Source organism: Urtica dioica, chromosome 8, assembly GCF_054948205.1.
Source record: "Urtica dioica subsp. dioica isolate 48M chromosome 8, U.dioica_male_clone48M_v1_H2, whole genome shotgun sequence".
Taxonomy (NCBI): domain Eukaryota; kingdom Viridiplantae; phylum Streptophyta; class Magnoliopsida; order Rosales; family Urticaceae; genus Urtica; species Urtica dioica.
In genome coordinates, this window is record NC_142763.1 from 10,567,431 (window position 1) to 10,842,851 (window position 275,421).

The 275,421-nt window shown below is 33.8% G+C and overlaps 35 protein-coding genes, 1 long non-coding RNA gene and 4 pseudogenes across 37 annotated transcripts; 20 read left to right on the forward strand and 20 right to left on the reverse strand.

Annotated features, from left to right (window-relative positions):
• The first annotated feature begins 432 nt into the window (after positions 1-432).
• On the forward strand, positions 433-3,999 carry LOC149387998 (transcription factor ABORTED MICROSPORES-like). The gene is made up of 8 exons (XM_089622311.1): positions 433-533; positions 620-820; positions 931-1,009; positions 1,093-1,161; positions 1,246-1,773; positions 2,540-2,815; positions 2,914-3,090; positions 3,832-3,999. Exons 1-8 carry the CDS (start codon positions 433-435, stop codon positions 3,997-3,999), a joined length of 1,599 nt encoding a protein of 532 aa, XP_089478437.1.
• Positions 4,000-5,448: 1,449 nt separating this feature from the next.
• LOC149387999 (blue copper protein 1a-like) lies at positions 5,449-7,734 on the reverse strand. Its single transcript, XM_089622312.1, has 3 exons — positions 7,717-7,734; positions 6,212-6,263; positions 5,449-5,828 (listed from the first exon to the last, which is right to left on the reverse strand). The coding sequence occupies exons 1-3, from the start codon at positions 7,732-7,734 to the stop codon at positions 5,449-5,451; spliced, it is 450 nt and encodes a 149-aa protein (XP_089478438.1).
• A 5,321-nt stretch (positions 7,735-13,055) lies between these two features.
• On the forward strand, positions 13,056-16,675 carry LOC149388000 (transcription factor ABORTED MICROSPORES-like). The gene is made up of 8 exons (XM_089622313.1): positions 13,056-13,156; positions 13,243-13,443; positions 13,554-13,632; positions 13,716-13,784; positions 13,869-14,396; positions 15,163-15,438; positions 15,537-15,713; positions 16,508-16,675. The coding sequence occupies exons 1-8, from the start codon at positions 13,056-13,058 to the stop codon at positions 16,673-16,675; spliced, it is 1,599 nt and encodes a 532-aa protein (XP_089478439.1).
• A 1,462-nt stretch (positions 16,676-18,137) lies between these two features.
• Positions 18,138-20,423, reverse strand: LOC149388001 (blue copper protein 1a-like). Its single transcript, XM_089622314.1, has 3 exons — positions 20,406-20,423; positions 18,901-18,952; positions 18,138-18,517 (listed from the first exon to the last, which is right to left on the reverse strand). The coding sequence occupies exons 1-3, from the start codon at positions 20,421-20,423 to the stop codon at positions 18,138-18,140; spliced, it is 450 nt and encodes a 149-aa protein (XP_089478440.1).
• A 5,329-nt stretch (positions 20,424-25,752) lies between these two features.
• LOC149388002 (transcription factor ABORTED MICROSPORES-like) lies at positions 25,753-29,311 on the forward strand. Its single transcript, XM_089622315.1, has 8 exons — positions 25,753-25,853; positions 25,940-26,140; positions 26,251-26,329; positions 26,413-26,481; positions 26,566-27,093; positions 27,861-28,136; positions 28,235-28,411; positions 29,144-29,311. Exons 1-8 carry the CDS (start codon positions 25,753-25,755, stop codon positions 29,309-29,311), a joined length of 1,599 nt encoding a protein of 532 aa, XP_089478441.1.
• A 1,451-nt stretch (positions 29,312-30,762) lies between these two features.
• Positions 30,763-33,042, reverse strand: LOC149388003 (stellacyanin-like). Its single transcript, XM_089622316.1, has 4 exons — positions 33,025-33,042; positions 32,239-32,253; positions 31,526-31,577; positions 30,763-31,142 (listed from the first exon to the last, which is right to left on the reverse strand). The coding sequence occupies exons 1-4, from the start codon at positions 33,040-33,042 to the stop codon at positions 30,763-30,765; spliced, it is 465 nt and encodes a 154-aa protein (XP_089478442.1).
• A 5,333-nt stretch (positions 33,043-38,375) lies between these two features.
• On the forward strand, positions 38,376-41,942 carry LOC149388004 (transcription factor ABORTED MICROSPORES-like). The gene is made up of 8 exons (XM_089622317.1): positions 38,376-38,476; positions 38,563-38,763; positions 38,874-38,952; positions 39,036-39,104; positions 39,189-39,716; positions 40,483-40,758; positions 40,857-41,033; positions 41,775-41,942. Exons 1-8 carry the CDS (start codon positions 38,376-38,378, stop codon positions 41,940-41,942), a joined length of 1,599 nt encoding a protein of 532 aa, XP_089478443.1.
• Positions 41,943-43,391: 1,449 nt separating this feature from the next.
• Positions 43,392-45,677, reverse strand: LOC149388005 (blue copper protein 1a-like). The gene is made up of 3 exons (XM_089622318.1): positions 45,660-45,677; positions 44,155-44,206; positions 43,392-43,771 (listed from the first exon to the last, which is right to left on the reverse strand). The coding sequence occupies exons 1-3, from the start codon at positions 45,675-45,677 to the stop codon at positions 43,392-43,394; spliced, it is 450 nt and encodes a 149-aa protein (XP_089478444.1).
• Positions 45,678-50,997: 5,320 nt separating this feature from the next.
• LOC149388006 (transcription factor ABORTED MICROSPORES-like) lies at positions 50,998-54,577 on the forward strand (annotated as a pseudogene).
• A 1,452-nt stretch (positions 54,578-56,029) lies between these two features.
• LOC149388007 (blue copper protein 1a-like) lies at positions 56,030-58,307 on the reverse strand. The gene is made up of 3 exons (XM_089622319.1): positions 58,290-58,307; positions 56,793-56,844; positions 56,030-56,409 (listed from the first exon to the last, which is right to left on the reverse strand). The coding sequence occupies exons 1-3, from the start codon at positions 58,305-58,307 to the stop codon at positions 56,030-56,032; spliced, it is 450 nt and encodes a 149-aa protein (XP_089478445.1).
• Positions 58,308-63,636: 5,329 nt separating this feature from the next.
• Positions 63,637-67,251, forward strand: LOC149388008 (transcription factor ABORTED MICROSPORES-like). Its single transcript, XM_089622320.1, has 8 exons — positions 63,637-63,737; positions 63,824-64,024; positions 64,135-64,213; positions 64,297-64,365; positions 64,450-64,977; positions 65,744-66,019; positions 66,118-66,294; positions 67,084-67,251. The coding sequence occupies exons 1-8, from the start codon at positions 63,637-63,639 to the stop codon at positions 67,249-67,251; spliced, it is 1,599 nt and encodes a 532-aa protein (XP_089478446.1).
• Positions 67,252-68,724: 1,473 nt separating this feature from the next.
• LOC149388009 (blue copper protein 1a-like) lies at positions 68,725-71,003 on the reverse strand. The gene is made up of 3 exons (XM_089622321.1): positions 70,986-71,003; positions 69,488-69,539; positions 68,725-69,104 (listed from the first exon to the last, which is right to left on the reverse strand). The coding sequence occupies exons 1-3, from the start codon at positions 71,001-71,003 to the stop codon at positions 68,725-68,727; spliced, it is 450 nt and encodes a 149-aa protein (XP_089478447.1).
• Positions 71,004-76,309: 5,306 nt separating this feature from the next.
• LOC149388010 (transcription factor ABORTED MICROSPORES-like) lies at positions 76,310-79,944 on the forward strand. The gene is made up of 8 exons (XM_089622322.1): positions 76,310-76,410; positions 76,497-76,697; positions 76,808-76,886; positions 76,970-77,038; positions 77,123-77,650; positions 78,417-78,692; positions 78,791-78,967; positions 79,777-79,944. Exons 1-8 carry the CDS (start codon positions 76,310-76,312, stop codon positions 79,942-79,944), a joined length of 1,599 nt encoding a protein of 532 aa, XP_089478448.1.
• A 1,466-nt stretch (positions 79,945-81,410) lies between these two features.
• Positions 81,411-83,697, reverse strand: LOC149388011 (blue copper protein 1a-like). The gene is made up of 3 exons (XM_089622323.1): positions 83,680-83,697; positions 82,174-82,225; positions 81,411-81,790 (listed from the first exon to the last, which is right to left on the reverse strand). Exons 1-3 carry the CDS (start codon positions 83,695-83,697, stop codon positions 81,411-81,413), a joined length of 450 nt encoding a protein of 149 aa, XP_089478449.1.
• Positions 83,698-86,856: 3,159 nt separating this feature from the next.
• Positions 86,857-92,638, forward strand: LOC149388012 (transcription factor ABORTED MICROSPORES-like). The gene is made up of 9 exons (XM_089622324.1): positions 86,857-86,908; positions 89,017-89,122; positions 89,209-89,409; positions 89,520-89,598; positions 89,682-89,750; positions 89,835-90,362; positions 91,128-91,403; positions 91,502-91,678; positions 92,471-92,638. The coding sequence occupies exons 1-9, from the start codon at positions 86,857-86,859 to the stop codon at positions 92,636-92,638; spliced, it is 1,656 nt and encodes a 551-aa protein (XP_089478450.1).
• Positions 92,639-94,100: 1,462 nt separating this feature from the next.
• Positions 94,101-96,386, reverse strand: LOC149388013 (blue copper protein 1a-like). The gene is made up of 3 exons (XM_089622325.1): positions 96,369-96,386; positions 94,864-94,915; positions 94,101-94,480 (listed from the first exon to the last, which is right to left on the reverse strand). Exons 1-3 carry the CDS (start codon positions 96,384-96,386, stop codon positions 94,101-94,103), a joined length of 450 nt encoding a protein of 149 aa, XP_089478451.1.
• Positions 96,387-99,546: 3,160 nt separating this feature from the next.
• On the forward strand, positions 99,547-105,274 carry LOC149388014 (transcription factor ABORTED MICROSPORES-like). Its single transcript, XM_089622326.1, has 9 exons — positions 99,547-99,598; positions 101,711-101,816; positions 101,903-102,103; positions 102,214-102,292; positions 102,376-102,444; positions 102,529-103,056; positions 103,824-104,099; positions 104,198-104,374; positions 105,107-105,274. Exons 1-9 carry the CDS (start codon positions 99,547-99,549, stop codon positions 105,272-105,274), a joined length of 1,656 nt encoding a protein of 551 aa, XP_089478452.1.
• A 1,451-nt stretch (positions 105,275-106,725) lies between these two features.
• On the reverse strand, positions 106,726-109,005 carry LOC149388015 (stellacyanin-like). Its single transcript, XM_089622327.1, has 4 exons — positions 108,988-109,005; positions 108,202-108,216; positions 107,489-107,540; positions 106,726-107,105 (listed from the first exon to the last, which is right to left on the reverse strand). The coding sequence occupies exons 1-4, from the start codon at positions 109,003-109,005 to the stop codon at positions 106,726-106,728; spliced, it is 465 nt and encodes a 154-aa protein (XP_089478453.1).
• A 3,161-nt stretch (positions 109,006-112,166) lies between these two features.
• On the forward strand, positions 112,167-117,899 carry LOC149388016 (transcription factor ABORTED MICROSPORES-like). Its single transcript, XM_089622329.1, has 9 exons — positions 112,167-112,218; positions 114,334-114,439; positions 114,526-114,726; positions 114,837-114,915; positions 114,999-115,067; positions 115,152-115,679; positions 116,446-116,721; positions 116,820-116,996; positions 117,732-117,899. Exons 1-9 carry the CDS (start codon positions 112,167-112,169, stop codon positions 117,897-117,899), a joined length of 1,656 nt encoding a protein of 551 aa, XP_089478455.1.
• Positions 117,900-119,348: 1,449 nt separating this feature from the next.
• On the reverse strand, positions 119,349-121,628 carry LOC149388017 (stellacyanin-like). Its single transcript, XM_089622330.1, has 4 exons — positions 121,611-121,628; positions 120,825-120,839; positions 120,112-120,163; positions 119,349-119,728 (listed from the first exon to the last, which is right to left on the reverse strand). Exons 1-4 carry the CDS (start codon positions 121,626-121,628, stop codon positions 119,349-119,351), a joined length of 465 nt encoding a protein of 154 aa, XP_089478456.1.
• A 3,162-nt stretch (positions 121,629-124,790) lies between these two features.
• Positions 124,791-130,569, forward strand: LOC149388018 (transcription factor ABORTED MICROSPORES-like). The gene is made up of 9 exons (XM_089622331.1): positions 124,791-124,842; positions 126,945-127,050; positions 127,137-127,337; positions 127,448-127,526; positions 127,610-127,678; positions 127,763-128,290; positions 129,057-129,332; positions 129,431-129,607; positions 130,402-130,569. The coding sequence occupies exons 1-9, from the start codon at positions 124,791-124,793 to the stop codon at positions 130,567-130,569; spliced, it is 1,656 nt and encodes a 551-aa protein (XP_089478457.1).
• Positions 130,570-132,031: 1,462 nt separating this feature from the next.
• Positions 132,032-134,317, reverse strand: LOC149388019 (blue copper protein 1a-like). Its single transcript, XM_089622332.1, has 3 exons — positions 134,300-134,317; positions 132,795-132,846; positions 132,032-132,411 (listed from the first exon to the last, which is right to left on the reverse strand). The coding sequence occupies exons 1-3, from the start codon at positions 134,315-134,317 to the stop codon at positions 132,032-132,034; spliced, it is 450 nt and encodes a 149-aa protein (XP_089478458.1).
• Positions 134,318-137,477: 3,160 nt separating this feature from the next.
• On the forward strand, positions 137,478-143,205 carry LOC149388020 (transcription factor ABORTED MICROSPORES-like). Its single transcript, XM_089622333.1, has 9 exons — positions 137,478-137,529; positions 139,642-139,747; positions 139,834-140,034; positions 140,145-140,223; positions 140,307-140,375; positions 140,460-140,987; positions 141,755-142,030; positions 142,129-142,305; positions 143,038-143,205. Exons 1-9 carry the CDS (start codon positions 137,478-137,480, stop codon positions 143,203-143,205), a joined length of 1,656 nt encoding a protein of 551 aa, XP_089478459.1.
• Positions 143,206-144,656: 1,451 nt separating this feature from the next.
• On the reverse strand, positions 144,657-146,936 carry LOC149388021 (stellacyanin-like). The gene is made up of 4 exons (XM_089622334.1): positions 146,919-146,936; positions 146,133-146,147; positions 145,420-145,471; positions 144,657-145,036 (listed from the first exon to the last, which is right to left on the reverse strand). Exons 1-4 carry the CDS (start codon positions 146,934-146,936, stop codon positions 144,657-144,659), a joined length of 465 nt encoding a protein of 154 aa, XP_089478460.1.
• Positions 146,937-150,097: 3,161 nt separating this feature from the next.
• Positions 150,098-155,836, forward strand: LOC149388022 (transcription factor ABORTED MICROSPORES-like). Its single transcript, XM_089622335.1, has 9 exons — positions 150,098-150,149; positions 152,265-152,370; positions 152,457-152,657; positions 152,768-152,846; positions 152,930-152,998; positions 153,083-153,610; positions 154,377-154,652; positions 154,751-154,927; positions 155,669-155,836. The coding sequence occupies exons 1-9, from the start codon at positions 150,098-150,100 to the stop codon at positions 155,834-155,836; spliced, it is 1,656 nt and encodes a 551-aa protein (XP_089478461.1).
• Positions 155,837-157,285: 1,449 nt separating this feature from the next.
• On the reverse strand, positions 157,286-159,571 carry LOC149388023 (blue copper protein 1a-like). The gene is made up of 3 exons (XM_089622336.1): positions 159,554-159,571; positions 158,049-158,100; positions 157,286-157,665 (listed from the first exon to the last, which is right to left on the reverse strand). Exons 1-3 carry the CDS (start codon positions 159,569-159,571, stop codon positions 157,286-157,288), a joined length of 450 nt encoding a protein of 149 aa, XP_089478462.1.
• A 5,320-nt stretch (positions 159,572-164,891) lies between these two features.
• On the forward strand, positions 164,892-168,471 carry LOC149388024 (transcription factor ABORTED MICROSPORES-like; annotated as a pseudogene).
• A 1,452-nt stretch (positions 168,472-169,923) lies between these two features.
• On the reverse strand, positions 169,924-172,201 carry LOC149388025 (blue copper protein 1a-like). Its single transcript, XM_089622337.1, has 3 exons — positions 172,184-172,201; positions 170,687-170,738; positions 169,924-170,303 (listed from the first exon to the last, which is right to left on the reverse strand). Exons 1-3 carry the CDS (start codon positions 172,199-172,201, stop codon positions 169,924-169,926), a joined length of 450 nt encoding a protein of 149 aa, XP_089478463.1.
• Positions 172,202-177,532: 5,331 nt separating this feature from the next.
• Positions 177,533-181,147, forward strand: LOC149388026 (transcription factor ABORTED MICROSPORES-like). Its single transcript, XM_089622339.1, has 8 exons — positions 177,533-177,633; positions 177,720-177,920; positions 178,031-178,109; positions 178,193-178,261; positions 178,346-178,873; positions 179,640-179,915; positions 180,014-180,190; positions 180,980-181,147. Exons 1-8 carry the CDS (start codon positions 177,533-177,535, stop codon positions 181,145-181,147), a joined length of 1,599 nt encoding a protein of 532 aa, XP_089478465.1.
• A 1,471-nt stretch (positions 181,148-182,618) lies between these two features.
• On the reverse strand, positions 182,619-184,896 carry LOC149388027 (blue copper protein 1a-like). Its single transcript, XM_089622340.1, has 3 exons — positions 184,879-184,896; positions 183,382-183,433; positions 182,619-182,998 (listed from the first exon to the last, which is right to left on the reverse strand). Exons 1-3 carry the CDS (start codon positions 184,894-184,896, stop codon positions 182,619-182,621), a joined length of 450 nt encoding a protein of 149 aa, XP_089478466.1.
• Positions 184,897-190,239: 5,343 nt separating this feature from the next.
• LOC149388028 (transcription factor ABORTED MICROSPORES-like) lies at positions 190,240-193,845 on the forward strand. The gene is made up of 8 exons (XM_089622341.1): positions 190,240-190,340; positions 190,427-190,627; positions 190,738-190,816; positions 190,900-190,968; positions 191,053-191,580; positions 192,347-192,622; positions 192,721-192,897; positions 193,678-193,845. The coding sequence occupies exons 1-8, from the start codon at positions 190,240-190,242 to the stop codon at positions 193,843-193,845; spliced, it is 1,599 nt and encodes a 532-aa protein (XP_089478467.1).
• A 1,456-nt stretch (positions 193,846-195,301) lies between these two features.
• Positions 195,302-197,566, reverse strand: LOC149388029 (blue copper protein 1a-like). The gene is made up of 3 exons (XM_089622342.1): positions 197,549-197,566; positions 196,065-196,116; positions 195,302-195,681 (listed from the first exon to the last, which is right to left on the reverse strand). Exons 1-3 carry the CDS (start codon positions 197,564-197,566, stop codon positions 195,302-195,304), a joined length of 450 nt encoding a protein of 149 aa, XP_089478468.1.
• Positions 197,567-202,891: 5,325 nt separating this feature from the next.
• On the forward strand, positions 202,892-206,497 carry LOC149388030 (transcription factor ABORTED MICROSPORES-like). The gene is made up of 8 exons (XM_089622343.1): positions 202,892-202,992; positions 203,079-203,279; positions 203,390-203,468; positions 203,552-203,620; positions 203,705-204,232; positions 204,999-205,274; positions 205,373-205,549; positions 206,330-206,497. Exons 1-8 carry the CDS (start codon positions 202,892-202,894, stop codon positions 206,495-206,497), a joined length of 1,599 nt encoding a protein of 532 aa, XP_089478469.1.
• A 1,428-nt stretch (positions 206,498-207,925) lies between these two features.
• LOC149388031 (mavicyanin-like) lies at positions 207,926-209,052 on the reverse strand. The gene is made up of 2 exons (XM_089624547.1): positions 208,432-209,052; positions 207,926-208,341 (listed from the first exon to the last, which is right to left on the reverse strand). The coding sequence occupies exons 1-2, from the start codon at positions 208,616-208,618 to the stop codon at positions 207,962-207,964; spliced, it is 567 nt and encodes a 188-aa protein (XP_089480673.1). The 5' UTR covers positions 208,619-209,052; the 3' UTR covers positions 207,926-207,961.
• Positions 209,053-226,224: 17,172 nt separating this feature from the next.
• On the forward strand, positions 226,225-229,946 carry LOC149388032 (transcription factor ABORTED MICROSPORES-like). Its single transcript, XM_089622344.1, has 8 exons — positions 226,225-226,325; positions 226,412-226,612; positions 226,723-226,801; positions 226,885-226,953; positions 227,038-227,565; positions 228,331-228,606; positions 228,705-228,881; positions 229,872-229,946. Exons 1-8 carry the CDS (start codon positions 226,225-226,227, stop codon positions 229,944-229,946), a joined length of 1,506 nt encoding a protein of 501 aa, XP_089478470.1.
• A 4,006-nt stretch (positions 229,947-233,952) lies between these two features.
• On the reverse strand, positions 233,953-236,470 carry LOC149388033 (blue copper protein 1b-like). Its single transcript, XM_089622345.1, has 5 exons — positions 236,458-236,470; positions 236,206-236,306; positions 234,716-234,766; positions 234,427-234,535; positions 233,953-234,332 (listed from the first exon to the last, which is right to left on the reverse strand). The coding sequence occupies exons 1-5, from the start codon at positions 236,468-236,470 to the stop codon at positions 233,953-233,955; spliced, it is 654 nt and encodes a 217-aa protein (XP_089478471.1).
• A 3,201-nt stretch (positions 236,471-239,671) lies between these two features.
• Positions 239,672-241,862, reverse strand: LOC149388034 (uncharacterized). The gene is made up of 6 exons (XM_089622346.1): positions 241,829-241,862; positions 241,525-241,744; positions 241,133-241,425; positions 240,189-240,958; positions 239,828-240,097; positions 239,672-239,722 (listed from the first exon to the last, which is right to left on the reverse strand). The coding sequence occupies exons 1-6, from the start codon at positions 241,860-241,862 to the stop codon at positions 239,672-239,674; spliced, it is 1,638 nt and encodes a 545-aa protein (XP_089478472.1).
• Positions 241,863-242,572: 710 nt separating this feature from the next.
• Positions 242,573-243,749, forward strand: LOC149388035 (chloroplast envelope quinone oxidoreductase homolog pseudogene; annotated as a pseudogene). The gene is made up of 3 exons (XR_016300636.1): positions 242,573-242,659; positions 242,767-242,799; positions 243,001-243,749. The product of XR_016300636.1 is annotated as a chloroplast envelope quinone oxidoreductase homolog pseudogene (transcript).
• Positions 243,750-257,322: 13,573 nt separating this feature from the next.
• Positions 257,323-259,424, forward strand: LOC149388036 (pentatricopeptide repeat-containing protein At5g50390, chloroplastic pseudogene; annotated as a pseudogene).
• A 396-nt stretch (positions 259,425-259,820) lies between these two features.
• On the reverse strand, positions 259,821-260,408 carry LOC149388037 (uncharacterized). Its single transcript, XR_016300978.1, has 3 exons — positions 260,194-260,408; positions 259,982-260,106; positions 259,821-259,902 (listed from the first exon to the last, which is right to left on the reverse strand). It is a non-coding gene; the product is annotated as an uncharacterized LOC149388037 (long non-coding RNA).
• Between the last annotated feature and the right edge of the window lie 15,013 nt (positions 260,409-275,421).

Genomic DNA, 275,421 nt, shown 5'->3' on the forward strand with positions numbered 1-275,421 from the left:
TTATGATTTCTTTTTAATTTGTTTGTTTCTCTATTTTCTGATTTTCGCTATGTACTTTTGGTTTTGAAAGTGGGGTCTACAATACATAGAGTGATTCGAAGATTTATCATTCTTGTATGTACACACAAACACACACCGTAGGCACATATATATATATATTATATATACATACATACACATATATATATATGTATATACATACGCATATATATACTCATTTACATATATATATATGGAGGTCTTCCTTTGTATTTTCTGCTGCCTATATATTCTGCTTGTTATTCCAACCTGCCTATGCTTTTATTACTTGCTTCCTTCAACCAAAAGAGGTAGCAAAGTTTTTCATTACCAAAAAAAAAAAAAAAATGCGTATATAATTAGGGTTAGCTAGTGGTAGATAATATTCTCGTTGATTTATTTATTGCAGGTGATATGTACATGCTTATGCAAAACATGATGGAAAGTCTTAGACCTCTCGTGGGATCAAAAGGGTGGGACTTTTGTGTCCTATGGAAATTAAGTGAAGACCAAAGGTTATATATAAATCAATCAAGTAGAGAAATATATATGATTAAAATGTTATATTTGTGACATTATTGATGGCGTCTTATTGTTACAGATTTGTTGAGTGGATGAATTGTTGTTGTGGTGGGGCTGAAACCTCACAAGAAGCGAATAATAACAATAATTGTGGAGATGAAGAACTTCTTTTCCCAGTTTCGCCACTCATTCCATGCAGAGACACCATGTTTCAACACCCAAGAACCAACTCTTGTGACCTTCTTTTCCAATTGCCAACTTCCATGCCTTTGGACTCTGGGTATGTATTTACTATAAATTCATTTCACTTATTAAGTACCATTATTAGCATGCAGATAATGATTTTGTATCATAACTTGACTTTTTCTTTTTTCCTCTCCAAATGAACAGAATTTATGCACAGACGTTGATATCAAACCAGCCCAGTTGGCTAAACTCTTCTAGTGTCACAGGCTCCCATTTTCTTGAGGTTACTTCTATCTAGTAAATAATTAATTATAACGATATTTATTGTAGATAAAGGAATTTACTAACTTAATAGTAATATTGCAGGAATGTAGTGGGACCAGGGTTTTGATTCCAATGGCAGGAGGGTTGGTTGAGCTTTTCGTTAACAAGCAAGTATGTTCACAGTCAGTCACACACATTCGTGAATATGAATTACATGTTTCAAACTAATTAATACATATTTATTTTATTTCACAGATACCAGAAGACCCAAACGTGATTGATTTCGTAACGTCGCAATGCAACATATCACCGCCACTACTCGATCATCATCAAAACGACGCAACGACGGCAAGCTTCATCATCGACATGAACGATCAAATAATCCAATCGTCGAGAGCGTTCGTCATGAACGACGAGTCGGACAAAATAGTGGACCCCACAACAGAGACAGCGACAGCAGAGAAGCCACCGGTGTCGCCGGCGACGGCGTTCGAGGGGCTGAACCTGTCGCCGTACGACATCCCAGTGCAGTTCGGGGCGAGAAACGAGGCGTCGTTTTTGGAGGCGGAGGACAAGGGAGCGAAGAGAGGGCAAGAACGGTCGAACTCGATGTCGGATTGCAGCGACGAGGAAGACAACGAAGGGAATAAGCAGCACGGAAGCAGAAAGTCGTCGTCGGGGAAAGGGCCGCAGAGCAAAAACCTTGTCGCTGAAAGGAAGCGCAGAAAGAAGCTCAACGAGAGGCTCTACACTCTTAGGTCTTTAGTTCCGAATATTTCCAAGGTAATTAAACCAACTTCATCTCATTGTTTTTATCACTATTTTCACTATATATGTACTTGCCATTAACATAGAAAATAATTACTCCTAAATATTTTATAAAACTCGGATTTAGAAATTTACTTGTTTTATGACTATTTTCACTAAATGTTAAAAAAAATAGCTCGATTTTTATTTATTCGTTGTTGAGGGCTTTGAAAAAATAATCTGAAAATCATAAATCAGACCAAAATGATTGTTACTAATCTAGTCCCCCCTTTTTTTTTTAATCTTAAATTCGTTCTTAATAAACAGTCCAGTTCATATTGCTATATTGAAACTGATGTATAGGTCGGATTGCGGACTTGTTCCGAGACTTCATTTTGTCAATAATTTTTTGTTTAACTTTAGTGCATTTGAACTTAATATTTGGTGCTGAATATATCGAGTTTGAGTTAAATATATTAATTTTCAGCATGTTTTTTTTTTTCATCACAACTAATGATAATTTATTTAATTTAGATGTTTTTTAGTTAAACTATTAAAATAAAAATTATCGTGTCTTAAACGGTTAAAGCTAGAACAAACGGTCAAAATGGATTTATTGCTCCATAATTTTGTTTTCTTATTGGGGTGGTCTCAATTTATCCAAACCATTTAAAACGATCCGGTCGTCCCATTTGATACCACATAGATGTGCTCATATTTCGTAACTTAAAGAATCTTAATTGTTATTTAAACTTGGATCATCCGTACACATTGTTTATATTTTTTTTTTGTTGACGAATAGTTGGATAGGGCTTCGATTCTTCGTGACGCAATAGAGTACGTGAAGGACTTGAAAAGACAAGAAAAAGAGCTTCAAGATGAGCTCGAGGAACTTTCCGTGATCGACGGAGCAAACGGAAAAAGAAACAATCCCAAGTCTGAGATTTTGAATTTTGGGGCCGATTCCGAGTCCCCTAACATTTATTCCTTTGAAGCATCGGGTAACAATGAGATAACCGCATCGAAACAAAACCTCGACTCTGATACCACTGCGAATGACAAGGCGCCACAAATGGAGGTAGAGTTTGGTAGTAAATAAATATATAAATTCTAAAGGCAATACTCAATTATGTTTACTAAATACTTTTTTGTTTATTTAATATGATTTATATATAGCCCCAAGTTGAAGTGGCTCAAATAGATGGGAATGAGTTCTATGTGAAGGTGTTTTGTGAGCACAAGCCCGGGAGATTCGTGAGGCTATTGGAGGCTCTGAACTCTTTGGGACTAGAAGTCACTAATGCCAATGTCACCACCTTCAGAAACCTTGTGTCTAACGTTCTCAAAGTCGAGGTATGTTCCTTTGGTTAACTCTTATTTCTTGTGAAACAAGTTATTATTATTATTATTGCTTTGGTTTTTAATTTGTCAAGTTATGAGTTTTGACGTAGACATGGTAGTTTATAATTAGATATCTTGTTTTAAGCTGTGTTTGAGTTTTTGTGTGTGAGAGAGAGAGAGAGAGAGAGAGAGAGAGAGAGAGAGAGATGATTCTCTTTTATTATTAATATGACATTTGTAGTTATTTGGTAAAGGGTAAAAAGAAAAAGGGTGAAGGTTTTGGAGGTATTGTGAAATTATCGGACTCAGCATTTTTAATTCTTCCAATTTTAAAAGAAAAAAATATTGTTTTGTGCAAATATACTTCTAAATAATTCATAGATCTATCATTTTTCTCTCATCTATATCAAACACAACTAAAAAATATTTAATCATTTCTTTTCTTTTTTATTCCTTTCTCCTTCTTCTGTACTATGGTTTCATTAAATAAGTAATAATACTTATTAGAAAAAAGCGAGTGACCAGATTGATATGTAACTTAGTTTGCTATTGATAGCAAAGTAATCAAATAACCTTCAAAATCTTTAAAATAGTCTTATTTTTACCTATCATCAGTGAAATCATAAAACGTGGTTATTTGCTTTTTTTTTTTTTTTTTTGTAAAATGTAACAACTAGTTATCAATATCTTACTTATTATAATGGGATATGAAATCAATTTCATTTGTTTTTATTCTTGTTTCTTGGGTGGCAGAAGAAGGATAGTAAAATGGTAGTCCAAGCTGATAACTTGAGGGATATCTTGTTGGAGTTCACAAGGAATCCATCAAGAGGATTGTGTGACATGTCTAAACCCCCTGAAAATGGAAATGGAAGTCTCCTTGACTATCAACAACACCTTCATCACCAACAAACCTACTGATTATTTATTTATTTATAATTTCACATCATTGATGTTTCTCTCTAATTATTCAGTACACCTTAACTAATATCTGTTGACAATCATTATTCTATTAGTTTGTTTTCGGTCTTAATTTTCTTTAATTAGTTATTGATATGTATATGCTGGTAAGACGTCATTTTAGGCTTTACTGGTGCGAAATGACTTACTAGCCTTCTTTCTGAGAAGAAATTACACATATACCTCTAACTTTCAAATATTCGATAAATATCTTATTTTTAAATTTAAGATGATATTGCCTTATTTTAAATGAAACTGTAAACGGAAAATTAAATGAAACTATTACATTGAGAAAAAAAAAAGTCATATAAAACTAGGCTTTTGATTGGTAGGGATGATAGAAAATTGAATGGATGGAGTAACAAGGAGGGAAGAGAAAGAAAAAGAAAATTGTGAATTATAAATTTTTAAAAAGTTGATTGGTATAATGTGATGAAAGATTAGAATCCATTCATTTGTTTGTTTGGTATAAACTAAAATAGAGAGGAATGGTTGATATTTTGTGTACTTAAATTACTAAATTGCTATTATTTTTGCAATAATAATTATAGTATTAAATTATATATATGTAATTGCCATTATTTTGTATTATTTACTTTCATTTTTTTGTTTCCGTCTTTCTCGATCTTTCTAAATTGAGAGAGATAGTTTTTTTGTGGGTGCCACGGAAAGCTTCAATCCTTTCATTTTGTTTTCCCTCCTCTCTACCAAACAACACAATAAATTTATTTTCATAGTAAAATCCCTTCATATTAATCAATCCTTCCACTTTCCAAATAAGAATGAGAAGTGATCTATTGTTAGCTTATGTAATTTGCACTCTCTTTCAGATGACAAATGAGACAGTTAAGGTTACGGATCTAGAGAGAGCGGCATCGGTGGGGGCATAAGGTTAATTTAAGTATAATCAATTTATCATTTTATTATCTTTAAAATTATATATGAAAAAATTATGTAGGCGATTAACAGTTTCATTAAACTACAATTTGATGTGTGTATATATATATATATATGTGTGTGTGTCATGATCACACGCGTTACCGTGTCATATATAATTCAATTTCGCCATCTGATTTAAAAAAAATAATAAATTTAATATCACCATAGCATATATTTATATATATATATATGTCATGATCACACGCATTACCGTGTCATATATAATTCAATTTCGCCATCTGATTTAAAAAAAAAATAATAATAAAAATATCACCATAGCATTCTACAGCCAATCTAGTGTGTTACAAAAAATTCTTATGGTCATAAAAGTATTTTACATCTTCTTGATAGCCATTTAACACAAACCAATGTACTGCTCTTTTTTTCCCTATCCACCAACGGATATAGCTACCAATAGTTAAAAATAGACCGACAGTTAAAAAAAATTCACTTTAAACCATTATATTTTCTTTACAGCGGTAGTGAAATTTGAGCAAACAGAAAAGCGAAAAAGGTTACAAACAAAACCCAATTTCCCAAGCCTTTGCTCAACAAGCAATCACTGGAGTTCCGGGCCACCGTAACCTGTGGTGGTGCGCCAGATGGCGAACCGTTCGGTACAATATCTTCCGTGGAATTACGAGATCGCCCCACTTCGATCCCGAACCTCATTCCTCCGAGGCAATGACTAACGATGCCGCATATGAACCAATATTTCCTCGCCTCAGTCAACTCGATTCTGTCGTTCCCGGTCGTGTGCATCGACAAAACTACCCCGCTCGAGTCGCACGATCTGTACGTGCTTTCGCCTACCTCGAACACGTTGTGTTGCCCTTCAACATACTTGAAAACTATACACACACCCCAAAAAATAAAATAAAAAACTTTGTAACACATGATTTTGCTATGTCTAAATGGATTTTCAAGTGTGAAAAAGGATTATACCTAGAACATCACCAACAGTGAAATTCTAGCTTTGTGACCAAGATAGATAATATCCCTGGCTGTCCCATTCATCTTCATCGCCAACAACAAACTCTTCAGATCTTACACACTTCACAAGCAAAGTTGTGTAGATTACTATGGTTAATGATAAGAAACTTAAGGTGTTGAGGGGATTTCTTTCTCTCATGACTTTCTTTTGATATATCTTGGAGGTTTTGTGGCGAGACCTTAATTTGATTTTGAAGTGATTGTGAAAAAAGCGATGGCTTATATATAAAAGGTACACTACTTGATTGTGGTTGATTGTTTCCTATGACTTGTTCCTGCAACTTGATGAAAGCCTGCAAAATTGTTTAGTAATAATGATAAGATTAATATACAAATAATTTAGATCAGAAAATTGCGTGTTGTACTTGTACCAAAATTGAAGAAAGAAAGAAAGAAGAACTGGGTCTCGCCCAAAAAAGAAAGAAATTGAGATCTAGTGAAAAACAATTTGATACTACCTATATTATTTTAATATTCGTTGGATCATTCTGGTCCAGTTACACACTTTTGTTCTTGTTTTTTTTTTTTTTTTTTTTTTTTTTTTTTAATTTTAGTTTTACTTTCTGTTTTGTTTTTGTTTGTTTAAAAAAAAATATATATATTGTGAATGAAGTGTAAGTTACCATTGTTGTTTTTTTTTTTTTTTTGACAATTTCAAAGGCAATATGAATATAGCGTTTCTTTCTTGAAATGTTCAATAAAACTGCGCAAGTTTATCGTAAAGATTCGTTTAAATTCTTTTGAATTTGTTTTCAAATTCATATAGTACATTTGGCACATTCACTATTTTATTCTTCGTTATTCATTTAATTGAAAGATTTTTTTTTTCTTCTGATGAAGTGTAAAAATTATATATCTTTATTGTTTACAAATTACGACTCGGTTATAAATTCTACTATACATAACGTGTGTGGAAAAGAATTAGTCATTTCCAAAACGCACTTTTTATATAAGAAATTACCCACTTGAAATTGACCCGTCACAATACATAAGAAAATGAAAAGAAAAAAACGATACAAAATTAAATGATAATGATGGGACTTCCTAACATTATACATGTGGCTCAATCCCCACTGCAGCATTTCAAAAAAAAAAATGATGGGACTTCCTAACATTATACATGTGGCTCTTAATGGCATGAAGCAGAAAGCAATTATAATAGAGTTATGCTATTTGGCACAACTCACGAGTGGGAACGATCCGCTCGTGAGTTGACACGTGGCAGTTAGTGGCCACGTGTCAACTCAGGGGTGGATCGTTCCCACTCGTGAGTTATGCCAAAAATCGTTTCCCATTATAATAACCTCAATTGGGTCGGGGCATCCGTTGACTGCCTAGCCCGACCTTCTTATTAATGATTTTAAGCTGGTATGGCCCGGCTTGAAAAACAATAAGGCCGAATTAAGCTTGTTTAAGGGAATTACATGGGCTTGAGCCCTCACACCCTGAAAAAAAGTCAAGCCTATCTCAACCATTTTAGAATAGACTATAAAATATTCATTTTTAAAATAAAATATTCTTTTTTAAAATAAAATATATACTTATACATAAAAACAATTCTTCTTCTTTTATTTTTTTTGTAAGAATAATTTTTATTTATAAAACATGTTTTTAGACTTTGATTTAAGTTTATTATTGATGATATAATTTTTAAGATTAAACAAAATATATTGTAAGGATTGAAAGTGAATATTACGCTTTGAGCTTTTTTTTTAGATTTTTTAAAGTTCGGGCTCAAGCCCGTACCTCATCCCCAAAGGCCATAGTCGTAGTCCAAAGTTAGGTTTTATATCACTCTTCGGGATCAACCGCCCATAAAAGAGTATGGGCCATGCTTGAGTCTTGGCCTCCACTTGCCTTGAGAAAGAGCACGAGCCATGTTCATCCTCATGCTTGAGCTTTTTTTTTTTATATAAATTTTTTCAAGATCGGACTCAAGCCCGAACATCATCCCCAAGAACCATAGTCTTAGTCCCAAGTTAGGTCTTATGTCACTCATCGGGCTCAACCGCCTATAAAAGAGCACGGGCCATGCTTGAGTCTAAGCCTCCACTTGGCTTAAGAAAGAGCACGGGCCATGCTCATCCATAGGCTTGAGCTTTTTATACAAATTTTTAAAGCTCGGACTCAAGCCCGAACATCATCACCAAGAACCATAGTCTTAGTCCCAAGTTGGGCCTTATGTTACTCCTCGATCCCAACCCCCCATAAAAGAGCATGGGCCATGCTTCAATCTGGGCCTCCACTTGGCTTGAGAAAGAGTACGGGCCATGCTCATCCCCATGCCTGAGTTTTTATTGAATAAATTTTTTAAAGCTCGGACTCAAACCCGAACCTCATGCCCAAGAACCATAGTCTTAGTCCCAAGTTGGGCCTTATTATTGGGAAGTCACATGTTGGTATCAAACACAAACAATCGGTCCAATACCGATTGTTGAGAAGTCACAAGTTGGTATCAAACATGAACAATAACTCTGATACCAATTGTTGGGAAGTTACAAATTGGTATTAAACACGAAAAATTGTTCTGATACCGATTGATGGGAATATAGGTTTGGTATCGGACACGAACGATCGCTCTGATGCCATTTGATGGGTAAATTACTTCCCTGACGTTAATTACCATTCCCATGTATTGAACACGAACAATCGTTTCAGTATTTCTTATAGGGTAATCAATCTCTTAACCTTTGGAATATGGTTACTAGTGTTGAATAGAAGAAGATGCGGACAATCGCTAATATTCAACGTAAACAATAATTACTAGGATACTCAAAATTATTCAACAACATATCAAATATTTAGACAAGCGTAATCAAGATAAACCATAAGACCATTTAATTATACATACATTTCGGCTCAGTTATAGATCTTCCACGCTCCTAGCTTTGGATCTCCTTGCTTTTGGAATTCTTCTGCGGCTCCTTGCTCTTTGGGTCTTTGAATCTCCAAGATTTCGGACTCCTCGGCGACTCATTTCTCTTTGGATATTTCGGTTCATCAATTGCTCGTTTATTGATCGAAACTAGAGTCTTTTAAGATATGTAATCTCCGGAAGAACAGAGACCAAGGTGTGGGTCAACTCTTTTCTCACTTATTATTCCAGCGAGGTGTCAGAATAATTATTTCTTTCTTTGGGAAGTGGTATGTACGAATTTTCCAACTTTGGGAGAGAGAAAAAAAACATCCAGACCAAAGGGAGAGGGGTTGCTGAATTTGTAGTGTGGAATAAGGCTTAGTTGGGAGATTTTTGCACTACCCAACCCCTTATTTATAGCTTTCCAGCTTACCATAGAATATGCAATTTCCTGATTTACTTTTATCTTATTCAAATTAGTGTGAGATGATTATTTTATAAATAGAACAAATAAAATATACTATAGATAGTTTAATAAATAAAATCACTTTAGAATATATTAATCACGTAACTGGATCTAAAATCACATATGTGGAACACAAGTGAAATGTTGATCACTTGGGGGAAGCATTGTACACATTTGATATGTGTATCATTTAAGCACCGTTACGACACACTAATCAAGGTCGCTATAATGATCATAGTGAGATCTGGTCTAAATTCTGAAGTGATCACGGACTTCTAGGTTGTATTACTGAGTTCTTTGACTCATTCGGTAATGCCTACTTGTAGATGCCTAAATACGTATGTCTCGGGAATTCAAATATGATCCGAGCGGAAAATGATTCACAAATACGAATCCAGCATTCTTGAAAGAAGGTCAATGTTCACTCATCTAAGAGTTGATTCCATAACCAATTGACTACGCGCATTTTCGTAGTAAGTACATATAAAAAAAAATCTTTTGTTGGAGAAGTAACGATACTTAGGGCTCATATATATCGAGAAATGTATAAGCATAAATATATGTAACTGAACTCCTCTTATGGTATTGTTTTTATTCTGGTTGCCTTATATTAGATCTGTTGTTGTTGAATGATTTTAAGTATCCTGATAATTATTGTTTACACTAAAGATTAGCGATCGTTCGCATTTTCTTCTATTCCGCATTTCTAAACATATTGTAGGGTTAAGATATTGGTACCCAATAAGAAGTATTGAAACGATCGTATGAGAACCGTAATTAACTCCTAGTGGAAGTAATTTACCCAACAATCGGTATTGGAGCGATTGTTTGTATCTAATACCATAACTTGTACTTCACCAACAGTTGGTATTAGAGCGATTGTTTGTATTTAATATCAACGTGTTTTTCCATCAATTGGTATTAGAGCTAGAGTTAGATTCTCCCAATTTACCATTTGACTCAAGAATCATGATTTTCGATTTACAACCTTTATCAAAATATAAGAGATATGTTTGATCATTCAAAGCTAAAATTATTCAAGAACATGTTCGTAATTATCAAAATAAAGTTAGATTCATTGGTTCGATGAAATATGGACTATGTTCATAATATTCTATATGGGAATATTTTATTTACTTTGATCAGTTATAAATTAAAAAAATTTATTGGATTTGTTTTATGATTGAAAATCCTACTTTATAAGGATATCAAATAAATTTGTTCTGATTTGTTGTGAATCCTCTTTTTAAAGAACTCTTGTTTTTTTAAATAAAAGATTTTGTGTTCTGAAATAAAATATTTGAATTTTTAAAGGTTTATAAAAGATTCAAAGTCTATATTCATTGTCATAACTAAATACTCTTTCTTAGGTTATAGCCATATTTAAGGTTTTATTTTGTTTATTTCCGGATTTCTTTTTAGAGAAATTAATATTGAAAAATCGGTATTTATGGAAAGTGGGTATTTCAAGAATTTTTATGTCATCAAACTTTTTTAAGCTTAAAAGTGTTTTTCTTAATGGAAAAAGAGTTTAAGGCCCACACTTAAAAGAGTCCGTATCGAAGCGGACTCTGTTGCAGAAGCTGAACTCAAGGCTGTCCAGATGGCCTTGCTCTTGGCTAGATTCCGAAACATCAGGCGTTTGGAGATAGAGGGTGATAACAAAATCGTCATGGACAGCTTGGCGGGATCGAAAGACAGCCCTTTTTAGTCTGTTATTCCTTTGTTTAATTCAACTTTAGAATTAGCAAAAGAGTTTGTTGATGTTAAGTTCTTGTGGTGTAGTAGGACATTAAATGGAGTTGCATAGCCTTTGTAAATGGGTTGTGAATTCTGAAGTTTTTGGGTTTTGTGAGTCAGGGGAGGTTCCGCCCCCTGTGCGGAACGCTTTGACGTTTGATCTTGTTGAATGAATTCCCCCCCCCCCCCAGCTCTTCTTACGAATGAGCTAAGAGTTCCTGGGGGTGGTCTGTTTCAAAAAAAAAAAAAGTAATAGGGGATTTTTCACATAAAAAATAAAAATAAAAAAAGAACAATCATCACGTTTAAAAAGAGGTCAATTTATAATTTTGACTACAGAAAAAATAAATAACGGTATTATATATATGTAGTAGTACCATTAGACAATATCATCGTTTATGACTTATTGTTCTAAAAAAATTAATTTTGTTATATGTTGGTTAGCTAGCAAGGTTATTTGCACGTATGATAATTATTAAATCAGCGTTTGCCTTTTCACGTGCAGAAAAATCACTAACAATACGGATCCATGTATAACATATAGATGTATAAGGAATGTACACATATGTTGCAAGATTGTTGTTTAATATTTGATTATACTAAAAATAGTGCTTTGGAACAGATATAGTTTTTTTTTTTTTTTTTTTTCCAAAGAAAGTGTATCGTCAATTAATTAACTAGACTAATAACAGACTATACTATACCTAACTAAAAGAAGAGACTTTAATGTGTATATTGTTTCCCAAATGCGAAACAAAGCTTGAGAGAGTAGTTGGAAAATGAAACAAAATATTAAGCCAAAATGTACATTAAAAAACTTCAGCGAAAGCAAAGGTAGTTAGGGTTTTGTAGGCAATAAGTTGGGTCATGCAGATATCACCCTCTCATCATTACCAACTAAAAATATTTTTTTTTTATTTTCTTATGTATATATTTATTTCTCTCTCTTATCTTCTCGTCTCTCAAGTATACTCTCTAACAGAAAAAGTAAAAGGAGGAGAATAAAGTTTTGTTACATAAAAGGAAATTTATTCTCAAAAGGGGGAAATTTTTTCAATTTAGGATGAATAACGTAGCACCATTTCAGACTTGTTCATAAGCATAAAATCAAAGAGTTAGATTTAGGAAAAACGTGACATGCGACATATATAAAGTAGTTGGAAAAACTTAATACCAATTCGTCTATATATAGTCGGGGTTAAAGTTATAAATTTCAAGCCTTCAATATAATATATATGTTTCCTTCTGTGAACTTTTCTTACGCGGTTTTTTTTTTTTTTTTTTCCCGTTTCGGGTTCAAGAGTTCGAGAGTAGTTGAGACATGAAATATATAAAATTAATCCCCAAGCGAGTGAAAAACTTAAAGGTTGTTAAAGTATAACGCCACACTTTTAGGTCATGCAATATGGTCCTGCTATCACTTTCTGATTTTAATTATTTTTTAAATGATAATTTGTATACCCTTGAATACTTAATTGACAAAGGATAGAGGGTGTTATTTATATTTAATTCGTTAATAAAATCAGTCTTTCATGCCATGCTTATAGTTCACCTACCAATATCATATGGCAATTTAAGAGGTTAATGTATATTATGATTTCTTTTTAATTTGTTTGTTTCTCTATTTTCTGATTTTCGCTATGTACTTTTGGTTTTGAAAGTGGGGTCTACAATACATAGAGTGATTCGAAGATTTATCATTCTTGTATGTACACACAAACACACACCGTAGGCACATATATATATATTATATATACATACATACACATATATATATATATGTATATACATACGCATATATATACTCATTTACATATATATATATGGAGGTCTTCCTTTGTATTTTCTGCTGCCTATATATTCTGCTTGTTATTCCAACCTGCCTATGCTTTTATTACTTGCTTCCTTCAACCAAAAGAGGTAGCAAAGTTTTTCATTACCAAAAAAAAAAAAAAATGCGTATATAATTAGGGTTAGCTAGTGGTAGATAATATTCTCATTGATTTATTTATTGCAGGTGATATGTACATGCTTATGCAAAACATGATGGAAAGTCTTAGACCTCTCGTGGGATCAAAAGGGTGGGACTTTTGTGTCCTATGGAAATTAAGTGAAGACCAAAGGTTATATATAAATCAATCAAGTAGAGAAATATATATGATTAAAATGTTATATTTGTGACATTATTGATGGCGTCTTATTGTTACAGATTTGTTGAGTGGATGAATTGTTGTTGTGGTGGGGCTGAAACCTCACAAGAAGCGAATAATAACAATAATTGTGGAGATGAAGAACTTCTTTTCCCAGTTTCGCCACTCATTCCATGCAGAGACACCATGTTTCAACACCCAAGAACCAACTCTTGTGACCTTCTTTTCCAATTGCCAACTTCCATGCCTTTGGACTCTGGGTATGTATTTACTATAAATTCATTTCACTTATTAAGTACCATTATTAGCATGCAGATAATGATTTTGTATCATAACTTGACTTTTTCTTTTTTCCTCTCCAAATGAACAGAATTTATGCACAGACGTTGATATCAAACCAGCCCAGTTGGCTAAACTCTTCTAGTGTCACAGGCTCCCATTTTCTTGAGGTTACTTCTATCTAGTAAATAATTAATTATAACGATATTTATTGTAGATAAAGGAATTTACTAACTTAATAGTAATATTGCAGGAATGTAGTGGGACCAGGGTTTTGATTCCAATGGCAGGAGGGTTGGTTGAGCTTTTCGTTAACAAGCAAGTATGTTCACAGTCAGTCACACACATTCGTGAATATGAATTACATGTTTCAAACTAATTAATACATATTTATTTTATTTCACAGATACCAGAAGACCCAAACGTGATTGATTTCGTAACGTCGCAATGCAACATATCACCGCCACTACTCGATCATCATCAAAACGACGCAACGACGGCAAGCTTCATCATCGACATGAACGATCAAATAATCCAATCGTCGAGAGCGTTCGTCATGAACGACGAGTCGGACAAAATAGTGGACCCCACAACAGAGACAGCGACAGCAGAGAAGCCACCGGTGTCGCCGGCGACGGCGTTCGAGGGGCTGAACCTGTCGCCGTACGACATCCCAGTGCAGTTCGGGGCGAGAAACGAGGCGTCGTTTTTGGAGGCGGAGGACAAGGGAGCGAAGAGAGGGCAAGAACGGTCGAACTCGATGTCGGATTGCAGCGACGAGGAAGACAACGAAGGGAATAAGCAGCACGGAAGCAGAAAGTCGTCGTCGGGGAAAGGGCCGCAGAGCAAAAACCTTGTCGCTGAAAGGAAGCGCAGAAAGAAGCTCAACGAGAGGCTCTACACTCTTAGGTCTTTAGTTCCGAATATTTCCAAGGTAATTAAACCAACTTCATCTCATTGTTTTTATCACTATTTTCACTATATATGTACTTGCCATTAACATAGAAAATAATTACTCCTAAATATTTTATAAAACTCGGATTTAGAAATTTACTTGTTTTATGACTATTTTCACTAAATGTTAAAAAAAATAGCTCGATTTTTATTTATTCGTTGTTGAGGGCTTTGAAAAAATAATCTGAAAATCATAAATCAGACCAAAATGATTGTTACTAATCTAGTCCCCCCTTTTTTTTTTAATCTTAAATTCGTTCTTAATAAACAGTCCAGTTCATATTGCTATATTGAAACTGATGTATAGGTCGGATTGCGGACTTGTTCCGAGACTTCATTTTGTCAATAATTTTTTGTTTAACTTTAGTGCATTTGAACTTAATATTTGGTGCTGAATATATCGAGTTTGAGTTAAATATATTAATTTTCAGCATGTTTTTTTTTTTCATCACAACTAATGATAATTTATTTAATTTAGATGTTTTTTAGTTAAACTATTAAAATAAAAATTATCGTGTCTTAAACGGTTAAAGCTAGAACAAACGGTCAAAATGGATTTATTGCTCCATAATTTTGTTTTCTTATTGGGGTGGTCTCAATTTATCCAAACCATTTAAAACGATCCGGTCGTCCCATTTGATACCACATAGATGTGCTCATATTTCGTAACTTAAAGAATCTTAATTGTTATTTAAACTTGGATCATCCGTACACATTGTTTATATTTTTTTTTTGTTGACGAATAGTTGGATAGGGCTTCGATTCTTCGTGACGCAATAGAGTACGTGAAGGACTTGAAAAGACAAGAAAAAGAGCTTCAAGATGAGCTCGAGGAACTTTCCGTGATCGACGGAGCAAACGGAAAAAGAAACAATCCCAAGTCTGAGATTTTGAATTTTGGGGCCGATTCCGAGTCCCCTAACATTTATTCCTTTGAAGCATCGGGTAACAATGAGATAACCGCATCGAAACAAAACCTCGACTCTGATACCACTGCGAATGACAAGGCGCCACAAATGGAGGTAGAGTTTGGTAGTAAATAAATATATAAATTCTAAAGGCAATACTCAATTATGTTTACTAAATACTTTTTTGTTTATTTAATATGATTTATATATAGCCCCAAGTTGAAGTGGCTCAAATAGATGGGAATGAGTTCTATGTGAAGGTGTTTTGTGAGCACAAGCCCGGGAGATTCGTGAGGCTATTGGAGGCTCTGAACTCTTTGGGACTAGAAGTCACTAATGCCAATGTCACCACCTTCAGAAACCTTGTGTCTAACGTTCTCAAAGTCGAGGTATGTTCCTTTGGTTAACTCTTATTTCTTGTGAAACAAGTTATTATTATTATTATTGCTTTGGTTTTTAATTTGTCAAGTTATGAGTTTTGACGTAGACATGGTAGTTTATAATTAGATATCTTGTTTTAAGCCGTGTTTGAGTTTTTGTGTGAGAGAGAGAGAGAGAGAGAGAGAGAGAGAGAGAGAGAGAGAGATGATTCTCTTTTATTATTAATATGACATTTGTAGTTATTTGGTAGAGGGTAAAAAGAAAAAGGGTGAAGGTTTTGGAGGTATTGTGAAATTATCGGACTCAGCATTTTTAATTCTTCCAATTTTAAAAGAAAAAATATTGTTTTGTGCAAATATACTTCTAAATAATTCATAGATCTATCATTTTTCTCTCATCTATATCAAACACAACTAAAAAATATTTAATCATTTCTTTTCTTTTTTATTCCTTTCTCTTTCTTTTACAAGAAGCCATCCATTCACGTAACATTTTAGTGGTCATAATGACTTAACTTCTGTACTATGGTTTCATTAAATAAGTAATAATACTTATTAGAAAAAAGCGAGTGACCAGATTGATATGTAACTTAGTTTGCTATTGATAGCAAAGTAATCAAATAACCTTCAAAATCTTTAAAATAGTCTTATTTTTACCTATCATCAGTGAAATCATAAAACGTGGTTATTTGCTTTTTTTTTTTTTTTTGTAAAATGTAACAACTAGTTATCAATATCTTACTTATTATAATGGGATATGAAATCAATTTCATTTGTTTTTATTCTTGTTTCTTGGGTGGCAGAAGAAGGATAGTAAAATGGTAGTCCAAGCTGATAACTTGAGGGATATCTTGTTGGAGTTCACAAGGAATCCATCAAGAGGATTGTGTGACATGTCTAAACCCCCTGAAAATGGAAATGGAAGTCTCCTTGACTATCAACAACACCTTCATCACCAACAAACCTACTGATTATTTATTTATTTATAATTTCACATCATTGATGTTTCTCTCTAATTATTCAGTACACCTTAACTAATATCTGTTGACAATCATTATTCTATTAGTTTGTTTTCGGTCTTAATTTTCTTTAATTAGTTATTGATATGTATATGCTGGTAAGACGTCATTTTAGGCTTTACTGGTGCGAAATGACTTACTAGCCTTCTTTCTGAGAAGAAATTACACATATACCTCTAACTTTCAAATATTCGATAAATATCTTATTTTTAAATTTAAGATGATATTGCCTTATTTTAAATGAAATGTAAACGGAAAATTAAATGAAACTATAACATTGAGAAAAAAAAAAGTCATATAAAACTAGGCTTTTGATTGGTAGGGATGATAGAAAATTGAATGGATGGAGTAACAAGGAGGGAAGAGAAAGAAAAAGAAAATTGTGAATTATAAATTTTTAAAAAGTTGATTGGTATAATGTGATGAAAGATTAGAATCCATTCATTTGTTTGTTTGGTATAAACTAAAATAGAGAGGAATGGTTGATATTTTGTGTACTTAAATTACTAAATTGCTATTATTTTTGCAATAATAATTATAGTATTAAATTATATATATGTAATTGCCATTATTTTGTATTATTTACTTTCATTTTTTTGTTTCCGTCTTTCTCGATCTTTCTAAATTGAGAGAGATAGTTTTTTTGTGGGTGCCACGGAAAGCTAACCATGCTCAATCCTTTCATTTTGTTTTCCCTCCTCTCTACCAAACAACACAATAAATTTATTTTCATAGTAAAATCCCTTCATATTAATCAATCCTTCCACTTTCCAAATAAGAATGAGAAGTGATCTATTGTTAGCTTATGTAATTTGCACTCTCTTTCAGATGACAAATGAGACAGTTAAGGTTACGGATCTAGAGAGAGCGGCATCGGTGGGGGCATAAGGTTAATTTAAGTATAATCAATTTATCATTTTATTATCTTTAAAATTATATATGAAAAAATTATGTAGGCGATTAACAGTTTCATTAAACTACAATTTGATGTGTATATATATATATATATATGTGTGTGTGTCATGATCACACGCGTTACCGTGTCATATATAATTCAATTTCGCCATCTGATTTAAAAAAAATAATAAATTTAATATCACCATAGCATATATTTATATATATATATATATATATGTCATGATCACACGCATTACCGTGTCATATATAATTCAATTTCGCCATCTGATTTAAAAAAAAAATAATAATAAAAATATCACCATAGCATTCTACAGCCAATCTAGTGTGTTACAAAAAATTCTTATGGTCATAAAAGTATTTTACATCTTCTTGATAGCCATTTAACACAAACCAATGTACTGCTCTTTTTTTCCCTATCCACCAACGGATATAGCTACCAATAGTTAAAAATAGACCGACAGTTAAAAAAAATTCACTTTAAACCATTATATTTTCTTTACAGCGGTAGTGAAATTTGAGCAAACAGAAAAGCGAAAAAGGTTACAAACAAAACCCAATTTCCCAAGCCTTTGCTCAACAAGCAATCACTGGAGTTCCGGGCCACCGTAACCTGTGGTGGTGCGCCAGATGGCGAACCGTTCGGTACAATATCTTCCGTGGAATTACGAGATCGCCCCACTTCGATCCCGAACCTCATTCCTCCGAGGCAATGACTAACGATGCCGCATATGAACCAATATTTCCTCGCCTCAGTCAACTCGATTCTGTCGTTCCCGGTCGTGTGCATCGACAAAACTACCCCGCTCGAGTCGCACGATCTGTACGTGCTTTCGCCTACCTCGAACACGTTGTGTTGCCCTTCAACATACTTGAAAACTATACACACACCCCAAAAAATAAAATAAAAAACTTTGTAACACATGATTTTGCTATGTCTAAATGGATTTTCAAGTGTGAAAAAGGATTATACCTAGAACATCACCAACAGTGAAATTCTAGCTTTGTGACCAAGATAGATAATATCCCTGGCTGTCCCATTCATCTTCATCGCCAACAACAAACTCTTCAGATCTTACACACTTCACAAGCAAAGTTGTGTAGATTACTATGGTTAATGATAAGAAACTTAAGGTGTTGAGGGGATTTCTTTCTCTCATGACTTTCTTTTGATATATCTTGGAGGTTTTGTGGCGAGACCTTAATTTGATTTTGAAGTGATTGTGAAAAAAGCGATGGCTTATATATAAAAGGTACACTACTTGATTGTGGTTGATTGTTTCCTATGACTTGTTCCTGCAACTTGATGAAAGCCTGCAAAATTGTTTAGTAATAATGATAAGATTAATATACAAATAATTTAGATCAGAAAATTGCGTGTTGTACTTGTACCAAAATTGAAGAAAGAAAGAAAGAAGAACTGGGTCTCGCCCAAAAAAGAAAGAAATTGAGATCTAGTGAAAAACAATTTGATACTACCTATATTATTTTAATATTCGTTGGATCATTCTGGTCCAGTTACACACTTTTGTTCTTGTTTTTTTTTTTTTTTTTTTTTTTTTTTTTTAATTTTAGTTTTACTTTCTGTTTTGTTTTTGTTTGTTTAAAAAAAAATATATATATTGTGAATGAAGTGTAAGTTACCATTGTTTTTTTTTTTTTTTTTTTTGACAATTTCAAAGGCAATATGAATATAGCGTTTCTTTCTTGAAATGTTCAATAAAACTGCGCAAGTTTATCGTAAAGATTCGTTTAAATTCTTTTGAATTTGTTTTCAAATTCATATAGTACATTTGGCACATTCACTATTTTATTCTTCGTTATTCATTTAATTGAAAGATTTTTTTTTTCTTCTGATGAAGTGTAAAAATTATATATCTTTATTGTTTACAAATTACGACTCGGTTATAAATTCTACTATACATAACGTGTGTGGAAAAGAATTAGTCATTTCCAAAACGCACTTTTTATATAAGAAATTACCCACTTGAAATTGACCCGTCACAATACATAAGAAAATGAAAAGAAAAAAACGATACAAAATTAAATGATAATGATGGGACTTCCTAACATTATACATGTGGCTCAATCCCCACTGCAGCATTTCAAAAAAAAAATGATGGGACTTCCTAACATTATACATGTGGCTCTTAATGGCATGAAGCAGAAAGCAATTATAATAGAGTTATGCTATTTGGCACAACTCACGAGTGGGAACGATCCGCTCGTGAGTTGACACGTGGCAGTTAGTGGCCACGTGTCAACTCAGGGGTGGATCGTTCTCACTCGTGAGTTATGCCAAAAATCGTTTCCCATTATAATAACCTCAATTGGGTCGGGGCATCCGTTGACTGCCTAGCCCGACCTTCTTATTAATGATTTTAAGCTGGTATGGCCCGGCTTGAAAAACAATAAGGCCGAATTAAGCTTGTTTAAGGGAATTACATGGGCTTGAGCCCTCACACCCTGAAAAAAAGTCAAGCCTATCTCAACCATTTTAGAATAGACTATAAAATATTCATTTTTAAAATAAAATATTCTTTTTTAAAATAAAATATATACTTATACATAAAAACAATTCTTCTTCTTTTATTTTTTTTGTAAGAATAATTTTTATTTATAAAACATGTTTTTAGACTTTGATTTAAGTTTATTATTGATGATATAATTTTTAAGATTAAACAAAATATATTGTAAGGATTGAAAGTGAATATTACGCTTTGAGCTTTTTTTTTAGATTTTTTAAAGTTCGGGCTCAAGCCCGTACCTCATCCCCAAAGGCCATAGTCGTAGTCCAAAGTTAGGTTTTATATCACTCTTCGGGATCAACCGCCCATAAAAGAGTATGGGCCATGCTTGAGTCTTGGCCTCCACTTGCCTTGAGAAAGAGCACGAGCCATGTTCATCCTCATGCTTGAGCTTTTTTTTTATATAAATTTTTTCAAGATCGGACTCAAGCCCGAACATCATCCCCAAGAACCATAGTCTTAGTCCCAAGTTAGGTCTTATGTCACTCATCGGGCTCAACCGCCTATAAAAGAGCACGGGCCATGCTTGAGTCTAAGCCTCCACTTGGCTTAAGAAAGAGCACGGGCCATGCTCATCCATAGGCTTGAGCTTTTTATACAAATTTTTAAAGCTCGGACTCAAGCCCGAACATCATCACCAAGAACCATAGTCTTAGTCCCAAGTTGGGCCTTATGTTACTCCTCGATCCCAACCCCCCATAAAAGAGCATGGGCCATGCTTCAATCTGGGCCTCCACTTGGCTTGAGAAAGAGTACGGGCCATGCTCATCCCCATGCCTGAGTTTTTATTGAATAAATTTTTTAAAGCTCGGACTCAAACCCGAACCTCATCCCCAAGAACCATAGTCTTAGTCCCAAGTTGGGCCTTATTATTGGGAAGTCACATGTTGGTATCAAACACAAACAATCGGTCCAATACCGATTGTTGAGAAGTCACAAGTTGGTATCAAACATGAACAATAACTCTGATACCAATTGTTGGGAAGTTACAAATTGGTATTAAACACGAAAAATTGTTCTGATACCGATTGATGGGAATATAGGTTTGGTATCGGACACGAACGATCGCTCTGATGCCATTTGATGGGTAAATTACTTCCCTGACGTTAATTACCATTCCCATGTATTGAACACGAACAATCGTTTCAGTATTTCTTATAGGGTAATCAATCTCTTAACCTTTGGAATATGGTTACTAGTGTTGAATAGAAGAAGATGCGGACAATCGCTAATATTCAACGTAAACAATAATTACTAGGATACTCAAAATTATTCAACAACATATCAAATATTTAGACAAGCGTAATCAAGATAAACCATAAGACCATTTAATTATACATACATTTCGGCTCAGTTATAGATCTTCCACGCTCCTAGCTTTGGATCTCCTTGCTTTTGGAATTCTTCTGCGGCTCCTTGCTCTTTGGGTCTTTGAATCTCCAAGATTTCGGACTCCTCGGCGACTCATGTCTCTTTGGATATTTCGGTTCATCAATTGCTCGTTTATTGATCGAAACTAGAGTCTTTTAAGATATGTAATCTCCGGAAGAACAGAGACCAAGGTGTGGGTCAACTCTTTTCTCACTTATTATTCCAGCGAGGTGTCAGAATAATTATTTCTTTCTTTGGGAAGTGGTATGTACGAATTTTCCAACTTTGGGAGAGAGAAAAAAAACATCCAAACCAAAGGGAGAGGGGTTGCTGAATTTGTAGTGTGGAATAAGGCTTAGTTGGGCGATTTTTGCACTACCCAACCCCTTATTTATAGCTTTCCAGCTTACCATAGAATATGCAATTTCCTGATTTACTTTTATCTTATTCAAATTAGTGTGAGATGATTATTTTATAAATAGAACAAATAAAATATACTATAGATAGTTTAATAAATAAAATCACTTTAGAATATATTAATCACGTAACTGGATCTAAAATCACATATGTGGAACACAAGTGAAATGTTGATCACTTGGGGAAAGCATTGTACACATTTGATATGTGTATCATTTAAGCACCGTTACGACACACTAATCAAGGTCGCTATAATGATCATAGTGAGATCTGGTCTAAATTCTGAAGTGATCACGGACTTCTAGGTTGTATTACTGAGTTCTTTGACTCATTCGGTAATGCCTACTTGTAGATGCCTAAATACGTATGTCTCGGGAATTCAAATATGATCCGAGCGGAAAATGATTCACAAATACGAATCCAGCATTCTTGAAAGAAGGTCAATGTTCACTCATCTAAGAGTTGATTCCGTAACCAATTGACTACGCGCATTTTCGTAGTAAGTACATATAAAAAAAAATCTTTTGTTGGAGAAGTAACGATACTTAGGGCTCATATATATCGAGAAATGTATAAGCATAAATATATGTAACTGAACTCCTCTTATGGTATTGTTTTTATTCTGGTTGCCTTATATTAGATCTGTTGTTGTTGAATGATTTTAAGTATCCTGATAATTATTGTTTACACTAAAGATTAGCGATCGTTCGCATTTTCTTCTATTCCGCAATTCTAAACATATTGTAGGGTTAAGATATTGGTACCCAATAAGAAGTATTGAAACGATCGTATGAGAACCGTAATTAACTCCTAGTGGAAGTAATTTACCCAACAATCGGTATTGGAGCGATTGTTTGTATCTAATACCATAACTTGTACTTCACCAACAGTTGGTATTAGAGCGATTGTTTGTATTTAATATCAACGTGTTTTTCCATCAATTGGTATTAGAGCTAGAGTTAGATTCTCCCAATTTACCATTTGACTCAAGAATCATGATTTTCGATTTACAACCTTTATCAAAATATAAGAGATATGTTTGATCATTCAAAGCTAAAATTATTCAAGAACATGTTCGTAATTATCAAAATAAAGTTAGATTCATTGGTTCGATGAAATATGGACTATGTTCATAATATTCTATATGGGAATATTTTATTTACTTTGATCAGTTATAAATTAAAAAAATTTATTGGATTTGTTTTATGATTGAAAATCCTACTTTATAAGGATATCAAATAAATTTGTTCTGATTTGTTGTGAATCCTCTTTTTAAAGAACTCTTGTTTTTTTAAATAAAAGATTTTGTGTTCTGAAATAAAATATTTGAATTTTTAAAGGTTTATAAAAGATTCAAAGTCTATATTCATTGTCATAACTAAATACTCTTTCTTAGGTTATAGCCATATTTACGGTTTTATTTTGTTTATTTCCGGATTTCTTTTTAGAGAAATTAATATTGAAAAATCGGTATTTATGGAAAGTGGGTATTTCAAGAATTTTTATGTCATCAAACTTTTTTAAGCTTAAAAGTGTTTTTCTTAATGGAAAAAGAGTTTAAGGCCCACACTTAAAAGAGTCCGTATCGAAGCGGACTCTGTTGCAGAAGCTGAACTCAAGGCTGTCCAGATGGCCTTGCTCTTGGCTAGATTCCGAAACATCAGGCGTTTGGAGATAGAGGGTGATAACAAAATCGTCATGGACAGCTTGGCGGGATCGAAAGACAGCCCTTTTTAGTCTGTTATTCCTTTGTTTAATTCAACTTTAGAATTAGCAAAAGAGTTTGTTGATGTTAAGTTCTTGTGGTGTAGTAGGACATTAAATGGAGTTGCATAGCCTTTGTAAATGGGTTGTGAATTCTGAAGTTTTTGGGTTTTGTGAGTCAGGGGAGGTTCCGCCCCCTGTGCGGAACGCTTTGACGTTTGATCTTGTTGAATGAATTCCCCCCCCAGCTCTTCTTACGAATGAGCTAAGAGTTCCTGGGGGTGGTCTGTTTCAAAAAAAAAAAAAAAAAGTAATAGGGGATTTTTCACATAAAAAATAAAAATAAAAAAAGAACAATCATCACGTTTAAAAAGAGGTCAATTTATAATTTTGACTACAGAAAAAATAAATAACGGTATTATATATATGTAGTAGTACCATTAGACAATATCATCGTTTATGACTTATTGTTCTAAAAAAATTAATTTTGTTATATGTTGGTTAGCTAGCAAGGTTATTTGCACGTATGATAATTATTAAATCAGCGTTTGCCTTTTCACGTGCAGAAAAATCACTAACAATACGGATCCATGTATAACATATAGATGTATAAGGAATGTACACATATGTTGCAAGATTGTTGTTTAATATTTGATTATACTAAAAATAGTGCTTTGGAACAGATATAGTTTTTTTTTTTTTTTTTTTTTTTTCCAAAGAAAGTGTATCGTCAATTAATTAACTAGACTAATAACAGACTATACTATACCTAACTAAAAGAAGAGACTTTAATGTGTATATTGTTTCCCAAATGCGAAACAAAGCTTGAGAGAGTAGTTGGAAAATGAAACAAAATATTAAGCCAAAATGTACATTAAAAAACTTCAGCGAAAGCAAAGGTAGTTAGGGTTTTGTAGGCAATAAGTTGGGTCATGCAGATATCACCCTCTCATCATTACCAACTAAAAATATTTTTTTTTTATTTTCTTATGTATATATTTATTTCTCTCTCTTATCTTCTCGTCTCTCAAGTATACTCTCTAACAGAAAAAGTAAAAGGAGGAGAATAAAGTTTTGTTACATAAAAGGAAATTTATTCTCAAAAGGGGGAAATTTTTTCAATTTAGGATGAATAACGTAGCACCATTTCAGACTTGTTCATAAGCATAAAATCAAAGAGTTAGATTTAGGAAAAACGTGACATGCGACATATATAAAGTAGTTGGAAAAACTTAATACCAATTCGTCTATATATAGTCGGGGTTAAAGTTATAAATTTCAAGCCTTGAATATAATATATATGTTTCCTTCTGTGAACTTTTCTTACGCGGTTTTTTTTTTTTTTTTTTTTTTTTCCGTTTCGGGTTCAAGAGTTCGAGAGTAGTTGAGACATGAAATATATAAAATTAATCCCCAAGCGAGTGAAAAACTTAAAGGTTGTTAAAGTATAACGCCACACTTTTAGGTCATGCAATATGGTCCTGCTATCACTTTCTGATTTTAATTATTTTTTAAATGATAATTTGTATACCCTTGAATACTTAATTGACAAAGGATAGAGGGTGTTATTTATATTTAATTCGTTAATAAAATCAGTCTTTCATGCCATGCTTATAGTTCACCTACCAATATCATATGGCAATTTAAGAGGTTAATGTATATTATGATTTCTTTTTAATTTGTTTGTTTCTCTATTTTCTGATTTTCGCTATGTACTTTTGGTTTTGAAAGTGGGGTCTACAATACATAGAGTGATTCGAAGATTTATCATTCTTGTATGTACACACAAACACACACCGTAGGCACATATATATATATATTATATATACATACATACACATATATATATATATGTATATACATACGCATATATATACTCATTTACATATATATATATGGAGGTCTTCCTTTGTATTTTCTGCTGCCTATATATTCTGCTTGTTATTCCAACCTGCCTATGCTTTTATTACTTGCTTCCTTCAACCAAAAGAGGTAGCAAAGTTTTTCATTACCAAAAAAAAAAAAAAATGCGTATATAATTAGGGTTAGCTAGTGGTAGATAATATTCTCATTGATTTATTTATTGCAGGTGATATGTACATGCTTATGCAAAACATGATGGAAAGTCTTAGACCTCTCGTGGGATCAAAAGGGTGGGACTTTTGTGTCCTATGGAAATTAAGTGAAGACCAAAGGTTATATATAAATCAATCAAGTAGAGAAATATATATGATTAAAATGTTATATTTGTGACATTATTGATGGCGTCTTATTGTTACAGATTTGTTGAGTGGATGAATTGTTGTTGTGGTGGGGCTGAAACCTCACAAGAAGCGAATAATAACAATAATTGTGGAGATGAAGAACTTCTTTTCCCAGTTTCGCCACTCATTCCATGCAGAGACACCATGTTTCAACACCCAAGAACCAACTCTTGTGACCTTCTTTTCCAATTGCCAACTTCCATGCCTTTGGACTCTGGGTATGTATTTACTATAAATTCATTTCACTTATTAAGTACCATTATTAGCATGCAGATAATGATTTTGTATCATAACTTGACTTTTTCTTTTTTCCTCTCCAAATGAACAGAATTTATGCACAGACGTTGATATCAAACCAGCCCAGTTGGCTAAACTCTTCTAGTGTCACAGGCTCCCATTTTCTTGAGGTTACTTCTATCTAGTAAATAATTAATTATAACGATATTTATTGTAGATAAAGGAATTTACTAACTTAATAGTAATATTGCAGGAATGTAGTGGGACCAGGGTTTTGATTCCAATGGCAGGAGGGTTGGTTGAGCTTTTCGTTAACAAGCAAGTATGTTCACAGTCAGTCACACACATTCGTGAATATGAATTACATGTTTCAAACTAATTAATACATATTTATTTTATTTCACAGATACCAGAAGACCCAAACGTGATTGATTTCGTAACGTCGCAATGCAACATATCACCGCCACTACTCGATCATCATCAAAACGACGCAACGACGGCAAGCTTCATCATCGACATGAACGATCAAATAATCCAATCGTCGAGAGCGTTCGTCATGAACGACGAGTCGGACAAAATAGTGGACCCCACAACAGAGACAGCGACAGCAGAGAAGCCACCGGTGTCGCCGGCGACGGCGTTCGAGGGGCTGAACCTGTCGCCGTACGACATCCCAGTGCAGTTCGGGGCGAGAAACGAGGCGTCGTTTTTGGAGGCGGAGGACAAGGGAGCGAAGAGAGGGCAAGAACGGTCGAACTCGATGTCGGATTGCAGCGACGAGGAAGACAACGAAGGGAATAAGCAGCACGGAAGCAGAAAGTCGTCGTCGGGGAAAGGGCCGCAGAGCAAAAACCTTGTCGCTGAAAGGAAGCGCAGAAAGAAGCTCAACGAGAGGCTCTACACTCTTAGGTCTTTAGTTCCGAATATTTCCAAGGTAATTAAACCAACTTCATCTCATTGTTTTTATCACTATTTTCACTATATATGTACTTGCCATTAACATAGAAAATAATTACTCCTAAATATTTTATAAAACTCGGATTTAGAAATTTACTTGTTTTATGACTATTTTCACTAAATGTTAAAAAAAATAGCTCGATTTTTATTTATTCGTTGTTGAGGGCTTTGAAAAAATAATCTGAAAATCATAAATCAGACCAAAATGATTGTTACTAATCTAGTCCCCCCTTTTTTTTTTAATCTTAAATTCGTTCTTAATAAACAGTCCAGTTCATATTGCTATATTGAAACTGATGTATAGGTCGGATTGCGGACTTTTTCCGAGACTTCATTTTGTCAATAATTTTTTGTTTAACTTTAGTGCATTTGAACTTAATATTTGGTGCTGAATATATCGAGTTTGAGTTAAATATATTAATTTTCAGCATGTTTTTTTTTTTCATCACAACTAATGATAATTTATTTAATTTAGATGTTTTTTAGTTAAACTATTAAAATAAAAATTATCGTGTCTTAAACGGTTAAAGCTAGAACAAACGGTCAAAATGGATTTATTGCTCCATAATTTTGTTTTCTTATTGGGGTGGTCTCAATTTATCCAAACCATTTAAAACGATCCGGTCGTCCCATTTGATACCACATAGATGTGCTCATATTTCGTAACTTAAAGAATCTTAATTGTTATTTAAACTTGGATCATCCGTACACATTGTTTATATTTTTTTTTTTGTTGACGAATAGTTGGATAGGGCTTCGATTCTTCGTGACGCAATAGAGTACGTGAAGGACTTGAAAAGACAAGAAAAAGAGCTTCAAGATGAGCTCGAGGAACTTTCCGTGATCGACGGAGCAAACGGAAAAAGAAACAATCCCAAGTCTGAGATTTTGAATTTTGGGGCCGATTCCGAGTCCCCTAACATTTATTCCTTTGAAGCATCGGGTAACAATGAGATAACCGCATCGAAACAAAACCTCGACTCTGATACCACTGCGAATGACAAGGCGCCACAAATGGAGGTAGAGTTTGGTAGTAAATAAATATATAAATTCTAAAGGCAATACTCAATTATGTTTACTAAATACTTTTTTGTTTATTTAATATGATTTATATATAGCCCCAAGTTGAAGTGGCTCAAATAGATGGGAATGAGTTCTATGTGAAGGTGTTTTGTGAGCACAAGCCCGGGAGATTCGTGAGGCTATTGGAGGCTCTGAACTCTTTGGGACTAGAAGTCACTAATGCCAATGTCACCACCTTCAGAAACCTTGTGTCTAACGTTCTCAAAGTCGAGGTATGTTCCTTTGGTTAACTCTTATTTCTTGTGAAACAAGTTATTATTATTATTATTGCTTTGGTTTTTAATTTGTCAAGTTATGAGTTTTGACGTAGACATGGTAGTTTATAATTAGATATCTTGTTTTAAGCTGTGTTTGAGTTTTTGTGTGAGAGAGAGAGAGAGAGAGAGAGAGAGAGAGAGATGATTCTCTTTTATTATTAATATGACATTTGTAGTTATTTGGTAGAGGGTAAAAAGAAAAAGGGTGAAGGTTTTGGAGGTATTGTGAAATTATCGGACTCAGCATTTTTAATTCTTCCAATTTTAAAAGAAAAAATATTGTTTTGTGCAAATATACTTCTAAATAATTCATAGATCTATCATTTTTCTCTCATCTATATCAAACACAACTAAAAAATATTTAATCATTTCTTTTCTTTTTTATTCCTTTCTCCTTCTTCTGTACTATGGTTTCATTAAATAAGTAATAATACTTATTAGAAAAAAGCGAGTGACCAGATTGATATGTAACTTAGTTTGCTATTGATAGCAAAGTAATCAAATAACCTTCAAAATCTTTAAAATAGTCTTATTTTTACCTATCATCAGTGAAATCATAAAACGTGGTTATTTGCTTTTTTTTTTTTTTTTTTGTAAAATGTAACAACTAGTTATCAATATCTTACTTATTATAATGGGATATGAAATCAATTTCATTTGTTTTTATTCTTGTTTCTTGGGTGGCAGAAGAAGGATAGTAAAATGGTAGTCCAAGCTGATAACTTGAGGGATATCTTGTTGGAGTTCACAAGGAATCCATCAAGAGGATTGTGTGACATGTCTAAACCCCCTGAAAATGGAAATGGAAGTCTCCTTGACTATCAACAACACCTTCATCACCAACAAACCTACTGATTATTTATTTATTTATAATTTCACATCCTTGATGTTTCTCTCTAATTATTCAGTACACCTTAACTAATATCTGTTGACAATCATTATTCTATTAGTTTGTTTTCGGTCTTAATTTTCTTTAATTAGTTATTGATATGTATATGCTGGTAAGACGTCATTTTAGGCTTTACTGGTGCGAAATGACTTACTAGCCTTCTTTCTGAGAAGAAATTACACATATACCTCTAACTTTCAAATATTCGATAAATATCTTATTTTTAAATTTAAGATGATATTGCCTTATTTTAAATGAAACTGTAAACGGAAAATTAAATGAAACTATAACATTGAGAAAAAAAAAAGTCATATAAAACTAGGCTTTTGATTGGTAGGGATGATAGAAAATTGAATGGATGGAGTAACAAGGAGGGAAGAGAAAGAAAAAGAAAATTGTGAATTATAAATTTTTAAAAAGTTGATTGGTATAATGTGATGAAAGATTAGAATCCATTCATTTGTTTGTTTGGTATAAACTAAAATAGAGAGGAATGGTTGATATTTTGTGTACTTAAATTACTAAATTGCTATTATTTTTGCAATAATAATTATAGTATTAAATTATATATATGTAATTGCCATTATTTTGTATTATTTACTTTCATTTTTTTGTTTCCGTCTTTCTCGATCTTTCTAAATTGAGAGAGATAGTTTTTTTGTGGGTGCCACGGAAAGCTTCAATCCTTTCATTTTGTTTTCCCTCCTCTCTACCAAACAACACAATAAATTTATTTTCATAGTAAAATCCCTTCATATTAATCAATCCTTCCACTTTCCAAATAAGAATGAGAAGTGATCTATTGTTAGCTTATGTAATTTGCACTCTCTTTCAGATGACAAATGAGACAGTTAAGGTTACGGATCTAGAGAGAGCGGCATCGGTGGGGGCATAAGGTTAATTTAAGTATAATCAATTTATCATTTTATTATCTTTAAAATTATATATGAAAAAATTATGTAGGCGATTAACAGTTTCATTAAACTACAATTTGATGTGTGTATATATATATATATATGTGTGTGTGTCATGATCACACGCGTTACCGTGTCATATATAATTCAATTTCGCCATCTGATTTAAAAAAAATAATAAATTTAATATCACCATAGCATATATTTATATATATATATATATGTCATGATCACACGCATTACCGTGTCATATATAATTCAATTTCGCCATCTGATTTAAAAAAAAAATAATAATAAAAATATCACCATAGCATTCTACAGCCAATCTAGTGTGTTACAAAAAATTCTTATGGTCATAAAAGTATTTTACATCTTCTTGATAGCCATTTAACACAAACCAATGTACTGCTCTTTTTTTCCCTATCCACCAACGGATATAGCTACCAATAGTTAAAAATAGACCGACAGTTAAAAAAAATTCACTTTAAACCATTATATTTTCTTTACAGCGGTAGTGAAATTTGAGCAAACAGAAAAGCGAAAAAGGTTACAAACAAAACCCAATTTCCCAAGCCTTTGCTCAACAAGCAATCACTGGAGTTCCGGGCCACCGTAACCTGTGGTGGTGCGCCAGATGGCGAACCGTTCGGTACAATATCTTCCGTGGAATTACGAGATCGCCCCACTTCGATCCCGAACCTCATTCCTCCGAGGCAATGACTAACGATGCCGCATATGAACCAATATTTCCTCGCCTCAGTCAACTCGATTCTGTCGTTCCCGGTCGTGTGCATCGACAAAACTACCCCGCTCGAGTCGCACGATCTGTACGTGCTTTCGCCTACCTCGAACACGTTGTGTTGCCCTTCAACATACTTGAAAACTATACACACACCCCAAAAAATAAAATAAAAAACTTTGTAACACATGATTTTGCTATGTCTAAATGGATTTTCAAGTGTGAAAAAGGATTATACCTAGAACATCACCAACAGTGAAATTCTAGCTTTGTGACCAAGATAGATAATATCCCTGGCTGTCCCATTCATCTTCATCGCCAACAACAAACTCTTCAGATCTTACACACTTCACAAGCAAAGTTGTGTAGATTACTATGGTTAATGATAAGAAACTTAAGGTGTTGAGGGGATTTCTTTCTCTCATGACTTTCTTTTGATATATCTTGGAGGTTTTGTGGCGAGACCTTAATTTGATTTTGAAGTGATTGTGAAAAAAGCGATGGCTTATATATAAAAGGTACACTACTTGATTGTGGTTGATTGTTTCCTATGACTTGTTCCTGCAACTTGATGAAAGCCTGCAAAATTGTTTAGTAATAATGATAAGATTAATATACAAATAATTTAGATCAGAAAATTGCGTGTTGTACTTGTACCAAAATTGAAGAAAGAAAGAAAGAAGAACTGGGTCTCGCCCAAAAAAGAAAGAAATTGAGATCTAGTGAAAAACAATTTGATACTACCTATATTATTTTAATATTCGTTGGATCATTCTGGTCCAGTTACACACTTTTGTTCTTGTTTTTTTTTTTTTTTTTTTTTTTTTTTAATTTTAGTTTTACTTTCTGTTTTGTTTTTGTTTGTTTAAAAAAAAATATATATATTGTGAATGAAGTGTAAGTTACCATTGTTTTTTTTTTTTTTTGACAATTTCAAAGGCAATATGAATATAGCGTTTCTTTCTTGAAATGTTCAATAAAACTGCGCAAGTTTATCGTAAAGATTCGTTTAAATTCTTTTGAATTTGTTTTCAAATTCATATAGTACATTTGGCACATTCACTATTTTATTCTTCGTTATTCATTTAATTGAAAGATTTTTTTTTTCTTCTGATGAAGTGTAAAAATTATATATTTTTATTGTTTACAAATTACGACTCGGTTATAAATTCTACTATACATAACGTGTGTGGAAAAGAATTAGTCATTTCCAAAACGCACTTTTTATATAAGAAATTACCCACTTGAAATTGACCTGTCACAATACATAAGAAAATGAAAAGAAAAAAACGATACAAAATTAAATGATAATGATGGGACTTCCTAACATTATACATGTGGCTCAATCCCCACTGCAGCATTTCAAAAAAAAAAAATGATGGGACTTCCTAACATTATACATGTGGCTCTTAATGGCATGAAGCAGAAAGCAATTATAATAGAGTTATGCTATTTGGCACAACTCACGAGTGGGAACGATCCGCTCGTGAGTTGACACGTGGCAGTTAGTGGCCACGTGTCAACTCAGGGGTGGATCGTTCTCACTCGTGAGTTATGCCAAAAATCGTTTCCCATTATAATAACCTCAATTGGGTCGGGGCATCCGTTGACTGCCTAGCCCGACCTTCTTATTAATGATTTTAAGCTGGTATGGCCCGGCTTGAAAAACAATAAGGCCGAATTAAGCTTGTTTAAGGGAATTACATGGGCTTGAGCCCTCACACCCTGAAAAAAAGTCAAGCCTATCTCAACCATTTTAGAATAGACTATAAAATATTCATTTTTAAAATAAAATATTCTTTTTTAAAATAAAATATATACTTATACATAAAAACAATTCTTCTTCTTTTATTTTTTTTGTAAGAATAATTTTTATTTATAAAACATGTTTTTAGACTTTGATTTAAGTTTATTATTGATGATATAATTTTTAAGATTAAACAAAATATATTGTAAGGATTGAAAGTGAATATTACGCTTTGAGCTTTTTTTTTAGATTTTTTAAAGTTCGGGCTCAAGCCCGTACCTCATCCCCAAAGGCCATAGTCGTAGTCCAAAGTTAGGTTTTATATCACTCTTCGGGATCAACCGCCCATAAAAGAGTATGGGCCATGCTTGAGTCTTGGCCTCCACTTGCCTTGAGAAAGAGCACGAGCCATGTTCATCCTCATGCTTGAGCTTTTTTTTTTATATAAATTTTTTCAAGATCGGACTCAAGCCCGAACATCATCCCCAAGAACCATAGTCTTAGTCCCAAGTTAGGTCTTATGTCACTCATCGGGCTCAACCGCCTATAAAAGAGCACGGGCCATGCTTGAGTCTAAGCCTCCACTTGGCTTAAGAAAGAGCACGGGCCATGCTCATCCATAGGCTTGAGCTTTTTATACAAATTTTTAAAGCTCGGACTCAAGCCCGAACATCATCACCAAGAACCATAGTCTTAGTCCCAAGTTGGGCCTTATGTTACTCCTCGATCCCAACCCCCCATAAAAGAGCATGGGCCATGCTTCAATCTGGGCCTCCACTTGGCTTGAGAAAGAGTACGGGCCATGCTCATCCCCATGCCTGAGTTTTTATTGAATAAATTTTTTAAAGCTCGGACTCAAACCCGAACCTCATGCCCAAGAACCATAGTCTTAGTCCCAAGTTGGGCCTTATTATTGGGAAGTCACATGTTGGTATCAAACACAAACAATCGGTCCAATACCGATTGTTGAGAAGTCACAAGTTGGTATCAAACATGAACAATAACTCTGATACCAATTGTTGGGAAGTTACAAATTGGTATTAAACACGAAAAATTGTTCTGATACCGATTGATGGGAATATAGGTTTGGTATCGGACACGAACGATCGCTCTGATGCCATTTGATGGGTAAATTACTTCCCTGACGTTAATTACCATTCCCATGTATTGAACACGAACAATCGTTTCAGTATTTCTTATAGGGTAATCAATCTCTTAACCTTTGGAATATGGTTACTAGTGTTGAATAGAAGAAGATGCGGACAATCGCTAATATTCAACGTAAACAATAATTACTAGGATACTCAAAATTATTCAACAACATATCAAATATTTAGACAAGCGTAATCAAGATAAACCATAAGACCATTTAATTATACATACATTTCGGCTCAGTTATAGATCTTCCACGCTCCTAGCTTTGGATCTCCTTGCTTTTGGAATTCTTCTGCGGCTCCTTGCTCTTTAGGTCTTTGAATCTCCAAGATTTCGGACTCCTCGGCGACTCATTTCTCTTTGGATATTTCGGTTCATCAATTGCTCGTTTATTGATCGAAACTAGAGTCTTTTAAGATATGTAATCTCCGGAAGAACAGAGACCAAGGTGTGGGTCAACTCTTTTCTCACTTATTATTCCAGCGAGGTGTCAGAATAATTATTTCTTTCTTTGGGAAGTGGTATGTACGAATTTTCCAACTTTGGGAGAGAGAAAAAAAACATCCAGACCAAAGGGAGAGGGGTTGCTGAATTTGTAGTGTGGAATAAGGCTTAGTTGGGCGATTTTTGCACTACCCAACCCCTTATTTATAGCATTCCAGCTTACCATAGAATATGCAATTTCCTGATTTACTTTTATCTTATTCAAATTAGTGTGAGATGATTATTTTATAAATAGAACAAATAAAATATACTATAGATAGTTTAATAAATAAAATCACTTTAGAATATATTAATCACGTAACTGGATCTAAAATCACATATGTGGAACACAAGTGAAATGTTGATCACTTGGGGGAAGCATTGTACACATTTGATATGTGTATCATTTAAGCACCGTTACGACACACTAATCAAGGTCGCTATAATGATCATAGTGAGATCTGGTCTAAATTCTGAAGTGATCACGGACTTCTAGGTTGTATTACTGAGTTCTTTGACTCATTCGGTAATGCCTACTTGTAGATGCCTAAATACGTATGTCTCGGGAATTCAAATATGATCCGAGCGGAAAATGATTCACAAATACGAATCCAGCATTCTTGAAAGAAGGTCAATGTTCACTCATCTAAGAGTTGATTCCATAACCAATTGACTACGCGCATTTTCGTAGTAAGTACATATAAAAAAAAATCTTTTGTTGGAGAAGTAACGATACTTAGGGCTCATATATATCGAGAAATGTATAAGCATAAATATATGTAACTGAACTCCTCTTATGGTATTGTTTTTATTCTGGTTGCCTTATATTAGATCTGTTGTTGTTGAATGATTTTAAGTATCCTGATAATTATTGTTTACACTAAAGATTAGCGATCGTTCGCATTTTCTTCTATTCCGCATTTCTAAACATATTGTAGGGTTAAGATATTGGTACCCAATAAGAAGTATTGAAACGATCGTATGAGAACCGTAATTAACTCCTAGTGGAAGTAATTTACCCAACAATCGGTATTGGAGCGATTGTTTGTATCTAATACCATAACTTGTACTTCACCAACAGTTGGTATTAGAGCGATTGTTTGTATTTAATATCAACGTGTTTTTCCATCAATTGGTATTAGAGCTAGAGTTAGATTCTCCCAATTTACCATTTGACTCAAGAATCATGATTTTCGATTTACAACCTTTATCAAAATATAAGAGATATGTTTGATCATTCAAAGCTAAAATTATTCAAGAACATGTTCGTAATTATCAAAATAAAGTTAGATTCATTGGTTCGATGAAATATGGACTATGTTCATAATATTCTATATGGGAATATTTTATTTACTTTGATCAGTTATAAATTAAAAAAATTTATTGGATTTGTTTTATGATTGAAAATCCTACTTTATAAGGATATCAAATAAATTTGTTCTGATTTGTTGTGAATCCTCTTTTTAAAGAACTCTTGTTTTTTTAAATAAAAGATTTTGTGTTCTGAAATAAAATATTTGAATTTTTAAAGGTTTATAAAAGATTCAAAGTCTATATTCATTGTCATAACTAAATACTCTTTCTTAGGTTATAGCCATATTTAAGGTTTTATTTTGTTTATTTCCGGATTTCTTTTTAGAGAAATTAATATTGAAAAATCGGTATTTATGGAAAGTGGGTATTTCAAGAATTTTTATGTCATCAAACTTTTTTAAGCTTAAAAGTGTTTTTCTTAATGGAAAAAGAGTTTAAGGCCCACACTTAAAAGAGTCCGTATCGAAGCGGACTCTGTTGCAGAAGCTGAACTCAAGGCTGTCCAGATGGCCTTGCTCTTGGCTAGATTCCGAAACATCAGGCGTTTGGAGATAGAGGGTGATAACAAAATCGTCATGGACAGCTTGGCGGGATCGAAAGACAGCCCTTTTTAGTCTGTTATTCCTTTGTTTAATTCAACTTTAGAATTAGCAAAAGAGTTTGTTGATGTTAAGTTCTTGTGGTGTAGTAGGACATTAAATGGAGTTGCATAGCCTTTGTAAATGGGTTGTGAATTCTGAAGTTTTTGGGTTTTGTGAGTCAGGGGAGGTTCCGCCCCCTGTGCGGAACGCTTTGACGTTTGATCTTGTTGAATGAATTCCCCCCCCCCCCCCCCAGCTCTTCTTACGAATGAGCTAAGAGTTCCTGGGGGTGGTCTGTTTCAAAAAAAAAAAAAGTAATAGGGGATTTTTCACATAAAAAATAAAAATAAAAAAAGAACAATCATCACGTTTAAAAAGAGGTCAATTTATAATTTTGACTACAGAAAAAATAAATAACGGTATTATATATATGTAGTAGTACCATTAGACAATATCATCGTTTATGACTTATTGTTCTAAAAAAATTAATTTTGTTATATGTTGGTTAGCTAGCAAGGTTATTTGCACGTATGATAATTATTAAATCAGCGTTTGCCTTTTCACGTGCAGAAAAATCACTAACAATACGGATCCATGTATAACATATAGATGTATAAGGAATGTACACATATGTTGCAAGATTGTTGTTTAATATTTGATTATACTAAAAATAGTGCTTTGGAACAGATATAGTTTTTTTTTTTTTTTTTTTTTCCAAAGAAAGTGTATCGTCAATTAATTAACTAGACTAATAACAGACTATACTATACCTAACTAAAAGAAGAGACTTTAATGTGTATATTGTTTCCCAAATGCGAAACAAAGCTTGAGAGAGTAGTTGGAAAATGAAACAAAATATTAAGCCAAAATGTACATTAAAAAACTTCAGCGAAAGCAAAGGTAGTTAGGGTTTTGTAGGCAATAAGTTGGGTCATGCAGATATCACCCTCTCATCATTACCAACTAAAAATATTTTTTTTTTTATTTTCTTATGTATATATTTATTTCTCTCTCTTATCTTCTCGTCTCTCAAGTATACTCTCTAACAGAAAAAGTAAAAGGAGGAGAATAAAGTTTTGTTACATAAAAGGAAATTTATTCTCAAAAGGGGGAAATTTTTTCAATTTAGGATGAATAACGTAGCACCATTTCAGACTTGTTCATAAGCATAAAATCAAAGAGTTAGATTTAGGAAAAACGTGACATGCGACATATATAAAGTAGTTGGAAAAACTTAATACCAATTCGTCTATATATAGTCGGGGTTAAAGTTATAAATTTCAAGCCTTCAATATAATATATATGTTTCCTTCTGTGAACTTTTCTTACGCGGTTTTTTTTTTTTTTTTTTTTTTTTTTCCGTTTCGGGTTCAAGAGTTCGAGAGTAGTTGAGACATGAAATATATAAAATTAATCCCCAAGCGAGTGAAAAACTTAAAGGTTGTTAAAGTATAACGCCACACTTTTAGGTCATGCAATATGGTCCTGCTATCACTTTCTGATTTTAATTATTTTTTAAATGATAATTTGTATACCCTTGAATACTTAATTGACAAAGGATAGAGGGTGTTATTTATATTTAATTCGTTAATAAAATCAGTCTTTCATGCCATGCTTATAGTTCACCTACCAATATCATATGGCAATTTAAGAGGTTAATGTATATTATGATTTCTTTTTAATTTGTTTGTTTCTCTATTTTCTGATTTTCGCTATGTACTTTTGGTTTTGAAAGTGGGGTCTACAATACATAGAGTGATTCGAAGATTTATCATTCTTGTATGTACACACAAACACACACCGTAGGCACATATATATATATATTATATATACATACATACACATATATATATATGTATATACATACGCATATATATACTCATTTACATATATATATATGGAGGTCTTCCTTTGTATTTTCTGCTGCCTATATATTCTGCTTGTTATTCCAACCTGCCTATGCTTTTATTACTTGCTTCCTTCAACCAAAAGAGGTAGCAAAGTTTTTCATTACCAAAAAAAAAAAAAAAATGCGTATATAATTAGGGTTAGCTAGTGGTAGATAATATTCTCGTTGATTTATTTATTGCAGGTGATATGTACATGCTTATGCAAAACATGATGGAAAGTCTTAGACCTCTCGTGGGATCAAAAGGGTGGGACTTTTGTGTCCTATGGAAATTAAGTGAAGACCAAAGGTTATATATAAATCAATCAAGTAGAGAAATATATATGATTAAAATGTTATATTTGTGACATTATTGATGGCGTCTTATTGTTACAGATTTGTTGAGTGGATGAATTGTTGTTGTGGTGGGGCTGAAACCTCACAAGAAGCGAATAATAACAATAATTGTGGAGATGAAGAACTTCTTTTCCCAGTTTCGCCACTCATTCCATGCAGAGACACCATGTTTCAACACCCAAGAACCAACTCTTGTGACCTTCTTTTCCAATTGCCAACTTCCATGCCTTTGGACTCTGGGTATGTATTTACTATAAATTCATTTCACTTATTAAGTACCATTATTAGCATGCAGATAATGATTTTGTATCATAACTTGACTTTTTCTTTTTTCCTCTCCAAATGAACAGAATTTATGCACAGACGTTGATATCAAACCAGCCCAGTTGGCTAAACTCTTCTAGTGTCACAGGCTCCCATTTTCTTGAGGTTACTTCTATCTAGTAAATAATTAATTATAACGATATTTATTGTAGATAAAGGAATTTACTAACTTAATAGTAATATTGCAGGAATGTAGTGGGACCAGGGTTTTGATTCCAATGGCAGGAGGGTTGGTTGAGCTTTTCGTTAACAAGCAAGTATGTTCACAGTCAGTCACACACATTCGTGAATATGAATTACATGTTTCAAACTAATTAATACATATTTATTTTATTTCACAGATACCAGAAGACCCAAACGTGATTGATTTCGTAACGTCGCAATGCAACATATCACCGCCACTACTCGATCATCATCAAAACGACGCAACGACGGCAAGCTTCATCATCGACATGAACGATCAAATAATCCAATCGTCGAGAGCGTTCGTCATGAACGACGAGTCGGACAAAATAGTGGACCCCACAACAGAGACAGCGACAGCAGAGAAGCCACCGGTGTCGCCGGCGACGGCGTTCGAGGGGCTGAACCTGTCGCCGTACGACATCCCAGTGCAGTTCGGGGCGAGAAACGAGGCGTCGTTTTTGGAGGCGGAGGACAAGGGAGCGAAGAGAGGGCAAGAACGGTCGAACTCGATGTCGGATTGCAGCGACGAGGAAGACAACGAAGGGAATAAGCAGCACGGAAGCAGAAAGTCGTCGTCGGGGAAAGGGCCGCAGAGCAAAAACCTTGTCGCTGAAAGGAAGCGCAGAAAGAAGCTCAACGAGAGGCTCTACACTCTTAGGTCTTTAGTTCCGAATATTTCCAAGGTAATTAAACCAACTTCATCTCATTGTTTTTATCACTATTTTCACTATATATGTACTTGCCATTAACATAGAAAATAATTACTCCTAAATATTTTATAAAACTCGGATTTAGAAATTTACTTGTTTTATGACTATTTTCACTAAATGTTAAAAAAAATAGCTCGATTTTTATTTATTCGTTGTTGAGGGCTTTGAAAAAATAATCTGAAAATCATAAATCAGACCAAAATGATTGTTACTAATCTAGTCCCCCCTTTTTTTTTTAATCTTAAATTCGTTCTTAATAAACAGTCCAGTTCATATTGCTATATTGAAACTGATGTATAGGTCGGATTGCGGACTTGTTCCGAGACTTCATTTTGTCAATAATTTTTTGTTTAACTTTAGTGCATTTGAACTTAATATTTGGTGCTGAATATATCGAGTTTGAGTTAAATATATTAATTTTCAGCATGTTTTTTTTTTTCATCACAACTAATGATAATTTATTTAATTTAGATGTTTTTTAGTTAAACTATTAAAATAAAAATTATCGTGTCTTAAACGGTTAAAGCTAGAACAAACGGTCAAAATGGATTTATTGCTCCATAATTTTGTTTTCTTATTGGGGTGGTCTCAATTTATCCAAACCATTTAAAACGATCCGGTCGTCCCATTTGATACCACATAGATGTGCTCATATTTCGTAACTTAAAGAATCTTAATTGTTATTTAAACTTGGATCATCCGTACACATTGTTTATATTTTTTTTTTGTTGACGAATAGTTGGATAGGGCTTCGATTCTTCGTGACGCAATAGAGTACGTGAAGGACTTGAAAAGACAAGAAAAAGAGCTTCAAGATGAGCTCGAGGAACTTTCCGTGATCGACGGAGCAAACGGAAAAAGAAACAATCCCAAGTCTGAGATTTTGAATTTTGGGGCCGATTCCGAGTCCCCTAACATTTATTCCTTTGAAGCATCGGGTAACAATGAGATAACCGCATCGAAACAAAACCTCGACTCTGATACCACTGCGAATGACAAGGCGCCACAAATGGAGGTAGAGTTTGGTAGTAAATAAATATATAAATTCTAAAGGCAATACTCAATTATGTTTACTAAATACTTTTTTGTTTATTTAATATGATTTATATATAGCCCCAAGTTGAAGTGGCTCAAATAGATGGGAATGAGTTCTATGTGAAGGTGTTTTGTGAGCACAAGCCCGGGAGATTCGTGAGGCTATTGGAGGCTCTGAACTCTTTGGGACTAGAAGTCACTAATGCCAATGTCACCACCTTCAGAAACCTTGTGTCTAACGTTCTCAAAGTCGAGGTATGTTCCTTTGGTTAACTCTTATTTCTTGTGAAACAAGTTATTATTATTATTATTGCTTTGGTTTTTAATTTGTCAAGTTATGAGTTTTGACGTAGACATGGTAGTTTATAATTAGATATCTTGTTTTAAGCTGTGTTTGAGTTTTTGTGTGTGAGAGAGAGAGAGAGAGAGAGAGAGAGAGAGAGAGAGAGATGATTCTCTTTTATTATTAATATGACATTTGTAGTTATTTGGTAAAGGGTAAAAAGAAAAAGGGTGAAGGTTTTGGAGGTATTGTGAAATTATCGGACTCAGCATTTTTAATTCTTCCAATTTTAAAAGAAAAAAATATTGTTTTGTGCAAATATACTTCTAAATAATTCATAGATCTATCATTTTTCTCTCATCTATATCAAACACAACTAAAAAATATTTAATCATTTCTTTTCTTTTTTATTCCTTTCTCCTTCTTCTGTACTATGGTTTCATTAAATAAGTAATAATACTTATTAGAAAAAAGCGAGTGACCAGATTGATATGTAACTTAGTTTGCTATTGATAGCAAAGTAATCAAATAACCTTCAAAATCTTTAAAATAGTCTTATTTTTACCTATCATCAGTGAAATCATAAAACGTGGTTATTTGCTTTTTTTTTTTTTTTTTTGTAAAATGTAACAACTAGTTATCAATATCTTACTTATTATAATGGGATATGAAATCAATTTCATTTGTTTTTATTCTTGTTTCTTGGGTGGCAGAAGAAGGATAGTAAAATGGTAGTCCAAGCTGATAACTTGAGGGATATCTTGTTGGAGTTCACAAGGAATCCATCAAGAGGATTGTGTGACATGTCTAAACCCCCTGAAAATGGAAATGGAAGTCTCCTTGACTATCAACAACACCTTCATCACCAACAAACCTACTGATTATTTATTTATTTATAATTTCACATCATTGATGTTTCTCTCTAATTATTCAGTACACCTTAACTAATATCTGTTGACAATCATTATTCTATTAGTTTGTTTTCGGTCTTAATTTTCTTTAATTAGTTATTGATATGTATATGCTGGTAAGACGTCATTTTAGGCTTTACTGGTGCGAAATGACTTACTAGCCTTCTTTCTGAGAAGAAATTACACATATACCTCTAACTTTCAAATATTCGATAAATATCTTATTTTTAAATTTAAGATGATATTGCCTTATTTTAAATGAAACTGTAAACGGAAAATTAAATGAAACTATTACATTGAGAAAAAAAAAAGTCATATAAAACTAGGCTTTTGATTGGTAGGGATGATAGAAAATTGAATGGATGGAGTAACAAGGAGGGAAGAGAAAGAAAAAGAAAATTGTGAATTATAAATTTTTAAAAAGTTGATTGGTATAATGTGATGAAAGATTAGAATCCATTCATTTGTTTGTTTGGTATAAACTAAAATAGAGAGGAATGGTTGATATTTTGTGTACTTAAATTACTAAATTGCTATTATTTTTGCAATAATAATTATAGTATTAAATTATATATATGTAATTGCCATTATTTTGTATTATTTACTTTCATTTTTTTGTTTCCGTCTTTCTCGATCTTTCTAAATTGAGAGAGATAGTTTTTTTGTGGGTGCCACGGAAAGCTTCAATCCTTTCATTTTGTTTTCCCTCCTCTCTACCAAACAACACAATAAATTTATTTTCATAGTAAAATCCCTTCATATTAATCAATCCTTCCACTTTCCAAATAAGAATGAGAAGTGATCTATTGTTAGCTTATGTAATTTGCACTCTCTTTCAGATGACAAATGAGACAGTTAAGGTTACGGATCTAGAGAGAGCGGCATCGGTGGGGGCATAAGGTTAATTTAAGTATAATCAATTTATCATTTTATTATCTTTAAAATTATATATGAAAAAATTATGTAGGCGATTAACAGTTTCATTAAACTACAATTTGATGTGTGTATATATATATATATATGTGTGTGTGTCATGATCACACGCGTTACCGTGTCATATATAATTCAATTTCGCCATCTGATTTAAAAAAAATAATAAATTTAATATCACCATAGCATATATTTATATATATATATATGTCATGATCACACGCATTACCGTGTCATATATAATTCAATTTCGCCATCTGATTTAAAAAAAAAATAATAATAAAAATATCACCATAGCATTCTACAGCCAATCTAGTGTGTTACAAAAAATTCTTATGGTCATAAAAGTATTTTACATCTTCTTGATAGCCATTTAACACAAACCAATGTACTGCTCTTTTTTTCCCTATCCACCAACGGATATAGCTACCAATAGTTAAAAATAGACCGACAGTTAAAAAAAATTCACTTTAAACCATTATATTTTCTTTACAGCGGTAGTGAAATTTGAGCAAACAGAAAAGCGAAAAAGGTTACAAACAAAACCCAATTTCCCAAGCCTTTGCTCAACAAGCAATCACTGGAGTTCCGGGCCACCGTAACCTGTGGTGGTGCGCCAGATGGCGAACCGTTCGGTACAATATCTTCCGTGGAATTACGAGATCGCCCCACTTCGATCCCGAACCTCATTCCTCCGAGGCAATGACTAACGATGCCGCATATGAACCAATATTTCCTCGCCTCAGTCAACTCGATTCTGTCGTTCCCGGTCGTGTGCATCGACAAAACTACCCCGCTCGAGTCGCACGATCTGTACGTGCTTTCGCCTACCTCGAACACGTTGTGTTGCCCTTCAACATACTTGAAAACTATACACACACCCCAAAAAATAAAATAAAAAACTTTGTAACACATGATTTTGCTATGTCTAAATGGATTTTCAAGTGTGAAAAAGGATTATACCTAGAACATCACCAACAGTGAAATTCTAGCTTTGTGACCAAGATAGATAATATCCCTGGCTGTCCCATTCATCTTCATCGCCAACAACAAACTCTTCAGATCTTACACACTTCACAAGCAAAGTTGTGTAGATTACTATGGTTAATGATAAGAAACTTAAGGTGTTGAGGGGATTTCTTTCTCTCATGACTTTCTTTTGATATATCTTGGAGGTTTTGTGGCGAGACCTTAATTTGATTTTGAAGTGATTGTGAAAAAAGCGATGGCTTATATATAAAAGGTACACTACTTGATTGTGGTTGATTGTTTCCTATGACTTGTTCCTGCAACTTGATGAAAGCCTGCAAAATTGTTTAGTAATAATGATAAGATTAATATACAAATAATTTAGATCAGAAAATTGCGTGTTGTACTTGTACCAAAATTGAAGAAAGAAAGAAAGAAGAACTGGGTCTCGCCCAAAAAAGAAAGAAATTGAGATCTAGTGAAAAACAATTTGATACTACCTATATTATTTTAATATTCGTTGGATCATTCTGGTCCAGTTACACACTTTTGTTCTTGTTTTTTTTTTTTTTTTTTTTTTTTTTTTTTAATTTTAGTTTTACTTTCTGTTTTGTTTTTGTTTGTTTAAAAAAAAATATATATATTGTGAATGAAGTGTAAGTTACCATTGTTGTTTTTTTTTTTTTTTTGACAATTTCAAAGGCAATATGAATATAGCGTTTCTTTCTTGAAATGTTCAATAAAACTGCGCAAGTTTATCGTAAAGATTCGTTTAAATTCTTTTGAATTTGTTTTCAAATTCATATAGTACATTTGGCACATTCACTATTTTATTCTTCGTTATTCATTTAATTGAAAGATTTTTTTTTTCTTCTGATGAAGTGTAAAAATTATATATCTTTATTGTTTACAAATTACGACTCGGTTATAAATTCTACTATACATAACGTGTGTGGAAAAGAATTAGTCATTTCCAAAACGCACTTTTTATATAAGAAATTACCCACTTGAAATTGACCCGTCACAATACATAAGAAAATGAAAAGAAAAAAACGATACAAAATTAAATGATAATGATGGGACTTCCTAACATTATACATGTGGCTCAATCCCCACTGCAGCATTTCAAAAAAAAAAATGATGGGACTTCCTAACATTATACATGTGGCTCTTAATGGCATGAAGCAGAAAGCAATTATAATAGAGTTATGCTATTTGGCACAACTCACGAGTGGGAACGATCCGCTCGTGAGTTGACACGTGGCAGTTAGTGGCCACGTGTCAACTCAGGGGTGGATCGTTCCCACTCGTGAGTTATGCCAAAAATCGTTTCCCATTATAATAACCTCAATTGGGTCGGGGCATCCGTTGACTGCCTAGCCCGACCTTCTTATTAATGATTTTAAGCTGGTATGGCCCGGCTTGAAAAACAATAAGGCCGAATTAAGCTTGTTTAAGGGAATTACATGGGCTTGAGCCCTCACACCCTGAAAAAAAGTCAAGCCTATCTCAACCATTTTAGAATAGACTATAAAATATTCATTTTTAAAATAAAATATTCTTTTTTAAAATAAAATATATACTTATACATAAAAACAATTCTTCTTCTTTTATTTTTTTTGTAAGAATAATTTTTATTTATAAAACATGTTTTTAGACTTTGATTTAAGTTTATTATTGATGATATAATTTTTAAGATTAAACAAAATATATTGTAAGGATTGAAAGTGAATATTACGCTTTGAGCTTTTTTTTTAGATTTTTTAAAGTTCGGGCTCAAGCCCGTACCTCATCCCCAAAGGCCATAGTCGTAGTCCAAAGTTAGGTTTTATATCACTCTTCGGGATCAACCGCCCATAAAAGAGTATGGGCCATGCTTGAGTCTTGGCCTCCACTTGCCTTGAGAAAGAGCACGAGCCATGTTCATCCTCATGCTTGAGCTTTTTTTTTTTATATAAATTTTTTCAAGATCGGACTCAAGCCCGAACATCATCCCCAAGAACCATAGTCTTAGTCCCAAGTTAGGTCTTATGTCACTCATCGGGCTCAACCGCCTATAAAAGAGCACGGGCCATGCTTGAGTCTAAGCCTCCACTTGGCTTAAGAAAGAGCACGGGCCATGCTCATCCATAGGCTTGAGCTTTTTATACAAATTTTTAAAGCTCGGACTCAAGCCCGAACATCATCACCAAGAACCATAGTCTTAGTCCCAAGTTGGGCCTTATGTTACTCCTCGATCCCAACCCCCCATAAAAGAGCATGGGCCATGCTTCAATCTGGGCCTCCACTTGGCTTGAGAAAGAGTACGGGCCATGCTCATCCCCATGCCTGAGTTTTTATTGAATAAATTTTTTAAAGCTCGGACTCAAACCCGAACCTCATGCCCAAGAACCATAGTCTTAGTCCCAAGTTGGGCCTTATTATTGGGAAGTCACATGTTGGTATCAAACACAAACAATCGGTCCAATACCGATTGTTGAGAAGTCACAAGTTGGTATCAAACATGAACAATAACTCTGATACCAATTGTTGGGAAGTTACAAATTGGTATTAAACACGAAAAATTGTTCTGATACCGATTGATGGGAATATAGGTTTGGTATCGGACACGAACGATCGCTCTGATGCCATTTGATGGGTAAATTACTTCCCTGACGTTAATTACCATTCCCATGTATTGAACACGAACAATCGTTTCAGTATTTCTTATAGGGTAATCAATCTCTTAACCTTTGGAATATGGTTACTAGTGTTGAATAGAAGAAGATGCGGACAATCGCTAATATTCAACGTAAACAATAATTACTAGGATACTCAAAATTATTCAACAACATATCAAATATTTAGACAAGCGTAATCAAGATAAACCATAAGACCATTTAATTATACATACATTTCGGCTCAGTTATAGATCTTCCACGCTCCTAGCTTTGGATCTCCTTGCTTTTGGAATTCTTCTGCGGCTCCTTGCTCTTTGGGTCTTTGAATCTCCAAGATTTCGGACTCCTCGGCGACTCATTTCTCTTTGGATATTTCGGTTCATCAATTGCTCGTTTATTGATCGAAACTAGAGTCTTTTAAGATATGTAATCTCCGGAAGAACAGAGACCAAGGTGTGGGTCAACTCTTTTCTCACTTATTATTCCAGCGAGGTGTCAGAATAATTATTTCTTTCTTTGGGAAGTGGTATGTACGAATTTTCCAACTTTGGGAGAGAGAAAAAAAACATCCAGACCAAAGGGAGAGGGGTTGCTGAATTTGTAGTGTGGAATAAGGCTTAGTTGGGAGATTTTTGCACTACCCAACCCCTTATTTATAGCTTTCCAGCTTACCATAGAATATGCAATTTCCTGATTTACTTTTATCTTATTCAAATTAGTGTGAGATGATTATTTTATAAATAGAACAAATAAAATATACTATAGATAGTTTAATAAATAAAATCACTTTAGAATATATTAATCACGTAACTGGATCTAAAATCACATATGTGGAACACAAGTGAAATGTTGATCACTTGGGGGAAGCATTGTACACATTTGATATGTGTATCATTTAAGCACCGTTACGACACACTAATCAAGGTCGCTATAATGATCATAGTGAGATCTGGTCTAAATTCTGAAGTGATCACGGACTTCTAGGTTGTATTACTGAGTTCTTTGACTCATTCGGTAATGCCTACTTGTAGATGCCTAAATACGTATGTCTCGGGAATTCAAATATGATCCGAGCGGAAAATGATTCACAAATACGAATCCAGCATTCTTGAAAGAAGGTCAATGTTCACTCATCTAAGAGTTGATTCCATAACCAATTGACTACGCGCATTTTCGTAGTAAGTACATATAAAAAAAAATCTTTTGTTGGAGAAGTAACGATACTTAGGGCTCATATATATCGAGAAATGTATAAGCATAAATATATGTAACTGAACTCCTCTTATGGTATTGTTTTTATTCTGGTTGCCTTATATTAGATCTGTTGTTGTTGAATGATTTTAAGTATCCTGATAATTATTGTTTACACTAAAGATTAGCGATCGTTCGCATTTTCTTCTATTCCGCATTTCTAAACATATTGTAGGGTTAAGATATTGGTACCCAATAAGAAGTATTGAAACGATCGTATGAGAACCGTAATTAACTCCTAGTGGAAGTAATTTACCCAACAATCGGTATTGGAGCGATTGTTTGTATCTAATACCATAACTTGTACTTCACCAACAGTTGGTATTAGAGCGATTGTTTGTATTTAATATCAACGTGTTTTTCCATCAATTGGTATTAGAGCTAGAGTTAGATTCTCCCAATTTACCATTTGACTCAAGAATCATGATTTTCGATTTACAACCTTTATCAAAATATAAGAGATATGTTTGATCATTCAAAGCTAAAATTATTCAAGAACATGTTCGTAATTATCAAAATAAAGTTAGATTCATTGGTTCGATGAAATATGGACTATGTTCATAATATTCTATATGGGAATATTTTATTTACTTTGATCAGTTATAAATTAAAAAAATTTATTGGATTTGTTTTATGATTGAAAATCCTACTTTATAAGGATATCAAATAAATTTGTTCTGATTTGTTGTGAATCCTCTTTTTAAAGAACTCTTGTTTTTTTAAATAAAAGATTTTGTGTTCTGAAATAAAATATTTGAATTTTTAAAGGTTTATAAAAGATTCAAAGTCTATATTCATTGTCATAACTAAATACTCTTTCTTAGGTTATAGCCATATTTAAGGTTTTATTTTGTTTATTTCCGGATTTCTTTTTAGAGAAATTAATATTGAAAAATCGGTATTTATGGAAAGTGGGTATTTCAAGAATTTTTATGTCATCAAACTTTTTTAAGCTTAAAAGTGTTTTTCTTAATGGAAAAAGAGTTTAAGGCCCACACTTAAAAGAGTCCGTATCGAAGCGGACTCTGTTGCAGAAGCTGAACTCAAGGCTGTCCAGATGGCCTTGCTCTTGGCTAGATTCCGAAACATCAGGCGTTTGGAGATAGAGGGTGATAACAAAATCGTCATGGACAGCTTGGCGGGATCGAAAGACAGCCCTTTTTAGTCTGTTATTCCTTTGTTTAATTCAACTTTAGAATTAGCAAAAGAGTTTGTTGATGTTAAGTTCTTGTGGTGTAGTAGGACATTAAATGGAGTTGCATAGCCTTTGTAAATGGGTTGTGAATTCTGAAGTTTTTGGGTTTTGTGAGTCAGGGGAGGTTCCGCCCCCTGTGCGGAACGCTTTGACGTTTGATCTTGTTGAATGAATTCCCCCCCCCCCCCCAGCTCTTCTTACGAATGAGCTAAGAGTTCCTGGGGGTGGTCTGTTTCAAAAAAAAAAAAAGTAATAGGGGATTTTTCACATAAAAAATAAAAATAAAAAAAGAACAATCATCACGTTTAAAAAGAGGTCAATTTATAATTTTGACTACAGAAAAAATAAATAACGGTATTATATATATGTAGTAGTACCATTAGACAATATCATCGTTTATGACTTATTGTTCTAAAAAAATTAATTTTGTTATATGTTGGTTAGCTAGCAAGGTTATTTGCACGTATGATAATTATTAAATCAGCGTTTGCCTTTTCACGTGCAGAAAAATCACTAACAATACGGATCCATGTATAACATATAGATGTATAAGGAATGTACACATATGTTGCAAGATTGTTGTTTAATATTTGATTATACTAAAAATAGTGCTTTGGAACAGATATAGTTTTTTTTTTTTTTTTTTTTCCAAAGAAAGTGTATCGTCAATTAATTAACTAGACTAATAACAGACTATACTATACCTAACTAAAAGAAGAGACTTTAATGTGTATATTGTTTCCCAAATGCGAAACAAAGCTTGAGAGAGTAGTTGGAAAATGAAACAAAATATTAAGCCAAAATGTACATTAAAAAACTTCAGCGAAAGCAAAGGTAGTTAGGGTTTTGTAGGCAATAAGTTGGGTCATGCAGATATCACCCTCTCATCATTACCAACTAAAAATATTTTTTTTTTATTTTCTTATGTATATATTTATTTCTCTCTCTTATCTTCTCGTCTCTCAAGTATACTCTCTAACAGAAAAAGTAAAAGGAGGAGAATAAAGTTTTGTTACATAAAAGGAAATTTATTCTCAAAAGGGGGAAATTTTTTCAATTTAGGATGAATAACGTAGCACCATTTCAGACTTGTTCATAAGCATAAAATCAAAGAGTTAGATTTAGGAAAAACGTGACATGCGACATATATAAAGTAGTTGGAAAAACTTAATACCAATTCGTCTATATATAGTCGGGGTTAAAGTTATAAATTTCAAGCCTTCAATATAATATATATGTTTCCTTCTGTGAACTTTTCTTACGCGGTTTTTTTTTTTTTTTTTTCCCGTTTCGGGTTCAAGAGTTCGAGAGTAGTTGAGACATGAAATATATAAAATTAATCCCCAAGCGAGTGAAAAACTTAAAGGTTGTTAAAGTATAACGCCACACTTTTAGGTCATGCAATATGGTCCTGCTATCACTTTCTGATTTTAATTATTTTTTAAATGATAATTTGTATACCCTTGAATACTTAATTGACAAAGGATAGAGGGTGTTATTTATATTTAATTCGTTAATAAAATCAGTCTTTCATGCCATGCTTATAGTTCACCTACCAATATCATATGGCAATTTAAGAGGTTAATGTATATTATGATTTCTTTTTAATTTGTTTGTTTCTCTATTTTCTGATTTTCGCTATGTACTTTTGGTTTTGAAAGTGGGGTCTACAATACATAGAGTGATTCGAAGATTTATCATTCTTGTATGTACACACAAACACACACCGTAGGCACATATATATATATTATATATACATACATACACATATATATATATGTATATACATACGCATATATATACTCATTTACATATATATATATGGAGGTCTTCCTTTGTATTTTCTGCTGCCTATATATTCTGCTTGTTATTCCAACCTGCCTATGCTTTTATTACTTGCTTCCTTCAACCAAAAGAGGTAGCAAAGTTTTTCATTACCAAAAAAAAAAAAAAATGCGTATATAATTAGGGTTAGCTAGTGGTAGATAATATTCTCATTGATTTATTTATTGCAGGTGATATGTACATGCTTATGCAAAACATGATGGAAAGTCTTAGACCTCTCGTGGGATCAAAAGGGTGGGACTTTTGTGTCCTATGGAAATTAAGTGAAGACCAAAGGTTATATATAAATCAATCAAGTAGAGAAATATATATGATTAAAATGTTATATTTGTGACATTATTGATGGCGTCTTATTGTTACAGATTTGTTGAGTGGATGAATTGTTGTTGTGGTGGGGCTGAAACCTCACAAGAAGCGAATAATAACAATAATTGTGGAGATGAAGAACTTCTTTTCCCAGTTTCGCCACTCATTCCATGCAGAGACACCATGTTTCAACACCCAAGAACCAACTCTTGTGACCTTCTTTTCCAATTGCCAACTTCCATGCCTTTGGACTCTGGGTATGTATTTACTATAAATTCATTTCACTTATTAAGTACCATTATTAGCATGCAGATAATGATTTTGTATCATAACTTGACTTTTTCTTTTTTCCTCTCCAAATGAACAGAATTTATGCACAGACGTTGATATCAAACCAGCCCAGTTGGCTAAACTCTTCTAGTGTCACAGGCTCCCATTTTCTTGAGGTTACTTCTATCTAGTAAATAATTAATTATAACGATATTTATTGTAGATAAAGGAATTTACTAACTTAATAGTAATATTGCAGGAATGTAGTGGGACCAGGGTTTTGATTCCAATGGCAGGAGGGTTGGTTGAGCTTTTCGTTAACAAGCAAGTATGTTCACAGTCAGTCACACACATTCGTGAATATGAATTACATGTTTCAAACTAATTAATACATATTTATTTTATTTCACAGATACCAGAAGACCCAAACGTGATTGATTTCGTAACGTCGCAATGCAACATATCACCGCCACTACTCGATCATCATCAAAACGACGCAACGACGGCAAGCTTCATCATCGACATGAACGATCAAATAATCCAATCGTCGAGAGCGTTCGTCATGAACGACGAGTCGGACAAAATAGTGGACCCCACAACAGAGACAGCGACAGCAGAGAAGCCACCGGTGTCGCCGGCGACGGCGTTCGAGGGGCTGAACCTGTCGCCGTACGACATCCCAGTGCAGTTCGGGGCGAGAAACGAGGCGTCGTTTTTGGAGGCGGAGGACAAGGGAGCGAAGAGAGGGCAAGAACGGTCGAACTCGATGTCGGATTGCAGCGACGAGGAAGACAACGAAGGGAATAAGCAGCACGGAAGCAGAAAGTCGTCGTCGGGGAAAGGGCCGCAGAGCAAAAACCTTGTCGCTGAAAGGAAGCGCAGAAAGAAGCTCAACGAGAGGCTCTACACTCTTAGGTCTTTAGTTCCGAATATTTCCAAGGTAATTAAACCAACTTCATCTCATTGTTTTTATCACTATTTTCACTATATATGTACTTGCCATTAACATAGAAAATAATTACTCCTAAATATTTTATAAAACTCGGATTTAGAAATTTACTTGTTTTATGACTATTTTCACTAAATGTTAAAAAAAATAGCTCGATTTTTATTTATTCGTTGTTGAGGGCTTTGAAAAAATAATCTGAAAATCATAAATCAGACCAAAATGATTGTTACTAATCTAGTCCCCCCTTTTTTTTTTAATCTTAAATTCGTTCTTAATAAACAGTCCAGTTCATATTGCTATATTGAAACTGATGTATAGGTCGGATTGCGGACTTGTTCCGAGACTTCATTTTGTCAATAATTTTTTGTTTAACTTTAGTGCATTTGAACTTAATATTTGGTGCTGAATATATCGAGTTTGAGTTAAATATATTAATTTTCAGCATGTTTTTTTTTTTCATCACAACTAATGATAATTTATTTAATTTAGATGTTTTTTAGTTAAACTATTAAAATAAAAATTATCGTGTCTTAAACGGTTAAAGCTAGAACAAACGGTCAAAATGGATTTATTGCTCCATAATTTTGTTTTCTTATTGGGGTGGTCTCAATTTATCCAAACCATTTAAAACGATCCGGTCGTCCCATTTGATACCACATAGATGTGCTCATATTTCGTAACTTAAAGAATCTTAATTGTTATTTAAACTTGGATCATCCGTACACATTGTTTATATTTTTTTTTTGTTGACGAATAGTTGGATAGGGCTTCGATTCTTCGTGACGCAATAGAGTACGTGAAGGACTTGAAAAGACAAGAAAAAGAGCTTCAAGATGAGCTCGAGGAACTTTCCGTGATCGACGGAGCAAACGGAAAAAGAAACAATCCCAAGTCTGAGATTTTGAATTTTGGGGCCGATTCCGAGTCCCCTAACATTTATTCCTTTGAAGCATCGGGTAACAATGAGATAACCGCATCGAAACAAAACCTCGACTCTGATACCACTGCGAATGACAAGGCGCCACAAATGGAGGTAGAGTTTGGTAGTAAATAAATATATAAATTCTAAAGGCAATACTCAATTATGTTTACTAAATACTTTTTTGTTTATTTAATATGATTTATATATAGCCCCAAGTTGAAGTGGCTCAAATAGATGGGAATGAGTTCTATGTGAAGGTGTTTTGTGAGCACAAGCCCGGGAGATTCGTGAGGCTATTGGAGGCTCTGAACTCTTTGGGACTAGAAGTCACTAATGCCAATGTCACCACCTTCAGAAACCTTGTGTCTAACGTTCTCAAAGTCGAGGTATGTTCCTTTGGTTAACTCTTATTTCTTGTGAAACAAGTTATTATTATTATTATTGCTTTGGTTTTTAATTTGTCAAGTTATGAGTTTTGACGTAGACATGGTAGTTTATAATTAGATATCTTGTTTTAAGCTGTGTTTGAGTTTTTGTGTGTGTGAGAGAGAGAGAGAGAGAGAGAGAGAGAGAGAGAGAGAGAGAGAGAGAGATGATTCTCTTTTATTATTAATATGACATTTGTAGTTATTTGGTAGAGGGTAAAAAGAAAAAGGGTGAAGGTTTTGGAGGTATTGTGAAATTATCGGACTCAGCATTTTTAATTCTTCCAATTTTAAAAGAAAAAATATTGTTTTGTGCAAATATACTTCTAAATAATTCATAGATCTATCATTTTTCTCTCATCTATATCAAACACAACTAAAAAATATTTAATCATTTCTTTTCTTTTTTATTCCTTTCTCCTTCTTCTGTACTATGGTTTCATTAAATAAGTAATAATACTTATTAGAAAAAAGCGAGTGACCAGATTGATATGTAACTTAGTTTGCTATTGATAGCAAAGTAATCAAATAACCTTCAAAATCTTTAAAATAGTCTTATTTTTACCTATCATCAGTGAAATCATAAAACGTGGTTATTTGCTTTTTTTTTTTTTTTTTTTGTAAAATGTAACAACTAGTTATCAATATCTTACTTATTATAATGGGATATGAAATCAATTTCATTTGTTTTTATTCTTGTTTCTTGGGTGGCAGAAGAAGGATAGTAAAATGGTAGTCCAAGCTGATAACTTGAGGGATATCTTGTTGGAGTTCACAAGGAATCCATCAAGAGGATTGTGTGACATGTCTAAACCCCCCTGAAAATGGAAATGGAAGTCTCCTTGACTATCAACAACACCTTCATCACCAACAAACCTACTGATTATTTATTTATTTATAATTTCACATCATTGATGTTTCTCTCTAATTATTCAGTACACCTTAACTAATATCTGTTGACAATCATTATTCTATTAGTTTGTTTTCGGTCTTAATTTTCTTTAATTAGTTATTGATATGTATATGCTGGTAAGACGTCATTTTAGGCTTTACTGGTGCGAAATGACTTACTAGCCTTCTTTCTGAGAAGAAATTACACATATACCTCTAACTTTCAAATATTCGATAAATATCTTATTTTTAAATTTAAGATGATATTGCCTTATTTTAAATGAAACTGTAAACGGAAAATTAAATGAAACTATAACATTGAGAAAAAAAAAAGTCATATAAAACTAGGCTTTTGATTGGTAGGGATGATAGAAAATTGAATGGATGGAGTAACAAGGAGGGAAGAGAAAGAAAAAGAAAATTGTGAATTATAAATTTTTAAAAAGTTGATTGGTATAATGTGATGAAAGATTAGAATCCATTCATTTGTTTGTTTGGTATAAACTAAAATAGAGAGGAATGGTTGATATTTTGTGTACTTAAATTACTAAATTGCTATTATTTTTGCAATAATAATTATAGTATTAAATTATATATATGTAATTGCCATTATTTTGTATTATTTACTTTCATTTTTTTGTTTCCGTCTTTCTCGATCTTTCTAAATTGAGAGAGATAGTTTTTTTGTGGGTGCCACGGAAAGCTTCAATCCTTTCATTTTGTTTTCCCTCCTCTCTACCAAACAACACAATAAATTTATTTTCATAGTAAAATCCCTTCATATTAATCAATCCTTCCACTTTCCAAATAAGAATGAGAAGTGATCTATTGTTAGCTTATGTAATTTGCACTCTCTTTCAGATGACAAATGAGACAGTTAAGGTTACGGATCTAGAGAGAGCGGCATCGGTGGGGGCATAAGGTTAATTTAAGTATAATCAATTTATCATTTTATTATCTTTAAAATTATATATGAAAAAATTATGTAGGCGATTAACAGTTTCATTAAACTACAATTTGATGTGTATATATATATATATATATGTGTGTGTGTCATGATCACACGCGTTACCGTGTCATATATAATTCAATTTCGCCATCTGATTTAAAAAAAATAATAAATTTAATATCACCATAGCATATATTTATATATATATATATATATGTCATGATCACACGCATTACCGTGTCATATATAATTCAATTTCGCCATCTGATTTAAAAAAAAATAATAATAAAAATATCACCATAGCATTCTACAGCCAATCTAGTGTGTTACAAAAAATTCTTATGGTCATAAAAGTATTTTACATCTTCTTGATAGCCATTTAACACAAACCAATGTACTGCTCTTTTTTTCCCTATCCACCAACGGATATAGCTACCAATAGTTAAAAATAGACCGACAGTTAAAAAAAATTCACTTTAAACCATTATATTTTCTTTACAGCGGTAGTGAAATTTGAGCAAACAGAAAAGCGAAAAAGGTTACAAACAAAACCCAATTTCCCAAGCCTTTGCTCAACAAGCAATCACTGGAGTTCCGGGCCACCGTAACCTGTGGTGGTGCGCCAGATGGCGAACCGTTCGGTACAATATCTTCCGTGGAATTACGAGATCGCCCCACTTCGATCCCGAACCTCATTCCTCCGAGGCAATGACTAACGATGCCGCATATGAACCAATATTTCCTCGCCTCAGTCAACTCGATTCTGTCGTTCCCGGTCGTGTGCATCGACAAAACTACCCCGCTCGAGTCGCACGATCTGTACGTGCTTTCGCCTACCTCGAACACGTTGTGTTGCCCTTCAACATACTTGAAAACTATACACACACCCCAAAAAATAAAATAAAAAACTTTGTAACACATGATTTTGCTATGTCTAAATGGATTTTCAAGTGTGAAAAAGGATTATACCTAGAACATCACCAACAGTGAAATTCTAGCTTTGTGACCAAGATAGATAATATCCCTGGCTGTCCCATTCATCTTCATCGCCAACAACAAACTCTTCAGATCTTACACACTTCACAAGCAAAGTTGTGTAGATTACTATGGTTAATGATAAGAAACTTAAGGTGTTGAGGGGATTTCTTTCTCTCATGACTTTCTTTTGATATATCTTGGAGGTTTTGTGGCGAGACCTTAATTTGATTTTGAAGTGATTGTGAAAAAAGCGATGGCTTATATATAAAAGGTACACTACTTGATTGTGGTTGATTGTTTCCTATGACTTGTTCCTGCAACTTGATGAAAGCCTGCAAAATTGTTTAGTAATAATGATAAGATTAATATACAAATAATTTAGATCAGAAAATTGCGTGTTGTACTTGTACCAAAATTGAAGAAAGAAAGAAAGAAGAACTGGGTCTCGCCCAAAAAAGAAAGAAATTGAGATCTAGTGAAAAACAATTTGATACTACCTATATTATTTTAATATTCGTTGGATCATTCTGGTCCAGTTACACACTTTTGTTCTTGTTTTTTTTTTTTTTTTTTTTTTTTTTAATTTTAGTTTTACTTTCTGTTTTGTTTTTGTTTGTTTAAAAAAAATATATATATATTGTGAATGAAGTGTAAGTTACCATTGTTTTTTTTTTTTTTGACAATTTCAAAGGCAATATGAATATAGCGTTTCTTTCTTGAAATGTTCAATAAAACTGCGCAAGTTTATCGTAAAGATTCGTTTAAATTCTTTTGAATTTGTTTTCAAATTCATATAGTACATTTGGCACATTCACTATTTTATTCTTCGTTATTCATTTAATTGAAAGATTTTTTTTTTCTTCTGATGAAGTGTAAAAATTATATATCTTTATTGTTTACAAATTACGACTCGGTTATAAATTCTACTATACATAACGTGTGTGGAAAAGAATTAGTCATTTCCAAAACGCACTTTTTATATAAGAAATTACCCACTTGAAATTGACCCGTCACAATACATAAGAAAATGAAAAGAAAAAAACGATACAAAATTAAATGATAATGATGGGACTTCCTAACATTATACATGTGGCTCAATCCCCACTGCAGCATTTCAAAAAAAAAAATGATGGGACTTCCTAACATTATACATGTGGCTCTTAATGGCATGAAGCAGAAAGCAATTATAATAGAGTTATGCTATTTGGCACAACTCACGAGTGGGAACGATCCGCTCGTGAGTTGACACGTGGCAGTTAGTGGCCACGTGTCAACTCAGGGGTGGATCGTTCCCACTCGTGAGTTATGCCAAAAATCGTTTCCCATTATAATAACCTCAATTGGGTCGGGGCATCCGTTGACTGCCTAGCCCGACCTTCTTATTAATGATTTTAAGCTGGTATGGCCCGGCTTGAAAAACAATAAGGCCGAATTAAGCTTGTTTAAGGGAATTACATGGGCTTGAGCCCTCACACCCTGAAAAAAAGTCAAGCCTATCTCAACCATTTTAGAATAGACTATAAAATATTCATTTTTAAAATAAAATATTCTTTTTTAAAATAAAATATATACTTATACATAAAAACAATTCTTCTTCTTTTATTTTTTTTGTAAGAATAATTTTTATTTATAAAACATGTTTTTAGACTTTGATTTAAGTTTATTATTGATGATATAATTTTTAAGATTAAACAAAATATATTGTAAGGATTGAAAGTGAATATTACGCTTTGAGCTTTTTTTTTAGATTTTTTAAAGTTCGGGCTCAAGCCCGTACCTCATCCCCAAAGGTCATAGTCGTAGTCCAAAGTTAGGTTTTATATCACTCTTCGGGATCAACCGCCCATAAAAGAGTATGGGCCATGCTTGAGTCTTGGCCTCCACTTGCCTTGAGAAAGAGCACGAGCCATGTTCATCCTCATGCTTGAGCTTTTTTTTTATATAAATTTTTTCAAGATCGGACTCAAGCCCGAACATCATCCCCAAGAACCATAGTCTTAGTCCCAAGTTAGGTCTTATGTCACTCATCGGGCTCAACCGCCTATAAAAGAGCACGGGCCATGCTTGAGTCTAAGCCTCCACTTGGCTTAAGAAAGAGCACGGGCCATGCTCATCCATAGGCTTGAGCTTTTTATACAAATTTTTAAAGCTCGGACTCAAGCCCGAACATCATCACCAAGAACCATAGTCTTAGTCCCAAGTTGGGCCTTATGTTACTCCTCGATCCCAACCCCCCATAAAAGAGCATGGGCCATGCTTCAATCTGGGCCTCCACTTGGCTTGAGAAAGAGTACGGGCCATGCTCATCCCCATGCCTGAGTTTTTATTGAATAAATTTTTTAAAGCTCGGACTCAAACCCGAACCTCATGCCCAAGAACCATAGTCTTAGTCCCAAGTTGGGCCTTATTATTGGGAAGTCACATGTTGGTATCAAACACAAACAATCGGTCCAATACCGATTGTTGAGAAGTCACAAGTTGGTATCAAACATGAACAATAACTCTGATACCAATTGTTGGGAAGTTACAAATTGGTATTAAACACGAAAAATTGTTCTGATACCGATTGATGGGAATATAGGTTTGGTATCGGACACGAACGATCGCTCTGATGCCATTTGATGGGTAAATTACTTCCCTGACGTTAATTACCATTCCCATGTATTGAACACGAACAATCGTTTCAGTATTTCTTATAGGGTAATCAATCTCTTAACCTTTGGAATATGGTTACTAGTGTTGAATAGAAGAAGATGCGGACAATCGCTAATATTCAACGTAAACAATAATTACTAGGATACTCAAAATTATTCAACAACATATCAAATATTTAGACAAGCGTAATCAAGATAAACCATAAGACCATTTAATTATACATACATTTCGGCTCAGTTATAGATCTTCCACGCTCCTAGCTTTGGATCTCCTTGCTTTTGGAATTCTTCTGCGGCTCCTTGCTCTTTGGGTCTTTGAATCTCCAAGATTTCGGACTCCTCGGCGACTCATTTCTCTTTGGATATTTCGGTTCATCAATTGCTCGTTTATTGATCGAAACTAGAGTCTTTTAAGATATGTAATCTCCGGAAGAACAGAGACCAAGGTGTGGGTCAACTCTTTTCTCACTTATTATTCCAGCGAGGTGTCAGAATAATTATTTCTTTCTTTGGGAAGTGGTATGTACGAATTTTCCAACTTTGGGAGAGAGAAAAAAAACATCCAGACCAAAGGGAGAGGGGTTGCTGAATTTGTAGTGTGGAATAAGGCTTAGTTGGGCGATTTTTGCACTACCCAACCCCTTATTTATAGCTTTCCAGCTTACCATAGAATATGCAATTTCCTGATTTACTTTTATCTTATTCAAATTAGTGTGAGATGATTATTTTATAAATAGAACAAATAAAATATACTATAGATAGTTTAATAAATAAAATCACTTTAGAATATATTAATCACGTAACTGGATCTAAAATCACATATGTGGAACACAAGTGAAATGTTGATCACTTGGGGGAAGCATTGTACACATTTGATATGTGTATCATTTAAGCACCGTTACGACACACTAATCAAGGTCGCTATAATGATCATAGTGAGATCTGGTCTAAATTCTGAAGTGATCACGGACTTCTAGGTTGTATTACTGAGTTCTTTGACTCATTCGGTAATGCCTACTTGTAGATGCCTAAATACGTATGTCTCGGGAATTCAAATATGATCCGAGCGGAAAATGATTCACAAATACGAATCCAGCATTCTTGAAAGAAGGTCAATGTTCACTCATCTAAGAGTTGATTCCATAACCAATTGACTACGCGCATTTTCGTAGTAAGTACATATAAAAAAAAATCTTTTGTTGGAGAAGTAACGATACTTAGGGCTCATATATATCGAGAAATGTATAAGCATAAATATATGTAACTGAACTCCTCTTATGGTATTGTTTTTATTCTGGTTGCCTTATATTAGATCTGTTGTTGTTGAATGATTTTAAGTATCCTGATAATTATTGTTTACACTAAAGATTAGCGATCGTTCGCATTTTCTTCTATTCCGCATTTCTAAACATATTGTAGGGTTAAGATATTGGTACCCAATAAGAAGTATTGAAACGATCGTATGAGAACCGTAATTAACTCCTAGTGGAAGTAATTTACCCAACAATCGGTATTGGAGCGATTGTTTGTATCTAATACCATAACTTGTACTTCACCAACAGTTGGTATTAGAGCGATTGTTTGTATTTAATATCAACGTGTTTTTCCATCAATTGGTATTAGAGCTAGAGTTAGATTCTCCCAATTTACCATTTGACTCAAGAATCATGATTTTCGATTTACAACCTTTATCAAAATATAAGAGATATGTTTGATCATTCAAAGCTAAAATTATTCAAGAACATGTTCGTAATTATCAAAATAAAGTTAGATTCATTGGTTCGATGAAATATGGACTATGTTCATAATATTCTATATGGGAATATTTTATTTACTTTGATCAGTTATAAATTAAAAAAATTTATTGGATTTGTTTTATGATTGAAAATCCTACTTTATAAGGATATCAAATAAATTTGTTCTGATTTGTTGTGAATCCTCTTTTTAAAGAACTCTTGTTTTTTTAAATAAAAGATTTTGTGTTCTGAAATAAAATATTTGAATTTTTAAAGGTTTATAAAAGATTCAAAGTCTATATTCATTGTCATAACTAAATACTCTTTCTTAGGTTATAGCCATATTTAAGGTTTTATTTTGTTTATTTCCGGATTTCTTTTTAGAGAAATTAATATTGAAAAATCGGTATTTATGGAAAGTGGGTATTTCAAGAATTTTTATGTCATCAAACTTTTTTAAGCTTAAAAGTGTTTTTCTTAATGGAAAAAGAGTTTAAGGCCCACACTTAAAAGAGTCCGTATCGAAGCGGACTCTGTTGCAGAAGCTGAACTCAAGGCTGTCCAGATGGCCTTGCTCTTGGCTAGATTCCGAAACATCAGGCGTTTGGAGATAGAGGGTGATAACAAAATCGTCATGGACAGCTTGGCGGGATCGAAAGACAGCCCTTTTTAGTCTGTTATTCCTTTGTTTAATTCAGCTTTAGAATTAGCAAAAGAGTTTGTTGATGTTAAGTTCTTGTGGTGTAGTAGGACATTAAATGGAGTTGCATAGCCTTTGTAAATGGGTTGTGAATTTTGAAGTTTTTGGGTTTTGTGAGTCAGGGGAGGTTCCGCCCCCTGTGCGGAACGCTTTGACGTTTGATCTTGTTGAATGAATTCCCCCCCCCCCCCCAGCTCTTCTTACGAATGAGCTAAGAGTTCCTGGGGGTGGTCTGTTTCAAAAAAAAAAAAAAAGTAATAGGGGATTTTTCACATAAAAAATAAAAATAAAAAAAGAACAATCATCACGTTTAAAAAGAGGTCAATTTATAATTTTGACTACAGAAAAAATAAATAACGGTATTATATATATGTAGTAGTACCATTAGACAATATCATCGTTTATGACTTATTGTTCTAAAAAAATTAATTTTGTTATATGTTGGTTAGCTAGCAAGGTTATTTGCACGTATGATAATTATTAAATCAGCGTTTGCCTTTTCACGTGCAGAAAAATCACTAACAATACGGATCCATGTATAACATATAGATGTATAAGGAATGTACACATATGTTGCAAGATTGTTGTTTAATATTTGATTATACTAAAAATAGTGCTTTGGAACAGATATAGTTTTTTTTTTTTTTTTTTTTTTCCAAAGAAAGTGTATCGTCAATTAATTAACTAGACTAATAACAGACTATACTATACCTAACTAAAAGAAGAGACTTTAATGTGTATATTGTTTCCCAAATGCGAAACAAAGCTTGAGAGAGTAGTTGGAAAATGAAACAAAATATTAAGCCAAAATGTACATTAAAAAACTTCAGCGAAAGCAAAGGTAGTTAGGGTTTTGTAGGCAATAAGTTGGGTCATGCAGATATCACCCTCTCATCATTACCAACTAAAAATATTTTTTTTTTATTTTCTTATGTATATATTTATTTCTCTCTCTTATCTTCTCGTCTCTCAAGTATACTCTCTAACAGAAAAAGTAAAAGGAGGAGAATAAAGTTTTGTTACATAAAAGGAAATTTATTCTCAAAAGGGGGAAATTTTTTCAATTTAGGATGAATAACGTAGCACCATTTCAGACTTGTTCATAAGCATAAAATCAAAGAGTTAGATTTAGGAAAAACGTGACATGCGACATATATAAAGTAGTTGGAAAAACTTAATACCAATTCGTCTATATATAGTCGGGGTTAAAGTTATAAATTTCAAGCCTTCAATATAATATATATGTTTCCTTCTGTGAACTTTTCTTACGCGGTTTTTTTTTTTTTTTTTTTTTTCCGTTTCGGGTTCAAGAGTTCGAGAGTAGTTGAGACATGAAATATATAAAATTAATCCCCAAGCGAGTGAAAAACTTAAAGGTAGTTAAAGTATAACGCCACACTTTTAGGTCATGCAATATGGTCCTGCTATCACTTTCTGATTTTAATTATTTTTTAAATGATAATTTGTATACCCTTGAATACTTAATTGACAAAGGATAGAGGGTGTTATTTATATTTAATTCGTTAATAAAATCAGTCTTTCATGCCATGCTTATAGTTCACCTACCAATATCATATGGCAATTTAAGAGGTTAATGTATATTATGATTTCTTTTTAATTTGTTTGTTTCTCTATTTTCTGATTTTCGCTATGTACTTTTGGTTTTGAAAGTGGGGTCTACAATACATAGAGTGATTCGAAGATTTATCATTCTTGTATGTACACACAAACACACACCGTAGGCACATATATATATATTATATATACATACATACACATATATATATATATGTATATACATACGCATATATATACTCATTTACATATATATATATATGGAGGTCTTCCTTTGTATTTTCTGCTGCCTATATATTCTGCTTGTTATTCCAACCTGCCTATGCTTTTATTACTTGCTTCCTTCAACCAAAAGAGGTAGCAAAGTTTTTCATTACCAAAAAAAAAAAAAAATGCGTATATAATTAGGGTTAGCTAGTGGTAGATAATATTCTCATTGATTTATTTATTGCAGGTGATATGTACATGCTTATGCAAAACATGATGGAAAGTCTTAGACCTCTCGTGGGATCAAAAGGGTGGGACTTTTGTGTCCTATGGAAATTAAGTGAAGACCAAAGGTTATATATAAATCAATCAAGTAGAGAAATATATATGATTAAAATGTTATATTTGTGACATTATTGATGGCGTCTTATTGTTACAGATTTGTTGAGTGGATGAATTGTTGTTGTGGTGGGGCTGAAACCTCACAAGAAGCGAATAATAACAATAATTGTGGAGATGAAGAACTTCTTTTCCCAGTTTCGCCACTCATTCCATGCAGAGACACCATGTTTCAACACCCAAGAACCAACTCTTGTGACCTTCTTTTCCAATTGCCAACTTCCATGCCTTTGGACTCTGGGTATGTATTTACTATAAATTCATTTCACTTATTAAGTACCATTATTAGCATGCAGATAATGATTTTGTATCATAACTTGACTTTTTCTTTTTTCCTCTCCAAATGAACAGAATTTATGCACAGACGTTGATATCAAACCAGCCCAGTTGGCTAAACTCTTCTAGTGTCACAGGCTCCCATTTTCTTGAGGTTACTTCTATCTAGTAAATAATTAATTATAACGATATTTATTGTAGATAAAGGAATTTACTAACTTAATAGTAATATTGCAGGAATGTAGTGGGACCAGGGTTTTGATTCCAATGGCAGGAGGGTTGGTTGAGCTTTTCGTTAACAAGCAAGTATGTTCACAGTCAGTCACACACATTCGTGAATATGAATTACATGTTTCAAACTAATTAATACATATTTATTTTATTTCACAGATACCAGAAGACCCAAACGTGATTGATTTCGTAACGTCGCAATGCAACATATCACCGCCACTACTCGATCATCATCAAAACGACGCAACGACGGCAAGCTTCATCATCGACATGAACGATCAAATAATCCAATCGTCGAGAGCGTTCGTCATGAACGACGAGTCGGACAAAATAGTGGACCCCACAACAGAGACAGCGACAGCAGAGAAGCCACCGGTGTCGCCGGCGACGGCGTTCGAGGGGCTGAACCTGTCGCCGTACGACATCCCAGTGCAGTTCGGGGCGAGAAACGAGGCGTCGTTTTTGGAGGCGGAGGACAAGGGAGCGAAGAGAGGGCAAGAACGGTCGAACTCGATGTCGGATTGCAGCGACGAGGAAGACAACGAAGGGAATAAGCAGCACGGAAGCAGAAAGTCGTCGTCGGGGAAAGGGCCGCAGAGCAAAAACCTTGTCGCTGAAAGGAAGCGCAGAAAGAAGCTCAACGAGAGGCTCTACACTCTTAGGTCTTTAGTTCCGAATATTTCCAAGGTAATTAAACCAACTTCATCTCATTGTTTTTATCACTATTTTCACTATATATGTACTTGCCATTAACATAGAAAATAATTACTCCTAAATATTTTATAAAACTCGGATTTAGAAATTTACTTGTTTTATGACTATTTTCACTAAATGTTAAAAAAAATAGCTCGATTTTTATTTATTCGTTGTTGAGGGCTTTGAAAAAATAATCTGAAAATCATAAATCAGACCAAAATGATTGTTACTAATCTAGTCCCCCCTTTTTTTTTTAATCTTAAATTCGTTCTTAATAAACAGTCCAGTTCATATTGCTATATTGAAACTGATGTATAGGTCGGATTGCGGACTTGTTCCGAGACTTCATTTTGTCAATAATTTTTTGTTTAACTTTAGTGCATTTGAACTTAATATTTGGTGCTGAATATATCGAGTTTGAGTTAAATATATTAATTTTCAGCATGTTTTTTTTTTTCATCACAACTAATGATAATTTATTTAATTTAGATGTTTTTTAGTTAAACTATTAAAATAAAAATTATCGTGTCTTAAACGGTTAAAGCTAGAACAAACGGTCAAAATGGATTTATTGCTCCATAATTTTGTTTTCTTATTGGGGTGGTCTCAATTTATCCAAACCATTTAAAACGATCCGGTCGTCCCATTTGATACCACATAGATGTGCTCATATTTCGTAACTTAAAGAATCTTAATTGTTATTTAAACTTGGATCATCCGTACACATTGTTTATATTTTTTTTTTGTTGACGAATAGTTGGATAGGGCTTCGATTCTTCGTGACGCAATAGAGTACGTGAAGGACTTGAAAAGACAAGAAAAAGAGCTTCAAGATGAGCTCGAGGAACTTTCCGTGATCGACGGAGCAAACGGAAAAAGAAACAATCCCAAGTCTGAGATTTTGAATTTTGGGGCCGATTCCGAGTCCCCTAACATTTATTCCTTTGAAGCATCGGGTAACAATGAGATAACCGCATCGAAACAAAACCTCGACTCTGATACCACTGCGAATGACAAGGCGCCACAAATGGAGGTAGAGTTTGGTAGTAAATAAATATATAAATTCTAAAGGCAATACTCAATTATGTTTACTAAATACTTTTTTGTTTATTTAATATGATTTATATATAGCCCCAAGTTGAAGTGGCTCAAATAGATGGGAATGAGTTCTATGTGAAGGTGTTTTGTGAGCACAAGCCCGGGAGATTCGTGAGGCTATTGGAGGCTCTGAACTCTTTGGGACTAGAAGTCACTAATGCCAATGTCACCACCTTCAGAAACCTTGTGTCTAACGTTCTCAAAGTCGAGGTATGTTCCTTTGGTTAACTCTTATTTCTTGTGAAACAAGTTATTATTATTATTATTGCTTTGGTTTTTAATTTGTCAAGTTATGAGTTTTGACGTAGACATGGTAGTTTATAATTAGATATCTTGTTTTAAGCCGTGTTTGAGTTTTTGTGTGTGAGAGAGAGAGAGAGAGAGAGAGAGAGAGAGAGAGATGATTCTCTTTTATTATTAATATGACATTTGTAGTTATTTGGTAGAGGGTAAAAAGAAAAAGGGTGAAGGTTTTGGAGGTATTGTGAAATTATCGGACTCAGCATTTTTAATTCTTCCAATTTTAAAAGAAAAAATATTGTTTTGTGCAAATATACTTCTAAATAATTCATAGATCTATCATTTTTCTCTCATCTATATCAAACACAACTAAAAAATATTTAATCATTTCTTTTCTTTTTTATTCCTTTCTCTTTCTTTTACAAGAAGCCATCCATTCACGTAACATTTTAGTGGTCATAATGACTTAACTTCTGTACTATGGTTTCATTAAATAAGTAATAATACTTATTAGAAAAAAGCGAGTGACCAGATTGATATGTAACTTAGTTTGCTATTGATAGCAAAGTAATCAAATAACCTTCAAAATCTTTAAAATAGTCTTATTTTTACCTATCATCAGTGAAATCATAAAACGTGGTTATTTGCTTTTTTTTTTTTTTTTTGTAAAATGTAACAACTAGTTATCAATATCTTACTTATTATAATGGGATATGAAATCAATTTCATTTGTTTTTATTCTTGTTTCTTGGGTGGCAGAAGAAGGATAGTAAAATGGTAGTCCAAGCTGATAACTTGAGGGATATCTTGTTGGAGTTCACAAGGAATCCATCAAGAGGATTGTGTGACATGTCTAAACCCCCTGAAAATGGAAATGGAAGTCTCCTTGACTATCAACAACACCTTCATCACCAACAAACCTACTGATTATTTATTTATTTATAATTTCACATCATTGATGTTTCTCTCTAATTATTCAGTACACCTTAACTAATATCTGTTGACAATCATTATTCTATTAGTTTGTTTTCGGTCTTAATTTTCTTTAATTAGTTATTGATATGTATATGCTGGTAAGACGTCATTTTAGGCTTTACTGGTGCGAAATGACTTACTAGCCTTCTTTCTGAGAAGAAATTACACATATACCTCTAACTTTCAAATATTCGATAAATATCTTATTTTTAAATTTAAGATGATATTGCCTTATTTTAAATGAAACTGTAAACGGAAAATTAAATGAAACTATAACATTGAGAAAAAAAAAAGTCATATAAAACTAGGCTTTTGATTGGTAGGGATGATAGAAAATTGAATGGATGGAGTAACAAGGAGGGAAGAGAAAGAAAAAGAAAATTGTGAATTATAAATTTTTAAAAAGTTGATTGGTATAATGTGATGAAAGATTAGAATCCATTCATTTGTTTGTTTGGTATAAACTAAAATAGAGAGGAATGGTTGATATTTTGTGTACTTAAATTACTAAATTGCTATTATTTTTGCAATAATAATTATAGTATTAAATTATATATATGTAATTGCCATTATTTTGTATTATTTACTTTCATTTTTTTGTTTCCGTCTTTCTCGATCTTTCTAAATTGAGAGAGATAGTTTTTTTGTGGGTGCCACGGAAAGCTAACCATGCTCAATCCTTTCATTTTGTTTTCCCTCCTCTCTACCAAACAACACAATAAATTTATTTTCATAGTAAAATCCCTTCATATTAATCAATCCTTCCACTTTCCAAATAAGAATGAGAAGTGATCTATTGTTAGCTTATGTAATTTGCACTCTCTTTCAGATGACAAATGAGACAGTTAAGGTTACGGATCTAGAGAGAGCGGCATCGGTGGGGGCATAAGGTTAATTTAAGTATAATCAATTTATCATTTTATTATCTTTAAAATTATATATGAAAAAATTATGTAGGCGATTAACAGTTTCATTAAACTACAATTTGATGTGTATATATATATATATATATATATATATATATATATGTGTGTGTCATGATCACACGCGTTACCGTGTCATATATAATTCAATTTCGCCATCTGATTTAAAAAAAATAATAAATTTAATATCACCATAGCATATATTTATATATATATATATATGTCATGATCACACGCATTACCGTGTCATATATAATTCAATTTCGCCATCTGATTTAAAAAAAAAATAATAATAAAAATATCACCATAGCATTCTACAGCCAATCTAGTGTGTTACAAAAAATTCTTATGGTCATAAAAGTATTTTACATCTTCTTGATAGCCATTTAACACAAACCAATGTACTGCTCTTTTTTTCCCTATCCACCAACGGATATAGCTACCAATAGTTAAAAATAGACCGACAGTTAAAAAAAATTCACTTTAAACCATTATATTTTCTTTACAGCGGTAGTGAAATTTGAGCAAACAGAAAAGCGAAAAAGGTTACAAACAAAACCCAATTTCCCAAGCCTTTGCTCAACAAGCAATCACTGGAGTTCCGGGCCACCGTAACCTGTGGTGGTGCGCCAGATGGCGAACCGTTCGGTACAATATCTTCCGTGGAATTACGAGATCGCCCCACTTCGATCCCGAACCTCATTCCTCCGAGGCAATGACTAACGATGCCGCATATGAACCAATATTTCCTCGCCTCAGTCAACTCGATTCTGTCGTTCCCGGTCGTGTGCATCGACAAAACTACCCCGCTCGAGTCGCACGATCTGTACGTGCTTTCGCCTACCTCGAACACGTTGTGTTGCCCTTCAACATACTTGAAAACTATACACACACCCCAAAAAATAAAATAAAAAACTTTGTAACACATGATTTTGCTATGTCTAAATGGATTTTCAAGTGTGAAAAAGGATTATACCTAGAACATCACCAACAGTGAAATTCTAGCTTTGTGACCAAGATAGATAATATCCCTGGCTGTCCCATTCATCTTCATCGCCAACAACAAACTCTTCAGATCTTACACACTTCACAAGCAAAGTTGTGTAGATTACTATGGTTAATGATAAGAAACTTAAGGTGTTGAGGGGATTTCTTTCTCTCATGACTTTCTTTTGATATATCTTGGAGGTTTTGTGGCGAGACCTTAATTTGATTTTGAAGTGATTGTGAAAAAAGCGATGGCTTATATATAAAAGGTACACTACTTGATTGTGGTTGATTGTTTCCTATGACTTGTTCCTGCAACTTGATGAAAGCCTGCAAAATTGTTTAGTAATAATGATAAGATTAATATACAAATAATTTAGATCAGAAAATTGCGTGTTGTACTTGTACCAAAATTGAAGAAAGAAAGAAAGAAGAACTGGGTCTCGCCCAAAAAAGAAAGAAATTGAGATCTAGTGAAAAACAATTTGATACTACCTATATTATTTTAATATTCGTTGGATCATTCTGGTCCAGTTACACACTTTTGTTCTTGTTTTTTTTTTTTTTTTTTTTTTTTTTTAATTTTAGTTTTACTTTCTGTTTTGTTTTTGTTTGTTTAAAAAAAATATATATATATTGTGAATGAAGTGTAAGTTACCATTGTTTTTTTTTTTTTTGACAATTTCAAAGGCAATATGAATATAGCGTTTCTTTCTTGAAATGTTCAATAAAACTGCGCAAGTTTATCGTAAAGATTCGTTTAAATTCTTTTGAATTTGTTTTCAAATTCATATAGTACATTTGGCACATTCACTATTTTATTCTTCGTTATTCATTTAATTGAAAGATTTTTTTTTTCTTCTGATGAAGTGTAAAAATTATATATCTTTATTGTTTACAAATTACGACTCGGTTATAAATTCTACTATACATAACGTGTGTGGAAAAGAATTAGTCATTTCCAAAACGCACTTTTTATATAAGAAATTACCCACTTGAAATTGACCCGTCACAATACATAAGAAAATGAAAAGAAAAAAACGATACAAAATTAAATGATAATGATGGGACTTCCTAACATTATACATGTGGCTCAATCCCCACTGCAGCATTTCAAAAAAAAAAATGATGGGACTTCCTAACATTATACATGTGGCTCTTAATGGCATGAAGCAGAAAGCAATTATAATAGAGTTATGCTATTTGGCACAACTCACGAGTGGGAACGATCCGCTCGTGAGTTGACACGTGGCAGTTAGTGGCCACGTGTCAACTCAGGGGTGGATCGTTCCCACTCGTGAGTTATGCCAAAAATCGTTTCCCATTATAATAACCTCAATTGGGTCGGGGCATCCGTTGACTGCCTAGCCCGACCTTCTTATTAATGATTTTAAGCTGGTATGGCCCGGCTTGAAAAACAATAAGGCCGAATTAAGCTTGTTTAAGGGAATTACATGGGCTTGAGCCCTCACACCCTGAAAAAAAGTCAAGCCTATCTCAACCATTTTAGAATAGACTATAAAATATTCATTTTTAAAATAAAATATTCTTTTTTAAAATAAAATATATACTTATACATAAAAACAATTCTTCTTCTTTTATTTTTTTTGTAAGAATAATTTTTATTTATAAAACATGTTTTTAGACTTTGATTTAAGTTTATTATTGATGATATAATTTTTAAGATTAAACAAAATATATTGTAAGGATTGAAAGTGAATATTACGCTTTGAGCTTTTTTTTTAGATTTTTTAAAGTTCGGGCTCAAGCCCGTACCTCATCCCCAAAGGTCATAGTCGTAGTCCAAAGTTAGGTTTTATATCACTCTTCGGGATCAACCGCCCATAAAAGAGTATGGGCCATGCTTGAGTCTTGGCCTCCACTTGCCTTGAGAAAGAGCACGAGCCATGTTCATCCTCATGCTTGAGCTTTTTTTTTATATAAATTTTTTCAAGATCGGACTCAAGCCCGAACATCATCCCCAAGAACCATAGTCTTAGTCCCAAGTTAGGTCTTATGTCACTCATCGGGCTCAACCGCCTATAAAAGAGCACGGGCCATGCTTGAGTCTAAGCCTCCACTTGGCTTAAGAAAGAGCACGGGCCATGCTCATCCATAGGCTTGAGCTTTTTATACAAATTTTTAAAGCTCGGACTCAAGCCCGAACATCATCACCAAGAACCATAGTCTTAGTCCCAAGTTGGGCCTTATGTTACTCCTCGATCCCAACCCCCCATAAAAGAGCATGGGCCATGCTTCAATCTGGGCCTCCACTTGGCTTGAGAAAGAGTACGGGCCATGCTCATCCCCATGCCTGAGTTTTTATTGAATAAATTTTTTAAAGCTCGGACTCAAACCCGAACCTCATGCCCAAGAACCATAGTCTTAGTCCCAAGTTGGGCCTTATTATTGGGAAGTCACATGTTGGTATCAAACACAAACAATCGGTCCAATACCGATTGTTGAGAAGTCACAAGTTGGTATCAAACATGAACAATAACTCTGATACCAATTGTTGGGAAGTTACAAATTGGTATTAAACACGAAAAATTGTTCTGATACCGATTGATGGGAATATAGGTTTGGTATCGGACACGAACGATCGCTCTGATGCCATTTGATGGGTAAATTACTTCCCTGACGTTAATTACCATTCCCATGTATTGAACACGAACAATCGTTTCAGTATTTCTTATAGGGTAATCAATCTCTTAACCTTTGGAATATGGTTACTAGTGTTGAATAGAAGAAGATGCGGACAATCGCTAATATTCAACGTAAACAATAATTACTAGGATACTCAAAATTATTCAACAACATATCAAATATTTAGACAAGCGTAATCAAGATAAACCATAAGACCATTTAATTATACATACATTTCGGCTCAGTTATAGATCTTCCACGCTCCTAGCTTTGGATCTCCTTGCTTTTGGAATTCTTCTGCGGCTCCTTGCTCTTTGGGTCTTTGAATCTCCAAGATTTCGGACTCCTCGGCGACTCATTTCTCTTTGGATATTTCGGTTCATCAATTGCTCGTTTATTGATCGAAACTAGAGTCTTTTAAGATATGTAATCTCCGGAAGAACAGAGACCAAGGTGTGGGTCAACTCTTTTCTCACTTATTATTCCAGCGAGGTGTCAGAATAATTATTTCTTTCTTTGGGAAGTGGTATGTACGAATTTTCCAACTTTGGGAGAGAGAAAAAAAACATCCAGACCAAAGGGAGAGGGGTTGCTGAATTTGTAGTGTGGAATAAGGCTTAGTTGGGCGATTTTTGCACTACCCAACCCCTTATTTATAGCTTTCCAGCTTACCATAGAATATGCAATTTCCTGATTTACTTTTATCTTATTCAAATTAGTGTGAGATGATTATTTTATAAATAGAACAAATAAAATATACTATAGATAGTTTAATAAATAAAATCACTTTAGAATATATTAATCACGTAACTGGATCTAAAATCACATATGTGGAACACAAGTGAAATGTTGATCACTTGGGGGAAGCATTGTACACATTTGATATGTGTATCATTTAAGCACCGTTACGACACACTAATCAAGGTCGCTATAATGATCATAGTGAGATCTGGTCTAAATTCTGAAGTGATCACGGACTTCTAGGTTGTATTACTGAGTTCTTTGACTCATTCGGTAATGCCTACTTGTAGATGCCTAAATACGTATGTCTCGGGAATTCAAATATGATCCGAGCGGAAAATGATTCACAAATACGAATCCAGCATTCTTGAAAGAAGGTCAATGTTCACTCATCTAAGAGTTGATTCCATAACCAATTGACTACGCGCATTTTCGTAGTAAGTACATATAAAAAAAAATCTTTTGTTGGAGAAGTAACGATACTTAGGGCTCATATATATCGAGAAATGTATAAGCATAAATATATGTAACTGAACTCCTCTTATGGTATTGTTTTTATTCTGGTTGCCTTATATTAGATCTGTTGTTGTTGAATGATTTTAAGTATCCTGATAATTATTGTTTACACTAAAGATTAGCGATCGTTCGCATTTTCTTCTATTCCGCATTTCTAAACATATTGTAGGGTTAAGATATTGGTACCCAATAAGAAGTATTGAAACGATCGTATGAGAACCGTAATTAACTCCTAGTGGAAGTAATTTACCCAACAATCGGTATTGGAGCGATTGTTTGTATCTAATACCATAACTTGTACTTCACCAACAGTTGGTATTAGAGCGATTGTTTGTATTTAATATCAACGTGTTTTTCCATCAATTGGTATTAGAGCTAGAGTTAGATTCTCCCAATTTACCATTTGACTCAAGAATCATGATTTTCGATTTACAACCTTTATCAAAATATAAGAGATATGTTTGATCATTCAAAGCTAAAATTATTCAAGAACATGTTCGTAATTATCAAAATAAAGTTAGATTCATTGGTTCGATGAAATATGGACTATGTTCATAATATTCTATATGGGAATATTTTATTTACTTTGATCAGTTATAAATTAAAAAAATTTATTGGATTTGTTTTATGATTGAAAATCCTACTTTATAAGGATATCAAATAAATTTGTTCTGATTTGTTGTGAATCCTCTTTTTAAAGAACTCTTGTTTTTTTAAATAAAAGATTTTGTGTTCTGAAATAAAATATTTGAATTTTTAAAGGTTTATAAAAGATTCAAAGTCTATATTCATTGTCATAACTAAATACTCTTTCTTAGGTTATAGCCATATTTAAGGTTTTATTTTGTTTATTTCCGGATTTCTTTTTAGAGAAATTAATATTGAAAAATCGGTATTTATGGAAAGTGGGTATTTCAAGAATTTTTATGTCATCAAACTTTTTTAAGCTTAAAAGTGTTTTTCTTAATGGAAAAAGAGTTTAAGGCCCACACTTAAAAGAGTCCGTATCGAAGCGGACTCTGTTGCAGAAGCTGAACTCAAGGCTGTCCAGATGGCCTTGCTCTTGGCTAGATTCCGAAACATCAGGCGTTTGGAGATAGAGGGTGATAACAAAATCGTCATGGACAGCTTGGCGGGATCGAAAGACAGCCCTTTTTAGTCTGTTATTCCTTTGTTTAATTCAGCTTTAGAATTAGCAAAAGAGTTTGTTGATGTTAAGTTCTTGTGGTGTAGTAGGACATTAAATGGAGTTGCATAGCCTTTGTAAATGGGTTGTGAATTCTGAAGTTTTTGGGTTTTGTGAGTCAGGGAAGGTTCCGCCCCCTGTGCGGAACGCTTTGACGTTTGATCTTGTTGAATCTCCCCCCCGGCTCTTCTTACGAATGAGTTGAGAGTTCCTGGGGGTGGTCTGTTTCAAAAAAAAAAAGTAATAGGGGATTTTTCACATAAAAAAAAAAAATAAAAAAAGAACAATCATCACGTTTAAAAAGAGGTCAATTTATAATTTTGACTACAGAAAAAATAAATAACGGTATTATATATATGTAGTAGTACTATTAGACAATATCATCGTTTATGACTTATTGTTCTAAAAAAATTAATTTTGTTATATGTTGGTTAGCTAGCAAGGTTATTTGCACGTATGATAATTATTAAATCAGCGTTTGCCTTTTCACGTGCAGAAAAATCACTAACAATACGGATCCATGTATAACATATAGATGTATAAGGAATGTACACATATGTTGCAAGATTGTTGTTTAATATTTGATTATACTAAAAATAGTGCTTTGGAACAGATATAGTTTTTTTTTTTTTTTTCCAAAGAAAGTGTATCGTCAATTAATTAACTAGACTAATAACAGACTATACTATACCTAACTAAAAGAAGAGACTTTAATGTGTATATTGTTTCCCAAATGCGAAACAAAGCTTGAGAGAGTAGTTGGAAAATGAAACAAAATATTAAGCCAAAATGTACATTAAAAAACTTCAGCGAAAGCAAAGGTAGTTAGGGTTTTGTAGGCAATAAGTTGGGTCATGCAGATATCACCCTCTCATCATTACCAACTAAAAATATTTTTTTTTTATTTTCTTATGTATATATTTATTTCTCTCTCTTATCTTCTCGTCTCTCAAGTATACTCTCTAACAGAAAAAGTAAAAGGAGGAGAATAAAGTTTTGTTACATAAAAGGAAATTTATTCTCAAAAGGGGGAAATTTTTTCAATTTAGGATGAATAACGTAGCACCATTTCAGACTTGTTCATAAGCATAAAATCAAAGAGTTAGATTTAGGAAAAACGTGACATGCGACATATATAAAGTAGTTGGAAAAACTTAATACCAATTCGTCTATATATAGTCGGGGTTAAAGTTATAAATTTCAAGCCTTGAATATAATATATATGTTTCCTTCTGTGAACTTTTCTTACGCGGTTTTTTTTTTTTTTTTTTTTTTCCGTTTCGGGTTCAAGAGTTCGAGAGTAGTTGAGACATGAAATATATAAAATTAATCCCCAAGCGAGTGAAAAACTTAAAGGTAGTTAAAGTATAACGCCACACTTTTAGGTCATGCAATATGGTCCTGCTATCACTTTCTGATTTTAATTATTTTTTAAATGATAATTTGTATACCCTTGAATACTTAATTGACAAAGGATAGAGGGTGTTATTTATATTTAATTCGTTAATAAAATCAGTCTTTCATGCCATGCTTATAGTTCACCTACCAATATCATATGGCAATTTAAGAGGTTAATGTATATTATGATTTCTTTTTAATTTGTTTGTTTCTCTATTTTCTGATTTTCGCTATGTACTTTTGGTTTTGAAAGTGGGGTCTACAATACATAGAGTGATTCGAAGATTTATCATTCTTGTATGTACACACAAACACACACCGAAGGCACATATATATATATATTATATATACATACATACACATATATATATATGTATATACATACGCATATATATACTCATTTACATATATATATATGGAGGTCTTCCTTTGTATTTTCTGCTGCCTATATATTCTGCTTGTTATTCCAACCTGCCTATGCTTTTATTACTTGCTTCCTTCAACCAAAAGAGGTAGCAAAGTTTTTCATTACCAAAAAAAAAAAAAATGCGTATATAATTAGGGTTAGCTAGTGGTAGATAATATTCTCATTGATTTATTTATTGCAGGTGATATGTACATGCTTATGCAAAACATGATGGAAAGTCTTAGACCTCTCGTGGGATCAAAAGGGTGGGACTTTTGTGTCCTATGGAAATTAAGTGAAGACCAAAGGTTATATATAAATCAATCAAGTAGAGAAATATATATGATTAAAATGTTATATTTGTGACATTATTGATGGCGTCTTATTGTTACAGATTTGTTGAGTGGATGAATTGTTGTTGTGGTGGGGCTGAAACCTCACAAGAAGCGAATAATAACAATAATTGTGGAGATGAAGAACTTCTTTTCCCAGTTTCGCCACTCATTCCATGCAGAGACACCATGTTTCAACACCCAAGAACCAACTCTTGTGACCTTCTTTTCCAATTGCCAACTTCCATGCCTTTGGACTCTGGGTATGTATTTACTATAAATTCATTTCACTTATTAAGTACCATTATTAGCATGCAGATAATGATTTTGTATCATAACTTGACTTTTTCTTTTTTCCTCTCCAAATGAACAGAATTTATGCACAGACGTTGATATCAAACCAGCCCAGTTGGCTAAACTCTTCTAGTGTCACAGGCTCCCATTTTCTTGAGGTTACTTCTATCTAGTAAATAATTAATTATAACGATATTTATTGTAGATAAAGGAATTTACTAACTTAATAGTAATATTGCAGGAATGTAGTGGGACCAGGGTTTTGATTCCAATGGCAGGAGGGTTGGTTGAGCTTTTCGTTAACAAGCAAGTATGTTCACAGTCAGTCACACACATTCGTGAATATGAATTACATGTTTCAAACTAATTAATACATATTTATTTTATTTCACAGATACCAGAAGACCCAAACGTGATTGATTTCGTAACGTCGCAATGCAACATATCACCGCCACTACTCGATCATCATCAAAACGACGCAACGACGGCAAGCTTCATCATCGACATGAACGATCAAATAATCCAATCGTCGAGAGCGTTCGTCATGAACGACGAGTCGGACAAAATAGTGGACCCCACAACAGAGACAGCGACAGCAGAGAAGCCACCGGTGTCGCCGGCGACGGCGTTCGAGGGGCTGAACCTGTCGCCGTACGACATCCCAGTGCAGTTCGGGGCGAGAAACGAGGCGTCGTTTTTGGAGGCGGAGGACAAGGGAGCGAAGAGAGGGCAAGAACGGTCGAACTCGATGTCGGATTGCAGCGACGAGGAAGACAACGAAGGGAATAAGCAGCACGGAAGCAGAAAGTCGTCGTCGGGGAAAGGGCCGCAGAGCAAAAACCTTGTCGCTGAAAGGAAGCGCAGAAAGAAGCTCAACGAGAGGCTCTACACTCTTAGGTCTTTAGTTCCGAATATTTCCAAGGTAATTAAACCAACTTCATCTCATTGTTTTTATCACTATTTTCACTATATATGTACTTGCCATTAACATAGAAAATAATTACTCCTAAATATTTTATAAAACTCGGATTTAGAAATTTACTTGTTTTATGACTATTTTCACTAAATGTTAAAAAAAATAGCTCGATTTTTATTTATTCGTTGTTGAGGGCTTTGAAAAAATAATCTGAAAATCATAAATCAGACCAAAATGATTGTTACTAATCTAGTCCCCCCTTTTTTTTTTAATCTTAAATTCGTTCTTAATAAACAGTCCAGTTCATATTGCTATATTGAAACTGATGTATAGGTCGGATTGCGGACTTGTTCCGAGACTTCATTTTGTCAATAATTTTTTGTTTAACTTTAGTGCATTTGAACTTAATATTTGGTGCTGAATATATCGAGTTTGAGTTAAATATATTAATTTTCAGCATGTTTTTTTTTTTCATCACAACTAATGATAATTTATTTAATTTAGATGTTTTTTAGTTAAACTATTAAAATAAAAATTATCGTGTCTTAAACGGTTAAAGCTAGAACAAACGGTCAAAATGGATTTATTGCTCCATAATTTTGTTTTCTTATTGGGGTGGTCTCAATTTATCCAAACCATTTAAAATGATCCGGTCGTCCCATTTGATACCACATAGATGTGCTCATATTTCGTAACTTAAAGAATCTTAATTGTTATTTAAACTTGGATCATCCGTACACATTGTTTATATTTTTTTTTTGTTGACGAATAGTTGGATAGGGCTTCGATTCTTCGTGACGCAATAGAGTACGTGAAGGACTTGAAAAGACAAGAAAAAGAGCTTCAAGATGAGCTCGAGGAACTTTCCGTGATCGACGGAGCAAACGGAAAAAGAAACAATCCCAAGTCTGAGATTTTGAATTTTGGGGCCGATTCCGAGTCCCCTAACATTTATTCCTTTGAAGCATCGGGTAACAATGAGATAACCGCATCGAAACAAAACCTCGACTCTGATACCACTGCGAATGACAAGGCGCCACAAATGGAGGTAGAGTTTGGTAGTAAATAAATATATAAATTCTAAAGGCAATACTCAATTATGTTTACTAAATACTTTTTTGTTTATTTAATATGATTTATATATAGCCCCAAGTTGAAGTGGCTCAAATAGATGGGAATGAGTTCTATGTGAAGGTGTTTTGTGAGCACAAGCCCGGGAGATTCGTGAGGCTATTGGAGGCTCTGAACTCTTTGGGACTAGAAGTCACTAATGCCAATGTCACCACCTTCAGAAACCTTGTGTCTAACGTTCTCAAAGTCGAGGTATGTTCCTTTGGTTAACTCTTATTTCTTGTGAAACAAGTTATTATTATTATTATTGCTTTGGTTTTTAATTTGTCAAGTTATGAGTTTTGACGTAGACATGGTAGTTTATAATTAGATATCTTGTTTTAAGCCGTGTTTGAGTTTTTGTGTGAGAGAGAGAGAGAGAGAGAGAGAGAGAGAGAGAGAGAGAGAGAGAGAGAGAGAGAGATGATTCTCTTTTATTATTAATATGACATTTGTAGTTATTTGGTAGAGGGTAAAAAGAAAAAGGGTGAAGGTTTTGGAGGTATTGTGAAATTATCGGACTCAGCATTTTTAATTCTTCCAATTTTAAAAGAAAAAATATTGTTTTGTGCAAATATACTTCTAAATAATTCATAGATCTATCATTTTTCTCTCATCTATATCAAACACAACTAAAAAATATTTAATCATTTCTTTTCTTTTTTATTCCTTTCTCTTTCTTTTACAAGAAGCCATCCATTCACGTAACATTTTAGTGGTCATAATGACTTAACTTCTGTACTATGGTTTCATTAAATAAGTAATAATACTTATTAGAAAAAAGCGAGTGACCAGATTGATATGTAACTTAGTTTGCTATTGATAGCAAAGTAATCAAATAACCTTCAAAATCTTTAAAATAGTCTTATTTTTACCTATCATCAGTGAAATCATAAAACGTGGTTATTTGCTTTTTTTTTTTTTTTTTGTAAAATGTAACAACTAGTTATCAATATCTTACTTATTATAATGGGATATGAAATCAATTTCATTTGTTTTTATTCTTGTTTCTTGGGTGGCAGAAGAAGGATAGTAAAATGGTAGTCCAAGCTGATAACTTGAGGGATATCTTGTTGGAGTTCACAAGGAATCCATCAAGAGGATTGTGTGACATGTCTAAACCCCCTGAAAATGGAAATGGAAGTCTCCTTGACTATCAACAACACCTTCATCACCAACAAACCTACTGATTATTTATTTATTTATAATTTCACATCATTGATGTTTCTCTCTAATTATTCAGTACACCTTAACTAATATCTGTTGACAATCATTATTCTATTAGTTTGTTTTCGGTCTTAATTTTCTTTAATTAGTTATTGATATGTATATGCTGGTAAGACGTCATTTTAGGCTTTACTGGTGCGAAATGACTTACTAGCCTTCTTTCTGAGAAGAAATTACACATATACCTCTAACTTTCAAATATTCGATAAATATCTTATTTTTAAATTTAAGATGATATTGCCTTATTTTAAATGAAACTGTAAACGGAAAATTAAATGAAACTATAACATTGAGAAAAAAAAAAAGTCATATAAAACTAGGCTTTTGATTGGTAGGGATGATAGAAAATTGAATGGATGGAGTAACAAGGAGGGAAGAGAAAGAAAAAGAAAATTGTGAATTATAAATTTTTAAAAAGTTGATTGGTATAATGTGATGAAAGATTAGAATCCATTCATTTGTTTGTTTGGTATAAACTAAAATAGAGAGGAATGGTTGATATTTTGTGTACTTAAATTACTAAATTGCTATTATTTTTGCAATAATAATTATAGTATTAAATTATATATATGTAATTGCCATTATTTTGTATTATTTACTTTCATTTTTTTGTTTCCGTCTTTCTCGATCTTTCTAAATTGAGAGAGATACTTTTTTTGTGGGTGCCACGGAAAGCTAACCATGCTCAATCCTTTCATTTTGTTTTCCCTCCTCTCTACCAAACAACACAATAAATTTATTTTCATAGTAAAATCCCTTCATATTAATCAATCCTTCCACTTTCCAAATAAGAATGAGAAGTGATCTATTGTTAGCTTATGTAATTTGCACTCTCTTTCAGATGACAAATGAGACAGTTAAGGTTACGGATCTAGAGAGAGCGGCATCGGTGGGGGCATAAGGTTAATTTAAGTATAATCAATTTATCATTTTATTATCTTTAAAATTATATATGAAAAAATTATGTAGGCGATTAACAGTTTCATTAAACTACAATTTGATGTGTATATATATATATATATATGTGTGTGTGTCATGATCACACGCGTTACCGTGTCATATATAATTCAATTTCGCCATCTGATTTAAAAAAAATAATAAATTTAATATCACCATAGCATATATTTATATATATATATATATATATATGTCATGATCACACGCATTACCGTGTCATATATAATTCAATTTCGCCATCTGATTTAAAAAAAAAATAATAATAAAAATATCACCATAGCATTCTACAGCCAATCTAGTGTGTTACAAAAAATTCTTATGGTCATAAAAGTATTTTACATCTTCTTGATAGCCATTTAACACAAACCAATGTACTGCTCTTTTTTTCCCTATCCACCAACGGATATAGCTACCAATAGTTAAAAATAGACCGACAGTTAAAAAAAATTCACTTTAAACCATTATATTTTCTTTACAGCGGTAGTGAAATTTGAGCAAACAGAAAAGCGAAAAAGGTTACAAACAAAACCCAATTTCCCAAGCCTTTGCTCAACAAGCAATCACTGGAGTTCCGGGCCACCGTAACCTGTGGTGGTGCGCCAGATGGCGAACCGTTCGGTACAATATCTTCCGTGGAATTACGAGATCGCCCCACTTCGATCCCGAACCTCATTCCTCCGAGGCAATGACTAACGATGCCGCATATGAACCAATATTTCCTCGCCTCAGTCAACTCGATTCTGTCGTTCCCGGTCGTGTGCATCGACAAAACTACCCCGCTCGAGTCGCACGATCTGTACGTGCTTTCGCCTACCTCGAACACGTTGTGTTGCCCTTCAACATACTTGAAAACTATACACACACCCCAAAAAATAAAATAAAAAACTTTGTAACACATGATTTTGCTATGTCTAAATGGATTTTCAAGTGTGAAAAAGGATTATACCTAGAACATCACCAACAGTGAAATTCTAGCTTTGTGACCAAGATAGATAATATCCCTGGCTGTCCCATTCATCTTCATCGCCAACAACAAACTCTTCAGATCTTACACACTTCACAAGCAAAGTTGTGTAGATTACTATGGTTAATGATAAGAAACTTAAGGTGTTGAGGGGATTTCTTTCTCTCATGACTTTCTTTTGATATATCTTGGAGGTTTTGTGGCGAGACCTTAATTTGATTTTGAAGTGATTGTGAAAAAAGCGATGGCTTATATATAAAAGGTACACTACTTGATTGTGGTTGATTGTTTCCTATGACTTGTTCCTGCAACTTGATGAAAGCCTGCAAAATTGTTTAGTAATAATGATAAGATTAATATACAAATAATTTAGATCAGAAAATTGCGTGTTGTACTTGTACCAAAATTGAAGAAAGAAAGAAAGAAGAACTGGGTCTCGCCCAAAAAAGAAAGAAATTGAGATCTAGTGAAAAACAATTTGATACTACCTATATTATTTTAATATTCGTTGGATCATTCTGGTCCAGTTACACACTTTTGTTCTTGTTTTTTTTTTTTTTTTTTTTTTTTTTTTAAATTTTAGTTTTACTTTCTGTTTTGTTTTTGTTTGTTTAAAAAAAAATATATATATTGTGAATGAAGTGTAAGTTACCATTGTTTTTTTTTTTTTTTTTTTTGACAATTTCAAAGGCAATATGAATATAGCGTTTCTTTCTTGAAATGTTCAATAAAACTGCGCAAGTTTATCGTAAAGATTCGTTTAAATTCTTTTGAATTTGTTTTCAAATTCATATAGTACATTTGGCACATTCACTATTTTATTCTTCGTTATTCATTTAATTGAAAGATTTTTTTTTTCTTCTGATGAAGTGTAAAAATTATATATCTTTATTGTTTACAAATTACGACTCGGTTATAAATTCTACTATACATAACGTGTGTGGAAAAGAATTAGTCATTTCCAAAACGCACTTTTTATATAAGAAATTACCCACTTGAAATTGACCCGTCACAATACATAAGAAAATGAAAAGAAAAAAACGATACAAAATTAAATGATAATGATGGGACTTCCTAACATTATACATGTGGCTCAATCCCCACTGCAGCATTTCAAAAAAAAAAAATGATGGGACTTCCTAACATTATACATGTGGCTCTCAATGGCATGAAGCAGAAAGCAATTATAATAGAGTTATGCTATTTGGCACAACTCACGAGTGGGAACGATCCGCTCGTGAGTTGACACGTGGCAGTTAGTGGCCACGTGTCAACTCAGGGGTGGATCGTTCCCACTCGTGAGTTATGCCAAAAATCGTTTCCCATTATAATAACCTCAATTGGGTCGGGGCATCCGTTGACTGCCTAGCCCGACCTTCTTATTAATGATTTTAAGCTGGTATGGCCCGGCTTGAAAAACAATAAGGCCGAATTAAGCTTGTTTAAGGGAATTACATGGGCTTGAGCCCTCACACCCTGAAAAAAAGTCAAGCCTATCTCAACCATTTTAGAATAGACTATAAAATATTCATTTTTAAAATAAAATATTCTTTTTTAAAATAAAATATATACTTATACATAAAAACAATTCTTCTTCTTTTATTTTTTTTGTAAGAATAATTTTTATTTATAAAACATGTTTTTAGACTTTGATTTAAGTTTATTATTGATGATATAATTTTTAAGATTAAACAAAATATATTGTAAGGATTGAAAGTGAATATTACGCTTTGAGCTTTTTTTTTAGATTTTTTAAAGTTCGGGCTCAAGCCCGTACCTCATCCCCAAAGGCCATAGTCGTAGTCCAAAGTTAGGTTTTATATCACTCTTCGGGATCAACCGCCCATAAAAGAGTATGGGCCATGCTTGAGTCTTGGCCTCCACTTGCCTTGAGAAAGAGCACGAGCCATGTTCATCCTCATGCTTGAGCTTTTTTTTTATATAAATTTTTTCAAGATCGGACTCAAGCCCGAACATCATCCCCAAGAACCATAGTCTTAGTCCCAAGTTAGGTCTTATGTCACTCATCGGGCTCAACCGCCTATAAAAGAGCACGGGCCATGCTTGAGTCTAAGCCTCCACTTGGCTTAAGAAAGAGCACGGGCCATGCTCATCCATAGGCTTGAGCTTTTTATACAAATTTTTAAAGCTCGGACTCAAGCCCGAACATCATCACCAAGAACCATAGTCTTAGTCCCAAGTTGGGCCTTATGTTACTCCTCGATCCCAACCCCCCATAAAAGAGCATGGGCCATGCTTCAATCTGGGCCTCCACTTGGCTTGAGAAAGAGTACGGGCCATGCTCATCCCCATGCCTGAGTTTTTATTGAATAAATTTTTTAAAGCTCGGACTCAAACCCGAACCTCATCCCCAAGAACCATAGTCTTAGTCCCAAGTTGGGCCTTATTATTGGGAAGTCACATGTTGGTATCAAACACAAACAATCGGTCCAATACCGATTGTTGAGAAGTCACAAGTTGGTATCAAACATGAACAATAACTCTGATACCAATTGTTGGGAAGTTACAAATTGGTATTAAACACGAAAAATTGTTCTGATACCGATTGATGGGAATATAGGTTTGGTATCGGACACGAACGATCGCTCTGATGCCATTTGATGGGTAAATTACTTCCCTGACGTTAATTACCATTCCCATGTATTGAACACGAACAATCGTTTCAGTATTTCTTATAGGGTAATCAATCTCTTAACCTTTGGAATATGGTTACTAGTGTTGAATAGAAGAAGATGCGGACAATCGCTAATATTCAACGTAAACAATAATTACTAGGATACTCAAAATTATTCAACAACATATCAAATATTTAGACAAGCGTAATCAAGATAAACCATAAGACCATTTAATTATACATACATTTCGGCTCAGTTATAGATCTTCCACGCTCCTAGCTTTGGATCTCCTTGCTTTTGGAATTCTTCTGCGGCTCCTTGCTCTTTGGGTCTTTGAATCTCCAAGATTTCGGACTCCTCGGCGACTCATGTCTCTTTGGATATTTCGGTTCATCAATTGCTCGTTTATTGATCGAAACTAGAGTCTTTTAAGATATGTAATCTCCGGAAGAACAGAGACCAAGGTGTGGGTCAACTCTTTTCTCACTTATTATTCCAGCGAGGTGTCAGAATAATTATTTCTTTCTTTGGGAAGTGGTATGTACGAATTTTCCAACTTTGGGAGAGAGAAAAAAAACATCCAGACCAAAGGGAGAGGGGTTGCTGAATTTGTAGTGTGGAATAAGGCTTAGTTGGGCGATTTTTGCACTACCCAACCCCTTATTTATAGCTTTCCAGCTTACCATAGAATATGCAATTTCCTGATTTACTTTTATCTTATTCAAATTAGTGTGAGATGATTATTTTATAAATAGAACAAATAAAATATACTATAGATAGTTTAATAAATAAAATCACTTTAGAATATATTAATCACGTAACTGGATCTAAAATCACATATGTGGAACACAAGTGAAATGTTGATCACTTGGGGGAAGCATTGTACACATTTGATATGTGTATCATTTAAGCACCGTTACGACACACTAATCAAGGTCGCTATAATGATCATAGTGAGATCTGGTCTAAATTCTGAAGTGATCACGGACTTCTAGGTTGTATTACTGAGTTCTTTGACTCATTCGGTAATGCCTACTTGTAGATGCCTAAATACGTATGTCTCGGGAATTCAAATATGATCCGAGCGGAAAATGATTCACAAATACGAATCCAGCATTCTTGAAAGAAGGTCAATGTTCACTCATCTAAGAGTTGATTCCATAACCAATTGACTACGCGCATTTTCGTAGTAAGTACATATAAAAAAAATCTTTTGTTGGAGAAGTAACGATACTTAGGGCTCATATATATCGAGAAATGTATAAGCATAAATATATGTAACTGAACTCCTCTTATGGTATTGTTTTTATTCTGGTTGCCTTATATTAGATCTGTTGTTGTTGAATGATTTTAAGTATCCTGATAATTATTGTTTACACTAAAGATTAGCGATCGTTCGCATTTTCTTCTATTCCGCATTTCTAAACATATTGTAGGGTTAAGATATTGGTACCCAATAAGAAGTATTGAAACGATCGTATGAGAACCGTAATTAACTCCTAGTGGAAGTAATTTACCCAACAATCGGTATTGGAGCGATTGTTTGTATCTAATACCATAACTTGTACTTCACCAACAGTTGGTATTAGAGCGATTGTTTGTATTTAATATCAACGTGTTTTTCCATCAATTGGTATTAGAGCTAGAGTTAGATTCTCCCAATTTACCATTTGACTCAAGAATCATGATTTTCGATTTACAACCTTTATCAAAATATAAGAGATATGTTTGATCATTCAAAGCTAAAATTATTCAAGAACATGTTCGTAATTATCAAAATAAAGTTAGATTCATTGGTTCGATGAAATATGGACTATGTTCATAATATTCTATATGGGAATATTTTATTTACTTTGATCAGTTATAAATTAAAAAAATTTATTGGATTTGTTTTATGATTGAAAATCCTACTTTATAAGGATATCAAATAAATTTGTTCTGATTTGTTGTGAATCCTCTTTTTAAAGAACTCTTGTTTTTTTAAATAAAAGATTTTGTGTTCTGAAATAAAATATTTGAATTTTTAAAGGTTTATAAAAGATTCAAAGTCTATATTCATTGTCATAACTAAATACTCTTTCTTAGGTTATAGCCATATTTAAGGTTTTATTTTGTTTATTTCCGGATTTCTTTTTAGAGAAATTAATATTGAAAAATCGGTATTTATGGAAAGTGGGTATTTCAAGAATTTTTATGTCATCAAACTTTTTTAAGCTTAAAAGTGTTTTTCTTAATGGAAAAAGAGTTTAAGGCCCACACTTAAAAGAGTCCGTATCGAAGCGGACTCTGTTGCAGAAGCTGAACTCAAGGCTGTCCAGATGGCCTTGCTCTTGGCTAGATTCCGAAACATCAGGCGTTTGGAGATAGAGGGTGATAACAAAATCGTCATGGACAGCTTGGCGGGATCGAAAGACAGCCCTTTTTAGTCTGTTATTCCTTTGTTTAATTCAACTTTAGAATTAGCAAAAGAGTTTGTTGATGTTAAGTTCTTGTGGTGTAGTAGGACATTAAATGGAGTTGCATAGCCTTTGTAAATGGGTTGTGAATTCTGAAGTTTTTGGGTTTTGTGAGTCAGGGGAGGTTCCGCCCCCTGTGCGGAACGCTTTGACGTTTGATCTTGTTGAATGAATTCCCCCCCCCAGCTCTTCTTACGAATGAGCTAAGAGTTCCTGGGGGTGGTCTGTTTCAAAAAAAAAAAAAAAAGTAATAGGGGATTTTTCACATAAAAAATAAAAATAAAAAAAGAACAATCATCACGTTTAAAAAGAGGTCAATTTATAATTTTGACTACAGAAAAAATAAATAACGGTATTATATATATGTAGTAGTACCATTAGACAATATCATCGTTTATGACTTATTGTTCTAAAAAAATTAATTTTGTTATATGTTGGTTAGCTAGCAAGGTTATTTGCACGTATGATAATTATTAAATCAGCGTTTGCCTTTTCACGTGCAGAAAAATCACTAACAATACGGATCCATGTATAACATATAGATGTATAAGGAATGTACACATATGTTGCAAGATTGTTGTTTAATATTTGATTATACTAAAAATAGTGCTTTGGAACAGATATAGTTTTTTTTTTTTTTTTTTTTTTTTCCAAAGAAAGTGTATCGTCAATTAATTAACTAGACTAATAACAGACTATACTATACCTAACTAAAAGAAGAGACTTTAATGTGTATATTGTTTCCCAAATGCGAAACAAAGCTTGAGAGAGTAGTTGGAAAATGAAACAAAATATTAAGCCAAAATGTACATTAAAAAACTTCAGCGAAAGCAAAGGTAGTTAGGGTTTTGTAGGCAATAAGTTGGGTCATGCAGATATCACCCTCTCATCATTACCAACTAAAAATATTTTTTTTTTATTTTCTTATGTATATATTTATTTCTCTCTCTTATCTTCTCGTCTCTCAAGTATACTCTCTAACAGAAAAAGTAAAAGGAGGAGAATAAAGTTTTGTTACATAAAAGGAAATTTATTCTCAAAAGGGGGAAATTTTTTCAATTTAGGATGAATAACGTAGCACCATTTCAGACTTGTTCATAAGCATAAAATCAAAGAGTTAGATTTAGGAAAAACGTGACATGCGACATATATAAAGTAGTTGGAAAAACTTAATACCAATTCGTCTATATATAGTCGGGGTTAAAGTTATAAATTTCAAGCCTTGAATATAATATATATGTTTCCTTCTGTGAACTTTTCTTACGCGGTTTTTTTTTTTTTTTTTTTTTTTTCCGTTTCGGGTTCAAGAGTTCGAGAGTAGTTGAGACATGAAATATATAAAATTAATCCCCAAGCGAGTGAAAAACTTAAAGGTTGTTAAAGTATAACGCCACACTTTTAGGTCATGCAATATGGTCCTGCTATCACTTTCTGATTTTAATTATTTTTTAAATGATAATTTGTATACCCTTGAATACTTAATTGACAAAGGATAGAGGGTGTTATTTATATTTAATTCGTTAATAAAATCAGTCTTTCATGCCATGCTTATAGTTCACCTACCAATATCATATGGCAATTTAAGAGGTTAATGTATATTATGATTTCTTTTTAATTTGTTTGTTTCTCTATTTTCTGATTTTCGCTATGTACTTTTGGTTTTGAAAGTGGGGTCTACAATACATAGAGTGATTCGAAGATTTATCATTCTTGTATGTACACACAAACACACACCGTAGGCACATATATATATATTATATATACATACATACACATATATATATATGTATATACATACGCATATATATACTCATTTACATATATATATATGGAGGTCTTCCTTTGTATTTTCTGCTGCCTATATATTCTGCTTGTTATTCCAACCTGCCTATGCTTTTATTACTTGCTTCCTTCAACCAAAAGAGGTAGCAAAGTTTTTCATTACCAAAAAAAAAAAAAAATGCGTATATAATTAGGGTTAGCTAGTGGTAGATAATATTCTCATTGATTTATTTATTGCAGGTGATATGTACATGCTTATGCAAAACATGATGGAAAGTCTTAGACCTCTCGTGGGATCAAAAGGGTGGGACTTTTGTGTCCTATGGAAATTAAGTGAAGACCAAAGGTTATATATAAATCAATCAAGTAGAGAAATATATATGATTAAAATGTTATATTTGTGACATTATTGATGGCGTCTTATTGTTACAGATTTGTTGAGTGGATGAATTGTTGTTGTGGTGGGGCTGAAACCTCACAAGAAGCGAATAATAACAATAATTGTGGAGATGAAGAACTTCTTTTCCCAGTTTCGCCACTCATTCCATGCAGAGACACCATGTTTCAACACCCAAGAACCAACTCTTGTGACCTTCTTTTCCAATTGCCAACTTCCATGCCTTTGGACTCTGGGTATGTATTTACTATAAATTCATTTCACTTATTAAGTACCATTATTAGCATGCAGATAATGATTTTGTATCATAACTTGACTTTTTCTTTTTTCCTCTCCAAATGAACAGAATTTATGCACAGACGTTGATATCAAACCAGCCCAGTTGGCTAAACTCTTCTAGTGTCACAGGCTCCCATTTTCTTGAGGTTACTTCTATCTAGTAAATAATTAATTATAACGATATTTATTGTAGATAAAGGAATTTACTAACTTAATAGTAATATTGCAGGAATGTAGTGGGACCAGGGTTTTGATTCCAATGGCAGGAGGGTTGGTTGAGCTTTTCGTTAACAAGCAAGTATGTTCACAGTCAGTCACACACATTCGTGAATATGAATTACATGTTTCAAACTAATTAATACATATTTATTTTATTTCACAGATACCAGAAGACCCAAACGTGATTGATTTCGTAACGTCGCAATGCAACATATCACCGCCACTACTCGATCATCATCAAAACGACGCAACGACGGCAAGCTTCATCATCGACATGAACGATCAAATAATCCAATCGTCGAGAGCGTTCGTCATGAACGACGAGTCGGACAAAATAGTGGACCCCACAACAGAGACAGCGACAGCAGAGAAGCCACCGGTGTCGCCGGCGACGGCGTTCGAGGGGCTGAACCTGTCGCCGTACGACATCCCAGTGCAGTTCGGGGCGAGAAACGAGGCGTCGTTTTTGGAGGCGGAGGACAAGGGAGCGAAGAGAGGGCAAGAACGGTCGAACTCGATGTCGGATTGCAGCGACGAGGAAGACAACGAAGGGAATAAGCAGCACGGAAGCAGAAAGTCGTCGTCGGGGAAAGGGCCGCAGAGCAAAAACCTTGTCGCTGAAAGGAAGCGCAGAAAGAAGCTCAACGAGAGGCTCTACACTCTTAGGTCTTTAGTTCCGAATATTTCCAAGGTAATTAAACCAACTTCATCTCATTGTTTTTATCACTATTTTCACTATATATGTACTTGCCATTAACATAGAAAATAATTACTCCTAAATATTTTATAAAACTCGGATTTAGAAATTTACTTGTTTTATGACTATTTTCACTAAATGTTAAAAAAAATAGCTCGATTTTTATTTATTCGTTGTTGAGGGCTTTGAAAAAATAATCTGAAAATCATAAATCAGACCAAAATGATTGTTACTAATCTAGTCCCCCCTTTTTTTTTTAATCTTAAATTCGTTCTTAATAAACAGTCCAGTTCATATTGCTATATTGAAACTGATGTATAGGTCGGATTGCGGACTTGTTCCGAGACTTCATTTTGTCAATAATTTTTTGTTTAACTTTAGTGCATTTGAACTTAATATTTGGTGCTGAATATATCGAGTTTGAGTTAAATATATTAATTTTCAGCATGTTTTTTTTTTCATCACAACTAATGATAATTTATTTAATTTAGATGTTTTTTAGTTAAACTATTAAAATAAAAATTATCGTGTCTTAAACGGTTAAAGCTAGAACAAACGGTCAAAATGGATTTATTGCTCCATAATTTTGTTTTCTTATTGGGGTGGTCTCAATTTATCCAAACCATTTAAAACGATCCGGTCGTCCCATTTGATACCACATAGATGTGCTCATATTTCGTAACTTAAAGAATCTTAATTGTTATTTAAACTTGGATCATCCGTACACATTGTTTATATTTTTTTTTTGTTGACGAATAGTTGGATAGGGCTTCGATTCTTCGTGACGCAATAGAGTACGTGAAGGACTTGAAAAGACAAGAAAAAGAGCTTCAAGATGAGCTCGAGGAACTTTCCGTGATCGACGGAGCAAACGGAAAAAGAAACAATCCCAAGTCTGAGATTTTGAATTTTGGGGCCGATTCCGAGTCCCCTAACATTTATTCCTTTGAAGCATCGGGTAACAATGAGATAACCGCATCGAAACAAAACCTCGACTCTGATACCACTGCGAATGACAAGGCGCCACAAATGGAGGTAGAGTTTGGTAGTAAATAAATATATAAATTCTAAAGGCAATACTCAATTATGTTTACTAAATACTTTTTTGTTTATTTAATATGATTTATATATAGCCCCAAGTTGAAGTGGCTCAAATAGATGGGAATGAGTTCTATGTGAAGGTGTTTTGTGAGCACAAGCCCGGGAGATTCGTGAGGCTATTGGAGGCTCTGAACTCTTTGGGACTAGAAGTCACTAATGCCAATGTCACCACCTTCAGAAACCTTGTGTCTAACGTTCTCAAAGTCGAGGTATGTTCCTTTGGTTAACTCTTATTTCTTGTGAAACAAGTTATTATTATTATTATTGCTTTGGTTTTTAATTTGTCAAGTTATGAGTTTTGACGTAGACATGGTAGTTTATAATTAGATATCTTGTTTTAAGCCGTGTTTGAGTTTTTGTGTGAGAGAGAGAGAGAGAGAGAGAGAGAGAGAGAGAGAGAGAGATGATTCTCTTTTATTATTAATATGACATTTGTAGTTATTTGGTAGAGGGTAAAAAGAAAAAGGGTGAAGGTTTTGGAGGTATTGTGAAATTATCGGACTCAGCATTTTTAATTCTTCCAATTTTAAAAGAAAAAATATTGTTTTGTGCAAATATACTTCTAAATAATTCATAGATCTATCATTTTTCTCTCATCTATATCAAACACAACTAAAAAATATTTAATCATTTCTTTTCTTTTTTATTCCTTTCTCTTTCTTTTACAAGAAGCCATCCATTCACGTAACATTTTAGTGGTCATAATGACTTAACTTCTGTACTATGGTTTCATTAAATAAGTAATAATACTTATTAGAAAAAAGCGAGTGACCAGATTGATATGTAACTTAGTTTGCTATTGATAGCAAAGTAATCAAATAACCTTCAAAATCTTTAAAATAGTCTTATTTTTACCTATCATCAGTGAAATCATAAAACGTGGTTATTTGCTTTTTTTTTTTTTTTTGTAAAATGTAACAACTAGTTATCAATATCTTACTTATTATAATGGGATATGAAATCAATTTCATTTGTTTTTATTCTTGTTTCTTGGGTGGCAGAAGAAGGATAGTAAAATGGTAGTCCAAGCTGATAACTTGAGGGATATCTTGTTGGAGTTCACAAGGAATCCATCAAGAGGATTGTGTGACATGTCTAAACCCCCTGAAAATGGAAATGGAAGTCTCCTTGACTATCAACAACACCTTCATCACCAACAAACCTACTGATTATTTATTTATTTATAATTTCACATCATTGATGTTTCTCTCTAATTATTCAGTACACCTTAACTAATATCTGTTGACAATCATTATTCTATTAGTTTGTTTTCGGTCTTAATTTTCTTTAATTAGTTATTGATATGTATATGCTGGTAAGACGTCATTTTAGGCTTTACTGGTGCGAAATGACTTACTAGCCTTCTTTCTGAGAAGAAATTACACATATACCTCTAACTTTCAAATATTCGATAAATATCTTATTTTTAAATTTAAGATGATATTGCCTTATTTTAAATGAAATGTAAACGGAAAATTAAATGAAACTATAACATTGAGAAAAAAAAAAGTCATATAAAACTAGGCTTTTGATTGGTAGGGATGATAGAAAATTGAATGGATGGAGTAACAAGGAGGGAAGAGAAAGAAAAAGAAAATTGTGAATTATAAATTTTTAAAAAGTTGATTGGTATAATGTGATGAAAGATTAGAATCCATTCATTTGTTTGTTTGGTATAAACTAAAATAGAGAGGAATGGTTGATATTTTGTGTACTTAAATTACTAAATTGCTATTATTTTTGCAATAATAATTATAGTATTAAATTATATATATGTAATTGCCATTATTTTGTATTATTTACTTTCATTTTTTTGTTTCCGTCTTTCTCGATCTTTCTAAATTGAGAGAGATAGTTTTTTTGTGGGTGCCACGGAAAGCTAACCATGCTCAATCCTTTCATTTTGTTTTCCCTCCTCTCTACCAAACAACACAATAAATTTATTTTCATAGTAAAATCCCTTCATATTAATCAATCCTTCCACTTTCCAAATAAGAATGAGAAGTGATCTATTGTTAGCTTATGTAATTTGCACTCTCTTTCAGATGACAAATGAGACAGTTAAGGTTACGGATCTAGAGAGAGCGGCATCGGTGGGGGCATAAGGTTAATTTAAGTATAATCAATTTATCATTTTATTATCTTTAAAATTATATATGAAAAAATTATGTAGGCGATTAACAGTTTCATTAAACTACAATTTGATGTGTATATATATATATATATATGTGTGTGTGTCATGATCACACGCGTTACCGTGTCATATATAATTCAATTTCGCCATCTGATTTAAAAAAAATAATAAATTTAATATCACCATAGCATATATTTATATATATATATATATATATGTCATGATCACACGCATTACCGTGTCATATATAATTCAATTTCGCCATCTGATTTAAAAAAAAAATAATAATAAAAATATCACCATAGCATTCTACAGCCAATCTAGTGTGTTACAAAAAATTCTTATGGTCATAAAAGTATTTTACATCTTCTTGATAGCCATTTAACACAAACCAATGTACTGCTCTTTTTTTCCCTATCCACCAACGGATATAGCTACCAATAGTTAAAAATAGACCGACAGTTAAAAAAAATTCACTTTAAACCATTATATTTTCTTTACAGCGGTAGTGAAATTTGAGCAAACAGAAAAGCGAAAAAGGTTACAAACAAAACCCAATTTCCCAAGCCTTTGCTCAACAAGCAATCACTGGAGTTCCGGGCCACCGTAACCTGTGGTGGTGCGCCAGATGGCGAACCGTTCGGTACAATATCTTCCGTGGAATTACGAGATCGCCCCACTTCGATCCCGAACCTCATTCCTCCGAGGCAATGACTAACGATGCCGCATATGAACCAATATTTCCTCGCCTCAGTCAACTCGATTCTGTCGTTCCCGGTCGTGTGCATCGACAAAACTACCCCGCTCGAGTCGCACGATCTGTACGTGCTTTCGCCTACCTCGAACACGTTGTGTTGCCCTTCAACATACTTGAAAACTATACACACACCCCAAAAAATAAAATAAAAAACTTTGTAACACATGATTTTGCTATGTCTAAATGGATTTTCAAGTGTGAAAAAGGATTATACCTAGAACATCACCAACAGTGAAATTCTAGCTTTGTGACCAAGATAGATAATATCCCTGGCTGTCCCATTCATCTTCATCGCCAACAACAAACTCTTCAGATCTTACACACTTCACAAGCAAAGTTGTGTAGATTACTATGGTTAATGATAAGAAACTTAAGGTGTTGAGGGGATTTCTTTCTCTCATGACTTTCTTTTGATATATCTTGGAGGTTTTGTGGCGAGACCTTAATTTGATTTTGAAGTGATTGTGAAAAAAGCGATGGCTTATATATAAAAGGTACACTACTTGATTGTGGTTGATTGTTTCCTATGACTTGTTCCTGCAACTTGATGAAAGCCTGCAAAATTGTTTAGTAATAATGATAAGATTAATATACAAATAATTTAGATCAGAAAATTGCGTGTTGTACTTGTACCAAAATTGAAGAAAGAAAGAAAGAAGAACTGGGTCTCGCCCAAAAAAGAAAGAAATTGAGATCTAGTGAAAAACAATTTGATACTACCTATATTATTTTAATATTCGTTGGATCATTCTGGTCCAGTTACACACTTTTGTTCTTGTTTTTTTTTTTTTTTTTTTTTTTTTTTTTTAATTTTAGTTTTACTTTCTGTTTTGTTTTTGTTTGTTTAAAAAAAAATATATATATTGTGAATGAAGTGTAAGTTACCATTGTTTTTTTTTTTTTTTTTTTTGACAATTTCAAAGGCAATATGAATATAGCGTTTCTTTCTTGAAATGTTCAATAAAACTGCGCAAGTTTATCGTAAAGATTCGTTTAAATTCTTTTGAATTTGTTTTCAAATTCATATAGTACATTTGGCACATTCACTATTTTATTCTTCGTTATTCATTTAATTGAAAGATTTTTTTTTTCTTCTGATGAAGTGTAAAAATTATATATCTTTATTGTTTACAAATTACGACTCGGTTATAAATTCTACTATACATAACGTGTGTGGAAAAGAATTAGTCATTTCCAAAACGCACTTTTTATATAAGAAATTACCCACTTGAAATTGACCCGTCACAATACATAAGAAAATGAAAAGAAAAAAACGATACAAAATTAAATGATAATGATGGGACTTCCTAACATTATACATGTGGCTCAATCCCCACTGCAGCATTTCAAAAAAAAAATGATGGGACTTCCTAACATTATACATGTGGCTCTTAATGGCATGAAGCAGAAAGCAATTATAATAGAGTTATGCTATTTGGCACAACTCACGAGTGGGAACGATCCGCTCGTGAGTTGACACGTGGCAGTTAGTGGCCACGTGTCAACTCAGGGGTGGATCGTTCTCACTCGTGAGTTATGCCAAAAATCGTTTCCCATTATAATAACCTCAATTGGGTCGGGGCATCCGTTGACTGCCTAGCCCGACCTTCTTATTAATGATTTTAAGCTGGTATGGCCCGGCTTGAAAAACAATAAGGCCGAATTAAGCTTGTTTAAGGGAATTACATGGGCTTGAGCCCTCACACCCTGAAAAAAAGTCAAGCCTATCTCAACCATTTTAGAATAGACTATAAAATATTCATTTTTAAAATAAAATATTCTTTTTTAAAATAAAATATATACTTATACATAAAAACAATTCTTCTTCTTTTATTTTTTTTGTAAGAATAATTTTTATTTATAAAACATGTTTTTAGACTTTGATTTAAGTTTATTATTGATGATATAATTTTTAAGATTAAACAAAATATATTGTAAGGATTGAAAGTGAATATTACGCTTTGAGCTTTTTTTTTAGATTTTTTAAAGTTCGGGCTCAAGCCCGTACCTCATCCCCAAAGGCCATAGTCGTAGTCCAAAGTTAGGTTTTATATCACTCTTCGGGATCAACCGCCCATAAAAGAGTATGGGCCATGCTTGAGTCTTGGCCTCCACTTGCCTTGAGAAAGAGCACGAGCCATGTTCATCCTCATGCTTGAGCTTTTTTTTTATATAAATTTTTTCAAGATCGGACTCAAGCCCGAACATCATCCCCAAGAACCATAGTCTTAGTCCCAAGTTAGGTCTTATGTCACTCATCGGGCTCAACCGCCTATAAAAGAGCACGGGCCATGCTTGAGTCTAAGCCTCCACTTGGCTTAAGAAAGAGCACGGGCCATGCTCATCCATAGGCTTGAGCTTTTTATACAAATTTTTAAAGCTCGGACTCAAGCCCGAACATCATCACCAAGAACCATAGTCTTAGTCCCAAGTTGGGCCTTATGTTACTCCTCGATCCCAACCCCCCATAAAAGAGCATGGGCCATGCTTCAATCTGGGCCTCCACTTGGCTTGAGAAAGAGTACGGGCCATGCTCATCCCCATGCCTGAGTTTTTATTGAATAAATTTTTTAAAGCTCGGACTCAAACCCGAACCTCATCCCCAAGAACCATAGTCTTAGTCCCAAGTTGGGCCTTATTATTGGGAAGTCACATGTTGGTATCAAACACAAACAATCGGTCCAATACCGATTGTTGAGAAGTCACAAGTTGGTATCAAACATGAACAATAACTCTGATACCAATTGTTGGGAAGTTACAAATTGGTATTAAACACGAAAAATTGTTCTGATACCGATTGATGGGAATATAGGTTTGGTATCGGACACGAACGATCGCTCTGATGCCATTTGATGGGTAAATTACTTCCCTGACGTTAATTACCATTCCCATGTATTGAACACGAACAATCGTTTCAGTATTTCTTATAGGGTAATCAATCTCTTAACCTTTGGAATATGGTTACTAGTGTTGAATAGAAGAAGATGCGGACAATCGCTAATATTCAACGTAAACAATAATTACTAGGATACTCAAAATTATTCAACAACATATCAAATATTTAGACAAGCGTAATCAAGATAAACCATAAGACCATTTAATTATACATACATTTCGGCTCAGTTATAGATCTTCCACGCTCCTAGCTTTGGATCTCCTTGCTTTTGGAATTCTTCTGCGGCTCCTTGCTCTTTGGGTCTTTGAATCTCCAAGATTTCGGACTCCTCGGCGACTCATGTCTCTTTGGATATTTCGGTTCATCAATTGCTCGTTTATTGATCGAAACTAGAGTCTTTTAAGATATGTAATCTCCGGAAGAACAGAGACCAAGGTGTGGGTCAACTCTTTTCTCACTTATTATTCCAGCGAGGTGTCAGAATAATTATTTCTTTCTTTGGGAAGTGGTATGTACGAATTTTCCAACTTTGGGAGAGAGAAAAAAAACATCCAAACCAAAGGGAGAGGGGTTGCTGAATTTGTAGTGTGGAATAAGGCTTAGTTGGGCGATTTTTGCACTACCCAACCCCTTATTTATAGCTTTCCAGCTTACCATAGAATATGCAATTTCCTGATTTACTTTTATCTTATTCAAATTAGTGTGAGATGATTATTTTATAAATAGAACAAATAAAATATACTATAGATAGTTTAATAAATAAAATCACTTTAGAATATATTAATCACGTAACTGGATCTAAAATCACATATGTGGAACACAAGTGAAATGTTGATCACTTGGGGAAAGCATTGTACACATTTGATATGTGTATCATTTAAGCACCGTTACGACACACTAATCAAGGTCGCTATAATGATCATAGTGAGATCTGGTCTAAATTCTGAAGTGATCACGGACTTCTAGGTTGTATTACTGAGTTCTTTGACTCATTCGGTAATGCCTACTTGTAGATGCCTAAATACGTATGTCTCGGGAATTCAAATATGATCCGAGCGGAAAATGATTCACAAATACGAATCCAGCATTCTTGAAAGAAGGTCAATGTTCACTCATCTAAGAGTTGATTCCGTAACCAATTGACTACGCGCATTTTCGTAGTAAGTACATATAAAAAAAAATCTTTTGTTGGAGAAGTAACGATACTTAGGGCTCATATATATCGAGAAATGTATAAGCATAAATATATGTAACTGAACTCCTCTTATGGTATTGTTTTTATTCTGGTTGCCTTATATTAGATCTGTTGTTGTTGAATGATTTTAAGTATCCTGATAATTATTGTTTACACTAAAGATTAGCGATCGTTCGCATTTTCTTCTATTCCGCAATTCTAAACATATTGTAGGGTTAAGATATTGGTACCCAATAAGAAGTATTGAAACGATCGTATGAGAACCGTAATTAACTCCTAGTGGAAGTAATTTACCCAACAATCGGTATTGGAGCGATTGTTTGTATCTAATACCATAACTTGTACTTCACCAACAGTTGGTATTAGAGCGATTGTTTGTATTTAATATCAACGTGTTTTTCCATCAATTGGTATTAGAGCTAGAGTTAGATTCTCCCAATTTACCATTTGACTCAAGAATCATGATTTTCGATTTACAACCTTTATCAAAATATAAGAGATATGTTTGATCATTCAAAGCTAAAATTATTCAAGAACATGTTCGTAATTATCAAAATAAAGTTAGATTCATTGGTTCGATGAAATATGGACTATGTTCATAATATTCTATATGGGAATATTTTATTTACTTTGATCAGTTATAAATTAAAAAAATTTATTGGATTTGTTTTATGATTGAAAATCCTACTTTATAAGGATATCAAATAAATTTGTTCTGATTTGTTGTGAATCCTCTTTTTAAAGAACTCTTGTTTTTTTAAATAAAAGATTTTGTGTTCTGAAATAAAATATTTGAATTTTTAAAGGTTTATAAAAGATTCAAAGTCTATATTCATTGTCATAACTAAATACTCTTTCTTAGGTTATAGCCATATTTACGGTTTTATTTTGTTTATTTCCGGATTTCTTTTTAGAGAAATTAATATTGAAAAATCGGTATTTATGGAAAGTGGGTATTTCAAGAATTTTTATGTCATCAAACTTTTTTAAGCTTAAAAGTGTTTTTCTTAATGGAAAAAGAGTTTAAGGCCCACACTTAAAAGAGTCCGTATCGAAGCGGACTCTGTTGCAGAAGCTGAACTCAAGGCTGTCCAGATGGCCTTGCTCTTGGCTAGATTCCGAAACATCAGGCGTTTGGAGATAGAGGGTGATAACAAAATCGTCATGGACAGCTTGGCGGGATCGAAAGACAGCCCTTTTTAGTCTGTTATTCCTTTGTTTAATTCAACTTTAGAATTAGCAAAAGAGTTTGTTGATGTTAAGTTCTTGTGGTGTAGTAGGACATTAAATGGAGTTGCATAGCCTTTGTAAATGGGTTGTGAATTCTGAAGTTTTTGGGTTTTGTGAGTCAGGGGAGGTTCCGCCCCCTGTGCGGAACGCTTTGACGTTTGATCTTGTTGAATGAATTCCCCCCCCAGCTCTTCTTACGAATGAGCTAAGAGTTCCTGGGGGTGGTCTGTTTCAAAAAAAAAAAAAAAAAGTAATAGGGGATTTTTCACATAAAAAATAAAAATAAAAAAAGAACAATCATCACGTTTAAAAAGAGGTCAATTTATAATTTTGACTACAGAAAAAATAAATAACGGTATTATATATATGTAGTAGTACCATTAGACAATATCATCGTTTATGACTTATTGTTCTAAAAAAATTAATTTTGTTATATGTTGGTTAGCTAGCAAGGTTATTTGCACGTATGATAATTATTAAATCAGCGTTTGCCTTTTCACGTGCAGAAAAATCACTAACAATACGGATCCATGTATAACATATAGATGTATAAGGAATGTACACATATGTTGCAAGATTGTTGTTTAATATTTGATTATACTAAAAATAGTGCTTTGGAACAGATATAGTTTTTTTTTTTTTTTTTTTTTTTTCCAAAGAAAGTGTATCGTCAATTAATTAACTAGACTAATAACAGACTATACTATACCTAACTAAAAGAAGAGACTTTAATGTGTATATTGTTTCCCAAATGCGAAACAAAGCTTGAGAGAGTAGTTGGAAAATGAAACAAAATATTAAGCCAAAATGTACATTAAAAAACTTCAGCGAAAGCAAAGGTAGTTAGGGTTTTGTAGGCAATAAGTTGGGTCATGCAGATATCACCCTCTCATCATTACCAACTAAAAATATTTTTTTTTTATTTTCTTATGTATATATTTATTTCTCTCTCTTATCTTCTCGTCTCTCAAGTATACTCTCTAACAGAAAAAGTAAAAGGAGGAGAATAAAGTTTTGTTACATAAAAGGAAATTTATTCTCAAAAGGGGGAAATTTTTTCAATTTAGGATGAATAACGTAGCACCATTTCAGACTTGTTCATAAGCATAAAATCAAAGAGTTAGATTTAGGAAAAACGTGACATGCGACATATATAAAGTAGTTGGAAAAACTTAATACCAATTCGTCTATATATAGTCGGGGTTAAAGTTATAAATTTCAAGCCTTGAATATAATATATATGTTTCCTTCTGTGAACTTTTCTTACGCGGTTTTTTTTTTTTTTTTTTTTTTTTCCGTTTCGGGTTCAAGAGTTCGAGAGTAGTTGAGACATGAAATATATAAAATTAATCCCCAAGCGAGTGAAAAACTTAAAGGTTGTTAAAGTATAACGCCACACTTTTAGGTCATGCAATATGGTCCTGCTATCACTTTCTGATTTTAATTATTTTTTAAATGATAATTTGTATACCCTTGAATACTTAATTGACAAAGGATAGAGGGTGTTATTTATATTTAATTCGTTAATAAAATCAGTCTTTCATGCCATGCTTATAGTTCACCTACCAATATCATATGGCAATTTAAGAGGTTAATGTATATTATGATTTCTTTTTAATTTGTTTGTTTCTCTATTTTCTGATTTTCGCTATGTACTTTTGGTTTTGAAAGTGGGGTCTACAATACATAGAGTGATTCGAAGATTTATCATTCTTGTATGTACACACAAACACACACCGTAGGCACATATATATATATATTATATATACATACATACACATATATATATATATGTATATACATACGCATATATATACTCATTTACATATATATATATGGAGGTCTTCCTTTGTATTTTCTGCTGCCTATATATTCTGCTTGTTATTCCAACCTGCCTATGCTTTTATTACTTGCTTCCTTCAACCAAAAGAGGTAGCAAAGTTTTTCATTACCAAAAAAAAAAAAAAATGCGTATATAATTAGGGTTAGCTAGTGGTAGATAATATTCTCATTGATTTATTTATTGCAGGTGATATGTACATGCTTATGCAAAACATGATGGAAAGTCTTAGACCTCTCGTGGGATCAAAAGGGTGGGACTTTTGTGTCCTATGGAAATTAAGTGAAGACCAAAGGTTATATATAAATCAATCAAGTAGAGAAATATATATGATTAAAATGTTATATTTGTGACATTATTGATGGCGTCTTATTGTTACAGATTTGTTGAGTGGATGAATTGTTGTTGTGGTGGGGCTGAAACCTCACAAGAAGCGAATAATAACAATAATTGTGGAGATGAAGAACTTCTTTTCCCAGTTTCGCCACTCATTCCATGCAGAGACACCATGTTTCAACACCCAAGAACCAACTCTTGTGACCTTCTTTTCCAATTGCCAACTTCCATGCCTTTGGACTCTGGGTATGTATTTACTATAAATTCATTTCACTTATTAAGTACCATTATTAGCATGCAGATAATGATTTTGTATCATAACTTGACTTTTTCTTTTTTCCTCTCCAAATGAACAGAATTTATGCACAGACGTTGATATCAAACCAGCCCAGTTGGCTAAACTCTTCTAGTGTCACAGGCTCCCATTTTCTTGAGGTTACTTCTATCTAGTAAATAATTAATTATAACGATATTTATTGTAGATAAAGGAATTTACTAACTTAATAGTAATATTGCAGGAATGTAGTGGGACCAGGGTTTTGATTCCAATGGCAGGAGGGTTGGTTGAGCTTTTCGTTAACAAGCAAGTATGTTCACAGTCAGTCACACACATTCGTGAATATGAATTACATGTTTCAAACTAATTAATACATATTTATTTTATTTCACAGATACCAGAAGACCCAAACGTGATTGATTTCGTAACGTCGCAATGCAACATATCACCGCCACTACTCGATCATCATCAAAACGACGCAACGACGGCAAGCTTCATCATCGACATGAACGATCAAATAATCCAATCGTCGAGAGCGTTCGTCATGAACGACGAGTCGGACAAAATAGTGGACCCCACAACAGAGACAGCGACAGCAGAGAAGCCACCGGTGTCGCCGGCGACGGCGTTCGAGGGGCTGAACCTGTCGCCGTACGACATCCCAGTGCAGTTCGGGGCGAGAAACGAGGCGTCGTTTTTGGAGGCGGAGGACAAGGGAGCGAAGAGAGGGCAAGAACGGTCGAACTCGATGTCGGATTGCAGCGACGAGGAAGACAACGAAGGGAATAAGCAGCACGGAAGCAGAAAGTCGTCGTCGGGGAAAGGGCCGCAGAGCAAAAACCTTGTCGCTGAAAGGAAGCGCAGAAAGAAGCTCAACGAGAGGCTCTACACTCTTAGGTCTTTAGTTCCGAATATTTCCAAGGTAATTAAACCAACTTCATCTCATTGTTTTTATCACTATTTTCACTATATATGTACTTGCCATTAACATAGAAAATAATTACTCCTAAATATTTTATAAAACTCGGATTTAGAAATTTACTTGTTTTATGACTATTTTCACTAAATGTTAAAAAAAATAGCTCGATTTTTATTTATTCGTTGTTGAGGGCTTTGAAAAAATAATCTGAAAATCATAAATCAGACCAAAATGATTGTTACTAATCTAGTCCCCCCTTTTTTTTTTAATCTTAAATTCGTTCTTAATAAACAGTCCAGTTCATATTGCTATATTGAAACTGATGTATAGGTCGGATTGCGGACTTTTTCCGAGACTTCATTTTGTCAATAATTTTTTGTTTAACTTTAGTGCATTTGAACTTAATATTTGGTGCTGAATATATCGAGTTTGAGTTAAATATATTAATTTTCAGCATGTTTTTTTTTTTCATCACAACTAATGATAATTTATTTAATTTAGATGTTTTTTAGTTAAACTATTAAAATAAAAATTATCGTGTCTTAAACGGTTAAAGCTAGAACAAACGGTCAAAATGGATTTATTGCTCCATAATTTTGTTTTCTTATTGGGGTGGTCTCAATTTATCCAAACCATTTAAAACGATCCGGTCGTCCCATTTGATACCACATAGATGTGCTCATATTTCGTAACTTAAAGAATCTTAATTGTTATTTAAACTTGGATCATCCGTACACATTGTTTATATTTTTTTTTTTGTTGACGAATAGTTGGATAGGGCTTCGATTCTTCGTGACGCAATAGAGTACGTGAAGGACTTGAAAAGACAAGAAAAAGAGCTTCAAGATGAGCTCGAGGAACTTTCCGTGATCGACGGAGCAAACGGAAAAAGAAACAATCCCAAGTCTGAGATTTTGAATTTTGGGGCCGATTCCGAGTCCCCTAACATTTATTCCTTTGAAGCATCGGGTAACAATGAGATAACCGCATCGAAACAAAACCTCGACTCTGATACCACTGCGAATGACAAGGCGCCACAAATGGAGGTAGAGTTTGGTAGTAAATAAATATATAAATTCTAAAGGCAATACTCAATTATGTTTACTAAATACTTTTTTGTTTATTTAATATGATTTATATATAGCCCCAAGTTGAAGTGGCTCAAATAGATGGGAATGAGTTCTATGTGAAGGTGTTTTGTGAGCACAAGCCCGGGAGATTCGTGAGGCTATTGGAGGCTCTGAACTCTTTGGGACTAGAAGTCACTAATGCCAATGTCACCACCTTCAGAAACCTTGTGTCTAACGTTCTCAAAGTCGAGGTATGTTCCTTTGGTTAACTCTTATTTCTTGTGAAACAAGTTATTATTATTATTATTGCTTTGGTTTTTAATTTGTCAAGTTATGAGTTTTGACGTAGACATGGTAGTTTATAATTAGATATCTTGTTTTAAGCTGTGTTTGAGTTTTTGTGTGAGAGAGAGAGAGAGAGAGAGAGAGAGAGAGAGATGATTCTCTTTTATTATTAATATGACATTTGTAGTTATTTGGTAGAGGGTAAAAAGAAAAAGGGTGAAGGTTTTGGAGGTATTGTGAAATTATCGGACTCAGCATTTTTAATTCTTCCAATTTTAAAAGAAAAAATATTGTTTTGTGCAAATATACTTCTAAATAATTCATAGATCTATCATTTTTCTCTCATCTATATCAAACACAACTAAAAAATATTTAATCATTTCTTTTCTTTTTTATTCCTTTCTCCTTCTTCTGTACTATGGTTTCATTAAATAAGTAATAATACTTATTAGAAAAAAGCGAGTGACCAGATTGATATGTAACTTAGTTTGCTATTGATAGCAAAGTAATCAAATAACCTTCAAAATCTTTAAAATAGTCTTATTTTTACCTATCATCAGTGAAATCATAAAACGTGGTTATTTGCTTTTTTTTTTTTTTTTTTGTAAAATGTAACAACTAGTTATCAATATCTTACTTATTATAATGGGATATGAAATCAATTTCATTTGTTTTTATTCTTGTTTCTTGGGTGGCAGAAGAAGGATAGTAAAATGGTAGTCCAAGCTGATAACTTGAGGGATATCTTGTTGGAGTTCACAAGGAATCCATCAAGAGGATTGTGTGACATGTCTAAACCCCCTGAAAATGGAAATGGAAGTCTCCTTGACTATCAACAACACCTTCATCACCAACAAACCTACTGATTATTTATTTATTTATAATTTCACATCCTTGATGTTTCTCTCTAATTATTCAGTACACCTTAACTAATATCTGTTGACAATCATTATTCTATTAGTTTGTTTTCGGTCTTAATTTTCTTTAATTAGTTATTGATATGTATATGCTGGTAAGACGTCATTTTAGGCTTTACTGGTGCGAAATGACTTACTAGCCTTCTTTCTGAGAAGAAATTACACATATACCTCTAACTTTCAAATATTCGATAAATATCTTATTTTTAAATTTAAGATGATATTGCCTTATTTTAAATGAAACTGTAAACGGAAAATTAAATGAAACTATAACATTGAGAAAAAAAAAAGTCATATAAAACTAGGCTTTTGATTGGTAGGGATGATAGAAAATTGAATGGATGGAGTAACAAGGAGGGAAGAGAAAGAAAAAGAAAATTGTGAATTATAAATTTTTAAAAAGTTGATTGGTATAATGTGATGAAAGATTAGAATCCATTCATTTGTTTGTTTGGTATAAACTAAAATAGAGAGGAATGGTTGATATTTTGTGTACTTAAATTACTAAATTGCTATTATTTTTGCAATAATAATTATAGTATTAAATTATATATATGTAATTGCCATTATTTTGTATTATTTACTTTCATTTTTTTGTTTCCGTCTTTCTCGATCTTTCTAAATTGAGAGAGATAGTTTTTTTGTGGGTGCCACGGAAAGCTTCAATCCTTTCATTTTGTTTTCCCTCCTCTCTACCAAACAACACAATAAATTTATTTTCATAGTAAAATCCCTTCATATTAATCAATCCTTCCACTTTCCAAATAAGAATGAGAAGTGATCTATTGTTAGCTTATGTAATTTGCACTCTCTTTCAGATGACAAATGAGACAGTTAAGGTTACGGATCTAGAGAGAGCGGCATCGGTGGGGGCATAAGGTTAATTTAAGTATAATCAATTTATCATTTTATTATCTTTAAAATTATATATGAAAAAATTATGTAGGCGATTAACAGTTTCATTAAACTACAATTTGATGTGTGTATATATATATATATATGTGTGTGTGTCATGATCACACGCGTTACCGTGTCATATATAATTCAATTTCGCCATCTGATTTAAAAAAAATAATAAATTTAATATCACCATAGCATATATTTATATATATATATATATGTCATGATCACACGCATTACCGTGTCATATATAATTCAATTTCGCCATCTGATTTAAAAAAAAAATAATAATAAAAATATCACCATAGCATTCTACAGCCAATCTAGTGTGTTACAAAAAATTCTTATGGTCATAAAAGTATTTTACATCTTCTTGATAGCCATTTAACACAAACCAATGTACTGCTCTTTTTTTCCCTATCCACCAACGGATATAGCTACCAATAGTTAAAAATAGACCGACAGTTAAAAAAAATTCACTTTAAACCATTATATTTTCTTTACAGCGGTAGTGAAATTTGAGCAAACAGAAAAGCGAAAAAGGTTACAAACAAAACCCAATTTCCCAAGCCTTTGCTCAACAAGCAATCACTGGAGTTCCGGGCCACCGTAACCTGTGGTGGTGCGCCAGATGGCGAACCGTTCGGTACAATATCTTCCGTGGAATTACGAGATCGCCCCACTTCGATCCCGAACCTCATTCCTCCGAGGCAATGACTAACGATGCCGCATATGAACCAATATTTCCTCGCCTCAGTCAACTCGATTCTGTCGTTCCCGGTCGTGTGCATCGACAAAACTACCCCGCTCGAGTCGCACGATCTGTACGTGCTTTCGCCTACCTCGAACACGTTGTGTTGCCCTTCAACATACTTGAAAACTATACACACACCCCAAAAAATAAAATAAAAAACTTTGTAACACATGATTTTGCTATGTCTAAATGGATTTTCAAGTGTGAAAAAGGATTATACCTAGAACATCACCAACAGTGAAATTCTAGCTTTGTGACCAAGATAGATAATATCCCTGGCTGTCCCATTCATCTTCATCGCCAACAACAAACTCTTCAGATCTTACACACTTCACAAGCAAAGTTGTGTAGATTACTATGGTTAATGATAAGAAACTTAAGGTGTTGAGGGGATTTCTTTCTCTCATGACTTTCTTTTGATATATCTTGGAGGTTTTGTGGCGAGACCTTAATTTGATTTTGAAGTGATTGTGAAAAAAGCGATGGCTTATATATAAAAGGTACACTACTTGATTGTGGTTGATTGTTTCCTATGACTTGTTCCTGCAACTTGATGAAAGCCTGCAAAATTGTTTAGTAATAATGATAAGATTAATATACAAATAATTTAGATCAGAAAATTGCGTGTTGTACTTGTACCAAAATTGAAGAAAGAAAGAAAGAAGAACTGGGTCTCGCCCAAAAAAGAAAGAAATTGAGATCTAGTGAAAAACAATTTGATACTACCTATATTATTTTAATATTCGTTGGATCATTCTGGTCCAGTTACACACTTTTGTTCTTGTTTTTTTTTTTTTTTTTTTTTTTTTTTAATTTTAGTTTTACTTTCTGTTTTGTTTTTGTTTGTTTAAAAAAAAATATATATATTGTGAATGAAGTGTAAGTTACCATTGTTTTTTTTTTTTTTTGACAATTTCAAAGGCAATATGAATATAGCGTTTCTTTCTTGAAATGTTCAATAAAACTGCGCAAGTTTATCGTAAAGATTCGTTTAAATTCTTTTGAATTTGTTTTCAAATTCATATAGTACATTTGGCACATTCACTATTTTATTCTTCGTTATTCATTTAATTGAAAGATTTTTTTTTTCTTCTGATGAAGTGTAAAAATTATATATTTTTATTGTTTACAAATTACGACTCGGTTATAAATTCTACTATACATAACGTGTGTGGAAAAGAATTAGTCATTTCCAAAACGCACTTTTTATATAAGAAATTACCCACTTGAAATTGACCTGTCACAATACATAAGAAAATGAAAAGAAAAAAACGATACAAAATTAAATGATAATGATGGGACTTCCTAACATTATACATGTGGCTCAATCCCCACTGCAGCATTTCAAAAAAAAAAAATGATGGGACTTCCTAACATTATACATGTGGCTCTTAATGGCATGAAGCAGAAAGCAATTATAATAGAGTTATGCTATTTGGCACAACTCACGAGTGGGAACGATCCGCTCGTGAGTTGACACGTGGCAGTTAGTGGCCACGTGTCAACTCAGGGGTGGATCGTTCTCACTCGTGAGTTATGCCAAAAATCGTTTCCCATTATAATAACCTCAATTGGGTCGGGGCATCCGTTGACTGCCTAGCCCGACCTTCTTATTAATGATTTTAAGCTGGTATGGCCCGGCTTGAAAAACAATAAGGCCGAATTAAGCTTGTTTAAGGGAATTACATGGGCTTGAGCCCTCACACCCTGAAAAAAAGTCAAGCCTATCTCAACCATTTTAGAATAGACTATAAAATATTCATTTTTAAAATAAAATATTCTTTTTTAAAATAAAATATATACTTATACATAAAAACAATTCTTCTTCTTTTATTTTTTTTGTAAGAATAATTTTTATTTATAAAACATGTTTTTAGACTTTGATTTAAGTTTATTATTGATGATATAATTTTTAAGATTAAACAAAATATATTGTAAGGATTGAAAGTGAATATTACGCTTTGAGCTTTTTTTTTAGATTTTTTAAAGTTCGGGCTCAAGCCCGTACCTCATCCCCAAAGGCCATAGTCGTAGTCCAAAGTTAGGTTTTATATCACTCTTCGGGATCAACCGCCCATAAAAGAGTATGGGCCATGCTTGAGTCTTGGCCTCCACTTGCCTTGAGAAAGAGCACGAGCCATGTTCATCCTCATGCTTGAGCTTTTTTTTTTATATAAATTTTTTCAAGATCGGACTCAAGCCCGAACATCATCCCCAAGAACCATAGTCTTAGTCCCAAGTTAGGTCTTATGTCACTCATCGGGCTCAACCGCCTATAAAAGAGCACGGGCCATGCTTGAGTCTAAGCCTCCACTTGGCTTAAGAAAGAGCACGGGCCATGCTCATCCATAGGCTTGAGCTTTTTATACAAATTTTTAAAGCTCGGACTCAAGCCCGAACATCATCACCAAGAACCATAGTCTTAGTCCCAAGTTGGGCCTTATGTTACTCCTCGATCCCAACCCCCCATAAAAGAGCATGGGCCATGCTTCAATCTGGGCCTCCACTTGGCTTGAGAAAGAGTACGGGCCATGCTCATCCCCATGCCTGAGTTTTTATTGAATAAATTTTTTAAAGCTCGGACTCAAACCCGAACCTCATGCCCAAGAACCATAGTCTTAGTCCCAAGTTGGGCCTTATTATTGGGAAGTCACATGTTGGTATCAAACACAAACAATCGGTCCAATACCGATTGTTGAGAAGTCACAAGTTGGTATCAAACATGAACAATAACTCTGATACCAATTGTTGGGAAGTTACAAATTGGTATTAAACACGAAAAATTGTTCTGATACCGATTGATGGGAATATAGGTTTGGTATCGGACACGAACGATCGCTCTGATGCCATTTGATGGGTAAATTACTTCCCTGACGTTAATTACCATTCCCATGTATTGAACACGAACAATCGTTTCAGTATTTCTTATAGGGTAATCAATCTCTTAACCTTTGGAATATGGTTACTAGTGTTGAATAGAAGAAGATGCGGACAATCGCTAATATTCAACGTAAACAATAATTACTAGGATACTCAAAATTATTCAACAACATATCAAATATTTAGACAAGCGTAATCAAGATAAACCATAAGACCATTTAATTATACATACATTTCGGCTCAGTTATAGATCTTCCACGCTCCTAGCTTTGGATCTCCTTGCTTTTGGAATTCTTCTGCGGCTCCTTGCTCTTTAGGTCTTTGAATCTCCAAGATTTCGGACTCCTCGGCGACTCATTTCTCTTTGGATATTTCGGTTCATCAATTGCTCGTTTATTGATCGAAACTAGAGTCTTTTAAGATATGTAATCTCCGGAAGAACAGAGACCAAGGTGTGGGTCAACTCTTTTCTCACTTATTATTCCAGCGAGGTGTCAGAATAATTATTTCTTTCTTTGGGAAGTGGTATGTACGAATTTTCCAACTTTGGGAGAGAGAAAAAAAACATCCAGACCAAAGGGAGAGGGGTTGCTGAATTTGTAGTGTGGAATAAGGCTTAGTTGGGCGATTTTTGCACTACCCAACCCCTTATTTATAGCATTCCAGCTTACCATAGAATATGCAATTTCCTGATTTACTTTTATCTTATTCAAATTAGTGTGAGATGATTATTTTATAAATAGAACAAATAAAATATACTATAGATAGTTTAATAAATAAAATCACTTTAGAATATATTAATCACGTAACTGGATCTAAAATCACATATGTGGAACACAAGTGAAATGTTGATCACTTGGGGGAAGCATTGTACACATTTGATATGTGTATCATTTAAGCACCGTTACGACACACTAATCAAGGTCGCTATAATGATCATAGTGAGATCTGGTCTAAATTCTGAAGTGATCACGGACTTCTAGGTTGTATTACTGAGTTCTTTGACTCATTCGGTAATGCCTACTTGTAGATGCCTAAATACGTATGTCTCGGGAATTCAAATATGATCCGAGCGGAAAATGATTCACAAATACGAATCCAGCATTCTTGAAAGAAGGTCAATGTTCACTCATCTAAGAGTTGATTCCATAACCAATTGACTACGCGCATTTTCGTAGTAAGTACATATAAAAAAAAATCTTTTGTTGGAGAAGTAACGATACTTAGGGCTCATATATATCGAGAAATGTATAAGCATAAATATATGTAACTGAACTCCTCTTATGGTATTGTTTTTATTCTGGTTGCCTTATATTAGATCTGTTGTTGTTGAATGATTTTAAGTATCCTGATAATTATTGTTTACACTAAAGATTAGCGATCGTTCGCATTTTCTTCTATTCCGCATTTCTAAACATATTGTAGGGTTAAGATATTGGTACCCAATAAGAAGTATTGAAACGATCGTATGAGAACCGTAATTAACTCCTAGTGGAAGTAATTTACCCAACAATCGGTATTGGAGCGATTGTTTGTATCTAATACCATAACTTGTACTTCACCAACAGTTGGTATTAGAGCGATTGTTTGTATTTAATATCAACGTGTTTTTCCATCAATTGGTATTAGAGCTAGAGTTAGATTCTCCCAATTTACCATTTGACTCAAGAATCATGATTTTCGATTTACAACCTTTATCAAAATATAAGAGATATGTTTGATCATTCAAAGCTAAAATTATTCAAGAACATGTTCGTAATTATCAAAATAAAGTTAGATTCATTGGTTCGATGAAATATGGACTATGTTCATAATATTCTATATGGGAATATTTTATTTACTTTGATCAGTTATAAATTAAAAAAATTTATTGGATTTGTTTTATGATTGAAAATCCTACTTTATAAGGATATCAAATAAATTTGTTCTGATTTGTTGTGAATCCTCTTTTTAAAGAACTCTTGTTTTTTTAAATAAAAGATTTTGTGTTCTGAAATAAAATATTTGAATTTTTAAAGGTTTATAAAAGATTCAAAGTCTATATTCATTGTCATAACTAAATACTCTTTCTTAGGTTATAGCCATATTTAAGGTTTTATTTTGTTTATTTCCGGATTTCTTTTTAGAGAAATTAATATTGAAAAATCGGTATTTATGGAAAGTGGGTATTTCAAGAATTTTTATGTCATCAAACTTTTTTAAGCTTAAAAGTGTTTTTCTTAATGGAAAAAGAGTTTAAGGCCCACACTTAAAAGAGTCCGTATCGAAGCGGACTCTGTTGCAGAAGCTGAACTCAAGGCTGTCCAGATGGCCTTGCTCTTGGCTAGATTCCGAAACATCAGGCGTTTGGAGATAGAGGGTGATAACAAAATCGTCATGGACAGCTTGGCGGGATCGAAAGACAGCCCTTTTTAGTCTGTTATTCCTTTGTTTAATTCAACTTTAGAATTAGCAAAAGAGTTTGTTGATGTTAAGTTCTTGTGGTGTAGTAGGACATTAAATGGAGTTGCATAGCCTTTGTAAATGGGTTGTGAATTCTGAAGTTTTTGGGTTTTGTGAGTCAGGGGAGGTTCCGCCCCCTGTGCGGAACGCTTTGACGTTTGATCTTGTTGAATGAATTCCCCCCCCCCCCCCCCAGCTCTTCTTACGAATGAGCTAAGAGTTCCTGGGGGTGGTCTGTTTCAAAAAAAAAAAAAGTAATAGGGGATTTTTCACATAAAAAATAAAAATAAAAAAAGAACAATCATCACGTTTAAAAAGAGGTCAATTTATAATTTTGACTACAGAAAAAATAAATAACGGTATTATATATATGTAGTAGTACCATTAGACAATATCATCGTTTATGACTTATTGTTCTAAAAAAATTAATTTTGTTATATGTTGGTTAGCTAGCAAGGTTATTTGCACGTATGATAATTATTAAATCAGCGTTTGCCTTTTCACGTGCAGAAAAATCACTAACAATACGGATCCATGTATAACATATAGATGTATAAGGAATGTACACATATGTTGCAAGATTGTTGTTTAATATTTGATTATACTAAAAATAGTGCTTTGGAACAGATATAGTTTTTTTTTTTTTTTTTTTTTCCAAAGAAAGTGTATCGTCAATTAATTAACTAGACTAATAACAGACTATACTATACCTAACTAAAAGAAGAGACTTTAATGTGTATATTGTTTCCCAAATGCGAAACAAAGCTTGAGAGAGTAGTTGGAAAATGAAACAAAATATTAAGCCAAAATGTACATTAAAAAACTTCAGCGAAAGCAAAGGTAGTTAGGGTTTTGTAGGCAATAAGTTGGGTCATGCAGATATCACCCTCTCATCATTACCAACTAAAAATATTTTTTTTTTTATTTTCTTATGTATATATTTATTTCTCTCTCTTATCTTCTCGTCTCTCAAGTATACTCTCTAACAGAAAAAGTAAAAGGAGGAGAATAAAGTTTTGTTACATAAAAGGAAATTTATTCTCAAAAGGGGGAAATTTTTTCAATTTAGGATGAATAACGTAGCACCATTTCAGACTTGTTCATAAGCATAAAATCAAAGAGTTAGATTTAGGAAAAACGTGACATGCGACATATATAAAGTAGTTGGAAAAACTTAATACCAATTCGTCTATATATAGTCGGGGTTAAAGTTATAAATTTCAAGCCTTCAATATAATATATATGTTTCCTTCTGTGAACTTTTCTTACGCGGTTTTTTTTTTTTTTTTTTTTTTTTTTCCGTTTCGGGTTCAAGAGTTCGAGAGTAGTTGAGACATGAAATATATAAAATTAATCCCCAAGCGAGTGAAAAACTTAAAGGTTGTTAAAGTATAACGCCACACTTTTAGGTCATGCAATATGGTCCTGCTATCACTTTCTGATTTTAATTATTTTTTAAATGATAATTTGTATACCCTTGAATACTTAATTGACAAAGGATAGAGGGTGTTATTTATATTTAATTCGTTAATAAAATCAGTCTTTCATGCCATGCTTATAGTTCACCTACCAATATCATATGGCAATTTAAGAGGTTAATGTATATTATGATTTCTTTTTAATTTGTTTGTTTCTCTATTTTCTGATTTTCGCTATGTACTTTTGGTTTTGAAAGTGGGGTCTACAATACATAGAGTGATTCGAAGATTTATCATTCTTGTATGTACACACAAACACACACCGTAGGCACATATATATATATATTATATATACATACATACACATATATATATATGTATATACATACGCATATATATACTCATTTACATATATATATATGGAGGTCTTCCTTTGTATTTTCTGCTGCCTATATATTCTGCTTGTTATTCCAACCTGCCTATGCTTTTATTACTTGCTTCCTTCAACCAAAAGAGGTAGCAAAGTTTTTCATTACCAAAAAAAAAAAAAAAATGCGTATATAATTAGGGTTAGCTAGTGGTAGATAATATTCTCGTTGATTTATTTATTGCAGGTGATATGTACATGCTTATGCAAAACATGATGGAAAGTCTTAGACCTCTCGTGGGATCAAAAGGGTGGGACTTTTGTGTCCTATGGAAATTAAGTGAAGACCAAAGGTTATATATAAATCAATCAAGTAGAGAAATATATATGATTAAAATGTTATATTTGTGACATTATTGATGGCGTCTTATTGTTACAGATTTGTTGAGTGGATGAATTGTTGTTGTGGTGGGGCTGAAACCTCACAAGAAGCGAATAATAACAATAATTGTGGAGATGAAGAACTTCTTTTCCCAGTTTCGCCACTCATTCCATGCAGAGACACCATGTTTCAACACCCAAGAACCAACTCTTGTGACCTTCTTTTCCAATTGCCAACTTCCATGCCTTTGGACTCTGGGTATGTATTTACTATAAATTCATTTCACTTATTAAGTACCATTATTAGCATGCAGATAATGATTTTGTATCATAACTTGACTTTTTCTTTTTTCCTCTCCAAATGAACAGAATTTATGCACAGACGTTGATATCAAACCAGCCCAGTTGGCTAAACTCTTCTAGTGTCACAGGCTCCCATTTTCTTGAGGTTACTTCTATCTAGTAAATAATTAATTATAACGATATTTATTGTAGATAAAGGAATTTACTAACTTAATAGTAATATTGCAGGAATGTAGTGGGACCAGGGTTTTGATTCCAATGGCAGGAGGGTTGGTTGAGCTTTTCGTTAACAAGCAAGTATGTTCACAGTCAGTCACACACATTCGTGAATATGAATTACATGTTTCAAACTAATTAATACATATTTATTTTATTTCACAGATACCAGAAGACCCAAACGTGATTGATTTCGTAACGTCGCAATGCAACATATCACCGCCACTACTCGATCATCATCAAAACGACGCAACGACGGCAAGCTTCATCATCGACATGAACGATCAAATAATCCAATCGTCGAGAGCGTTCGTCATGAACGACGAGTCGGACAAAATAGTGGACCCCACAACAGAGACAGCGACAGCAGAGAAGCCACCGGTGTCGCCGGCGACGGCGTTCGAGGGGCTGAACCTGTCGCCGTACGACATCCCAGTGCAGTTCGGGGCGAGAAACGAGGCGTCGTTTTTGGAGGCGGAGGACAAGGGAGCGAAGAGAGGGCAAGAACGGTCGAACTCGATGTCGGATTGCAGCGACGAGGAAGACAACGAAGGGAATAAGCAGCACGGAAGCAGAAAGTCGTCGTCGGGGAAAGGGCCGCAGAGCAAAAACCTTGTCGCTGAAAGGAAGCGCAGAAAGAAGCTCAACGAGAGGCTCTACACTCTTAGGTCTTTAGTTCCGAATATTTCCAAGGTAATTAAACCAACTTCATCTCATTGTTTTTATCACTATTTTCACTATATATGTACTTGCCATTAACATAGAAAATAATTACTCCTAAATATTTTATAAAACTCGGATTTAGAAATTTACTTGTTTTATGACTATTTTCACTAAATGTTAAAAAAAATAGCTCGATTTTTATTTATTCGTTGTTGAGGGCTTTGAAAAAATAATCTGAAAATCATAAATCAGACCAAAATGATTGTTACTAATCTAGTCCCCCCTTTTTTTTTTAATCTTAAATTCGTTCTTAATAAACAGTCCAGTTCATATTGCTATATTGAAACTGATGTATAGGTCGGATTGCGGACTTGTTCCGAGACTTCATTTTGTCAATAATTTTTTGTTTAACTTTAGTGCATTTGAACTTAATATTTGGTGCTGAATATATCGAGTTTGAGTTAAATATATTAATTTTCAGCATGTTTTTTTTTTTCATCACAACTAATGATAATTTATTTAATTTAGATGTTTTTTAGTTAAACTATTAAAATAAAAATTATCGTGTCTTAAACGGTTAAAGCTAGAACAAACGGTCAAAATGGATTTATTGCTCCATAATTTTGTTTTCTTATTGGGGTGGTCTCAATTTATCCAAACCATTTAAAACGATCCGGTCGTCCCATTTGATACCACATAGATGTGCTCATATTTCGTAACTTAAAGAATCTTAATTGTTATTTAAACTTGGATCATCCGTACACATTGTTTATATTTTTTTTTTGTTGACGAATAGTTGGATAGGGCTTCGATTCTTCGTGACGCAATAGAGTACGTGAAGGACTTGAAAAGACAAGAAAAAGAGCTTCAAGATGAGCTCGAGGAACTTTCCGTGATCGACGGAGCAAACGGAAAAAGAAACAATCCCAAGTCTGAGATTTTGAATTTTGGGGCCGATTCCGAGTCCCCTAACATTTATTCCTTTGAAGCATCGGGTAACAATGAGATAACCGCATCGAAACAAAACCTCGACTCTGATACCACTGCGAATGACAAGGCGCCACAAATGGAGGTAGAGTTTGGTAGTAAATAAATATATAAATTCTAAAGGCAATACTCAATTATGTTTACTAAATACTTTTTTGTTTATTTAATATGATTTATATATAGCCCCAAGTTGAAGTGGCTCAAATAGATGGGAATGAGTTCTATGTGAAGGTGTTTTGTGAGCACAAGCCCGGGAGATTCGTGAGGCTATTGGAGGCTCTGAACTCTTTGGGACTAGAAGTCACTAATGCCAATGTCACCACCTTCAGAAACCTTGTGTCTAACGTTCTCAAAGTCGAGGTATGTTCCTTTGGTTAACTCTTATTTCTTGTGAAACAAGTTATTATTATTATTATTGCTTTGGTTTTTAATTTGTCAAGTTATGAGTTTTGACGTAGACATGGTAGTTTATAATTAGATATCTTGTTTTAAGCTGTGTTTGAGTTTTTGTGTGTGAGAGAGAGAGAGAGAGAGAGAGAGAGAGAGAGATGATTCTCTTTTATTATTAATATGACATTTGTAGTTATTTGGTAAAGGGTAAAAAGAAAAAGGGTGAAGGTTTTGGAGGTATTGTGAAATTATCGGACTCAGCATTTTTAATTCTTCCAATTTTAAAAGAAAAAAATATTGTTTTGTGCAAATATACTTCTAAATAATTCATAGATCTATCATTTTTCTCTCATCTATATCAAACACAACTAAAAAATATTTAATCATTTCTTTTCTTTTTTATTCCTTTCTCCTTCTTCTGTACTATGGTTTCATTAAATAAGTAATAATACTTATTAGAAAAAAGCGAGTGACCAGATTGATATGTAACTTAGTTTGCTATTGATAGCAAAGTAATCAAATAACCTTCAAAATCTTTAAAATAGTCTTATTTTTACCTATCATCAGTGAAATCATAAAACGTGGTTATTTGCTTTTTTTTTTTTTTTTTTGTAAAATGTAACAACTAGTTATCAATATCTTACTTATTATAATGGGATATGAAATCAATTTCATTTGTTTTTATTCTTGTTTCTTGGGTGGCAGAAGAAGGATAGTAAAATGGTAGTCCAAGCTGATAACTTGAGGGATATCTTGTTGGAGTTCACAAGGAATCCATCAAGAGGATTGTGTGACATGTCTAAACCCCCTGAAAATGGAAATGGAAGTCTCCTTGACTATCAACAACACCTTCATCACCAACAAACCTACTGATTATTTATTTATTTATAATTTCACATCATTGATGTTTCTCTCTAATTATTCAGTACACCTTAACTAATATCTGTTGACAATCATTATTCTATTAGTTTGTTTTCGGTCTTAATTTTCTTTAATTAGTTATTGATATGTATATGCTGGTAAGACGTCATTTTAGGCTTTACTGGTGCGAAATGACTTACTAGCCTTCTTTCTGAGAAGAAATTACACATATACCTCTAACTTTCAAATATTCGATAAATATCTTATTTTTAAATTTAAGATGATATTGCCTTATTTTAAATGAAACTGTAAACGGAAAATTAAATGAAACTATTACATTGAGAAAAAAAAAAGTCATATAAAACTAGGCTTTTGATTGGTAGGGATGATAGAAAATTGAATGGATGGAGTAACAAGGAGGGAAGAGAAAGAAAAAGAAAATTGTGAATTATAAATTTTTAAAAAGTTGATTGGTATAATGTGATGAAAGATTAGAATCCATTCATTTGTTTGTTTGGTATAAACTAAAATAGAGAGGAATGGTTGATATTTTGTGTACTTAAATTACTAAATTGCTATTATTTTTGCAATAATAATTATAGTATTAAATTATATATATGTAATTGCCATTATTTTGTATTATTTACTTTCATTTTTTTGTTTCCGTCTTTCTCGATCTTTCTAAATTGAGAGAGATAGTTTTTTTGTGGGTGCCACGGAAAGCTTCAATCCTTTCATTTTGTTTTCCCTCCTCTCTACCAAACAACACAATAAATTTATTTTCATAGTAAAATCCCTTCATATTAATCAATCCTTCCACTTTCCAAATAAGAATGAGAAGTGATCTATTGTTAGCTTATGTAATTTGCACTCTCTTTCAGATGACAAATGAGACAGTTAAGGTTACGGATCTAGAGAGAGCGGCATCGGTGGGGGCATAAGGTTAATTTAAGTATAATCAATTTATCATTTTATTATCTTTAAAATTATATATGAAAAAATTATGTAGGCGATTAACAGTTTCATTAAACTACAATTTGATGTGTGTATATATATATATATATGTGTGTGTGTCATGATCACACGCGTTACCGTGTCATATATAATTCAATTTCGCCATCTGATTTAAAAAAAATAATAAATTTAATATCACCATAGCATATATTTATATATATATATATGTCATGATCACACGCATTACCGTGTCATATATAATTCAATTTCGCCATCTGATTTAAAAAAAAAATAATAATAAAAATATCACCATAGCATTCTACAGCCAATCTAGTGTGTTACAAAAAATTCTTATGGTCATAAAAGTATTTTACATCTTCTTGATAGCCATTTAACACAAACCAATGTACTGCTCTTTTTTTCCCTATCCACCAACGGATATAGCTACCAATAGTTAAAAATAGACCGACAGTTAAAAAAAATTCACTTTAAACCATTATATTTTCTTTACAGCGGTAGTGAAATTTGAGCAAACAGAAAAGCGAAAAAGGTTACAAACAAAACCCAATTTCCCAAGCCTTTGCTCAACAAGCAATCACTGGAGTTCCGGGCCACCGTAACCTGTGGTGGTGCGCCAGATGGCGAACCGTTCGGTACAATATCTTCCGTGGAATTACGAGATCGCCCCACTTCGATCCCGAACCTCATTCCTCCGAGGCAATGACTAACGATGCCGCATATGAACCAATATTTCCTCGCCTCAGTCAACTCGATTCTGTCGTTCCCGGTCGTGTGCATCGACAAAACTACCCCGCTCGAGTCGCACGATCTGTACGTGCTTTCGCCTACCTCGAACACGTTGTGTTGCCCTTCAACATACTTGAAAACTATACACACACCCCAAAAAATAAAATAAAAAACTTTGTAACACATGATTTTGCTATGTCTAAATGGATTTTCAAGTGTGAAAAAGGATTATACCTAGAACATCACCAACAGTGAAATTCTAGCTTTGTGACCAAGATAGATAATATCCCTGGCTGTCCCATTCATCTTCATCGCCAACAACAAACTCTTCAGATCTTACACACTTCACAAGCAAAGTTGTGTAGATTACTATGGTTAATGATAAGAAACTTAAGGTGTTGAGGGGATTTCTTTCTCTCATGACTTTCTTTTGATATATCTTGGAGGTTTTGTGGCGAGACCTTAATTTGATTTTGAAGTGATTGTGAAAAAAGCGATGGCTTATATATAAAAGGTACACTACTTGATTGTGGTTGATTGTTTCCTATGACTTGTTCCTGCAACTTGATGAAAGCCTGCAAAATTGTTTAGTAATAATGATAAGATTAATATACAAATAATTTAGATCAGAAAATTGCGTGTTGTACTTGTACCAAAATTGAAGAAAGAAAGAAAGAAGAACTGGGTCTCGCCCAAAAAAGAAAGAAATTGAGATCTAGTGAAAAACAATTTGATACTACCTATATTATTTTAATATTCGTTGGATCATTCTGGTCCAGTTACACACTTTTGTTCTTGTTTTTTTTTTTTTTTTTTTTTTTTTTTAATTTTAGTTTTACTTTCTGTTTTGTTTTTGTTTGTTTAAAAAAAAATATATATATTGTGAATGAAGTGTAAGTTACCATTGTTTTTTTTTTTTTTTGACAATTTCAAAGGCAATATGAATATAGCGTTTCTTTCTTGAAATGTTCAATAAAACTGCGCAAGTTTATCGTAAAGATTCGTTTAAATTCTTTTGAATTTGTTTTCAAATTCATATAGTACATTTGGCACATTCACTATTTTATTCTTCGTTATTCATTTAATTGAAAGATTTTTTTTTTCTTCTGATGAAGTGTAAAAATTATATATTTTTATTGTTTACAAATTACGACTCGGTTATAAATTCTACTATACATAACGTGTGTGGAAAAGAATTAGTCATTTCCAAAACGCACTTTTTATATAAGAAATTACCCACTTGAAATTGACCTGTCACAATACATAAGAAAATGAAAAGAAAAAAACGATACAAAATTAAATGATAATGATGGGACTTCCTAACATTATACATGTGGCTCAATCCCCACTGCAGCATTTCAAAAAAAAAAAATGATGGGACTTCCTAACATTATACATGTGGCTCTTAATGGCATGAAGCAGAAAGCAATTATAATAGAGTTATGCTATTTGGCACAACTCACGAGTGGGAACGATCCGCTCGTGAGTTGACACGTGGCAGTTAGTGGCCACGTGTCAACTCAGGGGTGGATCGTTCTCACTCGTGAGTTATGCCAAAAATCGTTTCCCATTATAATAACCTCAATTGGGTCGGGGCATCCGTTGACTGCCTAGCCCGACCTTCTTATTAATGATTTTAAGCTGGTATGGCCCGGCTTGAAAAACAATAAGGCCGAATTAAGCTTGTTTAAGGGAATTACATGGGCTTGAGCCCTCACACCCTGAAAAAAAGTCAAGCCTATCTCAACCATTTTAGAATAGACTATAAAATATTCATTTTTAAAATAAAATATTCTTTTTTAAAATAAAATATATACTTATACATAAAAACAATTCTTCTTCTTTTATTTTTTTTGTAAGAATAATTTTTATTTATAAAACATGTTTTTAGACTTTGATTTAAGTTTATTATTGATGATATAATTTTTAAGATTAAACAAAATATATTGTAAGGATTGAAAGTGAATATTACGCTTTGAGCTTTTTTTTTAGATTTTTTAAAGTTCGGGCTCAAGCCCGTACCTCATCCCCAAAGGCCATAGTCGTAGTCCAAAGTTAGGTTTTATATCACTCTTCGGGATCAACCGCCCATAAAAGAGTATGGGCCATGCTTGAGTCTTGGCCTCCACTTGCCTTGAGAAAGAGCACGAGCCATGTTCATCCTCATGCTTGAGCTTTTTTTTTTTATATAAATTTTTTCAAGATCGGACTCAAGCCCGAACATCATCCCCAAGAACCATAGTCTTAGTCCCAAGTTAGGTCTTATGTCACTCATCGGGCTCAACCGCCTATAAAAGAGCACGGGCCATGCTTGAGTCTAAGCCTCCACTTGGCTTAAGAAAGAGCACGGGCCATGCTCATCCATAGGCTTGAGCTTTTTATACAAATTTTTAAAGCTCGGACTCAAGCCCGAACATCATCACCAAGAACCATAGTCTTAGTCCCAAGTTGGGCCTTATGTTACTCCTCGATCCCAACCCCCCATAAAAGAGCATGGGCCATGCTTCAATCTGGGCCTCCACTTGGCTTGAGAAAGAGTACGGGCCATGCTCATCCCCATGCCTGAGTTTTTATTGAATAAATTTTTTAAAGCTCGGACTCAAACCCGAACCTCATGCCCAAGAACCATAGTCTTAGTCCCAAGTTGGGCCTTATTATTGGGAAGTCACATGTTGGTATCAAACACAAACAATCGGTCCAATACCGATTGTTGAGAAGTCACAAGTTGGTATCAAACATGAACAATAACTCTGATACCAATTGTTGGGAAGTTACAAATTGGTATTAAACACGAAAAATTGTTCTGATACCGATTGATGGGAATATAGGTTTGGTATCGGACACGAACGATCGCTCTGATGCCATTTGATGGGTAAATTACTTCCCTGACGTTAATTACCATTCCCATGTATTGAACACGAACAATCGTTTCAGTATTTCTTATAGGGTAATCAATCTCTTAACCTTTGGAATATGGTTACTAGTGTTGAATAGAAGAAGATGCGGACAATCGCTAATATTCAACGTAAACAATAATTACTAGGATACTCAAAATTATTCAACAACATATCAAATATTTAGACAAGCGTAATCAAGATAAACCATAAGACCATTTAATTATACATACATTTCGGCTCAGTTATAGATCTTCCACGCTCCTAGCTTTGGATCTCCTTGCTTTTGGAATTCTTCTGCGGCTCCTTGCTCTTTGGGTCTTTGAATCTCCAAGATTTCGGACTCCTCGGCGACTCATTTCTCTTTGGATATTTCGGTTCATCAATTGCTCGTTTATTGATCGAAACTAGAGTCTTTTAAGATATGTAATCTCCGGAAGAACAGAGACCAAGGTGTGGGTCAACTCTTTTCTCACTTATTATTCCAGCGAGGTGTCAGAATAATTATTTCTTTCTTTGGGAAGTGGTATGTACGAATTTTCCAACTTTGGGAGAGAGAAAAAAAACATCCAGACCAAAGGGAGAGGGGTTGCTGAATTTGTAGTGTGGAATAAGGCTTAGTTGGGAGATTTTTGCACTACCCAACCCCTTATTTATAGCTTTCCAGCTTACCATAGAATATGCAATTTCCTGATTTACTTTTATCTTATTCAAATTAGTGTGAGATGATTATTTTATAAATAGAACAAATAAAATATACTATAGATAGTTTAATAAATAAAATCACTTTAGAATATATTAATCACGTAACTGGATCTAAAATCACATATGTGGAACACAAGTGAAATGTTGATCACTTGGGGGAAGCATTGTACACATTTGATATGTGTATCATTTAAGCACCGTTACGACACACTAATCAAGGTCGCTATAATGATCATAGTGAGATCTGGTCTAAATTCTGAAGTGATCACGGACTTCTAGGTTGTATTACTGAGTTCTTTGACTCATTCGGTAATGCCTACTTGTAGATGCCTAAATACGTATGTCTCGGGAATTCAAATATGATCCGAGCGGAAAATGATTCACAAATACGAATCCAGCATTCTTGAAAGAAGGTCAATGTTCACTCATCTAAGAGTTGATTCCATAACCAATTGACTACGCGCATTTTCGTAGTAAGTACATATAAAAAAAAATCTTTTGTTGGAGAAGTAACGATACTTAGGGCTCATATATATCGAGAAATGTATAAGCATAAATATATGTAACTGAACTCCTCTTATGGTATTGTTTTTATTCTGGTTGCCTTATATTAGATCTGTTGTTGTTGAATGATTTTAAGTATCCTGATAATTATTGTTTACACTAAAGATTAGCGATCGTTCGCATTTTCTTCTATTCCGCATTTCTAAACATATTGTAGGGTTAAGATATTGGTACCCAATAAGAAGTATTGAAACGATCGTATGAGAACCGTAATTAACTCCTAGTGGAAGTAATTTACCCAACAATCGGTATTGGAGCGATTGTTTGTATCTAATACCATAACTTGTACTTCACCAACAGTTGGTATTAGAGCGATTGTTTGTATTTAATATCAACGTGTTTTTCCATCAATTGGTATTAGAGCTAGAGTTAGATTCTCCCAATTTACCATTTGACTCAAGAATCATGATTTTCGATTTACAACCTTTATCAAAATATAAGAGATATGTTTGATCATTCAAAGCTAAAATTATTCAAGAACATGTTCGTAATTATCAAAATAAAGTTAGATTCATTGGTTCGATGAAATATGGACTATGTTCATAATATTCTATATGGGAATATTTTATTTACTTTGATCAGTTATAAATTAAAAAAATTTATTGGATTTGTTTTATGATTGAAAATCCTACTTTATAAGGATATCAAATAAATTTGTTCTGATTTGTTGTGAATCCTCTTTTTAAAGAACTCTTGTTTTTTTAAATAAAAGATTTTGTGTTCTGAAATAAAATATTTGAATTTTTAAAGGTTTATAAAAGATTCAAAGTCTATATTCATTGTCATAACTAAATACTCTTTCTTAGGTTATAGCCATATTTAAGGTTTTATTTTGTTTATTTCCGGATTTCTTTTTAGAGAAATTAATATTGAAAAATCGGTATTTATGGAAAGTGGGTATTTCAAGAATTTTTATGTCATCAAACTTTTTTAAGCTTAAAAGTGTTTTTCTTAATGGAAAAAGAGTTTAAGGCCCACACTTAAAAGAGTCCGTATCGAAGCGGACTCTGTTGCAGAAGCTGAACTCAAGGCTGTCCAGATGGCCTTGCTCTTGGCTAGATTCCGAAACATCAGGCGTTTGGAGATAGAGGGTGATAACAAAATCGTCATGGACAGCTTGGCGGGATCGAAAGACAGCCCTTTTTAGTCTGTTATTCCTTTGTTTAATTCAACTTTAGAATTAGCAAAAGAGTTTGTTGATGTTAAGTTCTTGTGGTGTAGTAGGACATTAAATGGAGTTGCATAGCCTTTGTAAATGGGTTGTGAATTCTGAAGTTTTTGGGTTTTGTGAGTCAGGGGAGGTTCCGCCCCCTGTGCGGAACGCTTTGACGTTTGATCTTGTTGAATGAATTCCCCCCCCCCCCCAGCTCTTCTTACGAATGAGCTAAGAGTTCCTGGGGGTGGTCTGTTTCAAAAAAAAAAAAAGTAATAGGGGATTTTTCACATAAAAAATAAAAATAAAAAAAGAACAATCATCACGTTTAAAAAGAGGTCAATTTATAATTTTGACTACAGAAAAAATAAATAACGGTATTATATATATGTAGTAGTACCATTAGACAATATCATCGTTTATGACTTATTGTTCTAAAAAAATTAATTTTGTTATATGTTGGTTAGCTAGCAAGGTTATTTGCACGTATGATAATTATTAAATCAGCGTTTGCCTTTTCACGTGCAGAAAAATCACTAACAATACGGATCCATGTATAACATATAGATGTATAAGGAATGTACACATATGTTGCAAGATTGTTGTTTAATATTTGATTATACTAAAAATAGTGCTTTGGAACAGATATAGTTTTTTTTTTTTTTTTTTTTCCAAAGAAAGTGTATCGTCAATTAATTAACTAGACTAATAACAGACTATACTATACCTAACTAAAAGAAGAGACTTTAATGTGTATATTGTTTCCCAAATGCGAAACAAAGCTTGAGAGAGTAGTTGGAAAATGAAACAAAATATTAAGCCAAAATGTACATTAAAAAACTTCAGCGAAAGCAAAGGTAGTTAGGGTTTTGTAGGCAATAAGTTGGGTCATGCAGATATCACCCTCTCATCATTACCAACTAAAAATATTTTTTTTTTATTTTCTTATGTATATATTTATTTCTCTCTCTTATCTTCTCGTCTCTCAAGTATACTCTCTAACAGAAAAAGTAAAAGGAGGAGAATAAAGTTTTGTTACATAAAAGGAAATTTATTCTCAAAAGGGGGAAATTTTTTCAATTTAGGATGAATAACGTAGCACCATTTCAGACTTGTTCATAAGCATAAAATCAAAGAGTTAGATTTAGGAAAAACGTGACATGCGACATATATAAAGTAGTTGGAAAAACTTAATACCAATTCGTCTATATATAGTCGGGGTTAAAGTTATAAATTTCAAGCCTTCAATATAATATATATGTTTCCTTCTGTGAACTTTTCTTACGCGGTTTTTTTTTTTTTTTTTTCCCGTTTCGGGTTCAAGAGTTCGAGAGTAGTTGAGACATGAAATATATAAAATTAATCCCCAAGCGAGTGAAAAACTTAAAGGTTGTTAAAGTATAACGCCACACTTTTAGGTCATGCAATATGGTCCTGCTATCACTTTCTGATTTTAATTATTTTTTAAATGATAATTTGTATACCCTTGAATACTTAATTGACAAAGGATAGAGGGTGTTATTTATATTTAATTCGTTAATAAAATCAGTCTTTCATGCCATGCTTATAGTTCACCTACCAATATCATATGGCAATTTAAGAGGTTAATGTATATTATGATTTCTTTTTAATTTGTTTGTTTCTCTATTTTCTGATTTTCGCTATGTACTTTTGGTTTTGAAAGTGGGGTCTACAATACATAGAGTGATTCGAAGATTTATCATTCTTGTATGTACACACAAACACACACCGTAGGCACATATATATATATTATATATACATACATACACATATATATATATATGTATATACATACGCATATATATACTCATTTACATATATATATATGGAGGTCTTCCTTTGTATTTTCTGCTGCCTATATATTCTGCTTGTTATTCCAACCTGCCTATGCTTTTATTACTTGCTTCCTTCAACCAAAAGAGGTAGCAAAGTTTTTCATTACCAAAAAAAAAAAAAAATGCGTATATAATTAGGGTTAGCTAGTGGTAGATAATATTCTCATTGATTTATTTATTGCAGGTGATATGTACATGCTTATGCAAAACATGATGGAAAGTCTTAGACCTCTCGTGGGATCAAAAGGGTGGGACTTTTGTGTCCTATGGAAATTAAGTGAAGACCAAAGGTTATATATAAATCAATCAAGTAGAGAAATATATATGATTAAAATGTTATATTTGTGACATTATTGATGGCGTCTTATTGTTACAGATTTGTTGAGTGGATGAATTGTTGTTGTGGTGGGGCTGAAACCTCACAAGAAGCGAATAATAACAATAATTGTGGAGATGAAGAACTTCTTTTCCCAGTTTCGCCACTCATTCCATGCAGAGACACCATGTTTCAACACCCAAGAACCAACTCTTGTGACCTTCTTTTCCAATTGCCAACTTCCATGCCTTTGGACTCTGGGTATGTATTTACTATAAATTCATTTCACTTATTAAGTACCATTATTAGCATGCAGATAATGATTTTGTATCATAACTTGACTTTTTCTTTTTTCCTCTCCAAATGAACAGAATTTATGCACAGACGTTGATATCAAACCAGCCCAGTTGGCTAAACTCTTCTAGTGTCACAGGCTCCCATTTTCTTGAGGTTACTTCTATCTAGTAAATAATTAATTATAACGATATTTATTGTAGATAAAGGAATTTACTAACTTAATAGTAATATTGCAGGAATGTAGTGGGACCAGGGTTTTGATTCCAATGGCAGGAGGGTTGGTTGAGCTTTTCGTTAACAAGCAAGTATGTTCACAGTCAGTCACACACATTCGTGAATATGAATTACATGTTTCAAACTAATTAATACATATTTATTTTATTTCACAGATACCAGAAGACCCAAACGTGATTGATTTCGTAACGTCGCAATGCAACATATCACCGCCACTACTCGATCATCATCAAAACGACGCAACGACGGCAAGCTTCATCATCGACATGAACGATCAAATAATCCAATCGTCGAGAGCGTTCGTCATGAACGACGAGTCGGACAAAATAGTGGACCCCACAACAGAGACAGCGACAGCAGAGAAGCCACCGGTGTCGCCGGCGACGGCGTTCGAGGGGCTGAACCTGTCGCCGTACGACATCCCAGTGCAGTTCGGGGCGAGAAACGAGGCGTCGTTTTTGGAGGCGGAGGACAAGGGAGCGAAGAGAGGGCAAGAACGGTCGAACTCGATGTCGGATTGCAGCGACGAGGAAGACAACGAAGGGAATAAGCAGCACGGAAGCAGAAAGTCGTCGTCGGGGAAAGGGCCGCAGAGCAAAAACCTTGTCGCTGAAAGGAAGCGCAGAAAGAAGCTCAACGAGAGGCTCTACACTCTTAGGTCTTTAGTTCCGAATATTTCCAAGGTAATTAAACCAACTTCATCTCATTGTTTTTATCACTATTTTCACTATATATGTACTTGCCATTAACATAGAAAATAATTACTCCTAAATATTTTATAAAACTCGGATTTAGAAATTTACTTGTTTTATGACTATTTTCACTAAATGTTAAAAAAAATAGCTCGATTTTTATTTATTCGTTGTTGAGGGCTTTGAAAAAATAATCTGAAAATCATAAATCAGACCAAAATGATTGTTACTAATCTAGTCCCCCCTTTTTTTTTTAATCTTAAATTCGTTCTTAATAAACAGTCCAGTTCATATTGCTATATTGAAACTGATGTATAGGTCGGATTGCGGACTTGTTCCGAGACTTCATTTTGTCAATAATTTTTTGTTTAACTTTAGTGCATTTGAACTTAATATTTGGTGCTGAATATATCGAGTTTGAGTTAAATATATTAATTTTCAGCATGTTTTTTTTTTTCATCACAACTAATGATAATTTATTTAATTTAGATGTTTTTTAGTTAAACTATTAAAATAAAAATTATCGTGTCTTAAACGGTTAAAGCTAGAACAAACGGTCAAAATGGATTTATTGCTCCATAATTTTGTTTTCTTATTGGGGTGGTCTCAATTTATCCAAACCATTTAAAACGATCCGGTCGTCCCATTTGATACCACATAGATGTGCTCATATTTCGTAACTTAAAGAATCTTAATTGTTATTTAAACTTGGATCATCCGTACACATTGTTTATATTTTTTTTTTGTTGACGAATAGTTGGATAGGGCTTCGATTCTTCGTGACGCAATAGAGTACGTGAAGGACTTGAAAAGACAAGAAAAAGAGCTTCAAGATGAGCTCGAGGAACTTTCCGTGATCGACGGAGCAAACGGAAAAAGAAACAATCCCAAGTCTGAGATTTTGAATTTTGGGGCCGATTCCGAGTCCCCTAACATTTATTCCTTTGAAGCATCGGGTAACAATGAGATAACCGCATCGAAACAAAACCTCGACTCTGATACCACTGCGAATGACAAGGCGCCACAAATGGAGGTAGAGTTTGGTAGTAAATAAATATATAAATTCTAAAGGCAATACTCAATTATGTTTACTAAATACTTTTTTGTTTATTTAATATGATTTATATATAGCCCCAAGTTGAAGTGGCTCAAATAGATGGGAATGAGTTCTATGTGAAGGTGTTTTGTGAGCACAAGCCCGGGAGATTCGTGAGGCTATTGGAGGCTCTGAACTCTTTGGGACTAGAAGTCACTAATGCCAATGTCACCACCTTCAGAAACCTTGTGTCTAACGTTCTCAAAGTCGAGGTATGTTCCTTTGGTTAACTCTTATTTCTTGTGAAACAAGTTATTATTATTATTATTGCTTTGGTTTTTAATTTGTCAAGTTATGAGTTTTGACGTAGACATGGTAGTTTATAATTAGATATCTTGTTTTAAGCCGTGTTTGAGTTTTTGTGTGAGAGAGAGAGAGAGAGAGAGAGAGAGAGAGAGAGAGAGAGAGATGATTCTCTTTTATTATTAATATGACATTTGTAGTTATTTGGTAGAGGGTAAAAAGAAAAAGGGTGAAGGTTTTGGAGGTATTGTGAAATTATCGGACTCAGCATTTTTAATTCTTCCAATTTTAAAAGAAAAAATATTGTTTTGTGCAAATATACTTCTAAATAATTCATAGATCTATCATTTTTCTCTCATCTATATCAAACACAACTAAAAAATATTTAATCATTTCTTTTCTTTTTTATTCCTTTCTCTTTCTTTTACAAGAAGCCATCCATTCACGTAACATTTTAGTGGTCATAATGACTTAACTTCTGTACTATGGTTTCATTAAATAAGTAATAATACTTATTAGAAAAAAGCGAGTGACCAGATTGATATGTAACTTAGTTTGCTATTGATAGCAAAGTAATCAAATAACCTTCAAAATCTTTAAAATAGTCTTATTTTTACCTATCATCAGTGAAATCATAAAACGTGGTTATTTGCTTTTTTTTTTTTTTTTGTAAAATGTAACAACTAGTTATCAATATCTTACTTATTATAATGGGATATGAAATCAATTTCATTTGTTTTTATTCTTGTTTCTTGGGTGGCAGAAGAAGGATAGTAAAATGGTAGTCCAAGCTGATAACTTGAGGGATATCTTGTTGGAGTTCACAAGGAATCCATCAAGAGGATTGTGTGACATGTCTAAACCCCCTGAAAATGGAAATGGAAGTCTCCTTGACTATCAACAACACCTTCATCACCAACAAACCTACTGATTATTTATTTATTTATAATTTCACATCATTGATGTTTCTCTCTAATTATTCAGTACACCTTAACTAATATCTGTTGACAATCATTATTCTATTAGTTTGTTTTCGGTCTTAATTTTCTTTAATTAGTTATTGATATGTATATGCTGGTAAGACGTCATTTTAGGCTTTACTGGTGCGAAATGACTTACTAGCCTTCTTTCTGAGAAGAAATTACACATATACCTCTAACTTTCAAATATTCGATAAATATCTTATTTTTAAATTTAAGATGATATTGCCTTATTTTAAATGAAATGTAAACGGAAAATTAAATGAAACTATAACATTGAGAAAAAAAAAAGTCATATAAAACTAGGCTTTTGATTGGTAGGGATGATAGAAAATTGAATGGATGGAGTAACAAGGAGGGAAGAGAAAGAAAAAGAAAATTGTGAATTATAAATTTTTAAAAAGTTGATTGGTATAATGTGATGAAAGATTAGAATCCATTCATTTGTTTGTTTGGTATAAACTAAAATAGAGAGGAATGGTTGATATTTTGTGTACTTAAATTACTAAATTGCTATTATTTTTGCAATAATAATTATAGTATTAAATTATATATATGTAATTGCCATTATTTTGTATTATTTACTTTCATTTTTTTGTTTCCGTCTTTCTCGATCTTTCTAAATTGAGAGAGATAGTTTTTTTGTGGGTGCCACGGAAAGCTAACCATGCTCAATCCTTTCATTTTGTTTTCCCTCCTCTCTACCAAACAACACAATAAATTTATTTTCATAGTAAAATCCCTTCATATTAATCAATCCTTCCACTTTCCAAATAAGAATGAGAAGTGATCTATTGTTAGCTTATGTAATTTGCACTCTCTTTCAGATGACAAATGAGACAGTTAAGGTTACGGATCTAGAGAGAGCGGCATCGGTGGGGGCATAAGGTTAATTTAAGTATAATCAATTTATCATTTTATTATCTTTAAAATTATATATGAAAAAATTATGTAGGCGATTAACAGTTTCATTAAACTACAATTTGATGTGTATATATATATATATATATGTGTGTGTGTCATGATCACACGCGTTACCGTGTCATATATAATTCAATTTCGCCATCTGATTTAAAAAAAATAATAAATTTAATATCACCATAGCATATATTTATATATATATATATATATATGTCATGATCACACGCATTACCGTGTCATATATAATTCAATTTCGCCATCTGATTTAAAAAAAAAATAATAATAAAAATATCACCATAGCATTCTACAGCCAATCTAGTGTGTTACAAAAAATTCTTATGGTCATAAAAGTATTTTACATCTTCTTGATAGCCATTTAACACAAACCAATGTACTGCTCTTTTTTTCCCTATCCACCAACGGATATAGCTACCAATAGTTAAAAATAGACCGACAGTTAAAAAAAATTCACTTTAAACCATTATATTTTCTTTACAGCGGTAGTGAAATTTGAGCAAACAGAAAAGCGAAAAAGGTTACAAACAAAACCCAATTTCCCAAGCCTTTGCTCAACAAGCAATCACTGGAGTTCCGGGCCACCGTAACCTGTGGTGGTGCGCCAGATGGCGAACCGTTCGGTACAATATCTTCCGTGGAATTACGAGATCGCCCCACTTCGATCCCGAACCTCATTCCTCCGAGGCAATGACTAACGATGCCGCATATGAACCAATATTTCCTCGCCTCAGTCAACTCGATTCTGTCGTTCCCGGTCGTGTGCATCGACAAAACTACCCCGCTCGAGTCGCACGATCTGTACGTGCTTTCGCCTACCTCGAACACGTTGTGTTGCCCTTCAACATACTTGAAAACTATACACACACCCCAAAAAATAAAATAAAAAACTTTGTAACACATGATTTTGCTATGTCTAAATGGATTTTCAAGTGTGAAAAAGGATTATACCTAGAACATCACCAACAGTGAAATTCTAGCTTTGTGACCAAGATAGATAATATCCCTGGCTGTCCCATTCATCTTCATCGCCAACAACAAACTCTTCAGATCTTACACACTTCACAAGCAAAGTTGTGTAGATTACTATGGTTAATGATAAGAAACTTAAGGTGTTGAGGGGATTTCTTTCTCTCATGACTTTCTTTTGATATATCTTGGAGGTTTTGTGGCGAGACCTTAATTTGATTTTGAAGTGATTGTGAAAAAAGCGATGGCTTATATATAAAAGGTACACTACTTGATTGTGGTTGATTGTTTCCTATGACTTGTTCCTGCAACTTGATGAAAGCCTGCAAAATTGTTTAGTAATAATGATAAGATTAATATACAAATAATTTAGATCAGAAAATTGCGTGTTGTACTTGTACCAAAATTGAAGAAAGAAAGAAAGAAGAACTGGGTCTCGCCCAAAAAAGAAAGAAATTGAGATCTAGTGAAAAACAATTTGATACTACCTATATTATTTTAATATTCGTTGGATCATTCTGGTCCAGTTACACACTTTTGTTCTTGTTTTTTTTTTTTTTTTTTTTTTTTTTTTTTAATTTTAGTTTTACTTTCTGTTTTGTTTTTGTTTGTTTAAAAAAAAATATATATATTGTGAATGAAGTGTAAGTTACCATTGTTTTTTTTTTTTTTTTTTTTGACAATTTCAAAGGCAATATGAATATAGCGTTTCTTTCTTGAAATGTTCAATAAAACTGCGCAAGTTTATCGTAAAGATTCGTTTAAATTCTTTTGAATTTGTTTTCAAATTCATATAGTACATTTGGCACATTCACTATTTTATTCTTCGTTATTCATTTAATTGAAAGATTTTTTTTTTCTTCTGATGAAGTGTAAAAATTATATATCTTTATTGTTTACAAATTACGACTCGGTTATAAATTCTACTATACATAACGTGTGTGGAAAAGAATTAGTCATTTCCAAAACGCACTTTTTATATAAGAAATTACCCACTTGAAATTGACCCGTCACAATACATAAGAAAATGAAAAGAAAAAAACGATACAAAATTAAATGATAATGATGGGACTTCCTAACATTATACATGTGGCTCAATCCCCACTGCAGCATTTCAAAAAAAAAATGATGGGACTTCCTAACATTATACATGTGGCTCTTAATGGCATGAAGCAGAAAGCAATTATAATAGAGTTATGCTATTTGGCACAACTCACGAGTGGGAACGATCCGCTCGTGAGTTGACACGTGGCAGTTAGTGGCCACGTGTCAACTCAGGGGTGGATCGTTCTCACTCGTGAGTTATGCCAAAAATCGTTTCCCATTATAATAACCTCAATTGGGTCGGGGCATCCGTTGACTGCCTAGCCCGACCTTCTTATTAATGATTTTAAGCTGGTATGGCCCGGCTTGAAAAACAATAAGGCCGAATTAAGCTTGTTTAAGGGAATTACATGGGCTTGAGCCCTCACACCCTGAAAAAAAGTCAAGCCTATCTCAACCATTTTAGAATAGACTATAAAATATTCATTTTTAAAATAAAATATTCTTTTTTAAAATAAAATATATACTTATACATAAAAACAATTCTTCTTCTTTTATTTTTTTTGTAAGAATAATTTTTATTTATAAAACATGTTTTTAGACTTTGATTTAAGTTTATTATTGATGATATAATTTTTAAGATTAAACAAAATATATTGTAAGGATTGAAAGTGAATATTACGCTTTGAGCTTTTTTTTTAGATTTTTTAAAGTTCGGGCTCAAGCCCGTACCTCATCCCCAAAGGCCATAGTCGTAGTCCAAAGTTAGGTTTTATATCACTCTTCGGGATCAACCGCCCATAAAAGAGTATGGGCCATGCTTGAGTCTTGGCCTCCACTTGCCTTGAGAAAGAGCACGAGCCATGTTCATCCTCATGCTTGAGCTTTTTTTTTATATAAATTTTTTCAAGATCGGACTCAAGCCCGAACATCATCCCCAAGAACCATAGTCTTAGTCCCAAGTTAGGTCTTATGTCACTCATCGGGCTCAACCGCCTATAAAAGAGCACGGGCCATGCTTGAGTCTAAGCCTCCACTTGGCTTAAGAAAGAGCACGGGCCATGCTCATCCATAGGCTTGAGCTTTTTATACAAATTTTTAAAGCTCGGACTCAAGCCCGAACATCATCACCAAGAACCATAGTCTTAGTCCCAAGTTGGGCCTTATGTTACTCCTCGATCCCAACCCCCCATAAAAGAGCATGGGCCATGCTTCAATCTGGGCCTCCACTTGGCTTGAGAAAGAGTACGGGCCATGCTCATCCCCATGCCTGAGTTTTTATTGAATAAATTTTTTAAAGCTCGGACTCAAACCCGAACCTCATCCCCAAGAACCATAGTCTTAGTCCCAAGTTGGGCCTTATTATTGGGAAGTCACATGTTGGTATCAAACACAAACAATCGGTCCAATACCGATTGTTGAGAAGTCACAAGTTGGTATCAAACATGAACAATAACTCTGATACCAATTGTTGGGAAGTTACAAATTGGTATTAAACACGAAAAATTGTTCTGATACCGATTGATGGGAATATAGGTTTGGTATCGGACACGAACGATCGCTCTGATGCCATTTGATGGGTAAATTACTTCCCTGACGTTAATTACCATTCCCATGTATTGAACACGAACAATCGTTTCAGTATTTCTTATAGGGTAATCAATCTCTTAACCTTTGGAATATGGTTACTAGTGTTGAATAGAAGAAGATGCGGACAATCGCTAATATTCAACGTAAACAATAATTACTAGGATACTCAAAATTATTCAACAACATATCAAATATTTAGACAAGCGTAATCAAGATAAACCATAAGACCATTTAATTATACATACATTTCGGCTCAGTTATAGATCTTCCACGCTCCTAGCTTTGGATCTCCTTGCTTTTGGAATTCTTCTGCGGCTCCTTGCTCTTTGGGTCTTTGAATCTCCAAGATTTCGGACTCCTCGGCGACTCATGTCTCTTTGGATATTTCGGTTCATCAATTGCTCGTTTATTGATCGAAACTAGAGTCTTTTAAGATATGTAATCTCCGGAAGAACAGAGACCAAGGTGTGGGTCAACTCTTTTCTCACTTATTATTCCAGCGAGGTGTCAGAATAATTATTTCTTTCTTTGGGAAGTGGTATGTACGAATTTTCCAACTTTGGGAGAGAGAAAAAAAACATCCAAACCAAAGGGAGAGGGGTTGCTGAATTTGTAGTGTGGAATAAGGCTTAGTTGGGCGATTTTTGCACTACCCAACCCCTTATTTATAGCTTTCCAGCTTACCATAGAATATGCAATTTCCTGATTTACTTTTATCTTATTCAAATTAGTGTGAGATGATTATTTTATAAATAGAACAAATAAAATATACTATAGATAGTTTAATAAATAAAATCACTTTAGAATATATTAATCACGTAACTGGATCTAAAATCACATATGTGGAACACAAGTGAAATGTTGATCACTTGGGGAAAGCATTGTACACATTTGATATGTGTATCATTTAAGCACCGTTACGACACACTAATCAAGGTCGCTATAATGATCATAGTGAGATCTGGTCTAAATTCTGAAGTGATCACGGACTTCTAGGTTGTATTACTGAGTTCTTTGACTCATTCGGTAATGCCTACTTGTAGATGCCTAAATACGTATGTCTCGGGAATTCAAATATGATCCGAGCGGAAAATGATTCACAAATACGAATCCAGCATTCTTGAAAGAAGGTCAATGTTCACTCATCTAAGAGTTGATTCCGTAACCAATTGACTACGCGCATTTTCGTAGTAAGTACATATAAAAAAAAATCTTTTGTTGGAGAAGTAACGATACTTAGGGCTCATATATATCGAGAAATGTATAAGCATAAATATATGTAACTGAACTCCTCTTATGGTATTGTTTTTATTCTGGTTGCCTTATATTAGATCTGTTGTTGTTGAATGATTTTAAGTATCCTGATAATTATTGTTTACACTAAAGATTAGCGATCGTTCGCATTTTCTTCTATTCCGCAATTCTAAACATATTGTAGGGTTAAGATATTGGTACCCAATAAGAAGTATTGAAACGATCGTATGAGAACCGTAATTAACTCCTAGTGGAAGTAATTTACCCAACAATCGGTATTGGAGCGATTGTTTGTATCTAATACCATAACTTGTACTTCACCAACAGTTGGTATTAGAGCGATTGTTTGTATTTAATATCAACGTGTTTTTCCATCAATTGGTATTAGAGCTAGAGTTAGATTCTCCCAATTTACCATTTGACTCAAGAATCATGATTTTCGATTTACAACCTTTATCAAAATATAAGAGATATGTTTGATCATTCAAAGCTAAAATTATTCAAGAACATGTTCGTAATTATCAAAATAAAGTTAGATTCATTGGTTCGATGAAATATGGACTATGTTCATAATATTCTATATGGGAATATTTTATTTACTTTGATCAGTTATAAATTAAAAAAATTTATTGGATTTGTTTTATGATTGAAAATCCTACTTTATAAGGATATCAAATAAATTTGTTCTGATTTGTTGTGAATCCTCTTTTTAAAGAACTCTTGTTTTTTTAAATAAAAGATTTTGTGTTCTGAAATAAAATATTTGAATTTTTAAAGGTTTATAAAAGATTCAAAGTCTATATTCATTGTCATAACTAAATACTCTTTCTTAGGTTATAGCCATATTTACGGTTTTATTTTGTTTATTTCCGGATTTCTTTTTAGAGAAATTAATATTGAAAAATCGGTATTTATGGAAAGTGGGTATTTCAAGAATTTTTATGTCATCAAACTTTTTTAAGCTTAAAAGTGTTTTTCTTAATGGAAAAAGAGTTTAAGGCCCACACTTAAAAGAGTCCGTATCGAAGCGGACTCTGTTGCAGAAGCTGAACTCAAGGCTGTCCAGATGGCCTTGCTCTTGGCTAGATTCCGAAACATCAGGCGTTTGGAGATAGAGGGTGATAACAAAATCGTCATGGACAGCTTGGCGGGATCGAAAGACAGCCCTTTTTAGTCTGTTATTCCTTTGTTTAATTCAACTTTAGAATTAGCAAAAGAGTTTGTTGATGTTAAGTTCTTGTGGTGTAGTAGGACATTAAATGGAGTTGCATAGCCTTTGTAAATGGGTTGTGAATTCTGAAGTTTTTGGGTTTTGTGAGTCAGGGGAGGTTCCGCCCCCTGTGCGGAACGCTTTGACGTTTGATCTTGTTGAATGAATTCCCCCCCCAGCTCTTCTTACGAATGAGCTAAGAGTTCCTGGGGGTGGTCTGTTTCAAAAAAAAAAAAAAAAAGTAATAGGGGATTTTTCACATAAAAAATAAAAATAAAAAAAGAACAATCATCACGTTTAAAAAGAGGTCAATTTATAATTTTGACTACAGAAAAAATAAATAACGGTATTATATATATGTAGTAGTACCATTAGACAATATCATCGTTTATGACTTATTGTTCTAAAAAAATTAATTTTGTTATATGTTGGTTAGCTAGCAAGGTTATTTGCACGTATGATAATTATTAAATCAGCGTTTGCCTTTTCACGTGCAGAAAAATCACTAACAATACGGATCCATGTATAACATATAGATGTATAAGGAATGTACACATATGTTGCAAGATTGTTGTTTAATATTTGATTATACTAAAAATAGTGCTTTGGAACAGATATAGTTTTTTTTTTTTTTTTTTTTTTTTCCAAAGAAAGTGTATCGTCAATTAATTAACTAGACTAATAACAGACTATACTATACCTAACTAAAAGAAGAGACTTTAATGTGTATATTGTTTCCCAAATGCGAAACAAAGCTTGAGAGAGTAGTTGGAAAATGAAACAAAATATTAAGCCAAAATGTACATTAAAAAACTTCAGCGAAAGCAAAGGTAGTTAGGGTTTTGTAGGCAATAAGTTGGGTCATGCAGATATCACCCTCTCATCATTACCAACTAAAAATATTTTTTTTTTATTTTCTTATGTATATATTTATTTCTCTCTCTTATCTTCTCGTCTCTCAAGTATACTCTCTAACAGAAAAAGTAAAAGGAGGAGAATAAAGTTTTGTTACATAAAAGGAAATTTATTCTCAAAAGGGGGAAATTTTTTCAATTTAGGATGAATAACGTAGCACCATTTCAGACTTGTTCATAAGCATAAAATCAAAGAGTTAGATTTAGGAAAAACGTGACATGCGACATATATAAAGTAGTTGGAAAAACTTAATACCAATTCGTCTATATATAGTCGGGGTTAAAGTTATAAATTTCAAGCCTTGAATATAATATATATGTTTCCTTCTGTGAACTTTTCTTACGCGGTTTTTTTTTTTTTTTTTTTTTTTTCCGTTTCGGGTTCAAGAGTTCGAGAGTAGTTGAGACATGAAATATATAAAATTAATCCCCAAGCGAGTGAAAAACTTAAAGGTTGTTAAAGTATAACGCCACACTTTTAGGTCATGCAATATGGTCCTGCTATCACTTTCTGATTTTAATTATTTTTTAAATGATAATTTGTATACCCTTGAATACTTAATTGACAAAGGATAGAGGGTGTTATTTATATTTAATTCGTTAATAAAATCAGTCTTTCATGCCATGCTTATAGTTCACCTACCAATATCATATGGCAATTTAAGAGGTTAATGTATATTATGATTTCTTTTTAATTTGTTTGTTTCTCTATTTTCTGATTTTCGCTATGTACTTTTGGTTTTGAAAGTGGGGTCTACAATACATAGAGTGATTCGAAGATTTATCATTCTTGTATGTACACACAAACACACACCGTAGGCACATATATATATATATTATATATACATACATACACATATATATATATATGTATATACATACGCATATATATACTCATTTACATATATATATATGGAGGTCTTCCTTTGTATTTTCTGCTGCCTATATATTCTGCTTGTTATTCCAACCTGCCTATGCTTTTATTACTTGCTTCCTTCAACCAAAAGAGGTAGCAAAGTTTTTCATTACCAAAAAAAAAAAAAAATGCGTATATAATTAGGGTTAGCTAGTGGTAGATAATATTCTCATTGATTTATTTATTGCAGGTGATATGTACATGCTTATGCAAAACATGATGGAAAGTCTTAGACCTCTCGTGGGATCAAAAGGGTGGGACTTTTGTGTCCTATGGAAATTAAGTGAAGACCAAAGGTTATATATAAATCAATCAAGTAGAGAAATATATATGATTAAAATGTTATATTTGTGACATTATTGATGGCGTCTTATTGTTACAGATTTGTTGAGTGGATGAATTGTTGTTGTGGTGGGGCTGAAACCTCACAAGAAGCGAATAATAACAATAATTGTGGAGATGAAGAACTTCTTTTCCCAGTTTCGCCACTCATTCCATGCAGAGACACCATGTTTCAACACCCAAGAACCAACTCTTGTGACCTTCTTTTCCAATTGCCAACTTCCATGCCTTTGGACTCTGGGTATGTATTTACTATAAATTCATTTCACTTATTAAGTACCATTATTAGCATGCAGATAATGATTTTGTATCATAACTTGACTTTTTCTTTTTTCCTCTCCAAATGAACAGAATTTATGCACAGACGTTGATATCAAACCAGCCCAGTTGGCTAAACTCTTCTAGTGTCACAGGCTCCCATTTTCTTGAGGTTACTTCTATCTAGTAAATAATTAATTATAACGATATTTATTGTAGATAAAGGAATTTACTAACTTAATAGTAATATTGCAGGAATGTAGTGGGACCAGGGTTTTGATTCCAATGGCAGGAGGGTTGGTTGAGCTTTTCGTTAACAAGCAAGTATGTTCACAGTCAGTCACACACATTCGTGAATATGAATTACATGTTTCAAACTAATTAATACATATTTATTTTATTTCACAGATACCAGAAGACCCAAACGTGATTGATTTCGTAACGTCGCAATGCAACATATCACCGCCACTACTCGATCATCATCAAAACGACGCAACGACGGCAAGCTTCATCATCGACATGAACGATCAAATAATCCAATCGTCGAGAGCGTTCGTCATGAACGACGAGTCGGACAAAATAGTGGACCCCACAACAGAGACAGCGACAGCAGAGAAGCCACCGGTGTCGCCGGCGACGGCGTTCGAGGGGCTGAACCTGTCGCCGTACGACATCCCAGTGCAGTTCGGGGCGAGAAACGAGGCGTCGTTTTTGGAGGCGGAGGACAAGGGAGCGAAGAGAGGGCAAGAACGGTCGAACTCGATGTCGGATTGCAGCGACGAGGAAGACAACGAAGGGAATAAGCAGCACGGAAGCAGAAAGTCGTCGTCGGGGAAAGGGCCGCAGAGCAAAAACCTTGTCGCTGAAAGGAAGCGCAGAAAGAAGCTCAACGAGAGGCTCTACACTCTTAGGTCTTTAGTTCCGAATATTTCCAAGGTAATTAAACCAACTTCATCTCATTGTTTTTATCACTATTTTCACTATATATGTACTTGCCATTAACATAGAAAATAATTACTCCTAAATATTTTATAAAACTCGGATTTAGAAATTTACTTGTTTTATGACTATTTTCACTAAATGTTAAAAAAAATAGCTCGATTTTTATTTATTCGTTGTTGAGGGCTTTGAAAAAATAATCTGAAAATCATAAATCAGACCAAAATGATTGTTACTAATCTAGTCCCCCCTTTTTTTTTTAATCTTAAATTCGTTCTTAATAAACAGTCCAGTTCATATTGCTATATTGAAACTGATGTATAGGTCGGATTGCGGACTTTTTCCGAGACTTCATTTTGTCAATAATTTTTTGTTTAACTTTAGTGCATTTGAACTTAATATTTGGTGCTGAATATATCGAGTTTGAGTTAAATATATTAATTTTCAGCATGTTTTTTTTTTTCATCACAACTAATGATAATTTATTTAATTTAGATGTTTTTTAGTTAAACTATTAAAATAAAAATTATCGTGTCTTAAACGGTTAAAGCTAGAACAAACGGTCAAAATGGATTTATTGCTCCATAATTTTGTTTTCTTATTGGGGTGGTCTCAATTTATCCAAACCATTTAAAACGATCCGGTCGTCCCATTTGATACCACATAGATGTGCTCATATTTCGTAACTTAAAGAATCTTAATTGTTATTTAAACTTGGATCATCCGTACACATTGTTTATATTTTTTTTTTTGTTGACGAATAGTTGGATAGGGCTTCGATTCTTCGTGACGCAATAGAGTACGTGAAGGACTTGAAAAGACAAGAAAAAGAGCTTCAAGATGAGCTCGAGGAACTTTCCGTGATCGACGGAGCAAACGGAAAAAGAAACAATCCCAAGTCTGAGATTTTGAATTTTGGGGCCGATTCCGAGTCCCCTAACATTTATTCCTTTGAAGCATCGGGTAACAATGAGATAACCGCATCGAAACAAAACCTCGACTCTGATACCACTGCGAATGACAAGGCGCCACAAATGGAGGTAGAGTTTGGTAGTAAATAAATATATAAATTCTAAAGGCAATACTCAATTATGTTTACTAAATACTTTTTTGTTTATTTAATATGATTTATATATAGCCCCAAGTTGAAGTGGCTCAAATAGATGGGAATGAGTTCTATGTGAAGGTGTTTTGTGAGCACAAGCCCGGGAGATTCGTGAGGCTATTGGAGGCTCTGAACTCTTTGGGACTAGAAGTCACTAATGCCAATGTCACCACCTTCAGAAACCTTGTGTCTAACGTTCTCAAAGTCGAGGTATGTTCCTTTGGTTAACTCTTATTTCTTGTGAAACAAGTTATTATTATTATTATTGCTTTGGTTTTTAATTTGTCAAGTTATGAGTTTTGACGTAGACATGGTAGTTTATAATTAGATATCTTGTTTTAAGCTGTGTTTGAGTTTTTGTGTGAGAGAGAGAGAGAGAGAGAGAGAGAGAGAGAGATGATTCTCTTTTATTATTAATATGACATTTGTAGTTATTTGGTAGAGGGTAAAAAGAAAAAGGGTGAAGGTTTTGGAGGTATTGTGAAATTATCGGACTCAGCATTTTTAATTCTTCCAATTTTAAAAGAAAAAATATTGTTTTGTGCAAATATACTTCTAAATAATTCATAGATCTATCATTTTTCTCTCATCTATATCAAACACAACTAAAAAATATTTAATCATTTCTTTTCTTTTTTATTCCTTTCTCCTTCTTCTGTACTATGGTTTCATTAAATAAGTAATAATACTTATTAGAAAAAAGCGAGTGACCAGATTGATATGTAACTTAGTTTGCTATTGATAGCAAAGTAATCAAATAACCTTCAAAATCTTTAAAATAGTCTTATTTTTACCTATCATCAGTGAAATCATAAAACGTGGTTATTTGCTTTTTTTTTTTTTTTTTTGTAAAATGTAACAACTAGTTATCAATATCTTACTTATTATAATGGGATATGAAATCAATTTCATTTGTTTTTATTCTTGTTTCTTGGGTGGCAGAAGAAGGATAGTAAAATGGTAGTCCAAGCTGATAACTTGAGGGATATCTTGTTGGAGTTCACAAGGAATCCATCAAGAGGATTGTGTGACATGTCTAAACCCCCTGAAAATGGAAATGGAAGTCTCCTTGACTATCAACAACACCTTCATCACCAACAAACCTACTGATTATTTATTTATTTATAATTTCACATCCTTGATGTTTCTCTCTAATTATTCAGTACACCTTAACTAATATCTGTTGACAATCATTATTCTATTAGTTTGTTTTCGGTCTTAATTTTCTTTAATTAGTTATTGATATGTATATGCTGGTAAGACGTCATTTTAGGCTTTACTGGTGCGAAATGACTTACTAGCCTTCTTTCTGAGAAGAAATTACACATATACCTCTAACTTTCAAATATTCGATAAATATCTTATTTTTAAATTTAAGATGATATTGCCTTATTTTAAATGAAACTGTAAACGGAAAATTAAATGAAACTATAACATTGAGAAAAAAAAAAGTCATATAAAACTAGGCTTTTGATTGGTAGGGATGATAGAAAATTGAATGGATGGAGTAACAAGGAGGGAAGAGAAAGAAAAAGAAAATTGTGAATTATAAATTTTTAAAAAGTTGATTGGTATAATGTGATGAAAGATTAGAATCCATTCATTTGTTTGTTTGGTATAAACTAAAATAGAGAGGAATGGTTGATATTTTGTGTACTTAAATTACTAAATTGCTATTATTTTTGCAATAATAATTATAGTATTAAATTATATATATGTAATTGCCATTATTTTGTATTATTTACTTTCATTTTTTTGTTTCCGTCTTTCTCGATCTTTCTAAATTGAGAGAGATAGTTTTTTTGTGGGTGCCACGGAAAGCTTCAATCCTTTCATTTTGTTTTCCCTCCTCTCTACCAAACAACACAATAAATTTATTTTCATAGTAAAATCCCTTCATATTAATCAATCCTTCCACTTTCCAAATAAGAATGAGAAGTGATCTATTGTTAGCTTATGTAATTTGCACTCTCTTTCAGATGACAAATGAGACAGTTAAGGTTACGGATCTAGAGAGAGCGGCATCGGTGGGGGCATAAGGTTAATTTAAGTATAATCAATTTATCATTTTATTATCTTTAAAATTATATATGAAAAAATTATGTAGGCGATTAACAGTTTCATTAAACTACAATTTGATGTGTGTATATATATATATATATGTGTGTGTGTCATGATCACACGCGTTACCGTGTCATATATAATTCAATTTCGCCATCTGATTTAAAAAAAATAATAAATTTAATATCACCATAGCATATATTTATATATATATATATATGTCATGATCACACGCATTACCGTGTCATATATAATTCAATTTCGCCATCTGATTTAAAAAAAAAATAATAATAAAAATATCACCATAGCATTCTACAGCCAATCTAGTGTGTTACAAAAAATTCTTATGGTCATAAAAGTATTTTACATCTTCTTGATAGCCATTTAACACAAACCAATGTACTGCTCTTTTTTTCCCTATCCACCAACGGATATAGCTACCAATAGTTAAAAATAGACCGACAGTTAAAAAAAATTCACTTTAAACCATTATATTTTCTTTACAGCGGTAGTGAAATTTGAGCAAACAGAAAAGCGAAAAAGGTTACAAACAAAACCCAATTTCCCAAGCCTTTGCTCAACAAGCAATCACTGGAGTTCCGGGCCACCGTAACCTGTGGTGGTGCGCCAGATGGCGAACCGTTCGGTACAATATCTTCCGTGGAATTACGAGATCGCCCCACTTCGATCCCGAACCTCATTCCTCCGAGGCAATGACTAACGATGCCGCATATGAACCAATATTTCCTCGCCTCAGTCAACTCGATTCTGTCGTTCCCGGTCGTGTGCATCGACAAAACTACCCCGCTCGAGTCGCACGATCTGTACGTGCTTTCGCCTACCTCGAACACGTTGTGTTGCCCTTCAACATACTTGAAAACTATACACACACCCCAAAAAATAAAATAAAAAACTTTGTAACACATGATTTTGCTATGTCTAAATGGATTTTCAAGTGTGAAAAAGGATTATACCTAGAACATCACCAACAGTGAAATTCTAGCTTTGTGACCAAGATAGATAATATCCCTGGCTGTCCCATTCATCTTCATCGCCAACAACAAACTCTTCAGATCTTACACACTTCACAAGCAAAGTTGTGTAGATTACTATGGTTAATGATAAGAAACTTAAGGTGTTGAGGGGATTTCTTTCTCTCATGACTTTCTTTTGATATATCTTGGAGGTTTTGTGGCGAGACCTTAATTTGATTTTGAAGTGATTGTGAAAAAAGCGATGGCTTATATATAAAAGGTACACTACTTGATTGTGGTTGATTGTTTCCTATGACTTGTTCCTGCAACTTGATGAAAGCCTGCAAAATTGTTTAGTAATAATGATAAGATTAATATACAAATAATTTAGATCAGAAAATTGCGTGTTGTACTTGTACCAAAATTGAAGAAAGAAAGAAAGAAGAACTGGGTCTCGCCCAAAAAAGAAAGAAATTGAGATCTAGTGAAAAACAATTTGATACTACCTATATTATTTTAATATTCGTTGGATCATTCTGGTCCAGTTACACACTTTTGTTCTTGTTTTTTTTTTTTTTTTTTTTTTTTTTTAATTTTAGTTTTACTTTCTGTTTTGTTTTTGTTTGTTTAAAAAAAAATATATATATTGTGAATGAAGTGTAAGTTACCATTGTTTTTTTTTTTTTTTGACAATTTCAAAGGCAATATGAATATAGCGTTTCTTTCTTGAAATGTTCAATAAAACTGCGCAAGTTTATCGTAAAGATTCGTTTAAATTCTTTTGAATTTGTTTTCAAATTCATATAGTACATTTGGCACATTCACTATTTTATTCTTCGTTATTCATTTAATTGAAAGATTTTTTTTTTCTTCTGATGAAGTGTAAAAATTATATATTTTTATTGTTTACAAATTACGACTCGGTTATAAATTCTACTATACATAACGTGTGTGGAAAAGAATTAGTCATTTCCAAAACGCACTTTTTATATAAGAAATTACCCACTTGAAATTGACCTGTCACAATACATAAGAAAATGAAAAGAAAAAAACGATACAAAATTAAATGATAATGATGGGACTTCCTAACATTATACATGTGGCTCAATCCCCACTGCAGCATTTCAAAAAAAAAAAATGATGGGACTTCCTAACATTATACATGTGGCTCTTAATGGCATGAAGCAGAAAGCAATTATAATAGAGTTATGCTATTTGGCACAACTCACGAGTGGGAACGATCCGCTCGTGAGTTGACACGTGGCAGTTAGTGGCCACGTGTCAACTCAGGGGTGGATCGTTCTCACTCGTGAGTTATGCCAAAAATCGTTTCCCATTATAATAACCTCAATTGGGTCGGGGCATCCGTTGACTGCCTAGCCCGACCTTCTTATTAATGATTTTAAGCTGGTATGGCCCGGCTTGAAAAACAATAAGGCCGAATTAAGCTTGTTTAAGGGAATTACATGGGCTTGAGCCCTCACACCCTGAAAAAAAGTCAAGCCTATCTCAACCATTTTAGAATAGACTATAAAATATTCATTTTTAAAATAAAATATTCTTTTTTAAAATAAAATATATACTTATACATAAAAACAATTCTTCTTCTTTTATTTTTTTTGTAAGAATAATTTTTATTTATAAAACATGTTTTTAGACTTTGATTTAAGTTTATTATTGATGATATAATTTTTAAGATTAAACAAAATATATTGTAAGGATTGAAAGTGAATATTACGCTTTGAGCTTTTTTTTTAGATTTTTTAAAGTTCGGGCTCAAGCCCGTACCTCATCCCCAAAGGCCATAGTCGTAGTCCAAAGTTAGGTTTTATATCACTCTTCGGGATCAACCGCCCATAAAAGAGTATGGGCCATGCTTGAGTCTTGGCCTCCACTTGCCTTGAGAAAGAGCACGAGCCATGTTCATCCTCATGCTTGAGCTTTTTTTTTTATATAAATTTTTTCAAGATCGGACTCAAGCCCGAACATCATCCCCAAGAACCATAGTCTTAGTCCCAAGTTAGGTCTTATGTCACTCATCGGGCTCAACCGCCTATAAAAGAGCACGGGCCATGCTTGAGTCTAAGCCTCCACTTGGCTTAAGAAAGAGCACGGGCCATGCTCATCCATAGGCTTGAGCTTTTTATACAAATTTTTAAAGCTCGGACTCAAGCCCGAACATCATCACCAAGAACCATAGTCTTAGTCCCAAGTTGGGCCTTATGTTACTCCTCGATCCCAACCCCCCATAAAAGAGCATGGGCCATGCTTCAATCTGGGCCTCCACTTGGCTTGAGAAAGAGTACGGGCCATGCTCATCCCCATGCCTGAGTTTTTATTGAATAAATTTTTTAAAGCTCGGACTCAAACCCGAACCTCATGCCCAAGAACCATAGTCTTAGTCCCAAGTTGGGCCTTATTATTGGGAAGTCACATGTTGGTATCAAACACAAACAATCGGTCCAATACCGATTGTTGAGAAGTCACAAGTTGGTATCAAACATGAACAATAACTCTGATACCAATTGTTGGGAAGTTACAAATTGGTATTAAACACGAAAAATTGTTCTGATACCGATTGATGGGAATATAGGTTTGGTATCGGACACGAACGATCGCTCTGATGCCATTTGATGGGTAAATTACTTCCCTGACGTTAATTACCATTCCCATGTATTGAACACGAACAATCGTTTCAGTATTTCTTATAGGGTAATCAATCTCTTAACCTTTGGAATATGGTTACTAGTGTTGAATAGAAGAAGATGCGGACAATCGCTAATATTCAACGTAAACAATAATTACTAGGATACTCAAAATTATTCAACAACATATCAAATATTTAGACAAGCGTAATCAAGATAAACCATAAGACCATTTAATTATACATACATTTCGGCTCAGTTATAGATCTTCCACGCTCCTAGCTTTGGATCTCCTTGCTTTTGGAATTCTTCTGCGGCTCCTTGCTCTTTAGGTCTTTGAATCTCCAAGATTTCGGACTCCTCGGCGACTCATTTCTCTTTGGATATTTCGGTTCATCAATTGCTCGTTTATTGATCGAAACTAGAGTCTTTTAAGATATGTAATCTCCGGAAGAACAGAGACCAAGGTGTGGGTCAACTCTTTTCTCACTTATTATTCCAGCGAGGTGTCAGAATAATTATTTCTTTCTTTGGGAAGTGGTATGTACGAATTTTCCAACTTTGGGAGAGAGAAAAAAAACATCCAGACCAAAGGGAGAGGGGTTGCTGAATTTGTAGTGTGGAATAAGGCTTAGTTGGGCGATTTTTGCACTACCCAACCCCTTATTTATAGCATTCCAGCTTACCATAGAATATGCAATTTCCTGATTTACTTTTATCTTATTCAAATTAGTGTGAGATGATTATTTTATAAATAGAACAAATAAAATATACTATAGATAGTTTAATAAATAAAATCACTTTAGAATATATTAATCACGTAACTGGATCTAAAATCACATATGTGGAACACAAGTGAAATGTTGATCACTTGGGGGAAGCATTGTACACATTTGATATGTGTATCATTTAAGCACCGTTACGACACACTAATCAAGGTCGCTATAATGATCATAGTGAGATCTGGTCTAAATTCTGAAGTGATCACGGACTTCTAGGTTGTATTACTGAGTTCTTTGACTCATTCGGTAATGCCTACTTGTAGATGCCTAAATACGTATGTCTCGGGAATTCAAATATGATCCGAGCGGAAAATGATTCACAAATACGAATCCAGCATTCTTGAAAGAAGGTCAATGTTCACTCATCTAAGAGTTGATTCCATAACCAATTGACTACGCGCATTTTCGTAGTAAGTACATATAAAAAAAAATCTTTTGTTGGAGAAGTAACGATACTTAGGGCTCATATATATCGAGAAATGTATAAGCATAAATATATGTAACTGAACTCCTCTTATGGTATTGTTTTTATTCTGGTTGCCTTATATTAGATCTGTTGTTGTTGAATGATTTTAAGTATCCTGATAATTATTGTTTACACTAAAGATTAGCGATCGTTCGCATTTTCTTCTATTCCGCATTTCTAAACATATTGTAGGGTTAAGATATTGGTACCCAATAAGAAGTATTGAAACGATCGTATGAGAACCGTAATTAACTCCTAGTGGAAGTAATTTACCCAACAATCGGTATTGGAGCGATTGTTTGTATCTAATACCATAACTTGTACTTCACCAACAGTTGGTATTAGAGCGATTGTTTGTATTTAATATCAACGTGTTTTTCCATCAATTGGTATTAGAGCTAGAGTTAGATTCTCCCAATTTACCATTTGACTCAAGAATCATGATTTTCGATTTACAACCTTTATCAAAATATAAGAGATATGTTTGATCATTCAAAGCTAAAATTATTCAAGAACATGTTCGTAATTATCAAAATAAAGTTAGATTCATTGGTTCGATGAAATATGGACTATGTTCATAATATTCTATATGGGAATATTTTATTTACTTTGATCAGTTATAAATTAAAAAAATTTATTGGATTTGTTTTATGATTGAAAATCCTACTTTATAAGGATATCAAATAAATTTGTTCTGATTTGTTGTGAATCCTCTTTTTAAAGAACTCTTGTTTTTTTAAATAAAAGATTTTGTGTTCTGAAATAAAATATTTGAATTTTTAAAGGTTTATAAAAGATTCAAAGTCTATATTCATTGTCATAACTAAATACTCTTTCTTAGGTTATAGCCATATTTAAGGTTTTATTTTGTTTATTTCCGGATTTCTTTTTAGAGAAATTAATATTGAAAAATCGGTATTTATGGAAAGTGGGTATTTCAAGAATTTTTATGTCATCAAACTTTTTTAAGCTTAAAAGTGTTTTTCTTAATGGAAAAAGAGTTTAAGGCCCACACTTAAAAGAGTCCGTATCGAAGCGGACTCTGTTGCAGAAGCTGAACTCAAGGCTGTCCAGATGGCCTTGCTCTTGGCTAGATTCCGAAACATCAGGCGTTTGGAGATAGAGGGTGATAACAAAATCGTCATGGACAGCTTGGCGGGATCGAAAGACAGCCCTTTTTAGTCTGTTATTCCTTTGTTTAATTCAACTTTAGAATTAGCAAAAGAGTTTGTTGATGTTAAGTTCTTGTGGTGTAGTAGGACATTAAATGGAGTTGCATAGCCTTTGTAAATGGGTTGTGAATTCTGAAGTTTTTGGGTTTTGTGAGTCAGGGGAGGTTCCGCCCCCTGTGCGGAACGCTTTGACGTTTGATCTTGTTGAATGAATTCCCCCCCCCCCCCCCCAGCTCTTCTTACGAATGAGCTAAGAGTTCCTGGGGGTGGTCTGTTTCAAAAAAAAAAAAAGTAATAGGGGATTTTTCACATAAAAAATAAAAATAAAAAAAGAACAATCATCACGTTTAAAAAGAGGTCAATTTATAATTTTGACTACAGAAAAAATAAATAACGGTATTATATATATGTAGTAGTACCATTAGACAATATCATCGTTTATGACTTATTGTTCTAAAAAAATTAATTTTGTTATATGTTGGTTAGCTAGCAAGGTTATTTGCACGTATGATAATTATTAAATCAGCGTTTGCCTTTTCACGTGCAGAAAAATCACTAACAATACGGATCCATGTATAACATATAGATGTATAAGGAATGTACACATATGTTGCAAGATTGTTGTTTAATATTTGATTATACTAAAAATAGTGCTTTGGAACAGATATAGTTTTTTTTTTTTTTTTTTTTTCCAAAGAAAGTGTATCGTCAATTAATTAACTAGACTAATAACAGACTATACTATACCTAACTAAAAGAAGAGACTTTAATGTGTATATTGTTTCCCAAATGCGAAACAAAGCTTGAGAGAGTAGTTGGAAAATGAAACAAAATATTAAGCCAAAATGTACATTAAAAAACTTCAGCGAAAGCAAAGGTAGTTAGGGTTTTGTAGGCAATAAGTTGGGTCATGCAGATATCACCCTCTCATCATTACCAACTAAAAATATTTTTTTTTTTATTTTCTTATGTATATATTTATTTCTCTCTCTTATCTTCTCGTCTCTCAAGTATACTCTCTAACAGAAAAAGTAAAAGGAGGAGAATAAAGTTTTGTTACATAAAAGGAAATTTATTCTCAAAAGGGGGAAATTTTTTCAATTTAGGATGAATAACGTAGCACCATTTCAGACTTGTTCATAAGCATAAAATCAAAGAGTTAGATTTAGGAAAAACGTGACATGCGACATATATAAAGTAGTTGGAAAAACTTAATACCAATTCGTCTATATATAGTCGGGGTTAAAGTTATAAATTTCAAGCCTTCAATATAATATATATGTTTCCTTCTGTGAACTTTTCTTACGCGGTTTTTTTTTTTTTTTTTTTTTTTTTTCCGTTTCGGGTTCAAGAGTTCGAGAGTAGTTGAGACATGAAATATATAAAATTAATCCCCAAGCGAGTGAAAAACTTAAAGGTTGTTAAAGTATAACGCCACACTTTTAGGTCATGCAATATGGTCCTGCTATCACTTTCTGATTTTAATTATTTTTTAAATGATAATTTGTATACCCTTGAATACTTAATTGACAAAGGATAGAGGGTGTTATTTATATTTAATTCGTTAATAAAATCAGTCTTTCATGCCATGCTTATAGTTCACCTACCAATATCATATGGCAATTTAAGAGGTTAATGTATATTATGATTTCTTTTTAATTTGTTTGTTTCTCTATTTTCTGATTTTCGCTATGTACTTTTGGTTTTGAAAGTGGGGTCTACAATACATAGAGTGATTCGAAGATTTATCATTCTTGTATGTACACACAAACACACACCGTAGGCACATATATATATATATTATATATACATACATACACATATATATATATGTATATACATACGCATATATATACTCATTTACATATATATATATGGAGGTCTTCCTTTGTATTTTCTGCTGCCTATATATTCTGCTTGTTATTCCAACCTGCCTATGCTTTTATTACTTGCTTCCTTCAACCAAAAGAGGTAGCAAAGTTTTTCATTACCAAAAAAAAAAAAAAAATGCGTATATAATTAGGGTTAGCTAGTGGTAGATAATATTCTCGTTGATTTATTTATTGCAGGTGATATGTACATGCTTATGCAAAACATGATGGAAAGTCTTAGACCTCTCGTGGGATCAAAAGGGTGGGACTTTTGTGTCCTATGGAAATTAAGTGAAGACCAAAGGTTATATATAAATCAATCAAGTAGAGAAATATATATGATTAAAATGTTATATTTGTGACATTATTGATGGCGTCTTATTGTTACAGATTTGTTGAGTGGATGAATTGTTGTTGTGGTGGGGCTGAAACCTCACAAGAAGCGAATAATAACAATAATTGTGGAGATGAAGAACTTCTTTTCCCAGTTTCGCCACTCATTCCATGCAGAGACACCATGTTTCAACACCCAAGAACCAACTCTTGTGACCTTCTTTTCCAATTGCCAACTTCCATGCCTTTGGACTCTGGGTATGTATTTACTATAAATTCATTTCACTTATTAAGTACCATTATTAGCATGCAGATAATGATTTTGTATCATAACTTGACTTTTTCTTTTTTCCTCTCCAAATGAACAGAATTTATGCACAGACGTTGATATCAAACCAGCCCAGTTGGCTAAACTCTTCTAGTGTCACAGGCTCCCATTTTCTTGAGGTTACTTCTATCTAGTAAATAATTAATTATAACGATATTTATTGTAGATAAAGGAATTTACTAACTTAATAGTAATATTGCAGGAATGTAGTGGGACCAGGGTTTTGATTCCAATGGCAGGAGGGTTGGTTGAGCTTTTCGTTAACAAGCAAGTATGTTCACAGTCAGTCACACACATTCGTGAATATGAATTACATGTTTCAAACTAATTAATACATATTTATTTTATTTCACAGATACCAGAAGACCCAAACGTGATTGATTTCGTAACGTCGCAATGCAACATATCACCGCCACTACTCGATCATCATCAAAACGACGCAACGACGGCAAGCTTCATCATCGACATGAACGATCAAATAATCCAATCGTCGAGAGCGTTCGTCATGAACGACGAGTCGGACAAAATAGTGGACCCCACAACAGAGACAGCGACAGCAGAGAAGCCACCGGTGTCGCCGGCGACGGCGTTCGAGGGGCTGAACCTGTCGCCGTACGACATCCCAGTGCAGTTCGGGGCGAGAAACGAGGCGTCGTTTTTGGAGGCGGAGGACAAGGGAGCGAAGAGAGGGCAAGAACGGTCGAACTCGATGTCGGATTGCAGCGACGAGGAAGACAACGAAGGGAATAAGCAGCACGGAAGCAGAAAGTCGTCGTCGGGGAAAGGGCCGCAGAGCAAAAACCTTGTCGCTGAAAGGAAGCGCAGAAAGAAGCTCAACGAGAGGCTCTACACTCTTAGGTCTTTAGTTCCGAATATTTCCAAGGTAATTAAACCAACTTCATCTCATTGTTTTTATCACTATTTTCACTATATATGTACTTGCCATTAACATAGAAAATAATTACTCCTAAATATTTTATAAAACTCGGATTTAGAAATTTACTTGTTTTATGACTATTTTCACTAAATGTTAAAAAAAATAGCTCGATTTTTATTTATTCGTTGTTGAGGGCTTTGAAAAAATAATCTGAAAATCATAAATCAGACCAAAATGATTGTTACTAATCTAGTCCCCCCTTTTTTTTTTAATCTTAAATTCGTTCTTAATAAACAGTCCAGTTCATATTGCTATATTGAAACTGATGTATAGGTCGGATTGCGGACTTGTTCCGAGACTTCATTTTGTCAATAATTTTTTGTTTAACTTTAGTGCATTTGAACTTAATATTTGGTGCTGAATATATCGAGTTTGAGTTAAATATATTAATTTTCAGCATGTTTTTTTTTTTCATCACAACTAATGATAATTTATTTAATTTAGATGTTTTTTAGTTAAACTATTAAAATAAAAATTATCGTGTCTTAAACGGTTAAAGCTAGAACAAACGGTCAAAATGGATTTATTGCTCCATAATTTTGTTTTCTTATTGGGGTGGTCTCAATTTATCCAAACCATTTAAAACGATCCGGTCGTCCCATTTGATACCACATAGATGTGCTCATATTTCGTAACTTAAAGAATCTTAATTGTTATTTAAACTTGGATCATCCGTACACATTGTTTATATTTTTTTTTTGTTGACGAATAGTTGGATAGGGCTTCGATTCTTCGTGACGCAATAGAGTACGTGAAGGACTTGAAAAGACAAGAAAAAGAGCTTCAAGATGAGCTCGAGGAACTTTCCGTGATCGACGGAGCAAACGGAAAAAGAAACAATCCCAAGTCTGAGATTTTGAATTTTGGGGCCGATTCCGAGTCCCCTAACATTTATTCCTTTGAAGCATCGGGTAACAATGAGATAACCGCATCGAAACAAAACCTCGACTCTGATACCACTGCGAATGACAAGGCGCCACAAATGGAGGTAGAGTTTGGTAGTAAATAAATATATAAATTCTAAAGGCAATACTCAATTATGTTTACTAAATACTTTTTTGTTTATTTAATATGATTTATATATAGCCCCAAGTTGAAGTGGCTCAAATAGATGGGAATGAGTTCTATGTGAAGGTGTTTTGTGAGCACAAGCCCGGGAGATTCGTGAGGCTATTGGAGGCTCTGAACTCTTTGGGACTAGAAGTCACTAATGCCAATGTCACCACCTTCAGAAACCTTGTGTCTAACGTTCTCAAAGTCGAGGTATGTTCCTTTGGTTAACTCTTATTTCTTGTGAAACAAGTTATTATTATTATTATTGCTTTGGTTTTTAATTTGTCAAGTTATGAGTTTTGACGTAGACATGGTAGTTTATAATTAGATATCTTGTTTTAAGCTGTGTTTGAGTTTTTGTGTGTGAGAGAGAGAGAGAGAGAGAGAGAGAGAGAGAGAGAGAGATGATTCTCTTTTATTATTAATATGACATTTGTAGTTATTTGGTAAAGGGTAAAAAGAAAAAGGGTGAAGGTTTTGGAGGTATTGTGAAATTATCGGACTCAGCATTTTTAATTCTTCCAATTTTAAAAGAAAAAAATATTGTTTTGTGCAAATATACTTCTAAATAATTCATAGATCTATCATTTTTCTCTCATCTATATCAAACACAACTAAAAAATATTTAATCATTTCTTTTCTTTTTTATTCCTTTCTCCTTCTTCTGTACTATGGTTTCATTAAATAAGTAATAATACTTATTAGAAAAAAGCGAGTGACCAGATTGATATGTAACTTAGTTTGCTATTGATAGCAAAGTAATCAAATAACCTTCAAAATCTTTAAAATAGTCTTATTTTTACCTATCATCAGTGAAATCATAAAACGTGGTTATTTGCTTTTTTTTTTTTTTTTTTGTAAAATGTAACAACTAGTTATCAATATCTTACTTATTATAATGGGATATGAAATCAATTTCATTTGTTTTTATTCTTGTTTCTTGGGTGGCAGAAGAAGGATAGTAAAATGGTAGTCCAAGCTGATAACTTGAGGGATATCTTGTTGGAGTTCACAAGGAATCCATCAAGAGGATTGTGTGACATGTCTAAACCCCCTGAAAATGGAAATGGAAGTCTCCTTGACTATCAACAACACCTTCATCACCAACAAACCTACTGATTATTTATTTATTTATAATTTCACATCATTGATGTTTCTCTCTAATTATTCAGTACACCTTAACTAATATCTGTTGACAATCATTATTCTATTAGTTTGTTTTCGGTCTTAATTTTCTTTAATTAGTTATTGATATGTATATGCTGGTAAGACGTCATTTTAGGCTTTACTGGTGCGAAATGACTTACTAGCCTTCTTTCTGAGAAGAAATTACACATATACCTCTAACTTTCAAATATTCGATAAATATCTTATTTTTAAATTTAAGATGATATTGCCTTATTTTAAATGAAACTGTAAACGGAAAATTAAATGAAACTATTACATTGAGAAAAAAAAAAGTCATATAAAACTAGGCTTTTGATTGGTAGGGATGATAGAAAATTGAATGGATGGAGTAACAAGGAGGGAAGAGAAAGAAAAAGAAAATTGTGAATTATAAATTTTTAAAAAGTTGATTGGTATAATGTGATGAAAGATTAGAATCCATTCATTTGTTTGTTTGGTATAAACTAAAATAGAGAGGAATGGTTGATATTTTGTGTACTTAAATTACTAAATTGCTATTATTTTTGCAATAATAATTATAGTATTAAATTATATATATGTAATTGCCATTATTTTGTATTATTTACTTTCATTTTTTTGTTTCCGTCTTTCTCGATCTTTCTAAATTGAGAGAGATAGTTTTTTTGTGGGTGCCACGGAAAGCTTCAATCCTTTCATTTTGTTTTCCCTCCTCTCTACCAAACAACACAATAAATTTATTTTCATAGTAAAATCCCTTCATATTAATCAATCCTTCCACTTTCCAAATAAGAATGAGAAGTGATCTATTGTTAGCTTATGTAATTTGCACTCTCTTTCAGATGACAAATGAGACAGTTAAGGTTACGGATCTAGAGAGAGCGGCATCGGTGGGGGCATAAGGTTAATTTAAGTATAATCAATTTATCATTTTATTATCTTTAAAATTATATATGAAAAAATTATGTAGGCGATTAACAGTTTCATTAAACTACAATTTGATGTGTGTATATATATATATATATGTGTGTGTGTCATGATCACACGCGTTACCGTGTCATATATAATTCAATTTCGCCATCTGATTTAAAAAAAATAATAAATTTAATATCACCATAGCATATATTTATATATATATATATGTCATGATCACACGCATTACCGTGTCATATATAATTCAATTTCGCCATCTGATTTAAAAAAAAAATAATAATAAAAATATCACCATAGCATTCTACAGCCAATCTAGTGTGTTACAAAAAATTCTTATGGTCATAAAAGTATTTTACATCTTCTTGATAGCCATTTAACACAAACCAATGTACTGCTCTTTTTTTCCCTATCCACCAACGGATATAGCTACCAATAGTTAAAAATAGACCGACAGTTAAAAAAAATTCACTTTAAACCATTATATTTTCTTTACAGCGGTAGTGAAATTTGAGCAAACAGAAAAGCGAAAAAGGTTACAAACAAAACCCAATTTCCCAAGCCTTTGCTCAACAAGCAATCACTGGAGTTCCGGGCCACCGTAACCTGTGGTGGTGCGCCAGATGGCGAACCGTTCGGTACAATATCTTCCGTGGAATTACGAGATCGCCCCACTTCGATCCCGAACCTCATTCCTCCGAGGCAATGACTAACGATGCCGCATATGAACCAATATTTCCTCGCCTCAGTCAACTCGATTCTGTCGTTCCCGGTCGTGTGCATCGACAAAACTACCCCGCTCGAGTCGCACGATCTGTACGTGCTTTCGCCTACCTCGAACACGTTGTGTTGCCCTTCAACATACTTGAAAACTATACACACACCCCAAAAAATAAAATAAAAAACTTTGTAACACATGATTTTGCTATGTCTAAATGGATTTTCAAGTGTGAAAAAGGATTATACCTAGAACATCACCAACAGTGAAATTCTAGCTTTGTGACCAAGATAGATAATATCCCTGGCTGTCCCATTCATCTTCATCGCCAACAACAAACTCTTCAGATCTTACACACTTCACAAGCAAAGTTGTGTAGATTACTATGGTTAATGATAAGAAACTTAAGGTGTTGAGGGGATTTCTTTCTCTCATGACTTTCTTTTGATATATCTTGGAGGTTTTGTGGCGAGACCTTAATTTGATTTTGAAGTGATTGTGAAAAAAGCGATGGCTTATATATAAAAGGTACACTACTTGATTGTGGTTGATTGTTTCCTATGACTTGTTCCTGCAACTTGATGAAAGCCTGCAAAATTGTTTAGTAATAATGATAAGATTAATATACAAATAATTTAGATCAGAAAATTGCGTGTTGTACTTGTACCAAAATTGAAGAAAGAAAGAAAGAAGAACTGGGTCTCGCCCAAAAAAGAAAGAAATTGAGATCTAGTGAAAAACAATTTGATACTACCTATATTATTTTAATATTCGTTGGATCATTCTGGTCCAGTTACACACTTTTGTTCTTGTTTTTTTTTTTTTTTTTTTTTTTTTTTTTTAATTTTAGTTTTACTTTCTGTTTTGTTTTTGTTTGTTTAAAAAAAAATATATATATTGTGAATGAAGTGTAAGTTACCATTGTTGTTTTTTTTTTTTTTTTGACAATTTCAAAGGCAATATGAATATAGCGTTTCTTTCTTGAAATGTTCAATAAAACTGCGCAAGTTTATCGTAAAGATTCGTTTAAATTCTTTTGAATTTGTTTTCAAATTCATATAGTACATTTGGCACATTCACTATTTTATTCTTCGTTATTCATTTAATTGAAAGATTTTTTTTTTCTTCTGATGAAGTGTAAAAATTATATATCTTTATTGTTTACAAATTACGACTCGGTTATAAATTCTACTATACATAACGTGTGTGGAAAAGAATTAGTCATTTCCAAAACGCACTTTTTATATAAGAAATTACCCACTTGAAATTGACCCGTCACAATACATAAGAAAATGAAAAGAAAAAAACGATACAAAATTAAATGATAATGATGGGACTTCCTAACATTATACATGTGGCTCAATCCCCACTGCAGCATTTCAAAAAAAAAAATGATGGGACTTCCTAACATTATACATGTGGCTCTTAATGGCATGAAGCAGAAAGCAATTATAATAGAGTTATGCTATTTGGCACAACTCACGAGTGGGAACGATCCGCTCGTGAGTTGACACGTGGCAGTTAGTGGCCACGTGTCAACTCAGGGGTGGATCGTTCCCACTCGTGAGTTATGCCAAAAATCGTTTCCCATTATAATAACCTCAATTGGGTCGGGGCATCCGTTGACTGCCTAGCCCGACCTTCTTATTAATGATTTTAAGCTGGTATGGCCCGGCTTGAAAAACAATAAGGCCGAATTAAGCTTGTTTAAGGGAATTACATGGGCTTGAGCCCTCACACCCTGAAAAAAAGTCAAGCCTATCTCAACCATTTTAGAATAGACTATAAAATATTCATTTTTAAAATAAAATATTCTTTTTTAAAATAAAATATATACTTATACATAAAAACAATTCTTCTTCTTTTATTTTTTTTGTAAGAATAATTTTTATTTATAAAACATGTTTTTAGACTTTGATTTAAGTTTATTATTGATGATATAATTTTTAAGATTAAACAAAATATATTGTAAGGATTGAAAGTGAATATTACGCTTTGAGCTTTTTTTTTAGATTTTTTAAAGTTCGGGCTCAAGCCCGTACCTCATCCCCAAAGGCCATAGTCGTAGTCCAAAGTTAGGTTTTATATCACTCTTCGGGATCAACCGCCCATAAAAGAGTATGGGCCATGCTTGAGTCTTGGCCTCCACTTGCCTTGAGAAAGAGCACGAGCCATGTTCATCCTCATGCTTGAGCTTTTTTTTTTTATATAAATTTTTTCAAGATCGGACTCAAGCCCGAACATCATCCCCAAGAACCATAGTCTTAGTCCCAAGTTAGGTCTTATGTCACTCATCGGGCTCAACCGCCTATAAAAGAGCACGGGCCATGCTTGAGTCTAAGCCTCCACTTGGCTTAAGAAAGAGCACGGGCCATGCTCATCCATAGGCTTGAGCTTTTTATACAAATTTTTAAAGCTCGGACTCAAGCCCGAACATCATCACCAAGAACCATAGTCTTAGTCCCAAGTTGGGCCTTATGTTACTCCTCGATCCCAACCCCCCATAAAAGAGCATGGGCCATGCTTCAATCTGGGCCTCCACTTGGCTTGAGAAAGAGTACGGGCCATGCTCATCCCCATGCCTGAGTTTTTATTGAATAAATTTTTTAAAGCTCGGACTCAAACCCGAACCTCATGCCCAAGAACCATAGTCTTAGTCCCAAGTTGGGCCTTATTATTGGGAAGTCACATGTTGGTATCAAACACAAACAATCGGTCCAATACCGATTGTTGAGAAGTCACAAGTTGGTATCAAACATGAACAATAACTCTGATACCAATTGTTGGGAAGTTACAAATTGGTATTAAACACGAAAAATTGTTCTGATACCGATTGATGGGAATATAGGTTTGGTATCGGACACGAACGATCGCTCTGATGCCATTTGATGGGTAAATTACTTCCCTGACGTTAATTACCATTCCCATGTATTGAACACGAACAATCGTTTCAGTATTTCTTATAGGGTAATCAATCTCTTAACCTTTGGAATATGGTTACTAGTGTTGAATAGAAGAAGATGCGGACAATCGCTAATATTCAACGTAAACAATAATTACTAGGATACTCAAAATTATTCAACAACATATCAAATATTTAGACAAGCGTAATCAAGATAAACCATAAGACCATTTAATTATACATACATTTCGGCTCAGTTATAGATCTTCCACGCTCCTAGCTTTGGATCTCCTTGCTTTTGGAATTCTTCTGCGGCTCCTTGCTCTTTGGGTCTTTGAATCTCCAAGATTTCGGACTCCTCGGCGACTCATTTCTCTTTGGATATTTCGGTTCATCAATTGCTCGTTTATTGATCGAAACTAGAGTCTTTTAAGATATGTAATCTCCGGAAGAACAGAGACCAAGGTGTGGGTCAACTCTTTTCTCACTTATTATTCCAGCGAGGTGTCAGAATAATTATTTCTTTCTTTGGGAAGTGGTATGTACGAATTTTCCAACTTTGGGAGAGAGAAAAAAAACATCCAGACCAAAGGGAGAGGGGTTGCTGAATTTGTAGTGTGGAATAAGGCTTAGTTGGGAGATTTTTGCACTACCCAACCCCTTATTTATAGCTTTCCAGCTTACCATAGAATATGCAATTTCCTGATTTACTTTTATCTTATTCAAATTAGTGTGAGATGATTATTTTATAAATAGAACAAATAAAATATACTATAGATAGTTTAATAAATAAAATCACTTTAGAATATATTAATCACGTAACTGGATCTAAAATCACATATGTGGAACACAAGTGAAATGTTGATCACTTGGGGGAAGCATTGTACACATTTGATATGTGTATCATTTAAGCACCGTTACGACACACTAATCAAGGTCGCTATAATGATCATAGTGAGATCTGGTCTAAATTCTGAAGTGATCACGGACTTCTAGGTTGTATTACTGAGTTCTTTGACTCATTCGGTAATGCCTACTTGTAGATGCCTAAATACGTATGTCTCGGGAATTCAAATATGATCCGAGCGGAAAATGATTCACAAATACGAATCCAGCATTCTTGAAAGAAGGTCAATGTTCACTCATCTAAGAGTTGATTCCATAACCAATTGACTACGCGCATTTTCGTAGTAAGTACATATAAAAAAAAATCTTTTGTTGGAGAAGTAACGATACTTAGGGCTCATATATATCGAGAAATGTATAAGCATAAATATATGTAACTGAACTCCTCTTATGGTATTGTTTTTATTCTGGTTGCCTTATATTAGATCTGTTGTTGTTGAATGATTTTAAGTATCCTGATAATTATTGTTTACACTAAAGATTAGCGATCGTTCGCATTTTCTTCTATTCCGCATTTCTAAACATATTGTAGGGTTAAGATATTGGTACCCAATAAGAAGTATTGAAACGATCGTATGAGAACCGTAATTAACTCCTAGTGGAAGTAATTTACCCAACAATCGGTATTGGAGCGATTGTTTGTATCTAATACCATAACTTGTACTTCACCAACAGTTGGTATTAGAGCGATTGTTTGTATTTAATATCAACGTGTTTTTCCATCAATTGGTATTAGAGCTAGAGTTAGATTCTCCCAATTTACCATTTGACTCAAGAATCATGATTTTCGATTTACAACCTTTATCAAAATATAAGAGATATGTTTGATCATTCAAAGCTAAAATTATTCAAGAACATGTTCGTAATTATCAAAATAAAGTTAGATTCATTGGTTCGATGAAATATGGACTATGTTCATAATATTCTATATGGGAATATTTTATTTACTTTGATCAGTTATAAATTAAAAAAATTTATTGGATTTGTTTTATGATTGAAAATCCTACTTTATAAGGATATCAAATAAATTTGTTCTGATTTGTTGTGAATCCTCTTTTTAAAGAACTCTTGTTTTTTTAAATAAAAGATTTTGTGTTCTGAAATAAAATATTTGAATTTTTAAAGGTTTATAAAAGATTCAAAGTCTATATTCATTGTCATAACTAAATACTCTTTCTTAGGTTATAGCCATATTTAAGGTTTTATTTTGTTTATTTCCGGATTTCTTTTTAGAGAAATTAATATTGAAAAATCGGTATTTATGGAAAGTGGGTATTTCAAGAATTTTTATGTCATCAAACTTTTTTAAGCTTAAAAGTGTTTTTCTTAATGGAAAAAGAGTTTAAGGCCCACACTTAAAAGAGTCCGTATCGAAGCGGACTCTGTTGCAGAAGCTGAACTCAAGGCTGTCCAGATGGCCTTGCTCTTGGCTAGATTCCGAAACATCAGGCGTTTGGAGATAGAGGGTGATAACAAAATCGTCATGGACAGCTTGGCGGGATCGAAAGACAGCCCTTTTTAGTCTGTTATTCCTTTGTTTAATTCAACTTTAGAATTAGCAAAAGAGTTTGTTGATGTTAAGTTCTTGTGGTGTAGTAGGACATTAAATGGAGTTGCATAGCCTTTGTAAATGGGTTGTGAATTCTGAAGTTTTTGGGTTTTGTGAGTCAGGGGAGGTTCCGCCCCCTGTGCGGAACGCTTTGACGTTTGATCTTGTTGAATGAATTCCCCCCCCCCCCCCAGCTCTTCTTACGAATGAGCTAAGAGTTCCTGGGGGTGGTCTGTTTCAAAAAAAAAAAAAGTAATAGGGGATTTTTCACATAAAAAATAAAAATAAAAAAAGAACAATCATCACGTTTAAAAAGAGGTCAATTTATAATTTTGACTACAGAAAAAATAAATAACGGTATTATATATATGTAGTAGTACCATTAGACAATATCATCGTTTATGACTTATTGTTCTAAAAAAATTAATTTTGTTATATGTTGGTTAGCTAGCAAGGTTATTTGCACGTATGATAATTATTAAATCAGCGTTTGCCTTTTCACGTGCAGAAAAATCACTAACAATACGGATCCATGTATAACATATAGATGTATAAGGAATGTACACATATGTTGCAAGATTGTTGTTTAATATTTGATTATACTAAAAATAGTGCTTTGGAACAGATATAGTTTTTTTTTTTTTTTTTTTTCCAAAGAAAGTGTATCGTCAATTAATTAACTAGACTAATAACAGACTATACTATACCTAACTAAAAGAAGAGACTTTAATGTGTATATTGTTTCCCAAATGCGAAACAAAGCTTGAGAGAGTAGTTGGAAAATGAAACAAAATATTAAGCCAAAATGTACATTAAAAAACTTCAGCGAAAGCAAAGGTAGTTAGGGTTTTGTAGGCAATAAGTTGGGTCATGCAGATATCACCCTCTCATCATTACCAACTAAAAATATTTTTTTTTTATTTTCTTATGTATATATTTATTTCTCTCTCTTATCTTCTCGTCTCTCAAGTATACTCTCTAACAGAAAAAGTAAAAGGAGGAGAATAAAGTTTTGTTACATAAAAGGAAATTTATTCTCAAAAGGGGGAAATTTTTTCAATTTAGGATGAATAACGTAGCACCATTTCAGACTTGTTCATAAGCATAAAATCAAAGAGTTAGATTTAGGAAAAACGTGACATGCGACATATATAAAGTAGTTGGAAAAACTTAATACCAATTCGTCTATATATAGTCGGGGTTAAAGTTATAAATTTCAAGCCTTCAATATAATATATATGTTTCCTTCTGTGAACTTTTCTTACGCGGTTTTTTTTTTTTTTTTTTCCCGTTTCGGGTTCAAGAGTTCGAGAGTAGTTGAGACATGAAATATATAAAATTAATCCCCAAGCGAGTGAAAAACTTAAAGGTTGTTAAAGTATAACGCCACACTTTTAGGTCATGCAATATGGTCCTGCTATCACTTTCTGATTTTAATTATTTTTTAAATGATAATTTGTATACCCTTGAATACTTAATTGACAAAGGATAGAGGGTGTTATTTATATTTAATTCGTTAATAAAATCAGTCTTTCATGCCATGCTTATAGTTCACCTACCAATATCATATGGCAATTTAAGAGGTTAATGTATATTATGATTTCTTTTTAATTTGTTTGTTTCTCTATTTTCTGATTTTCGCTATGTACTTTTGGTTTTGAAAGTGGGGTCTACAATACATAGAGTGATTCGAAGATTTATCATTCTTGTATGTACACACAAACACACACCGTAGGCACATATATATATATTATATATACATACATACACATATATATATATGTATATACATACGCATATATATACTCATTTACATATATATATATGGAGGTCTTCCTTTGTATTTTCTGCTGCCTATATATTCTGCTTGTTATTCCAACCTGCCTATGCTTTTATTACTTGCTTCCTTCAACCAAAAGAGGTAGCAAAGTTTTTCATTACCAAAAAAAAAAAAAAATGCGTATATAATTAGGGTTAGCTAGTGGTAGATAATATTCTCATTGATTTATTTATTGCAGGTGATATGTACATGCTTATGCAAAACATGATGGAAAGTCTTAGACCTCTCGTGGGATCAAAAGGGTGGGACTTTTGTGTCCTATGGAAATTAAGTGAAGACCAAAGGTTATATATAAATCAATCAAGTAGAGAAATATATATGATTAAAATGTTATATTTGTGACATTATTGATGGCGTCTTATTGTTACAGATTTGTTGAGTGGATGAATTGTTGTTGTGGTGGGGCTGAAACCTCACAAGAAGCGAATAATAACAATAATTGTGGAGATGAAGAACTTCTTTTCCCAGTTTCGCCACTCATTCCATGCAGAGACACCATGTTTCAACACCCAAGAACCAACTCTTGTGACCTTCTTTTCCAATTGCCAACTTCCATGCCTTTGGACTCTGGGTATGTATTTACTATAAATTCATTTCACTTATTAAGTACCATTATTAGCATGCAGATAATGATTTTGTATCATAACTTGACTTTTTCTTTTTTCCTCTCCAAATGAACAGAATTTATGCACAGACGTTGATATCAAACCAGCCCAGTTGGCTAAACTCTTCTAGTGTCACAGGCTCCCATTTTCTTGAGGTTACTTCTATCTAGTAAATAATTAATTATAACGATATTTATTGTAGATAAAGGAATTTACTAACTTAATAGTAATATTGCAGGAATGTAGTGGGACCAGGGTTTTGATTCCAATGGCAGGAGGGTTGGTTGAGCTTTTCGTTAACAAGCAAGTATGTTCACAGTCAGTCACACACATTCGTGAATATGAATTACATGTTTCAAACTAATTAATACATATTTATTTTATTTCACAGATACCAGAAGACCCAAACGTGATTGATTTCGTAACGTCGCAATGCAACATATCACCGCCACTACTCGATCATCATCAAAACGACGCAACGACGGCAAGCTTCATCATCGACATGAACGATCAAATAATCCAATCGTCGAGAGCGTTCGTCATGAACGACGAGTCGGACAAAATAGTGGACCCCACAACAGAGACAGCGACAGCAGAGAAGCCACCGGTGTCGCCGGCGACGGCGTTCGAGGGGCTGAACCTGTCGCCGTACGACATCCCAGTGCAGTTCGGGGCGAGAAACGAGGCGTCGTTTTTGGAGGCGGAGGACAAGGGAGCGAAGAGAGGGCAAGAACGGTCGAACTCGATGTCGGATTGCAGCGACGAGGAAGACAACGAAGGGAATAAGCAGCACGGAAGCAGAAAGTCGTCGTCGGGGAAAGGGCCGCAGAGCAAAAACCTTGTCGCTGAAAGGAAGCGCAGAAAGAAGCTCAACGAGAGGCTCTACACTCTTAGGTCTTTAGTTCCGAATATTTCCAAGGTAATTAAACCAACTTCATCTCATTGTTTTTATCACTATTTTCACTATATATGTACTTGCCATTAACATAGAAAATAATTACTCCTAAATATTTTATAAAACTCGGATTTAGAAATTTACTTGTTTTATGACTATTTTCACTAAATGTTAAAAAAAATAGCTCGATTTTTATTTATTCGTTGTTGAGGGCTTTGAAAAAATAATCTGAAAATCATAAATCAGACCAAAATGATTGTTACTAATCTAGTCCCCCCTTTTTTTTTTAATCTTAAATTCGTTCTTAATAAACAGTCCAGTTCATATTGCTATATTGAAACTGATGTATAGGTCGGATTGCGGACTTGTTCCGAGACTTCATTTTGTCAATAATTTTTTGTTTAACTTTAGTGCATTTGAACTTAATATTTGGTGCTGAATATATCGAGTTTGAGTTAAATATATTAATTTTCAGCATGTTTTTTTTTTTCATCACAACTAATGATAATTTATTTAATTTAGATGTTTTTTAGTTAAACTATTAAAATAAAAATTATCGTGTCTTAAACGGTTAAAGCTAGAACAAACGGTCAAAATGGATTTATTGCTCCATAATTTTGTTTTCTTATTGGGGTGGTCTCAATTTATCCAAACCATTTAAAACGATCCGGTCGTCCCATTTGATACCACATAGATGTGCTCATATTTCGTAACTTAAAGAATCTTAATTGTTATTTAAACTTGGATCATCCGTACACATTGTTTATATTTTTTTTTTGTTGACGAATAGTTGGATAGGGCTTCGATTCTTCGTGACGCAATAGAGTACGTGAAGGACTTGAAAAGACAAGAAAAAGAGCTTCAAGATGAGCTCGAGGAACTTTCCGTGATCGACGGAGCAAACGGAAAAAGAAACAATCCCAAGTCTGAGATTTTGAATTTTGGGGCCGATTCCGAGTCCCCTAACATTTATTCCTTTGAAGCATCGGGTAACAATGAGATAACCGCATCGAAACAAAACCTCGACTCTGATACCACTGCGAATGACAAGGCGCCACAAATGGAGGTAGAGTTTGGTAGTAAATAAATATATAAATTCTAAAGGCAATACTCAATTATGTTTACTAAATACTTTTTTGTTTATTTAATATGATTTATATATAGCCCCAAGTTGAAGTGGCTCAAATAGATGGGAATGAGTTCTATGTGAAGGTGTTTTGTGAGCACAAGCCCGGGAGATTCGTGAGGCTATTGGAGGCTCTGAACTCTTTGGGACTAGAAGTCACTAATGCCAATGTCACCACCTTCAGAAACCTTGTGTCTAACGTTCTCAAAGTCGAGGTATGTTCCTTTGGTTAACTCTTATTTCTTGTGAAACAAGTTATTATTATTATTATTGCTTTGGTTTTTAATTTGTCAAGTTATGAGTTTTGACGTAGACATGGTAGTTTATAATTAGATATCTTGTTTTAAGCTGTGTTTGAGTTTTTGTGTGTGTGAGAGAGAGAGAGAGAGAGAGAGAGAGAGAGAGAGAGAGAGAGAGAGAGATGATTCTCTTTTATTATTAATATGACATTTGTAGTTATTTGGTAGAGGGTAAAAAGAAAAAGGGTGAAGGTTTTGGAGGTATTGTGAAATTATCGGACTCAGCATTTTTAATTCTTCCAATTTTAAAAGAAAAAATATTGTTTTGTGCAAATATACTTCTAAATAATTCATAGATCTATCATTTTTCTCTCATCTATATCAAACACAACTAAAAAATATTTAATCATTTCTTTTCTTTTTTATTCCTTTCTCCTTCTTCTGTACTATGGTTTCATTAAATAAGTAATAATACTTATTAGAAAAAAGCGAGTGACCAGATTGATATGTAACTTAGTTTGCTATTGATAGCAAAGTAATCAAATAACCTTCAAAATCTTTAAAATAGTCTTATTTTTACCTATCATCAGTGAAATCATAAAACGTGGTTATTTGCTTTTTTTTTTTTTTTTTTTGTAAAATGTAACAACTAGTTATCAATATCTTACTTATTATAATGGGATATGAAATCAATTTCATTTGTTTTTATTCTTGTTTCTTGGGTGGCAGAAGAAGGATAGTAAAATGGTAGTCCAAGCTGATAACTTGAGGGATATCTTGTTGGAGTTCACAAGGAATCCATCAAGAGGATTGTGTGACATGTCTAAACCCCCCTGAAAATGGAAATGGAAGTCTCCTTGACTATCAACAACACCTTCATCACCAACAAACCTACTGATTATTTATTTATTTATAATTTCACATCATTGATGTTTCTCTCTAATTATTCAGTACACCTTAACTAATATCTGTTGACAATCATTATTCTATTAGTTTGTTTTCGGTCTTAATTTTCTTTAATTAGTTATTGATATGTATATGCTGGTAAGACGTCATTTTAGGCTTTACTGGTGCGAAATGACTTACTAGCCTTCTTTCTGAGAAGAAATTACACATATACCTCTAACTTTCAAATATTCGATAAATATCTTATTTTTAAATTTAAGATGATATTGCCTTATTTTAAATGAAACTGTAAACGGAAAATTAAATGAAACTATAACATTGAGAAAAAAAAAAGTCATATAAAACTAGGCTTTTGATTGGTAGGGATGATAGAAAATTGAATGGATGGAGTAACAAGGAGGGAAGAGAAAGAAAAAGAAAATTGTGAATTATAAATTTTTAAAAAGTTGATTGGTATAATGTGATGAAAGATTAGAATCCATTCATTTGTTTGTTTGGTATAAACTAAAATAGAGAGGAATGGTTGATATTTTGTGTACTTAAATTACTAAATTGCTATTATTTTTGCAATAATAATTATAGTATTAAATTATATATATGTAATTGCCATTATTTTGTATTATTTACTTTCATTTTTTTGTTTCCGTCTTTCTCGATCTTTCTAAATTGAGAGAGATAGTTTTTTTGTGGGTGCCACGGAAAGCTTCAATCCTTTCATTTTGTTTTCCCTCCTCTCTACCAAACAACACAATAAATTTATTTTCATAGTAAAATCCCTTCATATTAATCAATCCTTCCACTTTCCAAATAAGAATGAGAAGTGATCTATTGTTAGCTTATGTAATTTGCACTCTCTTTCAGATGACAAATGAGACAGTTAAGGTTACGGATCTAGAGAGAGCGGCATCGGTGGGGGCATAAGGTTAATTTAAGTATAATCAATTTATCATTTTATTATCTTTAAAATTATATATGAAAAAATTATGTAGGCGATTAACAGTTTCATTAAACTACAATTTGATGTGTATATATATATATATATATGTGTGTGTGTCATGATCACACGCGTTACCGTGTCATATATAATTCAATTTCGCCATCTGATTTAAAAAAAATAATAAATTTAATATCACCATAGCATATATTTATATATATATATATATATGTCATGATCACACGCATTACCGTGTCATATATAATTCAATTTCGCCATCTGATTTAAAAAAAAATAATAATAAAAATATCACCATAGCATTCTACAGCCAATCTAGTGTGTTACAAAAAATTCTTATGGTCATAAAAGTATTTTACATCTTCTTGATAGCCATTTAACACAAACCAATGTACTGCTCTTTTTTTCCCTATCCACCAACGGATATAGCTACCAATAGTTAAAAATAGACCGACAGTTAAAAAAAATTCACTTTAAACCATTATATTTTCTTTACAGCGGTAGTGAAATTTGAGCAAACAGAAAAGCGAAAAAGGTTACAAACAAAACCCAATTTCCCAAGCCTTTGCTCAACAAGCAATCACTGGAGTTCCGGGCCACCGTAACCTGTGGTGGTGCGCCAGATGGCGAACCGTTCGGTACAATATCTTCCGTGGAATTACGAGATCGCCCCACTTCGATCCCGAACCTCATTCCTCCGAGGCAATGACTAACGATGCCGCATATGAACCAATATTTCCTCGCCTCAGTCAACTCGATTCTGTCGTTCCCGGTCGTGTGCATCGACAAAACTACCCCGCTCGAGTCGCACGATCTGTACGTGCTTTCGCCTACCTCGAACACGTTGTGTTGCCCTTCAACATACTTGAAAACTATACACACACCCCAAAAAATAAAATAAAAAACTTTGTAACACATGATTTTGCTATGTCTAAATGGATTTTCAAGTGTGAAAAAGGATTATACCTAGAACATCACCAACAGTGAAATTCTAGCTTTGTGACCAAGATAGATAATATCCCTGGCTGTCCCATTCATCTTCATCGCCAACAACAAACTCTTCAGATCTTACACACTTCACAAGCAAAGTTGTGTAGATTACTATGGTTAATGATAAGAAACTTAAGGTGTTGAGGGGATTTCTTTCTCTCATGACTTTCTTTTGATATATCTTGGAGGTTTTGTGGCGAGACCTTAATTTGATTTTGAAGTGATTGTGAAAAAAGCGATGGCTTATATATAAAAGGTACACTACTTGATTGTGGTTGATTGTTTCCTATGACTTGTTCCTGCAACTTGATGAAAGCCTGCAAAATTGTTTAGTAATAATGATAAGATTAATATACAAATAATTTAGATCAGAAAATTGCGTGTTGTACTTGTACCAAAATTGAAGAAAGAAAGAAAGAAGAACTGGGTCTCGCCCAAAAAAGAAAGAAATTGAGATCTAGTGAAAAACAATTTGATACTACCTATATTATTTTAATATTCGTTGGATCATTCTGGTCCAGTTACACACTTTTGTTCTTGTTTTTTTTTTTTTTTTTTTTTTTTTTAATTTTAGTTTTACTTTCTGTTTTGTTTTTGTTTGTTTAAAAAAAATATATATATATTGTGAATGAAGTGTAAGTTACCATTGTTTTTTTTTTTTTTGACAATTTCAAAGGCAATATGAATATAGCGTTTCTTTCTTGAAATGTTCAATAAAACTGCGCAAGTTTATCGTAAAGATTCGTTTAAATTCTTTTGAATTTGTTTTCAAATTCATATAGTACATTTGGCACATTCACTATTTTATTCTTCGTTATTCATTTAATTGAAAGATTTTTTTTTTCTTCTGATGAAGTGTAAAAATTATATATCTTTATTGTTTACAAATTACGACTCGGTTATAAATTCTACTATACATAACGTGTGTGGAAAAGAATTAGTCATTTCCAAAACGCACTTTTTATATAAGAAATTACCCACTTGAAATTGACCCGTCACAATACATAAGAAAATGAAAAGAAAAAAACGATACAAAATTAAATGATAATGATGGGACTTCCTAACATTATACATGTGGCTCAATCCCCACTGCAGCATTTCAAAAAAAAAAATGATGGGACTTCCTAACATTATACATGTGGCTCTTAATGGCATGAAGCAGAAAGCAATTATAATAGAGTTATGCTATTTGGCACAACTCACGAGTGGGAACGATCCGCTCGTGAGTTGACACGTGGCAGTTAGTGGCCACGTGTCAACTCAGGGGTGGATCGTTCCCACTCGTGAGTTATGCCAAAAATCGTTTCCCATTATAATAACCTCAATTGGGTCGGGGCATCCGTTGACTGCCTAGCCCGACCTTCTTATTAATGATTTTAAGCTGGTATGGCCCGGCTTGAAAAACAATAAGGCCGAATTAAGCTTGTTTAAGGGAATTACATGGGCTTGAGCCCTCACACCCTGAAAAAAAGTCAAGCCTATCTCAACCATTTTAGAATAGACTATAAAATATTCATTTTTAAAATAAAATATTCTTTTTTAAAATAAAATATATACTTATACATAAAAACAATTCTTCTTCTTTTATTTTTTTTGTAAGAATAATTTTTATTTATAAAACATGTTTTTAGACTTTGATTTAAGTTTATTATTGATGATATAATTTTTAAGATTAAACAAAATATATTGTAAGGATTGAAAGTGAATATTACGCTTTGAGCTTTTTTTTTAGATTTTTTAAAGTTCGGGCTCAAGCCCGTACCTCATCCCCAAAGGTCATAGTCGTAGTCCAAAGTTAGGTTTTATATCACTCTTCGGGATCAACCGCCCATAAAAGAGTATGGGCCATGCTTGAGTCTTGGCCTCCACTTGCCTTGAGAAAGAGCACGAGCCATGTTCATCCTCATGCTTGAGCTTTTTTTTTATATAAATTTTTTCAAGATCGGACTCAAGCCCGAACATCATCCCCAAGAACCATAGTCTTAGTCCCAAGTTAGGTCTTATGTCACTCATCGGGCTCAACCGCCTATAAAAGAGCACGGGCCATGCTTGAGTCTAAGCCTCCACTTGGCTTAAGAAAGAGCACGGGCCATGCTCATCCATAGGCTTGAGCTTTTTATACAAATTTTTAAAGCTCGGACTCAAGCCCGAACATCATCACCAAGAACCATAGTCTTAGTCCCAAGTTGGGCCTTATGTTACTCCTCGATCCCAACCCCCCATAAAAGAGCATGGGCCATGCTTCAATCTGGGCCTCCACTTGGCTTGAGAAAGAGTACGGGCCATGCTCATCCCCATGCCTGAGTTTTTATTGAATAAATTTTTTAAAGCTCGGACTCAAACCCGAACCTCATGCCCAAGAACCATAGTCTTAGTCCCAAGTTGGGCCTTATTATTGGGAAGTCACATGTTGGTATCAAACACAAACAATCGGTCCAATACCGATTGTTGAGAAGTCACAAGTTGGTATCAAACATGAACAATAACTCTGATACCAATTGTTGGGAAGTTACAAATTGGTATTAAACACGAAAAATTGTTCTGATACCGATTGATGGGAATATAGGTTTGGTATCGGACACGAACGATCGCTCTGATGCCATTTGATGGGTAAATTACTTCCCTGACGTTAATTACCATTCCCATGTATTGAACACGAACAATCGTTTCAGTATTTCTTATAGGGTAATCAATCTCTTAACCTTTGGAATATGGTTACTAGTGTTGAATAGAAGAAGATGCGGACAATCGCTAATATTCAACGTAAACAATAATTACTAGGATACTCAAAATTATTCAACAACATATCAAATATTTAGACAAGCGTAATCAAGATAAACCATAAGACCATTTAATTATACATACATTTCGGCTCAGTTATAGATCTTCCACGCTCCTAGCTTTGGATCTCCTTGCTTTTGGAATTCTTCTGCGGCTCCTTGCTCTTTGGGTCTTTGAATCTCCAAGATTTCGGACTCCTCGGCGACTCATTTCTCTTTGGATATTTCGGTTCATCAATTGCTCGTTTATTGATCGAAACTAGAGTCTTTTAAGATATGTAATCTCCGGAAGAACAGAGACCAAGGTGTGGGTCAACTCTTTTCTCACTTATTATTCCAGCGAGGTGTCAGAATAATTATTTCTTTCTTTGGGAAGTGGTATGTACGAATTTTCCAACTTTGGGAGAGAGAAAAAAAACATCCAGACCAAAGGGAGAGGGGTTGCTGAATTTGTAGTGTGGAATAAGGCTTAGTTGGGCGATTTTTGCACTACCCAACCCCTTATTTATAGCTTTCCAGCTTACCATAGAATATGCAATTTCCTGATTTACTTTTATCTTATTCAAATTAGTGTGAGATGATTATTTTATAAATAGAACAAATAAAATATACTATAGATAGTTTAATAAATAAAATCACTTTAGAATATATTAATCACGTAACTGGATCTAAAATCACATATGTGGAACACAAGTGAAATGTTGATCACTTGGGGGAAGCATTGTACACATTTGATATGTGTATCATTTAAGCACCGTTACGACACACTAATCAAGGTCGCTATAATGATCATAGTGAGATCTGGTCTAAATTCTGAAGTGATCACGGACTTCTAGGTTGTATTACTGAGTTCTTTGACTCATTCGGTAATGCCTACTTGTAGATGCCTAAATACGTATGTCTCGGGAATTCAAATATGATCCGAGCGGAAAATGATTCACAAATACGAATCCAGCATTCTTGAAAGAAGGTCAATGTTCACTCATCTAAGAGTTGATTCCATAACCAATTGACTACGCGCATTTTCGTAGTAAGTACATATAAAAAAAAATCTTTTGTTGGAGAAGTAACGATACTTAGGGCTCATATATATCGAGAAATGTATAAGCATAAATATATGTAACTGAACTCCTCTTATGGTATTGTTTTTATTCTGGTTGCCTTATATTAGATCTGTTGTTGTTGAATGATTTTAAGTATCCTGATAATTATTGTTTACACTAAAGATTAGCGATCGTTCGCATTTTCTTCTATTCCGCATTTCTAAACATATTGTAGGGTTAAGATATTGGTACCCAATAAGAAGTATTGAAACGATCGTATGAGAACCGTAATTAACTCCTAGTGGAAGTAATTTACCCAACAATCGGTATTGGAGCGATTGTTTGTATCTAATACCATAACTTGTACTTCACCAACAGTTGGTATTAGAGCGATTGTTTGTATTTAATATCAACGTGTTTTTCCATCAATTGGTATTAGAGCTAGAGTTAGATTCTCCCAATTTACCATTTGACTCAAGAATCATGATTTTCGATTTACAACCTTTATCAAAATATAAGAGATATGTTTGATCATTCAAAGCTAAAATTATTCAAGAACATGTTCGTAATTATCAAAATAAAGTTAGATTCATTGGTTCGATGAAATATGGACTATGTTCATAATATTCTATATGGGAATATTTTATTTACTTTGATCAGTTATAAATTAAAAAAATTTATTGGATTTGTTTTATGATTGAAAATCCTACTTTATAAGGATATCAAATAAATTTGTTCTGATTTGTTGTGAATCCTCTTTTTAAAGAACTCTTGTTTTTTTAAATAAAAGATTTTGTGTTCTGAAATAAAATATTTGAATTTTTAAAGGTTTATAAAAGATTCAAAGTCTATATTCATTGTCATAACTAAATACTCTTTCTTAGGTTATAGCCATATTTAAGGTTTTATTTTGTTTATTTCCGGATTTCTTTTTAGAGAAATTAATATTGAAAAATCGGTATTTATGGAAAGTGGGTATTTCAAGAATTTTTATGTCATCAAACTTTTTTAAGCTTAAAAGTGTTTTTCTTAATGGAAAAAGAGTTTAAGGCCCACACTTAAAAGAGTCCGTATCGAAGCGGACTCTGTTGCAGAAGCTGAACTCAAGGCTGTCCAGATGGCCTTGCTCTTGGCTAGATTCCGAAACATCAGGCGTTTGGAGATAGAGGGTGATAACAAAATCGTCATGGACAGCTTGGCGGGATCGAAAGACAGCCCTTTTTAGTCTGTTATTCCTTTGTTTAATTCAGCTTTAGAATTAGCAAAAGAGTTTGTTGATGTTAAGTTCTTGTGGTGTAGTAGGACATTAAATGGAGTTGCATAGCCTTTGTAAATGGGTTGTGAATTTTGAAGTTTTTGGGTTTTGTGAGTCAGGGGAGGTTCCGCCCCCTGTGCGGAACGCTTTGACGTTTGATCTTGTTGAATGAATTCCCCCCCCCCCCCCCCAGCTCTTCTTACGAATGAGCTAAGAGTTCCTGGGGGTGGTCTGTTTCAAAAAAAAAAAAAAAGTAATAGGGGATTTTTCACATAAAAAATAAAAATAAAAAAAGAACAATCATCACGTTTAAAAAGAGGTCAATTTATAATTTTGACTACAGAAAAAATAAATAACGGTATTATATATATGTAGTAGTACCATTAGACAATATCATCGTTTATGACTTATTGTTCTAAAAAAATTAATTTTGTTATATGTTGGTTAGCTAGCAAGGTTATTTGCACGTATGATAATTATTAAATCAGCGTTTGCCTTTTCACGTGCAGAAAAATCACTAACAATACGGATCCATGTATAACATATAGATGTATAAGGAATGTACACATATGTTGCAAGATTGTTGTTTAATATTTGATTATACTAAAAATAGTGCTTTGGAACAGATATAGTTTTTTTTTTTTTTTTTTTTTTCCAAAGAAAGTGTATCGTCAATTAATTAACTAGACTAATAACAGACTATACTATACCTAACTAAAAGAAGAGACTTTAATGTGTATATTGTTTCCCAAATGCGAAACAAAGCTTGAGAGAGTAGTTGGAAAATGAAACAAAATATTAAGCCAAAATGTACATTAAAAAACTTCAGCGAAAGCAAAGGTAGTTAGGGTTTTGTAGGCAATAAGTTGGGTCATGCAGATATCACCCTCTCATCATTACCAACTAAAAATATTTTTTTTTTATTTTCTTATGTATATATTTATTTCTCTCTCTTATCTTCTCGTCTCTCAAGTATACTCTCTAACAGAAAAAGTAAAAGGAGGAGAATAAAGTTTTGTTACATAAAAGGAAATTTATTCTCAAAAGGGGGAAATTTTTTCAATTTAGGATGAATAACGTAGCACCATTTCAGACTTGTTCATAAGCATAAAATCAAAGAGTTAGATTTAGGAAAAACGTGACATGCGACATATATAAAGTAGTTGGAAAAACTTAATACCAATTCGTCTATATATAGTCGGGGTTAAAGTTATAAATTTCAAGCCTTCAATATAATATATATGTTTCCTTCTGTGAACTTTTCTTACGCGGTTTTTTTTTTTTTTTTTTTTTTCCGTTTCGGGTTCAAGAGTTCGAGAGTAGTTGAGACATGAAATATATAAAATTAATCCCCAAGCGAGTGAAAAACTTAAAGGTAGTTAAAGTATAACGCCACACTTTTAGGTCATGCAATATGGTCCTGCTATCACTTTCTGATTTTAATTATTTTTTAAATGATAATTTGTATACCCTTGAATACTTAATTGACAAAGGATAGAGGGTGTTATTTATATTTAATTCGTTAATAAAATCAGTCTTTCATGCCATGCTTATAGTTCACCTACCAATATCATATGGCAATTTAAGAGGTTAATGTATATTATGATTTCTTTTTAATTTGTTTGTTTCTCTATTTTCTGATTTTCGCTATGTACTTTTGGTTTTGAAAGTGGGGTCTACAATACATAGAGTGATTCGAAGATTTATCATTCTTGTATGTACACACAAACACACACCGTAGGCACATATATATATATTATATATACATACATACACATATATATATATATGTATATACATACGCATATATATACTCATTTACATATATATATATATGGAGGTCTTCCTTTGTATTTTCTGCTGCCTATATATTCTGCTTGTTATTCCAACCTGCCTATGCTTTTATTACTTGCTTCCTTCAACCAAAAGAGGTAGCAAAGTTTTTCATTACCAAAAAAAAAAAAAAATGCGTATATAATTAGGGTTAGCTAGTGGTAGATAATATTCTCATTGATTTATTTATTGCAGGTGATATGTACATGCTTATGCAAAACATGATGGAAAGTCTTAGACCTCTCGTGGGATCAAAAGGGTGGGACTTTTGTGTCCTATGGAAATTAAGTGAAGACCAAAGGTTATATATAAATCAATCAAGTAGAGAAATATATATGATTAAAATGTTATATTTGTGACATTATTGATGGCGTCTTATTGTTACAGATTTGTTGAGTGGATGAATTGTTGTTGTGGTGGGGCTGAAACCTCACAAGAAGCGAATAATAACAATAATTGTGGAGATGAAGAACTTCTTTTCCCAGTTTCGCCACTCATTCCATGCAGAGACACCATGTTTCAACACCCAAGAACCAACTCTTGTGACCTTCTTTTCCAATTGCCAACTTCCATGCCTTTGGACTCTGGGTATGTATTTACTATAAATTCATTTCACTTATTAAGTACCATTATTAGCATGCAGATAATGATTTTGTATCATAACTTGACTTTTTCTTTTTTCCTCTCCAAATGAACAGAATTTATGCACAGACGTTGATATCAAACCAGCCCAGTTGGCTAAACTCTTCTAGTGTCACAGGCTCCCATTTTCTTGAGGTTACTTCTATCTAGTAAATAATTAATTATAACGATATTTATTGTAGATAAAGGAATTTACTAACTTAATAGTAATATTGCAGGAATGTAGTGGGACCAGGGTTTTGATTCCAATGGCAGGAGGGTTGGTTGAGCTTTTCGTTAACAAGCAAGTATGTTCACAGTCAGTCACACACATTCGTGAATATGAATTACATGTTTCAAACTAATTAATACATATTTATTTTATTTCACAGATACCAGAAGACCCAAACGTGATTGATTTCGTAACGTCGCAATGCAACATATCACCGCCACTACTCGATCATCATCAAAACGACGCAACGACGGCAAGCTTCATCATCGACATGAACGATCAAATAATCCAATCGTCGAGAGCGTTCGTCATGAACGACGAGTCGGACAAAATAGTGGACCCCACAACAGAGACAGCGACAGCAGAGAAGCCACCGGTGTCGCCGGCGACGGCGTTCGAGGGGCTGAACCTGTCGCCGTACGACATCCCAGTGCAGTTCGGGGCGAGAAACGAGGCGTCGTTTTTGGAGGCGGAGGACAAGGGAGCGAAGAGAGGGCAAGAACGGTCGAACTCGATGTCGGATTGCAGCGACGAGGAAGACAACGAAGGGAATAAGCAGCACGGAAGCAGAAAGTCGTCGTCGGGGAAAGGGCCGCAGAGCAAAAACCTTGTCGCTGAAAGGAAGCGCAGAAAGAAGCTCAACGAGAGGCTCTACACTCTTAGGTCTTTAGTTCCGAATATTTCCAAGGTAATTAAACCAACTTCATCTCATTGTTTTTATCACTATTTTCACTATATATGTACTTGCCATTAACATAGAAAATAATTACTCCTAAATATTTTATAAAACTCGGATTTAGAAATTTACTTGTTTTATGACTATTTTCACTAAATGTTAAAAAAAATAGCTCGATTTTTATTTATTCGTTGTTGAGGGCTTTGAAAAAATAATCTGAAAATCATAAATCAGACCAAAATGATTGTTACTAATCTAGTCCCCCCTTTTTTTTTTAATCTTAAATTCGTTCTTAATAAACAGTCCAGTTCATATTGCTATATTGAAACTGATGTATAGGTCGGATTGCGGACTTGTTCCGAGACTTCATTTTGTCAATAATTTTTTGTTTAACTTTAGTGCATTTGAACTTAATATTTGGTGCTGAATATATCGAGTTTGAGTTAAATATATTAATTTTCAGCATGTTTTTTTTTTTCATCACAACTAATGATAATTTATTTAATTTAGATGTTTTTTAGTTAAACTATTAAAATAAAAATTATCGTGTCTTAAACGGTTAAAGCTAGAACAAACGGTCAAAATGGATTTATTGCTCCATAATTTTGTTTTCTTATTGGGGTGGTCTCAATTTATCCAAACCATTTAAAACGATCCGGTCGTCCCATTTGATACCACATAGATGTGCTCATATTTCGTAACTTAAAGAATCTTAATTGTTATTTAAACTTGGATCATCCGTACACATTGTTTATATTTTTTTTTTGTTGACGAATAGTTGGATAGGGCTTCGATTCTTCGTGACGCAATAGAGTACGTGAAGGACTTGAAAAGACAAGAAAAAGAGCTTCAAGATGAGCTCGAGGAACTTTCCGTGATCGACGGAGCAAACGGAAAAAGAAACAATCCCAAGTCTGAGATTTTGAATTTTGGGGCCGATTCCGAGTCCCCTAACATTTATTCCTTTGAAGCATCGGGTAACAATGAGATAACCGCATCGAAACAAAACCTCGACTCTGATACCACTGCGAATGACAAGGCGCCACAAATGGAGGTAGAGTTTGGTAGTAAATAAATATATAAATTCTAAAGGCAATACTCAATTATGTTTACTAAATACTTTTTTGTTTATTTAATATGATTTATATATAGCCCCAAGTTGAAGTGGCTCAAATAGATGGGAATGAGTTCTATGTGAAGGTGTTTTGTGAGCACAAGCCCGGGAGATTCGTGAGGCTATTGGAGGCTCTGAACTCTTTGGGACTAGAAGTCACTAATGCCAATGTCACCACCTTCAGAAACCTTGTGTCTAACGTTCTCAAAGTCGAGGTATGTTCCTTTGGTTAACTCTTATTTCTTGTGAAACAAGTTATTATTATTATTATTGCTTTGGTTTTTAATTTGTCAAGTTATGAGTTTTGACGTAGACATGGTAGTTTATAATTAGATATCTTGTTTTAAGCCGTGTTTGAGTTTTTGTGTGTGAGAGAGAGAGAGAGAGAGAGAGAGAGAGAGAGAGATGATTCTCTTTTATTATTAATATGACATTTGTAGTTATTTGGTAGAGGGTAAAAAGAAAAAGGGTGAAGGTTTTGGAGGTATTGTGAAATTATCGGACTCAGCATTTTTAATTCTTCCAATTTTAAAAGAAAAAATATTGTTTTGTGCAAATATACTTCTAAATAATTCATAGATCTATCATTTTTCTCTCATCTATATCAAACACAACTAAAAAATATTTAATCATTTCTTTTCTTTTTTATTCCTTTCTCTTTCTTTTACAAGAAGCCATCCATTCACGTAACATTTTAGTGGTCATAATGACTTAACTTCTGTACTATGGTTTCATTAAATAAGTAATAATACTTATTAGAAAAAAGCGAGTGACCAGATTGATATGTAACTTAGTTTGCTATTGATAGCAAAGTAATCAAATAACCTTCAAAATCTTTAAAATAGTCTTATTTTTACCTATCATCAGTGAAATCATAAAACGTGGTTATTTGCTTTTTTTTTTTTTTTTTGTAAAATGTAACAACTAGTTATCAATATCTTACTTATTATAATGGGATATGAAATCAATTTCATTTGTTTTTATTCTTGTTTCTTGGGTGGCAGAAGAAGGATAGTAAAATGGTAGTCCAAGCTGATAACTTGAGGGATATCTTGTTGGAGTTCACAAGGAATCCATCAAGAGGATTGTGTGACATGTCTAAACCCCCTGAAAATGGAAATGGAAGTCTCCTTGACTATCAACAACACCTTCATCACCAACAAACCTACTGATTATTTATTTATTTATAATTTCACATCATTGATGTTTCTCTCTAATTATTCAGTACACCTTAACTAATATCTGTTGACAATCATTATTCTATTAGTTTGTTTTCGGTCTTAATTTTCTTTAATTAGTTATTGATATGTATATGCTGGTAAGACGTCATTTTAGGCTTTACTGGTGCGAAATGACTTACTAGCCTTCTTTCTGAGAAGAAATTACACATATACCTCTAACTTTCAAATATTCGATAAATATCTTATTTTTAAATTTAAGATGATATTGCCTTATTTTAAATGAAACTGTAAACGGAAAATTAAATGAAACTATAACATTGAGAAAAAAAAAAGTCATATAAAACTAGGCTTTTGATTGGTAGGGATGATAGAAAATTGAATGGATGGAGTAACAAGGAGGGAAGAGAAAGAAAAAGAAAATTGTGAATTATAAATTTTTAAAAAGTTGATTGCTATAATGTGATGAAAGATTAGAATCCATTCATTTGTTTGTTTGGTATAAACTAAAATAGAGAGGAATGGTTGATATTTTGTGTACTTAAATTACTAAATTGCTATTATTTTTGCAATAATAATTATAGTATTAAATTATATATATGTAATTGCCATTATTTTGTATTATTTACTTTCATTTTTTTGTTTCCGTCTTTCTCGATCTTTCTAAATTGAGAGAGATAGTTTTTTTGTGGGTGCCACGGAAAGCTAACCATGCTCAATCCTTTCATTTTGTTTTCCCTCCTCTCTACCAAACAACACAATAAATTTATTTTCATAGTAAAATCCCTTCATATTAATCAATCCTTCCACTTTCCAAATAAGAATGAGAAGTGATCTATTGTTAGCTTATGTAATTTGCACTCTCTTTCAGATGACAAATGAGACAGTTAAGGTTACGGATCTAGAGAGAGCGGCATCGGTGGGGGCATAAGGTTAATTTAAGTATAATCAATTTATCATTTTATTATCTTTAAAATTATATATGAAAAAATTATGTAGGCGATTAACAGTTTCATTAAACTACAATTTGATGTGTATATATATATATATATATATATATATATATATGTGTGTGTCATGATCACACGCGTTACCGTGTCATATATAATTCAATTTCGCCATCTGATTTAAAAAAAATAATAAATTTAATATCACCATAGCATATATTTATATATATATATATATGTCATGATCACACGCATTACCGTGTCATATATAATTCAATTTCGCCATCTGATTTAAAAAAAAAATAATAATAAAAATATCACCATAGCATTCTACAGCCAATCTAGTGTGTTACAAAAAATTCTTATGGTCATAAAAGTATTTTACATCTTCTTGATAGCCATTTAACACAAACCAATGTACTGCTCTTTTTTTCCCTATCCACCAACGGATATAGCTACCAATAGTTAAAAATAGACCGACAGTTAAAAAAAATTCACTTTAAACCATTATATTTTCTTTACAGCGGTAGTGAAATTTGAGCAAACAGAAAAGCGAAAAAGGTTACAAACAAAACCCAATTTCCCAAGCCTTTGCTCAACAAGCAATCACTGGAGTTCCGGGCCACCGTAACCTGTGGTGGTGCGCCAGATGGCGAACCGTTCGGTACAATATCTTCCGTGGAATTACGAGATCGCCCCACTTCGATCCCGAACCTCATTCCTCCGAGGCAATGACTAACGATGCCGCATATGAACCAATATTTCCTCGCCTCAGTCAACTCGATTCTGTCGTTCCCGGTCGTGTGCATCGACAAAACTACCCCGCTCGAGTCGCACGATCTGTACGTGCTTTCGCCTACCTCGAACACGTTGTGTTGCCCTTCAACATACTTGAAAACTATACACACACCCCAAAAAATAAAATAAAAAACTTTGTAACACATGATTTTGCTATGTCTAAATGGATTTTCAAGTGTGAAAAAGGATTATACCTAGAACATCACCAACAGTGAAATTCTAGCTTTGTGACCAAGATAGATAATATCCCTGGCTGTCCCATTCATCTTCATCGCCAACAACAAACTCTTCAGATCTTACACACTTCACAAGCAAAGTTGTGTAGATTACTATGGTTAATGATAAGAAACTTAAGGTGTTGAGGGGATTTCTTTCTCTCATGACTTTCTTTTGATATATCTTGGAGGTTTTGTGGCGAGACCTTAATTTGATTTTGAAGTGATTGTGAAAAAAGCGATGGCTTATATATAAAAGGTACACTACTTGATTGTGGTTGATTGTTTCCTATGACTTGTTCCTGCAACTTGATGAAAGCCTGCAAAATTGTTTAGTAATAATGATAAGATTAATATACAAATAATTTAGATCAGAAAATTGCGTGTTGTACTTGTACCAAAATTGAAGAAAGAAAGAAAGAAGAACTGGGTCTCGCCCAAAAAAGAAAGAAATTGAGATCTAGTGAAAAACAATTTGATACTACCTATATTATTTTAATATTCGTTGGATCATTCTGGTCCAGTTACACACTTTTGTTCTTGTTTTTTTTTTTTTTTTTTTTTTTTTTAATTTTAGTTTTACTTTCTGTTTTGTTTTTGTTTGTTTAAAAAAAATATATATATATTGTGAATGAAGTGTAAGTTACCATTGTTTTTTTTTTTTTTGACAATTTCAAAGGCAATATGAATATAGCGTTTCTTTCTTGAAATGTTCAATAAAACTGCGCAAGTTTATCGTAAAGATTCGTTTAAATTCTTTTGAATTTGTTTTCAAATTCATATAGTACATTTGGCACATTCACTATTTTATTCTTCGTTATTCATTTAATTGAAAGATTTTTTTTTTCTTCTGATGAAGTGTAAAAATTATATATCTTTATTGTTTACAAATTACGACTCGGTTATAAATTCTACTATACATAACGTGTGTGGAAAAGAATTAGTCATTTCCAAAACGCACTTTTTATATAAGAAATTACCCACTTGAAATTGACCCGTCACAATACATAAGAAAATGAAAAGAAAAAAACGATACAAAATTAAATGATAATGATGGGACTTCCTAACATTATACATGTGGCTCAATCCCCACTGCAGCATTTCAAAAAAAAAAATGATGGGACTTCCTAACATTATACATGTGGCTCTTAATGGCATGAAGCAGAAAGCAATTATAATAGAGTTATGCTATTTGGCACAACTCACGAGTGGGAACGATCCGCTCGTGAGTTGACACGTGGCAGTTAGTGGCCACGTGTCAACTCAGGGGTGGATCGTTCCCACTCGTGAGTTATGCCAAAAATCGTTTCCCATTATAATAACCTCAATTGGGTCGGGGCATCCGTTGACTGCCTAGCCCGACCTTCTTATTAATGATTTTAAGCTGGTATGGCCCGGCTTGAAAAACAATAAGGCCGAATTAAGCTTGTTTAAGGGAATTACATGGGCTTGAGCCCTCACACCCTGAAAAAAAGTCAAGCCTATCTCAACCATTTTAGAATAGACTATAAAATATTCATTTTTAAAATAAAATATTCTTTTTTAAAATAAAATATATACTTATACATAAAAACAATTCTTCTTCTTTTATTTTTTTTGTAAGAATAATTTTTATTTATAAAACATGTTTTTAGACTTTGATTTAAGTTTATTATTGATGATATAATTTTTAAGATTAAACAAAATATATTGTAAGGATTGAAAGTGAATATTACGCTTTGAGCTTTTTTTTTAGATTTTTTAAAGTTCGGGCTCAAGCCCGTACCTCATCCCCAAAGGTCATAGTCGTAGTCCAAAGTTAGGTTTTATATCACTCTTCGGGATCAACCGCCCATAAAAGAGTATGGGCCATGCTTGAGTCTTGGCCTCCACTTGCCTTGAGAAAGAGCACGAGCCATGTTCATCCTCATGCTTGAGCTTTTTTTTTATATAAATTTTTTCAAGATCGGACTCAAGCCCGAACATCATCCCCAAGAACCATAGTCTTAGTCCCAAGTTAGGTCTTATGTCACTCATCGGGCTCAACCGCCTATAAAAGAGCACGGGCCATGCTTGAGTCTAAGCCTCCACTTGGCTTAAGAAAGAGCACGGGCCATGCTCATCCATAGGCTTGAGCTTTTTATACAAATTTTTAAAGCTCGGACTCAAGCCCGAACATCATCACCAAGAACCATAGTCTTAGTCCCAAGTTGGGCCTTATGTTACTCCTCGATCCCAACCCCCCATAAAAGAGCATGGGCCATGCTTCAATCTGGGCCTCCACTTGGCTTGAGAAAGAGTACGGGCCATGCTCATCCCCATGCCTGAGTTTTTATTGAATAAATTTTTTAAAGCTCGGACTCAAACCCGAACCTCATGCCCAAGAACCATAGTCTTAGTCCCAAGTTGGGCCTTATTATTGGGAAGTCACATGTTGGTATCAAACACAAACAATCGGTCCAATACCGATTGTTGAGAAGTCACAAGTTGGTATCAAACATGAACAATAACTCTGATACCAATTGTTGGGAAGTTACAAATTGGTATTAAACACGAAAAATTGTTCTGATACCGATTGATGGGAATATAGGTTTGGTATCGGACACGAACGATCGCTCTGATGCCATTTGATGGGTAAATTACTTCCCTGACGTTAATTACCATTCCCATGTATTGAACACGAACAATCGTTTCAGTATTTCTTATAGGGTAATCAATCTCTTAACCTTTGGAATATGGTTACTAGTGTTGAATAGAAGAAGATGCGGACAATCGCTAATATTCAACGTAAACAATAATTACTAGGATACTCAAAATTATTCAACAACATATCAAATATTTAGACAAGCGTAATCAAGATAAACCATAAGACCATTTAATTATACATACATTTCGGCTCAGTTATAGATCTTCCACGCTCCTAGCTTTGGATCTCCTTGCTTTTGGAATTCTTCTGCGGCTCCTTGCTCTTTGGGTCTTTGAATCTCCAAGATTTCGGACTCCTCGGCGACTCATTTCTCTTTGGATATTTCGGTTCATCAATTGCTCGTTTATTGATCGAAACTAGAGTCTTTTAAGATATGTAATCTCCGGAAGAACAGAGACCAAGGTGTGGGTCAACTCTTTTCTCACTTATTATTCCAGCGAGGTGTCAGAATAATTATTTCTTTCTTTGGGAAGTGGTATGTACGAATTTTCCAACTTTGGGAGAGAGAAAAAAAACATCCAGACCAAAGGGAGAGGGGTTGCTGAATTTGTAGTGTGGAATAAGGCTTAGTTGGGCGATTTTTGCACTACCCAACCCCTTATTTATAGCTTTCCAGCTTACCATAGAATATGCAATTTCCTGATTTACTTTTATCTTATTCAAATTAGTGTGAGATGATTATTTTATAAATAGAACAAATAAAATATACTATAGATAGTTTAATAAATAAAATCACTTTAGAATATATTAATCACGTAACTGGATCTAAAATCACATATGTGGAACACAAGTGAAATGTTGATCACTTGGGGGAAGCATTGTACACATTTGATATGTGTATCATTTAAGCACCGTTACGACACACTAATCAAGGTCGCTATAATGATCATAGTGAGATCTGGTCTAAATTCTGAAGTGATCACGGACTTCTAGGTTGTATTACTGAGTTCTTTGACTCATTCGGTAATGCCTACTTGTAGATGCCTAAATACGTATGTCTCGGGAATTCAAATATGATCCGAGCGGAAAATGATTCACAAATACGAATCCAGCATTCTTGAAAGAAGGTCAATGTTCACTCATCTAAGAGTTGATTCCATAACCAATTGACTACGCGCATTTTCGTAGTAAGTACATATAAAAAAAAATCTTTTGTTGGAGAAGTAACGATACTTAGGGCTCATATATATCGAGAAATGTATAAGCATAAATATATGTAACTGAACTCCTCTTATGGTATTGTTTTTATTCTGGTTGCCTTATATTAGATCTGTTGTTGTTGAATGATTTTAAGTATCCTGATAATTATTGTTTACACTAAAGATTAGCGATCGTTCGCATTTTCTTCTATTCCGCATTTCTAAACATATTGTAGGGTTAAGATATTGGTACCCAATAAGAAGTATTGAAACGATCGTATGAGAACCGTAATTAACTCCTAGTGGAAGTAATTTACCCAACAATCGGTATTGGAGCGATTGTTTGTATCTAATACCATAACTTGTACTTCACCAACAGTTGGTATTAGAGCGATTGTTTGTATTTAATATCAACGTGTTTTTCCATCAATTGGTATTAGAGCTAGAGTTAGATTCTCCCAATTTACCATTTGACTCAAGAATCATGATTTTCGATTTACAACCTTTATCAAAATATAAGAGATATGTTTGATCATTCAAAGCTAAAATTATTCAAGAACATGTTCGTAATTATCAAAATAAAGTTAGATTCATTGGTTCGATGAAATATGGACTATGTTCATAATATTCTATATGGGAATATTTTATTTACTTTGATCAGTTATAAATTAAAAAAATTTATTGGATTTGTTTTATGATTGAAAATCCTACTTTATAAGGATATCAAATAAATTTGTTCTGATTTGTTGTGAATCCTCTTTTTAAAGAACTCTTGTTTTTTTAAATAAAAGATTTTGTGTTCTGAAATAAAATATTTGAATTTTTAAAGGTTTATAAAAGATTCAAAGTCTATATTCATTGTCATAACTAAATACTCTTTCTTAGGTTATAGCCATATTTAAGGTTTTATTTTGTTTATTTCCGGATTTCTTTTTAGAGAAATTAATATTGAAAAATCGGTATTTATGGAAAGTGGGTATTTCAAGAATTTTTATGTCATCAAACTTTTTTAAGCTTAAAAGTGTTTTTCTTAATGGAAAAAGAGTTTAAGGCCCACACTTAAAAGAGTCCGTATCGAAGCGGACTCTGTTGCAGAAGCTGAACTCAAGGCTGTCCAGATGGCCTTGCTCTTGGCTAGATTCCGAAACATCAGGCGTTTGGAGATAGAGGGTGATAACAAAATCGTCATGGACAGCTTGGCGGGATCGAAAGACAGCCCTTTTTAGTCTGTTATTCCTTTGTTTAATTCAGCTTTAGAATTAGCAAAAGAGTTTGTTGATGTTAAGTTCTTGTGGTGTAGTAGGACATTAAATGGAGTTGCATAGCCTTTGTAAATGGGTTGTGAATTTTGAAGTTTTTGGGTTTTGTGAGTCAGGGGAGGTTCCGCCCCCTGTGCGGAACGCTTTGACGTTTGATCTTGTTGAATGAATTCCCCCCCCCCCCCCCCCCCCCCCCCCCCCCCAAGCTCTTCTTACGAATGAGCTAAGAGTTCCTGGGGGTGGTCTGTTTCAAAAAAAAAAAAAAAGTAATAGGGGATTTTTCACATAAAAAATAAAAATAAAAAAAGAACAATCATCACGTTTAAAAAGAGGTCAATTTATAATTTTGACTACAGAAAAAATAAATAACGGTATTATATATATGTAGTAGTACCATTAGACAATATCATCGTTTATGACTTATTGTTCTAAAAAAATTAATTTTGTTATATGTTGGTTAGCTAGCAAGGTTATTTGCACGTATGATAATTATTAAATCAGCGTTTGCCTTTTCACGTGCAGAAAAATCACTAACAATACGGATCCATGTATAACATATAGATGTATAAGGAATGTACACATATGTTGCAAGATTGTTGTTTAATATTTGATTATACTAAAAATAGTGCTTTGGAACAGATATAGTTTTTTTTTTTTTTTTTTTTCCAAAGAAAGTGTATCGTCAATTAATTAACTAGACTAATAACAGACTATACTATACCTAACTAAAAGAAGAGACTTTAATGTGTATATTGTTTCCCAAATGCGAAACAAAGCTTGAGAGAGTAGTTGGAAAATGAAACAAAATATTAAGCCAAAATGTACATTAAAAAACTTCAGCGAAAGCAAAGGTAGTTAGGGTTTTGTAGGCAATAAGTTGGGTCATGCAGATATCACCCTCTCATCATTACCAACTAAAAATATTTTTTTTTTATTTTCTTATGTATATATTTATTTCTCTCTCTTATCTTCTCGTCTCTCAAGTATACTCTCTAACAGAAAAAGTAAAAGGAGGAGAATAAAGTTTTGTTACATAAAAGGAAATTTATTCTCAAAAGGGGGAAATTTTTTCAATTTAGGATGAATAACGTAGCACCATTTCAGACTTGTTCATAAGCATAAAATCAAAGAGTTAGATTTAGGAAAAACGTGACATGCGACATATATAAAGTAGTTGGAAAAACTTAATACCAATTCGTCTATATATAGTCGGGGTTAAAGTTATAAATTTCAAGCCTTCAATATAATATATATGTTTCCTTCTGTGAACTTTTCTTACGCGGTTTTTTTTTTTTTTTTTTTTTTCCGTTTCGGGTTCAAGAGTTCGAGAGTAGTTGAGACATGAAATATATAAAATTAATCCCCAAGCGAGTGAAAAACTTAAAGGTAGTTAAAGTATAACGCCACACTTTTAGGTCATGCAATATGGTCCTGCTATCACTTTCTGATTTTAATTATTTTTTAAATGATAATTTGTATACCCTTGAATACTTAATTGACAAAGGATAGAGGGTGTTATTTATATTTAATTCGTTAATAAAATCAGTCTTTCATGCCATGCTTATAGTTCACCTACCAATATCATATGGCAATTTAAGAGGTTAATGTATATTATGATTTCTTTTTAATTTGTTTGTTTCTCTATTTTCTGATTTTCGCTATGTACTTTTGGTTTTGAAAGTGGGGTCTACAATACATAGAGTGATTCGAAGATTTATCATTCTTGTATGTACACACAAACACACACCGTAGGCACATATATATATATTATATATACATACATACACATATATATATATATGTATATACATACGCATATATATACTCATTTACATATATATATATGGAGGTCTTCCTTTGTATTTTCTGCTGCCTATATATTCTGCTTGTTATTCCAACCTGCCTATGCTTTTATTACTTGCTTCCTTCAACCAAAAGAGGTAGCAAAGTTTTTCATTACCAAAAAAAAAAAAAAATGCGTATATAATTAGGGTTAGCTAGTGGTAGATAATATTCTCATTGATTTATTTATTGCAGGTGATATGTACATGCTTATGCAAAACATGATGGAAAGTCTTAGACCTCTCGTGGGATCAAAAGGGTGGGACTTTTGTGTCCTATGGAAATTAAGTGAAGACCAAAGGTTATATATAAATCAATCAAGTAGAGAAATATATATGATTAAAATGTTATATTTGTGACATTATTGATGGCGTCTTATTGTTACAGATTTGTTGAGTGGATGAATTGTTGTTGTGGTGGGGCTGAAACCTCACAAGAAGCGAATAATAACAATAATTGTGGAGATGAAGAACTTCTTTTCCCAGTTTCGCCACTCATTCCATGCAGAGACACCATGTTTCAACACCCAAGAACCAACTCTTGTGACCTTCTTTTCCAATTGCCAACTTCCATGCCTTTGGACTCTGGGTATGTATTTACTATAAATTCATTTCACTTATTAAGTACCATTATTAGCATGCAGATAATGATTTTGTATCATAACTTGACTTTTTCTTTTTTCCTCTCCAAATGAACAGAATTTATGCACAGACGTTGATATCAAACCAGCCCAGTTGGCTAAACTCTTCTAGTGTCACAGGCTCCCATTTTCTTGAGGTTACTTCTATCTAGTAAATAATTAATTATAACGATATTTATTGTAGATAAAGGAATTTACTAACTTAATAGTAATATTGCAGGAATGTAGTGGGACCAGGGTTTTGATTCCAATGGCAGGAGGGTTGGTTGAGCTTTTCGTTAACAAGCAAGTATGTTCACAGTCAGTCACACACATTCGTGAATATGAATTACATGTTTCAAACTAATTAATACATATTTATTTTATTTCACAGATACCAGAAGACCCAAACGTGATTGATTTCGTAACGTCGCAATGCAACATATCACCGCCACTACTCGATCATCATCAAAACGACGCAACGACGGCAAGCTTCATCATCGACATGAACGATCAAATAATCCAATCGTCGAGAGCGTTCGTCATGAACGACGAGTCGGACAAAATAGTGGACCCCACAACAGAGACAGCGACAGCAGAGAAGCCACCGGTGTCGCCGGCGACGGCGTTCGAGGGGCTGAACCTGTCGCCGTACGACATCCCAGTGCAGTTCGGGGCGAGAAACGAGGCGTCGTTTTTGGAGGCGGAGGACAAGGGAGCGAAGAGAGGGCAAGAACGGTCGAACTCGATGTCGGATTGCAGCGACGAGGAAGACAACGAAGGGAATAAGCAGCACGGAAGCAGAAAGTCGTCGTCGGGGAAAGGGCCGCAGAGCAAAAACCTTGTCGCTGAAAGGAAGCGCAGAAAGAAGCTCAACGAGAGGCTCTACACTCTTAGGTCTTTAGTTCCGAATATTTCCAAGGTAATTAAACCAACTTCATCTCATTGTTTTTATCACTATTTTCACTATATATGTACTTGCCATTAACATAGAAAATAATTACTCCTAAATATTTTATAAAACTCGGATTTAGAAATTTACTTGTTTTATGACTATTTTCACTAAATGTTAAAAAAAATAGCTCGATTTTTATTTATTCGTTGTTGAGGGCTTTGAAAAAATAATCTGAAAATCATAAATCAGACCAAAATGATTGTTACTAATCTAGTCCCCCCTTTTTTTTTAATCTTAAATTCGTTCTTAATAAACAGTCCAGTTCATATTGCTATATTGAAACTGATGTATAGGTCGGATTGCGGACTTGTTCCGAGACTTCATTTTGTCAATAATTTTTTGTTTAACTTTAGTGCATTTGAACTTAATATTTGGTGCTGAATATATCGAGTTTGAGTTAAATATATTAATTTTCAGCATGTTTTTTTTTTTCATCACAACTAATGATAATTTATTTAATTTAGATGTTTTTTAGTTAAACTATTAAAATAAAAATTATCGTGTCTTAAACGGTTAAAGCTAGAACAAACGGTCAAAATGGATTTATTGCTCCATAATTTTGTTTTCTTATTGGGGTGGTCTCAATTTATCCAAACCATTTAAAACGATCCGGTCGTCCCATTTGATACCACATAGATGTGCTCATATTTCGTAACTTAAAGAATCTTAATTGTTATTTAAACTTGGATCATCCGTACACATTGTTTATATTTTTTTTTTGGTTGACGAATAGTTGGATAGGGCTTCGATTCTTCGTGACGCAATAGAGTACGTGAAGGACTTGAAAAGACAAGAAAAAGAGCTTCAAGATGAGCTCGAGGAACTTTCCGTGATCGACGGAGCAAACGGAAAAAGAAACAATCCCAAGTCTGAGATTTTGAATTTTGGGGCCGATTCCGAGTCCCCTAACATTTATTCCTTTGAAGCATCGGGTAACAATGAGATAACCGCATCGAAACAAAACCTCGACTCTGATACCACTGCGAATGACAAGGCGCCACAAATGGAGGTAGAGTTTGGTAGTAAATAAATATATAAATTCTAAAGGCAATACTCAATTATGTTTACTAAATACTTTTTTGTTTATTTAATATGATTTATATATAGCCCCAAGTTGAAGTGGCTCAAATAGATGGGAATGAGTTCTATGTGAAGGTGTTTTGTGAGCACAAGCCCGGGAGATTCGTGAGGCTATTGGAGGCTCTGAACTCTTTGGGACTAGAAGTCACTAATGCCAATGTCACCACCTTCAGAAACCTTGTGTCTAACGTTCTCAAAGTCGAGGTATGTTCCTTTGGTTAACTCTTATTTCTTGTGAAACAAGTTATTATTATTATTATTGCTTTGGTTTTTAATTTGTCAAGTTATGAGTTTTGACGTAGACATGGTAGTTTATAATTAGATATCTTGTTTTAAGCTGTGTTTGAGTTTTTGTGTGAGAGAGAGAGAGAGAGAGAGAGAGAGAGATGATTCTCTTTTATTATTAATATGACATTTGTAGTTATTTGGTAGAGGGTAAAAAGAAAAAGGGTGAAGGTTTTGGAGGTATTGTGAAATTATCGGACTCAGCATTTTTAATTCTTCCAATTTTAAAAGAAAAAATATTGTTTTGTGCAAATATACTTCTAAATAATTCATAGATCTATCATTTTTCTCTCATCTATATCAAACACAACTAAAAAATATTTAATCATTTCTTTTCTTTTTTATTCCTTTCTCTTTCTTTTACAAGAAGCCATCCATTCACATAACATTTTAGTGGTCATAATGACTTAACTTCTGTACTATGGTTTCATTAAATAAGTAATAATACTTATTAGAAAAAAGCGAGTGACCAGATTGATATGTAACTTAGTTTGCTATTGATAGCAAAGTAATCAAATAACCTTCAAAATCTTTAAAATAGTCTTATTTTTACCTATCATCAGTGAAATCATAAAACGTGGTTATTTGCTTTTTTTTTTTTTTTTGTAAAATGTAACAACTAGTTATCAATATCTTACTTATTATAATGGGATATGAAATCAATTTCATTTGTTTTTATTCTTGTTTCTTGGGTGGCAGAAGAAGGATAGTAAAATGGTAGTCCAAGCTGATAACTTGAGGGATATCTTGTTGGAGTTCACAAGGAATCCATCAAGAGGATTGTGTGACATGTCTAAACCCCCTGAAAATGGAAATGGAAGTCTCCTTGACTATCAACAACACCTTCATCACCAACAAACCTACTGATTATTTATTTATTTATAATTTCACATCATTGATGTTTCTCTCTAATTATTCAGTACACCTTAACTAATATCTGTTGACAATCATTATTCTATTAGTTTGTTTATCGGTCTTAATTTTCTTTAATTAGTTATTGATATGTATATGCTGGTAAGACGTCATTTTAGGCTTTACTGGTGCGAAATGACTTACTAGCCTTCTTTCTGAGAAGAAATTACACATATACCTCTAACTTTCAAATATTCGATAAATATCTTATTTTTAAATTTAAGATGATATTGCCTTATTTTAAATGAAACTGTAAACGGAAAATTAAATGAAACTATAACATTGAGAAAAAAAAAAGTCATATAAAACTAGGCTTTTGATTGGTAGGGATGATAGAAAATTGAATGGATGGAGTAACAAGGAGGGAAGAGAAAGAAAAAGAAAATTGTGAATTATAAATTTTTAAAAAGTTGATTGGTATAATGTGATGAAAGATTAGAATCCATTCATTTGTTTGTTTGGTATAAACTAAAATAGAGAGGAATGGTTGATATTTTGTGTACTTAAATTACTAAATTGCTATTATTTTTGCAATAATAATTATAGTATTAAATTATATATATGTAATTGCCATTATTTTGTATTATTTACTTTCATTTTTTTGTTTCCGTCTTTCTCGATCTTTCTAAATTGAGAGAGATAGTTTTTTTGTGGGTGCCACGGAAAGCTTCAATCCTTTCATTTTGTTTTCCCTCCTCTCTACCAAACAACACAATAAATTTATTTTCATAGTAAAATCCCTTCATATTAATCAATCCTTCCACTTTCCAAATAAGAATGAGAAGTGATCTATTGTTAGCTTATGTAATTTGCACTCTCTTTCAGATGACAAATGAGACAGTTAAGGTTACGGATCTAGAGAGAGCGGCATCGGTGGGGGCATAAGGTTAATTTAAGTATAATCAATTTATCATTTTATTATCTTTAAAATTATATATGAAAAAATTATGTAGGCGATTAACAGTTTCATTAAACTACAATTTGATGTGTATATATATATATATATATATGTGTGTGTGTGTGTCATGATCACACGCGTTACCGTGTCATATATAATTCAATTTCGCCATCTGATTTAAAAAAAATAATAAATTTAATATCACCATAGCATATATTTATATATATATATATGTCATGATCACACGCATTACCGTGTCATATATAATTCAATTTCGCCATCTGATTTAAAAAAAAAATAATAATAAAAATATCACCATAGCATTCTACAGCCAATCTAGTGAGTTACAAAAAATTCTTATGGTCATAAAAGTATTTTACATCTTCTTGATAGCCATTTAACACAAACCAATGTACTGCTCTTTTTTTCCCTATCCACCAACGGATATAGCTACCAATAGTTAAAAATAGACCGACAGTTAAAAAAAATTCACTTTAAACCATTATATTTTCTTTACAGCGGTAGTGAAATTTGAGCAAACAGAAAAGCGAAAAAGGTTACAAACAAAACCCAATTTCCCAAGCCTTTGCTCAACAAGCAATCACTGGAGCTCCGGGCCACCGTAACCTGTGGTGGTGCGCCAGATGGCGAACCGTTCGGTACAATATCTTCCGTGGAATTACGAGATCGCCCCACTTCGATCCCGAACCTCATTCCTCCGAGGCAATGACCAACGATGCCGCATATGAACCAATATTTCCTCGCCTCAGTCAACTCGATTCTGTCGTTCCCGGTCGTGTGCATCGACAAAACTACCCCGCTCGAGTCGCACGATCTGTACGTGCTTTCGCCTACCTCGAACACGTTGTGTTGCCCTTCAACATATTTGAAAACTATACACACACCCCAAAAAATAAAATAAAAAACTTTGTAACACATGATTTTGCTATGTCTAAATGGATTTTCAAGTGTGAAAAAGGATTATACCTAGAACATCACCAACAGTGAAATTCTAGCTTTGTGACCAAGATAGATAATATCCCTGGCTGTCCCATTCATCTTCATCGCCAACAACAAACTCTTCAGATCTTACACACTTCAGAAGCAAAGTTGTGTAGATTACTATGGTTAATGATAAGAAACTTAAGGTGTTGAGGGGATTTCTTTCTCTCATGACTTTCTTTTGATATATCTTGGAGGTTTTGTGGCGAGACCTTAATTTGATTTTGAAGTGATTGTGAAAAAAGCGATGGCTTATATATAAAAGGTACACTACTTGATTGTGGTTGATTGTTTCCTATGACTTGTTCCTGCAACTTGATGAAAGCCTGCAAAATTGTTTAGTAATAATGATAAGATTAATATACAAATAATTTAGATCAGAAAATTGCGTGTTGTACTTGTACCAAAATTGAAGAAAGAAAGAAAGAAGAACTGGGTCTCGCCCAAAAAAGAAAGAAATTGAGATCTAGTGAAAAACAGTTTGATACTACCTATATTATTTTAATATTCGTTGGATCATTCTGGTCCAGTTACACACTTTTGTTCTTGTTTTTTTATTTTTTTTTTATTTTTTTTTTAATTTTAGTTTTACTTTCTGTTTTGTTTTTGTTTGTTTTAAAAAAAATATATATATTGTGAATGAAGTGTAAGTTACCATTGTTTTTTTTTTTTTTTTGACAATTTCAAAGGCAATATGAATATAGCGTTTCTTTCTTGAAATGTTCAATAAAACTGCGCAAGTTTATCGTAAAGATTCGTTTAAATTCTTTTGAATTTGTTTTCAAATTCATATAGTACATTTGGCACATTCACTATTTTATTCTTCGTTATTCATTTAATTGAAAGATTTTTTTTTTTCTTCTGATGAAGTATAAAAATTATATATCTTTATTGTTTACAAATTACGACTCGGTTATAAATTCTACTATACATAACGTGTGTGGAAAAGAATCAGTCATTTCCAAAACGCACTTTTTATATAAGAATTACCCACTTGAAATTGACCCGTCACAATACATAAGAAAATGAAAAGAAAAAAACGATACAAAATTAAATGATAATGATGGGACTTCCTAACATTATACATGTGGCTCAATCCCCACTGCAGCATTTCAAAAAAAAAAAAATATGATGGGACTTCCTAACATTATACATGTGGCTCTTAATGGCATGAAGCAGAAAGCAATTATAATAGAGTTATGCTATTTGGCACAACTCACGAGTGGGAACGATCCGCTCGTGAGTTGACACGTGGCAGTTAGTGGCCACGTGTCAACTCACGAGTGGATCATTCCCACTCGTGAGTTATGCCAAAAATCGTTTCCCATTATAATAACCTCAATTGGGTCGGGGCATCCGTTGACTGCCTAGCCCGACCTTCTTATTAATGATTTTAAGCTGGTATGGCCCGGCTTGAAAAACAATAAGGCCGAATTAAGCTTGTTTAAGGGAATTACATGGGCTTGAGCCCTCACACCCTGAAAAAAAGTCAAGCCTATCTCAACCATTTTAGAATAGACTATAAAATATTCTTTTTTAAAATAAAATATATACTTATACATAAAAACACTTCTTCTTCTTTTATTTTTTTGTAAGAATAATTTTTATTTATAAAACATGTTTTTAGACTTTGATTTAAGTTTATTATTGATGATATAATTTTTAAGATTAAACAAAATATATTGTAAGGATTGAAAGTGAATATTACGCTTTGAGCTTTTTTTTTAGATTTTTTAAAGTTCGGGCTCAAGCCCGTACCTCATCCCCAAAGGCCATAGTCGTAGTCCAAAGTTAGGTTTTATATCACTCTTCGGGATCAACCGCCCATAAAAGAGTATGGGCCATGCTTGAGTCTGGGCCTCCACTTGCCTTGAGAAAGAGCACGAGCCATGTTCATCCTCATGCTTGAGCTTTTTTTTTATATAAATTTTTTCAAGATCGGACTCAAGCCCGAACATCATCCCCAAGAACCATAGTCTTAGTCCCAAGTTAGGTCTTATGTCACTCATCGGGCTCAACCGCCTATAAAAGAGCACGGGCCATGCTTGAGTCTAAGCCTCCACTTGGCTTAAGAAAGAGCACGGGCCATGCTCATCCATAGGCTTGAGCTTTTTATACAAATTTTTAAAGCTCGGACTCAAGCCCGAACATCATCACCAAGAACCATAGTCTTAGTCCCAAGTTGGGCCTTATGTTACTCCTCGATCCCAACCCCCCATAAAAGAGCATGGGCCATGCTTCAATCTGGGCCTCCACTTGGCTTGAGAAAGAGTACGGGCCATGCTCATCCCCATGCCTGAGTTTTTATTGAATAAATTTTTTAAAGCTCGGACTCAAACCCGAACCTCATCCCCAAGAACCATAGTCTTAGTCCCAAGTTGGGCCTTATTATTGGGAAGTCACATGTTGGTATCAAACACAAACAATCGGTCCAATACCGATTGTTGAGAAGTCACAAGTTGGTATCAAACATGAACAATAACTCTGATACCAATTGTTGGGAAGTTACAAATTGGTATTAAACACGAAAAATTGTTCTGATACCGATTGATGGGAATATAGGTTTGGTATCGGACACGAACGATCGCTCTGATGCCATTTGATGGGTAAATTACTTCCCTGACGTTAATTACCATTCCCATGTATTGAACACGAACAATCGTTTCAGTATTTCTTATAGGGTAATCAATCTCTTAACCTTTGGAATATGGTTACTAGTGTTGAATAGAAGAAGATGCGGACAATCGCTAATATTCAACGTAAACAATAATTACTAGGATACTCAAAATTATTCAACAACATATCAAATATTTAGACAAGCGTAATCAAGATAAACCATAAGACCATTTAATTATACATACATTTCGGCTCAGTTATAGATCTTCCACGCTCCTAGCTTTGGATCTCCTTGCTTTTGGAATTCTTCTGCGGCTCCTTGCTCTTTGGGTCTTTGAATCTCCAAGATTTCGGACTCCTCGGCGACTCATTTCTCTTTGGATATTTCGGTTCATCAATTGCTCGTTTATTGATCGAAACTAGAGTCTTTTAAGATATGTAATCTCCGGAAGAACAGAGACCAAGGTGTGGGTCAACTCTTTTCTCACTTATTATTCCAGCGAGGTGTCAGAATAATTATTTCTTTCTTTGGGAAGTGGTATGAACGAATTTTCCAACTTTGGGAGAGAGGAAAAAAACATCCAGACCAGAGGGAGAGGGGTTGCTGAATTTGTAGTGTGGAATAAGGCTTAGTTGGGCGATTTTTGCACTACCCAACCCCTTATTTATAGCTTTCCAGCTTACCATAGAATATGCAATTTCCTGATTTACTTTTATCTTATTCAAATTAGTGTGAGATGATTATTTTATAAATAGAACAAATAAAATATACTATAGATAGTTTAATAAATAAAATCACTTTAGAATATATTAATCACGTAACTGGATCTAAAATCACATATGCGGAACACAAGTGAAATGTTGATCACTTGGGGAAAGCATTGTACACATTTGATATGTGTATCATTTAAGCACCGTTACGACACACTAATCAAGGTCGCTATAATGATCATAGTGAGATCTGGTCTAAATTCTGAAGTGATCACGGACTTCTAGGTTGTATTACTGAGTTCTTTGACTCATTCGGTAATGCCTACTTGTAGATGCCTAAATACGTATGTCTCGGGAATTCAAATATGATCCGAGCGGAAAATGATTCACAAATACGAATCCAGCATTCTTGAAAGAAGGTCAATGTTCACTCATCTAAGAGTTGATTCCATAACCAATTGACTACGCGCATTTTCGTAGTAAGTACATATAAAAAAAAATCTTTTGTTGGCGAAGTAACGATACTTAGGGCTCATATATATCGAGAAATGTATAAGCATAAATATATGTAACTGAACTCCTCTTATGGTATTGTTTTTATTCTGGTTGCCTTATATTAGATCTGTTGAATGATTTTAAGTATCCTGATAATTATTGTTTACACTAAAGATTAGCGATCGTTCGCATTTTCTTCTATTCCGCATTTCTAAACATATTGTAGGGTTAAGATATTGGTACCCAATAAGAAGTATTGAAACGATCGTATGAGAACCGTAATTAACTCCTAGTGGAAGTAATTTACCCAACAATCGGTATTGGAGCGATTGTATGTATCTAATACCATAACTTGTACTTCACCAACAGTTGGTATTAGAGCGATTGTTTGTATTTAATATCAACGTGTTTTTCCATCAATTGGTATTAGAGCTAGAGTTAGATTCTCCCAATTTACCATTTGACTCAAGAATCATGATTTTCGATTTACAACCTTTATCAAAATATAAGAGATATGTTTGATCATTCAAAGCTAAAATTATTCAAGAACATGTTCGTAATTATCAAAATAAAGTTAGATTCATTGGTTCGATGAAATATGGACTATGTTCATAATATTCTATATGGGAATATTTTATTTACTTTGATCAGTTATAAATTAAAAAAAATTATTGGATTTGTTTTATGATTGAAAATCCTACTTTATAAGGATAGCAAATAAATTTGTTCTGATTTGTTGTGAATCCTCTTTTTAAAGAACTCTTGTTTTTTTAAATAAAAGATTTTGTGTTCTGAAATAAAATATTTGAATTTTTAAAGGTTTATAAAAGATTCAAAGTCTATATTCATTGTCATAACTAAATACTCTTTCTTAGGTTATAGCCATATTTAAGGTTTTATTTTGTTTATTTCCGGATTTCTTTTTAGAGAAATTAATATTGAAAAATCGGTATTTATGGAAAGTGGGTATTTCAAGAATTTTTATGTCATCAAACTTTTTTAAGCTTAAAAGTGTTTTTCTTAATGGAAAAAGAGTTTAAGGCCCACACTTAAAAGAGTCCGTATCGAAGCGGACTCTGTTGCAGAAGCTGAACTCAAGGCTGTCCAGATGGCCTTGCTCTTGGCTAGATTCCGAAACATCAGGCGTTTGGAGATAGAGGGTGATAACAAAATCGTCATGGACAGCTTGGCGGGATCGAAAGACAGCCCTTTTTAGTCTGTTATTCCTTTGTTTAATTCAGCTTTAGAATTAGCAAAAGAGTTTGTTGATGTTAAGTTCTTGTGGTGTAGTAGGACATTAAATGGAGTTGCATAGCCTTTGTAAATGGGTTGTGAATTTTGAAGTTTTTGGGTTTTGTGAGTCAGGGGAGGTTCCGCCCCCTGTGCGGAACGCTTTGACGTTTGATCTTGTTGAATGAATTCCCCCCCCCCCCCCCCCCCCCCCGGCTCTTCTTACGAATGAGCTGAGAGTTCCTGGGGGTGGTCTGTTTCAAAAAAAAAAAAAAAGTAATAGGGGATTTTTCACATAAAAAATAAAAATAAAAAAAGAACAATCATCACGTTTAAAAAGAGGTCAATTTATAATTTTGACTACAGAAAAAATAAATAACGGTATTATATATATGTAGTAGTACCATTAGACAATATCATCGTTTATGACTTATTGTTCTAAAAAAATTAATTTTGTTATATGTTGGTTAGCTAGCAAGGTTATTTGCACGTATGATAATTATTAAATCAGCGTTTGCCTTTTCACGTGCAGAAAAATCACTAACAATACGGATCCATGTATAACATATAGATGTATAAGGAATGTACACATATGTTGCAAGATTGTTGTTTAATATTTGATTATACTAAAAATAGTGCTTTGGAACAGATATAGTTTTTTTTTTTTTTTTTTTTTTCCAAAGAAAGTGTATCGTCAATTAATTAACTAGACTAATAACAGACTATACTATACCTAACTAAAAGAAGAGACTTTAATGTGTATATTGTTTCCCAAATGCGAAACAAAGCTTGAGAGAGTAGTTGGAAAATGAAACAAAATATTAAGCCAAAATGTACATTAAAAAACTTCAGCGAAAGCAAAGGTAGTTAGGGTTTTGTAGGCAATAAGTTGGGTCATGCAGATATCACCCTCTCATCATTACCAACTAAAAATATTTTTTTTTTATTTTCTTATGTATATATTTATTTCTCTCTCTTATCTTCTCGTCTCTCAAGTATACTCTCTAACAGAAAAAGTAAAAGGAGGAGAATAAAGTTTTGTTACATAAAAGGAAATTTATTCTCAAAAGGGGGAAATTTTTTCAATTTAGGATGAATAACGTAGCACCATTTCAGACTTGTTCATAAGCATAAAATCAAAGAGTTAGATTTAGGAAAAACGTGACATGCGACATATATAAAGTAGTTGGAAAAACTTAATACCAATTCGTCTATATATAGTCGGGGTTAAAGTTATAAATTTCAAGCCTTGAATATAATATATATGTTTCCTTCTGTGAACTTTTCTTACGCGGTTTTTTTTTTTTTTTTTTTTCCGTTTCGGGTTCAAGAGTTCGAGAGTAGTTGAGACATGAAATATATAAAATTAATCCCCAAGCGAGTGAAAAACTTAAAGGTAGTTAAAGTATAACGCCACACTTTTAGGTCATGCAATATGGTCCTGCTATCACTTTCTGATTTTAATTATTTTTTAAATGATAATTTGTATACCCTTGAATACTTAATTGACAAAGGATAGAGGGTGTTATTTATATTTAATTCGTTAATAAAATCAGTCTTTCATGCCATGCTTATAGTTCACCTACCAATATCATATGGCAATTTAAGAGGTTAATGTATATTATGATTTCTTTTTAATTTGTTTGTTTCTCTATTTTCTGATTTTCGCTTTGTACTTTTGGTTTTGAAAGTGGGGTCTACAATACATAGAGTGATTCGAAGATTTATCATTCTTGTATGTACACACAAACACACACCGTAGGCACATATATATATATTATATATACATACATACACATATATATATATGTATATACATACGCATATATATACTCATTTACATATATATATATGGAGGTCTTCCTTTGTATTTTCTGCTGCCTATATATTCTGCTTGTTATTCCAACCTGCCTATGCTTTTATTACTTGCTTCCTTCAACCAAAAGAGATAGCATAGTTTTTCATTACCAAAAAAAAAAAAAATGCGTATATAATTAGGGTTAGCTAGTGGTAGATAATATTCTCATTGATTTATTTATTGCAGGTGATATGTACATGCATATGCAAAACATGATGGAAAGTCTTAGACCTCTCGTGGGATCAAAAGGGTGGGACTTTTGTGTCCTATGGAAATTAAGTGAAGACCAAAGGTTATATATAAATCAATCAAGTAGAGAAATATATATGATTAAAATGTTATATTTGTGACATTATTGATGGCGTCTTATTGTTACAGATTTGTTGAGTGGATGAATTGTTGTTGTGGTGGGGCTGAAACCTCACAAGAAGCGAATAATAACAATAATTGTGGAGATGAAGAACTTCTTTTCCCAGTTTCGTCACTCATTCCATGCAGAGACACCATGTTTCAACACCCAAGAACCAACTCTTGTGACCTTCTTTTCCAATTGCCAACTTCCATGCCTTTGGACTCTGGGTATGTATTTACAATAAATTCATTTCACTTATTAAGTACCATTATTAGCATGCAGATAATGATTTTGTATCATAACTTGACTTTTTCTTTTTTCCTCTCCAAATGAACAGAATTTATGCACAGACGTTGATATCAAACCAGCCCAGTTGGCTAAACTCTTCTAGTGTCACAGGCTCCCATTTTCTTGAGGTTACTTCTATCTAGTAAATAATTAATTATAACGATATTTATTGTAGATAAAGGAATTTACTAACTTAATAGTAATATTGCAGGAATGTAGTGGGACCAGGGTTTTGATTCCAATGGCAGGAGGGTTGGTTGAGCTTTTCGTTAACAAGCAAGTATGTTCACAGTCAGTCACACACATTCGTGAATATGAATTACATGTTTCAAACTAATTAATACATATTTATTTTATTTCACAGATACCAGAAGACCCAAACGTGATTGATTTCGTAACGTCGCAATGCAACATATCACCGCCACTACTCGATCATCATCAAAACGACGCAACGACGGCAAGCTTCATCATCGACATGAACGATCAAATAATCCAATCGTCGAGAGCGTTCGTCATGAACGACGAGTCGGACAAAATAGTGGACCCCACAACAGAGACAGCGACAGCAGAGAAGCCACCGGTGTCGCCGGCGACGGCGTTCGAGGGGCTGAACCTGTCGCCGTACGACATCCCAGTGCAGTTCGGGGCGAGAAACGAGGCGTCGTTTTTGGAGGCGGAGGACAAGGGAGCGAAGAGAGGGCAAGAACGGTCGAACTCGATGTCGGATTGCAGCGACGAGGAAGACAACGAAGGGAATAAGCAGCACGGAAGCAGAAAGTCGTCGTCGGGGAAAGGGCCGCAGAGCAAAAACCTTGTCGCTGAAAGGAAGCGCAGAAAGAAGCTCAACGAGAGGCTCTACACTCTTAGGTCTTTAGTTCCGAATATTTCCAAGGTAATTAAACCAACTTCATCTCATTGTTTTTATCACTATTTTCACTATATATGTACTTGCCATTAACATAGAAAATAATTACTCCTAAATATTTTATAAAACTCGGATTTAGAAATTTACTTGTTTTATGACTATTTTCACTAAATGTTAAAAAAAATAGCTCGATTTTTATTTATTCGTTGTTGAGGGCTTTGAAAAAATAATCTGAAAATCATAAATCAGACCAAAATGATTGTTACTAATCTAGTCCCCCCTTTTTTTTTTAATCTTAAATTCGTTCTTAATAAACAGTCCAGTTCATATTGCTATATTGAAACTGATGTATAGGTCGGATTGCGGACTTGTTCCGAGACTTCATTTTGTCAATAATTTTTTGTTTAACTTTAGTGCATTTGAACTTAATATTTGGTGCTGAATATATCGAGTTTGAGTTAAATATATTAATTTTCAGCATGTTTTTTTTTTCATCACAACTAATGATAATTTATTTAATTTAGATGTTTTTTAGTTAAACTATTAAAATAAAAATTATCGTGTCTTAAACGGTTAAAGCTAGAACAAACGGTCAAAATGGATTTATTGCTCCATAATTTTGTTTTCTTATTGGGGTGGTCTCAATTTATCCAAACCATTTAAAACGATCCGGTCGTCCCATTTGATACCACATAGATGTGCTCATATTTCGTAACTTAAAGAATCTTAATTGTTATTTAAACTTGGATCATCCGTACACATTGTTTATATTTTTTTTTTGGTTGACGAATAGTTGGATAGGGCTTCGATTCTTCGTGACGCAATAGAGTACGTGAAGGACTTGAAAAGACAAGAAAAAGAGCTTCAAGATGAGCTCGAGGAACTTTCCGTGATCGACGGAGCAAACGGAAAAAGAAACAATCCCAAGTCTGAGATTTTGAATTTTGGGGCCGATTCCGAGTCCCCTAACATTTATTCCTTTGAAGCATCGGGTAACAATGAGATAACCGCATCGAAACAAAACCTCGACTCTGATACCACTGCGAATGACAAGGCGCCACAAATGGAGGTAGAGTTTGGTAGTAAATAAATATATAAATTCTAAAGGCAATACTCAATTATGTTTACTAAATACTTTTTTGTTTATTTAATATGATTTATATATAGCCCCAAGTTGAAGTGGCTCAAATAGATGGGAATGAGTTCTATGTGAAGGTGTTTTGTGAGCACAAGCCCGGGAGATTCGTGAGGCTATTGGAGGCTCTGAACTCTTTGGGACTAGAAGTCACTAATGCCAATGTCACCACCTTCAGAAACCTTGTGTCTAACGTTCTCAAAGTCGAGGTATGTTCCTTTGGTTAACTCTTATTTCTTGTGAAACAAGTTATTATTATTATTATTGCTTTGGTTTTTAATTTGTCAAGTTATGAGTTTTGACGTAGACATGGTAGTTTATAATTAGATATCTTGTTTTAAGCTGTGTTTGAGTTTTTGTGTGAGAGAGAGAGAGAGAGAGAGAGAGAGAGATGATTCTCTTTTATTATTAATATGACATTTGTAGTTATTTGGTAGAGGGTAAAAAGAAAAAGGGTGAAGGTTTTGGAGGTATTGTGAAATTATCGGACTCAGCATTTTTAATTCTTCCAATTTTAAAAGAAAAAATATTGTTTTGTGCAAATATACTTCTAAATAATTCATAGATCTATCATTTTTCTCTCATCTATATCAAACACAACTAAAAAATATTTAATCATTTCTTTTCTTTTTTATTCCTTTCTCTTTCTTTTACAAGAAGCCATCCATTCACATAACATTTTAGTGGTCATAATGACTTAACTTCTGTACTATGGTTTCATTAAATAAGTAATAATACTTATTAGAAAAAAGCGAGTGACCAGATTGATATGTAACTTAGTTTGCTATTGATAGCAAAGTAATCAAATAACCTTCAAAATCTTTAAAATAGTCTTATTTTTACCTATCATCAGTGAAATCATAAAACGTGGTTATTTGCTTTTTTTTTTTTTTTTGTAAAATGTAACAACTAGTTATCAATATCTTACTTATTATAATGGGATATGAAATCAATTTCATTTGTTTTTATTCTTGTTTCTTGGGTGGCAGAAGAAGGATAGTAAAATGGTAGTCCAAGCTGATAACTTGAGGGATATCTTGTTGGAGTTCACAAGGAATCCATCAAGAGGATTGTGTGACATGTCTAAACCCCCTGAAAATGGAAATGGAAGTCTCCTTGACTATCAACAACACCTTCATCACCAACAAACCTACTGATTATTTATTTATTTATAATTTCACATCATTGATGTTTCTCTCTAATTATTCAGTACACCTTAACTAATATCTGTTGACAATCATTATTCTATTAGTTTGTTTATCGGTCTTAATTTTCTTTAATTAGTTATTGATATGTATATGCTGGTAAGACGTCATTTTAGGCTTTACTGGTGCGAAATGACTTACTAGCCTTCTTTCTGAGAAGAAATTACACATATACCTCTAACTTTCAAATATTCGATAAATATCTTATTTTTAAATTTAAGATGATATTGCCTTATTTTAAATGAAACTGTAAACGGAAAATTAAATGAAACTATAACATTGAGAAAAAAAAAAGTCATATAAAACTAGGCTTTTGATTGGTAGGGATGATAGAAAATTGAATGGATGGAGTAACAAGGAGGGAAGAGAAAGAAAAAGAAAATTGTGAATTATAAATTTTTAAAAAGTTGATTGGTATAATGTGATGAAAGATTAGAATCCATTCATTTGTTTGTTTGGTATAAACTAAAATAGAGAGGAATGGTTGATATTTTGTGTACTTAAATTACTAAATTGCTATTATTTTTGCAATAATAATTATAGTATTAAATTATATATATGTAATTGCCATTATTTTGTATTATTTACTTTCATTTTTTTGTTTCCGTCTTTCTCGATCTTTCTAAATTGAGAGAGATAGTTTTTTTGTGGGTGCCACGGAAAGCTTCAATCCTTTCATTTTGTTTTCCCTCCTCTCTACCAAACAACACAATAAATTTATTTTCATAGTAAAATCCCTTCATATTAATCAATCCTTCCACTTTCCAAATAAGAATGAGAAGTGATCTATTGTTAGCTTATGTAATTTGCACTCTCTTTCAGATGACAAATGCGACAGTTAAGGTTACGGATCTAGAGAGAGCGGCATCGGTGCGGGCATAAGGTTAATTTAAGTATAATCAATTTATCATTTTATTATCTTTAAAATTATATATGAAAAAATTATGTAGGCGATTAACAGTTTCATTAAACTACAATTTGATGTGTATATATATATATATATATATGTGTGTGTGTGTGTCATGATCACACGCGTTACCGTGTCATATATAATTCAATTTCGCCATCTGATTTAAAAAAAATAATAAATTTAATATCACCATAGCATATATATATATATATATATATATATATATGTCATGATCACACGCATTACCGTGTCATATATAATTCAATTTCGCCATCTGATTTAAAAAAAAAATAATAATAAAAATATCACCATAGCATTCTACAGCCAATCTAGTGTGTTACAAAAAATTCTTATGGTCATAAAAGTATTTTACATCTTCTTGATAGCCATTTAACACAAACCAATGTACTGCTCTTTTTTTCCCTATCCACCAACGGATATAGCTACCAATAGTTAAAAATAGACCGACAGTTCAAAAAAATTCACTTTAAACCATTATATTTTCTTTACAGCGGTAGTGAAATTTGAGCAAACAGAAAAACGAAAAAGGTTACAAACAAAACCCAATTTCCCAAGCCTTTGCTCAACAAGCAATCACAGGAGCTCCGGGCCACCGTAACCTGTGGTGGTGCGCCAGATGGCGAACCGTTCGGTACAATATCTTCCGTGGAATTACGAGATCGCCCCACTTCGATCCCGAACCTCATTCCTCCGAGGCAATGACCAACGATGTCGCATATGAACCAATATTTCCTCGCCTCAGTCAACTCGATTCTATCGTTACCAGTCGTGTGCCTCGACAAAACTCCCACGCTCGAGTCGCACGATCTGTACGTGCTTTCGTCTACCTCGAACACGTTGTGTTGCCCTTCAACATACTTGAAAACTATACACACACCCCAAAAAATAAAAAAACTGTGTAACACATGATTTTGCTATGTCTAAATGGTTTTTCAAGTGTGAAAAAGGATTATACCTAGAACATCACCAACAGTGAAATTGTATCTTTGTGACCAATTTAGATAATTTCCCTGGCTGTCCCATTCATCTTCATCGCCAACAACAAACTCTTTAGATCTTACACACTTCACAAGCAAAGTTGTGTAGATTACTATGGTTAATGATAAGAAACTTAAGGTGTTGAGGGGATTTCTTTCTCTCATGGCTTTCTTTTGATATATCTTGGAGGTTTTGTGGCGAGACCTTTGATTTTGAAGTGATTGTGAAAAAGCGATCGATGGCTTATATATAAAAGGTACACTACTTGATTGTGGTTGATTGTTTCCTATGACTTGTTCCTGCAACTTGATGAAAGCCTGCAAAATTGTTTAGTAATAATGATAAGATTAATATACAAATAATTTAGATCAGAAAAGCGTGTTGTACTGGTACCAAAATTGAAGAAAGAAAGAAAGAAAGAAGAACTGGGTCTCGCCCAAAAAAGAAAGAAATTGAGATCTATATTATTTTTATATTCGTTGGATCATTCTGGTCCAGGTACACACTTTTGTTTTTGTTTTTTTTTATTTTTTTATTTTAGTTTTACTTTCTGTTTTGTTTTTGTTTGTTTTAAAAAAACAAAAAATATTGTGAATGAAGTGTCAAGTTACCATTGTTTTTTTTTTTTTTTTTTTTTTTTGACAATTTCAAATGCAATATGAATGTAGCGTTTCTTTCTTGAAATGTTCAATAAAACTGCGCAAGTTTATTGTAAATATTCGTTTAAATTCTTTTTAATTTGTTTTCAAATTCATATAGTACATTTGGCACATTCACTATTTTATTCTTCGTTATTCATTTAATTGAAAGATTTTTTTTTACTTCTAATGAAGTATAAAAAATTATATATCTTTATTGTTTACAAATTACGACTCGGTTATAAATTCTACTATACATAACGTGTGTGGAAAAGAATTAGTCATTTCCAAAATGCACTTTTTATATAAGAAATTACCCACTTGAAATTGACCCGTCACAATACATAAGAAAATGAAAAGAAAAAACGATACAAAATTAAATGATAATGATGGGACTTCCTAACATTATACATGTGGCTCTTAATGGCATGAAGCAGAAAGCAATTCTTTTTTTTTTTTTGAAAAAAGCATAAAGCAATTCTAATAACCTCAATTGGGTCGGGGCATCCGTTGACTGCCTAGCCCGACCTTCTTATTAATGATTTTAAGTTGGTATGGCACGGCTTGATTCTTAAACTATGACCTTCAGAATAGTTTTGGACCAAAATCCAATATCTCTAATTTAATCCAAAAACATGACTTGCTTTTTTACACAATTACTTTTTTATCCTTTTATTTCTTTCAATTTTTTTCTCATTGCTTTTTTTATCTTTTATTTCTTTTCTTCTTCTGCGTTTCTTTTCTTCTTCTTCTTCGTCCAAAATCTCTCTCTCTCTATCTCTCTCTCTCTCTCTCTCTCTCTCTCTCTCTCTCTCTCTCTCTCTCTCTCTCTCTCTCTTGCGTCCAAAAGAAGAAGAACTCCGTCGAGGCTTATCACGGGGGTTTCAAACCCCTAAAATTAGTTTGGGGTTCTCGTGGTTTGTCGCCGAGTTGAGCGAGGAAGAAGAAGAACGAGAATTCGGGAGAGAGAGAGAGAGAGAGAGTGAGAGTGAGACGGAGTTGAGCTCGCAGAGGAAGAGGAAGCTCGGTCGACAGCTCAAGCCACCAGTTCTCCACCGTGCGCGCCTTGGCCGAGGAGACGAGAACGTCGCGCGTCGCCGTGGAGACCGACCGGGAAGCGAACGCCGGGAAAGGAAGAGAACCCACCGAGGAGAGTGAATTTCACAGGAATTGGGTAAGAAAAATCAAACCCGAAAATGGATTTTTAGATTAGGGTTTGTTCATGAGATTGGATTTTTTATTTTCTGGTTTGATTTCGTGAAATTGATGTACTCTGGACTTGATTTGAGCTCGGTTGTGATGTTGTTACTCGGATTCATGGATTAAGATTATTGTTTGGATTTTCTCTTGATTATTTTGGCCGAAAAATCAGGGTATGTTCATTAGAAATTGGGGGTTTTGATAATCTTGGGAATTGTTGATATTGTGAGTCGATTTTGTGTTTGGAATTATGCTTGGGATTGTTGATTTGGGCTGTTTTCGAATTTTGGATGAATTTACCATGGATTTGCTGATTTTTGGACGTGTTTTGGACTTGGCCGTGAGACTTGACCGTGTATGCTATTTTTTTTTTGCCGTGTGTAACTGAGTTGTTATGGGTTTTGTTTGGTCTTCGTTTGAGTTTTGTTCTCGAGGGTCTAGGCTCGATTAGGGCGGGCTACGCAGAGCCCACAGCGGCGGTTCGGGTCGACGAGGACACGGCCCGAGACATGACGGAGCTGTCGCACGAGCGTCGGCAAGGCGAGGCCGGGTAGAATCGAGAGAACGTCGGGTGGATAACTGCGCCCAAATGTGTGTTTATACAATATTGTTGATTCCCAATTTTGATAACATGTGTTTGGTGTTGCCGGGGTTGACAGTAGCTGGTTTATTGACATTGATGTTAATAAACTGTCTAGTTTATTGACATTGATGTCAATAAACCATCTGTTTTATTAGCATGTTCTGTTTGAAATTCTAAACATGAGCATGTTCTTTTTTTATTTATATTAATGTCAATAAACATTGGAGCTTATTGGTATTGATGTCAGTAAAATGTCACAGTGAGTTATTGAAAAATAATTAATTCATGTTCTTTTTTATTTATATTAATGTCAATAAACATTGGAACTTATTTGTATTAATGTCAATAAAGAGTCACAGTGAGTTATTGAAAAATAATTAATTCATGTTCTTTTTTATTTATATTAATGTCAATAAACATTGGAACTTATTTGTATTAATGTCAATAAAAAGTCACAGTGAGTTATTGAAAAATAATTAATTCCTGTTCTTTTTTTTTATTTATATTAATGTCAATAAACATTGGAACTTATTTGTATTAATGTCAATAAAAAGTCACAGTGAGTTATTGAGGGTATTTTTGTACTTAAAGAAAATAGATAGTCATAGTTTAGGATTAAATTGAACTTATTTGATTTTGGTCCAAAATCATTGTGGAGGTCATAGAATAGGGATAATCCCTTAGGCCGAATTAAGCTTGTTTAAGGGAATTACATGGACTTGAGCCTAACTCACACCCTAAAAAAAGTCAAGCCTATCTCAACCATTTTAGAATAGAATATAAAATATTCTTTTTTAAAATAAAATATATACACTCATACATAAAAACACTTCTTCTTCTTTTTTTTGTAACAATAATTTTTATTTATAAAACATGTTTTTAGATATACTTTTTTTTATTTAAGTTTATTATTGATGATATACGTTTTAAGATTAAACAAAATATATTGTAAGGATTGAAAGTGAATATTACGTTTATAATTTGAGCTTTTTTTTAGATTTTTTAAAGTTCGGGCTCAAGCCCGTACCTCATCCCCAAAGGTCATAGTCATAGTCCAAAGTTAGGTTTTATATCACTCTTCGGGGTCAACCGCCCATAAAAGAGTATGGGCCATGCTTGAGTTTGGGCCTCCACTTGGCTTGAGAAAGAGCACGAGCCATGTTCATCCTCATGCTTGAGCTTTTTTCATATAAATTTTTTCAAGATCGGACTCAAGTTCGAACATCATCCCCAAGAACCATAGTCTTAGTCCCAAGTTAGGTCTTATGTCATTCATCGGGCTCAACCGCCTATAAAAGAGCACGGGCCATGCTTGAGTCTAAGCCTCCACTTGGCTTGAGAAAGAGCACGGGCCATGCTCATCCCTATGCTTGAGCTTTTTTATATAAATTTTTAAAGCTCGGACTCAAGCCCGAACATCATCCCCAAGAACCATAGTCTTAGTCCCAAGTTGGGCCTTATGTCACTCCTCGGTCCCAACCCCCCATTAAAGAGCATGGGCCATGCTTCAATCTGGGCCTCCACTTGGCTTGAGAAAGAGAACGGGCATCCCCATGCCTGAGTTTTTATTGAATAAATTTTTTAAAGCTCGGACTCAAACCCGAACCTCATCCCCAAGAACCATAGTCTTAGTCCCAAGTTGGGCCTTATTATTGGGAAGTCACATGTTGGTATCAAACATAAACAATCGGTCTGATACCAATTGTTGAGAAGTCACAAGTTGGTATCAAACATGAACAATAACTCTGATACCAATTATTGGGAAGTTACAAATTGTTATTAAACACGAAAAATTGTTCTGATACCAAGTGATGGGAATATAGGTTTGGTATCGGACACGAACGATCGCTCTGATGCCATTTGATGGGTAAATTACTTCCCTGACGTTAATTACCATTCCCATGTATTTAACGCGAACAATCGTTTCAGTACTTCTTATAGGGTAATCAATCTATTAACCTTTGCAATATGGTTACTAGTGTTGAATAGAAGAAGATGCGAACAATCGCTAATATTCAACGTAAACAATAATTACTAGGATACTCAAAATTATTCAACAACAAATTGAATATTTAGACAAGCGTAATCAAGATAAACCATAAGACCATTTAATTATACTTACATTTCGGCTCAGTTATAGATCTTCCACGCTCCTAGCTTTGGATCTCCTTGCTTTTGGAATTCTTCTTCGTCTCCTTGCTCTTTGGGTCTTTAATTTGAATCTCCAAGATTTCGGACTCCTCGGCGACTCCTTTCTCTTTGGATCTTTTGGTTCATCATTTGCTCGTTTATTATCGAAACTAGAGTCTTTTTAAGATATGTAATCTCCGGAAGGACAGAGACCAAGGTGTGGGTCAACTCTTTTCTCACTTATTATTCCAGCGAGGTGTCAGAATAATTATTCTTTCTTTGGGAAGTGGTATGAACGAATTTTCCAACTCTGGGAGAGAGGAAAAAAAACATCCAGACCAGAGGGAGAGGGGTTGCTGAATTTGTAGTGTGGAATAAGGCTTAGTTGGGCGATTTTTGCACTACCCAACCCCTTATTTATAGCTTTCTAGCTTACCATAGAATATGCAATTTCCTGATTTACTTTTATCTTATTCAAATTAGTGTGAGATGATTATTTTATTAATAGAACAAATAAAATATATTATAGATACTTTAATAAATAAGATCACTTTAGAATATATTAATCATGTAACTGGATCTAAAATCACATATGTGGAACACAAGTGAAATGTTGATCACTTGGGGAGAGCATTGTACACATTTGATATATGTATGATCCAGACAAACTTTGGTTGTTGATGTATCATTTAAGCACCGTTACGACACACTAATCAAGGTCGCTATAATGATCATAGTGAGATCTGGTCTAAATTCTGAAGTGATCACGGCCTTCTAGGTTGTATTACTGAGTTCTTTGACTCATTCGCGCGGTAACGCCTACTTGTAGATGCCTAAATACGTATGTCTCGGGAATTTAAATATGATCCGAGCGGAAAATGATTCACAAATACGAATCCAGCATTCTTGAAAGAAGTTCAATGTTCAGTTACCTAAAAGTTGATTCCATAACCGATTGACTATGCGCACTTTCGTAGTAAGTACATATAAAAAAAATCTTTTGTTGGAGAAGCAACGATACTTAGTATATATATAACAAAATAATTGACTTTTCTCGATACGAGTTGAACCTAGAGGATTGAACACATGAACTAACTATATATATGAGATAACCGCATCGAAACATCGGGTAACAATGAGATAACCGCATCGAAACATCGGGTAACAATGAGATAACCCCATTGAATTTTGGGGCCGATTCCGAGTCCCCTAACATTTATTCCTTTGAAGCATCGGGTAACAATGAGATAACCGCATCGAAACAAAACCTCGACTCTGATACCACTGCGAATGACAAGGCGCCACAAATGGAGGTAGAGTTTGGTAGTAAATAAATATATAAATTCTAAAGGCAATACTCAATTATGTTTACTAAATACTTTTTTGTTTATTTAATATGATTTATATATAGCCCCAAGTTGAAGTGGCTCAAATAGATGGGAATGAGTTCTATGTGAAGGTGTTTTGTGAGCACAAGCCCGGGAGATTCGTGAGGCTATTGGAGGCTCTGAACTCTTTGGGACTAGAAGTCACTAATGCCAATGTCACCACCTTCAGAAACCTTGTGTCTAACGTTCTCAAAGTCGAGGTATGTTCCTTTGGTTAACTCTTATTTCTTGTGAAACAAGTTATTATTATTATTATTGCTTTGGTTTTTAATTTGTCAAGTTATGAGTTTTGACGTAGACATGGTAGTTTATAATTAGATATCTTGTTTTAAGCCGTGTTTGAGTTTTTGTGAGAGAGAGAGAGAGAGAGAGAGAGAGAGAGAGAGATGATTCTCTTTTATTATTAATATGACATTTGTAGTTATTTGGTAGAGGGTAAAAAGAAAAAGGGTGAAGGTTTTGGAGGTATTGTGAAATTATCGGACTCAGCATTTTTAATTCTTCCAATTTTAAAAGAAAAAATATTGTTTTGTGCAAATATACTTCTAAATAATTCATAGATCTATCATTTTTCTCTCATCTATATCAAACACAACTAAAAAATATTTAATCATTTCTTTTCTTTTTTATTCCTTTCTCTTTCTTTTACAAGAAGCCATCCATTCACATAACATTTTAGTGGTCATAATGACTTAACTTCTGTACTATGGTTTCATTAAATAAGTAATAATACTTATTAGAAAAAAGCGAGTGACCAGATTGATATGTAACTTAGTTTGCTATTGATAGCAAAGTAATCAAATAACCTTCAAAATCTTTAAAATAGTCTTATTTTTACCTATCATCAGTGAAATCATAAAACGTGGTTATTTGCTTTTTTTTTTTTTTTTGTAAAATGTAACAACTAGTTATCAATATCTTACTTATTATAATGGGATATGAAATCAATTTCATTTGTTTTTATTCTTGTTTCTTGGGTGGCAGAAGAAGGATAGTAAAATGGTAGTCCAAGCTGATAACTTGAGGGATATCTTGTTGGAGTTCACAAGGAATCCATGAAGACGATTGTGTGTGTGAAATCCCAATTTTTTTTTAGCTTAACTAAAAAGCTAAATTTTTTGTGTTCGAGTTACGTTAGTTTTTTTTTTAATAAAGTAGTAGTAAACGATTTATTTATGTGGTAGTTTTTGAAGTTGTATTTTTTTTATGTGTACTTTAGAGTGTTTTTGAATTTTACTATATTTTTTATATTACAAAATATGGATATAATATATAAAAGTTATATATTATAAATAAGTTATGTGTATATATACATATTTTATACATATATGTTATAAGAAATTAAAGTTAACGTATGATATATTATATATATATTACTTTATATTATATAACATAATATATATAACTCATTTTTAACGTTTGTATATATATATATATATATAAATAATGTTACCTATATATGATAAGCGTGTATTTTTTTTTAAGATAATTATATATATGATCAGCGTTATATATAAGTATAATAATAATTAATAATTAATATATTAAGAAAATAAGTAGGATTAGGGTTTGGGCTTTTAGGTTTGGGCTTTTAGGGTTTTTTTTAAATCCTATTTAAACATCCCTCCTCTTTTTTTTAACGCTTCTTCTCTGCTCTCTCTCCCCCATTCCTCTTTGGTTTGAAAAATTCGTAGCTCCTAATAGGTATGCTTTCTTTTCTCTCTGATTCGGATTCCCTGAAAACGTTTTCTTAAAACGCTTGTGCTGGTTTCAAAAAAATTGTTTTTGCGTTGATTTTTTTTGGAAACGTTAGTTTTAAGTGTCTTCTATCTAAATCTGAATCGAAAAATATTTTTATGAAATACAAAATATTTTCCGATTATTGTCAAATCGGCGCACAGACCTGAGACCTATTCCCGATTTTCAGACTTTAAACGCTTACTTTGGATTCAACAAATTTGGTTTTGCGTTGATTCTTTTTGGAAACTTTAGGTTTAAATGTCTTCTATCTAAACCTTTAATCGAAAAATATTTTTATAAAATACTGAATATTTTCTTATTATTTTCAAAACGGTGCGCAGACAGTTTTTGACAAAAACTTCAAAGTTAGATCTTAGCACTTCTTTTATTTTTAATAAATAGTTAAAATATTATTTTGGCCGTGATGCCTTTACAAAAAGTGCTCAAAATTATATTTTATACGCACTTGAATTTTTACAAAAGTTTTTCCAGAGTTTCAGTTTTTTTAGTAATTTCACGTCGGATCTCGTTTCTGAAAATTTCCAGAAACTAAGTCATGTATTAAATCCTTTTCTTACCTGATAAGTAATAGTCAACCTTTTCCGTTTAGGTTCCGAGTCATTAAGAGCATCCTTTTCCTTCGACGGCCTTCGATCGTAATTCCGATATCCAGGTGAGAATAATCTCACTGCAACACGGATTAGTTAAAAAAAATATATATATATATATATAATACGTATTATGTGATATGAAGTATTTATGTATGTGTGAATTTTTGTGTGTGAGTGTTTGTTCGGAATGTGCTTGTTATGATATGATATGACGATATGTGAGTTTATGTTATTATCTTATGCTGTGTGTTAGAATATCTATAACACGTCTTATGTTTCTAGCTATGTTATCATGTATGTTTTTATCTTATGTCGCTCATGCTTTTAACGTAATAAACACGATTAATAAGTTAAGTAAGCAAGAGAGTCGTACCGCCTCGAATTACGGAGGTACCTAGAGGAATTTCTCGAGCCGAACTACGGGCTCACCTAGAGAGTTCCTCATATGTTTATGTATGTGACGGGACGTACTATGGGAGGTCGCAGCCCCATGGTTCTTTACCAAAGTGTACACTGAAATCGGTACGGCTACTCTAGGGTACCCCCGAACTAAAATACGATAGACTTTTAATAGGGTATCTCATGTCACGGTTAAAATTTAAAGTACTAATAACCGGTTCATGCATTTTTTGTTTTATTGCTTATGTTTTGTGAGTTATAGTTATTCTCACTGAGCGTTAGCTCACTCTATGTATTTACGTCCGTGTTGTAGGTAAACAACATATGAACAAGTGAGGAGGGTGGATCAGCGGCGGCGATAGCGAGAGGGTTGGGTTATGGTTGCCGTTTTCGAAAATAAAAGACTTCTGCTTTGGTTTCAGTTTTTCAATAATCCAAACCCAAGATTTATTTGTTCATGGTTTAAGTTATGTTTTTCAATTTCCTTAAAGGTTACGACTTTATTTATGGTATTTATTTTACGATGGTATCGTATTGGTTTTATATTTCCATTATGCAACTTAGACTTTTTGGTTGTTTTCGTTCATCAAGTTTTAAATGAAAATTTATTTTTTTTTGTTATGAGTTTTCAAACTTGATATTTTAAGTATGTTAAAAAAAAAAAAAAAATTACCCCAAATTTTCTTAAGTTTTAAAAAATAAGATAAGTAAGACGGTCCGAAAAGTCGGGTCGTCACAGTGTGACATGTCTAAACCCCCTGAAAATGGAAATGGAAGTCTCCTTGACTATCAACAACACCTTCATCACCAACAAACCTACTGATTATTTATTTATTTATAATTTCACATCATTGATGTTTCTCTCTAATTATTCAGTACACCTTAACTAATATCTGTTGACAATCATTATTCTATTAGTTTGTTTATCGGTCTTAATTTTCTTTAATTAGTTATTGATATGTATATGCTGGTAAGACGTCATTTTAGGCTTTACTGGTGCGAAATGACTTACTAGCCTTCTTTCTGAGAAGAAATTACACATATACCTCTAACTTTCAAATATTCGATAAATATCTTATTTTTAAATTTAAGATGATATTGCCTTATTTTAAATGAAACTGTAAACGGAAAATTAAATGAAACTATAACATTGAGAAAAAAAAAAGTCATATAAAACTAGGCTTTTGATTGGTAGGGATGATAGAAAATTGAATGGATGGAGTAACAAGGAGGGAAGAGAAAGAAAAAGAAAATTGTGAATTATAAATTTTTAAAAAGTTGATTGGTATAATGTGATGAAAGATTAGAATCCATTCATTTGTTTGTTTGGTATAAACTAAAATAGAGAGGAATGGTTGATATTTTGTGTACTTAAATTACTAAATTGCTATTATTTTTGCAATAATAATTATAGTATTAAATTATATATATGTAATTGCCATTATTTTGTATTATTTACTTTCATTTTTTTGTTTCCGTCTTTCTCGATCTTTCTAAATTGAGAGAGATAGTTTTTTTGTGGGTGCCACGGAAAGCTTCAATCCTTTCATTTTGTTTTCCCTCCTCTCTACCAAACAACACAATAAATTTATTTTCATAGTAAAATCCCTTCATATTAATCAATCCTTCCACTTTCCAAATAAGAATGAGAAGTGATCTATTGTTAGCTTATGTAATTTGCACTCTCTTTCAGATGACAAATGAGACAGTTAAGGTTACGGATCTAGAGAGAGCGGCATCGGTGGGGGCATAAGGTTAATTTAAGTATAATCAATTTATCATTTTATTATCTTTAAAATTATATATGAAAAAATTATGTAGGCGATTAACAGTTTCATTAAACTACAATTTGATGTGTGTATATATATATATATATATATATGTGTGTGTGTGTGTCATGATCACACGCGTTACCGTGTCATATATAATTCAATTTCGCCATCTGATTTAAAAAAAATAATAAATTTAATATCACCATAGCATATATTTATATATATATATATATATGTCATGATCACACGCATTACCGTGTCATATATAATTCAATTTCGCCATCTGATTTAAAAAAAAAATAATAATAAAAATATCACCATAGCATTCTACAGCCAATCTAGTGAGTTACAAAAAATTCTTATGGTCATAAAAGTATTTTACATCTTCTTGATAGCCATTTAACACAAACCAATGTACTGCTCTTTTTTTCCCTATCCACCAACGGATATAGCTACCAATAGTTAAAAATAGACCGACAGTTAAAAAAAATTCACTTTAAACCATTATATTTTCTTTACAGCGGTAGTGAAATTTGAGCAAACAGAAAAGCGAAAAAGGTTACAAACAAAACCCAATTTCCCAAGCCTTTGCTCAACAAGCAATCACTGTACCAAAATTGAAGAAAGAAAGAAAGAAGAACTGGGTCTCGCCCAAAAAAGAAAGAAATTGAGATCTAGTGAAAAACAGTTTGATACTACCTATATTATTTTAATATTCGTTGGATCATTCTGGTCCAGTTACACACTTTTGTTCTTGTTTTTTTATTTTTTTTTTATTTTTTTTTTAATTTTAGTTTTACTTTCTGTTTTGTTTTTGTTTGTTTTAAAAAAAATATATATATTGTGAATGAAGTGTAAGTTACCATTGTTTTTTTTTTTTTTTTGACAATTTCAAAGGCAATATGAATATAGCGTTTCTTTCTTGAAATGTTCAATAAAACTGCGCAAGTTTATCGTAAAGATTCGTTTAAATTCTTTTGAATTTGTTTTCAAATTCATATAGTACATTTGGCACATTCACTATTTTATTCTTCGTTATTCATTTAATTGAAAGATTTTTTTTTTTCTTCTGATGAAGTATAAAAATTATATATCTTTATTGTTTACAAATTACGACTCGGTTATAAATTCTACTATACATAACGTGTGTGGAAAAGAATCAGTCATTTCCAAAACGCACTTTTTATATAAGAATTACCCACTTGAAATTGACCCGTCACAATACATAAGAAAATGAAAAGAAAAAAACGATACAAAATTAAATGATAATGATGGGACTTCCTAACATTATACATGTGGCTCAATCCCCACTGCAGCATTTCAAAAAAAAAAAAATATGATGGGACTTCCTAACATTATACATGTGGCTCTTAATGGCATGAAGCAGAAAGCAATTATAATAGAGTTATGCTATTTGGCACAACTCACGAGTGGGAACGATCCGCTCGTGAGTTGACACGTGGCAGTTAGTGGCCACGTGTCAACTCACGAGTGGATCATTCCCACTCGTGAGTTATGCCAAAAATCGTTTCCCATTATAATAACCTCAATTGGGTCGGGGCATCCGTTGACTGCCTAGCCCGACCTTCTTATTAATGATTTTAAGCTGGTATGGCCCGGCTTGAAAAACAATAAGGCCGAATTAAGCTTGTTTAAGGGAATTACATGGGCTTGAGCCCTCACACCCTGAAAAAAAGTCAAGCCTATCTCAACCATTTTAGAATAGACTATAAAATATTCTTTTTTAAAATAAAATATATACTTATACATAAAAACACTTCTTCTTCTTTTATTTTTTTGTAAGAATAATTTTTATTTATAAAACATGTTTTTAGACTTTGATTTAAGTTTATTATTGATGATATAATTTTTAAGATTAAACAAAATATATTGTAAGGATTGAAAGTGAATATTACGCTTTGAGCTTTTTTTTTAGATTTTTTAAAGTTCGGGCTCAAGCCCGTACCTCATCCCCAAAGGCCATAGTCGTAGTCCAAAGTTAGGTTTTATATCACTCTTCGGGATCAACCGCCCATAAAAGAGTATGGGCCATGCTTGAGTCTGGGCCTCCACTTGCCTTGAGAAAGAGCACGAGCCATGTTCATCCTCATGCTTGAGCTTTTTTTTTATATAAATTTTTTCAAGATCGGACTCAAGCCCGAACATCATCCCCAAGAACCATAGTCTTAGTCCCAAGTTAGGTCTTATGTCACTCATCGGGCTCAACCGCCTATAAAAGAGCACGGGCCATGCTTGAGTCTAAGCCTCCACTTGGCTTAAGAAAGAGCACGGGCCATGCTCATCCATAGGCTTGAGCTTTTTATACAAATTTTTAAAGCTCGGACTCAAGCCCGAACATCATCACCAAGAACCATAGTCTTAGTCCCAAGTTGGGCCTTATGTTACTCCTCGATCCCAACCCCCCATAAAAGAGCATGGGCCATGCTTCAATCTGGGCCTCCACTTGGCTTGAGAAAGAGTACGGGCCATGCTCATCCCCATGCCTGAGTTTTTATTGAATAAATTTTTTAAAGCTCGGACTCAAACCCGAACCTCATCCCCAAGAACCATAGTCTTAGTCCCAAGTTGGGCCTTATTATTGGGAAGTCACATGTTGGTATCAAACACAAACAATCGGTCCAATACCGATTGTTGAGAAGTCACAAGTTGGTATCAAACATGAACAATAACTCTGATACCAATTGTTGGGAAGTTACAAATTGGTATTAAACACGAAAAATTGTTCTGATACCGATTGATGGGAATATAGGTTTGGTATCGGACACGAACGATCGCTCTGATGCCATTTGATGGGTAAATTACTTCCCTGACGTTAATTACCATTCCCATGTATTGAACACGAACAATCGTTTCAGTATTTCTTATAGGGTAATCAATCTCTTAACCTTTGGAATATGGTTACTAGTGTTGAATAGAAGAAGATGCGGACAATCGCTAATATTCAACGTAAACAATAATTACTAGGATACTCAAAATTATTCAACAACATATCAAATATTTAGACAAGCGTAATCAAGATAAACCATAAGACCATTTAATTATACATACATTTCGGCTCAGTTATAGATCTTCCACGCTCCTAGCTTTGGATCTCCTTGCTTTTGGAATTCTTCTGCGGCTCCTTGCTCTTTGGGTCTTTGAATCTCCAAGATTTCGGACTCCTCGGCGACTCATTTCTCTTTGGATATTTCGGTTCATCAATTGCTCGTTTATTGATCGAAACTAGAGTCTTTTAAGATATGTAATCTCCGGAAGAACAGAGACCAAGGTGTGGGTCAACTCTTTTCTCACTTATTATTCCAGCGAGGTGTCAGAATAATTATTTCTTTCTTTGGGAAGTGGTATGAACGAATTTTCCAACTTTGGGAGAGAGGAAAAAAACATCCAGACCAGAGGGAGAGGGGTTGCTGAATTTGTAGTGTGGAATAAGGCTTAGTTGGGCGATTTTTGCACTACCCAACCCCTTATTTATAGCTTTCCAGCTTACCATAGAATATGCAATTTCCTGATTTACTTTTATCTTATTCAAATTAGTGTGAGATGATTATTTTATAAATAGAACAAATAAAATATACTATAGATAGTTTAATAAATAAAATCACTTTAGAATATATTAATCACGTAACTGGATCTAAAATCACATATGCGGAACACAAGTGAAATGTTGATCACTTGGGGAAAGCATTGTACACATTTGATATGTGTATCATTTAAGCACCGTTACGACACACTAATCAAGGTCGCTATAATGATCATAGTGAGATCTGGTCTAAATTCTGAAGTGATCACGGACTTCTAGGTTGTATTACTGAGTTCTTTGACTCATTCGGTAATGCCTACTTGTAGATGCCTAAATACGTATGTCTCGGGAATTCAAATATGATCCGAGCGGAAAATGATTCACAAATACGAATCCAGCATTCTTGAAAGAAGGTCAATGTTCACTCATCTAAGAGTTGATTCCATAACCAATTGACTACGCGCATTTTCGTAGTAAGTACATATAAAAAAAAATCTTTTGTTGGCGAAGTAACGATACTTAGGGCTCATATATATCGAGAAATGTATAAGCATAAATATATGTAACTGAACTCCTCTTATGGTATTGTTTTTATTCTGGTTGCCTTATATTAGATCTGTTGAATGATTTTAAGTATCCTGATAATTATTGTTTACACTAAAGATTAGCGATCGTTCGCATTTTCTTCTATTCCGCATTTCTAAACATATTGTAGGGTTAAGATATTGGTACCCAATAAGAAGTATTGAAACGATCGTATGAGAACCGTAATTAACTCCTAGTGGAAGTAATTTACCCAACAATCGGTATTGGAGCGATTGTATGTATCTAATACCATAACTTGTACTTCACCAACAGTTGGTATTAGAGCGATTGTTTGTATTTAATATCAACGTGTTTTTCCATCAATTGGTATTAGAGCTAGAGTTAGATTCTCCCAATTTACCATTTGACTCAAGAATCATGATTTTCGATTTACAACCTTTATCAAAATATAAGAGATATGTTTGATCATTCAAAGCTAAAATTATTCAAGAACATGTTCGTAATTATCAAAATAAAGTTAGATTCATTGGTTCGATGAAATATGGACTATGTTCATAATATTCTATATGGGAATATTTTATTTACTTTGATCAGTTATAAATTAAAAAAAATTATTGGATTTGTTTTATGATTGAAAATCCTACTTTATAAGGATAGCAAATAAATTTGTTCTGATTTGTTGTGAATCCTCTTTTTAAAGAACTCTTGTTTTTTTAAATAAAAGATTTTGTGTTCTGAAATAAAATATTTGAATTTTTAAAGGTTTATAAAAGATTCAAAGTCTATATTCATTGTCATAACTAAATACTCTTTCTTAGGTTATAGCCATATTTAAGGTTTTATTTTGTTTATTTCCGGATTTCTTTTTAGAGAAATTAATATTGAAAAATCGGTATTTATGGAAAGTGGGTATTTCAAGAATTTTTATGTCATCAAACTTTTTTAAGCTTAAAAGTGTTTTTCTTAATGGAAAAAGAGTTTAAGGCCCACACTTAAAAGAGTCCGTATCGAAGCGGACTCTGTTGCAGAAGCTGAACTCAAGGCTGTCCAGATGGCCTTGCTCTTGGCTAGATTCCGAAACATCAGGCGTTTGGAGATAGAGGGTGATAACAAAATCGTCATGGACAGCTTGGCGGGATCGAAAGACAGCCCTTTTTAGTCTGTTATTCCTTTGTTTAATTCAGCTTTAGAATTAGCAAAAGAGTTTGTTGATGTTAAGTTCTTGTGGTGTAGTAGGACATTAAATGGAGTTGCATAGCCTTTGTAAATGGGTTGTGAATTTTGAAGTTTTTGGGTTTTGTGAGTCAGGGGAGGTTCCGCCCCCTGTGCGGAACGCTTTGACGTTTGATCTTGTTGAATGAATTCCCCCCCCCCCCCCCCCCCCCGGCTCTTCTTACGAATGAGCTGAGAGTTCCTGGGGGTGGTCTGTTTCAAAAAAAAAAAAAAAGTAATAGGGGATTTTTCACATAAAAAATAAAAATAAAAAAAGAACAATCATCACGTTTAAAAAGAGGTCAATTTATAATTTTGACTACAGAAAAAATAAATAACGGTATTATATATATGTAGTAGTACCATTAGACAATATCATCGTTTATGACTTATTGTTCTAAAAAAATTAATTTTGTTATATGTTGGTTAGCTAGCAAGGTTATTTGCACGTATGATAATTATTAAATCAGCGTTTGCCTTTTCACGTGCAGAAAAATCACTAACAATACGGATCCATGTATAACATATAGATGTATAAGGAATGTACACATATGTTGCAAGATTGTTGTTTAATATTTGATTATACTAAAAATAGTGCTTTGGAACAGATATAGTTTTTTTTTTTTTTTTTTTTTTCCAAAGAAAGTGTATCGTCAATTAATTAACTAGACTAATAACAGACTATACTATACCTAACTAAAAGAAGAGACTTTAATGTGTATATTGTTTCCCAAATGCGAAACAAAGCTTGAGAGAGTAGTTGGAAAATGAAACAAAATATTAAGCCAAAATGTACATTAAAAAACTTCAGCGAAAGCAAAGGTAGTTAGGGTTTTGTAGGCAATAAGTTGGGTCATGCAGATATCACCCTCTCATCATTACCAACTAAAAATATTTTTTTTTTATTTTCTTATGTATATATTTATTTCTCTCTCTTATCTTCTCGTCTCTCAAGTATACTCTCTAACAGAAAAAGTAAAAGGAGGAGAATAAAGTTTTGTTACATAAAAGGAAATTTATTCTCAAAAGGGGGAAATTTTTTCAATTTAGGATGAATAACGTAGCACCATTTCAGACTTGTTCATAAGCATAAAATCAAAGAGTTAGATTTAGGAAAAACGTGACATGCGACATATATAAAGTAGTTGGAAAAACTTAATACCAATTCGTCTATATATAGTCGGGGTTAAAGTTATAAATTTCAAGCCTTGAATATAATATATATGTTTCCTTCTGTGAACTTTTCTTACGCGGTTTTTTTTTTTTTTTTTTTTTTCCGTTTCGGGTTCAAGAGTTCGAGAGTAGTTGAGACATGAAATATATAAAATTAATCCCCAAGCGAGTGAAAAACTTAAAGGTAGTTAAAGTATAACGCCACACTTTTAGGTCATGCAATATGGTCCTGCTATCACTTTCTGATTTTAATTATTTTTTAAATGATAATTTGTATACCCTTGAATACTTAATTGACAAAGGATAGAGGGTGTTATTTATATTTAATTCGTTAATAAAATCAGTCTTTCATGCCATGCTTATAGTTCACCTACCAATATCATATGGCAATTTAAGAGGTTAATGTATATTATGATTTCTTTTTAATTTGTTTGTTTCTCTATTTTCTGATTTTCGCTTTGTACTTTTGGTTTTGAAAGTGGGGTCTACAATACATAGAGTGATTCGAAGATTTATCATTCTTGTATGTACACACAAACACACACCGTAGGCACATATATATATATTATATATACATACATACACATATATATATATGTATATACATACGCATATATATACTCATTTACATATATATATATGGAGGTCTTCCTTTGTATTTTCTGCTGCCTATATATTCTGCTTGTTATTCCAACCTGCCTATGCTTTTATTACTTGCTTCCTTCAACCAAAAGAGATAGCATAGTTTTTCATTACCAAAAAAAAAAAAAATGCGTATATAATTAGGGTTAGCTAGTGGTAGATAATATTCTCATTGATTTATTTATTGCAGGTGATATGTACATGCATATGCAAAACATGATGGAAAGTCTTAGACCTCTCGTGGGATCAAAAGGGTGGGACTTTTGTGTCCTATGGAAATTAAGTGAAGACCAAAGGTTATATATAAATCAATCAAGTAGAGAAATATATATGATTAAAATGTTATATTTGTGACATTATTGATGGCGTCTTATTGTTACAGATTTGTTGAGTGGATGAATTGTTGTTGTGGTGGGGCTGAAACCTCACAAGAAGCGAATAATAACAATAATTGTGGAGATGAAGAACTTCTTTTCCCAGTTTCGTCACTCATTCCATGCAGAGACACCATGTTTCAACACCCAAGAACCAACTCTTGTGACCTTCTTTTCCAATTGCCAACTTCCATGCCTTTGGACTCTGGGTATGTATTTACTATAAATTCATTTCACTTATTAAGTACCATTATTAGCATGCAGATAATGATTTTGTATCATAACTTGACTTTTTCTTTTTTCCTCTCCAAATGAACAGAATTTATGCACAGACGTTGATATCAAACCAGCCCAGTTGGCTAAACTCTTCTAGTGTCACAGGCTCCCATTTTCTTGAGGTTACTTCTATCTAGTAAATAATTAATTATAACGATATTTATTGTAGATAAAGGAATTTACTAACTTAATAGTAATATTGCAGGAATGTAGTGGGACCAGGGTTTTGATTCCAATGGCAGGAGGGTTGGTTGAGCTTTTCGTTAACAAGCAAGTATGTTCACAGTCAGTCACACACATTCGTGAATATGAATTACATGTTTCAAACTAATTAATACATATTTATTTTATTTCACAGATACCAGAAGACCCAAACGTGATTGATTTCGTAACGTCGCAATGCAACATATCACCGCCACTACTCGATCATCATCAAAACGACGCAACGACGGCAAGCTTCATCATCGACATGAACGATCAAATAATCCAATCGTCGAGAGCGTTCGTCATGAACGACGAGTCGGACAAAATAGTGGACCCCACAACAGAGACAGCGACAGCAGAGAAGCCACCGGTGTCGCCGGCGACGGCGTTCGAGGGGCTGAACCTGTCGCCGTACGACATCCCAGTGCAGTTCGGGGCGAGAAACGAGGCGTCGTTTTTGGAGGCGGAGGACAAGGGAGCGAAGAGAGGGCAAGAACGGTCGAACTCGATGTCGGATTGCAGCGACGAGGAAGACAACGAAGGGAATAAGCAGCACGGAAGCAGAAAGTCGTCGTCGGGGAAAGGGCCGCAGAGCAAAAACCTTGTCGCTGAAAGGAAGCGCAGAAAGAAGCTCAACGAGAGGCTCTACACTCTTAGGTCTTTAGTTCCGAATATTTCCAAGGTAATTAAACCAACTTCATCTCATTGTTTTTATCACTATTTTCACTATATATGTACTTGCCATTAACATAGAAAATAATTACTCCTAAATATTTTATAAAACTCGGATTTAGAAATTTACTTGTTTTATGACTATTTTCACTAAATGTTAAAAAAAATAGCTCGATTTTTATTTATTCGTTGTTGAGGGCTTTGAAAAAATAATCTGAAAATCATAAATCAGACCAAAATGATTGTTACTAATCTAGTCCCCCCTTTTTTTTTTAATCTTAAATTCGTTCTTAATAAACAGTCCAGTTCATATTGCTATATTGAAACTGATGTATAGGTCGGATTGCGGACTTGTTCCGAGACTTCATTTTGTCAATAATTTTTTGTTTAACTTTAGTGCATTTGAACTTAATATTTGGTGCTGAATATATCGAGTTTGAGTTAAATATATTAATTTTCAGCATGTTTTTTTTTTCATCACAACTAATGATAATTTATTTAATTTAGATGTTTTTTAGTTAAACTATTAAAATAAAAATTATCGTGTCTTAAACGGTTAAAGCTAGAACAAACGGTCAAAATGGATTTATTGCTCCATAATTTTGTTTTCTTATTGGGGTGGTCTCAATTTATCCAAACCATTTAAAACGATCCGGTCGTCCCATTTGATACCACATAGATGTGCTCATATTTCGTAACTTAAAGAATCTTAATTGTTATTTAAACTTGGATCATCCGTACACATTGTTTATATTTTTTTTTTGTTGACGAATAGTTGGATAGGGCTTCGATTCTTCGTGACGCAATAGAGTACGTGAAGGACTTGAAAAGACAAGAAAAAGAGCTTCAAGATGAGCTCGAGGAACATTCCGTGATCGACGGAGCAAACGGAAAAAGAAACAATCCCAAGTCTGAGATTTTGAATTTTGGGGCCGATTCCGAGTCCCCTAACATTTATTCCTTTGAAGCATCGGGTAACAATGAGATAACCGCATCGAAACAAAACCTCGACTCTGATACCACTGCGAATGACAAGGCGCCACAAATGGAGGTAGAGTTTGGTAGTAAATAAATATATAAATTCTAAAGGCAATACTCAATTATGTTTACTAAATACTTTTTTGTTTATTTAATATGATTTATATATAGCCCCAAGTTGAAGTGGCTCAAATAGATGGGAATGAGTTCTATGTGAAGGTGTTTTGTGAGCACAAGCCCGGGAGATTCGTGAGGCTACTGGAGGCTCTGAACTCTTTGGGACTAGAAGTCACTAATGCCAATGTCACCACCTTCAGAAACCTTGTGTCTAACGTTCTCAAAGTCGAGGTATGTTCCTTTGGTTAACTCTTATTTCTTGTGAAACAAGTTATTATTATTATTATTGCTTTGGTTTTTAATTTGTCAAGTTATGAGTTTTGACGTAGACATGGTAGTTTATAATTAGATATCTTGTTTTAAGCCGTGTTTGAGTTTTTGTGTGTGTGTGTGTGTGTGTGAGAGAGAGAGAGAGAGAGAGAGAGAGAGAGAGAGAGATTTATTATTATTATTATTGCTTTGGTTTTTAATTTGTCAAGTTATGAGTTTTGACGTAGACATGGTAGTTTATAATTAGATATCTTGTTTTAAGCCGTGTTTGAGTTTTTGTGTGTGAGAGAGAGAGAGAGAGAGAGAGAGAGAGAGAGAGAGAGAGAGAGAGAGAGAGAGAGAGAGAGAGAGAGATGATTCTCTTTTATTATTAATATGACATTTGTAGTTATTTGGTAGAGGGTAAAAAGAAAAAGGGTGAAGGTTTTGGAGGTATTATGAAATTATAGGACTCAGCATTTTTAATTCTTCCAATTTTAAAAGAAAAAATATTGTTTTGTGCAAATATACTTCTAAATAATTCATAGATCTATCATTTTTCTCTCATCTATATCAAACACAACTAAAAAATATTTAATCATTTCTTTTCTTTTTTATTCCTTTCTCTTTCTTTTACAAGAAGCCATCCATTCACATAACATTTTAGTGGTCATAATGACTTAACTTCTGTACTATGGTTTCATTAAATAAGTAATAATACTTATTAGAAAAAAGCGAGTGACCAGATTGATATGTAACTTAGTTTGCTATTGATAGCAAAGTAATCAAATAACCTTCAAAATCTTTAAAATAGTCTTATTTTTACCTATCATCAGTGAAATCATAAAACGTGGTTATTTGCTTTTTTTTTTTTTTTTGTAAAATGTAACAACTAGTTATCAATATCTTACTTATTATAATGGGATATGAAATCAATTTCATTTGTTTTTATTCTTGTTTCTTGGGTGGCAGAAGAAGGATAGTAAGATGGTAGTCCAAGCTGATAACTTGAGGGATATCTTGTTGGAGTTCACAAGGAATCCATGAAGACGATTGTGTGTGTGAAATCCCAATTTTTTTTTAGCTTAACTAAAAAGCTAAATTTTTTGTGTTCGAGTTACGTTAGTTTTTTTTTAATAAAGTAGTAGTAAACGATTTATTTATGTGGTAGTTTTTGAAGTTGTATTTTTTTTATGTGTACTTTAGAGTGTTTTTGAATTTTACGATATTTTTTAGATTACAAAATATGGATATAATATATATAAGTTATATATTATAAATAAGTTATGTGTATATATACATATTTTATACATATATGTTATAAGAAATTAAAGTAAACGTATGATATATTATATATATATTACTTTATATTATATAACATAATATATATATAACTCATTTTTAACGTTTGTATATATATATATATATATATATATATATATAAATAATGTTACCTATATATGATAAGCGTGTGTTTTTTTTTAAGATAAGTATATATATGATCAGCGTTATATATAAGTATAATAATAATTAATAATTAATATATTAAGAAAATAAGTAGGATTAGGGTTTGGGCTTTTAGGTTTAGGCTTTTAGGGTTTTTTTTAAATCCTATTTAAACATCCCTCCTCTTTTTTTTAACGCTTCTTCTCTGCTCTCTCTCTCTCTCATTCCTCTTTGGTTTGAAAAATTCGTAGCTCCTAATAGGTATGCTTTCTTTTCTCTCTGATTCGGATTCCCTGAAAACGTTTTCTTAAAACGCTTGTGCTGGTTTCAAAAAAATTGTTTTTGCGTTGATTTGTTTTGGAAACGTTAGTTTTAAGTGTCTTCTATCTAAATCTGCAATCGAAAAATATTTTTATGAAATACAAAATATTTTCCGATTATTGTCAAATCGGCGCACAGACCTGAGACCTATTCCCGATTTTCAGACTTTAAACGCTTACTTTGGATTCAACAAATTTGGTTTTGCGTTGATTCTTTTTGGAAACTTTAGGTTTAAATGTCTTCTATCTAAACCTTTAATCGAAAAATATTTTTATAAAATACTGAATATTTTCTGATTATTTTCAAAACGGTGCGCAGACAGTTTTTGACAAAAACTTCAAAGTTAGATCTTAGCACTTCTTTTATTTTTAATAAATAGTTAAAATATTATTTTGGCCGTGATGCCTTTACAAAAAGTGCTCAAAATTATATTTTATACGCACTTGAATTTTTACAAAAGTTTTTCCAGAGTTTCAGTTTTTTTAGTAATTTCACGTCGGATCTCGTTTCTGAAAATTTCCAGAAACTAAGTCATGTATTAAATCCTTTTCTTACCTGATAAGTAATAGTCAACCTTTTCCGTTTAGGTTCCGAGTCATTAAGAGCATCCTTTTCCATCGACGGTCTTCGATCGTAATTCCGATATCCAGGTGAGAATAATCTCACTGCAACACGGATTAGTTAAAAAAATATATATATATATATATATATATAATACGTATTATGTGATATGAAGTATTTATGTATGTGTGAATTGTTGTGTGTGCGTGTTTGTTCGGAATGTGCTTGTTATGATATGATATGACGATATGTGAGTTTATGTTATTATCTTATGCTGTGTGTTAGAATATCTATAACACGTCTTATGTTTCTAGCTATGTTATCATGTATGTTTTTATCTTATGTCGCTCATGCTTTTAACGTAATAAACACGATTAATAAGTTAAGTAAGCAAGAGAGTCGTACCGCCTCGAATTACGGAGGTACCTAGAGGAATTTCTCGAGCCGAACTACGGGCTCACCTAGAGAGTTCCTCATATGTTTATGTATGTGACGGTACGTACTATGGGAGGTCGCAGCCCCATGGTTCGTTACCAAAGTGTACACTGAAATCGGTACGGCTACTCTAGGGGACCCCCGAACTAAAATACGATAGACTTTTTATAGGGTATCTCATGTCACGGTTAAAATTTAAAGTACTAATAACCGGTTCATGCATTTTTTGTTTTATTGCTTATGTTTTGTGAGTTATAGTTATTCTCACTGAGCGTTAGCTCACTCTATGTATTTACGTCCGTGTTGTAGGTAAACAACATATGAACAAGTGAGGACGGTGGATCAGCGGCGGCGATAGCGAGAGGGTTGGGTTATGGTTGCCGTTTTCGAAAATAAAAGACTTCTGCTTTGGTTTCAGTTTTTCAATAATCCAAACCCAAGATTTATTTGTTCATGGTTTAAGTTATGTTTTTCAATTTCCTTAAGGGTTACGACTTTATTTATGGTATTTATTTTACGATGGTATCGTATTGGTTTTATATTTCCATTATGCAACTTAGACTTTTTGGTTGTTTTCGTTCATCAAGTTTTAAATGAAATTTTTTTTTTTTTGTTATGAGTTTTCAAACTTGATATTTTAAGTATGTTAAAAAAAAAAAAAAATTTACCCCAAATTTTCTTAAGTTTTAAAAAGTAAGATAAGTAAGACGGTCCGAAAAGTCGGGTCGTCACAGTGTGACATGTCTAAACCCCCTGAAAATGGAAATGGAAGTCTCCTTGACTATCAACAACACCTTCATCACCAACAAACCTACTGATTATTTATTTATTTATAATTTCACATCATTGATGTTTCTCTCTAATTATTCAGTACACCTTAACTAATATCTGTTGACAATCATTATTCTATTAGTTTGTTTATCGGTCTTAATTTTCTTTAATTAGTTATTGATATGTATATGCTGGTAAGACGTCATTTTAGGCTTTACTGGTGCGAAATGACTTACTAGCCTTCTTTCTGAGAAGAAATTACACATATACCTCTAACTTTCAAATATTCGATAAATATCTTATTTTTAAATTTAAGATGATATTGCCTTATTTTAAATGAAACTGTAAACGGAAAATTAAATGAAACTATAACATTGAGAAAAAAAAAAAGTCATATAAAACTAGGCTTTTGATTGGTAGGGATGATAGAAAATTGAATGGATGGAGTAACAAGGAGGGAAGAGAAAGAAAAAGAAAATTGTGAATTATAAATTTTTAAAAAGTTGATTGGTATAATGTGATGAAAGATTAGAATCCATTCATTTGTTTGTTTGGTATAAACTAAAATAGAGAGGAATGGTTGATATTTTGTGTACTTAAATTACTAAATTGCTATTATTTTTGCAATAATAATTATAGTATTAAATTATATATATGTAATTGCCATTATTTTGTATTATTTACTTTCATTTTTTTGTTTCCGTCTTTCTCGATCTTTCTCAATTGAGAGAGATAGTTTTTTTGTGGGTGCCACGGAAAGCTAACCATTCTCAATCCTTTCATTTTGTTTTCCCTCCTCACTACCAAACAACACAATAAATTTATTTTCATAGTAAAATCCCTTCATATTAATCAATCCTTCCACTTTCCAAATAAGAATGAGAAGTGATCTATTGTTAGCTTATGTAATTTGCACTCTCTTTCAGATGACAAATGAGACAGTTAAGGTTACGGATCTAGAGAGAGCGGCTTCGGTGGGGGCATAAGGTTAATTTAAGTATAATCAATTTATCATTTTATTATCTTTAAAATTATATATGAAAAAATTATGTAGGCGATTAACAGTTTCATTAAACTACAATTTGATATATATATATATATATATATGTGTGTGTGTGTCATGATCACACGCGTTATCGTGTCATATATAATTCAATTTCGCCATCTGATTTAAAAAAAATAATAAATTTAATATCACCATAACATATATTTATATATATATATATATATATATGTGTGTCATGATCACACGCATTACCGTGTCATATATAATTCAATTTCGCCATCTGATTTAAAAAAAATAATAATAATAAAAATATCACCATAGCATTCTACAGCCAATCTAGTGAGTTACAAAAAATTCTTATGGTCATAAAAGTATTTTACATCTTCTTGATAGCCATTTAACACAAACCAATGTACTGCTCTTTTTTTCCCTATCCACCAACGGATATAGCTACCAATAGTTAAAAATAGACCGACAGTTAAAAAAAATTTACTTTAAACCATTATATTTTCTTTACAGCGGTAGTGAAATTTGAGCAAACAGAAAAGCGAAAAAGGTTACAAACAAAACCCAATTTCCCAAGCCTTTGCTCAACAAGCAATCACTGGAGTTCCGGGCCACCGTAACCTGTGGTGGTGCGCCAGATGGCGAACCGTTCGGTACAATATCTTCCGTGGAATTACGAGATCGCCCCACTTCGATCCCGAACCTCATTCCTCCGAGGCAATGACTAACGATGCCGCATATGAACCAATATTTCCTTGCCTCAGTCAACTCGATTCTGTCGTTCCCGGTCGTGTGCATCGACAAAACTACCCCGCTCGAGTCGCACGATCTGTACGTGCTTTCGCCTACCTCGAACACGTTGTGTTGCCCTTCAACATACTTGAAAACTATACACACACCCCAAAAAATAAAATAAAAAACTTTGTAACACATGATTTTGCTATGTCTAAATGGATTTTCAAGTGTGAAAAAGGATTATACCTAGAACATCACCAACAGTGAAATTGTAGCTTTGTGACCAAGATAGATAATATCCCTGGCTGTCCCATTCATCTTCATCGCCAACAACAAACTCTTCAGATCTTACACACTTCACAAGCAAAGTTGTGTAGATTACTATGGTTAATGATAAGAAACTTAAGGTGTTGAGGGGATTTCTTTCTCTCATGACTTTCTTTTGATATATCTTGGAGGTTTTGTGGCGAGACCTTAATTTGATTTTGAAGTGATTGTGAAAAAAGCGATGGCTTATATATAAAAGGTACACTACTTGATTGTGGTTGATTGTTCCTATGACTTGTTCCTGCAACTTGATGAAAGCCTGCAAAATTGTTTAGTAATAATGATAAGATTAATATACAAATAATTTAGATCAGAAAATTGCGTGTTGTACTTGTACCAAAATTGAAGAAAGAAAGAAAGAAGAACTGGGTCTCGCCCAAAAAAGTAAGAAATTGAGATCTAGTGAAAAACAATTTGATACTACCTATATTATTTTAATATTCGTTGGATCATTCTGGTCCAGTTACACACTTTTGTTCTTGTTTTTTTTTTTTTTTTTTTTTTTAATTTTAGTTTTACTTTCTGTTTTGTTTTTGTTTGTTTTAAAAAAAATATATATATTGTGAATGAAGTGTAAGTTACCATTGTTTTTTTTTTTTTTTTGACAATTTCAAAGGCAATATGAATATAGCGTTTCTTTCTTGATATGTTCAATAAAACTGCGCAAGTTTATCGTAAAGATTCGTTTAAATTCTTTTGAATTTGTTTTCAAATTCATATAGTACATATGGCACATTCACTATTTTATTCTTCGTTATTCATTTAATTGAAAGATTTTTTTTTTCTTCTGATGAAGTATAAAAATTATATATCTTTATTGTTTACAAATTACGACTCGGTTATAAATTCTACTATACATAACGTGTGTGGAAAAGAATCAGTCATTTCCAAAACGCACTTTTTATATAAGAAATTACCCACTTGAAATTGACCCGTCACAATACATAAGAAAATGAAAAGAAAAAAACGATACAAAATTAAATGATAATGATGGGACTTCCTAACATTATACATGTGGCTCAATCCCCACTGCAGCATTTCAAAAAAAAAAAATATGATGGGACTTCCTAACATTATACATGTGGCTCTTAATGGCATGAAGCAGAAAGCAATTATAATAGAGTTATGCTATTTGGCACAACTCACAAGTGGGAACGATCCGCTCGTGAGTTGACACGTGGCAGTTAGTGGCCACGTGTCAACTCAGGGGTGGATCGTTCCCACTCGTGAGTTATGCCAAAAATCGTTTCCCATTATAATAACCTCAATTGGGTCGGGGCATCCGTTGACTGCCTAGCCCGACCTTTCATTTTACATTTTAGTCCTTATTTAAAAAAACACTACATTTTAATCCTTTAAAAATGTATTTATTTTAATTATTAATTTTTATGTACGGAAATGGAAATTTCCACTATTGGAATGGAAATTTCCGTACCATTCTGTGGATACTAGAATGTAACCCTGTAAATTGGGTCAATTCTCTAAGGCCCGATTTATATCATGGGTCTCGATTGATGAGTAAAATCTAACCAAGCCCAACCCGCTCGGATTAGGGTTACACCTCAGAACCAGCCCACAGCATCCACCCCGTCAGCTCGGAAGAATCGGTCTCCAAGCTGACCACCTCGCGAGTCCGGAAGAAGCGGTCTCCAAGCTGACCACCTCGCGAGTCCGGGAGAAGCGGTCTTCATATTGAACCTTCGAAAGAACAGGCCAAACCACTCCGCATGCAGCATCGCAGAACGCTCCAGACCGACCACGTGTCCACCAGATCGACGGAAGAAGAGCAACGACCTCACCTATAAATAAAGGATAAAGCAGATCTCGCAGGGGCACTGGACATTTTTTATCTTCAATATTCTGTATTTACAAAATATACTCTGTTGTTTTGTACTCGATTGTGATCAGTAATAAAAGAAGTTATTTTCCCAGTTTATTTTCCATTATTACCTTCGTTATTCATCGTGATTCCTCCGAAATTCAATTCTAATTACGACGAATCCTTGAGATCCACATCATATAAATAGAACGATATATTCAAGGGGAGTGTAGCAAAATAGCCACTTTGAAACTATAGATTTTGTTTCTAGCCCATGTTTCATAATTTTTAGGCAAATAGCCAACATGCTTAAGTGGCAATAATTACTAGACTAAATTACCCTTTTAAATATTCAAATGGAAAATAAAAACTACAACATATTAAACATATTTAATTACGGGAAAAAAAACGCAACTTGAAAATGGTAACAGGCGAAAATATTTGAAACAAAATATTTGAAACAAAAAAACATTGACTACGCGCGTGTTATATGTTACACGTAGGCCTAAATCCTCTAACAAATCTTAGTAAAATATTTCTCACAGATATCATTAATAACATGCGCGAAAATCTAGACCGGCTTCACCTCTTCACCTGGATTCAACGCGATATTTTAGTGAGCTCAAAACAGTTTGACTCATACACGCTAAATAACCAGATTGAGATCATACCAGTTTAAGTCTTCTCCGCCATAACCAAAAATTTCGAAGCTCGAAACACAGTCGAAAGTCCACCGAAATCATTCAGGTAATACATGCAGAGGAAGAAGAAAACGATTACAAGCTGTTTTGGTTGAAATGGGTTTCAATAATTTCCAAAAATTTCTGTTTTCTAATCAAATAAAATTAGGGATTTTGTAATAAAAATGGGTTTCGACTGCTGGTTATTTGAAATGTTTTGTTTATTTTCAAAAATTTCCGATATTTGGTTATGTCCAAGAACTCCTGTTTTAGCATCAACGATTGATATCAGAATAAGTTCTGAAAAATGGATTCGGATTTTTCCCAACTGATTTGAATATTATCAGTTATTTCCAATAATTTCTGTTATTTAAATCAAAGAATATTAGGGATTTTGTAATAAAAATGGATTTCGACGGCTGTTTATTTGAAATGTTTAGTTTATTTTCTAAAATTTCCGATATTTGATTATTTCCAAGAACTCCTGTTTTACATCAACTATTGATATCATAATAAGTTCTGAGAAATGGATCCGGTTTTTTCCCAACTGATTTGAATATTATCAATTATTTCCAAAAATTTATGTTATTTAAATCAAAGAAAATTAGGGATTTTGTAATAAAAATGGGTTTCGGCGGCTGGTTATTTGAAATGTTTAGTTTATTTTAAAAAAATTCCGATATTTGGTTATTTCCAAGAACTCCTGTTTTACATCAACGATTGATATCAGAATAAGTTCTGAAAAATGGATTCGGGTTTTTCCCAAATGATTTGAATATTAACAATTATTTCCAAAATTTTCTGTTTTTGTAATCAATGCATTATGTCTTCGTATTTGAATGCCTTTTTTTTTTTATCAGATATCACTAAAAGGAGAAGATGGTGACAAAGAAAGTTCCAGGTTCAAAAGGGAAAAATGTTTTGCCTGAGGTAAATAAATTTCTTGAATGACTTTGAAAAAATTTATTGTCCCAGGATCAATAATTAACAATTATTTCCTAAATTTTCAGAAAGGTGATTGGGTTGTGAAAGAATCGAATTGGAATAAGGCACAAAAAATTGTCAAACATAGCAATTTCAGTATCTTCGATAAAATACATAGCGGGTTGACGAATGAGAGGCAGGAAATGCTATTCAATAATGGAGCGTTTGGACATTTCTCGGAAATTGAAGGAATAGAATTTCCAAAGAAATTAATGCACTTACTTGTTCTTCATCAACTAGAGAGCAAGAACTCTCATGAACTATGGTTCAGCATTGGAGGGAATCAATTGATTTTCACGTTAAACGATTTCGCTCTCATGTCAGGTATGTAATTTGAAGTATAGTCATTGTGTTAATAATTGGAAATAAGTGTTAATTATTAAAGAAAAACAAAACTATGGTTAATTATTAAGAAAAACATAACTAACTTTTTGGATGTCAAACTTTTCAAGGATGAATATGTTAATAATGCGGACATGACCGGTGATGTAGCACCCACACAACAACCGGCCAAACGTACTCGGGTCAGCAAAAGACAACTCAAACAACATGTAAGATATATTATTCTGTATTATTTTTTTAAAAATAATTACCGTAAATTTTTATATTATAATATTCTGTTTGTAAATATGAATATAAACAGGAATTGTCCCCGATATTAGGAAACCTTGACAAATCATATAGTCCGATCCAATTAACGAGACTCAACGATGATGTGATGTTTTTGATAGAAAACATCGGAGACTTTGATGATAATGATCCTATTGATCAAACGCAGGTGGATGAAGAAAGTGAGCCCGAAGTTCCTTTGGTGAGGAAGAGAAAACAGCGAACAGGAAGCACAACTGCCATTCCAACTGTAACTGAACGGCCTCGAAGGGAAATCAAGAAATCAGCTGCAACAAAGACGCCATACGTCACATCTCCGAAGAAGAGAAAAAAAACTGGTGGTGAACAAGGAGACAACCCATCGAAGAAACCGACGAAAGGTGAACCCAGTAGCCAGCCCGATCAGCCCAGCCATCCCGATCATACCAGCCCTCCCGATCATTCCAGCCAGCCCAGCTTTTCCCTAGGCATATGAATATTTATGCAAACAACATTATTTAGTTATTTGGTAGAATGGATTTATGCTTTTGGTCTCCCGGTTAAATTTATTTTGGAACTTGGTTTACATTCTATGATATTTGTTTCTTTCCATGTTATAACATGATTTTATTTCATGATGAACATCTTCGGTGAATGCTTTGAAACATATTTCATTTTATTATCAGTTTAATACCAGTGCTACTGTTTGTAAATAAAAAACAGATTACGTGTTACAGTTTGGAAATAGTTGACAATAAACGGAAATGAATATCTAGAAAAATTGGGGGAAATAATTAATTACACATATCACTTGAATATAATTTCATCCTAAGAACAATCTTAAATTTTGGACGAGTTATTATAACTTTTTTAATGAATATAGCATCTGCATAAATGATAATGACAAAAATAGGAAAATGCTAACTTAGCATCTGCATAAATGAAAATGACAAATATAGGAAAATGCTAACATAGAAACTTGCTTTGCTGCTAAAAGTTAAAAAAAAAAAAGTCAAAATGTGTACAACCCAAAATACTTCATAAAAATAGTAAAAATTAAAAGTGCAAACAGGGGAAAAACATTGATCATTAATCATTTGAAGACTTGCATCCCCTCTTGTTGTGGCCCTGGTTTCCACATTTGCTGCAACGTTGACGGTATGGGTGAAATAACTCAGACTTTGATCGATACCTCTTCATTTTTGGCCTTCCAGCTTGTCTTTTGTAAACTGGTGGATTAATTAATTACATGAGCATCTTCAGGCAAATCCCACTCGCCTAAGTCTTCAATAGGGACAATATCTTGAGCGTAGATGGCAGCATAATTTTGACTAGTGTAATATGACGGAACAAAATCAAATGGTTTCAACTTCCTACGGTATAACGCCGCAGCCACATGCGAACAAGGAAAATCATCCAATTGCCAAACGCGACATGTACATGTCTTTTCAGCAATGTCGACAATTCGGTGAACGGCACCATCAATAACCTCAAGCTGTTGGTCATTGATGATTTTAACCTAAAAAACAAAATAATAAAGCAAATGATTAATATACGATAATTAACACTAATTTCCACATATTAACAATAATTTTTGTCGTGAAACATACCTCCATCGTCCGAGCATCATCTTCAGAGTTAAACAGAATACCAAAAGCATGCTCAGTAAGACCAGATAGCATTCGTGGAATAAGTTCTCTCTTCTCATTAAACCACCTTTGCAGCAAACTCCGATAACTCAAAACCAAACAAGCAACTGGCCAGCCACGCGCTTCGTTCATCACAGAATTCAAGCATTCGGAAATATTTGTCGTCATTACATTATACCTCTTTCCCATAAACTGACTCCGCGACCACAATTCAGGCTTCGCATCCAGTAAGTATTGTTTCATGCTAGGCTTAGACTCGGTCATCTTTGCAAGCCAATAGTCAAAATCTTTTTTAGTATATGCCTTTGCACAATTGTAAAAAAGAGGCCCATAATAAGCTTTTCCAAACTTTGCCTTCACATTCGCCCAAAGATGTTGCATACACACTGCATAATTAGCCTTAGGAAAAACGGCATGGATAGCTTTTGGAATAGATGTATTCCGATCTGAGACAATAACCAAACCATCTCTAACACCATAAACTACCCTGAGATGAGTCATGAACCAATGCCAAGATTTGTCGTTTTCCGAATCAACAATACTAAAAGCCAAGGGGAAAAGATGATTATCACCATCTTGAGCCGTGGCCAATAGTAATGTCCCGTGTGATTTACCTTTGAAAAAAGTCCCGTCCACCGAAATGACAGGACGGCAAAACTTCCAACCATGCATAGAAGCCCTCATTGCCAGGAAAAAATATTGGAAATTTCCATGTGCATCAGTTTCTGTGACTGTGTAAGTACTTGCCAACACAGATAATAAACGTTAATTATTGGAAATAATTTCGTAAGGACAATAAATGGAAATAGTTGTAAATACATAACCTGTTCTTCTTAGCATAAAAAAACTGCTACATGTATAGAAAAAAAAAAACAAACAGGAAACTATCAAAGATACAAAATTACCTGGATTCTTCTCTTTTATCATATCGCCTACAATGGGGAGATAAGTATATGATTTATCATAATCACCGCGAATATCTTGCAAAACCTTGGAACGAGCCATCCAAGCTTTATAATAGCTAATCTCAACTTTGAAACGCAAACGCATGATCTCCACAACTGCTTTTGGTGTATATTTGTCAGCCATTGAGCTTCGGAAATCATTGTTAACAACTTTGCTAATCAATGAAGATGACACTTGTTTATGACGATGTATAAGGTTCTTTCCAAAGCAATTATGATCTTTGTTGAAAGACCTAATCACCCAAAATTTGGAAACAGAACATACACTAGCATTCAATTTCCACGAGCAATCAGAATTCAAACAAACAATACAATATCGCGTCTTGCTAGACCTTTTCACCCGGAATTCGAAATTGTTTCTCAACGCAATAATAGTCAACGCTGAAATCATTGTTTCTTTACTCATAAAAATGTTATTGACATCAACTTCAACATTCATCGGGCAATTTTTCAATTGCGTCTCGTCAAAAACAGTTCCACCATCTGGAAACTTTTCATCAACCAAGCTCATAGAATCACATTTTTCCAAAGACTGACGTTCAAAAATCTTAACTGTTAAATAAAACAAATTAACAATGAGATTCGGACCAGATCTAAACAAGTTAACGTTTTAAAAAAAAAGACACGATAACATACCGGAATCCACCAACGACCAAGACGCAGAATCCATCGGAAACAAATGGTTTCTTCCAGCCGCTATTTTTTTTTCTTCTGCTATATAGAACCAGCTGGAACAAAAAAAACCAGCCGCTATTTTTTTTTCTTCTGCTATATAGAACCAGCTGGAACAAAAAAAAACGTGAGAATGCTTGTGTTTCAAAAATTCAAACGTACCAATATTTGAAATATAACTGCTTCCTTAATAATAGCAACAAGTCAGTGTGTTTAAAAAAAAATATCACGCAGTGAAAAAAAAACGCATAAACGCATATTAGGTGGCAAGAAAAAGATTAACCCACGTTAACCCACTCACGCTAAAAAAAAAAACCAACTCCTACGGAAAAAAGCCAAACGTGTCACACGCAATGAAAAAAAAACAAACGCAATGAAAAAAAAAACACTCATAAACCTCATTAACACACGTATACAAAAATAGAATAAAAACTAAACAAACGGACTTAAAAATATATGAGGATAAAAAAGTAAAACAATTATTGCCACCTAATATGGTTGACTATTTCCCTAAAAAACTCCAAACATAGGCTAGAACCCAAACCAAACGTTTCAAGTGGCCTAGTTGCTTATAAAACTCTATATTCAATATAATATATATAATATAGTGATTGTTGAGGAACAGATTTCGACATCAACACATTCCCAATGGAATTCTGGTCAACACTGGAAGTAATAATTCCTTCCAGTCAAAACCGGAATTCTCTCTCTCTCTGGTTTATGGCAGCCATGACTGGCAAGCTCATGCACGCTGTTCAATACGACGGCTACGGCGGTGGAGCTTCAGGCTTGAAGGTAATTTTGATTTGCGATGTTGATCAATTGCTCTTCTAAATGTATAATTAGACCGATTGATTTGTGTACTGAGTCGATCGTTTGTGTAATTGTGAATTTATCTTTAGCATGTGGAAGTTCCTGTTCCGGCGCCTAATCATGTTGTCCATGCATAAGCATACCCACCCCTATCGAGAAATGGGATTAAATCACGTGGAACTTTCTTTAAAAAAAACGTAGTTCATTTTTTTTAATATATTGAAGACGTGGTCGATGGATAAAAAATCATTACACGCCCAATTGAAAACATATATAACATTTTCTAAAAATATAAAATCATTTAACTTCTATTAGTGTGTCAGAATGGGGGCGGATTTGCAGAGTTCGTGGTTGCCAGCGAGAGGCTGACGGCCGCTCTGCCACCGGAAGTCTCGGCGGCCGAAGCCGCCAGCTTGCCCGTGGCCGCCCTGACAGCCCTCCAATGCCTCACCCAAGCCACCGGAATCACTCTCGATGGGACCGGCGAGCAGAAGAACGTCCTCGTCACCGCGGCCTCCGGCGGGGTCGGCCACTATGCGGTCCAGCTGGCGAAGCTTGGGAACGTCCACGTCACCGCCACGTGCGGGGCCCGCAACGCCGAGTTCGTCCGAGGCCTGGGAGCCGACGAGGTCCTCGACTACAAGACCCCCGAGGGGCAAGCCCTGAAGAGCCCGTCGGGGAAGAAGTACGACGCTGTGGTCCACTGCGCCTCGGGAATCCCGTGGTCGGTTTTCGAGCCGAACCTAGGGAAGAATGGGATTGTCATTGACCTCTCTCCCGGGCCCACCGCGCTGCTGACTTCGGCCCTGAAGAAGCTGACTTTCTCGGCGAAGCGGTTGGTCCCGCTCCTGATGAGCCCCAAGGCCGAGAACTTGGAGTTCCTCGTGGGTTTGATCAAGGGAGGGAAGCTTAAGACGGTGATCGACTCGAGGTACCCGCTGGCCAAAGCTGAGGAGGCTTGGGCGAAGAGCATCGACGGTCATGCCACTGGGAAGATCGTTGTAGAGAATTAGTCCTTGTTGGTTTTTTGGGGAGTTGGTTGTGTAATAATGCAGGTCCAAAAAAAAAACTTTTTGTTTGGTTCATATCACTATTTTTAGACATTATCATCTGTTAATACAAAAAAAAAAAAAAAAAAAAAAAGATGTTCAGAAAGATTAACCAATTCTCTTTTTTTATTTTTTATTTTTTATTTTTCTTTTATTGATGATTGACTTCATAAGTGGATATAACCACAAGTGACTACGGCAAAGTAGGTTTTAAGACCTTTTTAGTCGCTAAGGAAAACTTCTAATAGAGCGGAGTTAGTGAACACACAATAAGGAAGTCGTGTTCAATTCTCATCGGCAGCGAATGACCTTAAAAATATATATGAAAGAAAGAAAATCAAGTAGGATTAAAATAGATAGGGGTCCATTATCTCATATCTACCAATGAAGATGATTTATCGCGTTGAGGGTGCAACCTTTGTCGAGATGGTCCATGGAAGGATACGAATCCTTGTGAGAGAGGAAGAATCTAATTGAGTTAGGGTTTGGATAGCTATCTCGATGGACGCTCTGTTTGTTGCTGTTTCTCTTCATCATGATTTTCGACTTGTGGATATTTGGCTTCCTCTCAGGCGCGTCCAACTTTAGCCATCCAGGCCATCGACACTAAATAGACTTTGTGGATCTTGGAGTTGGACGAAACGTCGAACTTCCACTCTTGAAACTCTTTCTCCCATTTTCAGTTCCTCATATCGACAGACACCTTTGTAGAGGATAGATTTACAAGGGTGAGTTCTACAAGTCAAGCGGGGAAGAAGTTATAAGGTCTTGAATTCGCTCGGTTTCTGATGTTCCGGAAATTATTATCGTTGGTAGAGTCCATTTCTTTGTATGAGGCTTGTCTTCTTGAATACTTTCATTAGTGCACGAAAATATATTATTTCGTGCTTAATTATTAATATTTATCCATATTACTTTAGACCTAAATATTTTCTTGATTTTTAAATACAACCATCTTTTATATTTAGTAATGAATTTCTCTGCATGTAAAGTCATGCCAGACACAATTTCTGGTGCCGAAAATGTTATGAGTTTAAAGGTAAAGTTTAATATTGGTGTGATCAATTGTGAGGAACATATAGGTGTTATACTCGTCAGATTATCATTGGTTGGTGTTTAATAATCCTATTCGACAAAAAAGTCTGAAGTATTATGAGCTTCCATCTCAAAACTAAATGAGAGAGTAACCCATGACTTTTATAAAATCCGTAAGTTATCTTTCAGTTTCAATAAATGATGCTAACAAATACATGATGATAAGACTTATTCTTCCAAGTAATAATACGTGATGATAGTAAAATAATATTTCGAACCAAATACATAATAAGACAATACGATAAAAATTAATCGTCCTACTAGTTTATAAATTTTACATTTGTTAAGAAGCCTCAGTATGTCTTGGGAGATTAATTTACTTTATCCTATACCTATACATTATAGAATAAATTTAAATCTTACTTATATTTATCTTTATCATATTTAAAAATAATATGTGGAACTAACAGATAACTATTATATTGCTATGAGATAATGAAGTGAATAATGTATTTGTAATTCTCACCGTAACAATGATTTCATTAAGATATATTATAAGAATTGTTTGAAAATATATTAGGAATAATTTAAAAGACAAACTCGTTATACATTGCTTTGATATTGCACGTTGAATTTAAAATTTACAATACGAATAATCCAAACTATATAAAAGGATATTAAATAATGTATGATCATAACAAATTAGAAAAATATAGTCCTTATGCATTAAGAATTAGGATTGTTCAAAAATATCGTGAAAAGTCCAGACCGTAGTTTTTTAGACCAACGGCCAACGGTTTACTCTTAAATGATCTATAATTTCACTGATCTGGTCTATCTTCATAAAAAGTTTGGTCTGGTCTAAGATTTAAAATCGTGGTATAGATTGGACCAGACCAGTTAATTTTAAAAATAATAATAATAAAACAATATTGAAAATTAAAAGTAAAAAACATACCCATTCCATCATTCCTTTTTTTTTTGCTCGAACATTCTATCGTTCTTCTAAAGCAAAACCTAAACTTAAGAAAAAAAAAAAAAAAAAAAAAAAAAAAAAAAAAAAACCAATCCCAAATCGTGACTTTCAGAATCCATGGCTGGCTATGACACCTCAGATTTTTTATGTTTTTTTTTTTTGGGAGTTTTCAAAAACTAGGAGTAAAAAAAAGGCAAATGACTTTTATGGACTTTTTTTTCAAAATGTCACAAATAGGACCTCTGACACTTTTTTCATTTATGTAATTACCATTATATCCTTATTTATTTACTTTTTGTAAATGCCAATGTTTAATGGACCCCACTCTCACCTACCCTACTCTCTCTCTATTATTTGTCCTTATATGTTATAATAAAGTACACATAAATAATTAATAAAATAAACACATTTTTTATCACGAAATTCTGAGAATTTTGAGAATTCGTGACGTATCTATCACGAAAAATGGGAATTCGTGACCTTTATGTCACGAAAAAATTAGAATTTCGTGACACTTTGATGGAATTTAATGATAAAACTCTTTTTTATTTCATTAAATACGGCGTAGAGGACCAATGGTTACTATAAATATAAAAATAAAAATTTAAAAATAATAAAGTACACACATAAATAATTAATAAAATAGATACATTTATTTATATTTTTATAAAATTAGTTTTTAATAAATAATTAATAAAATAGACACATTTTTTATTTTTTAAAATAATTTTGTGTTAATTTCCATGAAAAAAAAAAGTGCACAAATAAATAATTAATAAAACAGACAATTTTTTTTTTTTTATAAAATTAGTTCGATTTAATATCCATGAAAATAATAAAGTGCACAAATAAATGATTAATAAATTACACAAATTTATTTATTTATTTATATGAAATAATAACACGAAACAATAAGATTTCGTGACTTTCATGTAACGAAACACATGGATTCGTGACTTTTCTGTCACGAAAAAAGGGAATTCGTGACATTTATGTCACGAAAAATAGGAATTTCGTGACTTCTACGTCACAAAATATTGGGATTTCGTGACTTATTTGTCACGAAACATAAGGATTTCGTGACTTATCTGTCACGAAACAAAGCTCTTTAAGTCACGAAACAGTACGTTTTCGTGACATACCAGTCACGAAACGAGATACTTTGATGGAATTTAATGACAAATCTCTCTTTTATTTTATTAAATACGTCTTAGGTGACCAATATTTGTTATAAATATAAAAATAAAAAATTTGAAAAAATACATAGTTAGTCAAGCTATACTTACCTAGAAGATATTGAGGAACTAATGTGTCTTGTATTGTGAAGTGTCGTTGACATACATTTATTTGTCCCATTTCTTCATTTCAAATTATTGGGACAAAGTGTCAAGTAGTCTAAAACAAATGAACATAGGTAAATGAGATTTACTGTCATGTCGTCTAGCATGTCGTTTTCCCCTCCGACTTCTTCTTAATGTGGGGATTTATTGATAACACATGTATTAGCGTGTTAGTCCTCCAAATCAACTCATTTAACAGTCTAGAAGCAAGTTTATGGGGAACAAACGAGATCAAAAGAGCAAAAGAGAGCATGTTTCACGTAATAGACTGGGAATTCGTGACGTCTTTGTCACGAAAAAAGGAAATTCATGACATTTATGTCACGAAAAACATGAATTTCGTGACTTCTACGTCACAAAAATATTGGGATTTCGTGACTTATTTGTCACGAAACATAAGGATTTCGTGACTTATCTGTCACGAAACAAAGCTCTTTAAGTCACGAAACAGTACGTTTTCGTGACATACCAGTCACGAAACGAGATGCTTTGATGGAATTTAATGACAAATCTCTCTTTTATTTTATTAAATACGTCTTAGGTGACCAATATTTGTTATAAATATAAAAAATAAAATATTTGAAAAAATACGTAGTTAGTCAAGCTATACTTACCTAGAAGATATTGAGGAACTAATGTGTCTTGTATTGTGAAGTGTCGTTGACATACATTTATTTGTCTCATTTCTTCATTTAAAATTAATAGGACAAAGTGTCAAGTAGTCTAAAACAAATGAACATAGGTAAATGAGATTTACTGTCATGTCGTCTAGCATGTCGTTTTCCCCTCCGACTTCTTCTTAATGTGGGGATTTATTGATAACACATGTATTAGCGTGTTAGTCCTCCAAATCAACTCATTTAACAGTCTAGAAGCAAGTTTATGGGGAACAAACGAGATCAAAAGAGCAAAAGAGAGCATGTTTCACGTAATAACTGGGAATTCGTGACGTCTTTGTCACGAAAAAAGGAAATTCGTGACATTTATGTCACGAAAAACATGAATTTCGTGACTTCTATGTCACAAAAATATTGGGATTTCGTGACTTATTTGTCACGAAACATAAGGATTTCGTGACTTATCTGTCACGAAACAAAGCTCTTTAAGTCACGAAACAGTACGTTTTCGTGACATACCAGTCACGAAACGAGATGCTTTGATGGAATTTAATGACAAATCTCTCTTTTATTTTATTAAATACGTCTTAGGTGACCAATATTTGTTATAAATATAAAAAATAAAATATTTGAAAAAATACGTAGTTAGTCAAGCTATACTTACCTAGAAGATATTGAGGAACTAATGTGTCTTGTATTGTGAAGTGTCGTTGACATACATTTATTTGTCCCATTTCTTCATTTAAAATTAATAGGACAAAGTGTCAAGTAGTCTAAAACAAATGAACATAGGTAAATGAGATTTACTGTCATGTCGTCTAGCATGTCGTTTTCCCCTCCGACTTCTTCTTAATGTGGGGATTTATTGATAACACATGTATTAGCGTTGTTAGTCCTCCAAATCAACTCATTTAACAGTCTAGAAGCAAGTTTATGGGGAACAAACGAGATCAAAAGAGCAAAAGAGAGCATGTTTCACGTAATAGACTGGGAATTCGTTACGTCTTTGTCACGAAAAAAGGAAATTCGTGACATTTATGTCACGAAAAACATGAATTTCGTGACTTCTACGTCACAAAATATTGGGATTTCGTGACTTATTTGTCACGAAACATAAGGATTTCGTGACTTATCTGTCACGAAACAAAGCTCTTTAAGTCACGAAACAGTACGTTTTCGTGACATACCAGTCACGAAACGAGATGCTTTGATGGAATTTAATGACAAATCTCTCTTTTATTTTATTAAATACGTCTTAGGTGACCAATATTTGTTATAAATATAAAAAATAAAATATTTGAAAAAATACGTAGTTAGTCAAGCTATACTTACCTAGAAGATATTGAGGAACTAATGTGTCTTGTATTGTGAAGTGTCGTTGACATACATTTATTTGTCCCATTTCTTCATTTAAAATTAATAGGACAAAGTGTCAAGTAGTCTAAAACAAATGAACATAGGTAAATGAGATTTACTGTCATGTCGTCTAGCATGTCGTTTTCCCCTCCGACTTCTTCTTAATGTGGGGATTTATTGATAACACATGTATTAGCGTTGTTAGTCCTCCAAATCAACTCATTTAACAGTCTAGAAGCAAGTTTATGGAGAAAAAACGAGATCAAAAGAGCAAAAGAGAGCATGTTTCACGTAATAGACTGGGAATTCGTTACGTCTTTGTCACGAAAAAAGGAAATTCGTGACATTTATGTCACGAAAAACATGAATTTCGTGACTTCTACGTCACAAAATATTGGGATTTCGTGACTTATTTGTCACGAAACATAAGGATTTCGTGACTTATCTGTCACGAAACAAAGCTCTTTAAGTCACGAAACAGTACGTTTTCGTGACATACCAGTCACGAAACGAGATGCTTTGATGGAATTTAATGACAAATCTCTCTTTTATTTTATTAAATACGTCTTAGGTGACCAATATTTGTTATAAATATAAAAAATAAAAAATTTGAAAAAATACGTAGTTAGTCAAGCTATACTTACCTAGAAGATATTGAGGAACTAATGTGTCTTGTATTGTGAAGTGTCGTTGACATACATTTATTTGTCCCATTTCTTCATTTAAAATTAATGGGACAAAGTGTCAAGTAGTTTAAAACAAATGAACATAGGTAAATGAGATTTACTGTCATGTCGTCTAGCATGTCGTTTTCCCCTCCGACTTCTTCTTAATGTGGGGATTTATTGATAACACATGTATTAGCGTTGTTAGTCCTCCAAATCAACTCATTTAACAGTCTAGAAGCAAGTTTATGGGGAACAAACGAGATCAAAAGAGCAAAAGAGAGCATGTTTCACGTAATAGACTGGGAATTCGTGACGTCTTTGTCACGAAAAAAGGAAATTCGTGACATTTATGTCACGAAAAACATGAATTTCGTGACTTCTACGTCACAAAAATATTGGGATTTCGTGACTTATTTGTCACGAAACATAAGGATTTCGTGACTTATCTGTCACGAAACAAAGCTCTTTAAGTCACGAAACAGTACGTTTTCGTGACATACCAGTCACGAAACGAGATGCTTTGATGGAATTTAATGACAAATCTCTCTTTTATTTTATTAAATACGTCTTAGGTGACCAATATTTGTTATAAATATAAAAAATAAAATATTTGAAAAAATACGTAGTTAGTCAAGCTATACTTACCTAGAAGATATTGAGGAACTAATGTGTCTTGTATTGTGAAGTGTCGTTGACATACATTTATTTGTCCCATTTCTTCATTTAAAATTAATAGGACAAAGTGTCAAGTAGTCTAAAACAAATGAACATAGGTAAATGAGATTTACTGTCATGTCGTCTGGCATGTCGTTTTCCCCTCCGACTTCTTCTTAATGTGGGGATTTATTGATAACACATGTATTAGCGTTGTTAGTCCTCCAAATCAACTCATTTAACAGTCTAGAAGCAAGTATATGGGGAACAAACGAGATCAAAAGAGCAAAAGAGAGCATGTTTCACGTAATAGACTGGGAATTCGTGACGTCTTTGTCACGAAAAAAGGAAATTCGTGACATTTATGTCACGAAAAACATGAATTTCGTGACTTCTACGTCACAAAATATTGGGATTTCGTGACTTATTTGTCACGAAACATAAGGATTTCGTGACTTATCTGTCACGAAACAAAGCTCTTTAAGTCACGAAACAGTACGTTTTCGTGACATACCAGTCACGAAACGAGATGCTTTGATGGAATTTAATGGCAAATCTCTCTTTTATTTTATTAAATACGTCTTAGGTGACCAATATTTGTTATAAATATAAAAAATAAAAAATTTGAAAAAATACGTAGTTAGTCAAGCTATACTTACCTAGAAGATATTGAGGAACTAATGTGTCTTGTATTGTGAAGTGTCGTTGACATACATTTATTTGTCCCATTTCTTCATTAAAATTAATAGGACAAAGTGTCAAGTAGTCTAAAACAAATGAACATAGGTAAATGAGATTTACTGTCATGTCGTCTGGCATGTCGTTTTCCCCTCCGACTTCTTCTTAATGTGGGGATTTATTGATAACACATGTATTAGCGTTGTTAGTCCTCCAAATCAACTCATTTAACAGTCTAGAAGCAATTTTATGGGGAACAAACGAGATCAAAAGAGCAAAAGAGAGCGTGTTTCACGTAATAGACTGGGAATTCGTGACGTCTTTGTCACGAAAAAAGGAAATTCGTGACATTTATGTCACGAAAAACATGAATTTCGTGACTTCTACGTCACAAAAATATTGGGATTTCGTGAGGAAAGAATGTATCTTGTACATTGTGAAGTGTTGTTGACATACATCAATTTGTATAATTTCATCATTTCAAATGGGAAAAAAATGTCAAGTAGTCTAAACATATGATTATAAGTTAATGAGGTTTAACGTCATGTCGTCCGAATTTATAAAATAAAGAAATTTATATGATTATAAGAATGTATATGTTTATAAAATAAACATGTGAAAATTTATTGACAATTCATGTATTAGCGTTGTTAGTCCTCCAAGTCAACTCATTTAACAATGTATAAGAAAGTTTATGAGGACCGAACGATTTCAAAGGAGCAAAAGAGAACACGTTTCACGTAATTGACTGGGAATTTGTGACGTTTTTGTCACGAAAAAATGGAAATTCGTGACTTCTATGTCACGAAAAATTAGAATTTCGTGACTTCTATATCACGAAATATTGGGATGTCGTGACTTATTTGTCACGAAAAATGGAGATTTCGTGACCTTCCTGTCACGAAACATTGGGATTTCGTGACGTAGTTGTCACGAACAAAAACTCTTCAAGTCACGAAACAGTACGTTTTCATGACATTTCAGTGCTATTGCTACCGTACATAAGTCACGAAAACGACCCCAATTTTGTGAAATAAGCTTTCTTTTGCTGTTTTTATTTCATTTGTGACGTAAATACATGCTTCCAGACTGTTCAATGAGTGAATTTTAGAGTATCAAACCCTATAATATATTATAGTAACCAAACTTAAGATTAAAGAGAAGTTTGATGCATTTAAATGATTCACTTGGATCACGAGACAACGACATTGAGTAATTTTTAAAACGTTTTAAATACAACCTAAATTGCAAAGTTTATGAGTTTAGGCTATATCTATTTATGTAATTTTTAAAATGATAACATTAGACGAATAAATGTTTGAAATTAGTTTGATTTTATTCCATGAAAATATTAAAGTACACACATAAATAATTAATAAATTAGACACATTTTTTTTTTATTTTTATGAAATTAGTTTGACTTAACTTCCATGAAAATAATAATGTACACACATAAATAATTAATAAATTAGACACATATTTATTTTTATTTTTATGAAATTAGTTTTATTTAATTCCATGAAAATAATAAAGTACACACATAAATATAATGTGGAAAATAAAAATATAATGTGTAAATAATGTGTCATGTATTGTAAAGTGTTGTTGACACACATTAATTTGTACAATTTCATCATTTCAAATGGAGAAAGAATGTCAAGTAGTCTAAACATATTAACATAGGTCATTTGTCACGAAAAATGGGAATTCGTTACCTTTATGCCACGAAAAATTAGAATTTCGTGACTTCTATGTCACGAAAAATGGGGATTTCGTGACTTATCTGTCACGAAAAATGGGGATTGCGTGACTTTCCTGTCACGAAAAATGTGGATTTTGTGACTTTCCTGTCACGAAAAATGGGGATTTCGTGACTATCCTGTCACGAAAAATTGAGATTTCGTGATGTATATATCACGAAACAAACTCTTCAAGTCACGAAACAGTACGTTTTCATGACATTTCAATCACGAAATTGGATACTTTGATGAAATTTAATGAGAAATATCTCTTTTATTTCATTAAATACGTCTTAAGGGACCAGTGGTTGTTATAAATATAAAAATAAAAAAATTGAAAAAATACATGGTAAGTCAAACTCTACTTACTTAGAAGATCATGATGAAAGAATGTGTCATGTACTGTGAAGTGTTGTTGACATACATTAGTTTGTACCATTTCATCATTTCAAATGGGAAAAGAATGTTAATAGTCTAAACATATGAACATATGTGATGATGTTTAACGTCATGTTGTCCGTTATGTCGATTTTCCGTCTAACTTCTCTTTAATGTGTGGATTTTATTGCTAACGCATGTATTAGGATTGTTAGTCCTCCCAAATCCATCATTTAACAGTTTAGAAGCAAGTTTATGAGGACCAAATGAGATCAAAGGATCAAAAGAGAGCATGTTTCACGTGACTTCTATGTCACGAAAAATAGGAATTTCGTGACTTCTATGTCACGAAAAATAGGAATTTCGTGACTTTTATGTCACAAAATATTGGGATTTCGTGACTTATTTGTCACGAAAAATAAGGATTTCGTGACTTATCTGTCACGAAACAAAGCTCTTTAAGTCACGAAACAGTACGTTTTCGTGACATACCAGTCACGAAATGGGATAATTTGATGGAATTTAATGACAAATCTCTCTTTTATTTCATTAAATACGTCTTAAGGGACCAATGGTTGTTATAAATATAAAAATTGAAAAAATACATGGTAAGTCAAACTATTATTATTATTATTATTATTATTATTATTATTATTATTATTATTATTATTATTATTATTATTATTTCACTCGCTTCTTTTCTTCGAATAATAATAAACAGTGGATCGATTAGGAAAAAAAGGGGTCAGATAATATTATCAACCACACTGTGCCAATTATTGGCCGTAGTATTGATAACACTATAACTTTACTCACAGGTGTAAGCATGCATGGACCCACTAAAATTACCCACATTGTCGCTGTTTGCCACGCCACGTACTCACCCACGTGTCACCTTCTCGTACCCGTGCTTGCCTTCTTCTCATTGGCCACTCAACGCCGATAAAACAACACACTACCCCTCTCTTCTTGATTCCCTCATTCCCATTTCTCACTTCCTCCAATCACGTCACACAAAAATCACCCGAACCCAAAGACGATGATCAAAACGCTGAACCCTTACGCCACCGCCAAGACGGCAGAGATCATGTCCAGATACCGCCCTATCGCCCCGAGGCCGGACTCCTCCACTTCGCCGCCGCCGGAGACTTCTCCGGGAATTTGCTCCGCCAAGATCAGACAGTCTCCGTATCTGCGAAATGTGTGGCCTCAGCTTCAAGCCCGGCCGACGAGAGCCCGAAAGCGCGCCGGCAGATCCACCGCGCCGCCGCTCAAGCGCCACAAGACGGATTTTCTCTCCCCGACTCCGTCTCCGTGCCACATGGCATTCGTCGGATTCTCCCGCGGCCAGCGACGGGTTTCCGTTCCCAATAGTAGTGAGCTGGTCACCCTCCCTCTCATGCCTTCCTCTTCCTCGACCGCTGCAGAGCTGGAGTGGGTCGGGGCTTCTTCCGCCGCCGCAATGGAACTAAAGTTGCTCCTTACGTGACCAATGAAAGAGTAAAATTAATATAATAATTTTATAATGTGAGAAAGATTAGTCCTCTTGCACATGTTTGGAAACTTCAAACAAGAGTGGAAACACCCCTCTGACCAGCTCGCCGGCGCGTTATTGGGTTTCTCGGGCTCGGATCTTCTCCTTGTTGATTATTTATCAACTCACCAATTGACTCACCTATATGCAAATAAATCAAATAAACCGGTCATGCTCTGCAAGACTTTCAAACAAACTCAGTGGAAACAAAAATGGTGGAGAGAGAGAAAATGAGACAGTAAGAATGAATAAAAAAAAAGAAAGAAAAATATTAAATAAAACATAGGGAACTTTAATTAAAAAGTAAAAGTAAGGGTAAAATTGTAATTACATAAATAAAAAAAATGGTTAAGGTCTTATTTGTGACCTTTTCGAAAAAAAAATCCAAAAAAATCAAAACCCTTTTTTTTACTCCTAAGGCAATTTCCTTTTTTTTTTTTTATAGATTTGGGTGGGCTTAGACAATTTATAGTAATATTTCTGGTACCATTTGAGAATGATGTTACATAATCCCTGGTGCTTTAGGGTTTGAATGCAGTTAACCATATATGATTTTATAGTTTTCGTTATATGATGAGCTATGATTTTATAATTTATAGTAATCTCAACTTCTGAACTCGGAAAATGAGGACATCGGTTTGATTTGGTCTAGTTATTTTTCACAAGTCCGATTTGGTTTCAATTTTTGATGGTCTAACTAAAGAAACCGGTTTGGTTCTTTCATGGATTTGAGACCGGATCAGACCAAGCACAACTCTAAAAGGAATGATTATACAACTAAATACACTATTATGTTTCGATATCACAAAAAAAAAAAGAAAAAAAAAAGAGAGAATTTACATGTTACACTACCCGTATATTCATTTCTAGAGTGGTCAGATAACGGGTATATACTTGCTGGTAAGTCATTAAAAAATAACTATATACGTATATTTACCCAATTAGTTCAATATTCCAGATGAGGACGGTTCGTTAGTAAAAAAAAATAATGTTGTTTTTTTTTTTAATAATAAAAATTAGAAGCGAATTGTTGTATTTAAAATTAGGATCCATATTTTGCCCATCTTTTTTAAAAGGATAAATTACACTATTGCCCCCTCAACTATGACGTTGATAACGTTTCACCCCCTGAATTATGAAATCTTACACGACAGACCTTAAAATCCTACATTGTAACAAACATCTCCTTCTGTCAGGTTTTATTAACGGAAGTCGTTACTTTGATCACGTTTCCAGCACGTGAATTGGTATATGAGGGACATTACATTAATACCCTTATTTATACTTGCTAAAAACAAAAAAAAATGTGTTGTTATATATTTATTCCTTCGTTTATACTGGACTGAATCAAAATCCCCAAATCTTTCCCATCAAATCCCTCATATTTTTTCATTTGTTCGGTCATCAATCCCTCAGCCTCATTATCATCAATCAGTTTCTTCAATAGAGCTTTAAATTCTCTCTTTCTCTATAGTGACGACCACGGTGAACCCAAGCTTCTTGCCTCCTCCATACTCGAACTCGCTGTCCCCAAGTTCCCGCTGCCAGAACAAAAAAAAAAAAAAAAAACGCCATCGTCTTTGCTACCGAAAATCGATTATAAATCCCGTTGTTCTCTTCACCAACGGCGAGGGAATAGATTTGGAAGGCCTCGCCAATATCGATGTTGCTTCCGTCGTCAATTTTCGCCCCCAAATTCTTTATGCTTAGTTACGTCGCTGTCGAATTTTGAATTTCTTCATCTTCTAGTTTTTCTTGGTCGACGATGGAGATGGATTGGATTTGCTAAAAGCTGAGGATGGATTCATAATTTTCTTTCTTTTTTGTTTGGGTGAGTTGTAGATTGGAAAGATAGAGAGAGACAGAGAGATGCGTGAGTCACATATGCTAACAGCTAAACGCTAGTCTTTTTTGGAAAGAATACGTGTGTGTGTTTTTGTGGATTTATCGATTTTTATCAAAAAAAATTGTATGTGTTTGTGCATATGTACACATATGTTTGTGTATATCATGAAAACATAGAGATACTAATAAAAACATTTGATTATTTATATATAACCAGAATAATAATAATAAAAAAACTAAAAAAAATTAATGAAGAAAAAAAATACTTCTTTACCTTTAATGATTTCACACCATCAAGCAGATTTGGGGATTTAGGGGTTTCAATGTGGTGAAAAGAGTAACGAGGCATAAAATAAATAAAAATAATAATTTTTTAATTGTACAATTACCGATTTACCCTTTAAACACTTGACAGCCGTTAATAAAACCTGACAGAAGGAGATGTTTGTTACAATGTAGAATTTTAAGGTCTGTCGTGTAAGATTTCATAATTCAGGGGGTGAAACGTTATCAACGTCATAGTTGAGGGGGCAATAGTGTAATTTATCCTTTTTAAAATTGACAACAGAAACGACTAGTCCTCTGATGTCCCTACTATATACACGATCCATATAGTCGTACCCTATCAAAACAGCGTAGGCGGAGTTAACAATGCAAGAAACCGTTTCTTTCAGGCTTCAGACTTCGTACTCTCCGAAGCAAATCTCCGAACGAAACTCGCTCTGATCTTTCTTCTCTGCGTGCGTTTCCAAAGCTACGATCTCATCTCTATAGCAATGGAAATCTCGCTCGGATCTCGAACCGCCACAATTTCTTGCGTCTTCGGTTTTTCTTCCCCCGATACTCGGTCCTTCGAGCGCCGGAGATCTCTGATATCGCCGCCGAAGGCTGTGGCTCCCCGCGCAAAGTGCTCTCTCCAGCCACGCCCGGAGGCGAAACGTTTCGCGGTGGACGTTGGCGAGAGGAAAAAAACGGCATCGATCGAGGAGCCGAAGGTGGCTACGAGGTCGATGAGTGGGATTTGCGATGAAATAGAGAAGCTTGTTTCGGGGAAGAGATACGGAGAAGCACTCGAGCTTTTCAGGGTTTTGGAGATCGCTGGCTGTAATGGAATCCGGACCAGTACTCTCGATTCACTGGTAAGTGCTTGCATCGGATCTAACTCCGTTAGAGGAGTGAAAAATCTCTCTAAATTCGTTTCCAGGACTGGCCTTGAATTGGATTTGCACATGAGGAAGAGGTTTCTTTATATGCACGTGAGGTGCGGGATGATGAAAGACGCACGCAAACTGTTCGACGAATTGCCCGAGTGGGACTTGGTCTCATCCACCATGATGATCGCGGGCCTCGTGGAGTCGAGGCACTTCGCCGAGGCGATCAGTCTGTTCCTCGTGATCCACGATAAATTCTCCGAGATCGGAGCCCACACATTCGCCACCGTGATCCGAGCCTGCTCGGGCCTCGGAATCGTGACGATCGGACGGCAGATTCACTCCTGCGCGGTCAAGTCCAACGTGGTGGCCAACGCCTTCGTGGCCTGCGCTCTGATCAACATGTACAGCAAGTGCAACTCCATTAAAGAAGCTCGGCTCGTGTTCTCCAGGCTGGAGGAGAAAAAAACGGTGGCTTGGAACTCGATCATCGCAGCGAACGCGCTCCACGAACACACCGAGGAAGCCCTGAGCTCGTACTACGAGATGAGAGACTCGGGTGTTAAAACCGACCATTTCACGTTCTCCTTAGTCATCAAGATCTGCGCGAGGCTCGCCTCGCTGGCGCACGCCAAGCAAGCCCACGCCGACCTCGTGAGCCACGGCTACGGATTCGACCTCGTCGCCAACACCGCGCTCATCGACTTCTACGGAAAGTGGGGCAGCGCCGAGGACGCCCGCAACGTGTTCGACAAAATGCCGCTCAAGAACGTGATCACGTGGAACGCGATGATCGCCGCGTACGGCAACCACGGGCTCGGGAGCGAGGCCATCGAGCTCTTCGAGAGGATGACGAGGGAGAACAACCGGAAGATCATCCCCGACCACGTCACGTTCCTCGCGGTCCTCTCGGCTTGTTCCTACTCGGGCCTCTCCGATCAAGGCTGGGCGATCTTCGAGTCGATGAGGAGAGACCACAAGGTCAAGCCTCGGGCGATGCACTACGCGTGCATGATCGAGCTGCTCGGGAGAGAAGGCTGGTTGAAAGAAGCCCACGAAATGATACTGAAAGTCCGTTTCGAGCCCACGGTCAAGATGTGGGCCGCGCTTCTCACCGCTTGCCGGGTCCACGGGGATTTGGAGCTCGGGAGAATCGCCGCCGAGAAGATCTACGGAATGGAGCCGGATAAGCTCAACGGCTATCTAGTCCTCTTGAACATATACAAGGCCACAGGAAAGGCAAAGGAAGCTTCTTCCGTGCTTCGGACCCTGGAAAGGAAGGGTATGAGTATTTTCCCTGCGTACACTTGGATAGAGGTGAAGAAACGGGGTCACGTGTTTCGATCCGGAGACAAGACCCATGCGGAAACCGAAAAAATCTACCGGAAACTCGAGGAACTGACGGCCGAGATCACAGAGCTCGGGTACGTCCCCGAGCGAGGCTCTGTGCTCGACGAACGCGAAGAACGGTCGTCGCATCAGAGCGAGAAACTCGCGATCTCGTTCGGGATCATCAGTACTTCCGATGGGATGCCGCTGCAGATCGTGCAGGGCCATCTGGTCAGCGGCGATTGCCACTCCGCGATCAAGTTGATCGCTTTGGTCGCCGGGAGAGAAATCGTTCTCAGGGACACTAGTAGGTTTCACCATTTCAAAGATGGAAATTGTTCTTGTGGAGATTATTGGTAATTTCTTTCAACAATTATATTACACCTTGTTTCATTTTACTTCTATTCTTCCGTTAGTATCATAAAGATGGGAATTGCTTTTGTGGAGATTATTGGTGACTTTCTTTTTCAAGTACACAACTTTAATGTTAAGATTGTCCATTTAATCATAGCTCAATACTATATAAAAATTGGCCTACTCTTGTTATTCAGTTGTGAGTAATTTTTATTTATTCTTTTATTGAGTGGTGATTTGAGACTTACATGTAATCATCCTCATCGGCTTCAACGTTGTTTACATCGTCTTTGCTGAGCACATTTCCTCTCTTTTCTTGCCTCGCTTTCCACTTTTCCACTCTGTCTTTCCATTCCTCATTGGACTCATTGCCATAACCTTCTCTCTCTCCCTCAAATTCCTTACCAGCAATTACACATTCCAATCACAGCGCCAATTACCACTTCCTCCAACAGAGAAAGCGTGAACATTGGGCTGCCATTGCTGATTACTGTTATTATTGTTATGATTGTCTCCACCGTCCTATAAAATAAATAATTATTTATAATTGCCCTGAAAATGTCTTCAAATAGATCTTCCGGAAAATAATATTTTTTTTTACCGAGTCGTTGGCAAGAGGATTCTGATCTGAGTGATCAAGCTGAAGATGATTCTTAACTGGAAACTCGTCGTCAAAATCTTCTCCATCGAATTCGTCTTCATCATCCCCAGCGACCCTGGGACAACCTGAACAGGATAATAATAACTTAGGCCACAAGTTTTCACGAAACTTTATCAGCGCATAGATACGGAAATGTACGTAGTATCGCACACCTCTGTGGCGCTTATAACGAGTGTTGCACTGAGGACAGCACTGGTTTCCGTCGCTGCGCTCGTAGTCGTAGCACGGCCGGCACACCGGAAACTTGCACACGTGGCATGCCGAGAACACCTCTCCGTTCTCGTTGCACCCGATCTCGTCCCCACACACACGGCATGTGCTCTTCGACAAGGCTTGTCGTGTCGGAGGCCGATTCTGCAAAAAAAAAAAAAAAAAAAAAAAAAAATCATGTCGTGTTGTCAAATCGAGTATTGTGTGTCTGTGTGTGTGTATGTGTGGGGTTAGGAAAGTTATATCTCGGTTTCAGGGAACGAGGTAGAGCCGGCCATGGGGTTCGAGGCCATGGCGTCCAAGCCTCCTCGCCACGGCGCAACTTACGCTCATTGCGGCTAGGAGCATGTTGTACAACAATTTATTTAAAATGTCCAAGCTTTTGTAATTTGGCCGCGGCGGGAATCACTCTCACCGCGGAGACGAATATATTGCATGGCCGTTTTTTTTTATCTGTCTAACATAGTTGTCTCTGTACGATGGTTTAATGTAGCTGCCGTACATTCCCGTTGCGGCTAGAACTAGATAGGTCGCGGCCAGAGCCGGCTCAACTAAAAAGAGGCCTAATTTTTTTTTTCTTTCAATCATCCAAAAAAAAATAAAAATAAAAATAATTAGCATGAAAGTCAATTTTTTTTTGTCTTTTGGCCTTTTTTTTATCTTATTAATTTCAAATCACAATTTTTTTTAGTTTGACTATGGTAAAATTATTTAAAACACTGATTAATAAGAGAAAAAAAATTGGAATCTCAGATGTTATAATAGAAAAAATATATTATTAGAAAACGAATGAACAAAAACTGTTGTACGAATTTGTACTTTGTACAACAGTAGAACCTCGAGGTGGTTGAAACTCGTGCGATTCTCCACGACATTCATACATGTCACAAGGTTTGTTAGACGCCATTTTTGGAGTCTGATTCTCAAGGTATATGATCTACAAACTTCAACGATGAGTATAATACGACTCCGATATAGTTGATTTTTAATGATATTTTCTTGCTTGTAATAACTTATGTAGAGTCTAAATTTCTCATGGCTCTAGTACTATTCAAGAAGCTATCCACAATCTTATTAAAGTTGGTTAGCTCGTTGATTCCAACAAGGTTTGGTGACACGAGATTTCTAATTCTATCTGGTTGAGGCGGAAACTATTAATTAGTGAGAAGAATTAACACTGGTTCTTCTGCGGAGAATATCCTATTGAAATTGCTCAAATAAATTTTGATGAAGCTATTTCCTATAAAAATAAATATAAATAAATATTAATAAGCGAAATCTCTTTCATAATTGAACAAGTAAATAAATGCATCGGTAATTATTATTTCTAAATTAGAATATTCAAAGGATGAGCATTTTTGGATTAGTTCTATACGATGCTTATAATATAATTAAATAACATTGGAAAATCAAAACGGTTAATAGATATCATTGAATGAATGGGCATATTATGATAAATAAGTTATGGCATCAACCAACTAAAGGAGTTTAATAAAGCATTATTCTACTACGTTGCCATATTGACATGTCACAAAATTTATCAACTAGCATGTATGGAAAAATTTAATTTTTTCTCAAAATAGTAATTGACTTGAAGAATTAGTACTTAGTTCTCGTAACAACCCAAAAAAAGGAATTGCATTTACAGATATGCCTTGTATCGTTTCATTGTACCAAGAGATGCTTTGAACAAGTTGGTAGTTCAATTTTTTTTTTTTTTTTTCGTTTTGTGCTACTTATGAGAACTTTTTGACCATGTTAAACAAAATAGATTGATCATTGACCTTATAAAAAAAACAGTGTGCTATGTAAAACAAAAAATAAAACTAATAAATTATAGGCCGACTAAAAAAATAACCATAATGACACCCTTACTTTAAAATTATAGCTCAACTATTAACATATTTAGGAAAATAGCTAATTTATCATGACAACATTCCAATATTCCAATTATACTCTTAGGTTAATATTATTAACTATCATAGTAAATCTAATTAACAATAACAAAAACTACAGTAAATCTTATTATTTGTCGTAACAAGAATAACAGTAAATCTTATTTATCGTAACAAGAACAATAGTAAATCTTATTTACCGTAACAAGAAAACAATAAATCTTATTTATCGTAATAAGAACAATAGTAAATCTTATTTATCGTAACAAGAACAAAAGTAAATTTTATTTACCGTAACATTTTGTAGTTAATCTAACAGTAAATACGATTTACAAATTATTTCATATTAACTGTACAAATCGTATTAACCATTGAGTAAATCATTCGTTTCTATGGTAAATATAACAGTAAATACGATTTACTAATTATTTAATATTAACAGTAAATCGTATTAACCATTGAGTAAATCATTCGTTTCTATGGTAAATATAACAGTAAATCCGATTTACTAATTATTCAATATTAACAGTAAATCGTATTAACCATTGAGTAAATCATTCGTTTCTATGGTAAATATTACTACATGAGATGCACGAAGGCAGATGACAAATGCAGATGATGAATACAGACGATACATGCTGATGACGAATGCAAATGACAACAGCAGGTAACAGACTCAGCAGAATAACGATCATTCAGCATCAAGGAAATATCTAACTGGCTAACAAGAACAATTTCTTATCGAAGTTCATTCATTCATTCAGGAATCCGGCATTCTCCGGTTCCCTCAAATTCTCATCCATCTCACGCATCCCGGCGCCTTACATCAGTGGACTGGGCCCAATCGACACTTCCGTCCGCAGCCGCTCATGAGAGATGAGTAAGCTATTCCGAAAACTCGAGCCTAGCTCTCGGAAAGCCGAAGTTTTAATGTCTGGGATCCACTAGCACATGTAGGAGGGCCTTGACGCGCGTATGGTAGAAGGGAGCTAACCCTCACCAATCCCTGGTCACTCCAGGGTTCATATTTCCCTCAGGACAGGTAAGCCACCCGTCGACTCACCTGAACCCACCCATCGACTTCCCATTAAAGGGCCTTTGGGAATGCCACCCGCTACATTGCCGACAAAGGTTCATTACGTTTTACAGGAGCTGTCTACAGCCTACCTGTCTATCTTACTACAGGAGGAGATCTTATCGGGATAAAGCCCGTCATTAACATTATTAATTTCACTGTATGGCTCTTTAGGTATTTTAGAAGAAGTTGTCAACAGCTGTGAGGCTGGACCTTCTCCTAGAACAGTTCCTCTCGGGATTGAATCCGGAGGACACCGTCTTTCCTCCTCCTGTTGTCCTCCTCATCAGGACAAAGGTTAAAAACCTATTACAGAAGCTCAACATAGTTTTAAAGGCTTCAAGGTTCTTAACTTGCTAATCGTTTAACCCTACCATTTCATTATCTTATTAGTTAGGGGCCGAAGCCTTATTCGGTCATCTTGTCTAACTGAGGGTTTCTCTTTGTTTTAGGATTAAACGAATAAACATAAACAATTACTCTACTAGGCACCGTTCCCCTTTTGGCACCTCAAACTTAAATCCCACTTACCTGGATTATTGTCGCTCTTAAACTTCGAGCGCTGAGGTCCTTATCCTCGGGTTGCGTGCTTCCCGATATGCCTCCTTCCGAACGTTATCCTTGAGGTTGTCGTACGTGCTGGTTCGACTAACTCCTGTGAGACGAACTAACGTTAAAGTCTAAACCAAGTGTATTTGTCGAACCTCTACGTACAGACGATTAACAACATAGAAGTCGAGAACGTTCAGAGAACCATCAATCTTAACAAAGACTCAAGGCTAGAGAATCTGATTACTCTCCCGAGACTCTAGCAACTTAAGAGTAATAAACTACTTTTCTCGAATTCGCTCGACATCCTTAACGAACTCAAAATGTCACAAATAGAAAGTTCACTTGACTTTCACACTAGACATGATCCAAACAGGAACATCAACGGTTTAAGCTTGACTTCAAATTTTAGAACTCAATTTCATCCTTCGAAATGAGTTCCGACTCGGGAACGTTTAAAAGCTCAATTAATCGGAAACGCTGGTTTAACTTGACTTTATTCGATAAATTCTAACTTATACTTGAGCGAACGTAACATAGAAATAATTTTTAAGAACACTTGATATAATAATTTCCCCCTGAAATTATTATATCACCAATAATAAGCGGAAGACTTTTCTTTTAAGAATACATTTCCGATTACAAACAATTAAAATACGACATCATAAATAAACATCTTCAAGCTTCCACGACTTCCGAGCCGCGAGCGAAGACGTTGACTCTTGTACCTAATTAAGACAAATCTCGACGCTCCTCTTATAATTAATGCCCACTCGTCGGCGTTGACCTGTGACACCACTGAGACTCGAGAACGGAGGCCCATGCCAACCGAACTCAACCGCTCGTAAAACAACAGAGGGGTTAATAATATTCGACAGACAGAAGACCATACCCCTAACTCGACTATACTCGACAACACCAAAATTGATTGGGACTCGGTTCTCAGATCGCTAATCTCCACTCATTACAGGCAACCCAAACAAATTCAACGAGCCAATTCAAATCAACGAAGAAAACCGACAATATCAGAGAACCAAAGGCAAGCAGTCATGGCCAACAATTCAGCAACGTTAATCAACGAGGTTCTCAAAATCAACAACATTTTCTGAGGCTCAGGGGTAACATCACAAAACAGCCACAAAACCTCACTCGGTCAAGGAAAGTCACACAGCCAAACATTGAATTTGAGCGAGCGAACCCCAAGCAATTTACGCATCAAACAAGTAAAAACCACAAGAGATATTCAGCCAAATCAGATTAACACACTTCAACAATCAATCATCACCGAACCCTCAACGAGCAAAAACCCCCAAAACTCCAAACCGAAACCCTAATTTCAGAATTATCAATCTTTCAAAGATTTGAAATCAAAAGAAAAGGGTTTCCTACCTTGAATCGGAGTTCTCCGGGGATTTACTACTCCGCGCGACGGCGGCTGGCAGCAGACGGACCCGCGACGGAGGTGGCTCGATGGCGGAGGCTCGACAACAGCTCTCATACGCCTCCTTCTCTCTCTCTCTCTCTCTCAGTCCCGTGCTCGGTGGCTCTCGTTTTCCTTGTCGGAGCTCGCGTACGAGATGGGCCACGGCGGCGGCGCTCTCCTCTTTCTCGGCCGACGCTCGGTGGTCAAAGATCTCGCGAGCACAGGTGATGGCGAGGAAGACATCGATCGGAGGTGATTGCTCTGTGTGGTTCGTCGATCTGTTCTTGTTGCTGTTTAATGTTTTTTTTCTTTTTGTTCGTTTCTTCTCTGCAGGTTGACGATGGAGAAGAAGAAGCTAGAAGAAGAGAGGATAACCTTTACTTATCCATGAAGGATCTAGAAGTGGGCCTCGAAAATATTAAGCCCATTAGCTCAAAATTGGGCTGAAGTGGATTTAATTAAGAACTTAAACCCATTTTCTAGTAGTTTGTATTTATTTTCCAAATAAATACGCTAACTCAACGAATTATAATTTTCAAAACTCATTCGATTTAAAATAAACTCAAGCCTTAACTTGAATAAAATTCAAAATCCAAATCCATCAATATATTATCATTGAAGGATTAAGTTTATTTCTTGACTCGTCCTTGTCAAGATATCTGAATGTTCAACGTTGAGTTTCAAAACAGAATTCATGATTCTCGTGCGATCAAAGCACTACCCAAATCTACTTCCTTGTATTCATAATATCGGAATCCATAATTCCCTTAGTGATTTCTGGATATTATTGTGAATTTCCTCATAAATTCTGAATTTCACTTGAGATGCGAGACGAGAGAGTATAGAGAGAATATTCTGATTATCTAAACCGAGAGAGAATTGAATTCCCATAATTCATTCAAATCGAGAGAGAGAATAAAATTTCCTTTATTTATCCCAGACGAGAGAGATATATATTTCCCATTTATTAATTTTCAAGAGAAAATCATCCAAAGATGACGTTCAGAGAACTGGGTTGTGCGGGTCTCACAGCTGATCATGATGATGGATGGCATTCTTCATGTCTTGAAGTGGTGAAAATAGTACAAATGGATGGCCGTGTTATCGAACACTATCGAACTATTTTAATCAACTTCCAAAATAGTCGAGGTTATAGCATTTTTGAAAGATTGGTTTCAAGGCAAGAAGCAAACTCAAATCAATTTAATGAAACCAATCTTTTTGTGTTTACAAATGTAATATTTAATGAATAATTCACCTTTTTGAGTTTTACTTAATTTGTAAGATTTAGTTTTATTTTAATGAAAACTTGATGTTTGATACAATAATTTATAAGAGAAAATATTTTTACTAAAATGAATAGTTTTATAGGTATATTAGTATTTATTTATCATGTTTAGGCATATAGTTTCATAGCAGATGTTACATCTTTTTGTTCGACACGAAATATCCAAAATGCATCATATTTTGAATGTAATTATTAGACTAGAAATAATAAAAATAAAATGAGAGTGATGAAACATTTTAGCAAATTAGCCATATCGAAACGTTGTAATTTGAATTTTGCTAACGTTTCAAAGGTTTTGCTTAAATAGTCATTGCCAATTATTAACTAAAAAAATAGAAATCAATTAGTTCTATATCAAAAAACGCATTTATGTAATTAATTCCCTAAAAAAATCAATTAATTTTATATTAAAAAGGATGAGTTAAAACTAAAAAAAAAATTACAAAGAAAAATCGGATTCTAATATATACATAATTATTAACCATAGAAAACAGTAATATTAACTTTAATTAACAAAATTTTACGTTAATTAACTCTATATACACAAATCCAAAGAAAGAAAAAACTCGAATACCATAAAAACAAACAAACAAACAAAGATGTTGAAGTTTAGAGAGAGAGAGAGATAGTCGAATCTGGAGAGAAGATAAAGAAAGAGAGAATCGGAGAAGAGAGAGAGTGTTCCGAGACTTTGAATATTTCTTATATTTAATATTAATTTGTATCACCTATTTATACATATGGTGGGTACAAGAGAGAGTGTAATAAATACATGTGTAATAACAACTTCTAGGAAAAAGAGAATAATAAATATACACAGAGAGCAAGACATCGGAAATAACATGAGAAATAAATGCGACAATTTCCCATGAGGAATGAGTTCCAAGGAGAGGACTTCCGAGGCAAGCTCGACGCGGAAGGGCGAGCTGACGAGCTTGACGCGAAAGGGCGAGCTGACGAGCTTGATTTCAACACTCCCCCTCAAGCTTGACTGTATATGTTGAGGAGGTCAAGCTTGCTACATAGCTCGGAAAAGGTTGCCGCGGAAGGGCTTTGGTGAGAATGTCGGCGAGCTGATGACCTGACAGAATGTATTCCATATCGATTATTTTTTCTTCAATCTTTTCACGGATGAAGTATCGGTCGATCTCGATATGTTTTGTTCTGTCATGATGGACTGGATTTTTGGCTATGCTGAGAGCAGCTTGATTATCGCAAAAGAGCTTGATTGGACCTTCGATGATGATCTTGAGGTCGTCGAGAACTCTCTTCAGCCAGATGCCTTCACATACTCCACTTGCTAAGGACCTGAGCTCGGCTTCAGCACTACTTCTTGAGACTACGGACTGCTTCTTTCTTCTCCAGGTAACAAGATTTCCCCAGACGTATGTGCACATGCCTGATGTTGATCGTCTGTCTGGAACATGTCCGGCCCAGTCTGCATCTGTGAATACTTCGACATCTCGACTTCGTCTTTTCTTGAAGGAGAGACCAGTCCATGGAGCAGATTTGAGGTATTGGAGAATCCTCATGACTGCGTCCATGTTAGTTTCTGAGGGATTACTCATGAATCGACTTACCATACTCACTACGAATCCAATATCTGGTCTCGTGTGAGTTAGATAGATGAGTTTTCCTACGAGCTGCTGAAATCTTTCTTTGTCGGTGGCGGCCTCGTTGGTGCGAGCTAGAAGTTTCACATTGGCATCCATCGTAGTGTCAACTGGTTTGCAGCCAAGCATGTCAGTTTCTTTGAGGAGATCCAACGTGTACTTGCGCTGGGAAACAGAGATGCCATTTTCTGATCGAGCTACCTCCATGCCGAGGAAGTATCGTAGGCTGCCGAGGTCCTTGACTTCGAACTCAGATGACAAAGTTTGCTTCAGCCTCCTGATCTCTTCCAGGTCGTCTCCGGTGATGACTATATCGTCCACATACACACTAAGAATGGTGTGCTTGCCTTGTGTGGAGATTTTTTAGAAGAGTGTTGGATCTGCTTGACTCTGCTCGTAGTCACAACGTTTGAGCACGTTGGTGAATTTTCCGAACCATGCTCGAGGGGACTGTTTTAGTCTGTATAGTGACTTCTTGAGTTTGCAAACTTTATTGGCTTCTTGATCTTTGTCAAATCCTGGTGGGAGTTGCATGTAGACTTCCTCTTCCAGTTCGCCGTTTAGAAAAGCATTCTTTACATCGAGCTGGATGAGAGGCTAATCTAAGTTGGCTTCTAGTGAAAGGAGGATTCTGATGGTATTGAACTTTGCAACTGGAGCGAATGTTTCTTGATAGTCAATGCCATACGCCTGCGTGTACCCTTTTGCGACAAGTCGGGCTTTGTATCTCTCCACTGTCCCATCTGGATTGTGTTTGATGGTGAAGAGCCATCTACATCCAACAGTTCGCTTGCCTGGTGGTAGCTCGACGATATCCCACGTATCATTCTTTTCGAGGGCTTGGATCTCAGCATGACTTGCGTCTCGCCACTCGGAACTTTGAAGGGCTTCCTCGATGGAGTTCGGCACTTTTCCTTCATCTAACTTCGCCACATAGGCTTGGTAGCTCGTAGATAAATTCCCATAGTACACGTAATCCGCCATCCTGTATTGAGCACACGACCGAGGAGGTTTTCTCAATGCAATGGGTAAGTCTGGAGATTCGATGTTACCTTGTTCAATAGTGTCGTGGTTCAAGTTCGGAGAGACATCTTGGTCGCGAGTTTGTACCGGACTCTGGGTGATATTCAGTTCGCATGGAGAGGGTTCAGATGCTTGCGAGCTGGGAATTTCTTGAACAGGTGAGGTCGGCGAGCTGGGAATTTCTGGAACAGGTGAGGTCAGATTTTGAGGCGAGCTGGGAATTTCTGAGACAGGTGAGGTCGGATTTTGAGGCGAGCTGAATTCTGGGTTTATGATGAGCCAATTTGGGAAGTCATTTTCGTCATTCTCCCCCTGACGAGCTGAATTGGCGAAGTAAGGACTGAAATCATGAAAAGATACATCCATTGAGACTATGAATTTTCGTGATCGGGGTTCATAGCATTTGTAGCCTTTCTGGGTTGCTGAATAGCCAAGGAAGATGCATTTGAGCGATTTTGGTTCAAGTTTACTTTGGCCATAAGAATGGGTGAAGACTGAACAGCCGAACACTTTCGCAGGTAGGGTTGAGATGAGTCGACAGTGAGGGTATGTCTCTAGAAGGACTTGAGATGGGATTTTATAGCCAAGGACACGAGATGTCATTCTGTTTATGAGGTAGGTGGCTGTGAGGACAGCTTATCCCCAAAAATGAGATGGGACGTTTGAGGAGAACATGATGGCTCGGGCGACCTCGAGAATGTGTCGATTTTCCCGCTCGGCTACCCCATTTTGTTGCGGGGTATGAACGCACGAGCTGGAGTGAATTATGCCATGTGTTTTGAAGAAATCGCCGAGCTCAGAATTAATTAAAGTAATCTCGAGCGTTGTCAGTGTGGACAATTTGAATGGATGTGTCGAACTGTGTTTGGATCATTTTGTGAAAGGTTTTGAATAGATTGGATGTTTCAGATTTTTGTTTCATCATGTATATCCAACTGAGTCTAGTGTGGTCGTCAACAAAGAGAAGGAACCATCGAACTCCAGTGATATTGGGAACTTTTGAGGGCCCCCATATATCAATGTGAATTGTGGCAAAAGGACGAGATGGTTTGTACGAGGTGGGGTGATACGAGCTTCGAGAATGTTTGGCGAACTCACACATGTCACACTGAATGGAATTGATATTTTTATTGATAAACAAAGAAGGAAACATTCTTTTGAGATACATGAAATTTGGATGCCCTAGTCTAAGGTGATTGAGCATGATCTCTTTGTACTGGGGTGAATGTTGGGCGAGCTGACACATGGCGGGCTGTTCTGGCTTGATGAATTGTTTTTGATGGAAGTTCATGTGTGTTTCAGGAAACACACATGAACTTCCATCAAAAACAATTCGGCACTTAGAGTCTTGGTTGATCTTATGCACAGATAAGAGATTGCATTGTAGTTGAGGCACAAAGAACACCGAGTCTAGCCTCATGGACTTCGTCAAGACAACGGTGCCAATACCAGTGACTTGAGTCTTGGCTCCGTTGGCGATGGTGACTGATATGCTTTTATTACAAGCGGAGTAAGTTGTGAACAGATTTCGATTACCAGTCATGTGATCAGTGGCACCGGAGTCGACAATCCATGCTGTGGGATTCTCTGAGCTTACATTGAGGGCTCTAGGAGAGTTACCTAGAGGGCTAATGCCCGAGTTTTCTCCACTGAGTTGGACTTGTTGAAGAAGCTTCTGGAGAATAGCGAGCTGGTCGTTGCTGAAGGGAGAGGAGTCTGAGGTCGAGGTCGAGGCAGCGAACGAGGTGGATACTAAGTTTCCGACTGAGTTAGGATCCTTAGTATTTTGGGTAGACTTCGAGCTCGGTGGTTTCCCATGCAGTTTCCAGCAGGTTTCTCGGAGGTGTCCAGGTCGTCTGCAATGATCGCAGTAGGGGCGAGGTTTGCGAGGTTTCTCTGTTGAGACGCGGGCTGCAAGAACTTCGTCTCCATGCGTGGTGAGGGCGGACGAGTCTGAGGATGAGCCCGGAAGTGAGCTCGATTTGATAACTCCCAGCATGAGTTTCCTCCTGCTTTCCTCGTGTCTGACCGCGGAGAAGGCTTCACGGAGAGATGGTAGTGGTTTTCTACTAAGTATCCGACCTCTGACCTCATCAAGGTCTTGGTTGAGGCCGGATAGTAGTTTAAACACACGTTTGGTCTCCACTATCCTGCGGTAGATTTTTGAGTCTTCGGAGCTGGTCCACTGGTGCTGTTCGTAGAGGTCGATCTTCTGCCATAGATGTGTGAGCGAGCTGAAGAACTGAGTAACAGACATTTCTCCTTGACGTAAGTCGTGGAGAGTGTTCTCAGTTTCAAACAGCTCGGACATATCTTCTGAGTTGGAGAAGATTTCTCTAGCTGCTTGCCAGATTTCTGCTACCGTTCGGTAAATGAGGAAGGTTTCTCCGATTTCGGGGAGCATAGAGTTTATGAGCCAGGACATCACCATGCTGTTTTCGGCCTTCCAACTCTTGAACGTCGGATCTTCGATCACAGGAGATGTGGCCACGCCTGTGAGGTAGTCATCTTTATCTCGTCCCGATATGAACATGAGCACAGATTGGGACCACTGTAGGAAGTTGTGGCCATTGAGTTTGTGGCTCGTGATATGTTGGGAGAAGGATTCAGATTGCGACTGAGTGGGCGTGGTCTGAGTGGTGTTCATGGTGGTTGATTTTCCCTGCTCTGATACCATGTTGAAGTTTAGAGAGAGAGATAGTCGAATCTGGAGAGAAGATAAAGAAAGAGAGAATCGGAGAAGAGATAGAGTGTTCCGAGACTTTGAATATTTCTTATATTTAATATTAATTTGTATCACCTATTTATACATATGGTGGGTACAAGAGAGAGTGTAATAAATACATGTGTAATAACAACTTCTAAGAAAAAGAGAATAATAAATATACACAGAGAGCAAGACATCGGAAATAACATGAGAAATAAATGCGACAATTTCCCATGAGGAATGAGTTCCAAGGAGAGGACTTCCGAGGCAAGCTCGACGCGGAAGGGCGAGCTGACGAGCTTGACGCGGAAGGGCGAACTGACGAGCTTGATTTCAACAAAAGAGTTAACATTAATTAACGAAAATTTACAGTAATTAACTATATCAATTCAGAAGTAAACTTGGAAAACTATGTTAATTAACAAAAAAAAAATATAAACCTCATTAATATTTTTTTATATTGCAATGAAAACAGGAAGAAAAAAAAATTGTCACTCATTTACCTTTGCATTATTGATGACCTGAAATGAATGGCTTTAGCAAATCATACACATAAATATATGAATGCATGTATATATAAATAAAATAAATATATGAATGCGTAAGTTAAAGGTATTACTTTTTTAATGCGTATGCATTAGGAAAATAGTTAACGTTTGATATTACTAAATAGTCAACGTTTTGTAAATCTTAAATAAATAACAATTTTCATGTATTTATAGACGTAAATCTTAGATAAATAGTCACCTTTATATATTATTATATATTAAGTAACGTCATTATTTATGATTATTTATCACTAGTTTGATAAACTGTGAGACTAAGTGACGATGAGAAGATGGGCCAAGGACACCAAATGGAGAAGCCCATATACAAGTTATTCGATCTCATATTGTGGTATGTCCTTAATTTATGCCTTGCCTGAGGTTGAATATTGGACACCTTATTGTAACTTAGCCTTCTTCAGGATGCTCACGGTAATGAAATATTGACAAGGCAAATATACATGGTAAAAAAAAAACATGGAATGCGATATTTTTAGATCAAAATACTCCTAGCATTAATATAGTCTCTCATTCAATATGATTTATTGACGCACTCATATTCCCCGGTGCTTTCTTCCTCTACCTCTCTCTGAAAAAGATAACAAATCTGAAGAGGACGTCCTTCATTTGAACAATAGAACCAAACAAAAATAGAACAAGAGAACCTAATAGTAGTAGTTTTTTATATTCAAATCACTATGGACAAGAAATAATTGTTGTTTCTACTTGTTTAGTTGTTAACTAAAAAAAATAAAAATAAAAATAAAAAAATAAAAACATGGACATCAACGGATCGTCCAACATTGTAAGTTGTCTAAGCATCATCTAATGTCGTCCAACCATCTCCGATGTGTATTGAGAAGGGCAAGCCAGAGGCATACATGGGTATTTGAATTTGAATCAGTTCATGTTTTAATCTTTTTTATTTATTTTAAAGGCAAAAGAGGAAAAAAAAAATCTATTTTGGACAAGATTTAAATATTTAGTCTACTAATGAATTACCACTAGCTACTTGTTCTATTTTGTGAAATTTCTCCACATATATACAACGTTCATGCTATCTTTTCAATTTCCGTTCGCGTCTAATACAAGGATCGAAATATCGTTACCGTTACCGTTTCGAGACTCAAATTTTACTGGTATCCGAAGATAAGCTAGAGAAATATTGTGAAACTCGGAAAAGGAAAATGAAAACTGTACCGTTGAAAATACCGTTACCGTCGAGAAATACCGTCAAATACCGTACTTACCGAAAGAAATGTAGTGAATAAATATTTTTTTTAGAAAAACTCATACATAATATAGGATAAAAATGGAAAGTCTATAATAATAGTTCAACCGGATAACGGAAGGATTCCCCAAAAAAATGCCTTGAAATCTCAGTTTTGTACATACCGATACCGAAATTAAAAAAAAATGGTTTCTGATCCGATTTCCGACCGAAATTCGCAGAATTTCAGTCCTTTATCTAATACGACATCGGTGAAAAACCTCAAGCCAAGATGGTAAATTAAGACCACCGTTCTCATTCGGCTTAGAGGGGGCCGACCTAGAATTTCGGTTTTAGTATAATTTTTTATTATAAATTTACTTTAAACTCATCAGTCATCACATATTTAATTTAGCCTCTTCTATTATTCTTTAAAAAAAATTAACGGCAAGTTTTTAACATCTGCTACATTTGATTTATGACTAGGTCGATGTCACGTGTGATGTGGCGGCTTTAACAACTTTTATGTGAAATGGCATCATGTCTAGATACTTGCCAGGAGTCGCAAATCGTGATTTTCTCGTCTAATTTTCGTCAAGCTTAAAATCCTGCCACGTTTCGTTGCGCAAAATATTTTCAGACCGACTTATTATTATACTAGTTTAAAAAACGGGCGATGCGCGAAACAACAATTTTTTTTTTAAAGTGAAAAAGAAAAATAAGTAAAATAGAGTAAGTTGAAGACGTTTAATTGTATTAAATTAAATATAGCAAAATCGTTGTCAAGGATGTTTAAAAAATAACAAAAGGTCAAAAAAAATTCTTTTATGATTCAAAGGTTTTCAAAATACTGCATGTTTTCCTATCTGTCAGATTTCTTAGAAGTATTATGAGAAAAAGAAATTTTAGGTAAGTAAAAGTTGAAGCTAAATTTTGATAAAAGAAATTAAAAAAAAATATAGAGAAATAGAAAGTATAAAAAATTTCTTATATTTAAATTAATAATAAATATTGTTATGTTAAATTGCAAAAGTGTCATCAAACAATAACATATAAAATCTACGTGTAATGTTAATGCCACATAGTTTTTCCAAGAATATATATATATATATATATATATATATATATATAATAACATATACTCAGAATAATGTATGTTATTGGTATAGTATAATATAGTATTAGCAATTATGATTATATTATACATAAAAATATGATACAAAATATATTGATAAGAGAGGGAGGAAAAAAAATTAATATACATAAAAAAACTATACAAAATATATTGATGAAAGATGGAAAAAAAAATTTGAAGGCTGGAAAAAAAAAATTTAAGGCTGAAAAAAAAAAGGCAAAAAACGCTGTCAGACGGGGCCACGTGACGGCCCTAGGATGCATGCGGGGGAGGAGTTGCTCCTTATTAACTATGTTATAGATATATAATAACATATACTCAAAATAATGTATGTTATTGGTATAATATAAATAGTATTAGTAATTATGATTATAATATACATAAAAAAATTATACAAAATATATTGATGAAAGAGGGAGAAAAAAGAAAATAATATAAATAAAAAGATATACAAAATATATTGATGAGAGAGGGAAAAAAATTAAAGGTCGGGAAAAAAAAAGATAATGTATGTTATTGATATAGTATAATATAGTATTAGTAATTATGATTATAATATACATAAAAAAATTATATAAAATATATTGATGTTTGGAAGGAAAAAAAAATCAAAATCGGAAGGAAAAAAAAAAACAATAAAAACTGTCACGTGTCATCGTCTGGCGGCGCCACCAGGATTTAAGTTTAAATAAAAATATATACAAAAT

Excerpts from the sequence above, each read along its gene's own strand:
- LOC149388026 (XM_089622339.1), top strand. The coding sequence starts at position 177,533 with ATGTACATGCTTATGCAAAACATGATGGAAAGTCTTAGACCTCTCGTG. Across the intron at positions 178,262-178,345 it reads AGCTTTTCGTTAACAAGCAA|ATACCAGAAGACCCAAACGT; the intron begins GTATGTTCACAG and ends TTTATTTCACAG. Across the intron at positions 180,191-180,979 it reads CTAACGTTCTCAAAGTCGAG|AAGAAGGATAGTAAAATGGT; the intron begins GTATGTTCCTTT and ends CTTGGGTGGCAG.
- LOC149388031 (XM_089624547.1), bottom strand. The coding sequence starts at position 208,618 with ATGAGAGAAAGAAATCCCCTCAACACCTTAAGTTTCTTATCATTAACC. Across the intron at positions 208,342-208,431 it reads CACTGTTGGTGATGTTCTAG|TTTTCAAGTATGTTGAAGGG; the intron begins GTATAATCCTTT and ends GTGTGTGTATAG.
- LOC149388019 (XM_089622332.1), bottom strand. Across the intron at positions 132,412-132,794 it reads AAACAATCAACCACAATCAA|TTTTCAAGTATGTTGAAGGG; the intron begins GTAGTGTACCTT and ends GTGTGTGTATAG.
- LOC149388002 (XM_089622315.1), top strand. The coding sequence starts at position 25,753 with ATGTACATGCTTATGCAAAACATGATGGAAAGTCTTAGACCTCTCGTG. Across the intron at positions 26,482-26,565 it reads AGCTTTTCGTTAACAAGCAA|ATACCAGAAGACCCAAACGT; the intron begins GTATGTTCACAG and ends TTTATTTCACAG. Across the intron at positions 27,094-27,860 it reads TAGTTCCGAATATTTCCAAG|TTGGATAGGGCTTCGATTCT; the intron begins GTAATTAAACCA and ends GTTGACGAATAG.
- LOC149388023 (XM_089622336.1), bottom strand. Across the intron at positions 157,666-158,048 it reads AAACAATCAACCACAATCAA|TTTTCAAGTATGTTGAAGGG; the intron begins GTAGTGTACCTT and ends GTGTGTGTATAG.
- LOC149388030 (XM_089622343.1), top strand. The coding sequence starts at position 202,892 with ATGTACATGCATATGCAAAACATGATGGAAAGTCTTAGACCTCTCGTG. Across the intron at positions 203,621-203,704 it reads AGCTTTTCGTTAACAAGCAA|ATACCAGAAGACCCAAACGT; the intron begins GTATGTTCACAG and ends TTTATTTCACAG. Across the intron at positions 204,233-204,998 it reads TAGTTCCGAATATTTCCAAG|TTGGATAGGGCTTCGATTCT; the intron begins GTAATTAAACCA and ends GTTGACGAATAG.
- LOC149388029 (XM_089622342.1), bottom strand. Across the intron at positions 195,682-196,064 it reads AAACAATCAACCACAATCAA|TTTTCAAATATGTTGAAGGG; the intron begins GTAGTGTACCTT and ends GTGTGTGTATAG.
- LOC149388008 (XM_089622320.1), top strand. The coding sequence starts at position 63,637 with ATGTACATGCTTATGCAAAACATGATGGAAAGTCTTAGACCTCTCGTG. Across the intron at positions 63,738-63,823 it reads AAATTAAGTGAAGACCAAAG|ATTTGTTGAGTGGATGAATT; the intron begins GTTATATATAAA and ends TTATTGTTACAG. Across the intron at positions 64,214-64,296 it reads CAGGCTCCCATTTTCTTGAG|GAATGTAGTGGGACCAGGGT; the intron begins GTTACTTCTATC and ends GTAATATTGCAG.
- LOC149387998 (XM_089622311.1), top strand. The coding sequence starts at position 433 with ATGTACATGCTTATGCAAAACATGATGGAAAGTCTTAGACCTCTCGTG. Across the intron at positions 2,816-2,913 it reads ACAAGGCGCCACAAATGGAG|CCCCAAGTTGAAGTGGCTCA; the intron begins GTAGAGTTTGGT and ends ATTTATATATAG. Across the intron at positions 3,091-3,831 it reads CTAACGTTCTCAAAGTCGAG|AAGAAGGATAGTAAAATGGT; the intron begins GTATGTTCCTTT and ends CTTGGGTGGCAG.
- LOC149388034 (XM_089622346.1), bottom strand. The coding sequence starts at position 241,862 with ATGGATTCTGCGTCTTGGTCGTTGGTGGATTCCG. Across the intron at positions 241,745-241,828 it reads TTGGTCGTTGGTGGATTCCG|TTAAGATTTTTGAACGTCAG; the intron begins GTATGTTATCGT and ends TTTATTTAACAG. Across the intron at positions 241,426-241,524 it reads TTCGAATTCCGGGTGAAAAG|GTCTTTCAACAAAGATCATA; the intron begins GTCTAGCAAGAC and ends TTGGGTGATTAG.
- LOC149388027 (XM_089622340.1), bottom strand. Across the intron at positions 182,999-183,381 it reads AAACAATCAACCACAATCAA|TTTTCAAGTATGTTGAAGGG; the intron begins GTAGTGTACCTT and ends GTGTGTGTATAG.
- LOC149388005 (XM_089622318.1), bottom strand. Across the intron at positions 43,772-44,154 it reads AAACAATCAACCACAATCAA|TTTTCAAGTATGTTGAAGGG; the intron begins GTAGTGTACCTT and ends GTGTGTGTATAG.
- LOC149388022 (XM_089622335.1), top strand. The coding sequence starts at position 150,098 with ATGGCCTTGCTCTTGGCTAGATTCCGAAACATCAGGCGTTTGGAGATA. Across the intron at positions 150,150-152,264 it reads CAGGCGTTTGGAGATAGAGG|GTGATATGTACATGCTTATG; the intron begins GTGATAACAAAA and ends TATTTATTGCAG. Across the intron at positions 152,847-152,929 it reads CAGGCTCCCATTTTCTTGAG|GAATGTAGTGGGACCAGGGT; the intron begins GTTACTTCTATC and ends GTAATATTGCAG.
- LOC149387999 (XM_089622312.1), bottom strand. Across the intron at positions 5,829-6,211 it reads AAACAATCAACCACAATCAA|TTTTCAAGTATGTTGAAGGG; the intron begins GTAGTGTACCTT and ends GTGTGTGTATAG.
- LOC149388020 (XM_089622333.1), top strand. The coding sequence starts at position 137,478 with ATGGCCTTGCTCTTGGCTAGATTCCGAAACATCAGGCGTTTGGAGATA. Across the intron at positions 139,748-139,833 it reads AAATTAAGTGAAGACCAAAG|ATTTGTTGAGTGGATGAATT; the intron begins GTTATATATAAA and ends TTATTGTTACAG. Across the intron at positions 142,306-143,037 it reads CTAACGTTCTCAAAGTCGAG|AAGAAGGATAGTAAAATGGT; the intron begins GTATGTTCCTTT and ends CTTGGGTGGCAG.
- LOC149388016 (XM_089622329.1), top strand. The coding sequence starts at position 112,167 with ATGGCCTTGCTCTTGGCTAGATTCCGAAACATCAGGCGTTTGGAGATA. Across the intron at positions 114,440-114,525 it reads AAATTAAGTGAAGACCAAAG|ATTTGTTGAGTGGATGAATT; the intron begins GTTATATATAAA and ends TTATTGTTACAG. Across the intron at positions 116,997-117,731 it reads CTAACGTTCTCAAAGTCGAG|AAGAAGGATAGTAAAATGGT; the intron begins GTATGTTCCTTT and ends CTTGGGTGGCAG.
- LOC149388021 (XM_089622334.1), bottom strand. Across the intron at positions 145,037-145,419 it reads AAACAATCAACCACAATCAA|TTTTCAAGTATGTTGAAGGG; the intron begins GTAGTGTACCTT and ends GTGTGTGTATAG.
- LOC149388018 (XM_089622331.1), top strand. The coding sequence starts at position 124,791 with ATGGCCTTGCTCTTGGCTAGATTCCGAAACATCAGGCGTTTGGAGATA. Across the intron at positions 127,338-127,447 it reads TCCATGCCTTTGGACTCTGG|AATTTATGCACAGACGTTGA; the intron begins GTATGTATTTAC and ends CCAAATGAACAG. Across the intron at positions 129,608-130,401 it reads CTAACGTTCTCAAAGTCGAG|AAGAAGGATAGTAAAATGGT; the intron begins GTATGTTCCTTT and ends CTTGGGTGGCAG.
- LOC149388011 (XM_089622323.1), bottom strand. Across the intron at positions 81,791-82,173 it reads AAACAATCAACCACAATCAA|TTTTCAAGTATGTTGAAGGG; the intron begins GTAGTGTACCTT and ends GTGTGTGTATAG.
- LOC149388007 (XM_089622319.1), bottom strand. Across the intron at positions 56,410-56,792 it reads AAACAATCAACCACAATCAA|TTTTCAAGTATGTTGAAGGG; the intron begins GTAGTGTACCTT and ends GTGTGTGTATAG.
- LOC149388033 (XM_089622345.1), bottom strand. Across the intron at positions 234,767-236,205 it reads TTTGGCCTGTTCTTTCGAAG|GCTTTCATCAAGTTGCAGGA; the intron begins GTTCAATATGAA and ends ACAATTTTGCAG. Across the intron at positions 234,333-234,426 it reads CACTGTTGGTGATGTTCTAG|TTTTCAAGTATGTTGAAGGG; the intron begins GTATAATCCTTT and ends GTGTGTGTATAG.
- LOC149388001 (XM_089622314.1), bottom strand. Across the intron at positions 18,518-18,900 it reads AAACAATCAACCACAATCAA|TTTTCAAGTATGTTGAAGGG; the intron begins GTAGTGTACCTT and ends GTGTGTGTATAG.
- LOC149388032 (XM_089622344.1), top strand. The coding sequence starts at position 226,225 with ATGTACATGCATATGCAAAACATGATGGAAAGTCTTAGACCTCTCGTG. Across the intron at positions 226,954-227,037 it reads AGCTTTTCGTTAACAAGCAA|ATACCAGAAGACCCAAACGT; the intron begins GTATGTTCACAG and ends TTTATTTCACAG. Across the intron at positions 228,607-228,704 it reads ACAAGGCGCCACAAATGGAG|CCCCAAGTTGAAGTGGCTCA; the intron begins GTAGAGTTTGGT and ends ATTTATATATAG.
- LOC149388000 (XM_089622313.1), top strand. The coding sequence starts at position 13,056 with ATGTACATGCTTATGCAAAACATGATGGAAAGTCTTAGACCTCTCGTG. Across the intron at positions 13,157-13,242 it reads AAATTAAGTGAAGACCAAAG|ATTTGTTGAGTGGATGAATT; the intron begins GTTATATATAAA and ends TTATTGTTACAG. Across the intron at positions 13,633-13,715 it reads CAGGCTCCCATTTTCTTGAG|GAATGTAGTGGGACCAGGGT; the intron begins GTTACTTCTATC and ends GTAATATTGCAG.
- LOC149388009 (XM_089622321.1), bottom strand. Across the intron at positions 69,105-69,487 it reads AAACAATCAACCACAATCAA|TTTTCAAGTATGTTGAAGGG; the intron begins GTAGTGTACCTT and ends GTGTGTGTATAG.
- LOC149388025 (XM_089622337.1), bottom strand. Across the intron at positions 170,304-170,686 it reads AAACAATCAACCACAATCAA|TTTTCAAGTATGTTGAAGGG; the intron begins GTAGTGTACCTT and ends GTGTGTGTATAG.
- LOC149388028 (XM_089622341.1), top strand. The coding sequence starts at position 190,240 with ATGTACATGCTTATGCAAAACATGATGGAAAGTCTTAGACCTCTCGTG. Across the intron at positions 190,341-190,426 it reads AAATTAAGTGAAGACCAAAG|ATTTGTTGAGTGGATGAATT; the intron begins GTTATATATAAA and ends TTATTGTTACAG. Across the intron at positions 192,898-193,677 it reads CTAACGTTCTCAAAGTCGAG|AAGAAGGATAGTAAAATGGT; the intron begins GTATGTTCCTTT and ends CTTGGGTGGCAG.
- LOC149388013 (XM_089622325.1), bottom strand. Across the intron at positions 94,481-94,863 it reads AAACAATCAACCACAATCAA|TTTTCAAGTATGTTGAAGGG; the intron begins GTAGTGTACCTT and ends GTGTGTGTATAG.
- LOC149388004 (XM_089622317.1), top strand. The coding sequence starts at position 38,376 with ATGTACATGCTTATGCAAAACATGATGGAAAGTCTTAGACCTCTCGTG. Across the intron at positions 38,764-38,873 it reads TCCATGCCTTTGGACTCTGG|AATTTATGCACAGACGTTGA; the intron begins GTATGTATTTAC and ends CCAAATGAACAG. Across the intron at positions 39,717-40,482 it reads TAGTTCCGAATATTTCCAAG|TTGGATAGGGCTTCGATTCT; the intron begins GTAATTAAACCA and ends GTTGACGAATAG.
- LOC149388015 (XM_089622327.1), bottom strand. Across the intron at positions 107,106-107,488 it reads AAACAATCAACCACAATCAA|TTTTCAAGTATGTTGAAGGG; the intron begins GTAGTGTACCTT and ends GTGTGTGTATAG.
- LOC149388010 (XM_089622322.1), top strand. The coding sequence starts at position 76,310 with ATGTACATGCTTATGCAAAACATGATGGAAAGTCTTAGACCTCTCGTG. Across the intron at positions 76,698-76,807 it reads TCCATGCCTTTGGACTCTGG|AATTTATGCACAGACGTTGA; the intron begins GTATGTATTTAC and ends CCAAATGAACAG. Across the intron at positions 78,968-79,776 it reads CTAACGTTCTCAAAGTCGAG|AAGAAGGATAGTAAAATGGT; the intron begins GTATGTTCCTTT and ends CTTGGGTGGCAG.
- LOC149388003 (XM_089622316.1), bottom strand. Across the intron at positions 31,143-31,525 it reads AAACAATCAACCACAATCAA|TTTTCAAGTATGTTGAAGGG; the intron begins GTAGTGTACCTT and ends GTGTGTGTATAG.
- LOC149388014 (XM_089622326.1), top strand. The coding sequence starts at position 99,547 with ATGGCCTTGCTCTTGGCTAGATTCCGAAACATCAGGCGTTTGGAGATA. Across the intron at positions 102,104-102,213 it reads TCCATGCCTTTGGACTCTGG|AATTTATGCACAGACGTTGA; the intron begins GTATGTATTTAC and ends CCAAATGAACAG. Across the intron at positions 103,057-103,823 it reads TAGTTCCGAATATTTCCAAG|TTGGATAGGGCTTCGATTCT; the intron begins GTAATTAAACCA and ends GTTGACGAATAG.
- LOC149388012 (XM_089622324.1), top strand. The coding sequence starts at position 86,857 with ATGGCCTTGCTCTTGGCTAGATTCCGAAACATCAGGCGTTTGGAGATA. Across the intron at positions 89,751-89,834 it reads AGCTTTTCGTTAACAAGCAA|ATACCAGAAGACCCAAACGT; the intron begins GTATGTTCACAG and ends TTTATTTCACAG. Across the intron at positions 90,363-91,127 it reads TAGTTCCGAATATTTCCAAG|TTGGATAGGGCTTCGATTCT; the intron begins GTAATTAAACCA and ends GTTGACGAATAG.
- LOC149388017 (XM_089622330.1), bottom strand. Across the intron at positions 119,729-120,111 it reads AAACAATCAACCACAATCAA|TTTTCAAGTATGTTGAAGGG; the intron begins GTAGTGTACCTT and ends GTGTGTGTATAG.